Source organism: Aphelocoma coerulescens, chromosome 2, assembly GCF_041296385.1.
Source record: "Aphelocoma coerulescens isolate FSJ_1873_10779 chromosome 2, UR_Acoe_1.0, whole genome shotgun sequence".
In the NCBI taxonomy this organism is placed as follows: domain Eukaryota; kingdom Metazoa; phylum Chordata; class Aves; order Passeriformes; family Corvidae; genus Aphelocoma; species Aphelocoma coerulescens.
Window position 1 is genome coordinate 94307235 of NC_091015.1, and position 288358 is coordinate 94595592.

General features: G+C 37.5%; 2 protein-coding genes across 4 annotated transcripts; both read left to right on the forward strand.

The window, feature by feature from the left end:
* The first annotated feature begins 4206 nt into the window (after nt 1–4206).
* On the forward strand, nt 4207–16085 carry UPP1 (uridine phosphorylase 1). 3 transcript variants are annotated; one of them, XM_069004091.1, is made up of 9 exons: nt 4207–4489; nt 4770–5111; nt 6967–7032; nt 9858–9975; nt 10479–10637; nt 11650–11764; nt 12217–12426; nt 13887–14033; nt 15439–16085. In XM_069004091.1, the coding sequence occupies exons 2-9, from the start codon at nt 5107–5109 to the stop codon at nt 15576–15578; spliced, it is 960 nt and encodes a 319-aa protein (XP_068860192.1). In that variant the 5' UTR covers nt 4207–4489; nt 4770–5106; the 3' UTR covers nt 15579–16085. The 3 variants fall into 3 exon arrangements, with proteins under 3 accessions (XP_068860192.1, XP_068860194.1, XP_068860193.1); XM_069004093.1 differs by having other exon boundaries at nt 4770–4837; XM_069004092.1 differs by lacking the exon at nt 4770–5111 and having other exon boundaries at nt 15439–16084.
* A 7308-nt stretch (nt 16086–23393) lies between these two features.
* On the forward strand, nt 23394–194804 carry ABCA13 (ATP binding cassette subfamily A member 13). The gene is made up of 55 exons (XM_069005904.1): nt 23394–23462; nt 26225–26318; nt 27324–27447; nt 35678–35826; nt 36703–36731; nt 37912–38075; nt 40739–40854; nt 41902–42035; nt 43765–43929; nt 45417–45619; nt 47545–52251; nt 53462–53568; nt 55360–55478; nt 56761–56933; nt 58138–58214; nt 58443–58564; nt 61115–61309; nt 63153–63317; nt 68845–69022; nt 71306–71445; nt 76044–76157; nt 76781–76871; nt 83959–84135; nt 85862–86162; nt 87002–87116; nt 88315–88644; nt 89580–89649; nt 90702–90836; nt 92206–92343; nt 95121–95307; nt 96169–96387; nt 98692–98888; nt 99635–99792; nt 100171–100401; nt 105113–105203; nt 124562–124808; nt 125780–125869; nt 126458–126530; nt 128081–128199; nt 129154–129241; nt 135996–136104; nt 147262–147316; nt 147935–148112; nt 150691–150806; nt 154793–154949; nt 155900–156153; nt 156431–156623; nt 157905–158014; nt 167924–168074; nt 174633–174767; nt 177143–177246; nt 179795–179887; nt 192129–192234; nt 193098–193235; nt 194715–194804. Exons 1-55 carry the CDS (start codon nt 23394–23396, stop codon nt 194802–194804), a joined length of 12390 nt encoding a protein of 4129 aa, XP_068862005.1.
* Nucleotides 194805–288358: the final 93554 nt, after the last annotated feature.

Below are 288358 nucleotides of genomic sequence, written 5' to 3' on the forward strand. Positions count from 1 at the left end.
CAAACAGGGTTACCATATTGCTGCTGACTTGACTAGACACAGGCATGCTATCAATGTGTCCAAATCAGCAAGTTTCTTCAGTTAAGTACAGCTGTACTCATGAGCTGTGCCACAAAGAAAGGTGGAGGGGAACTGTGTGGTATGGGATGAAATGTAAATAGTAAGAATTGAACTGGTATGGATACTTGCAGTAAAAAACTCAAGCCTTCACTGAAAAGACTGCTTCTTTATCCCAAAAGCTCATTTATTTAGACCAGATATTCAGCTTTCTATGACGGTTCTTGTGCTATGCCTGCTGCACAAGAACTAGTTGATCAGTCATAGTGTTCAACCACATAATTAAAGACCTGGTGGCATTTCCTGTTATAGTCCTGTTGTATAGAAGCTGAATTGTTGATTAAACAGCTACATGGACTCAGCTATCTATTATGTCCGCACTTTCAGCTGTTAAATAAAAAAATTATCTATCCTGAATTCTTGACCACAACAAAAATTTAATATGCCAGATTACTGTGTTTATTCATACCAGCAAAAGTTTGTACTTTGAAATAGCAATGTATGGAAGTTGTACTTTAATATTTTGTAAAAGTTAAGATACACTGATATTTCAACAGTTGTTATTTTATCTACTTGGTTTAAGATATATCTGTGAAATCTTATTAATAATTAAGTATTCATTATAAAGTCCACTAGAAAGTGGATGCAATTTCATTACTATGTTTTTTGCTGATACTATGAAAAGTGAACTGGTAATTTTAGAATTTCCTCTTCAGATTGCATTCAATGCATTTTACACCTTTGCATCCAAGTCCTTAAAATTCTAAAATTTGTTACTAAATATAGATTTCTTTAAACAGAATGTTTAGAGGATTTGGTTTAATACTGCTCTTCTTTAGAACTTTGATGTAAAAATTGATTAGAAATAGGTAAACCATTACTAATCTGAACCCTCACAATTTTCAGCAAACATTTGCAGAAATTTTGCTATTGATGTTGTTAGACTCAGCACCTGAGTCCATCTTTGCTGTCCATTCTTTTGAACAATTCAACTAAGTTGTATTAAAAAAAGAAAAAGGCTAAAACCTATGCAAATGCTTAAATGTACAGTTATTGGCTAGTCAGAAATTTTTTCTAAGTATCAAAAAGCTTACATCAAGCTGTAACTGTAGGAGTGAGATTACTTACCTTGTATCTGTTTTCACTTACAATTTGTGTTGTGGATTATGTCCAGATACATTGAAACCATTAATTTTGCTGTGAAGGCAGAGCTTTTGGGGAAAACTGGTTTTCTAGGCTGGTGCATCAGGGGATGCCGGAGTTGGAGCTCATAGCATTAAAACCTGACCAGTTGTGGTGAGTTGACTTTGACTGGACACCAGGTGCCCACCAAGCCTCTCTATCACTCCCCTTCCCAGAAGGACAGGGAAGAGAAAATAAGGTAGCAAACAACTCATAGGAGTGACTCCAGTGAAGGGCAACCAAGCTGGTGAAGGTTCTAGAGAGCAAGTCCTTTGAGGGGTGGCTGAGGGAGCTGGGGTTGTTTAGCCTGCAGAAAAGGAGGCTCAGGGATGACCTTATCACTCTCTACAACTGCCTGAAACAAGGGTGTAGCCAGGTGGGGGTTGGTCTCTTCTCCCAGCCAACCAGCGACAGAATGAAACAGCCTTAAGCTGTGCCAGGGGAGATTCAGGTTGGACATCAGGAAGAATTTCTTCACTGAAAGGGTAGTTAAGCACTGGAATTGGCTTTCCAGGGAAGTAGTGGAGTCACCATCCTTGGAAACATTCAAGAAACAACCTGTACATGACAGCGCTATGGTTTAGTTGACAAGGTGGTGTTCAGTTGAAGGTTGGACTTGATGATCTTGGTGGTCTTTTCCAACCTAAATGATTGCCATTAATGTGTAGTCAGCTTTCCTTAGTCAAGCCAAGGAGATGTTTGATCTGCACTATTGGTCAACTGAGTCTGAATGGATCACAGTTTGAACACTGTGAGTTAGAATATTAACAGGCTGAGATTTCTCTTCACAAGAGCAGGGGGTGATCCTGGAATCTGTTTGTGCATTCAGAATAACAGAGCTGCAGCAGACACATAACTTGCCTGTTCCCCAAGGGACATGGAGTCAAAGTGGTGTAACAAATCAAAAAGCTCCAGCTGAACCCAAGGATGGAAGTGTGCTGCTTCAATTCACCTTATCCCAGTAATCACGTTGTTCTATTTACTTCTGAGTCAATGCAGTCATGCAGCTGGAAGTTTTCAAAGTCATCAGCAGTTCCATGTGAAAGCAGTGGAAGCTTCTGGTTTTCCATTTCTGTTTTTCAGAGAAATGCCAAAGTCAAAAGCTGGGTGCTTATTACAAAATCTAGCCTTATTGTTTTAAATGCTGAAACATTTGTTTCATTGTCTTGTGCTCTATTTCTGCCCTGAATGCCTTTAAGTAGTGAGATGATTTTTTTTTTTTCTGAATACTGATTGCTTTGCAAGCCCAAAGATAAAACAAAAGTGCAGTTACATTTTATGAATTGCATCCAAGTACACTGAGTATGTGATGTTTCTAAAAGAGAATTCTGGATAAAGATTTAACAATAACTTGGTGGTTTAGTGACCAAAGGGTAATTTTCCTTTTATATACAAGCATTTCACTGTAGTGTAGTCTAATATATACCTAGTATATATCTAATATGTAATTCTAACCACTTCTGTCTTATTGGACTAGACTAAAATATAAACATTCTTTCTTCTCTGAAGATAATTTTTCAGGATGTAGTTACATATTATGCTGTAGTCTGGGAGAAAAAAGCTAGAAATAGAAATATAGAAGTTCAGTCTTAGCACATTTTGTCCTTCTATTAATAGTTGTAATGATACAAAACATCCAGAATAACTGAAGAATCAAAATGCAAGTGGGTAAAACAGCTGCACTGAATTATTTGACCAATTGACTGTAAAAATGGTTTATGGTAAGCAGAAGGGAGAATATGTTTGCTTATGACAGACAGCCTTATTCTCCATAGCTCAAATTTTCAGCCGTGCAATAGAAAAACCTGAAAATGGACACCAATTGCATATTGTTGTTATAGCCCCAGTATGTAGCTGTGCATTTTTCACCCTTCTAAACAACATTAGTATCCTTCCCACTGAAATACAAAATGGAAAGAAAACCCAAACACTACAAAACCAGGAAGCTAAAAGGACATTTACATTTTGCTAGTGATAACTGAGATCAAAGGTTACTACCAATTATTAGACGCATAGAAATGCATAATTTATTGAACATTTCAGACAAGGTAACTATAGTAACCTAACTATTTACAAAAAAAGCAATTTACATTGATTATTCTCTTAATATATAGCAGAATAGAAAACCTCCTGAAAGCCAAAGCAGACTTTTCAGTGGACCCTGAGATGAAGGAGTAGGTAATATTCCTGTTTAAAGGAAAACTTTCTTCCACAGAATGAAACACTCTTCTAAGGTGCTTGTTCAATACTATAGCTTGGAAGTCTTGACAAATATTTAAGAAACAGGAAAATGGAAGATGGATTAGGAGGCTGTCTTTCTGTTTCACCCATTGGAAATCTAAACAAGCTGAACAGGTGACACTTTTCTGAGTTTGTTGAGCAATTCCTCTTGCATGTCGTTCACACCTAGAAATGCATCTGTGCAAGGGATTTCTCTCTCTTATATTCCCATACAAAGTCCTTTGGTGTGAGACAGGATATGAATAAATTTTAGTCTAAATGCCCAATGAATGATTTTGTAATAAATACATCTCAGTAATGCCTTGTGCCTAATGTGTTTACTGTCCTGAGGCACAGAAAGTTCTCTACCAAGAAGGTTTTAGTTGCTTTGTCTCCCAAGTATTCCCTACTATGACAAACTACAGTGTGGTTCTGGTGCGAAAAATTATTTTTAAAAGAGTATTGCAGGATTGTAGGTTTGATGTTTTCAGTTACTGTATGAAAGATGTTAAATTTACTCTTCCAGTAGCCGAAGCTATCTCTGCTCTTTTCTCGCACCTTGTTTGCCGTGCCCAAATGCCCATAAGAGCGGCCACACGGTGTGTGCGCACCGACACACACAAGGGCAGACATAGGCACCGACCCGACTCCGCCCTCCTGGGCGTGCCGACACCTGCGTGTGTATCTGTATCTGTAAATCAGTATCTGTATCTCCACGATAAGGTCCCCCCGAACGCCCGTGCCCTGGCAGCAGCTGTCCCGCCGAGCGCCCGGAGCCCCGCGCTTCCCGCAGGCCGGCTGCGTGGCTGCCGCTCCCCACGGACACCGGCATCCCTGCCTCAGCCGCGCCCTGTGCCCGCCCCGGAGCGCGGCCCTTCCCGCAGCCTGCCCGGCGCGCAGGGGGTTAACCGGGCCCGGGGCGGGGCGGTGCCGCGCCTGGCGGGAGGTGGCTCTGCCGGGAGCCCGGCAGCCCGCCCGGGAACAGCGAGCGGCTTTCCTGGTTTCCCAGCGGTGGATCCTGCTGACCCCGGTGAGAACCGTGCCCTGCCCGTCGCCCCGGCAGCCCGCGGTCCGCTCCCGGCAGGATGGTGGGGTGCCCGCCGTGTCTCCCACCCCCGGTCGCCGGGACCCCGGGCGGCGGAGAGTGGGCAGGGGAAGGGTGGCGGCGGGGGCAGGCGTCGGTCCGGTCGAGCGCTCGTTTCGGCGGTGCCGCGGCGTCTGGGCGGACGGGTTCGCTTGCTCTGTCTACGGGGCCGGGGCAGCGCTCCGGCAGCAGCGAGGAGACCAGCAGGGTAATATCAATTTTGCAGAGACTTCCGCTTTTCCTGATGACGGATGAACACCGAACAAGAGCTTTTCTCTGCAGAAACAATTGACTGTGAGCTTTCTTCAAAAATGACGGATGACTGGGGGAAATGAGAGATGGCAATTAAAGTGGATTCTGCATGGTTTCAAAGCACCAGTCTGAGGGTTTAGATGAGATACTGAGAAGAAATTCTTCACTATGAGGATGCTGAGACACTGAAACAGGTTGCCCAGAGAAGTTGTGGATGCCCTATCCCTGGCAGTATTAAAGGACAGGCTGGATGGAGCTTTGAGCAACCTAGTCTAGTGGAACGTGTTCCTGCCCATGGCAGAGGGCTTGGAATGAGGTGATCTTTCATGTCCCTTCAAACCCAAACCATTTTATGATGTGCATACACATTAAAAGAGGCCTCACCCTTTCTTGATCTGAGTCCTGCCGGGCGCACATTATTGTTGAGCGTCAGTTTTAACTTTGGCTGAGGAAGACTGCAGAAACCTTTGACGTGTCTGTAAAAATTTCCATTTAGTTAGTGTGAGAGTTTTGTGGTTTTACATTAACTGGTTGTTTGACAGCTACTACCTGACTGCTGTCAGGGTCTGCCATGGGAAAGCTGCCTTCTGCTTGCTCCTTCCTTCAATTCCTGCCAAGACACCTCCAGCTGGGTGCTCTTGGAGGGGGTATGCTGGACCTTTAGACTGTCAGAACTTTGTTCTCAGGTTTTTGAAGTATATCATCTGTGATTACTTTAGGGGATCACAGAACCAAAACCACTTAAAAATCACGTGGGTCCTTAATACTGTGAACAAGAGCTGAATGAATATCCTTGGTTTATTTGCAGCCATTTTTCTTCTTGCTATATAAAAATCACTTTGCTGATTCTCCTTAACTTCCAACTCCTCTTTACCAGGACTGTAGGCACTGTAGGGAGAAATGCATTTTTCCTGTAATGTATGTGATATAATGGCGATACCCAGCAGTAGCTGACTGTACTTCATACCACCATAAGGAAGTGTAGTTGATTATTAAATGCAACTTTTATACATCATCTCCTTGAGCATAGATGGTTGAATACATTTAGTGTATCTAGTACATGTGAAGTTTGGGTCTATTTAATAAAGGTTAATGTTTTAAATGAAGAAAACTAATTGTCCTTATAAATTTTAATAAATTTCCAGTATTCATTGGCTTTTAACAGGCAGACCTCTTGTTTATTTTGTTTGGTTCTTCACTTCCTTAGAAATTCACATATGATGTAATTCTGTTGCAAGACCGATTTCTTTCTGTTTCCTTGTAGTATAATCCTGTCTCTGTTACAATGTCCGTGCTGTCAGGCCCTTCATAATGGAGCATAGAGAAAAACTTTGTGATTCAATACTTCCCATAAGGGCATTCCCAGAAAGTACCAACATCATCATGTAGCCTTAGTCACTTCTGAAAATAATAACAAATTAATCATTCTATAATTATAATTCTGTCTTCGGACCAGCATGAAAGCCTCAGTGATACATTTACCTATTTAGATGTAAAGAAGAAAGCAGAAAGGAGAAGGTTTTACATATAGGTTAGGGTAATGGATCAGAAAAAAAGGTATTCAGGATAGATGATAAACTGGAGAGCTGTGGCTTTTTGATGTCATGTTTTAGTTTTGTGTTCCTTGTTCTATGCTGGAGAAAGAAGAAGTGTTCCTAAAGTCAGTAGGAGGAGTTTAATGAAGAGGATATTATGAGTAAGATGCTTCCTGGACTCGAGTTTCAGGAGTCTGACAGCTAGAACTGAACTTTGGAGACCTTCTAGAGCCAAAGGTGGAAGAGGGCTGAAGCTGGTTTGGCAGTCGCTGTTGGTGTGGGAGGTATGGAAGAAAGAGGGTGAGTTAGGTAGCACTGAGACTTGCCTCTTGTGGTGCATGGACCTGCTGCTGTTCATACCACAGAACAGAGGTAGTGGTGAGGTGGGGGTTAAAAGGGATTGATTTAGGCTTGAGGGCTTTGAAAGTGGTGATGCTCAGCCATAAAAATTGTACATGCTCCTTTTGCTCCTTTTGCTCCAGTTGTAAAAGCTCTAGTGTGTCTGGATTATTTGGGGAATTGAATATTCATGATAGTTATCATCAATACAGAAGGTTTCTCTCTCTCTTAATGCTTGCAGCTTTACAGATGGGACTATTCTGATGAACTTACTTATTTTTTTAAATGTAATTCTAGGTATAAAACATACATGGCTCCTGGTTCCTCGAACGAGAAGAAAACTGATGATGGACAGGCTTCAAAGTAAGATTGAGAAATGAATTATTTTGTCCAAGTTAACACCTAAACTTCCTCCCCAAACTCATTACACACTCATTTAGTTTAAGATAAGGTTTATGATAACACCAAGTATCCAATAGCAGCATTTGACAAATGGATGCTTTATTGCTTTACTGCACCTATACAGAGGACTTCACTGGTTAGCCATTTTAACTTCTCTCAACAGTGAATTCTTTGAAGCAGGGTAATAATTTTATTTATTAATTTATTTTAATCCAATGAGCTGCTGAAATGTTGACTTTGGTTGCTGCTTCAAGAGTTCAAACAAATATTTCAATGTATTTCTCTAATCCTTGATTTAAGCTTATTTTACTAAAACCGGCTACATGCCTGTTTAGTCTTAAGAGTCATGTTTTACTTAGACCCTCAGAAGCTGTAGATGCTTTACAACCGCTTTAGGGAAATAATTTTTTTGCTCCTGAGCTTTGCATGCCAAAGATTTTTATCAAGCAAACTTTGCCTCTACTGTAAATCCATGGCATTGGTCCTATGTAAACATAACAATATGCTAGTTTTTATTGCTCATGTTACCCTGGGGTCCAAGTCTACAATCAGATGTGCAGATAAGCTTAGCAAGTTGATAACAGCCCCTCACCGTGTTGAGGTGGTGGGTTGGAGAGCGCTGTTGGGTGGGGTGTGGGATGAGAAGGGTGGAATATAGCCATTGATGAGGAAGGAGGCTGTGTTTTGGCCAGGCATGAGGACAGGGGTGTTGGCACATACCACATGAATTTCCTTGCACTTTTAATAGAGGCCTCGCCTTTTCACAGTTTATTTCCTGGAGAGAAGCTTTTGTTGCCAGTGTTCTCATAAAGGAGGAAATAAATTTTTTTGCTCACCTGAGTATAGATAGTAATATGATGTCAAATCATATTCTGTCCTATTTGTATGTAACAACCATTCCAGTGGACATCAGCACAGCCAGATATTGGAGCTGCATTTGTGAATGACCCAGTGAATAAATGTAGAGAGTCCCACAAAACTGATCAGATAAAATTCAGGGGAGGCAGCCTGGAAATTCTGCTAATATGAGCTGGCAAACTCCTGGGTTTTCTACACCTTTCTGATGGGCCATAAACCTGCTCTTTAGCTCTCCCAGAGTCAAACAGGTCTCTTGGAAGGAAGAGCAAAGGCAGCTAAAGCCTTTGGTTCCACCTCAGGCAGGATTTGTATGAAGAGAGGCAAATGGGGCCCATGGGAAACGGAAGGGAATTCCTACTGAAGGGATGAATGGACTGGCTGCCTGGGTGGGCAGCTCCTTCATTTGCTGAGGGTGATTGTCTGCAGCGGCCAGGGACACAGGGTGGGTTGGGATGACACCTTTTTCCTTGGTTGTGCATGTGTTACTGGATAATTAATGATGTTGGAGAGAGACCATCAAGAACAGAAGCAATTGCTATACTCAGAATATTTGGGTTGTAACTATTTGCTTTGTGAGGAACAGTTCAGTGACCTCAGCATGGGCATCTTGGCCACTGTAGGCTTCCTTCATCCTGCACAGGACTGGCAGATAAGGCATATGGGAAAGCTCTCTCTTTTTGGAGAGGCATTAGAAGGCAGACGAGATAAGCTAAACCATCTAAAATAGTGCTAAACACCTCTGTTGAGGCTTCAGAGTTGTTCCTGAATTGTCCTAATGATTTTTTGCATAAAGTTCAGGTGAACTCTTTTGTTTGTCTCCTCTCACAAAGCAGTTTGAATTTGCTGAGCCATACTGTGCCTGCAGTGATTCTCCATTAAGCTATTAAGTCATCTTCTTGTGTCTGGAAGCTATTTGCTGCTTGATTCCATCTCTCAGAAATTACTTTGAAGTACTGGCCAGTGTTCTGCTTAAGCTTGTGCTTATTGACTAGTCTTTCATACTGGTTTCAACTGAACTTAAGACATCAAGCACAGAAGGCAGACGTTTTATGAATCATTCAGCTTGGTTAGTGAGTCCACTATTGAATTTTCCATGAAGGTGATCCCACAGGCCAAGTAGTTGAGGTTTCCTTCCTTGCCCTGTCATTTCCCATCTCTTCAGACAGGTTAATTTTTGTTTTTCTTTTAAGAGGTATCATTTCTTTACAAGAAGCACTTAGGAAGAAATGAATTATTTTTACCGCTTCATCTCTTTTCTCTTTTTCTTGAATTTTTTTCCACTTCAGTGGTTTTCTCCTTCCTTCAGATTTCCACTTTCCCCTTTCCTATTTCAGATCCTCTGTATCCTTGTTATCAGTTTTATGCCATAGGGTTTTTTTTCTCCTATCTGCATGACAAAGTAAGACAAATTGCCAGAAATCTAGTTTGTGCTTGTCTATAAAGCCCAAATAATCTCATCCTTCTCGGGTGGCTGATGGAGTTTCAGTCAAAAAGGAAGTCAAGTTTGCTTTTCAGCTTTTCTATGGATTGCCTTTGTAGTAAGGTGGTCTACTGAATATTCCCTGCTCCTGCTGCCTTTGTTGTGCTCACCATAAAGACCCACTCCGGTTCACAGCTTTAACACAGTTTAAGGTAAAGGTTGCACTGTTGCAAGTGCATCCGAACATCTGGGCTTTTCTTCAGCAATTTGATCCTGTGCAATGAATGGAATGTGAAATGTCATATGTGATACTTTATAAGACATAAAACAGTTATGAAATTTAGGATTTCTTTAATACAATGCACAAGGTAGTAAAATAAGGTAGTGTTGGCATTTGTACATGTGGCATTCCTCAACTTCTGACTGCTTGACTTTGAAGAATTGTTATCTGTTCAGTGTAGGGGTTTGTATATATTCTATATGTTTCACAATGCTGCTGTCTTGGCAGAGAGAATTTCATTCATCTCTGCAACCCTCACCTGGAGAAAATGAAAGAAGACATCCTGTATCATTTTGCTCTTGGGACTGGTACCCATGATTTTCCAACATTGTTTGGGGATGTAAAGGTAAGATGCTTTGCTTTGTTCAGCAAGCCTGAGCTTTTCTGCAGAAGGTGAAAGTGTAGCTGTCTTCAGAATAAGACTATATGTGTCAGCCTACTGGCGACTGAGGAGAGCATGCAAAGGGGGAAGAATTTCGTGGATTCTTGTCACTTTTAGTATCCAGCAAAGCTGGGGATAATTGTTTTTGACTGTCCCTTTTCATCTAGTGAAAAGGTAGATGCTGTAGGCTCTATTCAGATAGAACTTCTGTTTGTTGGGTCTTCATGTCAATATTTGTCTTTCATTCATTTAAACAGGGTGAAGGCAGTTGGGTGCTATATAGGCAGCTGGAGTTTTTTCCCATAATTCTTTTTCATGGCATTTTAGAATGATTATGAGGAGCACCATGGCTGGGAATAAATTTCTGCTAACTGAAGGCGTTTGCATACCCATGTTGTTCTTTGAATGTTCTCTGACGTGCGGAATCATGCAATTGATTTTGTTTTGTTGACCCCTGTCCGCCCCAGTTTGTGTGTGTTGGAGGAAGTCCTTCCCGGATGAAAGCTTTTATCGCGTACATTGCGGAGGAGCTGGGGCTCGGAGGCGCCGGCTGTGACTACCCCAACATCTGCGCGGGCACCGACCGCTATGCAATGTACAAAGTGGGGCCCGTTTTGTCCGTCAGTGTGAGTACTTCCCCTTGTCTGACACGGGACGCAGTTCAGTTTTGATGCTGCTCAAAGTAGAAAGTTTGAATGCATGTTTCTTTTAAATGCTTCACAGAGAGGATCAGGCTGCTCAAAATAGTGCAGCCAGCTAATTAAGGATTCCTTTTTAGCCCTTTTTTGTAAGAGGGAAAATATCCAATGCCTTTGCTCCTTCTTGCATCCTTTTTCCTCAGTGTACCACTGAGGTGTTGCAGGAATGGCCTTATAGATTTTTTGAGCAGTTACTGTTGCCTCATCCCTGTTCTGTACCCTGAATAATAGGGAACAGAAGTCATGTGGCACATGTGGGGTGTTGGAAAAAATGTCTGTATCATGCCCAGAGCTGTGTATCTGCAATGGCACTGTCAAATGTGCTTAAGAGTAGCATTCCATGGGACTGGTGCTGCCAACTCATGTATGCATTTTAAAGAAATTCGTAGCTTTAATTTGTAGATAGAATTGCATGCTTCAATTGCAATTGCAAAACTGCAGCATTATTTTGCACCCTTTGTTGTGAGCTGTAATTATCATAATATTGTGCAAGCTAATGTGGACTTCTATTTGCTGAACATCAAGGCTAAACCATGATGTCTGTGTTTTGAAAAAAATTAGCTTAACTATTTGTTAGCACTTCAGGTTAGTGAAAAATCAAAGTGGGGTTTTTCTTGTATTTATGAATTGCTCCATGATGAAGTGCATTAACCAGCTGTTGGGAAAGGACACTTTATACTTTTGAGAATGTAAATGTTCTGTAATTCATGATTTTTAGAAATACTGTATTTCATCCACAGTCTGCCAAAACCAGTGGAAGTCTACTTATAGGCCCTTTCAGTATCTTTCTGTAGGACCAGAGGTTGGGCTTTTGTGGGAGTGAGTTAGGTGGCATTTGGGAAAACAGTATCAGGAAGGAGATAATGCCCAGCTCCTCCTTCCATATGTATTTTGTGTTGTCTATGAGAATGTGGAATATTAATTTATGTTTTCTTTTCAGCATGGTATGGGCATTCCTTCTATTTCTATCATGTTGCACGAGCTGATCAAACTGTTGTATCATGCCAAGTGTTCCGACATAACCATCATTCGTATTGGCACCTCTGGTGGAATAGGTATTTCCCCTCTTGATTTCTTTCTTTCTTTCTGCAAGCCAAAGTATCTTTGCAGGAGAGTAAAGCATCTCTCTGCATGTAAGAGATTAACGGTCAGAACAGTGTTCCACAGGAGATGCACAATTTTCCTTCTGTAATTTTGAAAGTAAAGGCAACCTCTGCTTTTGCATGGGGAAAATGCCCTTAGAGATATGACAATATGAGAAGGACATTCCTGTCCTGTATAGAAAATATAAGAAAGAAGTGAGAAAGGAAAACATTCATTCTTTCAGAAATTATTTGTAATAATAAACTGAAGCAGCTAGACATGGACAAAAAATTTCTCTTGGTGGATTCAGAGGCAAAATTGCCACCTTTAAAGGAAGCAGGTTGGGTCAAGATGTGTGTTTTATGTGTCTGGAAACCAATTGTTAACTACATTGTGAAGCTATATCTATTTCCTTTTGCTGCAGGTCTGGAGCCAGGCTCTGTGGTTATAACTAGGCAGTCTGTAGATGCCACCTTCAAACCTCAGTTGGAACAGGTTGTCCTGGGAAAGACAGTAATCCGCAGCACTAACCTGGATGAACAGCTGGCTAAGGAACTGATGCAGTGCAGTAAAGAAATCGGTCAGTTCAATACAGTCATTGGAAACACCATGTGCACTTTGGATTTCTATGAAGGTAAGACTGGCAGTAGACTAACTGAAGAGTATTGGTAAGCAACAATAGGGAAATATTCAATAATATATTAACATTAAGAGATGTCATTCCGTACTCTGGCTTGTCTCACCAATCAAAACCTGTTTTTCATCTACATAAAATCAAGAACTGTTCTTAGCAGTTTGCTGTATCAAACTTTTAATTTTGTGGAGATTTTTCCCCAGCTTTAACAGATCCTCTGAAGTACATGTAGTCTACTATACACTTCTCATGTGCCGGTCAGGTATATTTGTCACAAAATTTATGTGATTTACTGAAGCATCCTAGGGGATTAGAGGAGTAAGAATTATTTGTGACTGGTTTAGGGTTGGGTTTCTTTGCACTGGTTAAGTACCTAAAGTAAATATTTTCTAAAAGAAGGGTTGGAAATTGTTTCATTTTTGAGCAAAGCAGTGATCAGACAGCCGAAGATACTATTTTGCTGAGTTGTGTCAGTGCTGCTATGTAGGAGGCACAAACTTGCAAGGCCTATTTTGGATAAATTACAGACATTTTCAGGCAGAAAATTTTACAGACATACAGGCTTTTCTCCCAAATCTAGATGTTCATTCAGAAACATCTTTCAAACCTTGTGAATACAGAGTGTAAGTGGCACCTGATCCCACTTTCTCTGTCTGTTGCTGAGTAGGTGACAAATGATCTCCATCATAGTGCTCCAGCTTGGACAGGAGCAAGCTGCAGTTCATGTGTTTCAGGCACCAACCACAGGTGCAAGCAATGCTAAAACAAAGTGTCAGGGATGTTTTAAACTCATACAGCAAAAGCTGAGAACAGGATCGAGGGCATCAATTTACAAGTAAATCTCCCAAACCCAAGAAGATACTGAGTAAAATACAGTGTAATTTAACTCTACTGTACATAAGCTGCTGCTGTCTTGTCTGTAGGTGTTACTCTTGAATAACTTGAATTAAAATTTTCTCAAAAATTTACAATAATGTTAGCTAGTTAGCTTAAGAGACTCTTCATCTCTTACCTTAGAAGCTCTGTGAGTAATAAAATGTTCATCCTTTTAAGGTAGAAACAGGAAAGCACTTTCAAGCCTGGTAGTTTTTTTAGACAGTGATTAAACATATTAAAAATGAAGCACTTCCATACAAGTTAAAGTTTCTTGTGGAATTTTGATGCTTGCTGTACATGTGGGAATCTACTATGTACATTTTTCTGTTTATGAATTTGAGAATTGAAGCTGAATAAGACCAATTAAATTGCCATGATTTACATTATGAGAAATACAAGTAATATGTAGAAGCTCTAGCAATAGCTAAGAATAATTTTTTCCTATTTGTCTTGTGCACAAAAATAAAGAGTAGTAGTAAAAGCTGAACACTGCATGGAGGAAACTGTAATAACTGTGTGTTTTCAAAACTGAATTTGCTCTGTGACACCATCACTCTGAAATCTTCCACAAAATTGCTTTCTAGGACAGGGCAGGTTGGATGGTGCAATCTGCTTATATGATGAAGAAGAAAAACTTCAATATTTGAAGAATGCTTATGATTCTGGTGTCAGAAACATTGAGATGGAATCTTCTGTATTTGCTGCTATGTGTAATCTCAGTGGTGTCAAAGGTAAACTAACTTAGTCACTTTACCCAAGCTATAGGAAATTTTCTGTATTGCAGGGGGGTTGTGGCTAAAAACTACAGCTGAATGTTAACATACCTTCTGCATATATATATATATAAATGTAATATTTCTGCTTATAATTTTGTTGCTACAATTGTTTGATTTGTGTCACAACTTATCAAACTTCCTTACATAGTTTTTACACAGTTTACTTCTGTCATTTGCTATTCCAGTCCGTGGCAACCATGTAAATCATTAAAGTACCTAATTACCCTATGGCATTAATTTGTTTTCTCCAGTTAACTTTTGAAGTTTATAGAAAGCAACTGCTTAGTTTAAGAAATCAGGTGATTCTCAGATATATATATATATATAAAAAACTATGCTCAGTTTCTATACTTTCATATCAAATGGAACATATAATTATTTTCTGTAGACTTAAGACCATGATTCTTAAACAGTTGAGGATTTTTAGTAGCACCATGAATAAACCATTCCAAATCACAGAATTTTAATTTTTTTACACAGGCTAAGTAAAAAAGAGCAATTACAAATAATATAATACAGTGTCTTTCTTCTTACCATATTAACTGTCTTCTCTCACTTTCCTTAGCAAGAAATAAACTGATGTTTCTCAAATTCCTTTAAGCTCAAGGAAGACAAAATGAAGACATATAAGCAAAAAGGCCAATGGTTGTATCAAACATCCTCAGCTCTTACTGACTTGAAAGGGATTAAAAACCCAACCAGTACTATCCCTGAGCAAGTCAGGAGGCCTTTTACTGTCTCTGCTTTGTATGTCTGTAATGCGTATTTACTGTTTGTGTTCTGCAAATTGTCACTGGCAGAAAGCCCAGACAGAGCAGAGTGATAGGGTTGAGTGATAGACCTCAGTTTGAGTGAAAGGATGGATTTTGCCTTTGGGGATCTGAGTACTGAAAGGCAGCAGATGAACCTGAGATGATCCTTGAGGTCCTCATGTGCTTACAGTGTTCCCTGCCCATGAATGTGGAGGCAGCTTATCTACTGCTTCCTGAGGGATGGCACCTACAGCACAGGCACTCAGTGGAGGACTGTGACTACCTCCTCTAGAACAGTGTGTAGGGACACTTCCTACCAGTCAGGTCCTGGGTACTTGTGACATATGCTTCCTATCAAGGAAAACATAAGAATCACGATATAACAATAAGTATCTGCAGCTGCCTGAGCGCTCTGGCTTCATTAATGTAGCAATCAGTTCTCTTAAACTATTTCTACCTTGTATCATCCACAGCGTGCTTGTCCCCTAGCATCTTATGATACTGCACACCCTTTTTTGGGGTTTGTTTTCTCTTGTTCAAATGTTTATGCTTTTGGACTGTAAATGCAAGAGTGTCATTCCTAACTCATGCTGTCTCTTAATTTCTAGCTGCCGTAGTGTGTGTCACTCTTCTGAATCGGCTTGAAGGGGATCAGATCACCAGCTCACATGATATCCTTGTGGAGTACCAGCAGAGGCCACAGAAGTTAGTGGGATATTTCATTAAGAAAAGTCTTGGGAAAGTATGAAATATCCATCTTTGTTTTAGAGAAGGAGAAGGCCTTTGTACAGATGCAGTCATCATTATGACTTCTGTGCATTACGGGTCTTTTGCCTCAGAATATCTCACAGCATTCCGTGTCAGTGGAAGTTAATAATTTTTGTCACTGTTCTTTGGGAACTGAATGTGCTGAATGGACGTCAGTTAAGTTTTGCTTAGTTATGCATTGCTGGATATAAAACTCACTTTTCTGTGAATTGGAAACCGGATCTGTTGTAAAGGACAAGCCTGTGATAATACATGAAAAAGCTTTATTTATCCCTGCTGTAAAAGAAAAACTAGAGAGAAAATTGAACTTTATTGCCAAGTATGTGCATACCAGCAAATTAACTTAAAACTGCTAATCATTTTCTTGTTGTTATAAAAACATTGTGTAATTTATAATTGTCTTTGTTGCTTCACTTGTGAAGAAAACTTAAAATGAATGCAGTTTATTTTTTTTCAGACTTTGACAAATAAACAATATTATTTTCATATATTAAAATTTCATGAAATTGCAAAGTGTGGGACTGAATTTTCTAAGCACTAAGGACTTGACACTGAGCTGTTGAATATCGGTACTGCCTAGATATTAATCCAACAATATTTTAAGTAAAGAATTGAATCAATACCCAGGAAATATTTATGCATTAAATAATTTTGCATTGAAGTACTAGCAATCTTTTGCTGAAGCAAGGTTCCTGCTTATGAACAGGAACTGAAGACATTCAGAAGCACAGCATGTTCACAGGCCTGTATTATGGTAGCCTTTTTTTTTCCCCCTTCCCTTTACTTTGTTTCTTTTTTTTTTAAATTGGTATTCATCTCCATTCTCAGGATGTAACACTCACTGTTGCAATGGTTCCCAGTTCTTCTGAAGAACTGGAAAATACCTTTTCGTGGTACATGCCATCAAAACCTCTTCTGCAATTGCAGTTTTTTCCACTAACATTGGCCTAAGTGTTTGGGGTTTTTTAAAATCATACTTATTGCTGCTTTGCTGCTGTGGTTCAAATGTAAATACGTGGTCAGTTAAAGAAAATGTGTTTATCTCTTTTTCTTTTCTTTTTTTTTTTTCCCTTTCCTTCTTTCTACTGCAGTGGGAGAGGGTCCAGTCCTAGCAGGGGTCACGGGTCAAAAAGCTCTGAATACTCTCAGAACAGCTGTCGCTGACCCAGCAAAACGAGATTTTCTTTGTGAGGATTGTAGTCTGCAATGCTGTTAACAAGCACATAGTTAGAACTGTAAGAGAGTGATGTTAGTAGTAGGCACATTCACCAAGTGGCAGAGACTGGAAGCAATGCAATGAAAATGTTAAACAAGGAAGGGTGACTCATGAACAGAAAACTGCCAATGAGAATGAGTCTCCTTAAATTTGATGAGTTTTTCAGCTGGAAAACATATTAGTAACTTTTAGAAATTTACAACTTAGTCTTCTTTTAATTTAAAACCCACAATTTCTCATTTATGCTCAGGATATACAGTGAATGTAAATTTTCAGAGAAAACCCTTTTTTCCCCAGGCTTCAGGGAAGGACGGAGGTGGGAATGGCTCCACGTTTTGCTTAAACTGTTTCTCCCTTATTAAAAAAACCCAAAAACCCAAAAAAAAAAAAAAAAAAAAAAAAAAAAAAAAAAAAAAAATTCAGTGTTTAACTATGCCTGGGTTTTGCCTAGGCATTGCATGAAGTCTGTGAGGTCCTTTGGGAAACAAGCAACAAAGCACATCTTCAAGGTCCTGTTCTTGAAACAGTAACAAGGAGATAAAAACGAGATCACTTCAGTGGGTACTGCACTCTGTGGTGAAGGAAAGCTTATACCAAACTGACCAGTATGGTTTTGGAGGAGACAGTTTGCTGTTGTCTAAGAAATACTTAATAAGAAGTAGATGAAGAGAAGAAAATATGGTTTACCTAGAAAACAAACACCTAATGTGACTGCAGTTCTGGGGAAGCATATTACATATTACTGCTACAGGACTTCTGTAGTCCTGGGGGTATGAATCTAAAATGATGTGATTTGTCTTTTTAAATGAAGGACAGCAAGAATCTGGAAACTTGTTAAAAAGAATTTCTTAAATTATTTTAGCAATGTGTGCTCTCAACTGAAACTACAAAGCTTTTGTATTTACAGTCATAAAATGTAGGCACTTCCATTTTGAGCACTAATGTGAAAATTCTTACATGCTAGATGCTAAAATATAAATGGTCTTGTGGCCTGGCTGAGCTGGAGCTGAGGGTCATGCATTCATGGGGTGAGGCAACTATTGTATTAAATCAATAGCCAAGACCCTGGCAGAAGCCCCTGAAAGATGAGCCATTCACCTCTTACCTGTATGTCCTTCCTCCTTCTCACTGTTCCTTAGGGCACTGTACATTGCTTTCTGCTAAAATATTTTCATTCTGTTCTTCCCACCAGATGGGGTAAAGGGGTATATGAAAGCTTAAAATTAAAGTTCAAAGGATACCAAGTATCCTCCTGCTTCTGCTGTTCCCCATCCTCTGATGCTGTATTCCTAATGCAAGAGGCAGCTCTACAGACACATCTGACATGCAATAAAGTACCCTTCCTAACTTCAGAGGAAACTTGCCAGAATGTTACCCTGATAAGAACAATTGTATTTTCCCTTATGACTACAACTGGACAGGGAGATAAAGAAATGAGTCACTTGTGTGCATCCGGCCGGGAGGTTACCTTCCTGTAGGTTTTACAGAGAGTTATACAATATTCACAGGTTTTATATGCAAGTCCATTGTTCAATATTAGTTATTCACATTCTTTCTGTAGAAAATGAATCAAGATTTGGAGTGGTGATGTTTTTAGAAAACATATATGGTATTATATATATGTTCAATATTACATAGTACTGTGTCTCCTATTCCTACCATTTTGTTAAAGAAATGGTTGAGATCACAATGGAGACAGGCTATAATGCAATGGTTTTACATTTGCAAGAGATTGAAAAAGTGCAGTATCTCAGATAGTGAATTGAAGGAGTGGATTTTTATTTTTGGCATCTTGATACATTTCAGAGAAGGATTTTCTTTAATGGAAGGTGTGAGAAATCTTGAAAAGGAACATTTTGGAATGATCCATGTCCAGAAGTGGTTAGGCAACAAATGATTTTATCTGTCCTTTAAAAACCAAGTGAAATAGTTTGATAATTTCAGTATTTCTTGAAAATATATACATGTAATAAGCAACATTTTCTTTTTTAACATTCTTCTTTGTAAAGAATTTTCAGTGCATTGTGTAACAGACCTGGATTTTTTCAAGTCTGGATTTCAGTATATACCCCTAAATAAAATGTTTATATGGTTGAATCAGGGATGTTTTTCATTTCTATTGACAAGACGGGTGAAAGAAACCAAAGCAGCAAATGGTTTTGGGGATTGGATCTGCATGCAACAACTGATTACAAGAAGGCACAATCATGTGATTTGATGTCACTATTATGGTTTGCTACAAGATGTCGAGGTTTGCTTTCCCTGAAAATTTCTTAGTCTTTCAGTGGCTAAAAGTCATGTTTTATCTTTCTAAAATACCATTTAATATTATACTCCAGAGTATGGATTAAATTACAAGTCCAAAAAGTCTTCTGCTGAAGAGAAAGGAGGTCACTGAACAGAGCAACATTAATTCTGAAACTCTGAGGTACAATAATAGAAGAAAGAATAATGCTGAAAGGTACAGTGCTTTTGCTTGGGCTACAAACAAAATGAAGCAGCAGCAAAAGACAGACAAGAGCTGGTTTTACATGACACGAGTCTGATTCCAGATGCTTCTTGTTGGCACTGAGTTTGTAACTGTGAGAAAATTTTCAGTTTACTACCAGTCTGTCATTTTACAAGGGTAAACTTCCTAGAGCTCCCCAGAAGCTCAAGCAAACTACCAGCCTCCTCGGGAGATTGGGTCTGTTTTGTTGGTTGAACACACAGCTCCATTTTAATCAGCCCTATTATTTGACCTTGCCCACAACTAGTATTTTTCATCAGGCCCTAACTCTGCGCACAGGAAGTGTCTCCCAGGAAAGATGCTACTAACTGATGTCATCCTGCAGGCACTTCGTCTGAACACACATCTGGCCCATGTAAATATTTACAAGTAGTACTCCTATGAATGTTGAAAGGAAAACCTTGTGATCACTCAATAAACCTTGTGAAAGAAGTGGTGGGTGGTGATAGGAAAAAAGGCTAGTTTGCCAGATTCCCAGCCATATTCTCACATGATTTGACTGCATTCCTGTCTATACCAAATAGTATTTTTGGCTCCCAGGCTCTAACCTATTTAACATACAAAATTATGTTTCTTTTAAAGTGCTTGCCAGTGTACTCTAATTACATTGTATTAAAGCTGTAGGCTAGACGTGGCGTGATGACAGTATGATATTATAAAGCAGTCAGGTTTTAAAACCAGAGCTGGATGCTGGCAGCAGGATGCCTTTTCAGCCCCAGTGATTTTGTACATTATAAAAGTAAAGTTTTAAGTTAAAACTGTGGCAAAGCCTGCTAAAGCTAAGCAGAAGCAGAAAAGGGCAAGACACTCTGTCTTTTCCTTACTCAAAGACCCAATTCTGAGCCTGTTTTTTTGCCATTCCAGAAGGAGTGAGTGGAGCACATGATGAAATCCATGGCTTTCTAATTCGCCCTGCAATACTCAAGATCTTGGTGTTGACTACAGCCGCTTTGTCTAGGAGCCCTGAAAGCATTCAGTTGATATCCTTATTACCTGTTGTTTATATGAAATGTTTTATACATATGCAATATGAATGTTTTATATGAAATAATTATGTAGTTAATATAGATATTTAAGGCTGGTACTTGCACAGGATACTGCTTGATGCTGTCCTGATGAAACCTAGGGATTCAAAAGAGCTTCCAGGATGGCAGCAATATAACTGATATGTCTTTCTAAAAATATTCAGCACTCCTTTAATTTTCCCACTTCTGTGCTTCATTTTCTTATTATCATATCTTTTCTGCCAAGGGTTTGGTTTGGGGATGGGGGGTGATGGTTTGATTTAATAATTCTCCTATTTCCGTGACATTCAAAATAATACTATCAATCTCATAAAATCTGTGTCTTCTAAAATTTCTTTTAGAAGTACTTTCCCAGAATATCACTGCAGCGATTGTTCTTGGTGGAATGTTCATGGGATATCTCTTACTTTCCTAAATTTCATTCTAAAAAAAACCAACTCTGCTACTGGAGGACAACAAACTAGGCAAGAATGAATTTCTGTAGGAATATATAATGAAGTAAGAGGACAAATGAAGTCAACATAACTTGATGGTGAAAGTTATGTCTATTGAGTGTCTTATATAGTAAAATGGGGAGTCTGGAGTTCATTAGTACTGGACACTAATTGCATACAAAATAGTTGGTTCCTGTTACCATGAAAATCTCTTTAGCATTAAAAAATAGAAGCCACATTTATGAAAATATAATTATATAGAGCATAATAAATTAAATATATCACAGTTGAATGAGCAGAGATTTTGCAGAAAAACTTGTTCAAAATAATTTGGCAAATGGTTCATGTGAGCTGCTTTAGCTCACACACAGACAGGAACTGTCTTCCATATCAGTTGCTTTGATAAGTAATTGCTTGTAATTCATTCTGCTGAGTAATTTATAATTTCCTACAAATCACATTCTATAGATTCTGCTCCCTGGCATTCCAGAATGGCTGTGCAATCCCACACATATTAACAATTAACAGTATTTCAATTTCAGTTTCTGAAAATATTTTTTTAAAATGCATATTTCCACTGTGCACAGAATCTGCATCACTGCTGTCTCAGAATGTCACCTTAGATCCTAGTGAGAAAAATGACTGTCCATACTCTGAGGTAGCAAGGATTTTATCACTGCTTGACTAAAAGCAGAAGGGCCATCCAAGTGTGAAGTGGAGCTCCTTGGTGAGGTATTAGTTAATCCTGCCTCAGAGGTACATATGTGCTTAATGTCGTTCAGGTAAACATTAAACTATTTAGTTTTTTAGTATGTCCTGAGGACTTCCAAATTTCTATTTGAACTAAATGATTACTTCAGTAATTTTTCAGTCTCAGAGCAGAGAATATAAAAGGAAATCCTACTATTTGAGGAATAAAGGTGTTTAGCTAGATGTATTCTGCCATGACTTCATCTGTGTTTTCTGCTTTTTGGGAGGTGATTTTGACCAGTATGTAAAATCTATGAATTATTAATTCATGACACTCAGTCTGTTTTTTTCTCTATTCCTTGAACCCATGGAAAAGGTAAAAATTAAAACAGAAATTTGCACTATTTCAAATACAGATATTTTAACAGACTAATTGGTCAGTTTCCCAGGAAGTGGAGTAACTAAGTTTACAACATCCTCTGAAGGGCAAAACTGCTTCTGGGTGACACAAATCCAAAGCCTGGGAAAGTGAAGCTAAGGCACTGAACACTAGCTGATCCTCATCCCATCGAAACTGGCACAACTAATTTGACCTACAGATGTGCAGTTGTTCACTGCAGAAGAAGCAGATTTATTAACTTTCGAAATTGCTGCCTTGGCTTAAATCTGATGGAAGTTGGATTCCTCTTTGATGACTTCTGTATCAAAAAAGTTTTTATATTTTGGGGGATTTTACTCTTCATGGGGAAAAAAAGCTATGAATATTAGGATGTGTCTTTCATTCCGTAGGAATACATTTGCAGAAAGTGCAATGATGGAATTTATTCAGCAATAAGAAAAAAAGAATATTTGTTCAGGCATCATGCTGTCCTACGTGTGTGTGTGAATCATGACTCAGATTCTAGGTAGTTTGAATTACCTTACATAAAGGCTGATTATGTGTCTCTATTGACCATAGAGAGAACTTCTGGAGATCAGATTCTTAGGCAATTCATTTGTGGAACATCATTCACTGTGCTCACAGTGGCATTCCTGGTTGGTAGGGTGGTCATCCTCTGCCACCACCAGACTCCTGCTGGGTCTCCCAGTGGCTCTGCTACCACAGGTCTGCACAGGCTCCCCTTCTGCAGAAGGAATTGCTCTCCCACCTCTTTGCTGAAGGAAGTGCTGCTGTAAGACTGATTTTCATCCCAGGTGGAATGTAGCAATTAATTAACATAGTTTTCTATTTTTGGAGTATTCCACCTCTGTGTAGGTAAAGGAGACTGAAATGTCAAACATATACCCTCCATAAAAGAAAATTCAACAGTCATATGATGATGCAGTGGGACCACTACAGTGCTAGATGTGTACTTATAAGGATCTTCGAGAAGCAACTGACATTTTTAGGGCTATGTGGTGAAACAGTGTTATTTTCCTATTTATTTTCCTACTATTCTTTTTTTTTTTTTTTTTTTCAAAAATATAAGCATCTGCAGACAAACTGATATAAACACTGGAATGACAGAAAGTCATAAAACTTTGGAAAAAGACAAATGTGTGAATGTGTGTAACATATTCTTCCCTCCCTCCCCCTTGTTTGCATTCATTTTTTATTCCAGAAAAGTAGAAACAAGTGCAAGTGCAGAATGTATGCTGTGGAATAAAGCAGCCTGAAGGCATTTACATAAACCCATCCCCTTACTGTTCATTGCACTGAGGAGAAAAACAGAAAGATGAGATTCCTCAACGACAGCAAAACAAGAGGCAGAAATATAATCTCATCTTTTCTCAGGAAGCAGGCAAATCTCTTGCACTATTCTCTAGTGTTGGAATTAATCAGCTTCTGAATAATATGTTTGGACTGCTTGGTGAGATGATTCTGAGTTAGAAAGTCCCTAAGAAGTCACTCTGCAAGTGGAGGAAGGAGAGAAAAGAAGATATGGGGCACACTGTACACCAATTCAAGGCTCTGTTTTGGAAAAATTGGCTCTGCCGTGTGAGGCAACCGGTGAGTGGAAATGATTAAAAAAGGAATATTTTAAATGTTTTAGTATCTGTTGGAAAGAGTATGTCTATTGATTTCCCTTTTCATTGCAGATTGTTAAGGACAGGCTGCCTTCAAGTGGTTCTTGTTTTGCCTTTGGTCACTGAATTTCTGAAAACACAAGTAGAGAACAATGTGTTGTTTTAATTCTAAAACAGCTGAATGCAGCAATGTTCCCCAATTTGCAAAAGAGACAGAAATCTCATAAAAGTTTTGAACAACCACAGCTTATCTTTTAATTAACATTAGATACAACCAGTGCTGGTAGCAGTGGCAAGGGGGGAAATAAATTTTCTTCACATTACAGGTGCTTATAGGTAATGTAAGAAAGCTTGCAGGACTGTGATCAAAGTCTAGATACATGGAATGTATTGTGTATTAAAACTGCATAAACTTCTAAATTTCCTTTCTTATCTGCTCTCCAAAGCCTAATTTAACCTTTCAAATTCTAGCATGCAAAACAATGTGGCAGCTACTTCAACAGAAGTCAAAATTAAAATGAGAAAAATTAGATATGAGATGTCATTCACCTTTACTGTGATTGAAACAATTTTTTAGGATAAAAGGAAGTGAATTTTCTCAAGTGAGAGAACATTCTTGTGGAAAAGAAAGTCACTCCGATTAATAGTTTCACACAGATTTCACTTGTCTGTGATGATGTGGGGATTTGCAGTGAAGCATGCTGGCTTCTTTGGATAGGATTATTTCAATTAAACACACAGCTTTCAGTTTCAGAAATAGTTAGCCTCAATAAAATTGTGACTTAGAGAGGAACTTCTTCTCCAAATTACTGAAAGTGATGTTTTTTAATACAAAATATATTTCTGGGGGAAGGATGCTGTTGGTCATATTCTTCTCCATGCCTGAACATTTCTGTATGTTCAATCGGTGTGCATCAAGTGGCTTCTCAGTGTCTCCTGTTTTCCTGCATGTGGATCTATTTCTCCTTTTGTTCTGTGTAGTGTTCCCTCATATATTTCTGAAGGACAAAATTCATGTAAGTTTTAGGTTTGCCTAAATGGTAGATTTCTTGAATAGAGAACTCACTGAGACACAGACTTCTCCAAACCAGGAATTACAAGGGTGATCCAAAGCAAACTTAATTCTGTCTGTTGAGAGGCAGAAGCTGTCCTGGGGAACTTGCAAAACCTCCTTGTGTGCTGTTGTGCAAACACTGAGCTGTGAAGGTACTCCATCTGCAGTTCCTGGAGGAGATATCCAGGTGGGTCATCCACCTATGCAGAGGTGGTCAGACCCCTGTGAATCTGGAGAAAATCTGGAGAAGTACCTCCTGAAAGATCTGATGTGCTTCAGCTCTGTTTTATATCACGTAGATCTGTCTGTATACGACAATTTTATTGTCATGGTTATTTGTCAGCAGTTAGGGCTGGAAGACAAGTGAGGGCTGCTGAACTAACAGGGTGTCATGAGTGCCGTGTGGCATTAGCTGATATTACACAGTGAAGGGTGAAGGGGCTGTGACAGACGTAAGAGTTCTGTAAGGAACAGGTCTTTTGACTGAAATTCAGATTGGCATCAGCACCTTTTATCATCGTGGTTCAAAGGCAAAACAGGTTCTTTTGTACGTTTGGGCAGTTGTTGGAGTTTGAAATTGCAGTAGTGCCAAAGACACATTCCCATTTCTGTTTTCAGAAGCTTTTACTTCAGAACTACAGATTCTAAAAGCGCGGGAGATACACACTACCACACAAATGTTCCATTGCTGCATTTCCTAACTATTGTGTAAATCATGTTTATTGTCATCCAAATTTGTAGCTAGGTAAAGGATGAAATGTGATTCCCAAATACTTATGCCCTAAGTTTTGAGGGCAATTGAAATTAAAATCAGCTGGGTCCTAAATCTCTGTTACCAAAACTCACCATTCCTCCCAGGTGCATCTCCCCAGAATGTCATAGCTTGCAGGTTCCAGTTCCCCTCAGTGCCTGGGCAAAGCAGCTGTGCAAGAACTGCAATCCTGCAATCTCACAAATGCTCTTTCTTTGCACCTTCTGTGGGCACTTTTCCTATTTGAACACAACACATCTGTTTGGGAGTTTGTGCCTTCTCTGCAGAGGTGTGAACGTGCACTGTGTATGTGCAATCTGCTCAGAGAAGACGCGCTCAGAATCTGAGTCCCGCAGCACATCACCTTGTGTTCCTTGTCATTGTGGCCCTGGAAATGGGAGCACTGGGTGATATCCCATTTGGCCTGTTAGCTTGATCTCACTTGGTCTTCTCTCCTGGAGATGATGAAGATGGCTTTTGGAGAGCATTGACTGCAGATGACAGAAAGGGTGTGATGGCAGCAGCTGGGGATCCAGGGAATGACAAGGAGGTATGCCACCACGAAGGGCTCAGGGGAACATGAGGAATTGCAGCAAGGTGCAGAATGCTTCTGGCTTCTTAGGAGGCTCAGGTATTGGAGAGTTGAAGGTCACTGTCATCATCTCACCAGAGTCACTGTCTTGACCTGAGGAAAGTATTTACAAACACTATAAATTGAAATGAAAACTACTTTTCTGTTCTGAAATGTACTTCACAAAGTTGTAAGGATTTCAAATAGAAGTGTCAGTAGTTAAATTGTTTTAATGATCTTGTTTTTCCTTAAGTAGTAGAGAAGATATTTAATGTTTTTAGTTTAAATTGAAAGACATATGAATTTTTATGATTTGTTCCCAAACCCCATGCTCTATAGACTGATGATGTTTTTGATTTCCTTTTTCAGGTCCTCTCTCTCACTGAAATACTGTGGCCATGTGTACTTTTCTTGATTCTAGCGGCCATCCGCTTCCAGGAGCCCCCAAAATACAAGGAAAACTGTATGTTTTGTTTCACCTGTGTTCTATTTTGATTGTCTCTGCTTGTAGAAGTATTTAGCAAACACTAAAAGTATCCGAGAAGGGGAGACTTAAATGTAGTAGAGTCAAAAGAAAGAGTCCTACAGTGGGGTTAAATCTCGTCCAACTATGGATCTGTGCAAGCTGTATTTAAGTGGAAAAGAGATACAAAGTTTAAGATTTGATTTGTAAAACAAGTCTTAAACATCAACTTTGGAGTAAGGCAGATTACTTGTGTTTTAGTTGTATTTATTGCTTTCTATTGAGTAATGAAGTTTAGATGACTGGCTGAGAGGTAAATATTTATGATTAGACAAGGTAAATCTTTTTGCTTTTGTCTTGTCCAACTATAACTTCATTTAGAAAATAATTATTTATGATATTTTTATCTATTCATTTTTTTATTCCGTTATTCACCAATGTCAGTAAATGGGGATACACCAGGTTTAGCTACATTAAAAAAAATCAGTTTGGTAAAAGAACTGTAGGCCTGTAGAGTGAAATATCTGGAGAGAATCTAGCCTGCACTATATACATTTCCTTTATGGAGAGATATGGATAATTCCAGAGATATGGAAAAGTGGCTGTTTAGACAGTCTTGATTGATGTATGTTTAGACATTGCTGAATACCAGTTCCTTCATCTTAGGAAAGCCTGTGAGAAAAGAGGAAATACGACTTTGTGAAGGAGTCTGTATTCTAATCCAGGTCACATGATTTTGGGCAGAGAGGCTAGCAAGCACCTGATACTGCAATAATGTTACTACCAGGAAAATCAGCTTTCCAAAGATTACTCTCAAATGTCATCTGTACCTTGTTGTCACAGAGGTTACTCATTTTCTGTGGTGACTGAGTTTTTCTTAAATGAGACACCTGACATTGATACAACTTTATTGCTTGCAGGTGACAAAGAGGCTTTTTGGGACAAGGGAACACAGTTTGCAAATACAATATCACTGGTCTGATTTCTGCTGCTGCTTGGTTTTAGGTTACTTAGAAGCTCGTGATTTACCAAGTCGGGGCCTTTATCCTTTCATGCGGAGCCTTTTCTGTAATGTTGGCTCGAGATGCAGGAATACCAGTTACACAACACGGAGACACAGCCGCTTTAGGTAAGTGATGAGAGTTTGACAGGGCTGTCACCATCACAGTTCATGTTTTTCTACAGCAAAGGTTTTTACTGCCCTTGTAGATAGGGAAAATAGGAACGTTGTTATTCTATGCTAAAAGTTTCCTTCAGTGTTCTTATGAATGCAAAAGATGTAAGGCCTTAGTCATACCTCTTTTTTGCTTTTGCTTTTTTTGCTAATTTTTGTTTGCATTTCTTGGGCATTTCATGCTGTTACTGGATACTGAACACTCTTTGGGGGTAAAACTTTAGAGGTACCTTGTCATATTCTTGCCCTTTCTCTGCTGCCATGTGAGCACATACTTTTATCCTTCAGTAGAAAGTCTTTTTATTACATGAGAGGGAAGCTGAGCACCAAAATTATATTAGATGTGGATTTAAACTTCAAATAGTTTGGGAGCATGTACAGTGGGAGAAGTGAACCCAGGAAAGCAAAACAAGAATAACTTTCATGTAAGACCCACAAAGAGCCAACAAGGAATAGCAGAAGTTCTGTAATAAAGAACTTGGAAGAAGTTATCCATAAGTAGTTCTTGTCACAGGATCCTAGAATGCAGAAAGAAAAAAGATTGATTTGAATCTGGAATTTTTCTTTAAGAAGTGAAGTAATTTATTCTACTTCAAAAATATTGAAAAGCATTGAGATGCAAAGGCACTTGTGCAAACCAGCTGAAGGGTATAGTCATAAACAACCTTTTGAAATATATAGCAACAAAGTCAAATTAGGGTGAGATAATCAGAATATATACGTTTACATCTGTATGCTTATTCTTAGAAAATTGATAATATCTACCAAAAGATCTTAGAGGGCTGAGCCAGGTATGTCAGAGCATCAAATATTTATGGTTTATTATTGTAGAGGTTTATAGGTAGCAATAAGTGCAGCATACAGCAAGTTGGAAAGCTTCAGTATCACAGTAATAGGCCATAATACTTATGTATTGATCTAGATGGTCTGCTCCAGTTATTTGTACATGTAGGGAACTGTTAATTGAATATAAGACCATGCAAAATAAAGCTTGTTTATGGGCAAACACCTTCTACTTAAAGCAAGAATTTGTTAGTAGAATTGAAGTCTTGACAATTTAAGCCACTATTAGTCAAGCTGTGTTATTACACAAAATACTTACAGACAAAAATACTGGTATTAAAATTCTCCTCCTCCTTCCACTACTCCTCCTCCTCCCACTAATACAGTTAGAATTGTTACATGACCACAGAGTTCCTAGTCTTTTCCCTGGGGTTATGCTCACCTTTCCACTGCTGCTCTGGGTCATGTCAGTAGCTGCAGATGGGTGGTGATGTGATTGTTATGGCAAGTCATGATTCACAGTCCTTTACCTGGAGGAATGTGGTATTGATGGCTTCTTTTTCCACTCGAGGGTGCATTGGGGTCACTTATGATTGCTAGCGTGCTTTTCTACTTTGCTTGTTTTCCACTGGTCTGTATCTCTGCAATATCTTCAAATTTACATGCTACACCTGAATGTATATGCTATCTTTTACATGTTAGTTACCTGTTATTTTTTCTTATACTTGGAAATTGGCTTTGTCCAGCTATAGGTCTGAATTTTACCTGAGCAGGGGTGACCTGTTTATAGCCATGGGGTCCTTGGTGCCAGCCTGTGCCCACCTCTTATCATTCCAGATACTCCAGTATCGTACTCCAGTACAGTTCATCTGTGTCCCCACCTCTCAAGGCCTCTGCTGTTACACTGGGCCTGTGCTCTTCTGCACTGCTTTGTTAATCATAAATATCTCATTTTTCACTGAATGGTCACTTGTTACTTCTATCTGTATAAAACTGATGGCATTATACAATGACAAGTGAAGATACAGCAAATAGCCCTAGACACCTCGCTAAGAGAAAAAAAAGTTAAAACTAACCCAAGTCAAAACAAAAACAAGACAAGTTCAGACAATGCAAAGGTGGCAAGCACCTGTGTCTTTCAAACCCAGTACAAAGCCTGTACCCTGTTACTTGCAGTAGCAATATTATATTACTGGGTTATAGAGTTGCAGTAACTATTGGCCTATACTTCCCTATAACTATAGCTTTTTCTTTACATCTCTAGTTCAGATGCCATCTAAATGCGTTACATCTCTAGAATCTAGGAACTATATCGACTGCTCTGCATGATTATTTACACTGTTTGGACTGAACTATCCAAATTATATTCCAGCTCAAAAGAAAATGAGGAAAGAATTTCCTGGAGGCAGTCTTAGACCTACTTAAGAATTGTGGAAATTATTCAGTGGTTTTCAATTTTTCAACTGAAAAATAAAATGCATGCATGTATCCATATTTATACACTCAGTAGGTTACACTGAGTAGCATATAGCCTAGGTAAGGAAAAGGGCTAAAAAGGTAGGATGAAGTTCATTCTGAGGTCAGTCTGTTCCACCAGATCCATCAGTATAAATTAAATCAACCTCAGGGCTGCTCTGACTTATGCTGGCTGCCAACAGCCTTAGGAATATAGACTGTCAGTTTGATCAGTCAAACATAACTGAATCCAGTCTCTGTTGACTGGAGAGATGGGGCGGCATAGGAACAGTAATACCAATCATCTTCCCTTTAAGGATTTACATCAAACCATAAGTCTGATAAAGGAACATTTTTTTTATGTCAGTAATGCTGTGTTTATTAAGGGTGAGTCAGAGACTGCATAGTTTGCATGGACACATAAACATTTGTTTTCACAGTGTGTACCACTTTGGTGCTATCAGTTTGAAATGTAGTAGTTGTCTTTGGGAGAAAGTAGTTCTGTGACTACTGTTGGAACAACCTCCATGGAATCCACAGACCACCAATAACTATTTGTCAGTGAGCAGCCCCCACTGTGAGGGGGGCTGAGCCCAGGGTGAAATTATCCTAGTACAGGTCATGCCCTTGCAGGTGTGCCCCTGTCCCTTCAGGCAACAGCTTGTGATATGGTGAGAAGAGGATTCAGGTGAAGCCTACAACCACATTAACTCTGATTTGCAGCAAGACCTGCCACCTCCTCTGATGCCTCAGAAAGCATCCGGTTTGCAAGAGCTCTGTGGCTTTGCTCCTTGTTCCTTCTTTCTGACACTGCAAAAGGTGTTGGCTGGAAGCTCATTGATATGATTCCCTAGTCTGGGATACCCAGTGGTATCTCAGAGCAGAGGAATAAGGAAGTATTCAGGAGTCCCCATGGCAGAGGACATTTCCCCCCACTCTTTCCAGAATGTTCCACTCCCCACCTCATCTTAGTGGAGCACAGCATAAAATTGAGAGCTTGCAAATAAGATAAAAACCACCCAGCCCAGGGTCCTATGGTTTTGCACCCACCTATGTCTGTGCATTTGCATGGAAACATAATGATTTCCCAATACTCTGGGTTCCACGGCAAATCTTGCAGAACATGGTGGGATTTGCCCTTGCAGTCTAGGCTCCTAGGTCTATGTTTGTTAGACTTCTCAATACCTAAAAGAAAATTAAGCTATTCTCAGACTTAGAACCACAAAGATCATGAAAGCAAGACTCTAAAATGTTACTTCTAAGCACATTAGCTTATTTCTCTTTCTTTAGCTACAAGTAGTAGCAGCCTGAGCAGCCTCCCCAGTAGATGTGGTAGAAGCCCAGGTCTGTCTCTGGTACTTCTGGTGGGTGGGCCACCATACCCACGTGGTAGCACAGTCTCCTTTCGCACCTGACTGGGCTCCTGGGCTCACCCTGCCTTGTTGGGGCTGTCTCTGGAGCTTGTAGCACACCCCTGTGTCTGCTTGCTGGCTGGGGTCTTGGGGGACAGTGTCCCATTGGTAAGGGCATGGACTCTTCCAGGGTTGCCTCAGCTCCTAGCTTGGCCCCCTTCTGGAGCAGCCTTGCTCACGGCCAGTCCCTTTCTTCTTAGTGTTCTGAACCTTTCTGCCTCTGTGGTTTTCCAGTGGACGAGCATCAGAAGAGCTCACATCAAGAACAGATGTGGGAGAACAAAATCAAGGAAGGTCTAAGCATCAGCAATAGTCTTTATGTAAGAATTGCTTAAAGGGTCAGATTTTTCTTTAATGAGGTATATCTTCAAATGAGAAATAGTTCTGCGAGATAGATGGCTGCAACAACTTACTGTAATGTTAACTCTTGTGACCTTGCTTATAGGTTGCCAGAGAATTGGGGAGAAAAGGAAATTTAAACATGGCTTTTTGCCATTTTGTAGGCAATTAAGAAGAATATATTTTTTTTTGTTCTTTGTATATTTTGGTCCATTGCCTTTTAGGAAGGTTATCATTGTATCAGCATGGAAGAGAAAGATCTTTCTGTGAGAGACACACAGTATGTTGTTGTCCAGCATGTGTATTGGTATTGATGTCTCCAGGATGTGCTGATATGGTGCAGAATGGAAGCCAGGTGGGGCTTTGCAATTTTAGAGAGAAATTAATAATGTGGTGACAGGGGTGAGGTTGAGACGAGTTTGCTGAGAGGCTTATGAAAATCACCAATCCAAATGGCATTTCACATCATAGCTGGGTTCTCAGATGAACTCAGAAATGTTCTTAATGTCATCCTGAGTAACTGAGTAAATTGGACAAAACTAATGTTTCTGAGTCATGGCTTTAGGAAATGACAATTGCTTTTACATGCTCAAAGAGATGCAGAGTCTTTTTGCTCTTTTGCAGCATTTTGTCATGGTCAAAGCTTGTACCAATGTATGCCTTTAGTTTGATTTCTGTTCTCATGAAATTTGTGGAAATGTGCTGTTAAGAGAAGAGCTACCATGGACGATACTGAAATTTTATATATACACTCCCCAACCCCTTCTTCCAACACCCCAACTCTAATTATGTATGTCCTTTCCTACAAATTACTGGCTTCCTCCTTTTGTCCTTTTTATTATCCCTATCTTCCCCTCTTTATTGTTCCTAGCAACTGCTGCTAGGAATTTCCTTGGAATGGCTGCTGGGCTTCCTTTACACATAAACACACAAGTGAGTTAATGTCTCCTTCTGCTCCAGAAAGCATACAGTGAAGGCCCTTTGGGAGAGCAGCAGTACAACAATTAAGTATTTTTCGTGGCACAGTGTCTGAAAGTTGTTTGCTTTGACTGTGTCTGCAGCTGGTTTTGAAGTGTAGTTTCTTATCTTTCTGTCAAGATGGGGACATCTTCCTGCAATTTTGTGCAACCTGTGCTGAATTAAGAGATCAGTAGTAACTTTTAGCATTCTTATTAGGAGATAAATGTCCTCTGTGTTGAAAATATATAAAATCCTTTAGTCTTAGCTGAGATATTCAGCAAATAAGATCTCTGTAATAATATGTTTCATGAAACTGAGCCTGATAACCAATATCACGCCTGTTGCCATTTCCTCTTCCAAAAGAGGCTGTGCTCAGCTCCAAGAATAACCAGAGGAAGGACTGGGGCAATGACAGCAAAAGAGGGTCACAAAAGGCTGCTGGCTGACATGGCTGCTGCTCTGGAAATCCCATAAAGCTAATAGCTCACACAAATCACAGCCAGCATGTCCAAATAACTGCTCTTGTCCTACTGAGAGGCTTGAGTTCGGGAAAGTGGCACTTCCGTGGGTTTTCAAGTTGCACACGTGCCTTCTTTTCTATTCTAGCTGAGCGTTATGCCTGGGATTTGCTCCTTTTGCCATATCCTAAATATCTATGCCCCCTAGAGTTTCTCAGCTGCCTCTCCACTTTCACCATCAACTTGCTCTTCCCTGCACTTCGCCCTATAGCTCTTCAGAGCCACCATGCTCCAAGTGCTGCCTGCTGTTTTCTTAAATGTTTCTAGTCTGTGTATCTTCCCAGGCCCATTTCCCCTGCCCCGTGTACTCTGTGGCACCTCAAAGGGCAGTAGCTTGTATCCCTAGCCCTCCAGCCTGGGAACAATGGAAGGACAGCCCCGCTGAACGTGCTGTCCATTCAGCCTGTGTAATCTGGTGTGCTTCTGCTGTGCATCAAACAGGTGGCTAAAGCACATCAAATTAGATGCCAAGAGGATACTTTTTTTGTTGTTTCCCTGCTGTTTATTAACCCAAGCTTTGCAGATCCAAGGTGCAGCAGAGTTGGTGATGGGGATAGAGTGGAAGGAATTACTGATTCCTTCTCTCTGCTCTCTGTGTTCCCTGGTGCTGGCAGGGAGGGCAGGAGGGCAGGCAGCGCTAGCAGCCCCTGGAGACACCGTTGAGTCCTGCTGTGTGCTCCTGTGTGAGTAAGGTGGCCTTTTTTTCCCAGAGCATTGTTGTTTGCAATGTTTCTAAAACCAGGATGTTTGTAGATGGGGATACAAGGCTTGGGTCTAGTTTGGAAGGAAAAAACATGGGTTGAAATACTGCTCTTATGCTCCACTCCTCTGAATACTTCTTATTCTTTTAAGTGACCTTGTTAGGAGAGTTTAGCTGTCAATTTTAAGTTCAGCAAGTATTGGAAAAAACCCCAACAAAACCCAACACCACCATTCCCTCCAAACCCCACAAAAAACCCCCAAGACAACCAAAACCTGTGGAAAATCCCATGGAAACTGAGCTAGAGCTTTGGTCTTTTTAAAGTTCTGACTGTGACTGCTGTTTTTTTGGTGAAGTGCTGGCCTCTTGTTCATGCTAAAAAAGCAGAGTTCTGGGAAGATTTCGGTATGTAGGGAATGTTTCAGTTCTTTGCCAAACACTAGTGTTCTCAGCTGTCTGAAATTTTGGGCAGTGGGAGTGTTAGTAATATTGGAAATTATGTGGTAGTTTTCAAAAGCAATAGCTAAAGTGCAAACTCTAATCATCCTAAAAGCCACCTTCTGAATAACAGAAACCTGCTTTTTAAAACTTCTTTTAAAAGGGAAAAATACGTGTTGAGGAATTGTTCTGCCTTTAGCCCACTGAAGTTTGAGTATGGTAAAATAGTTTTCCAAAATCCTGCTGGCTGTCGGCCAAGTTGAGATCAAAATAAGCTGCTCTGAAACCATTAAGAATTTTATTGTTTTAACATTAATTTTTTTTGTTTCCCTTAATCTAAAGTTGCAGACAGCTCTGTGGGTGTCTGAACAAATGAGGATCAGGGAGGGAGGGAAAGTGAAATGAGAGAATGAGAAAGTGGTGGCTGATAGTTTTCTTTGGTTTGTGAATTGATCTCATTAGGCTTTTATATCAATAAGTAAAAATTGTGCTGAAAGCAAGTATTGGCATATAAGCTTGATGGAAAAGGAATGTAATTCTTTATTATATTTTTGTAAGTGGGATAGGACGAGAGACTTTGGGCAGAACAGATATACATGAAATTCCACCTGAATATGAGGAAGAACTTCTTTCCTGTGCAGGTGACCAAGCACTGGAACAGGTTGCCCAGAGAAATTGTGGAGTCTCCCTCACTGGAGATACTTAAGAACCATCTGGACACAATCCTGTGCCATGTGCTGTGGGATGACCCTGCTTGAGCAGGGAGGTTGAACCAGATGACCGCTGTGGTCCCTTCCAACCTGACCCATTCTGTGATCCTGTGACAGTTTCTAATGCAAAAAACCAATGTTTTTGCTAGACAGGATTTAGCTCTTAGGATCATTTGAATCTCCTATAAGATAAAACAGAATTCAACTGCCTAGTAACGTGCTAAATACAATTATTCCCTTGTTTATGGTGTTTTAGGAGAGTCTAAGTAATTTTGTCTCGTAAAGAGGCATTTAAATGACTCTGACTTCTGGTTTCATTTAAATTATCATTAGAAAGTTGTGCTATTGATATATATATATATCACCAGATAGCAGTGTGACAGAGTTAACAGAGATAACATTTACCAGGGCTATGTCTGCAAGCTAAAATCAAGAAAAAACCATTACTAAGAATGAAATACTGTTTTTATAGGTTGCTGTATGTATTTGAAAAAACTGTTACCTTAGATGCAATAGGAAAGCTTGAACTTTCTCACCAAAGAACTGTCACCTGGACACATGATAAAGCAAGAGAGAAAAGTTGAGTGTGTTCAGAAGTATTAAAGACCTTTTTGCATGTGTCTGTCCTTCGCTGCTGCCAGAATTGGGTGACTGGAGTAGGTGGCTTCAGCAATTTTTCATTGCCATCTTTCTTGAGGTTTTGAGACTCAGTGCTATAACTTCCATGCTAAGGAATTGAACTAACTAGAAATTTTATAAATACATAATTTTAAAAGAACTCCTCAGAATACTGCTGTGAGTCTATACACATTTTTCCGCTACTTGATTTCAGTGTATTACCTCACCTGTCCCTTTTCTGTCAAAAAATAGTGCAAGCCCCCAAAGTGGTCCAGAGAGAGCCACTGGACATGATCTAGACTTCATGGAAGAGATAGAACAACTTGCAAAGGAATTTATTGATACTACAGAGAAAGCCATGGCCCTAGAAAAGCTATGGGAGGAGAGCTCAAGGTTCTCAGGTAAGCTGCAATCTTTCTAAAAATTAATTTCTTTGCCTATCGGGTAGTGATAGCCATCAAACAGAAGAATACTTTGATCTCAAAAATAAAATCAGGCAACAAAAATTTTAATTGATCTGAAAAAAGCCACTTTTATAATTACTAACACTATGGCCATCAAAATTACCAGAAAAAAGTTATCTTTCTTATACCGTTCCCTTGTATTCTTGAGGGTTAAGAAAACACTGAGAGGAAAGCTTAAAAGATGAGGAGTATAATCAGAGTACAAGGTTACTTGGTCTATCATGCATTCAAAAGTAGATTATGAGGATTTAGCTCTCCCTCTCCATGCTTTTCTGTTGTACTAAAGAGTATAGGAATGGAAAACAACAACAGTAGCTCACACCTGGTGGCCTTTGGTGACCTTTGGTAACCTTCAATCTTGCACAGAAAGAGTGCAACTGGAAATAGCAGAGTCTGAGTCTCCTGTTCAATTTCCACCCACATTGCACAGCGTTGTTTCTGTAGCAGGGGGCATTGAAGACCTCCCACTGCCCTGCGTTTCTGGCTGAGTTTTCAAGCAGAAAGATTTAGGTGAAATGATAGTTTTTGTGGCTGTCTGGCAGGCTAGGACATTCATCTAGTGTTGATATGATGATTTTGCCTCACTAAAAACTGAACAACATGCAGTGTCTTTTAAATTGTTTTTGTGATTACAGCAAAAGTGGTGGGAAGAAGAGAAAAATCAAATAGATCACTATCTTTGGGATATTAGTTGCTTCATGTGCCTTTACTTTTCTAGAAACATCCTTTGTGCGCTGTTTGCTCTTGCTTATAATATTGAGTCTTCTAAAGTTAATAATGCTTCTCTTTAAAGGAAAATATTTAATTTTACAGGGCTCCATAACATCACCACTTTTCTTACTGTAAGTATTTTTAACAGTCTATTTTTAGATTACAGTTCTGGGGTTTGAGGCATCTTTATTATAATGGTTAGAAATTTGTATCCTGTCAAGATTAAGTAAACTAACTTAAAAAAAAAATTGTTTGAAGGAAAAAAATCATGTCTTGTAAATTTCATAGATGTTCAGTGGTTCCTAGATTACTTATTTAAACCAGTCTAGGTTGTTAGTAGCTGAAATCTGCAACTATTTGAAGGCTATCTTTTTATTAGGAACAGTTTAAAAGTGCATCTGCCAGATGTATTTTTTCCATATTTGATTGATTGTTACTGCTACTTCATCAAACCTAGATTTCCAATTTATAACTTGAAATTAGATGGCACTTTTATACTAACATTTTTTAATTGCTCATAAGATCATTGATTGAAAGGAGACATATCAATATGAAATTTCATTTCTGAAATGGAATATAGAATAGAACAAATTTATTTCTCAACATTAAGAAAATATTTAGTTGACAGTAGCTAATCATTATTAGTAACAGGGTTTGTATACACAAACTTCTTTATGTATAAACCATGGCTGTGTCACCTTAATGCAAAAAAGCCCTAGCGAAGCATTAATTTAGAGCAGCAAAGACTGCATAATAAACAGTGTGATAAATCCTGTTTTGCATAGGCATCATATTGTGTAGTCCTATGAAAGAAATTGTTTTCTTCAAGACAGTTCATCTTTAAAGAGCCATTCTTATAAATTATTATTTAAGACCCCCACAAACCCTGCAAGGAGCTGTGAGGCAAGGATGGCATGGCCTGGGCAGTCCCCTGGTCTTGATATCCTAGACTTAAAAATTCATTGTGGGGCTAAAGAGTTTCTCGTGCTTGAGATCTCAAAAGATAATCCTTCCCTTGGGAAAGGGTTACACTTCTGAGCAGAAAGAGATTCCTTAGCTTTTCTTCCAGCTCCATTTTTCCATCAGAGCAGAGAGACTTATCAGAAACAAAGCTTCTGTAAGTTCAAAATACCACCAAAATAATGTGGTATATTACCAAACCTAGAGGTATGTTTTTCTACTCTGGAAAAATATTTTGAATGGTTTAAAGTTCAAGAGGGTCAGGGAAATAACAGGCACCTGCTTTGCGTGATTTTTTTTTTTTCAGTTAATGGAAGTGTTGCATGTAATTTTTTTTTTTTCCACATAAAGATGGATTTGAATGAAGCAGAGAAAATTATTTCTAGAGCAGAAAATCTGTACAAACAACCATATTTCTGGAACCTTCTGCACTCACTCCCTCATCTTGAACTGAACAGCTTTTATACAGAAGATGAGTTAGCTACCATAACACACTTTCTTAAAGTTATTCAAAAGTAAGTACTTTTGTATTCTTGAAATGGCTCTGTTTTAAATTTTTATCTTCAATTCTTGTTCTTCTCACTGGCTACTTAATAAAATACGCATGCTTAACACAATGTAAAGAGGCTAAAATTTTCTTCTCTTTAACAGATTGTGCTTTTATAAAACTGTGTTAGGAGTTTTCACCCACACTAATTCCTTTATAACTGTGTTTTTAATCTCTGCCAAACTGAACAGAGATGCCCTAGGAGTCTTTGATAAGCAGCTTCATGTTACCAATGCCTGAAATTTCCCCATCACATAATATGGCTTTGAACTTTGTAATGTACTTTGGGGGTCTTTGAAAGATATAGAACATATACATATGAATATAAGAAAGTAATAGTTTTGATCCTAATCAGATCCAAATGTATGTAGCACTTGGTCAATATCAGGAAAATTACTCAATTTTGTTTCTTAAGCCTCTTGCTATCAGAGTAGCTTTAGTTGTTCTCTTGCAAGAAATGAAGCAGTAAGAAAAAAAACCCCAGAGACTGCATTCTGAAACAGGTAAAAGACACTTAGATTCAGAGAAAGATGTAGAATTAAAGCATAGGCCAAGACACATATCTACAGGAATTTTCAGTAAAAATAAGGTAATTTTTAGTTAAAAGTCATAAATGTATTTGCCAGAGTAGGCAGTTTGTTGTAGTATGTTGATAGGTAATTGTCATTGTAGTCAAATAACGTGGTCATAAAGCAGAGAAGGACTCTGAACGTGGGTACCTGTGCAAGACTGGCCATGTACCTCACCAGCCCAAGCCCCTGGGGAAGCAGGGGCCTAAAGACTGAGAATGAGAAATTACTGTGCTGTTCTGCCATCCTTTACTGTCCCACTGTCTTTTTTTTCTAATTAAAAAAAACCCCAAACCAAAGAAAAACAACAAACATAGCTTCCCACCGAGATAAGAAGGATATGATGGCATTACTTTTTTTCAAACTGGGAAATAAGTCTCTCTTAAAATATGTGCATTGCACCTATGTTGATGCTTGATTTTTAAAATTTATTTATTTTTCTCTTATGTCTGAGTAATTTGTAACCTTATTCCAGCTTATTCTCTGAGCTATTAGCATGCAAAACTACATTAGCTGTGCTTGTATCCCCAAAGCAGAATTGTTTTCTGGAAGGTTTGCAAACTCTCAGCATCTGAGTGTTTGCAAGGTAAAACAGAAACCTGATTGTAAGTTTATGGTTATTTTTTTCTTCTTCAGCAGCAGTAAGCACAGACAGCAGTAACCACTGGATGATGTGCTGGGTGAAGTTATAAATCTGTTAATACTATCTCAGCAGCAATTTCTCTATCCTGAGCCTACAGCATGGACAGAGTGACAAGGGGACCAAAGTGGAGGGTGCCCATGATTATGGTGTTTGTCTTCGCATGTAACTGCTAGGCATGCTGAGACCCTGGTTCCAGGAAGCATCTGTCTGTTGATGAAAAGTAGGGAATGAATTCTTGGTTTTGTGTTGCATAAATGCTCAACTTTTGCTTCACTTTGTAAACTATTTTTAGGTGGATCCATGGGTCTTTATGCCTTCCTTTTAATTTCTCCCTGTCCTGTGGGAAAAGAGAGCTGGGAAGGTACTTGGCTGCCAGCTGGGGTCAACCCACAAGTGATTAATAGGAGACTTAGATGTTTACATAAGGGTTTTGATGTTTTCATCTGTTTGGGGTTTTTTTAAGACTTCTGTGCCCTTAAGAGACCAAATTTGCCATCATTAATGCAATTTGGCAAACAAACCGCAATTTGGCAAACAAACCACAAAACCCAATGCTTGTTTCTTGACTAGTTTCATATTACTATACTACATTCTAGAGGTTGTATCAGAATTTAGCTGGCAGAAATTAGCCAGCAGACAGTTTCTAAATTTATGTCTCCCACTTTCTGGTCTGTACCATGCTTGCTGTGTCTCTCAGAGGTACTTAACAGAGACTTTTCCCATCTGTGTGACTAGCTTTGGGTTTTTGTGGCTTGTTTTTCCTTTTTTTGTTTTCTTCTTTTCATGAATGTTGGAAACTGATGATCCACTCTGGAAAACTGGTTTCTTATTTGCATAATAAGGAAGGATTACTCTGTAGGAAATAAGTGGTAAATCTGACATAAATTTTAAGTAGTAAGTTACAGCTACATTAACAGAGAATTTCTTTTCACAGCTAAGGTGACTGAGACTTGTAAGAAATTCAATGGATATATTTTTATCAATGCATTTTGTAATGTACTTTGTTTAACTTCTTGTGAGAATAAGTATTATGGTGTTTAAAAATATTTTTCCCTGCAGACTGACTGGAAGTAAAATATAAGTATTCTGTGTTGATCCTGCCTCCTTGTGGGGATAACAGAGAATGTTTGTGGTGGTTTTGCTCTTTTTTCCTCACCTCTTTTTCTCTATTTTTTTTTTTTTTTAAGAGGACATTGGTCCTCTCAGGAGATATTTCCTTAATGGAAATGGACTGATACTGTAACTGTTTCACAATTTGTGTTTTGTTCATTTAGACTCTAATTTGATAGAACATCAGTTTTGCAACAGTAAAAAGTGTTTTATTATTCGGTTCCTTGGAGGTTGTCTCTTTCCAGCAAGTCCTTTCAGGCTTTTTGGCTGTATAGAGATCTTGATTTTTGTTTTCTTTTTCATTTTCAGTACCTTAGCATCATTGAAGGATTTAGCTATGATGCCACTGGGCCAAAGTTTCTATGAAGTGGTGAAAATGGCACTGAATTTGACTGCTGCATCAGTACAGGATAGGAGCTTAGAAGGTAAGAAATTTGCTTCAGATTTTCTCTGAAGTACCTCATCAGCATGCTGGAAATATATGATAGTAACTGTTGGACCTGCTGCTAAGTTCCTGATGTCCAGGGACTGAACTACATTGCTCTAGTGCTAGCCCAGTTCTTTACTGGTCTGCTTTTTAAATACTAATATTTATAACTAAATTTTATCAGACTCAGGCAACTATCAGATAAACAAAGCACACTGGTCTAATACATAGTGTTTAGATTGGTCTTTCAGTGATGAATTTTGGAGAGAGACTAAATCAATATAAAGGACAGTTTCTTGAAGACAGTTTCTTCAATGGATTGATAGGAGGAGAACATTTTGTTTTGGACATGCATGTTAAGCATTATGATTAGTTTACTTTAAGCTTCATTCTTCTGTTCTCATAAATTCTGCTCTCAGCTGGAGGGTTACATTTCTTCATCTGCTGCTTCACTATGGAAGATGATTTTAATTGGAGAAGGTAGGCTGGCCCCAGGAAAACTCCTCAAGAAAAGGTCAGGAGCAAGTTTCGTGGGCAAACTGGAGCCCACAATATATAGGTGCAGCTGTCTGCTCAGCATAGAAGGTCAGGCTAAGAGTAATATGCAGTCTAAATCACTTCACCTGACAAAACAAAGGCTGATGTGGGACAAAGGTGATGTGCTGGAGCCCTTCCACAGAGTATGAACTTGAATTCACTGGAACTTCTGGTATTCTGCCATTGCTCTCATTCTCAGTAAAGATTCACATCCAGTCCGTAGACACGTGTGTACATTTCAGAGTGGCATCCTGCTGAGTTTGCTGGCAATCACTACGGCATCCCAGCATCATCATATCAACTGCTGAAATGCCATCAGATTTACTGACTTTACCAATAGTGCAATCATGGGTTTTATCCTAGGTAAATTTGTGTTCAGGTACACACATCCTGCTGTCCCCCAAAAAGCTGGGAACATGGTACTTGGATCTCAACAAGTGCGAACCACCAAGAAACAACATGAATAAAAAGAATGAATTACATAAACAAAAGATTTCCTTTCTTTCAGGTTTTCAGTACAATCTTTCTTTAGGGGGTGTTTTGTGGAATCCGCTTGCTGTGAAAGCAGAACTTGAATCCAGGTTTGGTTTTGATGGCCCTCATGTTGAGAACCTGCTAAGTTATACAGCACAATTAACAAAGGTAAAACAGTTGAAAATTTCAGTGTCCTTCTGTTTTTTTGGTTTGGGTTTTTTTTTTTTTTTGGTACCCTGAAGGGATTTTGCTGTGTTACTGAAGCTTAGATTTGTGAAGCAGCTACAAGGTTGTTAAATATCCTGGCTTCATTCCCACCAAAAGATATTTAGCTTCAGCTGAAATCTCTGCACATGAACATACTGATAGGTCTAGTTGTGTACACTAATGAATTTATGCTTCTTTGAAGTCACAACTGTGTATGGTAGAGTCCTGAGTTTATTATCCAGTCCTGTAGAGAATTCTGAGGATTGCTCCACTAAGCTTTTAAACCAAATACTTGATTTGAGTCTGCCAGGATTAGCTTGTCTGGTAGCATTTTTCATCTGGTTTGCTGACAAAGAATGCCTGCCTCTTCTGTGGGTAAATTAGGGCACACCAAGAGTCCTTTCTTCTCAGTTGTGCAGTCTTGATATGAATATACTAGATGAGTTGTCTCAGTGGTGCTTAATCAAATATCCTGGTGATGCATCACATTTAGAAGAAAATCTCTTTCTTCAGATAGGGATTTCTAACCTATCCTCTAGACCAAAGTGGTCTGTTGTGGTGGTCTGTTCTGAAATGCAGAAAATTGGAAACATCTTTTGAATTTCTACTTTAGTCCACAGTTTCATTAATGTTGGTATTTATGTGAAATCTGTTTGCTCTTGCAGAGCAGTACAGTTTAGTTATATTCCAGAAAAGCTCATTGTAAAAATAGCAGATTTAAACAAACAGATAAATTGTAAAATAACCCTTGACTTTCGAATGGCCTTTTAATGGAATATCACTGATAGCCTTTTTGATCAACTGAACTGAATTCAGCTGCAGCTTGGTAGCTATTGACTGTGGAATCCCAGGCTACTCAATTGCTAGCTATTTAAGCTGAATATTTTATGCTTGTGTTAGAATGTTGAAGACCATCAAAGACTATGGAAGCAAATATGTGAGCCTCGATCATATTGGTTTTGAGCTCTTCAATTCTGTATCTAATGCCTCATTTTGTTTGGTGTCAAAACATCTGCAAAACTTTTTATAAATTCTTTGGTCAAGTTGTAAGGAGCAAGGATGTGAAGTATCTCAGAAAGACAACAACAGAATTAAAATGTGTGGAGTTATTTTTGTAAGTTTTAACAATATTTATAAGCTTGGGAGTATTTAACTTTTTAACACAGAATTTAAAAATTAGTCTATGAGGAAAAAATTCTGTTCTCGTGGCCACTCTCTTGAAACGCACCCACCTCAATTTAAAACTAGTCTGCTGCATGTAGTCACTGGTTGAGATGTGTCATTGTACTACGTGCTTTTTATATCAGTAATTTCTATATTTGTGACGTTGTTTCAAGATAGTTATTCTGCTGTTGGGGTACTGTATCACAGTCAGGTTAGTTCAGCACAAGCCTACAAATTATTGTAGAGGTATCAACAGTAGTGTAGCTACAAGCTGAAAATTCCTTGCATATACAGGTCCCATCCTTCTGCCAGCTGTAGGAGCACCTCAGTGGGGCCACTGGTATTTTACACAGCAACCTGCATGTGGAGTACTTTGAAATGTGTGCCCTGGAATATGAGGCTGGATTAAATGGGCTTTGTTCTCACTGAAGAGACTATGTGTTATTCTTATTTTCACTAGATAAGTAAGTTGATAACACTCAGCAGCTCTCTTGAAGTAATCATTAATTCCTTGTGTCCTTGCCAGATTCCCACAGGAGAGACACTGGAGCAGTTTGTGTGCTCTGCTCTGGCTGTTGTGCCAGAAGATGAAGCAAACAAAGAGAATATTGGAGAGAGCTGTAATTCTACATGGCGTGAGGCCAAACTGTATCTTGTTCATGCTGTCAGCAAGTTCAGACTCTATGCACAGGTAACTTTAATAAATTAATAGATTGAATTCCTAGTTTTTCCATGTAGGTTGTCAGCAATAACTCAGTTAAAAGACCTAAGTTATCTAGAAAAAATTATTTCCATGAACTTTCTTGCTAATAAGATGAAATAATCCTTATAAAGAATCATTACAGTAGAAGTATAATCTATAATCATGTGTCCATTTAATCAGGTTTTCTCATTAACAGAGATTCAGATTTGAAATCTAGTAGGGAATATAGTAAAACATGCTGCAATGTGCAGACCTGTCGGAGGAAAGACCCATTACTGTCCCACCTGAGACTGAATGTTGAGCAAAACTGAAAGATGACTAGAGACCTCCACTGATATATTATATAATTAATTTATTTTTTATTCCCCTTCACTGTCTCTGGCAATAGTGGCTGAAGCAAGATAAAAGTAAACCTCCGGAATAGCATCTTAAAATTCTGATCTGGCAGAATAGCTTGGCATGCATTCTCTGTAATGACATATGTGTAGTTGCATGGACAAAAGAATAAAACATTCAGATTTTTCCTAAGAAAAACACCTAGCTGCCTGAACACTGGCATGCTGCATGTTTTTATACTGAAATATGGTTCTTTTCTCCATTTAAAAAAAAGAATCATGAGTCAAGCTGCATGGGAGATGCTTGCCATGTCATCTAAAGAAAACATGTAAACCTTCCTGTGTATTTCCTCAAAAATGTAATCTTTGATAAGGTTTCCCTGCTGTTTGATGAAATATGAAGTAGGAGGTAATAATTTAATGTGATTGCCAAAACTAATGCACTAATTTCTATGTAGGAAAATCCAGTAAGAATTTCAGCCATGATTTTAAAACTCTTAGCAATGGTTGACATTCTTATTATGGGAACCTGAAATACTGTAAGCCGTTGGCCACTGTGAATTTTCTCAGTGAACAGAATACCTCTTAGAGTAAATCTGTTCTATTGGCATTAAAAAGAAAAGTAATGGTGGAGGAAAGGAGAGCAGTCAGTAGGTTTGGCCAGGCCTTGGTATGCCTTTTTCTGGGCTACACAATGGGAGCATGCAGGCTCCTTCACCATGTCTTTGTGTGATGGGACTCCAAAAGTGTTAAGGCTGATATCTTCCATCATATTGTCAGTGTAGGCAGAAGTCTGGTAAAGGAAGCCTGGCTGTGGAAGTCAGCTTTTAGGTGGTTTCAGTGTCAGGCTATATTGTTACCATTCCTGGGTCTTTGGGCAAGGTCAGCTCCACACAGAACGTCAGTTGTCCATATGTTGTAGCATGTTACATTGCCAGCCTGTAGGTCAGTCAAAACTGTATTGAAAATCAGCCTTTGTCACATCAGTCATTTCAGAGTCTAGAGAGGTTGTTAGGGAGAAATTTTGGTATCATTGTTGATTGTGTGGATTTTTTAAAGACATGCAAATTCCATGTACTGTCTAAATAAGAAAGCTTTGATACTCTAACGAGGTGTTCTGTTTTGCATTCAATCCATTAGATCCTTGAGCAATGGCTCCGCAGCAGCACTCTCTTTCAGGATTTCCTTTTGGAACTTAAAAGAACCATGGCTGATTTAACATCTCAGTTTCTAGATGACAGGGAAGTCAGGAAACTTTTTTCAGAGATAAATACCCTGATACAGCAATGGAATGAGAAATCAGGTGCTGATTTTTCAGGAGGATATGTTTCACCTCATGATTGGTAAGTAATACTTATCTTTCTGCAACTTGTCTTATAAAATTAGAGCAACCTGAATATTCATTTTCACTTTGCATTTAATTGGTTTCTGATTTTTGTCTGTTTTGTGATTTTATTTTTTATTCTGTAGTTCAAAACCTTGTATACAGTCAAATAATTATGCTGATTCTTACAAATTCTGGAAAAGAAATTAGGTCTGTGCTTCAGAGTGTAGCTACTTACAGGCTCAGCAGAGGACCTGACTACTACATGATCAGGACTCACAGGAATCAGCAGCTGTGGATAACTGACATTTTGAACTAGGACCTTTATCTTGTTCTGCAAACAAAATTTAATTCCCACAAGTAGTTGGTGTGACTCAGTAATACTTCTCATGTATAACAAGTCCAGTGCAAGTGAAATATTTAGAATTTTTACTGTAGAAGTCAAACTCAGTTGTGAAGGAGATCTTGTAACAGAAGCCTACAGCAATCGCTACAGCTTATGGAAAACAGAATTTTAAACACAGAATTAGCTGTACACATGTAGTTTGTAATCTCATCTAGGGAACTCTGACTCTATGATTTTTTTGGATGTTTTTGAACTTTCCTTCCAGTTTCAAGTTCTCTGTCTGTCACTTAATGCAAATGTAAACAGTATATATGAAGAGGTGGCTGTAACTCCTGTACTTTTTAAGAATGGTACATTTTATCAAGTTGTTCAAATCTTCCTGATCTGGAGGGTTCTACAGAGGACTTAAGTCATACATAAAGGGAGTTAATGTTTGTCAGAGTTGGCAGAGCCTCAAGAAAGGTCTATGGCAGAGAACAGGAGCTGATACTTCCCTCTTTCTAACTGCACCCTGGATGACTTGCATTGCTTCCGGGAGTTACAATATTGTCCTCAGTTTTGCACCGCTTGTAATTAATTACTTGTTCATATCAAACATTGTAACTGGAGGAGATATGATTCATGTTATACAAATCAACATCTGAGGATAAATCTGAAAGATACTGTCCATTACCAACTGGTAAGAGAGAGATTGCAGTCAAGTTGTTCAACAATTTAGTATTTGTTTTGAAATTTGGTTCTTATTTAAAAAGGAAGCTGCTGTGCTGCTGCAGTTGTAAGGAACTACAACCTGGTTTTTTAGCAGTTTTACCTTTTTGTTTGCAGTACACAATGTTTTTGTGTTGTGCCTCTGTTGATTGCAGAGTTTGGAGAGAAAAAAAATATATTTAAGGAGAAGATATTTTCAACTTTAGGCCTTTGCACTCAAAGGCTCTTTTTTCCATGCACCTCCTCTTGATGAATCTTGAAGAGCTAGTAATTGTTTTTTCTTCTAATAAATAGTATTGACACAATAGAAACATCTGTTGGTGCATTCCAATTTTCACTATGATTTCATGTTTTTGTAGATGTTGAAAAACAATGTTCAGCTATCAGGCAGTGTTTTAGCTTTCAATAATTATGAGAAAACAAAAAATTCTTTAGAATTCATAGAAAATCAGAGGGTTTGATCAATTTTATTGATACATTCCTGTCTGTAAAATAACTGGCCTGTGGAACATAAAGGCTTTGTTCTTTTCAGCAGCTGAAAATGTGATGTGCTCAAAGATGTTTGACTCTTTGTGGCTTATAATCTTGATTATAAGTACTGATAAATGCACAATTCTTTAACTTTGCTGTCTACATTCGGGTTTTGATTTGAATGACATTGTGACTTTCTGGTGGTTTTTTTCACATTTTTTGAAAATCAAAGCAATTATCAATTTGTGCTAATTCAGATTTTGTGGTAATTAATTTGTGTCTGCTATTAAATGAAATTTGGAATTTCCTTGAATTAAGTAAATATACCTAGATTCTAAAATTATGTAATATATATTTAACAAATTTTTGTCTGCCTGCTAGGTAACTAACAAGAAAAAAACTTATGATTAATTTTTCAGGATTTTGGCATCTTTCAAAGAGTTTTTGAAGACAGAAGAAAATGTAAGGATTTCTGGTGAAAAGAAAATGGATCATCTTTTTCATCTTGTAGAAGTCATAGAAGAAATTATAATGTTTGATTTCTCAGTTTCTTCAAACAAGTCTCTGATTGAAAATGCCTTGAATAATGCAATTACATGGATACAAAATTTTGCTGGGCAGGAGGAATCTGCCACCAATTTCTCATTTGCAGTTTCTGAACTCCATAACGAGCTACAAAAAAATTTACAGCCTCTTCAGAGATTCTGGACAAAAAAGAAGACAGAACTTTTCTGGCATATAGTGGAAATTTTGTTCCATGAACTTGATTCTAGGCTTTCCCTCTTGAGTCAAATAGAAGTGGAAGAGGTAATTGACACCTTATCTAGAATTTTATCTTCTATTACAGAAAATAAAATCTATAATACAAGTATGGTGTTGCTCAAAAATATCCTGAGTGATTGGCCAGAGTTAAATATTACTGCTTTGAGCCATTTAAAACATTTAAGTGGACACTTCCAAAGAAACCTCTATGAAGCTGGATCATTGTCTGGTGATCATGTCAATGTGTCTTTAAGTACAATTCCTGGAGTGAGTAATACCTCCTCTTTATTTCTCTCAAATGCAACTTTTATGTATAAGGTACAAGAATTAGGAGAAATTGTGCACAATTTCCTCAGAAATATCCAAAAATTAAACAGTACTACTGTGGTCTCACTTGTTCCAAAAATTTTCTCTCTGTACCGGAATGATGATCTGGTTTTAAATATTAAGAGCAATAACACGCTGTTAAAACTTCTTTATGAGACTTCAAAAAGTATGTCATCTTTTCAAATATGGCATGACCTACAAAATAAGGAACTAGTTTTTGATTTTCTGTTTGAAACTTTCGATCTTCTCTGGAACCTCACCAGTAAGTCTCTCTGTGAAAAGTTACTATTAATTTACAACTACACAGAGTTTCAGGCACAGTTTCTTGCACAGAACGGGAATAAAGAGATACAAGTTGTCTATGACACTCTGAGCAGCCTTAAAACTTTATTTATAGATGAAGAGCTCCAAACAGCTGTCTTATGTTATTTGGAAGAGTTTCTTGATCTGTCTCCAGAATGTCTGGTAAATAATGGGTGCACTGAATTTTATCTAGCAAACATGACTTCTGTAGAACATTCGGCAGAGGTTTATAGCTTACTTCTGCTTCCATTGGACAGTGTCCTGTCTAATGTAACAAACTGGGGAGATAAGGTAAGTGTGCCTTCTGCTTTGCACTGCACTTTTACGTGGCTTCAAACATGGACAGAGATTTTTGAAGAAGGATCAAGTATCTTAAATTTGAATTCAACCTGTTTTGTCTGTCTAAGAAATGACTTGGCATATCTCTCTGAAAGCCTTTTAAATGCAACTCACGATGAACTGTGCAATAATACAGCTATGGCTATTGTTGAAGCTACAAGAGTGGTGATGAAGGTACTAAAAGCTGTATTTCAAGAACACAGCGATTTAAATGACTTGAAAGATTTTGAGGCTTTCCTTGCTAATCTTCAAAGTGTAATTAATGCATTTGATGTCACAAACTTGTTTAAGGATAGCAGTTTAGAAAGTGTTTTAGAGACAATGGGAGTTGTGATAACTGAATTGCAGAAATCTATACTGAAGATTGTTAATGAAGAGGTTTTAAATTCTTGGCTTGATGCTTTCATCTCGGGAGTATCTGAGGGAGAAGATAAGGGTGCTGGTGTATTTTCCATCAGAAATTCCCTTTCTACTATTCTCAAGCTCTCCCAAAAGGAATTTGAGATTATTCTCACTGAGATAAATGATACAGCTGCTTTTTTAAAAAGTGTACCTCAAGACAAATATATGGTTTGTATCAGCATTTTCCAGAATCTTACCAAACTAATTTTAGACAATACTCTAAAAGACACAAAATACTTGCAAACAAATTTTTCATCTCATCTTAACTCCTTTCTTAATTTTCATAGTACAACGGAGAAAGCAGAGGATTGTAACACATGGATACATGGATTAGGTAATCTCATTGAAAAATACAAGTCACCTTCCCACCTCGAAAGTGCAAAACATATTTTATTTCTTCTTCAGTCTCTGGGAAATGCTGAGACAGATGCTAAGCTAATGAATGTGGTGGACTTTGTTAATTTGGTTTTTAATTTGACACTCCCTGAATGTTCCCTAGGTTCTTCTGATATGATTTGTGTAAATGTTTATTTGAAAATCATAGCAAAAACTTTAAAATTTATTCTCCCTGAATTTTATGTAAAAGATGACATTAGTGTGCTTGAATTTATTTTTAAACTTTTAAATAATTCTGGAGAGCAAATACAAATGGTCATCAGTGATTTAGTTGGGAGCTCATTGTATGTGTCAAATAAGACCCATTTTAGTCAGTCAATCCATGGTTTTAACAGGACTTCAAGAATGCTCCTTAATCCTTTTTACCACATTCATGTTTTATCAGTGGAACTTTTGTCAGAAATTCAAAGTCTTCTGAAAAATAAAACTTTTGAAGTTCAAGGAAACAGCTCCTCTCATTTGGACAATGAGATTGATCCTTTCTTGCATGGGAAAAATATCAGTTTGCTTATGGAGTTCTTTCAATATATGATTAGAAAACTTGACTCAAGCTTGCAGAGTGAACACAAAACATTTCCTCAGAAACTGATAGAAACAGCAGGTCTGAATATTGAACTGGTAAGGAAGGCACTTGGAATTTTCAAGACTCCTACTTTTACTGTCTTTCCATTAAGAGATGAAAAGGAGTTTCTAAAGCATATGGTTGCTTTGATACAAAACATGAGAAACATGGATGTTGAGTTTTTGATAAGTAGATTCAAACAGGTCCAGGAGAACCTAGAAAATTTCTTTAAAAATATCAGACCTTTTTCTGTTGAGAACTCTGAGTTAGGTACTTTAACAGACTGGTGGGATGCATTTGAGAACGTTTCACGTTATTGGAACCTGACTGGTGTAAGGCAAATAACACAGCTTTTTGAACAAGATGAGCTCTACAGTATAGAAGATGTGTTCAACCTCCTCTTTGATGTTATCAGCCTTACAGAAAGATTGGGTCATGGTAACGTTACAGAAGCACTAACTGAAATATATGCTTTCATACTGACTCAGGAAGACAAAATGCCAATGTTTACTGATGAGGAGTTCTCTAACCAAGTAGAAGGTCTTCTAATGTTACTGGAGATACTGGAAGACATCTCTGATGAACCTGGAGAGGCCTCTGTTTGTTTTTCTGCAGCATTCTGCTGGACTCTCACAACAGAAATGCCTCTGAGTGATCCCACTGTTATACCTTGTGACTTTGGGCATAGAAATTCTACTCGTCATTACAATGCAGTCATTGAAGTCATTAAGGAGCTTAAACTCATCACTCTGGACAGTTTGTCTTGCTCTATGGAAGACTTTCAGGTGAATATCACTCACAATCTGACTTGCTTTTTTCGTCAGATCAAAGAATGGAACTCTATTCTTTTGAAGTTTTCTGAGCTCCATCATATAAATAGCACAATACTCAAAGAGCTGCTAGATTTTTGGAATGAGCTATCCCTTTATGCTGTGCCACTGCAGGTGAATAATACACATGCAATCAATTGTTCCTCCACTTCAAAGAGCCAAATGGCATTACAAATTGTAGAAACACTGAGCAGCATTTCAGTGTCAGAAATGGAGATGGCCAAAAGTCTTCTTGAACAGCTGGATGATCTTTATGGTGGCCTAAGTTGGAACAGACAGTCAAGAACATCACTTAAGAGTGTTCTTACTAATGTTAAGAATATGACCAGTGAAGTTTCAAGACTCCTGAATACTGAAGCTGTCCTCTCTTTTCTTTCTGTAATTCAGCCTTTAATGATGCTGTCATCTGTTGGAAACCAGACACACTCAATGCTTATGACAATTTCAGCTTTAAGTGGGAACATCAATGTATCTGACAACTTTGAGAACTTCTGGTTTCCTGTAGTCACAAGCATAGAAAATTTATTGGTGAATTTTAGTGTTAGACACTTACTTGTGGTGATTGATCAAGAGTATCAATTACTAAAGTTTGCCACTGGACAGTCCTCTTCAATGGCTCCTGATGTTTTACTAGAGCAGTTTAAGACATCATCTGTAGATGCTATATCAAGAAATTTTGAAGATATACAAGACATTGTGAAGAACATTCTATGTGAGTGTAACAACAAACATTATTCTAAAATAATGCACGCTCTAATTCTCCTTATGACTAATGAAAGTTCATCAAATGGCCTACTTCTGGCTGTCAAAGATATTATTGACTTTCTGGAGCTATTCCAAAATAAATCAAAGAAGGACTACCCTGGTATGCTGTTTGGTGACAGTCATCTCAGCAGAGAGAAATTGAATAATACTCACACTGCTATTTCAGTTTTGCTAAACAGCCTCCTTCATATAATTGCTGATCTTGATGTTGTAGAAGAAGCTTTTCATACAAACAATACTGAGCTTCATATGGCTGACTTAATTGATTCATTTTTTTATAATGCACCATATAGAGAAACTTCTCCTCAGTCCCAAAACAGAACTCTGGAGATCATGCAAGAGATTTTTCAAGTAATGTTTCAGTCTACTGCAGAACATGACAGCAATAAAATAAAACTCTTACTAAGGAATTTGCATAAGGATGCAATGGCAGAAACGAGGTGAGTCTTTTCCATGTACTCATTTTGGGAAGTGTGCTGACAAAGACAGAAGGGCTCTCTGTTTATGAACAGCTCCATCAAAACTTTTATTAAGTTAATTACTGTTTCATTTCAGATTTCTTTCAATTTATGTTGTTCTGACCAGCCATATTTGGTATTCAGAATACATTCTGGTGTGGATCAGATTACTGATGTGTTTAGTCACATATATTGATACTTGAATTGGTTTCTTTGGAACTATTACAGAAACAATTATTTGAAGATACATGTGATTTAAAATCCTTGCAGGTCTGAATAATGAACCTCCACTAATTGGTGGGCAACAGTCATTTTTGCCTGTGGAGCTAAATGTTAAAGAATGCTTGGGACTAATTCTTTGTGGCGTGTGCGTGGTTTGTTTTTTCTATGTCCAAATATAGCTATACAAAATTTATATAACTTAAATTTGTTGATGTCTTACGTTATGGCTATTGTGTTAAGTTGTTCAGGTTAACAAACGCAGTTTCTGAAGGAATCTTGAGCCCAAGATAATTTTTGCCTGATTACTCAGATTAGATGTAATCCAGCAGCAGAGGAAACTATTCAGGAAAATATTTACTGATGGTTTACTTAATAAAACACCTGCTAGATTGGAGTTGCTGCCTTTAAACAATATTGAATGAGCCCCCAAGCTGATTGCTCCAAACAGCTCTAGGATATCTTTCTGGTGGAGCTACTGGTCCTACTGTCATAACCCAGCTGAAAAATGGCCTTGTGAAGTTCACACTCTGATGTGGTATTCTGACCTTTATGGTTAATTTTATGGAAATACATGAAACCATTGTCCATCAGGATCAAGTATTAACCTACTCTGTTGAAAAATATCAAAATACTAGGAAAGTGGTTTATTTTCCCTCCATGCTGATTATCAGAGATTTGGAGTATTCTGCTCTTTGCCATTAAGTCAACATATTCTGTGGGCTCTCAGTATTTCTTAAGCTATTATGATTTTGCTTATTTTGTGAAGGTACTTTCTAGCACTCTGAGGGCACTTTTTTAGTATGGAAGTATTGTATTCTGATTTTGAAATAGTTCAAACAAATGTAATAACTGTTAAAATTGAAATCCTTGTGTGGTTCATTGAAGACTGCATTTTTGCATTGTCACCTGTGAAATTTTTGTGTGTTACCCTTGTAATGAAAATAATTTTTTCTTATTGATGTTTCTACAGAGCATTTAAAATCTGCAAGATTCTTCAGGAACGTTTATACCCTGATAGTGTCGTACTATTACAGAAATTGCAATTTACCATTTTGAATATTCTCAAAATCTTTTCAGGTTGGTTATCACAGCAATGACTTTGAGTCACCATATGTGTTAGTGCTGTTAAGGCTTTACTCTAAACAAACCTTTGTACAAATAAGGTAACTTGGGTGATGCCAAGCAAGACAAGCATACTGATGCCTGGAAATTAAATCAACAGAGGCACAGGGAAAAATCTGATGCAGGTCATAAAAAGGGATGGTTTCTTTCAGGAGTGTTCATGTTGATTTAAAATCCCAGTGAAAGCAGATCTTGCTGCTCCTCTTCAGCTAGTGAGCTGGATCAAGTCACAGGGGTTTTTTAATGAGACAGACTTGCCATAGGGCAGTGTGTAGCTGACAGTAAGGAAAAATGGGGCAAGTATTTAAAGGTAGTAGCATCTCCCACTCCTGGCTGTGTTGAGACTGTGAATTGGCTTCCTGTAGCTGAAAAACTTCACCTTCAAAAAATTGTTCAAGTTTTAATGTTTTACTTTGTTTTATTCCTTATGTATATGATACCAAGATGTGCACTTTAAGAAAGGCTCTTTATTGACCTGAGTATAATTTCATATTAAATTTTCTCTGGAAAACAAAAGCCAGTGCTTTTCCAACCTCGTATTTTAGCCAACTATGCCCAGATTTGTTTGCAAAGAGCAATTAGGAGTCATTAACCTGCCATTCTACAGCAAGGGATGAGATCTGTAGTGTCTTATACCAAATTAATTTCCAAAGAGCACGTAAAATGTGACTACAACCCAATTCTGACTGTCTTCTCCACTCTCCTGTGATGGATGTAGTTCCAAAGAGTAAAACAGTAGCAATGTTGAGCTAGAATAAGTGCAACTGAAATTGTGTAGCCAGGTACCTGGCTTCCGTCCTTGACCTCTGAAGAGCAGTCTATTTATTGAGAGAACTGAGATTAGGGAACTAAGTTTTTGTCATTCTCATTTCAATACTCTGGTTGTGAGAATGTTTCATAATGTTTCATTTGTTACAGAAAACATTATGAAACCTAATGAGAAAAGATGAAAACTGCTTGATTTGGTTTGATTTGATTAATTGTATTGTATTACTTCTATGAGCAAGATGAAGGTTTGCTTGTTTTAGAAGCAGTGCTTAATGTTTATTATTCTTCCTACTTGACTTAAAAACCAAACATAAGGAAAAAACCAACATGGTTGAAAAGATTACTTTGATACTGAATGAGAATTCAGCAGTCAAGTCAAACTCCTTCACTACTATCCCACATACAAACCCACTACAGACAGCAGAAAGGAGTTTTTTTCCAAGGATATGGTGGCTGCCAGCTTGGGTACAAACTGCCATCATGGATGAATGGGGGATAGTACTATCACCCTATATGGGTTCATTATCCCAAGATATGGAAAATGCTTATGTAATGCTGTTTTCTTCCCCTTGTAGTTTGGGTTTGAAAGTTACTGCTCACTGGAGGGTTGGTAACACTCTGGTGTTTCTACAGGGAAATAGCATCAGGGGAGCCTGCCCAAGGGAAAGGTTGATGTGGTTAATATACTCAGCTTCTCAAAGTTATGCTTCTTGCTCATGAAGAGCAAATAGAAATGGATGTTCTTATTATTTATCAGGAAAGTGTAATGGAGAAGAGTAACTGAAATTGGATCAAACCAGCCTTTCTTGTCATCTGAAATGATACATAAATTTAGGTAGAACTATTTCTCTGTGCCTTAGTACATCAGACTTTCCTTGCTTTTAAAAACTTTTCTTTGCCTTTTTAGTTGGCTCACTTTTAATTTGATTCCAAATTGTTTTTTTCAATCTGATTAAATCTGGACATTTTCTCTTACAGAAGAACCCATTGTCTTTAGCAATATTTTCTGTGCCATTACAAAGTGTAAAGATGGATTAACAAGTCACTTGCTTCTTACTGTCTTTGAAGGGATTGCTGTGGTTCAAGATCATTATCAGGTCTGAATGATTCCCTCACCTACAAGTGTACTTTGCAACATGCATTAAACTTTGGATACTAATGAAAGTTTCCTTTTTTTCCCCACTGCCTGAATGACAAGTCCCCACAGTGGCTGTACAAAACAGAGGTTTATATAGGCATGGCTCTGATGATTTTGACAGAGATACCCAGAAAAAATTCCTTAAATAAACATTGGGGAGCTTTACAAGCTGTTAGCATGATTTAGAATTATTAGAAGTCCTATAACTAGAATAATTGGATTGTCAGTCAATATCAAACACCAGCCCATTTTTAATTTCTTTATACTTTGTCATACTGTTAATTTAATGAGTTATAGTATATTTATACTTTAAATCTTCACAGGAACGTTTATGAAATTAAACTAGATACAAATAAGCTTCTTGGACATACTAATTCCAGCTAAAATGGCAGTTGTGATTAACAGTTAGGTTCAGTCTGTTTTCCTTTAACATGAAATTGCCAGCAGGTGAGAGTAATGTTTGGCATATAGAGACTCCTCGAGTTGGAAGCAGACCTTTGGATAGGACACACATTTGTGCACACAGACAAAATACTAAAGTCATGATTTTTAGCATAGAATTTGCCTTCTCTTTAAATAACTCTGCTGCTTTGTCTACCTGGACATTTTCCTGATATGAACAGCAATGTGTTAAAGTAAACAGATGACAAGTGGCCTCACTCATATCTCAAAGCAGACTGTTGCAGACTAAATGCATTTCTGTAGTCACCACACTTCTATGACCTACTTCTGCAAATATTAAAAAAGCCTCATAAAATCAAAAATGTAAATATTCAGGAGAAAATATAAAAGTGCATACTATGCAGAGCATAATGCATGAAAAACTTTGGATATGAGTATCCAGATATTTCACTTTGTTGAATAGAAACTGATGTTGTTCAAAACAATTTTTTTTGGAAAAAGATAAAATTTGTCAGCCTAAAATAATAAATAAAAAAGAAAAACTAATTTCATTTCAAAAGAAATTAAAAAACGTTGACATTTCTGTTAGTGGATGAATCTACTTGACAGGCTAGTTCAAATTCCCAATTTGATTGTTTCCCAAACTCAAATATTTGAAAATTCCTTGATTCTGGAAAACTTTTCATCCAGTTTCAACTAATCATATGATGAGTAAGAGAGTATTACCTTACCCATATTCTCATTTGAAAATATGAATCATCTTGTTGCCAAGAGTTGCTACTTCAAGGTGTAGCACAATCTCATGAATTTACTAACCATGGGATCACTGTATTTTGCAGAATGTTGGAAGATATTGGCCTGCTTTCAACAAGGGGGATTGTGAGAGTATGGCATATATAAACCAAAAGCTTTCCAAAACTTTGGAGAGCTTTGTGGGAGCCTTGCAGAATACCAGCAGTGACAGCTGTGAATGCCAGCTAATGTTGGGAAACATCCAGAGACGACTGCAAATGTAAAGCCTTTTACATTTTGGTACTCCAAACGGTTCTTCATCATTAGTGATGTTATTCTGTACATATGTCTGTGTTCTAAATTAATTAACTACAGGAGAAATACTGTCTTTTTAAGCTTTGTTCATTTAACTGAAAACTGAGTGGATAAAATGTACAAATTAGTTAAGTACTTTAGAAAAATTCTGAATATTTCTAAAAGCCCTTACATTTTTGCTGAGCACTTGCAGCAGATCTTCCTGCTCTACCAGCTGAATGCTTTGTATCACAATTAAGAAAAATTTCAATCTCCTGTGACTTCAGTTAGGTCAAAGCTTTGATATTTAATTTTTTTTTATAGTTTTTTTGATATGGCTTGTCCTCTCAATAGCTGAACATCTTTTTGCAAAATATTAAGCATTCAGATCAGTTCAGCAGTTCAAAGAGTCAGAAAGACAGTATGGTGTTTGTAAACGGATGGGATGGAACTCCAGATGATTTCTGATAGTTGTTATTTGCTGGAGGAAAATCATTAGATTTTAAGTAAAGCTGCTACTACAGAGTATGTCAAACTTGCAGTCAGCTAGAAGTAGACATTGTTATAATTGTTGCTATACTGGTTCATCTGTTGGATTGTTTTCATAATGGGCTTGAATGCTGTCTGTGAATTGCAGTAATAATACAGAAGAACTTGAGCCTAGATGCTGCTCATAAGGACCATGAGCTCATGTCCAGTTTCAAAGAGAAAATCATATCTGATGTGTGCATACTCTTTATTACTTAAATTATAATTAGATAGACTTTTTTTCATCCTGAACCGCAGTGATTTGTATCCCTAGGTTTTAAAAATGTGTGTTCAATAAGAAACATGGAAGTGAGATATTGGTAGACCTGTCTTTCTTCATAAGCTACTGTTTGCTAGAGCCCTTAGCCATTGTGGGACTCTCTGTATCTCTCTCTCTATATATATAGAGAGAGAGATATACATGTGTATCTCTATATATGCAGTCTCATTTAGGCATGAAGTATGATGACCACTGCACCATATAAATGCAGCAAGAGAAGGTCTTTAGAGGTGCTGGCTGCATGCTCAGTGTGTGCACACAGAGCGTGATGGGACCCTATTGTCACATTTCGTGTCTGTTTTACTATTCGTGTTAGTCTTTATACATTGAAATGCCAATGACTTAGGTCTGATAACTTGTGAAACTAAGGCTGTCATTCCAGGGTGACTGAAAATTTGGAGCTACAATTGCCGGAAAATCCAGCGGCAGCTTTCCTCAGCAATTTTAATCTTGTGAATGGTGGGTTCCATTTTTCTTCACTTTTATTAGTCCCTGTTGTGTAATTTTGTAGAACAATAACTGTTTCTTTGTTCTTTTAAATTCAAAGGGACACTGTTTATGGAGACTACTGACTTAAGGCAGTATTGTCACTCACAGTGAATTGAACGAAAAAGATACAATCTGTAGGAAATTTAATTAAGCAAATTGGTTAGCAAAGATGTTAGTACTATTTTCCTTCTCTTCCAGATGTGAAAGTCAAAGATTTTGTGCAGAACATTACTCAATTGAGGCTGGACATTGGTTCTTCTGTCAATATTTCTGAAGAAACTGTCAATACCCTCTTGGAAGCCAGTGTTTCTCATTCAGAGGTAAAAGATCAAAAAGTGTCAGATTAATGGATCAACCTATAGCATGATGTGCCAGCTGAAGGAAAACAAGCCATGTTGCTTGTGTGGAATCTTATATTTTCACTTATCACTTCCATGTGATATACTTCGTGAGTTTTAGAACTTTAAAATAATAATGTGATGAATTAAGAGATCAATTTATAGCACTATTCCTCTGGTCTAAGTGGCACTGCTTCATTACTTTCAGCAAAGTTTGTATTGTCACAGAATTGGAGCTTCTCTGTCTTGGTATTGTAGAAAAGATGGGGGTTTCTGGAGATATCATTTTGTACATTACAACCTCTGCTCGTTGCAGTATAGAGTTTTCTTACGCAATTTTAAAAAAATTCCTTTGTGTGTTCCTCACTCTTCTTACATTATCTTACCACTGTCTTGCTTTACTTTCACTTTTGAGTTGTTTACTCATGAGTATTTTAAGTTTTCTTCGTGAAAGGCTGTGTGTTACCATTGCTGTTTCTGTGATCCCATCAAAATCCCATCAAAATCATGAGAAATGCCACGTGACTGACAGGTTGTCTTTGTGGCGAGTGTCAGTCAGTACGACTGTTGAGAGCTGAGGGTACATTTGGTGTAAACCGATCAGCTCAGTCAAGCAGCCACTGGGTGTCAGTGATGCTCCACTTGCAGAAACCATCGCAAGATCTCTGTGAAAAGTGCAGCATTAAAAAGTCGGTTCAGACCATCATAACTACTTATAGATGATTTGTTCTTCTGCTTCTGCGGCAGTGTGACTGCCTTTATTGTTAGCTTGTTATTGTGATACTGCTAAATGGTAATGAGAGAAGTAATCTGAAAGCAATTCAGTTAAATGGGATTCAGTGCACCTTTGATGCTTTGGAATAACAATGCTAATTGGCTGAATTGTAAAATTACTTTCCATCCTTACTTTTTGCCAGCCATATGTGGAGCTTAGATATATAGACACGTCTCACATTTGAATAACTATACAGAATTGTTTGTTTGCTTGGTGCTTTAATTGTCCCCCAGTCCAACTAGAGCATTAGAAAGCCTATGTCTCTCACTGATTAGGAAAGCTGCACAAGTACTTTTTAGAGCTATATTTTAGGCATTCCCATTATGTTTATTGTCTATACAGCCACTTTCTAATAACCTTAATGGTAGCTATAGGCCCATTGTAGCCCTATATTTCTGTGATTATATACTACTACTGTGCTTGTCTCTGGAATGGTAAGAGTAAGCCTGGGAATTTTTTGTGCTTATTGTACTTACTCATAATTTCTGCCTCGATGTTATGTGCGGTCCATGCTCATTGCCATGTGGTGAAGTGATTTGAAATGGCTTAAAACCTGTAACTGTAAGACTATAAGCATTTATTTACTGAATGTAGGAGTTTTGGTTAGCTCTGGTACTCAGAAAGCTGCAAAGAAAGTTCAGAGGAACTTAGGCAGTAAAACACAGAATGGCTTAAAACTGCACTGAAATGGTGATATTCATGTGAGACACAAGGAATTAAATTTCAGATTGTGTCTCAGTCAAATTTCCTCCCCAGAAAGAAGTCCAAATCAGTATCATCTTACTCTGCTCACAGAATTACGTTCATATTCTGTTCCTTGAATGCACAGAAAAAAAGTGAATATTTAAAAATATAGGAAATCTTATAGCATCAAAAAGGCAAAATTCTGTTCCAGAATAAAAATCAAAAAGTCAAGTTATGAAATTGGAAAATAAAATGCTCAGAGAAATTAAGGAGTTCAATTGCATATCCTGACTATCTCGCAGATCCTCTCCCTGACTGGGTACTCTTACCAGCAAGAGATGCATTCAGTGGAGGCAGTAGAGGCAGGTCCTGTCCTAAGCAGTACCATGGAGCCCTGTATTTTGGCTCCTACAGGCTCCTCCAAATCCTGTAATTTTCTGGACTCGTTGAGAATGGGTAGCTAAGAACTCCTGAGATACCTGGACTTTGAGCACTTGCCATTATCCAAGATGGTTTTATTATAGTCTCACCCACGGTCTGTGTTAGGCATTTGTGCCTTCATCTGCTATTAAATAACACTTTAAAGCAGTGTTTAACTGAGAAATGTGAGCTGTCTCAGAATGGATGTTGTGCCAAATAGGCATCCCCAAGTGTTAAATTGGTGTGTTCTTTGAAAGAAGGAAGGACCACGTTGTTTGATTTTAGTGATTCATATGCCTAGATTTTGATCTTCAGGTGTTTCTGCAGCAGAGGTGAATATCTGCTAGAAGGAGTATACTCAGCATTGTAAATATGCCTGCTTATGGTATGAATGCTCAAGAATGAATGATTGATCTGTGAAAAATGAAAGCAAATCCTTGTAAGAAAAACACTTCATCTTTTTATATGCACATGGAGTCTAAAGTAAGAACATACCAATCTGATATAGAGCTGTATGGTTTATTATTTCAGGTTTGTCTGTGCCTGAAAATTGTCATGTTACTGTGACACAAATTTTCACTTTATTGACTATAAAAAAAGGTGATGCATTTCAGAAAAAAATTTTAATACTTATGCATTATACATTGTGATAGGTCCTTTACAGTGCCTTTGTGGTAGCTTTAACTGGAAGATGTGATGAAGAAGTACTTAGCCTGCTGCTAAAGCTGCCTGAAAACAGCAGAACTTCCCTGGTAGTGAAAGAATTATGTTCTTTACCAGCACTGGACTTGTATACCACATTTGTATTGATTGCACAAAATTTGAATGTACGTCACATCATTTACAAGGTAGGATGTTTTCTTTTGAAGGTAGTATGAAACGTACAGAGAGATAGATTAATAGTTCTATTATTTCTTCATGTGTTCTTTCTCCATGAAAGCAAACAGTGGACATATGGCATTTTTTGTCTTTATTTAGTTCCCCAGAATACAACAGTTGAAGAATGGGGCTGATAGATGATACTGCATTCCATTTCTTGCTTCCCCGTGAAAATTACCACTGAGGAGTTAATTATGAAAGCTTTACAGAGAACACAGGAGGTCGAAGACATAATAAAATTATTCTTTAGCAGAGTTTGCTGTTCATGCAATTAGTCACTTCATTATTTGTAAGAGTGGAAGACTGATCTGACAACATTTGAACTAAAACCAGTATAGGAGCTCACATTCTCACAAGAATGACAAAGCTATTTTCCAGGAAGAATTTGCACTGTGGATGCAAAAGTCTGTAGCACAACTGTATTAACTATACAACTGTAGATAAGCTGGGATCTAGTATGAGTATTCAGCGAGATAATGGTTTTATCTGTAAGAACAGAATTACTGAATGGGATAGTTAGAAGACATTTCAGTTCTTTTGGGGGTAATTGATTGACAGAAGATAAATGTAAGCATGAATAGCTGATATATATCTATAACATTGTGAGGAAGAATAATTTGTTCTTAAGCTGTAGATGTCTGGTTCTATTCTGGATGCTGCATGCTCAGTTAAGCAGGTTAGACATAGAATCTTAAAAGAAGACAATTTCCCAGAATAGGTAAAGATACCAGAGGGAAAAGAAAAGGTTTTTACTTCCTGAATTATTTGCAAACCTAGAAGGAAAAAAAAAATAGAAGAAAATAAACCAGTTCTTGTTCTGATGTGTGCTTCTGCTGAACTCTACAGAAACCTAATCAAGTCCTAGCAAAGAATAAAAAATGTTGTCAGCTCATCCTAAATTATAATGGAAATTCTGCTACTTTTTTAGCCAAATAAGATTTTTTTTTTATGGGTGATTTTCAATTCTTAATTTTTTTTTTTTTACTATTATAAAAAATAATAAAGTAATAATAAGTAAAAGCAGATGAAGGCTGAGAAGAAAATCAAGCACAGACATTCTAGTACGAAGACAGAGGTAGATAATCAGAGGAAGAACTGAAACTATATAATGAGATTGTAGTGGTTTAATTTTTTTGCATAGGCAGGTAACAATGAATCAGTTTATATTATTGTTTCATCTAACTAATCCACAAAAGCAAAGGGAACTGAGAGAAAATCCATAATGATGAATTTGCATGGTGGAAATAGCAAACAGCCAATTGAACTTAGGTCAAATAGGTAATAAAATGCACACAGTTATTTTGGGTATGAAAAATTCAAAGGCAGGAAGAGTGTGTCAGGAAAGTTAGTTACTTTAGGAGTCATATTAAGCAATAAAAGTGCTTTCTAGATTTAATTTAACTTACAAATTATTTTAAAAATATGAAATTGTTGCATTGAACATCCTTACACTGGTGAAGGAAAAGTTTCCATTTACAGTGAATTCTAAAGGGATAGAATGTTGCAGATCCTATTAGCATCTTGGGTTGGAGAGCTCTCTTCAACTTGGCAAGTGTAAACATGTCCTCTGCATATTAATTCATGATTTGTCATAAGCCAATTCTAACATTACATTACAGAGAGCTTCTCTTCAGCTTAATCTGAGAGCAACTGGGGAGTTATATCAAAAGGAGTTTTGTTTAACATGGTTTGTAGGAATACTATATAACCAGTTTTAGAATAAAGATGAATAATTTTGAATGTTTCATTGAATGGTTAGCATTTGTTTCTAACTGGAATTTACTGTTGTGATTTTTTTCCTTCTTTTCCAAGGTCCAGATACCAGCTGAGATAGGCAATGTATTAAATATGCTACTGGATGTGGTTTCTAGTATCAGTTCACTTCTCAATAAAGTCCACCATGTCATGGAAAAACTTCCAGTGTTCCTCCAAGGAATTCAAAATATTGGTGTGCTTGACATCTCCACATTGCAGCAGGTATGGGTAGGATTTCAATAGGCAAAATTAATTCCCATTCTGAGGTGATTTGGTAGGGATATGTGCTTAGTGAGGAGGCACACTAATAGAAATGATTTCCTAGAAAGTTGGGAACTTAGAGAAGAATCCATAAACCCTAAGAAGATTCATTTGGTCTCTTTCAAGCAGTCTGGTAATCCTGAGACCATTGATATGTTGGGGTTTTTTTGTTAACTTATGAGATCATAGTCTAAGTTACTTCAGTGTTTGTCAATTGACTAACATTATGGTCTATTATCTGTCACTTGGAGATAGCTAGCCAGGTCTTTTCTGCTAACAGTGTTTGCATGGGGTTTTTTTATGAGCAGACTATTATTTTGTTTACAAGAAATAGCTTAGCTTTTTTTAAAGGATATGATTTCAAGACAGAATATGCAGTTCTTGTATCTACCACGTGTTTCTGTTCGTGTCACCTAAAGGGTTTGTGCGATAGTTCTGCTTGGCAGACATTCAAAATAAAAAGAAAAAAAGTGGCATGAGGTGTGAGTGAGGGTATCTCTTTTGTCCCTGCCTTGAAGGGCAGTTGCTGTTTGCACACTTACACAGCCAGCACCATGGTGAATCTAGTGTTAAATGAATAATCAGAAAGATTTCTGTTTCTAAGCAGGTTCCGATTCCATAGGAAGACCTGCTGACCCCCATGGCATTACCTTCTGGGTTTGCTGTCCTTTGTGGAAACCTGAGGATTGAATCTGGTTTAAAATTGCAAACCTCTAAAAGATCCCACAGTGGTAAACGGTGCAATCTGGTTTATTGCTAGAGTACAGAGTAAAAACTGCCTTAAGTACTATTTGCCTTAGTGATATCTTTTTCAAGATCTTCTAATCTGTGTGATAGAGACATGTTAAAAAATGCTGTTCTGGTGCATCTATCAGTTTTGGTTTTGAGCCTCTCTTTTTAGGGTAGCTGCTGCAATGAATGGTGCCTTTCATCAGGTACTTGCATCTTTCCTGCTTTCCTTAAACTTTCCTTCCAGCAAATGAAATATTCTTTTCAGACTGAACTCCCTAAGTTCCTTATTTGATAGAAGAACCTCTCAAAAGGTGCTGTTAAAAAAAGTTTGCAAAGGAACAAATGGAACAGCAGAGGGCCATCTGCTCACAGTTTTAAGCTTTGCTCGATGGCCACTCCTATTATCCTGTAATACACCATAGATTTAACCTTGGAACTTTTGTTCTTTTTGAGTTCTAACCTTTTTTTTTGACACAATCTTTATTTTCTAATGTTTTGCTAAATTCCTTTTTCTTGTGAATTTGCTGGGGTTTTTTGATCACCTAATAATTTGTAGAGGATTAAAATAATCAGTGCCTATTTCTTTTGTTAAGAAATTACATTTTTGATTTCAAGGGCTCTTCTGTCTTTGTAACTTTTTTAAATTTTGAAGACTAGTAAAAGTGTGTCCTTTTTTTTTCACGTTTAACTCAACTTTTTATACTTTCCAGTAATAGTTTTAGTTATTGATTATTTTTTGCTTCTTTTCTATGGTGGCCAAACTTGTGCTATTGAATAAGTGCTCCACTGAAGTGCAGATACTGCTTATACATCTCTCTCTTTAAATGTTTTCTTCTATTTCCAAGAGTCCATCCTTCTGGATTTTTGTTTTCATGATAACCAAGAGCAAAGTAATTCAATGACATAGAAAGATTTTCAGATAAAGAATGTAAATTTTTTAAGGTAAAAATATGTGGACCTTCATCAGAAAGACATACTGTCAATTTTGAAGATGACTAAAAAAAATAATTACTTCTATAATGAAAGAAGTAATAAAGTATTTGTCAGCTATGCACAGGGATTTCTGTCTAAAAGGAAAAGTGAATAGAAATAAATAATTTTAATATTTCTTTAATATTTTAAAATGTGAAGTTGAATTGAAAAGCTACACATATTGTAATAAAAGATGATGTAAAAACTCAATATCTATCCATCAGCAGTAATTGGAATATGATGCCACACGCTCTTGTTAAAAACACTGAGTGAATGGGTAACTCCCTGAGGAAAAACACTGCTGATTTCAGTAATGACTTCTACTTGTTTTTGCTGTTTGAAATTATTCGTTTATGTTTTCATACCTAATTTTTTGGATGCTTGTCACTCATCAATAGATAAGCTGCAGGGGACTTTCTGAGTTGCTGAATGCTGTTAATTGTGAGTGGTGGCCTCACTCTGTAATCCTTCCACTAACTTGAACAAATTCTCTGTTGAACCTATCATTGCAGAACAGTCTGTTTGGGTTATAAATATATAAAATTCTGATTTTGGTTTATTTGTGGCTACTATGTTTATTCTTGTATCAAAAATGTTCTGTAACATTTTTAACTTCTCTGCCCAGCCCATATGTTTGCAGAAGGCCAATCACAGTCCTCTGTTATGATAGGTTGAATAGACTTATTTTAGTATTTGTTTTTGCTTTAGTTTTTTTATTTTATAACAGGCTCTCAGTTGCCTAAGACAGCCTAGCATCGTTTTTGCATGCTGGGTTTAGAAGAAGAAATGTGTACAGTCTTTGAGGGGAATTATGACTGATGACTCTTGTAACCTGCTCATTCTTGTCTATACCTACTAAAGCGACTTTCCTAAACTTGCATCCAGCTTTGTCATAAACTGCACACATTTTTGTCTCTTACATGATCAAGGATGAGTGATAGGTGACCTCCATTTTATAGCAACATCTCTTGATTTCAGTTGATAAATAACATTCTGCACTGGTTATCTTTCTATTCAATTTGATTTGAATTAGGTAATTGGTTTCTTGCCATATTGCATTCTGATCTTCTTTTCTCCTGCAATGCCTTCTGGTATTAAATGATAGGCAAATTTAGGCAATTTGCTTCTTTCAGGGCTCACAGGAATAACACTAATGACTTCTCTGTAGTCCAGTGCTTTCTTTCCTGTTAACAGGCTCCCTGCAATATCTTCTTAATGCCATTTTTTATCTGCCACTACTAATCAGCAATGGGATTAATGCTGATTAATATTTTCTAGAGCAAGAACATTAATTGGTTGTTAGAGTCCACCTGAATTTGAGACAGCATGTATCTTTTTTGGGGAGAAAGGAATTGTTCTCCCACGTAAATATGTTTTGTTGGTCAGGAATGATAATTTAAGAATGCATTAAATTCTACTTCTCAAATATTTTTTGTCTTTAATGTTCTTCACTTTAAAATTTAGGGTATACCTTGCCCTAATTAACATCAGAATCAGATATCCCTTATTTCCTGGATCATTATACTACTCCTTCCTGAGTATATATGACTTTTCTACTTTTCAGATGGTGCCATCTAGATTTGATAGGCTTCTGAAAAACTGTTCAATCAAATCAGCAGTTTTGCTGCTATCCCCCTGATTCTGTCAATTTCAGGACAAAAAAGACTTTGTCCTGTTTACATTTTTTCCCAGACTTAGGAATATCTATTTCTCTGAATTTGTTTCCTTTAGCCTTCTGGTTCCATTAAATTTTGAATTATCTTTAACCTCCTTGTAGTTTTCCAGGAAAATTGCATTATTTTTTCTCTTTTTCTCTCTAATGTAATGATTCTGAATGTATTTTAGTTTTATGTGCAAGCTGTAGCCCAGTATGACTTTTAAGTTTCTTTTTTTAGGTAGCTGGTATTTCTATTCCATGGGAATTTATTTTTATCCATAATATTTTTTTAGGCATACAGCTGTTCAGTTAGGTCAGAAGCTCCTATGCTATGAGCTTTTTGCCTTCATTTGAAAATCCAGTTCCAGATAACCTTTTAATCTTCCATACCAGCCTTCCTCTTCTATGAATTTGCTACATTGGCTTGCTTGACTGATTACTTTGTTTGTAGGAGGTTGGTTGTTTGGATTCATCAGTCTTGATTACAGCTCTACTTTACATAGTTTAAACTAGAACAACTCGATCAAAGATAACTTTTTTTTTGTTATATATTTCTCATACTTTATCAAAGCCAAATTTTAAGAAACATATCTTTTCGAGTCAGTGGATATTTAATTGAAATACAGTAAGTAGATCCAGCCTGTTAGTGGCAGTTTACTGCATAAATATTCATTAGTTGAATTTCAAGTTATTTTAATTTGAACTGGAATTAATTAGCAAGTTTGTGCTCTTTGACTGAAATAAGCCTCATTTATCCCTCTAGTGAAAATAGTCACTAATAAAGATTCATAACCAATTTTATACAGCATTGTGCATAAATAAAGTTTATTTCTCCAGTGAAGTCCATGCCAGCAGATTCATTCAAGGGCTGTGGATGATTGTATTATGAAATATGGGTATTATTTATTTACTATGCTCTGTGCTGAAAATGTATGCTAAAAGTAAGATTTTGGGAGCTGCTAACACTGAGGTTTAAACGACACTTTCTAATATTCCTCCAGGATTGCTAAAGAAGCACCTGGCACTTCAGTAAATGCATTGATCAGGATAAACTGTTTCTAACAGCGCAATTTCTAAACTGTCTGTGATTATGTCTTTATGTAAAGTGCTGTACTACTTTGAAAATTGACTCTTCTGTTTAAAAAATTCCGACAATAAAATGCTAATTTTTTTCGGTGCCGAATGTTTGTGTTTGACATATCACAGTGTTTTTTCTATTTGCCAGTTGTGGAATCTTCAAATGATGTCTGATAGTCTAGTTATGCATTTCTTGACAAGCATCTGCAATAGTAATGAGTATCAGGCAAGCCAGTGCACTCTTCAGTTGTCCCACAGCAGCACGACTCCTTGCAGTTGTGTCCTCTTAGAGCTGTGCACCTGTACAGCCTTCCGTGAGATATCACTTACAACTGAGCACATTATCTGAAAAGGGGAGCTGCATAGAGGATGAGACTATTGTTGTTCTCTCTTTTTGAATGTGGTGAATGATGGTGCTTAAGCCATAAAAGCAGGCAGATTGCTCTCTCTCCTCATTAGAAGTACGCTAGTCATGAACAAATGGCAATAATAAATGCTCGTATGACTCAAGACGTGCAAAAACTGCAAGCTCATCTAATAAGTTAAAAGATGTACTTGAAAAATAGGCTTTTGGGGCATGTGCATTTGAATAATTTTTTTTTCTTATTAGCAACTGTCTTCACTGCAAACATTCATAACTAAACTGTTTTCGTTAATTCTTCTGCCTTTGTGACACAGGAATAATCTACCAGAAGAGCACATTTTGTGAAAACTGGCATTGGAATCAGGGTATCTGCAGTCCAGTCGTCTTGATATTTTCATTCCTTTTCTGCCTAACTGCTGCACAGTATTTTTCAAGTTTTAGTGTAGTACATTGTGCTACTGCCTTTCAGTGAGCATCCTGACAATTAATACTAGGTTACCTTTCCCCGTAATATGGTGATCAGAAGAACAGAAATGAGCACAGCAGGCCCTCGTCCTTATGGGCTGTTTCAACAGCCTAATTTTGTCAATCTCCTTAGATGTCAATATTGACAGAACACTAGGGCTACTCCTTGAAGCTACTTAAAGCAACTTCGATTCATCTGTATTTTTGTCCATTTGTTCTAGCTTTTACAAGGTGGGCAGTTCAGAAGTTCAGCTGTTGGATCCCTGGAGTCTGTAATTAAGGCAGTGTGTAAAGAAGAATCTTCATTTTTCAGCAATGCAAACCTTTTCATAGACATGCCCAGAATCATGGGGCTTTTGGAGGACAATATGGCAAAATATGGCATTCCTGAAAACTCAAGTAAGAAAAACATCAATCACAAGTTGCAGTATGCATTCAGAGTTAAGAGAAGTTTTTCCCACTTAAATAGAAATGTTTATATACCCACTGACATCTCAGTTGATACTGACTCAGTTAACTTCAGCACAAGATGCTGATCAATAAAAATTTAGTGGCTGTGAGATAATTGTGGGTGAGACAGAAGTGATTCTGGTTTTTTTCTATCTTTGCAAATAATAAATAAGAGTATTCCTTTCTTTGAGACATTTTTATTAACAGTTTTACGGCACTTGGTATTAAAAACATATCTTTGAGATACCAGATTGAGAATATATTGCTGCTTTCCCTTCTTCCGTGAACACAAAGCTGTGGTAATTGTTGAGCAGTAAAAATGCAAACCTTCTGGATAGAATGAGTTTTTTAATGGTTGATATTCCTATTCTCTTTGTCAAGTGCTCAGAAAAATCCCTTAGCGCTCATGTAGTTTCACCTTTGGTCCCTTTCCTCAATACACATTTGACTTACCCTGATTAATTTTAGTATTGTTAATAACCTTGTTAGTGCCTCAGGTGGCCCTGTGCAAGAGAAGACTACAGTGATAGAGTGTCACTAGGGATGCCTCCATCATCTATTGGTTTCTACAGCCCAAAATTACTCCTGGCTTGGGTAGGATCCTTGGGAGGGAGCCAGAGCTCTGTTTTGGCCTTCTCACTTGCATGTGTGGGATGTAATGCTAAGCAGGCAGCTCTGTTTTTCTTTCCTACTGGAAGATTGAAGTCAGCTGGATGGCTGATTAGAAAGATTGTTTGGAACTTTGTCTCTTTAAAAGCTGTTTGGGCCAGAAGCACTGTTTCTTGATCTTTTTTTTCCAGAGTTCTTTTCTTTTTTTTTCAGAGTTGTCACAACTCTGGTGTGCTGTGAGATGTTTTACCACAGGACTCTGAAATATTTAAGGCATCAGTTATTTCCTACATTCCCATGAGTGAATTAATACTGTTGCCCATACTTTACAAATTTCTGCATGGGGCAATGAAAAAAAAGATTGAGGCTGAAGAAACTTGATTCATACCCCTTCACAGTGATTAACTTGTATGTATTTTTTGTATACCAACACTTCCTAGTGACTTTCTGAAGTTCACAGCAAAGTCAAAGTAGCAGGTCTTCAGTGTCCTTTAGCCTATTGACATTTCTGACCGGCCAACTTGTAGCCTCTTTATTCTTTGCTATTGTTTAGCAATGATTGTTTTTAGTAATGATTGTTTAATTCAAGAAAGTAAAAATTTGAGTAAAGAACTGGCCTTTCTTAATGAAACATTTCTGACACATCTTTCACTTTCTTTCAGGAGTTTAAATGGTTTTGGCCTAGTTTTCCGTTATGTAAAAGGATTTGTCTTCCTCAAGGAGTTGATGACATTATTTAGTATTTCTTCAGAGCACTAGAAATGGGATATTTTGATACCACTTGTAAGAAATAATAAAACCCCCCCAAAACATGAGTTGGGCATAAAAATCTAAATGTTTCTAATAGGAAACTGATTGCCTTTACATGAGTACAAATGCAGAGGGATATCTTTGAAACTGTTCCTTAGATCCTAGTTCTGAAGGACATACACCCTAATGTATTAATAGCCCCATGTGATGTAGGAATATGGGTTTTTATTAAAGAATGGAAAAGACAATTGATTAGATGTTTCAAATCAAGAAGTTAAGTGTCATGACAATTTTTTGCCTGCCTTTTTGGTAGGCTCTTATAAGATTATACAAAAAGAATAGTCAGTATTTGTGAAGGATTTTGTATATTCCTACTTCTTTCTTATACAGGAACCCAGAGCTGAAGAACAATGGTGGGTGTGGAAGGAGATTTTTTTCTTTTAAGGTGACTCTTCCCTCTGAATTCACTTTTGTGGGCAGAAGGTTCACATATGTCCTTCTGCTCTAAAGGCACTAATATGATTTTAGGATAGATGGGATTCACAGGCTGCTTTTCAGAAATGCAAGGAGCTCTGGATTCTGATTTTTTTTTCCTGCTCAGTGTTTAGAGTTCTGCATCCTCAACACTATCATAGACTGTGGTTAAAGAATTTCTATAGGGGCCTATACTGATTGTTTAGTGGTAGTTGGATGGTGTTGTTACCAAAATACTGGTAACAGTATTTGGCATATACGATGCTGTATATGATGCTGGCAGTATATGATGCTGTGGTAGACTCTAAAATAAGACTCAAGCTTTTCTTTGAATAAAAAAAAATTCCAATCTCACCTGTGTTGTCCATCTTAAATTCGAGTCTGTCTTTGTTTTTGCAGCTCCTTTTTGCTTGAAGCTTTATCAGGAGATTTTGCAGGCTCCTAATGGGGCATTGCTATGGACTTTCCTGAAACCTTTATTACATGGGAAGATACTGTACAATTCAAACATCAACATGATTAACCTGGTGATGGAGAAGGTGAGTATCAAAAAACCCCACTATTTCTGTGTATTGATTTTGTCTTTGTACTTGTTTTTAAAGGTCCGCTTCTTCCAGGGTAGGAAGAAGCAATTGGATAATTGCCTTTCAGAAACATAGATCAACCTGCCCCCTGAGGTCTCACCTGTTTCCCACTTTAAACTTAATGCTTCTCTTAACTTTTATCCTCCTTGTTACACTGGTTCCAACTCAGTGTGAAAAGCAGAATTTTGCCCAAAGTCCTTTAAACCATGAATAGAAAGATTAAATGGAACACATTAACAAAAGTGTCATGGGAATCATACTGAATCAAGGTGTAAGGTGCAGGTATTCTAGGCAAGCTTTTGCCTTCAACGTTTTCTTATGATGGGAACTGTAATGGGGCATCATAGAGACCTGGGGAAGGGATGCTCCAGGGAAAAAAGCCTGTTCTTAGGGAGTCACTGAGCTGAATTAAAAAAAAAAAAAAAAAAAAGAAGAAATCTTCAGTTCATCCTTCCTGATTGTTTCTAACACCAGTAGCTGAGTGACCAGTCGTAACTGAGGTGCTGTGTGTGTGGATGCTGATGATGGTATTCAAGAGTTTTACTGTCTCTGCAGTTCTGTTATGGTTGCTATTCTGTCTTGAGTGTGATTATTGACAGTGACATGTTTCTTCATGCCTAGCTTAGAGGCACTTCTGTAAGAGAAGGGTTTATGACTTGTTTTAGATTTCTCTGCAAATTTTGCATTGATCTAAATATATGGCTTTTACCCTGCAATATTAGTTATTGCAAGAATGACAATTTGGATTAATTTAAAATCTGGACAAAAAACAATTGCTGCTTGTAAGTAGTACACAAAAAGACCATAGTAACTTTAAATGTGATGGTAACGATATTCTCTGTAAATTGAAAACTTTGTGGTATTCTGATTTGTGTCCTAAAAAAATAGTAAAAAACTAAGCCCAAAGCCCCATTCTAGATAGCAGATACTAGATAACTTTATAGTTTCTGTTCTGAATTAGAAAACAGTATTGAGTGATTTCATATTTTGCAGTTAAATAACTTAATTTGAGGAACAGGTTATCACAGTATAATTAATTTAAAATTTTTAATGAGTTAGAAATGAAGCTGCTCTTGATGTTTATAGATGGAAATTCTACAAAGACGAGTTGTAAGAAATGATAAATATTTCATATCTTTTTGAAATTATATTCTGTGTTACAATGGCATTTAGAATATAGCACTTAAAACATTTCCCCATTATTTTGCCAATTAATATGCCAAACCTCCATTCTTAAAAGCATCTGCAAGAAAGATGAATATCTTCACACACAGTATGTTCCCCCATAGACCTTTAGTGGAATCTGGACTGAGTAATACAGTTCAGGAAGAAGTTAGCTTGTGGATTGGTTTTTTGGGTTTGTTGGTTGGTTGATTGGGGTTTTTTTGGGGTGGGGTTTAATGCTCTGGAACAATAAAAAGATCCTGGTAGAAGCTTTCATTCTCATTATATATTCTCAGGCTCACAGAAGTTCCACCAGCTTATTCAGAAATCTGTATAAATACACTCTTGCCCCTCTTCCCAGTCCTGTAAATCTAACAAGCAATTATGAATGGGGATCTGTTTATGTGTAAATTTGAAAGTAGTGGGAAATTTTCTTCTTTGGTTTTATTACAAAAATCTCCCAGCTATTCCTTGAACAGAAACAAAAGTTTAAATTCAAAATATTGTCCCCAGTGTCTCAAATGTAGCTACTAAACCCCAACCCTGTAGCCTTTACAAGCCTGATCTCCTACTGAAATTGGAACAGTTTTAGTTTCCTTCAGAGTGTGTGGCTGCACATCATCTATTTACTAGAAGAAAAAGTAGCAGATTACAGCTTTGAAGAACACTGATGTTTGTATATTCTAACATATTCTCTAAGTTTTCCACATGGACTATTAAATTTGAGACTGTGTAATTGACCTTTCTTCGATAAATTGTGAGGTTGCTGGGTTTGAGTTTCAGAGATGGCAGCAGTTCTACTGTGTGGAGTAATGGTGATAGTCAGAGAAACAGGCTGTGGTGATGACTGAGGGTAAAACAGTTCCATGCCCTATGGCATCCAGGAACTCAAAGGCCACGTTTGATGTCTTTGATCTTTGCTTTCACAAAACTTTTTTGCCACTGATGGACTGATCTTATGGAAGTATTTCCTACTTCAGAAGATTCTCAGAGTTGATCTTATATTCAGCACTCATGTTAGAAGAACCTTCTGCTATTTCCAAAAACTTTGGGGTCAGCCTTGCCAGGACTTTACTGCTAAAATTTGTCCACTTGCTTTTCAGGTTATATGAATTCCTAGTATTTCTTGTTCCTTTGGTGAGTTCTGCATCAACCATTTCTTTCTCACTTGCTTTTTATTCCACTTCAGACTGTGGCACCTTCTATTTTAATATTTTGTGGTTTTATCTACCAGCTGTAATTATTTATATTCTCTATTTACTACTACGCTTTATTTTAATTTATTATTAGTATAAAAAAATTAAAACTTACTTAGATTTCATAATTATTAGTCTGCAATCCTCTGGTTCCCCTAGCATCTTTATACATATTTTTGCGTTTGTTATTTTCCACTTCCCTCATAACAAGGGAGTTTTAATCAGGAGGTTACACTACACTGAGTAGTTCAGCTATTTAATCCTCGAGTGCTTTTGAAATTCTTCACTGGACATTATCTTTTCCTGGAAATTACTTACTGTTAATTTTTTTTTAAGTTGTACGACTTTATTTTTTACTGCTGCTTTGATTAGAGACAGATTGTCCAAAGTATTCTGCATGTGGAAGGCTTCTGACTCAGGAACTTCCCAAATGCCTGCTGTCATGAATGAAAAAGCAAAAAACACTTTTAAACTAACTTCTCGTTTTGCTTTTTTTTTGCCTAAGGTTTTGGGGTTCTTTTTTCTTATTTGGATGTAACCTTCTTTTGAAAAGAAGTTTTCTAGTGTCTTCCTGCTTTGTATTGTGTGTATATATATATGTGATCATCCTCAAATCTTATTTTGATAGGCAGCAGGTATTTGTTCAGTTTCCTCTATGCTGCCTTAAACTCTGTACCTCCTGCACACAACCACTTTGCTGCTTTTAATTTCTTTCAAATAAGTGTTTACATTATAGAAAGTTCATCTTTTCCAAAAATCCATGCTGCTGCAGTAATTTGTTTTTTTAGTTTCTTGTGTAAGGCAGTTGAATACAAGCACATTATAGTTACTGTAGCTCTTTGAAAGCAATTTCAGCACAAAAATTATTCCTTTGCGCTGCTCAGAATCAAGTCAAGAAGCACTAAGATCTACTGAGCCCAGATCTTACAAGCTGCTTGATATAATAGTTTCTAGTGGTGTCTGAAAGTTTGATCTCCTTGTGTTCTGGTGTGACCTGTGGTTGCTCTGTCCTAGGGAGAAAGCAATCTCTGAGACTGGCTGTTTGCTACCCTTGCAGCCTTCCTGGTCTCCTTCATCTTGTCACCATCATGCCTGGTTTGTGGGTTTCAATCCATGAGGTTTCTGTGTTGCTTCTGATGGGAAGAACTTGTTTAGTCTACTTGACAGCAGATTTAGTTTAACATTTAGGATTACTTTCTCTTTAACCCTAATGAATTGCATTCTTTGAAGTGGAATAGGGATTCTCATAGAAATTAAATGCGTAATGTTTTTCAGGGAAACAAAATTACATGCAAGGTCTCTTTGGGGCCTTCTGTGTTATAAAGAGGAAAAAAGAGCCACCAGAAGTTTTTTTTCATGTTGTGCTTAGAGTGGGATTTTGAAAAAGGCACTTAAAATAATATGGCAGAAATTTTATACTTTCAATGGGAATCATTGCAAAAAGTGTGGTCCCAAACTGGAGTTTACAACTCACTGCAGACACTCTTTGCTGGAAAATGTCACAATTTTTACCATAACAACCATGCTGGATTGTTCTTAAATGCACTTCTGTGACTGATAACAGCAATTTAAACAAAAAGATGCCGCAATATTTTCTAGTCTTGAGTATACTTGTGAGCTGTTTAAAACAGGCTGGAAAAAACATTTCCACTTGTTTGCTAAGAGAGAAATTGTAACCTATGTTTGACTGGGACAGAAAATGTTTCACTTTACTCAAGTCTTTCCCTGTGAGAGTATTTTGAAACTGATTGATTGATCAGTTGAATTTATTGTCCAAGCTGTGCTTCCAAATTTCATTTTTATTATGTATTCAGTCGAACTAGTTTGAATAAAAGACCCACAACTGAAAGGCTTTCTTTTGAATATGTCCTTACTGTATTTCTTTTTCTGTCTTTCTGAAGCACCCCCATGGTACTCTCTGTGAAAGAGACACTATAAAATAAAGAAGTCTTTATGATACTTCAGGTGGGAAACATGCAGAGCACAGGAAAACTTTGGTTTGCTTGGTATTGGAAAAGATGTTTTTAATTTCTTAAGTAAAAAAAAAAAAAGAGAACGGATATTCTTACTGCTGTTTATCCCAATGAAATGGAAAGGAGTTGCAGAAGATCTAAAGTGTACCAGTTTTTTCTGTTTCTTAAGATTTACTGTGCACATTTCACTTCATTTGTTTCCCTGCATTCTTTTTCCCAGGCTAATTTCACTTTTGGTTTTGTGGAAAACTTGAAGACTTATTCTGAGACATGGCTTAGGATGTCTGAGGTCTTCAAAACCAGCGGAAATGTTCTCACAGTTTCACGACTGCAGGTTGGTGAACTGTGGGAAATCTTTCTATTTTACAACTTTTTGCTGTGTGATCTAGACAGTATTTCTATACACGTAAAACCACGCATATATCTGACTTCAGGTTTAAAAACAGCTGAAAAAGAGGCAGATTAGCTCTAGGTTATGAACCTATAGCCTGATGCTGAGAAACTTCTGATGTAAAAATAATTAAAAGCAATGTCACCTCACTATCTCCAGTATCACTCCTGTATCACTGAACAACATGGGAAATAAAATGGTTTTGGTACTTGTTTGTTCATTGCTTATGTTTGTCAGCAAAATGTAAAACTGTTTAAAAAAACTGATGAGGGAAATATTGACTATAAAATAAAAAAAGCATTCTTGTTACTTGGGTTTTTCCGTTCTACATATTTGTGTCTTCCCCTGTCACCTCTCCTAAATCCCTTTCCCACCCCCTGCCATTTATTTGAAAGGTGTGGTGTTAACCTGTTAAGAGGGAAAGACCGAAGAGATGGAGAGGCTAAATGACTTCTCCAGTGTTATGCAGGAAATCTTGGTAATGGAACTGAACATTAATGCATATGTATATTTTGTATATTTAGAGAAGGTAAACTTGAGGTAACATCTATCACTTTTCATTTTAGGAAGCACTTCAAAACAATTTCATAAAGCATTTCATAGAAAGTAATTTGGATATCAACATGGAAAAACTCCTTAAAAAAATGCAAGCATATGGTACGTATATGAAAGTACATGTAATGATTAGCCCTGTTAGACTTCAATTTAGAACTACATTTAGTTGAAATTGAATATTTTACCTATCTCAGTGATACTTAAGCAAAGTAATAAGAGACTTTACGCTCTTGAGTTAGTCTCAGTTGTAATTGTAATTGTCTTTTTTCTTTTGGGTGACTGGATAATTTGAATTTCAAATATTGAAACAATATTGGTAACAAGTCAGAAGTGGCAAAGTGTCATGGGAGAGTCCAAACATATCTATACTTAAAAGGAGCAAAGGGAGATATAAACCCAGTAGCCACAGTTCCATTAGGTAGAAGTATATTTTTGTAGTACATTTTGAAGGAAATAAATAGAAAATGAGATTGGATAGAGTGTGTTTGATCAAAAAGTCTCTGTGGGTTTTTTTCTCCATTTATCCAGAATCAGTTGAGTGTGGTGCCCTTGAGCCTCAGAAAAGCCTGAGAGGGTTATAACCAGGGAGCTGCATTGTCAGTAGGAAGCAACCAGGGTCAGTCCCAGCCCTGGGATAGACCAGTGGGGCCATGGGGATGATGCTGAGGGCAGAACATCAACCTGTGGGAAGCAGTGTGGGCCCAGGTCCATGCCCAGGTCCAGAACCAGGTGTGTAGTGGTGGGAGCTGCCACCTGGAGCAGGCCCAGGCCCAGCTCTGTGCAGCTCTGTTGGAAAGAAGTGGCCCTGATTCATGGGTCTGCATGGGTCTGCCCAGCAGCCTCCCCCTGGGCACAGCCATCCCTGGCTGGCCCCTTTCTGCATTGGTAGTGAACCCCAGCAGTCAAACAGAGAGCCTCCAGGGTTAGATAGATAGCCCAAGGAGAATGTTTCTTATTGGAGAAGAAGGGAAACTATTATTTTGACTAATTTGGGATATTCAAGGATTTAAGTAGGAGAAGAGAAAGGATTATGCCTTAAAATTAAGTTACTTAACTATTTCATAAGACTTTGATAGTTGAAAATAGTTCAGTATGTCCAGCTGTCAGTAAGGTAGGTGCATGGTCATTAAAATGCTTGCCAGCATGTGCCAGAAGGAAAAGTTTGTACTGAAGCAGAGTCCAATGTCATTTAAGAAAAGTTCATGATTTTGAGGATCAGAAAAAGGGGGATAAAATGCAGTAACAGACAGTATGACATCATGGACAAAGGGAGCAGGGTACTTCCTAGAGGAGGATTGTGGTAGAAAGGACAGATCTGTGTGGTTTCAGGTCAGTGGTGTTAGGAAAATTATGAGCCAGACACAAATCTGTTCCAGTCACTTTCTGGAGGAGGGCAGTAATGAGCTCTCAGGCACCCCCACAGAGGGACTTTGTGACCCTCATTGCTTTGAAAAAATGGACTTTACAGAAATACAGGTCATTAAGTCTGCTTTACAGTCAAAGAATTAAGACTACAGCTAAAATAAATTAAGTGTACCTGAAGTACAGCTTTTATTGGTTTTCAGTATCTGCCTCTAGGCAGGAGATGGACAAAATCCACGGAAACTCCTGAGAGCTTGTAAATTAAATGTGTTCTCAGTCTTAAGCTGTACTGCTGCCCTGAGCTGGTACAGTGTCATGGTTTGACGCTGGCTCAATGCCAGACACCCATGAGAGTCACTCGCTCACCCGGCCCTGTCACAACTGGGTAGAGGAGAGAAAAAAATTAACAAAGTGTTCATGAGTTAAGGACTGGCAGAAATAATTTTTTGGGGGGGCCCAAGCGCTGGAGAGCTAGCCAGAGTAATGACACATGCACCAATATGATTTGAGCATCGTTCTCCCGTCACTGTTTACCTACACAAGCTTGTATCTACTTTTGCAAAGATTCACACCCAGTCCCTCTAGACGGCCTCTAATCCGTGGGGGAGCTGACCAGTGTATTGCTTTGTCAAGGACTCAGGGCTGCCTGCAGCCAGGGGCCATTTCAGGGGATTTTCCTCAGCAACCCTGGGTTGTCCAATCTTTCCAGGGGTATCATATGCCCCTGTTCCACAAGGAATCCCTCTACAATAATTCAAGCGCAAAACAGGCTCAACTTAAGGTTTCAAAGTGAATTTATTACTAACAGAGTCAAAGGAGGGTAGTGAGAAGTAAAATAAGTCCTTAGAACACCTTCCCTCCCCCCAGCCCCTCCCTCCTTTCCACCAACAGCGCAGGGAGACAGGGCATTTGGTCAGTTCACCACTGAGATTCCCTTCCACTGCTCCAGGAGAGCAGTCTTCTCCTGTGGGGTCCCTCCCACAGGAGGCAGTTCTCCCTGAACCTCTCTGACATCGGTCCACTCTCAGGAGCAGCAGCCACACCGCACCTCCTGTAGCATGAGCCCCTCCCACGGGCACACAGCCCTCCCAAAACTGCTGAGCCGTGGGTCTCTCTTTCCACGGGGTTCAGTCCTCTAAGGACAGGCTGCTCCAGCCTGGAAGCAAGGCCCTCTCTCTCCACTGGGTCTCCCACTGGATCACAGCCTCCTCCAGGCATCACCCGCTCCAGCATGGGCACCTCCCCCACAGGCTGTGGGTGGATCTCTGCATCCCCCATGGATCCCCATGGGCTGCAGGGGCACAGCTGCTTCACCATGGTCCTCACCATGGCCTGCAGAGGAACCTTGGCTCTGGCACCTGGAGCACCTCCTCCCCCTCCTTCTTCACTGACCTTGGTGTCGCCATGTTGTTTTCCCTCACATGTTCTCACCCCCTCCTCTTCTCTGGCTGGAAGAAAAACTGTGTGACTTTGTTTTGATTTTCTTCTTAAATATGTCATCATAGAGGCATTACCAGCCTCTCTCATTGGCCCAGGTTTGGCCACCAGCATGTCCCCCTTCAGAGTCATCAGGGATTTGCTCTGCTGGACATGGTGGAAACTTCCAGGACCTTCTCAGAGGAGTGACCTCTGTGGCCCCCCAGCTACCAAAAACCAGGCTGTGCCAAACCAATACATGTGGTCATGGTTGGTGTGAGCTGGTGTGGCTTTTCTTTTGCAAACAGGTTGTGAGATTTAGTTGAAATTGGCCTTGGTTTGAAGGCTTTGTTTGAAGACTAGGGCTGGCTGCGCACACTTCCATTAAGAAAAATGGCAAATGGCATCTGGAATTCAAACTGGAATGAATCTGTGCTCCGTGACTCCCTAGACAAGCGAATCAAATTTGAATTTACTTTCTCTTCAGATGATTTTCTTAACCAGTGAGCTGCTGGCTTGTCTGGGTTGGGCAAAGCTCACCCCTCAAGGTGAAGATGGATCATAATACAGCTAAAAACCCAAGCCTGCAGAAACACAATATTGGAAAGATAGGATGTAAGAAAGAGCAAGTCTCTAAAACTGCAGGGCCTGCTGGAAACAGCTATCTCAATCTATCAGTTGAGTAATAACTGGATTTGGTTTCTGTGGACCTAACACTGAGAACTACATGGACAAACCAGACTCCATTAAAGAGTTATCCTGATCTCTGGAATTATCAGATCCATCCTCACTGATGTGGACAACATCACAGAAATCTGTACCTGTGTTTCTCAAGCTTTTTAACAGAACTAAAGAGATTCGATAATATGCAATAAATGGTTTATAGTTTGAATGGTCAGGACAGAATATGATTTAAGTAGAGTGGGTTATGAAACTAGAATTTCCTTATTTTAAGGGAATACAGTTGATGAAATTAACATCATATAAAAACTGAAAATCAATATGGGCTATAGATCACAAGAGCTTTTATGCCTTTGTGAAACTGATCTCTCCAAAGTGCCAGAGCACTCCTCTGCATTTACACGATGATTATACTTTGTATAGATTCACTTGGTCATTTTACTTCTTGAAAAATGATATGCACTCATATTTTTGTCTTAGTCTGTATATTTTTTTTCATTTTATTAGTCCATAATAATGTGTAATTTAACTGTAAGCCTCTGTTCTTCTGTTTGTTTTTTAAGAAATTTCATTAATCTTATATTGCATCAGCTGTTTAGTCCTGTAATTACCTAGCTTGCATTAAATTAAAGCCTTGAATATATCCATATGTTACTGGTTTTACCACTCACAATCTTTTTTTTTATCCAAAACTCCAGTTTTCTAAAATCTCCTGATCTCTGTGATTATGTTTTCTAACAAAAGCAAATATTCCCTTCTTTTGTCACATCTTCACTCTCATTCAGCTGACTTCTAATTGTCCTCAAATACAAGTTGCTTGTATTTGTATATTTTTTAATTTCTCTGCAATGCTATAAAAATTTTAACAGACTTAGTGACGTTATTCTCCTTGCTACTCCTGCTGTAAAGTGTCATGGACAGAGTGGATAGATGTAGAACTCTTCTAAACTCTCTATAAAATCATCATGCTGCAAGACCTTGCAAAGTTATCAATTTCTAAAAGTGTTTAACAGGGTTACTGTGTCAGATTTACTCATGTGGAGCAAGGTGAATATTTAGCTGAGGGCTGAAAAGCTTGTGGTTTTCTTTTAAAGCCCTTTGCTTTCTAAGCTAGCTGTGTGTGGGCAAGACAATTATTTTCCTCTATGCTTGCTTTGCAGCCCAGCAACTTGGAATAATTTTCTACCAATTTTATATAAACCCTATTCCACTAGTACTTGTGAGCTCCTTGCTGAGCACAGTCCTTACAAACCTTCAGGAAGGCACTGGAAGGCATTTGTGCTGCAAGCTCCTCTTTTAAAGTCTTACTTGCTGAATGTCTCTCTCATCCTTCTGCGATTTCTTCCAGATGTGAAGTTTTTTTTCACTATCAAGGACTCTCCCTTACAGAGGGCTGCATACAATTCAGTATACAGCAGCTAGGGTGATAAAAAAGTAAAACCAAAACAAGCAGCTTTCTTTTGTGCTACCCTTCTGCTGTCCACACTGTAATGAAGTAGTTTTGTGTGTATTTAGAAGGCAGGAAACAAACAGCTGTAATGTCATCATTGAAAACTGTGCCACCACCCAAATCTTCTGATAACTAAAAACTTCCTTCTAATTTTTGACCTAAATTTATTTATTCCTGATTTATTCAAATTTATTTTTCCAGAAGCTTTTTATTTTACTTAAATAGCACTTCTACCCGAAGGTTTTTACATAAACCATTTATATTTCCTCCCAGTTACTTAATAAAAGGTTAAACCAGCTGAGTGGAAGATGAGGGCTGACTTGGTTTTTAACAAAATATAAAGATAATGGTGAACACAGATTTGCCATGGTTTCCATTCATAATTGCTACATTTATAAATGGGAAAGAACCAAGGTCATCAATTCTATAGATCTTGATTTTAAAACTTTCATGTAGATGGCATTTTTTCATATATGTGTTTCCACGAGAAATATTTAGGTATACCACACTCCAAGCCAACACCAATACAGATGTTATTTCTTATGCTAAAATATTCAACAATTTAACTTACGAGAGAAGCTTTATTTAGCTAATTATTGATTTCAAATTAAGGTCTTGTGTGTATATATATCACTGAATGATAGAATGCTTTCAGTAGGAGGGGACCTTAAGGATGATCTAGTTCCAACCCCTCTGCCGTGGGGCCGCCTTCCGCTAGACCAGGTGGCTCAGAGCCCCATCCAGCCTGGCCTTGAACACTTCCGGGCTTGGGGCATTCACAACTTCTCTGGGCAACCCGTTCCAACCTAAACATACTCTCCTACAGTTTAAAGCCATTCCCTCTTATCCCCTTGCTATACATCTGCCCTTGTAAAAAGTCCTCTCCACCTTTTTTGTAGGCCCCCTTCAGGTACTGGAAGGCCACAATAAAATCTGGAAGGTGCTATGGTGTCTATCTGGAGCCTTCACTTCTCCAGGTTGAACAACCCCAACCCTCTCAGCCTGTCTTCATACAGAAGAAATTATATAGGGCTACATATAATTGCATATACTTATAAAAAAAATATATATGAAAACTTAACCCTGCCACTTGGGCTTAATATTAGGAATATTCTCTTCTCTCTAATGCTGTAAAAGAAGGAGCAACATAGGTATTTCCTTTATTGTCCTCCTCAAGGATAGTCATAAATAAGACATGTATCATCTCTATTCGGTTCTGGTTTCTCTCAACATATGAATTCACCCTGTCACTGTTTGCCCAGCTGTTGGACTGTCAGTTCCTCTACTTTTTCTCCTTGTGCACTTTACCCTTTCTCACTGTCATGCCTCTTCTTCAGACTGTTTCATACATTTTCCACTTATCTGCCTTCTTATTGTAATATTTCCTGTGCTGATGCTGAGTAACATCTATGATCCAGCATTTGTCTGTCACCACTGTCATAACAGGAGGTCATCACCTATTCTTTTTAAAGGCTGTGTCTTCAAGTGAGTCTTGAAAAATGTAAGATGGAAAATTGTGTTGGATGTTTTATACATGTTTTATAGCATTGCTTACTACCTGAGAAATTCAGATGCTTTCATCAAATCCAGATGAGTTAAGATTGTTTCTAGATCATGCTTTCTAACATGCTCTCCTTCTGGTCATTCTCTTAAACATAAGGATATAGCATTATCCCTACATTCTTTACCAATGGATGAAGATCTGAATTCCTCCAAAGGTTGAGTGTTTTTTTGCAAACCAGGTTTTGGTTGAGGCATATGTTCATCCTGGATCCATAGATAAGTGAAAATGTAGAGATTATTAGACCTTTTTCAGATGCTTTTAAATGTAGGACTCCTGTCAAAATGCTTATGCTCTATAGAGTATGGTTCTTGAAATATTCACAGTGTCAAGGACAAAAGAACTGGATAATATGTTACCAAATGAGAGATAAATATATGTTGTGATGTCTGAAGTACAGTAATTCCCTTGTATTTGTGTGAGTGAGTAATTATGGAAACGTATGAAAATGCTAGAAGTCCTACAGTTTCATGGGTGTGGTCTCTTTGTAGAACTTTGCTAGAATTTGTTACTTTTTTGTTCCTCTGAAATTGAAGGAAAGCGCAGCTGAGGGCTTATAAAAGCCACTGGAACATGAACTGCACTTCCACAAGTTCACACTAAAATTTCTGTATTTTTTAAAATTCTTTTTTTTTTTTCAATACAATGTGCAAGTGACAACACACCTTTCTGTTCTGATCATTGGAACTAAGCAAGTCCAATTTGTTTCCTCATCTTAGAAACTCTGATGAACAAGATGCTTAACAGCTCAGCAAGTAAACAGATTGACCTGTTGACACAGCTTGTAGTAAATATCTCTCCCTGTGTGTTACTGGACCGTTTCCAGCCTTTTGACTCTGTTGAGAAATTGGAGGAGAAGGCTCATGAACTCATGCAGGAAAACAATCTTTTGGCTAGTAAGTACCTTATGTAAAATGTATTTTTACAGAAAATTTCAGACTTTGTAGTTGTTGTCTGTGTTTATTGATAGGGTAGGTTAAGGTAAGTTTCAAAGCATGCATTAAATAACATAAAATTCAGTCACGTTAAAGCACATTTAAATGCTCTAATGTAAGCTGGAAAGCCTAATTACATTGTTTTAACTGGGGAATGGCCAAATGAATCATTGAAGTTTCTTATTTCTAACAAAATATTTAAAAGAATGATCATAAATATTTGAAGAAGAAAAAGATGAAAAAATGTGGAATACTGAAGAAAATTAACAAAACAACAAGATTATCTAGTTAATCTAGTTTACACCCTTTAAAAATTTAGTTTTTATATTCTTGACTTTTCTAAAAGGAGGAAAGAGAGGGGTTTTGGTAAGATTTACTGTTAAACCAACGCCTCAGAGAAATTAGTTTTTTTATTCAGAGTAAATAAATTCTTAAGGAATTTCTTTTCTTGCCTGGGATTACATTTTCTCTCTTTTTCCTGTATTATGTACTTATTGCTGATAATCAATTAATTTTACAAAATATTTAAAAAGGCAAGAAATTTCCTTGAAATTTTCCTTTCTTCAAAGAAAGAAATGGACAGATAAATCTTGGCCCTCAGAAAATTGAATTATAAAATTCTAGATCCATTTTGCTTCCATTTACCTAGGGAAGGGTCATATGCTAATATAAGCCAAGACATTTCTTGTGAGTATTTTTCAGTACTGTGACCTTATTATCTCTTCACATTATTAGAGAGAGAGCAGATTGCATTTTAAGGAACCTAATGTGTCCAACATGTCAATGTTACATGCTCTGATGTAGGCATACATTCCTCTCCATGCAAAGATGTTAAACTGGAATGGAATTTCCCTTTCTTTGTTTGTGGTCTTCAGAGCCTCCGTAGCCTCATGGAATGTCTTAGAAAGTCAACTGTTTGTGTAAATGGGAAAATGAGATTGGCCAGTTGAAAGAAATAAGCTTTGCAGTAAAGTATTCTATATTTTATTACCTTTTGGACGGTAGGTAAGATATCTCTCCCTTTTACTAAGGAAGAAAAGGGCAACATTTTGCATCTGTGCAGAAGTCCTAAAACGTCTGGGTCACCCAAAAAGAGAACACAAGCAGTTTCATGTATTTGGCTTAATCTTTATGAAAGCTACATATTAAGCTTTCATCTGTTTGGTAGGGTTTTTTTTTTCCTTTATATAGAGCTACAGAAAACAAACATACAAATTCTGCTGTGCTAAACTAGAAGTTTTGCAATTGACTTGAAAATTATTATCAGAGTAAGTTTTAGTGGGTTGGTATGTTTTCTTTGTCATCTACTTATGAAAGTTGCTATCCTTTGATGGACAAATTTTATGGCTGCTGCTTTTGCTGTGGAACTGATATCAGTCCCCCAAAAAGGGTGAAAAGTGGATGCAAAGAGAAAACTGCAGTTCAAAAAATGACAAATCACCTCCGATAAAAATGATTGTTACAAACCCATTTATCATGTGAATAAACTTTTACATTTCATATTCATGTACGTAAAAAGTGTGTCTCTGAAACCTGCCATTTTTGGGCTTGGGATCAAGAAAGTTTGGAGACCTGCCCCGACAGATGAATGTATTCTATATCATATGGTAATTAGCCATGAATTAGCTACGGAAGTAGCATAAATTATATAAACTTAGTTATGAAACTCCCCGTTTTCTTGTGTCAGGTATCATCTTCTATACGCCAGAGGACAAGAATCAAGATTCTAGCAATCTCCTTCCAAGACACATTTCATATACAATTAGAACTAGTGTTCTCTACAGCATGAGAACAGATTTGATTAAAAACCCAGCATGGAAATCCCATCCCCACAAGTTGCCAGCTGATGGGTTTAAATACAACCATGTCTTTATTCCTCTTCAAGACATGATTGAAAGGGCAATTATTTCAGCACAGACTGGGACAGACACCTCAGAGACAGCAATTCAGGTGCAAGCCATGCCTTACCCTTGTCATACCAGTGATCTGTAAGTAAACTTTCAGCTTTTTAATTTGATGTATTATCCTTGTTAGATTAGTTCTAGAGAACTTGGGATCCTACTAGGTTCCCACTCTTTGGTGGGTGAATGTGTATCTCTGCAGAGGATGAAACAATTACATCCAGTACCAGAGTATTACAGCCTAGCAAATATTGTCTAACAGCTGTGTTTAACATAACATGTTATACAATGTTTGTCTGGCAAATGACCCCTTACAAAATGTTTGCAGCCATAATATGGAGTAGTCTGCTGGACAGAGGCTGTGTCAACATAGTGTGCAATTAACTTAGATTATTCTAAGAGATCCCTTTTAAATCCTTAGTAGTCCTGTACACAAACTGTAAATTGGTCCCTTCAAGGGTGAAGTTGAAGCAAAAGTGTAGGGTTGTTCTCTGTAAAACTATCAAAACATCCCAACTATTAGATTTTAAAATTATTCAGTGGTAATAAATTTGTTACAATGGAATAAATTTGACTGGGTCACGTTATTTCTCATTGTCCAAATATATTTGCCATCAATGCAAATCTGAATTTTGTTTGACTTTGAATGGAGCCCTAAAGAGTAATTATATCAGTTGTATTGTTTTAAATACTAATATATATATAATAATATATATATATAGTACCAATACATACATTTAGCTTGTTACGTAAAAAAATAATTCTAGAAAGTAATTCTAACCAGAACAGGAATAAATCTTATTGTTCATATCAGTTCTTATTTTGAGCATATTTTGAGAACAGTTCCAGTATTAATGTATTAACATTCTGCTAGGAAATAGTTTACCTTTGAAGGCTGACAACTCTTCTTATATGTTCTTTCATAGTTTCTTGAACAACATAGGGTTTTTTTTCCCACTTATGATGATGTTAACATGGATGGTTTCAGTTGCTGGCATGGTTCGCAAGCTGGTTTATGAAAGAGAAATTCATCTTGAAGAGGTAAGAGGCAGATTAACCTCTGAAACTAAAATTTATTCATGTAAGTGCAGTGAAATGCAAAACTTTTGAGGTACTTTTATGTACTCATAATCCAGATGGCTTTGTTTTCACTTGTTTCCTCTGGGCAGTAGGTTCTAGTTCTAGCTGTCAACTCAGATTCACAACATTGTTTGAGCATCAGTATGCAAATATTGTCCGTGAGAGAAAAGCAACAAGCAAAAGTTGAAGCTGGAAAGTGTTATTTGGGAAGGCCTTGTGATTAGAATGTTTTTTGTTTTGGATTCTTTTTCAGTTTTTGCTCTATGTAGTCTGTAATGATAAAACTACCTAAACCAAGTTAAGAATTTGTCACGTACTGTGTAATTATCAGAAATATAAGGGAGATGGCATACAAAAAAAAAAAAAAAAGAGACAATTATTTGCTTCTATCAACAGCTAGTCTTCACAGGTGGCAAGCATATGGAAGGACAGGGTCCTTGTGGTACATTTTCTAAAGGGATAAATGCACCTTTTCAAGTATTACACTCATTTCACCATATTAGCAGAATTACTGCTTGAGTAAGATTTTTAATGTGGAGAATAACTGAAGAGTTATCTAATTTATCTAATATTTCTGTTGTAAGATAAAATTTTTTAATGCTTCAAAATATTAAATCAACAATAGTAATTTTGATTTGACCTTATGAGAAACACTTCAGAGGTTTTATTCAATTGTATCCAAAAGCATTTTTTTTTAAAAAGATATATACTTCATACCTGGCTAAATTATTATTTGCTGGTAATACATAAAGATTATAAACTGTATTTTTCTTTCAGAAGAGCAACAGGATGGGAAAAAAAAAATTCGTTTATACATTGCTATGGGTGTTTTCAGTATGTTTTAGAGTATAAAAAGGCAAACTCCTCACTGGAAGAACCAGTAATCTGACATCTGGTCCTGAAACCCTATGCAAAAGAGGGTTGTGCTGAGCACTGTGACTCCTCATGTTCATGTGTGATGATCTCAGAGGATTGCCCTGCTCAGTACTGTGTCTGATCCAGGAGAGAGCACAGGACAAGGGAAAAAAACCAAGAAATTTAAAGGGAAGATAACATCCTTTGGGAAGCTCGTAGTGTCTTGGTGACAATGTTTAAAACAGAAAAACAAAAAGAAAGTTGGTTTCCTAACTTTAACTCTCTTTGCTATGTTGTCTTGCAGTATATGAAGACAATGGGTGTGTATCCAGCCATTCATTTCTTTGCTTGGTTTTTGGAGAATGTCATTGTGCTCACAGTAAGCAGCTGTGGTCTGGCCATCATTTTAAAAGCAAGTGGTATCTTTGCTTATAGCAATGGCTTCCTTATCTTCCTTTTTCTCCTGGAATTTGGAGTTACAGTTATCACATTAAGCTATTTTTTGGGGGCATTTTTTAGCAGTGCCGATACAGCAGCTCTGTGTGCCAGCCTTGTCTATATGATCAGCTTTTTACCCTATATAGTTTTGTTGGTCTTGCAGAACCAGCTGAGTTTCACCAGCCAGATTATAATGGTAAATATTTCTTCTTCTTTTCTAACTTTTCCTCCAACTATGCTGTGAATTTCTATAGTTTCAAAACTTTAGACCATAATGTACTTATTTTTTCCCATGTTTCTCTTTGCTTTTGTGATCACTGGAAATAAATCACACCAATAAATCTCCGGTTGAGAAAATATTTGAAGGTAGAAAGGAATGAAAAATAAATTGTCAGGGCAATTTTGTAAACCTACAGAAAATATCAGGGAGTTGCATTCCTCATGCTCATGAGTTCTCTTAGTGTCTTGACCTCAAAATATTTCTAACATTAGTGTATTTTCAAGATCAACTGGTGACATGCCACTTCTCAAAAGTCATTATTTGTTTGGAAGAAAACTAGTGATTGATTTTCTGTTAAGTATAATTGGAGAATAGATCAGAAATTTGTCCAGCCATATAATCTGAGGTATATGTTTCTTTGGCATAGGTTCTTTAGGTCCTTTCCTGTTTTATGTATCCCAAAGGCTGTTGTACATCTTTGTATTGTCCTAACATACTATATCCCTGAACGTGACATCAAATATCACCATCATATAATGAAAACCTTATTTCACACATTATGGCTTCACTATTTCAAAATAACTCAATAAATTAAGCTGGTGGAATAATTAATACACTATTAAAAAAATGCTAATTTTTTCAGTGTCAGTTGGTCAGATAAAATAATACTTTCCAGTATTAATAACTAGGTCAGTGGAGCTCTGTTAGGTGGAGCAAATACTACTGATGTTTTTTGGGGGAGTATGATTAAAACGTAAAAGGAAATAGCAACCATTAGCCTATGTGGAGGAAAAAAATGTCTGTTTAGTTTGTGCTTGCTTTTAGTATCACAATATATTTTATTTCATGGAACTTGTTGACAACATGTTTTTATTTGATGTTCACATCCTCTTTCTCCTCTGGTGTTGTAGTGTCTTCTTTCTACAACCGCATTTGGGCAAGGAATATTTTTCATTACATATTTTGAAGGCCAAGAAATAGGTAAGCTCTTTGGTTAGGAGAAAAGCTTTGTAATTATTATTTCAAAAACTTCAGTTGGAGATGTTTTTCAATTTGTTCTGAAAAAAATCTCTAATGAGTTAATAAGTTAGATCAAGTTCAGGTACTTAAAGGACTGTAATCCTTTTTTTTTACTATTATGGTGAGATCAATATTGATGACAGTAGATGTTTTGAACTATTGAAAAGTATCATAATGGTACAACTGCTGGTAAGAGTGGAAGAGACAATTGCAGAAAATATTACTTAAATGTCCCACCAGACACTTCATCAAAATGACTCATCTTTACTGAAGGAAGGGAAAAATGTGTTTTGGAAAAAACTACTTTCCTTAACAATTGTAGAAAAAGAATTGTAGAAGCAATACCATGACCCATTGTACTGCAAACAAAGCAGCATTTTCAGTAAAAAAAGTGAAATATTTTAAATAAATTAACAACTTTGTTACTTTTGTTTTTCATTTAGTGGTCTGGTAGCTTTCTGTAGCAGTAGTGTTTGCACCTTCTTTTTTCCTTTCCTGTCTTCTGCAATGTAATAATTTTATGAAGCAATTATTCAGTGAGTTCATTCCTGTTTACCTCTGAAAGCAGTCAATGCACACAAGGCTTCTAAGTTAGAATTCACAGATTTATATTTTCAGATTTAGCATTATAGAAATGACATTAACTTTGTGTAATCCTTTCCTTTAGATCAGCAGAGTGGCTTAAAGCCTGATTCATTGATCAGTGCCCCATTTTGTCAGTGTTGTAGTTCTTTTTCTTTTGCCAAATTAAGAGCCAGCTAAAATTTCATAAAAAGCTTTCTACAACAGCTTCTCTACATTTGCCCAGCAGCAGTGTCACCTGCTGTTCTAAACACAGGCTTGTAGAGGCATAGAAATCTATTTCTGTTCATCAGGATTACTGTTATTTACTATGATTTGTTTTGTGCCAGTGCTTAAATACCCAGAAGTGTGTGGTGTTGATGTGTTTGTGATCTTTAATGCTGTACTGATTTAGCTTTGACCTTTAAAAAAATCATTGTTATTACTACCAGGAATTCAGTGGAATAATGTGCACCAGTCAGTGGCACAAGGAGGACACATGACCTTTGGATGGATGTGCTGGATGATGTTGTTTGACTCCATTTTATATTCTGTAGGTGGCTGGTATTTCAGCAATATTATTTCTGGTAAGATCATAGACTTGTTCTTATTTCATGTTTTTGAAGACGTTATTTAATAATATTCCTCCGTTAATGTCTCTACAATGTAAACCGATCAGCCACCATAGGAAACACTTATTGTGGTATTGTCTTCCTTGGTTTTATGCAAATAAAACAAAAATTATGTCTTTTTCTGAGTAAAGGATCTGTTGCGCGAAACTGTCTGATTTTCTTTAGGGACTGGGAAACACCGTCATCCTAAATACATAAATATTGACTAGAGCTAACACATGGACTAGAATTTGTAGCCAGGCATGAAATATCTTTTGTTTGGTGATGGGTAGGCCAAATATTTGATAGAATTAGGAATTTATTGGTTCTTCAGTAACAGAGCTTAGTCTAGTAGCAAAACTTCCTGTAAAAATGGTGAATCTTCTGAGTCAGTACTTGGGCTGAAACCCATGAACAGTAGCATGTTTTCAGATCAGAAAAACTTCAGACAGCCTGGTAACTGTATCTTGCTCCCAATCAGTCCACCATCCAGTTCATAAAGAAAACAAATTGATTTTCAAGTATATTTTCAGAAAGTAGTGGTGTGTTTTTAAATTTTTTTTCATGACCCAAGCTTTACAACTCTTATTGAGTTGGTTGATGTATTATTAATCATAGCCTCATGCCTCACTGTATGTTTTACCTTTCCTCTCATTTGCATATTTCACTTTTTTTTTTCTGGCTACTTTGGTTTTTTTTAATTAAAAATTAATTTTGCCTTGAAAGATAGGGGTGGGTGGAATATGCAACTGAATTTTAAAAACTTTATCTTAAATTGACATTTGCCCTTCAGTGTCAATGTAATGGTATTCCAAAGAGAGAGTGTGTTTTGTGATGGGTAAGTGATGCCTGGAAAGATCAGGCAATGCCAAAGATTAGGTTGTACATAGGAGTATGTTTTTGCCTTTTCTGTTTATGTGACACAATAAGTGCTTCCTGTGGTGGCTGATTTGTTTGCATTTTGCAGATCTTAATGGAAGAGCTGGTGCAATGGACTATTTTCATAATAAAAAATTAGGCTCTTTGTCCTGGAAGAGTATTTGGTGCATTTTCATTCCTATGTGTTACAAGATTATGTTAAGTCTATTATTCTGTTACACTTTGAAACTGATTTGGAGACAGGGTAAAGCATTACTGAAGTTTGATTATTTTATGGCAGGACCTGGTTTTATGACAAAATGACTTTTATGACACTTTATTAACATTTTTAAGCAGAGCCAAGTATTTGGGCTAATTAAATGGTCTAACCAGCTCATTGTAAGCAGTAATAGGAAATTAGTAGTCTACAAACAGATGCAAAATGACTATCAATTTTTCAACAATTTATATCATAATTCTAATATAGGAAAGTTTGGATTAAAGAACCGATGGTACTTTCCCTTTACTGTTTCCTACTGGAAGAAGCTGTGTGGTACAGAGAGAAGCAAGAGACATTATCTGAATTCTAATATGTTTTTCTTCAATGAAAACTTCCAAGAAAAAGGTTTGTAGAAACAGAATTTGAACAATGGCTTTTTTTTCTGAATGGTGTGCTAGTCATGTTCACTGCTTTTATCATTGCCTGGTCCTGTATTATATGTTTAGATCTTGTCCTTTTCTCTCTTTGATTATTTAGTATATATTACAAATATTATATAATAACTGCTACATTGTACTACCCCCTGTAATGCTTGATTCATTCAGTGAAAAACTATTGTACAGAAATATTTAAGAAAATGCTTTAAAAGATGTAAAGTACGTACCTCTTGGGTTCATCCTGTGCCAGTGTATTGGCTCTTGCTTTGTTTGGATCTTTTGGAGTTCACAGAACCCTTTCATACTCTAACTGAATCTGAAACGTGTTGGGTTTTATTACTTTTTAAAAATTTGCTTCTTGATTCATTGGAAAAATTAACTTTGTTAATTTCTTTCCCTTCTATTTTTAATTTCCCTCTTCTATAATCACTGTTCTTCCTGTCTCTGCTTCTTAGCCTTTTGTCTGGAAAGCTGTTATTGTAACTAATTTTTATCTGCCTCCAGATACTTTCACTGCTCTTCTATGTATGTTCGCTTGCTTACAATTAATTCAGATTTTTTCACTTTTTTTTCCCCCTCTCCAGTTCCTTTAAGGACTTTTTCACATGTAGTTTAGATTTTGGAAATGAAGGAGTAAGTCACTCTTATCCATATTCCATCTTGGGCCTTAGAACAACCCTTAGAAGGGTTGTGTTTTTTGGAAATTACAATATCTTAGAAATGATCCAGTTGTCTGTAGCATACCTGAAGAAGCTGAACAATGCAGCAGTTTTACACAGAGGTGTCTCCTAGATTAGAGCAGACTTCAAAATGTCTTGAGGTTCATTTAAACACTTGTGGAAAAACTATTTTTATGAGTTTAGCCTGAATTTCTGCAATTTGGAACAACTCCATTTTGTTAAGATGATTGAGTTTGGTCCTTACATAAAATGAAGATTTCCGGGGTTTCCCTTTGAGTTTACCACATAATCTGTGGAAAACAAAGACATAAACTTCTCTACCTGACCAGTTATTAGTGTGGTTTGTGCCTCAAGCCATCTACGTGTTTGCCTACACTTGGTGGGTCACTTCTCCTCATGTCATGTGGTTGATTGCAAATTGCCTGTGTGTGAATGCTAAAACTGTCATGCAGAAAAGGAGCTTCCTGTCTTTAAAAGAATTGCATGCCATTGTACTGGCAGTGGGATAAATGCATCCATGAAGAATTTTCTTGGAACAGCAAAGTGACTTGCTCCCAGGCAATGTCTTCAGTTGTTCCACACAGCCCAGGTAAGGGCTGGTTCCAGGGGCATGGAGAACATTTAGGAAAATTACAGGTGTGTGAGGGAGGAGCTGGGAGTGTAGGTCCTACCAGTTGGAGCTACAAGTAGAGCAGTGCTGGCAGAGAGCAGGGTGTTGAGTACCCTCTTGGAACTCCCCTTTGGGGAAGTCCCAGGGTAATCAGTTTAGTGCTTGCAAGTAACTTGGGGCTCTTCCTCTGAGTCTTTCCTGAGGCCCACTCTGCACTTGAATGCTTGCTAATTTACAGGATGAAAATTTAGGAAAACGGTGGAAAGGTACCTGGAAGAGAGGTGCAAGGTTAGGAAGATCTCAATAGTGTCACAACTGCTGGTAGTACCTTGCTAGCAAGTGACCTCAAGTTTAGAAAGAATTTTTGACAGAAGCTTAAAATTGAGTGTGAAAAGAGCAAAAAAACTTCTTCATGCACAGCATAAACAAACCAATCTTTGAAATAACTATGTAATTTTTTATTTATAATTTGATTTATATAATTCAAGCTTTTTATGTATAGCATAATTCTCTGTTCTTGTAATGTTTACATTTTATTTATGTAAAAGTGTTGCAAACAGTATAACTATAAACCATAAATATTTTATATAAATGTATATTCATAAGGATAATTCTCTCTTCTCATAATTCTCAGGCATAGATGTTGTTTCTTTGGCATAACATTCCAATCTGGCTTGCCTTTGCTTAAAAAGAAAATAAGCCAATCAACGGCCAGATCTCTCAGTTGTAACGAGTCAGTAAAATATTACACATTGATAGTGTAATGGCTGCTGATTGACTGTGCTCATGTTTGGAAAGTAGTGCCGCCCTGACACGGAAAGGAAGGCAACTTTGCTGGTGTCATATGGCATCTCAGTTTCCTGAGGATGTTACCTCACAGTTAGAAAACTGCTGGATGTCTACTTGCCTTGAGGACTTTGAATTATCTTTAGACTAGGCTGCTGCTCTGAATCATTTCAGGGGTCTGCTTTTCTTAGCTGACTGAGGGGAATTGAGAAGATTAACTGCCTATGCCTGTGAATGTTATGTCAGTGTTGTGTGCCTGGAACTGGGTGACATATGTGAAATAGCTTACACAGTTAGAATTTTCTCATGCTTATGGGCATAAAAATGATTCAAGTAACGTTATTGTAAGTATTTTTTTACTAAAAATAAAATATAGCAACTATTTTATGACTTTATCAAGATGTATGCAGATACCCACATAACTTGGCATAACTGTTTTAAGCTGCTTTTTAAAACTGCAAATGGGCCAAAATCTCAGCAAATATTAATTGGCATGGTATCTTTCATTTCAGTGTAGTTTGTGTCGGTTCAGACAGTTTGAACATCTGTTCTAGTCTTTGGTAAATGGTAGCAGGGGTTAAGTTATTTTGTTATTCCTTTCATACACACACACACACACAAATGTTTAGATTCAGCAACCAGCTTGTTCTGTTGCTCTTCCCCACACAGACCCAGCACCTCAGAGCTGGAAAGGGCCTTGCACTGAAGAAGCCACCATTGGCGTCGTGCTCCTGTCACTCACCAAAGAGCACGTGGACGGTCAGAAGGCTGCTGTTAAAGATCTCAACCTCACTTTCCATAAGGGCCAGATAACAGCGCTCTTGGGACCTAATGGAGCTGGCAAGACAACAGTTATGTAAGTTTGACTTTTACAGCTATTACTATCCCCTCTGATCTCTGCTCTGCTGTTTCAATTCAAAATTTTGCGAACTATTTGCTATGCCTTTTTTTTTTTTACCCCCAAATAAATATTTGATAAACTCCCCAAAGCACATGGAAAGTGAAGGTTGTATATCTATGACAAAAGCAACGTAATGAATACAGAACTAAGTCCTCTGTGCCACTTAAATCATGATGTTATATCTCAGGAACAGCTCAAGTAAGACCTGGGCATGTCTGGTTGTGGAGTTGAACACGTCTGGAAGGAGTGTTCTCTTCTGGCAACCTATTTGTCCCTAAAGATTGCAGGGGACTTCTTTCTTGGCAGTTGACCAGAAATGAAAGTACTGAAATGAAAAATGACCTTTAAAAATGTCTCAACTAAAAAGTTTGTGTTTCTACCTTTCTGTTAGCTATGATCAGCATTCATCAAGCCAGTGATGCAGGATGGGACATAACTGAGAAACACTTTTCACAGAATACCCATGTGAAAAAGGAAACAGTCACCTGTTAGATTTGATTAGGGAAAAAAATTGATTTTGTTTTGGAAAAAGGGAAATGAAGAACTCTTGAGATCATGTTCCAAAACCAAAACAAAACAACCCACCAACAAACCAACCAACAAAGCCACCAAAAAAAAAAAACAACCCAACCAAACCAAAAAAGCCACCAAAAGCAAAAATAGCTAAACCCAAACCCAAAACACTAGTGATGTTTCTATAACTGTACTCAGCTGCATTGGTGTTGCTCTAGGAATGCTAGAACATACCTCAGGATATCCAAGTGCTGAGCCAATTGCATGTTATCTTGCTGATTATTTTTTCTTTTCTTGCCTCAGATCCCTGCTGACTGGTCTGTATCCACCAAGCTCTGGTACCATTATTGTTGATGGGAAGGACATACGCACTGAGCTGACTGCCATCAGGACAGAGCTGGGTGTTTGCCCCCAGTACGATGTCCTGTTCAACACACTGACGGTGAGAGAGCATCTCCTGCTTTACGGGTCCGTGAAGGCACCCGGGTGGACAAAAGAACAGCTGAATGAGCAAGTCAGTGGGTAAGTTTTCTGTCCATTTGTTGAAATCTGTCAAGTAAATTGGTAATGACTATTGCAAGCCACTCAAACAGGAAGGAGAAAATGCAAAACTTGTAAGCAAAACCCAATGGAAACTGCAGGGTTTTGTGAGTTTTTATCGCATTTCATGTTCTGAAATTGTGACTTGAAAATAAATTTCCTAGTTTCTAACTCTTACTTGAATCTACTTGTAGTGGAATTGTCAATGTTTAAAAACCTGGTATACAGAACCATCAAATAATGATGTTTTGACTGGAGTGGAGTTGGTTAGCCTTGTAGCAGCTGCAGGGGTTCTGCCTCATGCTGTTTGCCTTACCTCTGTCCTTGCTGGAGAGGCAGATAGAAACTAAACTTCTGTGCTTGCCCTGAGTTTTTAGATAAATCAACAATGTATATATTATTATTTACTATTACTATTAATTATATATTTACTATCCTGTATTGCCTCACGTGCAGCAGAAGGAAGGTTAGAAAACTAGAAAAGCCAGGTAAAAGCAGTGCTTGTTACAACCTTCTTAAACAGGTCACCTTATTTTCCTTTGCCAAATCCAGCCTTGAAATGTTTTTAATAAATGAAGAGGTTTAAAAATTAACAATCCAGTAAGAAAACAAGTCAGAGCTCTGACATGACCTCACAGGATTTGCCACTTGTCACGTTAAAAACATTTGCTAGTGTTTTTGTGCTGATACTTCTTTGATACAGGACTAGATCTTATTTTTGCCTAGTGTATATTAAACTAACTGGTAAACTGTACAAGCTGAGGTCTGGTTCATTAATAGCAAACTGCCCTTTCTCTACTCCAGGAATAAAAGTACTTCAGGAATAAAATCAATGCTTTCCAAACAGTGTAGTTGTGTAAGTAGTTTTGTTCACCTTCTGATTCATGCTAGACTCTGTGCAGGGCTGGGCACTTCCATGCTTCAATAGAAATAAATGTCAAGTTGATGGGACTTCTCCTTAAGTGTATGCAGAGGCATTTGGGGCAAAGTGGCTTTCCTTTTTGGTAGCTATCATAAAAGCTTGTTACTTTTAAATTTTGATCAGAACAAACTCAGGTATGGGACACTACATTCTCTTCAGAAACAAGAGAAGCAATTCTCTAGAACCACAGAGGAAAAACAAACCTAGTGCATGGTTTAATATTTATGCAAAATAATATTCTGTATCTTATGGTACTTAGACTGCTGAATTGTAATTCTAGCAGTAGTCTGTCATGTTAATGGCCCATAAGAACACGCAGAACTCTTCAGGCCTTGCTACTAAGAAGAATTAAATTATTTTTAAAGGCAAAAAATGCTTTGAAAGACTTCAGAGAAATTAGAAAAGTAACAAAAGAATGAAACAAAATCTTTTTATTAACAAACAAAAGAGGGCTTCTGAAGAGGGTAAGAATAATTTTCCTCACTCTCTATCTATAAAACAGCTATTGAGACGTTTTCTTAAAAAAGAGAAATTCTCTCAGGGTAATTGGCATGCCATACAGACTGCATATTCACTGAAACGATTCAGGAGTTTAGCTTAGGACTGTTGAGGCTTCTATGTCTTCCTTGACAGGCTGATAGCAGCTGAAAGCTCTTAGGTCACTGACTGGATGCTCAGTTGATGTAAAATAAACTAAAGGTCTTACAGTGTTGCCTTTATTAGTCATGCTTCCATACCATGCTCAGATGCAAGATCATCATCAGAGGGCAAGGGCTGAATCAGAAACATCTGTAAGGTATCTCCCCATCGTTAACACAGGAAGTAGATTAGATTTGATTAGATAGTATTATTCTACCCAGGGATCACTAATCGCTTTATTTCACAAACATATGTCTTCTAAAAGAAAAAAAATGGAGTGGTGTTACCTTATGTACTACAAATGACTACACATTTTCTAAAATCTCAAGCATCTCTTGTGTTCTTTAAGTAGTTTGCAAAACCTGAGGCACTGCTTGACTTATGAAGCCAACAGTATTTATCATTGTTTAAAGGGGCTATAATCTGGAGTTTGCTGAAGTTGTTGGAAAAACTAGTATTTATGTTATTAGCTTTAATTAAAAATTTTTCTGTACAATACTTATTCAGAATCTGTGCATCAGGTGATGATGAGCATTTATGCCTTGTAGGTAAAGACATGTTTATTTTCCTATTTGTTTTTGACACCAAAGTATATAATCAGTCAGAGGTAGTGATTTTATTACTTTGCATTTGCAGTGACTTTTCAGTAGTTCTTCTCTGAGTGGACAGGATGTGACTAGAAAAACATTTTCAAAATTGGTCCTGTTTCTGTACTTCTGTTTCAGAGCTCTGGAAGATGTGGATCTATCCCAACATCAGTACAAACCTGTTGGAGCCCTTTCTGGGGGAATGAAAAGGAGGCTGTCAATTGCCATCTCCTTTATTGGAAACTCAAAGACAGTTGTTCTGGATGAGCCCACCAGTGGAGTAGATCCATGTTCTCGCCGTAGTATCTGGGATGTTCTTCTGAAGTACAAAGCTGGTACAAAGTTTAAATGCATAATTATTTTCTTATTTTCCTTTCTGGATTTTTTTCTTCCATAAATTTAAATTGGATAGTCAAAGTGTAGTCAAAATATTATCAGAACCTAAATACATTAATTTCTGAGGGAATATTAAGTTGAGCTTGGTAACTTAAAGGCAAGTCAAATGGCATTATAAGAATTATCTGCTATTGTACAGAAAGATGCCCAATCTAAAAAAAGATTGAGCTTAGTTCTAAATTCTGTCCTGAAGTTTCTTCCCTCTTTTCAGCTTCTCAAAATTACTTACTGGTTTCCATTTCCCATTTTACATATACTTGTATATAGATGGTTATATACTTCTAAGGAAAATATACTCATCAGTCAGTCTGCTACACTAATTCTAAAATTGATTGTGGGAAGCAAACTCTTCAGCTAGTGAGCACTCAACTAGCTGTAATAACTCACTTTGAATGATCCATTGAAAGAGACACTGCTGTTTTGTTGTTTTAAGGAATTTCTTAAGCTTTTAAAACAGCTGGAGGTTCTAAAGCCTTAATACTTCTTGCTGTGTATAAAACAGGGCAAAGTAAGTTTAGACATGAATATAACTCAAATTGTGATTCTGAATGCAGATTTTGTTTGTGTCCTGTATTTAAGATTTTGAAGAGTCCTGAAAACATGTTTCCTTAAGGCTAAAGGACCCTTGTGAGGTGGTTCTCTAGAAACCAAGTTTTGTAGACATGCACCAATCTTTCTCATGCAGGTTGCACGCTGATCTTTACCACTCACCATCTTGATGAGGCCGAGGTGCTCAGTGATCGCATTGCCATCCTGCAACGTGGCCAGCTGAGGTGCTGTGGTTCTCCCTCTTATCTGAGGGAGACATATGGCCAGGGACACAGTCTAACACTCATAAAAAAGGTATATTAAAAATGTACTGTACTGAAGAGTGCTTGCCAAGTATATTTTAAGGGAGGTGCATGTCCATGCCAGGAAGTAATATGTGATATAGATTATTAGATAACCTGCAAAACATGGTTCTATCAGCTTTCTTGGTTGTTTTGGGTGGGTGGTATTGTTATTTAGAAAACACAATGGCATCTTTGAAAATGGTGAATATCAGTATTTAGCTGAAAAGGGGCTTGTTTCACTGTCCTTTATTCCTGGGAGGTAGTCTCTGTATCCCATTTGTGATGCAGGCTCAACAGTGGAAATCTTCCTGCATGAATTCTTCTATTAAGACCAATACTTCTGGTAATATTTAATTTTTTGTGCATTATTATCTTTCTTTCTTCATAGCCCTCTGTGTTTGAAATCCAGGACCCTAAGCACATTGTTCAGGTCACATCGCTGGTACAGACCCATGTTCCAGAAGCCTTCTTGAAAGAGAACAGTGGGACTGAACTGACCTATGTGATTCCAGAAAGGGCAGATAAGACCTCTTTTAAAGGTCTTTTTCAAGCTTTAGATCAAAGCCTTCAGCATCTACATGTGACTGGCTATGGCATTTCTGACACAACTTTGGAAGAGGTACTTGTAGTTTTTCTTTGTAATGACATTTTCTTGCTTAGAGAATCCAGTAATAGCTTCCAGATAATCTCGATTGTATCTTTTATATTGCAAAATTTCTTGTGAGAAGCATGTTTTGTAAAAAAAAAAAAAGCAAATAAACAAAAAAACCCCTCCCAAATGAGGTGAAATCTACACTTTATAGTTTTGCTCTGCTGTTAATTTCAGCACCCACTCTACTATGACATATTTGTTGTTTCAAGAATCTAATGTGAAGACTGATGAACTGTTTAACTCTTAAATGTTTGTTTCTGCATTAAGGAAAATGTAATGTGTCATTGACTTAATGAGAAGCAGTGTTATCCTAAACCCATAGCATCAGAACAAGCTTTGAACATTCAAGTCTGGTGGTTCAGTTCTGACGGCTCTTTGGACAGAAAAATTGCTAAGAATACTTTGCAATTTACAAGTTCTAAAGCTTAGGATTTAGCCAAACTGTGTGGTGGAATACCTAAAGAATATTTTCTGTGTACACTGACAGACTTTGATATATATATACATGAACATATATACACACATACATAAATACACATGTATGTGTGTGTTTATACTAAATGGATCAGAGGAAGAGACTCTCTTATGCATCTTCATCATTCTGAATTTAGCTCTGTGTAAATAGCCATGCCAACAAGAGATTATTTCCCTTGGACTCTTTTTACCCCATAAATAACAGCTAAATAACAAGATCCCCTAAACCATCACTATCCAAGTACTGTAATATAGATCCTTTAGAAGTAATTTTTTTCACTTCTTCAAGTGATGGGAGGAGACTAATGCCATTTTACATAGTTTACATGTTTAATAAACATTTTATATGATGTTATGAAGTAAATTATATTCCTGTGATACAATTCTATCAGGCAAGTCGAAAATTTATTGAAAAGTTTTTATTTTATTATATAAGGTGATTAACATGCTATAAGGAATAATATTGTTCACTGCCAAACATTCTAGATTTGGAGCTAAAGGATATATTGAGAGTGATTTTGGATTACATCCCCATGGATTTTCCAGAACTGATATGTATAAAGTAAATGTGAAGTTGTCATGGATATGAGGAAGATTCCTCAGTGTGCTGAATCTAGTACTCATTTGAGAACTTGCTTTTAGCTCTTTTGTGAAGGGCAGGTTTAAAAACATCTTTAAATGTGGTATTATATATTAATGTATCATTCTTCAGCTTGAAGACTTAATGCATTAATTTGGGTTGATTTCTGTCATCTCTGCATCTTATCGTTAGCTGCCGTTACAACCTCAATTCCCTATTAGCTTATCAAAAGCCTCTTTGCCTTGGGAACTAAAAGGATAGCACAAAATAGCACTATTTAATCTATTCAAGCAATTCAATCTGGAAACAAACAACCCTGACTTTAAAGGAAGAAACGTGTTATAAATTTTATTTTATCTTTTCTTTTTTGTTCTCTTATACACTCACCATCATTCTTTTTCAGTCTGAGGGACACTCACACTCTCTAAAAATCATATTCACTGGGGGAAAATTCACTTCCATTCATATTTCAAAGGAATCTTGAAGTTCTAACAAATCAGTTTCTGACACCTTTAAATCTCACTAATATGTTTCCTCAAATTTAGGCTTTAGATATCTTTTCTAACCATTTGTATTTGTGTATTTTATAATACTTGTAATCCAAAGTGTTAGTAGAACCAAAAGGAGAATAGAAGGGTAATTAATTAAATCGAGCATATTCTAAGAGTTCTCTGGAGGATGCTGTTTCACTTTCTGGCAGCTCTGGTGATTTCAAAGCTTATTGCTTTCTTGCTTTTCTTTGAGGACAGAACAGAACGATTGTAGCATCTTTTCAAAATAAGATGTGTCAAAATTTGTTAATTGAGTACTATTTTTAAAGTCTCTTTCTTGAAATGACCTGAGAGTTTGCCTCAAAACTTTTCAGGGAAAGCCATATACTGCCTTGAAATGATACACACTTTCTAGTGAGATGCAGGATGCTCTAACAACTTCTAGTAATGGCACAATCACATTAATCTCTTTCACTGTAGTATTGTCATTTGGCCGGACCTGTTTCCACAAGGACAAAAAGCACTTTCTATACCTATTGAGAGCTTGGTGGCTTGAAAGAAGCACCAGGTGCATAGTCCTTCTCAATAGACATCTGGACAAATCCTTGGTCAGACAGAGACTTGCTAGTCAAAACAGAAATTAAGCAGAAGGGACATACAAGGGTCAAGTCCAGGTCTTAACTGAATGGCCCACACAGGGATTGAACCCACAACCTTGGTGTTATTAGCACCATGCTCTGACTAACTGAGCAAGCTGGAATTACTAAGGCATGTGGGGAAAGGATGCTCTGCTGAGGTCTAGAGCAAACCTTCTTTTAGAATAGTGAGAACATACTGTCTCTTTGTCATGGTGCCTAATCCTGACTTTCCACACCTGCGTGTTTTGGAGGGTACTCACTCTGTTAATAACATTGTTAGGCTGATAGTACTTCTGTCCACAATATCTGGTGCAACATTAGGTAAATTATCATATCTTCATTGCAATGTAGTCCCTAATGATTCCATTCTTAACAAGAAGTTTGAAAACTGGATACCATGGAGAGGACTTGCCCATGAGGGGCAATGCAGTGACCTTCTGCCTTTATGGCTGTATCAGAAGAGGTGTCAATGAAGATACAGTAGACAGGATGTATTAGAAAAGCGTTTGGTGGATTTGTTTCTTTTTTTTTTTAAGGTATAACTACATCCTCAGTGACATAATGAGATTAAAGAAGAAGATATGTGTCTGCAGCTATTTTGACACTGAAGTAAACATATGCAGGCAACATTTTGAAGTGTAGCCTTTTTCCTAGCCACAGAGTTGTGTTTACTTTGTGGTTTCACCAAGTGCTTGACACACCTGAAGGACAGGATGCCATCTGGAGGGACCTAGACAGGACCAAGAATTGGGCCCATGGGAATCCCATGAGGTTTAACAAGACCAAGTTCAAGCTGCCGCACCTGGATCTGGGCAACCCCCAGTACCAACACAGGTTGGGGGATGAACAAATCAGAGTAGCCCTGCCCAGAAGGACCTGGGGGTGCTGGGGGATGAGAGGCTGGACATGACCCAGCACTGTGCACTCACAGCCCAGAAAGCCAAACGTGTGCTGGGCTGTATCCAAAGCAGCGTGGGCAGCAGGGTGAGGGAGGGGATTCTGCCCCTCTGCTCTGCTCTGGTGAGACCCCACCTGCAGTGCTGCAACCAGCTCTGGGAGCCCAGCACAGGGAGGACATGGACCTGTTGGAGTGAGTCCAGAGGAGGGCCAACAAGAAGAATAGAGGGATGGAGAACCTCTCCTGTGAGGAAAGGCTGAGAGAATTAGGATTGTTCAGCCAGAAGATGAGAAGGCTTTGAGGAGACTTAATTGTGGCCTTCGAGTACCTGAAGGGAGCCTACAAGAATGATGTAGAGGGACTTTTTACAAGCGCATGAAGTGACAGGACAAGGGGCAGTAGGTTTAAATTAGATATTAGGAAGAAATTCTATTCTGTGAGGGTAGTGAGGCACTGGATGAGGTTGTCCAGAGAAGCTGGGGATGTCCCATCCCTGGAAGTGTTCAAGACTAGGCTGTATGGAGCTCCAAGGAATCTGGTCTAGTGGAAGATGTCCTCGTCCATGGCAGAGGGGTTGAAACTAGATGATCTTAAAGGTCCCTTCCAACCCAGGACATTCAGTGATTTTATGATTCATTTGTTATACTTTAGTTTGGTTTGCTTGACAGGATTGGTGTTCAGAGCCATCAGCAAGCAGGTCCAAGAAAACAAATTATAATGTGGCTTTAGACTGTCAGGATTCACCCCCAGGGTCTAATATAGAAATATCAGGCCAGAAGTTTCTGGCCTTGCAGTTGTTAATGACCAAAATTGTTCCCTGAAAGCTGGCAGGTAACAAATGCAATCAATAACCGCTGTTAAATGGCAATTATATCGACTAAGCAAAATATGGTTTTTGTAACAGCCAGACCCTAGAAAGTCAAGAAATATCTTTCAAGAGCTATAAAGTACTTCACATTGACTGGTTTTTATTGTCTATTGTATGAGCTCCTTGGAAACAAGGAATTTTTTGTTATAGCTGATATCAGGTTCTTTTGTGGGAAGAAATAAATGGTTTCTTAATGATTTCTGAAAGTTGCACTGTGGGTATAATCTGTCTTCCAGCTCAACCCAAACAGAGAGGAAGGAGCAAAAGAAAACTTTCATCAAGACAAAGCAAAATTTGCTTGTTGGTAAGAGTTCCAGTTGTGCCCATAGATTTCTAGCTGGGGCATCAGAAGGGAGTTGAAGCTGTCACTGTTTCCTTGGTAAAAACTGCAGTAACTGAGTTCCAAAACATACCACAGCTTAGGAGCATAAAAAGTCAATCAAGGGCTGACAGTCTACTGAAAAATCTTCGCAGATAGTAGTGTTCATGGGTCAGCAATGTTTTGCATAGGTGCTTTTGTATCTATTGGCATTTATTTAATTTCTCTTGTCCCCAGGATTTTCACTGGAGAGCTTGACTAATTTTATGGTCATATTCCAGCAAGGTGGTTACAGCAGTCAGTAGTAATTTCTGACAGTCTGGATGGTTTAGGATAGATATATATGTGTGTGTGTGTATAGTAGTTTTAGAAAATGGATTCTAAATTACGTTTTTCTACTTTCATGAAAGGTATTTCTGAAGCTGCTGCAGGACTCTGAGAAAATGCCCTACGTTCCACGGGCAGCACACCTGGACCATACAAATGGTGCTGAATCAGTCTGTAAGTAAGAAATTATGTGTCTTCTGAAGCAACTAAATTTTTAAGGATCAAAAATGCAAATTTAAGCATGCACGAAATTCCCAAAGTTAAGGAATGCACAAGCAAATGGAGAATACTGCCTGCTACCATCTGGTAATTCCTTTTTTTGTGTCTGCCTTGGATAGTAGTTTTTTATATGTCTGCTGTGATTTACCGCTATCATTTCACAGTCATCTTCCCACTCTTCTGTGTACACATGCACACGAGCATTCTCTCACTGCGCCGGCATTAACTTACTGCTTCGTGCCAGTCCCTGGAAAATAATTATCCTCTTAGTCTCATACTGAAAATGGATAAATATTGCTGAGATATACCACAGATATAAAATCTATAAGCTGTTAGAAAGGAACATTCATGTTCATCCATGTGCAATTCAAAAGAAAAAAAATCTGGCTCCCCTTGTAATAGGAGATCTTTTGTCTTCTTAAGCAGCGTGTTATTTTAGGTTCCCTTACATGTTTTTTTTGAAGAAAAACCCTTTATACTTCCTCTTTTTCTGCCGTGCAAGCCTGGGAGGAGGTCCTTGTGAACATTTCTGAAAACTCAGGAAGTTTGTTCTCTTTTGAACATTTTTTTTATAAGAAGAATCAATAATCATCGCTAATGATCATAATGTGATGCCATTACAAAATCCAAGACTCAGGTTCTCTAATGTCACTGCCCATCAAGCTGATGAATATTTTCTCATTGTTTCTGGGATTTTCATGCTTCTATACTTATCATGTTTCTTTCTACTTGAAGATTGACATCTAGATTATAGTTTTCTTTGGTCAGATGTCAAACATTTTGTTCTATGTGCAGTACTTTTCATTTTGTTTCTATCAAGTACAGGCACAGGGAAGTCCTGATCTGTGGACCTTAATGTTACAGTAACATAAATAACAATTTTCAGCCAAGCTTTCATTATTTGTTAAGATAAATTCAATTGGCTCTGCCAGTGATAAGTAATCATTGCCAATAATTGTGGCCTAAGGTGAGACCTTTTCTCACAAAGTGCAAGCTTGAATGGATGACTTTTTCCAGGTCTGTTTGCTGGGCTATTCCAGTCCCTGTTGAATCAGTGGAGACGTAACTGTATAAAACTAAAACAACCTCACTAAGCAAATAAAATTGCCACTTCTGTCAGTGGTGAGAATGAGACTTCTATTCAAAACACAGTTTTGAATATCCCTTATTTTATAAGCCAGTTTATTTCTTCAAGACTCAGCTAGGACATCTGAACTAGTTTCAAATCAAAACAATCTGTCTTGTCCAAGTTGCATTTTCATTAAAGAGTAAGATTTACAGTTCCTAAAGTAAATGAAGACAATATATTTTACCTTTGAGCCTGATATACTTTCCCATCTGCATCTCAAAATGTATAAAGTAGTATTTGTTGAAGTTATTAGATTAATAAAGAATTGAGTAATCAGAGACTCTCTATTTTTTCAGCCTGATAAATTATAGAAAGCAAATGTGATGATAATGCCATTTCTTTGGGGATGAGAGTACTGGAAAATTGTCATTCATTGCAGATGACTGTCATTCATCATTAAGGACAGTTGTGAAGTGTAGGCATAAGGGATCAGGGAAATGGTCATGAAAAGTATCCATCATTGTCAAACTTAACCAGAATACTCCATGGGCAATAGCTTGACCTGTATAACTTTGTCTTTGACAGCAGATTCAAAGGCAGTCAAACTTTCTGTTGTCAAAGTAGTCAAATGAATTTTCAAAACCCCCTAGACCAAGCAGCTGGGATTATTGAGGAGATCACAGGATGCTGCTATTTGATTTGTAAAAGAATTTGGACTAGAGAGATGCTTTGACAAAGCACAGATCTGAGATCAATCAGGGGTGTTGGCTATCCTTTACTGCTGCTGAGCTCTTGAGGTGTCAGGATTGTGCAGAAACCAAAATGTTGTCTCATGTGTCCCAGACTAGGAGGCATAGCGGAGAGGTGTGTATGTCAGCTCTTAAATGAAACTGCAGAAAATCTGTACACGGTTTAGGCTGATGACAAATGCCAAAAACAGGCAAGAGAAATTATTTCAGCAAAATATGACTGTATCGCATTGAAGTCAGAGATTTGATATTTCCTGGTTATGTTTTATGGTGTTTTAGTATACTGTGTCTGATTTGAATTGACTTAAATTTCTTCATAGCAGCCTCTGTCGTGCTGTGTTTTGGATCTGTGACTGAAACAGTGTTGATAACACACCAGTGTTTCGGCTTTCACTGAGCAGTAATTGTGGTGCCAAGGCTCTCTCTTTTCCTGTTTCCCTGCTGTGAGTAAGCTGAGGATGAGAAAGAGGGTGTGAGGGGACATGAGCTGCACAGAAGAGCTAAATTGACCAGAGAGTTATTCAATGTCACACAGTGCCATTCTTGGCAACAAAAACCTGAGGGGAGGAATTTTTTGAGGACGTAGCTGTTGCTACCAGTGGCTGAGCATGTCTGCTCATGGGAGGTGGTGAGAGATTGTCTTTGCATTACCTGGGTTGGATTTTTTTTGTTCTTTAGTTGGTTGGTTTGTTTGTTTTGGGTTTATTTTTATTTCTTTTTCCTTTACTGCTTAAACTGCCTTTTTCCTGACCCACAATTTTTCTCACTTTCTCTTTTCCTATTCTCTTCCCCATCCTGCTGGAGGAGGGGGAGTATGGGCGAGCAGCTGTTTGGTGCTTGGCTGCTGCTTAAGGTCAACAACGAAAATAATGTAAAATAAACTCAGAATAATTTGAACATTTCTAAATGCAAATGTTAGAGGTAAGTAGCAGTCCATTAATTAAATTAATTGTAACACTTTTTAATATTGGTAATTTTAAAGATGCCAAGCACACTGTAATAGCTAGTAGTTTGTTTCTTTGTGGAAGTTTTTCTTAAAATTTTTAGGTTTTTTCCAATGAAAAAACCTTAGAGTAAAACTCACCTTTTTGTGACAGCAGTTAAAATTTTGTTTTTAAGTCAGGGATGACTGTGTGTGCAGACATAATAAATGCATATATTATAATAGGGTCATGCATAATTAATTTCTACACGGTTGGAACACACAATAGATGGTTATTGTTTTGTAGATGTATACAGAGCATGCAGAAAAATGGTTAGACTGAGCTTGCAATGACTATTTGACAAGATCATTGAAGCCAAATAGCATAGAGAAAATGGAGAAACCAACTCTACAGAGCCCAATAAAATTATCATAATCCACAGCCGGCAGTATATGTACAGAAATAATCAGGAAAGCTCAGAGCAAGTCCGAGGGGTGAGTAGCTAACCATGGATAAATGACAAAAAGAATCTGAACATATGCAAAAGCAAGTAATAGGCTAGTGAGCAGTCTCATTGGCTCATTCAGGGAACAATATTGTTGAGTTAAGATACTCAGATATTTTGCTGAAGAGCCAAATTAATTCATTTTGTAGCATTTATTGTCTTAAAAATTTCTGGGAAATACTAACTTTGGATCTAGTCCCTTCTGGCAGTAAAATACAGCTGGAACCCCTGAGGTATAATGAAACTGAACTGCAGAAAATTCAAAATGGATTCATTGTATTTTTGCACACAGTAATATATAACATTTGAAATTTCTTGCCATATAATGCTACTAAGAGAGACTAAGAGTGTTGTAATATGTTTAAAAAAGCCAAAGAATAGTTATTATTGGATATATAATATGAATAGCTATAGTAACAGGAGTGCTTTTAAATCTTAAATGCCTTGAACTTCTTGGATAAGTTGGCCTCTGAAAGTGTGGGTGTGGAAGCAGGTTGATGCATAACTAATTTTTAACATTGCTTAAGCCTGTCTCTTAAGCAGCTGGTGTTGGACATTTTGAACCATATTGGGCCAAATGTTACATTGCTCCTGTTAGGACTGGCTTGATCAACAATATACGGTACTCATAAAGCACATCTAAAAGCTAATTTAACTAAGAAATTGTAGCTGAAAAAAAGTAGTCATTATTAGTGAAACATCAAACTGAAGAGCTTTTGTGAATTTCAGTTGGATTTCAACTCTGCCTTTTAATTATCTTCATGAGTGATGCTGAAGTAAACATAACCTTGCTGATAAAAAAAAAAAGACAACTGCTGAAAGGGGATGAGTAAGACCAGTGCTAAGGACTGAGTTAGATGACTTGAAAAGCTGAATCCATTCTAAATAACGGGTATTTTAATGAAGCCACATCCTAGGCATGTCTGAATAATGGGGAGTAATATCCTGGAAAACACTGACTCTGAGTTATCTGCTAATCCTGGTGGAAAAGCATTTTAAGACAGCTAAGGTGATTTATATTTAAGCTTAATGTACAAAATGATGTGAAGAGGTCATTTTGACTATCCATTCAAAATTGATGAGACTGATGCTATAATACTAGTACAACTTTTGTGTCCACATTTTTAAGTTTGAATGACTTTAGGGAGAAATTGAGAATTCAGAAAGCGAGCAGAGAAGAATTAGTATTGGAGGTTGGCAGTGAAGTCCTTATAAAGGCACCATCAGAGCTCCTTTAACGTAGTTTATCAAAAAATAAGGTAGAGAAGTAATTTGCTTAAAAATCCTATTTTTTTTTTTTTTATTGCATGGAGACTATTGTCTGTTAAGTTATAATTCTAACTTTTAGTTGGGCAGAAGGGATAAATGAAATAAAGGAAGAAAAAAGTAAACAAATAGCTGTAATCTAAAGACAGGCACTTCTCCTAAAAATTAATTAGCTGTTGGAGTCATTCTACCCGGGAAAGTGTGTTGCTTCTCCTGGTGCATTTGACACAAGGTGTGGGTCTTTGCAGAAAATATGCTACAGTAAAGGGTGTTAATGATTTCTGCACATGAGCAGCAGAGTGGAATTTAATGTCTTTTGGTAGGTGGTCAAATGGTTTCTTCTATTCTTAAACAGTATCCTTTAATCCACTATGACAAACTGAGTTCACAGGAACTACAAAAAATGGGTTGACAGAGATTTTTTTATAATATCCTTGAAGTTATGTTTTAACATCAGTTTTTAAATGGTGCTCACTTCTTTTCCCTGTAAAATTTGCATAAAAGGACCTAGGAATTAATTCAATACTCCAACTTACAAAATGTAACTTGATTTATGAGAAGAATATTGTGGACACAAAGCATCGGTGTCTCTGCTTAAAAGTGGCTGCTGACATGAACACTGGTATTAAAATTTTCAAATTTTTGCAACCTACTGATAGAAGATTGTGCTAGTTTGAAAACAAACCAGGGGGAGGCACCAAGTCAGAACAAGAATTTAATGGAAATTAAAGAAAAGGAAAAGAAAGTAAAAGAAAACACTGACAGAGTCAAGATACAACCTGAGTCCCTGTTAGGCAGGGTGGTGGCTGCAGTCCTCTGAAGTGGTGATCCTGTAGTAGAAGAGGTCTGCTCTTCCTCAGAAAGTCCAGCGGTGGCTGTGTAGCTCCTGTCCTTTGGAAATCCAGTGGAGCCAGTGTCTCTGGTGCTCAGAGTCCCAGATTATATCCATGATGGGATGCTTGGTTCCTCCCTCTGGGTGGAGCATCTCACAATGGGATAATGAGTCATGAGGCCAGGTGTTGATTAGGCTCGTTAACAGAAGATAGTCCGGAGGGAGTTATCTCTGAGTCATGCAGCAGGACAATGATGGGCCATTAACAGCAAGATAGTCTGGGGGGAGGAGGCAAGGAAACACTGCCCCACCTGATTTCCACTGCTCATGAGGATGCTAATAGAATACACTGCAACCCAGGACAAAGATAAAGCCTAAGTTTCAGTCTCTGTCAGTCTAACAGTGTAGATAACACTGCCCCTTAAATTCAGCATGAAATCCTGCAAAAGAACTATCAAAATAGCTGGTCTAAAAATCTTGGATACATTGTATTTTCCTTTAGCTTTTTTTACTGTTGTTTTAATTAGTTTCTTGCAGGAAATCTCATGATTCTTGCATGTGTTGAAAACTTAATTTTGCCTCTTCAAATATTTAGCTTTCTATCCCTTAAACCTGAATCTTGCTTTCTTCACCCTTTCAATATTCTCTGAAGGACAGAATAAGAATGGAGCATCTTTATAATGTTACCTATCAATTGTCACAAAAGATAGCTGATTTTGAAAATAAGATCATTTGAGTTGTTTAAGGTTTATATAGAATTTGCTTTCTCAGTACGTGTGTAACTGTAAATCCTTCTATCCTTCTGAAAGCAAATTTTCAGTTTCTTCCTCCTTCCTCAGGTGTTTAAATGTTTTTTTACCCACTACTTTCTTCTCTCATCCCCTACAAGTAGTTTTCTTTGTGATTGCTGTCTGGTTCTTTTCTACTTTTCTACTTTTCATCCACAGTATGAACATCTTGGATTCTCTCTTAGGTAGGCTCAGACATTAGAGGGCTGTTGAAAAACAATAGAAATACAGCTGTTTTCTAGTAAAGGATGCTATTCTTACAGTGCCAAGAAGCTCATCCGTATTCCCAGCCTCCTTGTCCTCACATTCATCTCCTTGCTTCTGATATGTGAAAGAAATTGACCCTGTCTGCCCTTCTCGCAGAGACCTTTTTTTTGTCTTCAGCACTAGAGAAGAAAATGGTCAGTAAAGCACCTGCCAAAAGGGGGCTCACTTGAAAAAAAAGACTACAGATTCCTGCAAGTTGTACTGAACCAGAGAACAAAACAAATTGTTTTGAAATTTGTATTTTGAAAACCAAACTAATTGCTCATGAAAGTATGCTCTTGATGGAATTGAGTTGGTTTCATAAAAATCACTTTATGAAAGTGACTTAATAGCTCCTTTCCTGTAATTTGGTATTGTTCTTAAAACATATGAGTCTCATTTTTAGTGGAATGTGTGCTTGAACCAGTATATTGTGTTACAGATATAGATTCAGACTTCAATAAGTTAGAAACTGGAAATAGTAATCTTCAGACTACAATCTGATAACAATTGAGGAAAGTTGTTGCATAGCCCCATCTTATGATGGAAGAGATGATGCCTCTTCTGCCTAAGATAGAAGAAGCAGAATCCTCAGGGAGACTTTATTTAAGTTGTGGGTCACCAGGACTGGTATGCATGCAACCTCTGATGGTGATGACTATATATTGAATTTCCACATATCTAAAGAGCCTTCTAAACAGAAAATTGTATTTGATATTAACATCTCTCAGGTCTTATTGCCTCATATGCATGTATGAGAATATGATAATATTGCGAACATGATTTTTCTGACAACCTGTTTCCTTGCCTTTGTCCTAATCTGAATTGTTTTGTGTGTTAGTTATTAACAGTGCTTGCTTTAGAAGGGAAACTCTTTGGAAGCTCATCCACTATGTTCAGATATTTCTTTGAGCTGCAGGATAAAGAATACGGATAGTTGTAGGTGCATTAGGAAAGCTTTTTTTTATCGAAAGGTAATTGTTAGAATGTGAGCCCCCTTAATATCTTGAAAAGCAAGTAATCAAATAATCTCAGTTGTGTAGCTCTCATGTCTTGCCTATAAGCCCTTCTTTGATTTCTTATTGACAGCATATTTCTTCATACAGTGACTCTTGCCCCTCGTCCTTGCTAGTGCTCCCTTGTGTGTGTGTGTGTGTCTCTACCTCCAATCTGTCCTTTGCACTCCTGGATGCCCTGTTGTTTTCTTTTAGTTCCTCTATTTTGTTGAGGTTCTTACAACAGCTACAGACTGGATAAAAGTATTGACAGCCTATATGATCTTTCATGGCATTTTTAAAATCATGTCTTTTAAAGAAATATTCAGAAGTCTAATTCTCCATTCTGGAGGACTGCTTGTCTTCCATTTCATGTTGTAATGATGTCTAAGTAATTTAAAAAAATAGGAAAGAAATAAAACCATATAAGGGAAGTAGAACTCTTCCTCAGAGGACAACTTAGATCTGGCAGCCAGCATTCCTGTGTTCATTTGTCGCTTTTCAGAATGACGTGCATGCATTTTGCAGGTATTCCACTTTTTTCACATTTGCAGCATCATCAAAAATCTGTATTCAGTATATGATTTATGTGATAATCTGTTCTCCAAAAGGTAACTGAAATTTAAACAACAATGGATTGCCCCATGTAACAGCAATGATGGGTTAACTGGTGTAACACTAATGCAACTTTTCCTACATATGAAGTAATACTTTCTTCCTAGTTTAAACAGTTAAATTCTTTTAGATTATGATTTTTTTTGTTGTTCAGCAATGGATTTTTCCAAAGATAGCATTTATATCTCATGTTCTAGATAAACTAATATTTCTCTCACTCATAATATGGGACCTATCTATTGGAGAAAATTTTCACTCTTAGATATCTAACACAAAGTCATACATATGGTGTCAGAAAATATTTGTTGCTAACAGTCTTTAGGTTTTATATGAAAAGTAAATTCCAACGGTTTCTTGCCTTGCTTCAGCTCACAAGTGGAGAGTATGTTTTATAGATCTTTTCATGTTTGTATACATATATTTTTACAGATGAAGAAATCATGTGTGTATCTACACACCTGCATACAAGTATTTTAAAACAGTTTTGCTTTATTAATGCTGTTGCACCAGCAAATACAGACACTTTAATTTAAATTATGTAAGTAATGTAAATGAACAATTTTTTTAAGAAATGCTTACCAAGAGTAAGATGCTTACTTTTCCTTCTTACTTAACAGAACATTGCTTAGGGAAGGGGCTTCATGGAATCTCCCTAACATCTTGCCTCATCTATTAAGTAAATACCATACGTATGTAGAAGGTGTGCTACACATCTTAGTTGTGCCAGTAAAGCTCTCTTTGAGGCTGATGCTTCCACATGAAACTAGATTTTCACCTGTCCAGTGCCTTCTCAAAAGTATCTCCTTTGGGGAAATTTTTGTCTCTGCTCTGTTGCTAAAACATTCATTTTGTGCAACAAAAGCCAACAAAAAACTTTAGCAATATTCGCACATCTGTTTTCTCACTACTAGCAACATTCTGCAGTACTACATGTTTTGGGGATTTTTTTTCAAAATTAACTAAAAACTGGTTTAGGAGTTACAGGGGCAACACGCAAAGTAGCTTCAGTATGAAGAGCAGTGTGTGGAGCACTTAGGACTGCACCACTTTTTGCCAACTGTTCATACGATAACCTTGTACAGGTCACAAGGTGACATCTTGATACAAGTTGGATACTACATTGTTGCTAGCCAATTCCTCATATGAAATATGTGGGACTTCATGATGGCAGATCTGGTGTTGGACTTTTGTATGGGTGGAAATTTTTAGCCACGTAATTTTTTTCTGCTTCTATCTATCTCTTGGTCAATTTTACAGTTTATTTATGTTAACATATTCATTTGAGACATTAGAGAAAATGGAGCATTTGATTCTGTTAATCAAGATCCATTATGCTGTTTAATACCACTATTCCTCAGGCAGATACCAGAATACCTGAGGAAAGAGATTATTCATCAAACACATTTTTTCAATTGTTTGCTATAGCTTCAGGTCTGAATAAAATATGCCTCCTGCAGAACTTTCAGTTTGGAATTGTTTCCCTGCACAAAATTTGATATGATTGTATTATTAATAGAAGAACTCCAGTAGAGATAGGGTCTAAAAATATTCTTGATTATGGGAGCTGCAATATTTTAGACCAAGTACTTTGTTTGTATTAAGGTAATACTTGCACAAATTCTAAAAGTTAAAGTGGGTCAGAATGTCCTTGTCTGTCAGGGTGAAATCTGGGCCCTGCTGAAGTTGTTTTCTCCATTTGATGTCTCATTTTTTTCTGAGCAATTCCAAGAGGTTTGTTCCAGAGTGCTGTACACAGTGTTTTCAAAGGCCACTCAGTGCAAGCTGAGAAGCTGAATTACAGAAGTCATCTGCAGTACAACAATGGACAGTTGCTATTTAAAAGTTCCCTTTCTGGGAAGCAAGTAACCAGTGGGAAGTGTTTGAGAACACCTGGTTTGAATATATAGTTCTTTCTTCCTTTTTTGTATTTAATCTGTCTAGTTGGAAATGCTAAGGCATTTAGCATTAAGTCCCACATGTAATGTTATGGGCAGTGGTAGAGCAAACATTCAGATTTTGTGGCTGTCCTGCCCTTTGACCAGTTTTTCACCAAACACAGCAAAAGCACTGTGGGTTGTAGCCCTGTTGTCTGCATTGGATTCAATGCTGAAATGTTGTAACTTGAGTCTATAGGTTGAATTTAGTGGGTTGAATTCTAACAACTTCCTAAATATTCTAGAAAGAAAAGGAACCAACCTCAACAACTGTGCTGCTTATTGTAGTAGGAGGGTTTGTCTAGTGCACAAGATGTATCTGCTTGCCTGTGCCTGCACAAATGTATTCTTTCTCTTGGCCAAGTCTGACATAGTTATATAGATACATATGAAATGAATTAGGATTTTTTTTGCAATTCTGACAGACTGTGCTTCTCCTCGACTTTTGTACCTTCAAAGATGACAGACAGAAGGTGTAAATAGGCTTCCTTTTCGTAGCCACCATTCCGTGCTTGTTTTTCAGCTCTTCCTTTACTTGCCTTCTCCTCCATGTGGCAATTCATTGCAGGTACATCACTACAGGGGCAATAGTACTGCAATAAAAGGATATCTATTTGGAAAATTATCTCCTGGAAATTGAAATTAGCATAGTTGTTAATGTTGCAAGTTAACCATGCAGAAACTCAGAATCAGCAACTTAGGGTTTTCAAACATGCACTTATTTTCTTTTCCAAGGCATGACAGTCTGTCTACCTGACTGAATACTTCTCTTTTTCTTTTTCTTTTTTTTTTTTTTTTGGGTTTGTGGGGTTTTTTTGTTTTTTTTTTTTGCTTTGTTTTCAAAGAATATGCCCATCCCATAATGATGAAGTTGCCCCAGCCCCAGTGGAGTTCACCCCACGGATCTAAAAAACCTACTTGTTATTTAATGCAAACTTCTTTTTCAGTGTGGTGTCAGCTGGCAAAAATCCCAACTAGAATGAAGGGAAGAGATATAAATCAAGACAGAGCAGAAAAAATAATGGAAATGTAAAAACAGAGATTGTTTTAGGCATCACAAATGTAGAAACAATTGAAACCCTCTATTTATGAGTTATGGGAACAGTGCATTCAGCAGTGTGTTCTTCTCTTCTGTCAGGTCCAGACTAGCTTAGGTGGCCATTAACCAGATTAGCTTGGCAGTCAGTGTAGCAACTGCATTTGGCTCTCCATGGAGTCTGTAGGGTGATGGATAGGGAGGCAGGACTATTGTTTCCCATTTCTTTATGCTCATGTACTGTTTGTGTTCTTATGGCTGCAGAAGGCAAGGAAATAGAGTATTTTGCCCTACAAAATTAATTCCCTTCACTGAAAGTAATGACAGTGCTTTTATAACCTGGAAGTGTTATGTTCCAAAATAAATACACATTAAGTAAAGTTTCTTCTGTGGCTACATTCCTGCCCATTTCCATACTAGTAAAAACAACAAGGGGTGTTTTGACATCATCTCACACTTGAGCAGCAACAAGGGTGCTGTTTTTCCTGGGCTGCTGTAGTAGCTATTATTGTGCAATATACACACTGTGGTGCCTTGGAAACCCAATCTAAAGTCGTGTCCTGTTGTTCCAAGCACCCTACAGACTAATAGTAAGAATAAAAACCAAGGTCCTTACCACCTTTGACAGCTTGCAGTCTAGTTTTAAGACTGAGTGCAATGAGTAGATAAAACAGACAAATAGGTTTGGGAAGGCAAGAGTATAAAGCAGGTCCATAAATTAAAAGCAGAGGTCTCAGTTCATTGTCTTTCTAACTATATTATTTACTTGCTAAATGCCATTTGGATTTTCTTGCTTCCCCAAATTTACTCTTAAAATAGAGACTGGTTGTGATGCACATCTGCTCTAAAGTTTTTATCTACTACCACACATGCAGTGCTGTTGCATGGTCTGGCATTTTTACTTTTAGAAGATTTTCTGTTATTTTGATACGAGTGATGACAAAGCTTAATGGGTTTTTGCAGTGGCATGAGACTGAGTATTCTTGCATTAAATAGAGGGTTAAAACAGTCAGGAAATTCTGTAGGCACTTCAGTTATGTTAATTGAAGAGGCTGGCTTGCCTTCTTTCTGTATTGAATAGGCATTTCAGATACCTAAATTCATAGTTCATATAATAGAATTATAATGTTGGCTATAAGTAGTTGTGATTGTCTGTGAACATGGAGAGGAGAACTGGAATCTAATTTTTAGTTTTAATCTACTTTGCGTAATTGTTAAGAAATATTTTGCTTTCATTCAGTGGTGCTCATCACTTTGCTATTGTTCATACATTTAGTATGTGGTAACTTTTAAAATGCAAGTTCTTGAAATTAAAGGATGATGTTCATAATGTAAATGAGTCTATGTTATGCCTGGAGAGAAAATAAAGACCTTGAGTTGGATTCTTTTTCACACATAAATCTGTTCTGACTCTTTTGTAGATCTTTGCAGCAGCACAGTCTGATACTGGTTGGCTGTAGAAAAAGTAGATTCAGATATGGACCTGATCAAGTTCATGTAGTAAACTCTACAAAAGTTGGAGAGTTTGGGGGACAGGAATAGTAATTTGCTGCATTATGAGCTCCTTAATGAGCTCTTGAGAATCTAGGTAATGTATTTTATTCAGGTTATTTTGAGAACTATTGTAATGTATTCTCTTCAGTTGGGTTATTCAGTACTCAAAAATTAGTCCTGATTTTAATTATTTACAGATCTGCTCATTACCTATCCCAAAACTATGCCATGGAAGGTAGGGTTAAGGTCCAAGAGGAGGAGAGTATTTTAGAGCAGTGCTTGAAGTGTTTGTATCAGTCAGATTTCATGTGAAACTATAAACTGAAAATTCCTTGTTTTTAACAGTTCCTCCTCTCCCAAAAAATAATAAAAAGGACTGGAGCTCATTTTAGTTGTTAAAAAATTTACGGAATCAGAATCACAGAATCATTTAGGTAGGAAAAGAGCTCTGAGATCATCAAATCCAACCTATGACCTAACACCCCCATGTCAACTAGACCACGGCACTGAGCGCCACATCCAGTCTTTCCTTAAATACCTCCAGGGACAGTGACTCCTATGCCTCCCTGGGCAGTCCAGTCCAATGTTGCATCACACTTTCTGTGAAGAAATTCCTCCTAATGTCCTACCTAAAACTCCCTTGTTGCAGTTTAAGACAATGTCCTCTTGTCCTGTCACTGGCTGGATGGGAGAAGAGACCAATCCCCACCTGGCTGCAGCCTCCTTTCAGGTGGTTGTAGAGAGTGATAAGGTCACCCCTGAGCCTCCTTCTCTGCAGGCTAAACAACCCCAGCGCCCTCAGCCACTTCACATAAGACTTGTGCTCCAGGACCTTCATTAGATTTGTTGTCCTTCTCTGCACATGTATTCCCCATTATAATTTAATTATGTGCCTTATGTTATCTGTACAATGTGTTCATCTCCTGCGACAAGCCTAAATGAAAATTGTGAATGCAAAGAGTGCTGTCCAGGATCAAGCGCTCTTGCTTGGATGAACCTCTGTCACTGCTTTGATAACAATACAGCAAGAAAGAGTAAAAAAAAATATTTTATGGATGAAGGCTTTTTGCTCTCTAACATCTGGATGTTTTACACTTTTTCTTCTGCACAATCCTACTTTACACATCTGTCTTTCATTTAACCAGTGAAAGTCAGATATATCTCCTCTCCAACCTGGTGAGTGTGAGGGTGCTGTAAAGTGTTTCTCCTAAGATTTATGTGCAATGGTATCCTACCAGTTCTTCAGCTGCTTACACATTGCTGTGCAACACACTGTTTAGCCCTGACTGTAGAATGTATTTCTTCTAAATACAGTGAGAAGTTTGATAGGAGTTTGCCCCATTCTTTTCCTAAGCTTTTTGTGTACAAATGAACTTCTGTTCACACCCCTTATTCTGGGAAATAAAAAAATTAAGAGCCTAAAGAGGCTCCTTTATGAGTGTGCTGGTAGTTTTTCTAGGGACAGGGTTTTAGACTGTGAGATTTGGGTGTTGGAGTTTCTTCAGTGAGAGTATGCAGTCCTTTATTCTGGTTATGCTGGTTCTTTCTTGATTTTTCAATAGAAATCAGATGTATTGTTCATGCTATCCTTTCAGTGGTCTTCAGTGTAACAAAATATTAAGCATGTCAGATCTTGAACAAGAATAATATCCTAGATAAAGGAAGGAAATCTTCTAATCAGTCAATTGTCTGGCTTGAGGAAAAGGGCATGGGAAATTTGAGTTGTGAAGGGAGTTCTTTAGAAGGCTGGGCAGCGACAGACACCAATGCTTTGGCTTTAAAACATGTTAATTTTACTGATGAACTCTACAGTTACCTAGATCTCTATTACTCTGAAAGGTCTTCAAGCCCATGAAGAATCCCATTTTGGGATCTGGGGATCAAAATATAAAGCTAAAGTTTTAATTAAAACCCCACAGGTTTTCCCTTCAAAAATGTTACTTAATTGGATAAATCAATATGTATGGAGAGGGAAAAACCGTAAGACAGGAAATTCTTAGGATGGAAACAATTTAAACCAATTTTTTAGAAGAAATGTTCAAAATGCCTAAACCTAAAAATACTCTGAGGGGAGAAATAGGAGGATTTATATCTAAAAATGCCACAAGGGAACTTCTCTTGTGAAATTTCCCCCCAAAATAAATATTTTTCTGGCCAGATCTGGAGAGAGAGAGCTCATTACCCTATTATATATAAGCAAGAATCAGTCACAGTATGAAACACAGACAACATGCATTCCCTTTATACTTTACATCATGAAAGCACCTTTTATCCAAATTCCCCACATGAAAATCAGTCTTCAAAATCCTCCTGGAAACAAAATCAATATTATACTAATTTTTATAATGAGTAGAAAAATGTGCAAGAAGAGGAAAGACATTTTTATATATTCTAATGGAATGCTGTGCACAGATTGGTGGGCTAGCACTGCCTCTGGGCCAGTGTGGCATGTGCTGAAATGCAGAATTATGTCAGTTCACTCGCTCAGCTTAGAACTCCTTGTTGGTGCAAAACTTTTGATAAGCCAGTAAATATGTACTGCCTCTGAATGCAACCAGTTTCATATGAGCTAGCTCAACTGTTTTGCCAGGGTATTGCAGTTCCAGGATTATCTTCCCAAAATCTGGACCTCCTCTAAATGACTTGTCTAAATGCCAAAGTGACAGAAGTAGAATTGAACAGGTATCCTCCTGGCTGTTAACACATCCATTGCATAGCCACTCTTTCCTTATGCAGCATGAAAAAAGATTAGAATTACATCATTTTCTAGAAGTGCAAAACACAGGAGAAAAGGACCATCTAATACCAAGTCAGAGACTTTTACAATAATTTTTTCTGCTCCTAATTCCAGAGTAGTCTATAGGCAAGGATTTTGAAAGTCTTTGTTTCTAGATTTTTGTTTCTAGGCCTTGTTTTGTTTCCCTGTACCTAATATTAACCTATATGTATTGGAAACCAGCAAAAATCATGTCCATAATACAAAGGAGAGTCTGGATGAATTGGGAAGTTAATTGTGAGTATAATTGCCCTTCTGGTGGATAATGGCAATCGTAAGTCAAACAAGACAGCTTCTAACAGTTGGGTCAGGTTTTTAATTCTATGATCTAAATTATTAATGAGGATATTTTCATAAGCTTTCTGCATAAAAATTGACTTCATAACAGAGAGGTCAGCTGGTCTTGTCTTCTAGCTTTTATGATTCTCAGTGATAATCAGAAGCTGTTTTCCCACAAATGTATGCTGTTTTTATGCATCCTGACATACATACCAGACGTAGGTGGTCAACTACTTACAAGCTTTATGAAGCAAAAATTAATTCTGTAGGTTCTAGTTGAAAGCGTGATTTAATACCTTGGGAATCTTGAAAGCCATACTGAGTCAATTATGGAAAACCCAATGCAGGCTACTTTTCACAGTGTGGCTGCAGTCAGATGAAGTGGTATGATGCATAAAGAAAACAAGTGGATCAGTACAAGAATGCATAATACTGTAGTATAAATCAGTAGTGTTTCCACATCTGATAGATAGCTGCATTGAACACGATATATCTTGAGACTGATACAGTGTTAGTATAAGAGGACTTGAGACAAGTGGCGAGGTTGATTAGGACTGTAAAGATTTTTATAAGAGGAGAGTGAAAGGTTGAGATTATTTATGCAGAAGATGGGTTGAAAACTTCTATAACCTGTCTCCTAAAGCAAGATTTAAGAACCCATCCAGTATCATCAAATAGAATAAATTCAAAACAGATAAACAAGAATTTTGTTTTGTACCTGAAACACAAAGAAATGACAGAATTCAAGGTCACAAAGATGGAAATTTAAGATACTTCAGAAAGATATTTGGCACCCTTTTAAGTTAGAATTTTAAATAATAAACATATGAGGTTTTGAAGAAGATAAATCACTTTTAAAAAAAGAAGTGCCTGAGTCAAACAGTCAAACATATACTTCCACTATAATGGTTTATTGCATCTTCTTGGGATATGTTTTGGCTCACTGGCATTATGAATATTGAGTAAGAGTCAGGATATTGGACAAAATGGACAATTATTTATATTAATGGTGACAGTTTCCATTCCTTTGGCAATCTGAATTAATTTGTTATAATTTCTCTCTGCTCTGTTTGTCAAGAAAAAGGAATGAATGGCAGGTCTGATTTCCCTTTCTGTCCCCAGAAAGTAGATGTCATAGTTGCCTTTCAGAGATTCAAAGGGTCAAATGTTTTGAAGCCTCTTTCATTCACATTTCATGTATATGATCTATAAACAGGTCTCGGACTACAAAAAATATCTAATTCTGTGCTTCTGTTCTGGCATTTTGCTACTTTGATAAATGAGACATAGTATACTTTACAATTTCAAGGATTCTGAGCTGGAAGCACTTATTGGATGCATTTTATTCTAAAACCACTCGTACCCCGAAAATTTTTCTGCCTCTGAGTGTCTCAATTTCTGTATTGCAACAACTATTGAGAGTCTTACCGTGATAATACGAAGAACCTAATACATTTCTAAGAAGTTTTCTTTAAAAAAATTGACAAGAATGTCTCCTCCTCCTCCTCCAAATTACAGAATAAAAAATTCCAAACCTAAAATGTAACCCTTCTTGATCAGGACACTTGAATGCTGAGCCAGAATCTGAATTCTGAAACTACTTTTTCCTCTCCACAGAGACTAAAAACCTTAAATCCCATTTGTGTTAGCTGTCAAATTAGCAGGCTATGGCTGTGATTAAAACTGCCTAAAGAAAGAATTTCTGTTCTATGGGATTTTATGAGGAAAAAAGAAACAACATTTGGTTGTGGACTAAAAGGAATAAATACTGGAATTTCCCCCCTTGCCCTTCCCCCAAAATAACCCCCAAATTAATTAGAGTTAATTATAGTCTGTTAAAATCAGAGAATACTAATATTGAAAATGCAGGTCAAGCAGGTCAAGAGCAGGTTACTTAGTGCCATGTCCAGTCTGGTCTTGAGTTTCAGTTGTCTTCTTCACAGTGAAATTTATTTTCCTGGTATATGATATCAGAATTTCCCAGATACCAGCTGGTGCCTGTGGCAGCTTGTAGTTTCCCTGAGCAGGGATTTTGCTCCCTGATGCCACTAGGGTCCTTAGGTGCTGCCAGAGAGCTGCTCCTGCTGCCAGCAGGTTCTCTTTGTCCCCAGTGCCTGACATTAAGATGACTCCAAACAGGGTGGATCCCCTCCAGGTGCAGGTATGCACACACATCTGTGTTAAAAAGTACTGTTAGTCAGTGTTTTCCTCATTGTTGCCCCCAAGGAGCACCCCTACTAACCAGCTGCTCCTCAGCTGGATCCGGTATCCCTGCTCCCAGACTGAGAGGAGTGCCTGTCAGTCCAGCCAGAGATCCTTGTGGTCCTCCACACCCCATTCAGCTGTGGGAGACCACATCGCAGGCTTTGTTAAATCAGAATAAACAGCACATGCTGCTCATCCTTCATTCACCAAACCAGCCCTGTACTCATGCTGAGCTCTCAGGTGACACAGTACAAATATATCATGTTTATTCCCAGTCATTTCTTGGTTTTCATATCCTGGGTGTTATCTTCTGGAGAATTTGATGTGTGACCTTCCCAGGGACTGAGGGTGATTAACCTGTATTTACTTGGAGTAATGAGTGCAGAATTTGAGCTCTTTTGCTCAATGACCATGGTCAGAAGTTTGGCTTGTTTTCTGATTAATTTTTCTCCCTGTTTGCCTCACTTTTTGCCTAAAACTCTGTTAGAACAATGCAAAAGGTTGGGGATTAAACTCAGGAAAAAACTGTTTTAAGAGAAGGACAATTAATTTGAGGTTACTTGAGAACTTCCATACACATAGTTGTTTAAACATGGAACATGGAAATGCTGCTTAGAGTGATCTCAGTATGCAGAAGGAAGGTAAAAAGAAGCAAATCACAAGGGTTCATAAAATATAGCATGACATTGAGCACTATAATAAACAGGCTATTCAGTCTTGCTACAGTGCAAATACCTGTGGTAGTAAATCTGCCAGACACTGCTATGCTGTGAGAAAGGAAAGGTGAAGGACGTTCAGCTGGGCAGGGCCACAGGCAAGAGAATTTGATAAGAACCTGCACATACCTAGAAGGCATTAGGGGCTAAAATGGAGGCAAAATGATTTGTGTGATTCACAAGTGTCTGACAGAGAATGATAAAATAAAATTAAGGGAGAGACTATCAGGAAACTGATTGATTGGTGAGATGTTAATAAGCTGTGGACACACTCCCATGTGAATCTGAAGGACAGCCCATGAGCTCTGAAAACTGAATTGACTAACAAATATGAAAATTTTATCAGTCCCATATGAGCAGGGAAATGAAGGGAGTGATTTTATGAGAATCCATGTGCCTAGCAACTGTGATGCTGTTAGATGCTCTGAAGATGATCCATTGAAATTTCTGTGGAAAAGTTGCCACTGATTCCAGCCAAGGTAGATCAAGACCTTAGTTCTAATACACGACATGTTTGTCAAAGTAAATTTTCCAGGAACAAAGGTGGCAAGGCACAAGGAATGATTGTACCAGTGCAGGACCATAGGGAATACCTAGGGAAAATAGGTATTCAGTAAGCCATTAGCTGTGCACAGGAAGCTATAGCAGTGTGTTAACTGAATATCTGTTTTTTCTCATAAGAAGAGTTAATTAGTTAATTAGTTTTACTTGGAAGTGATGTGGTATGGGGCTATACTATTCCATTCAGGAGAATGTGCTAGTTTTATGTAGTTTGGTTTTATTAGAGCTAAGAGGCCGTTATGTTCTACATTTGACAATGTAGCACATGAAATTTCAATTTGATTTTCCTTGTTTGTCAAGAGGTTGTTTCTTTGTCTCACTTAGGTATTTCCCTTGCGGGAGCCTTGAGTGTGCGTGGAGCCCGCCTTGTTCTCACACAGATTGTGGCCTTTCTGATGAAGAGGTTCCACCACACAAGGCGAGACTGGAGAGGAAACCTGTCAAATGTGCTGCTGCCCGTCCTCTTTGTTGCACTGGCAATGGCCTTGTTTAGTGTGAAGCCTCTGGCTATCAATTATCCTTCTCTCAAGCTGACACCAAGACTTTACGACAATGCAGAATCCTTCTTTAGGTAAAGGGCTCATCCATCATCATCAATATCCAGTATTCTGGGACCTTTACCCTTGAGTTCTCATCTTTTAAAGAATGTTTGTATTCTAGAAAGAATGATAGGTTACTTTTGAGAATAGTTATGTGGGGTTTTTCTCAGATGTTTAGTACACTTTTATAGATTATTATGAAGGAAAGATAAAATTAGAAAACCTTTGAGCGAAGGATTTTCTGCAGGAAAGAGAAAAGACTTTGGAGAAGATTGAACTCAAATCAATACTGGCCATGACCATTTATATGTAAATGCACAAGTGTATTTGAACAAGCCTTTGCATGCTTCATTTTAAAAAATTGCTTAGGACTGAAGCTATTTTCTCAAAACAATTCTTTGGTTTAAAAATGCCACACATTATTAACAAAGCCTGCTGCCCTTCTGGCTCAGCTTAATTTCTAAATGTTCAGCTTTGAAACCAACTAGATTATTTATTTATTTATTTATTTATTCATTCATTCATTCATTCATTTATCTTTAGTGTACAATATCTATAGAATTAATTTTTATAGAGTGAATATCACATGCATGGGTCACTTTCTCTACTGTGCAAATGTACAGGTAAACATAACAAGATGCTGTTTGAACTTATAAATATAATATAAATTTATTTTATAAGCATAAAAAGTTTTAGCCTTGCTAACTGCTAGGAATAAATGATTATAAAGAGAATGATGCCCATGGGTGGATGTTGAGATTTGTTTAGCCATAATTGTAATGAATTTTCTTTACTTGTACACATAGAGTTTTTTGAAATTAGATTATTTTGGTATGTTTCTTATGCATGGATTTTATAGTCCCTTAATTTCCTGGAAAATATATAGGACCTTGAGCCTGAAGGTTAATAGAGCTAAACATATTAATATGTCTTTAATTATTTTCTTTTTTTTAAAATTTTTCTCTCCCCTTCACTCCTTATCCCTGTGGCCCACTTTGAACAGCACTGAAGATGATAACCTAGGAAACCTTTCTCAGGTTCTGCTGGGATATTTCTCTGATTGGGACCTCACATGCACGCATTCACAACTGGGGTAATTGTGACTAATGTAACTATTTCCTTAATTTTAGATATTGAACTTTTAGGTTTTTTTCTTTCTCTGTAATGGATTATTTTAGGCTTTTTTTTTGTCAGCATGGGGTTAGTGACAAATCTGTTCTGATAAATAAGCTGGCATCCAGGTAAAGACCATAAGTAGGCTTTACTGTTAAAAGGTCTGATCTATACAGCTTAATAGTCAGTGGCAGTAATCTGATTAATTTTACAATGATTTTGATCAAGTCTCGTGTCCATAGGAAGGATAAATAGACAATAAGGAAAATACTTGTTAGGAAGCATTCTAGATTTCCAAATTCAGGAATGCAGTGGTGACAATGCTTTAGTAAGTGCTGCAAATATGAGACATGAAGCTCATTTGATGCCTATAAAAATATTTTTAATAAATCAACTTTGATAAAAATGAGTAAAATTTGTATCACTTTAGACAGAGCTGCCACTGTGATCAAATGCTAAGAAGGTGTTCAGCATGCCAGATATGCTCATTACTCTCTGGATTTCTTCTGTTAAGTGATGTATTCCTTTCATTTGATAGCTATACTTTTATTACATTTATTCCCATTAGAAAAAATAATTCATGCTGGCAGATGGAATCTATGTCATCCCAGGATTCATGCGAATGTGTGTCTGAACAGGAGGTATGTAGTTTTTTATTTACTTATGTATGTAAAAAATATGTGTGTATATTATTTCTAATTCATTGGCTGCTCTTTTTGAAGGGCTAGTGAAAATGATGAGGAAATAAATCCTCACAGGTCCAGCCTTATTATGATTGGAGATTTACTTCTGTTTCAGCTAATGAAATAATACACAAATTTCTTGTTTATGTATATGAACACATATGTGCACTAGAAATGGCTATAGATTGATTTGAAATAACAGGAACAGAGACAGCCGAACTATTTTCAGCAGATAAAACTTACTTTAAATGTGTTACAGGACTCTGATTAAGAAAAATCATCATGTACAACAAGGTTAAAGTATAACACTTCCATAACATCTGGGACACTGCCTACTTTCAAAGGGAAGGTTGGGTGAACATAGCTGATGGAACCCACCAGGGAATCTACACATGAATGAGATTTAATTGTTAGAGTTTGCTTTTGGCTTGGATTTTGGGTTTGAAAATACATCAGGCTTGAGGACACGAAGGATTTTAAAAAACATAATGAATTTTTGACCTTCTTGACTAATGACTTTTCCTGCTGACTTGCTCTGGGTTGAGTAATAAAGAAGAGTATGAAACTGTGTCTGAGGTGACAAATGTACTTCTCCAAAAGGGAATATCCTACAAAAAAGTTTCTTTTGTTTATAAAGACATAATTATTTAGAACAAGAGTTGCATATGAAATATAGCAATACTGTTTTGGGAAAAATGAAAGGAGGAAACTAGTTTTTTTATTTTTCTGGGCAAGGAATAAGTTTGTCTTTAATACTAATGAGACTTACACCTAAAATACAAGAAGGTTGAATAAAATACAAATAGGAACTTACACAGGGAGAGGCCTATTAACCATGAAAACTGAAAGGAGAGAAGTTGCTTGACAATGGAGGCAGAACTGGTATCTGTGAGCTATGCATGAGCAATCTTTGAGAGTGAATTTTTAATTTCTGTAGGGTTGAGACATCAAAAAAGCATTAAAATTTTTCAGTTGGTTGACATAAAGTGCTTTGTAAAGCTTCTGAGGTAATTGAGTCTAATATCTGTCACCTTTCTTTGGTTGTGAAAATGTCCCACTGAATCATTAGAAGACATCTTCCTTTATTCTTTTCTTCAGCCCATCAATGAAATTTTTAGAAGCATATAACATTAATTAGAATTTTGATTTCATCTTGTATTTATCTGGTGCCTATTTTGTGTTCTCAGAAAAAGCAAATAAATAGCAGTCTTGCCTCTTTCATTGCTGCAAACATTCCTGAACTTGTATACAAGTTTAGATGTTTTCAAAACTAACTGACTGACAGGGCTGCAAGAGAAATCAAAGGGATTTCTAATATGTAGGTGGCACAATTGTTTGAGTTGCTTTATAAAACTAAACATAATTTATTGAAAATCTGTTAAAGCTGAGAAAGGCAAATCCAGTTAAAAAGAAATGCTGTAAAATCTGCATAAAAATCCAAAAATAAGGCTAAATGTAGTGCCACTGTTTTAAAAAAAGTGCTTTACTTATGTATACTTTTTTTTCAGATGTGCTCAAATTTCAATACCTCTGCTCCCTATGTGAAGAATAAGAAAGGACATATTTTGTATAATCTTTCAGGGTTCCCTGTGGAAGAATATTTAGTGTGGTCTTCCAACAAAACAAGGTAACCTTAAAATGTCTAGCCTTTGGTTGTCCTTTGCATATAAACCCCACAGTCCTTCCTGATCCAAGGAATAAACATTTATCACTGAGAATATAAATGTTAGTTGTCTTTATCTGGTGATTGTTATCAAGGTGTAGAGTCAGGCTGCGATTCAAGGTAGCATGACAGCCACTCAGTGGTCTCATCTCAGAACTTCCTCCAGCAGTTGCTCGATGATTGCCTCTAGGCATACTCTGGACTTTCTTCCACGTACTGAGTTATTTTAGCATCTCAGAGATGCATATCTAAACCAGGTGAACAAGATAATTTCCATTCCTCAGAGACTCAATCAAACAGAGGTGGATATGCTCCAGTTAAAATTTTCTTTGAAGTAAAAAGGGCTGCTACGCCCCTGGCAATACTTCGTAATCTGTAATATCAGCAACAGAGGTTATCTGCTGTATTTTGAAGTTTACTTATGTGCCTTTACAACTCAACCACTGCTGATAATGTAAGTGGAAATATTAGACTAAATATGATTTTATAGAAGAGAAGAAAGTGTTAGCCACTTATGTATTAAAAGAAGGTGTATCTGATTTAATATAAAGAGAGGTAAGCATTTTTGGGTGAAAGATTTGAGCTCGTATATGAATGGAATAGGAAGAAATAAAGCTGTTTGAGATGCTGATGGAAGTCAGTAATACCTTACAACCCTTCCTGTTGCTCAGCGATTTCAGCTTTCAAAAAGCAAAAATTCTTATCTAAGCGAATACCTTTGCTGGAAAAGAGCCAGTAATACTGACCTGATTAAAAACTACATTGTCCCCTTCCTTTTTAACAAGGAGTTTTTGAGGGGTTAAGTTTTACTTTTAGTTGAAAAAGAAAGCATTAGTGTAGCAATCTCAACTTTACCCTTGCAAGCAAACTGCAAGTTTAAGGCAGATCACTCTTTGTTACTTTAATTTTTACTACCAGATATGGAGGTTGGTCTTTTGGAGGGAGGAAAGCATTTGAACTTCAAGATAAAAAATTGAATAACACCAAATCTCAGCCTGTGGCTAAGGTAAGAGTTGCATGCTTGTGTGCACATCTGTATATATGTATTGATTACTTTTTCAGGCTTCAGACATCATAGCACTTAGCAAATAATAAATCATTACATAAAATCCTTGCACTGAATAATTGGGAGAAAATCCTCTGTCTGCTATAGCCTAACTCTGTTCATAATTCTTGAAGTATTCTCCTGTGTTTGAGAAACAGTTTTAAATCAGTCAAATGATATATCTTTTCTTTGCTTGCTTTTTTCCAGTGAATTTTTAGAATCTAAGTTTAAATCTTGTTTCTAGATAGTCAGCCAAATAATAATTTTTTCTGTTTTCTACAAAAAGCCAGTGTCACAATTGGCCAAAGTGCACTGAACATCACAATAATGGGTGGCTATTGATGCTTTTTCAAGCCTACAAGGAATACTTTGCTTTGCTTCATTTCTTTCACCACCCTCCCCCTAAGAGTAAAAGCATTTTCTAGGAGCAGCTCCTTCTGCATGACAAATATACTATCCTTTTCTCCAAAGAACCTTTCTAAAACATTCCAAAGGAAATAAAATCCCCTGTGTTGGTAAGTGCTTGTTAGCCTCCAGGTCTCATCCCAAGTTTTCACGCTATGGAGATACTGTACCTCTCCACTGCATACCAAAAGGCCTCAAGGAAAAGCCCTTTATTTTAGTTGTGCTTAGAATAATCCTTCTTCTTTGACTTTTGGGGTCCATTGAAATGTGTTATGAGTAGAGGAACAGCAGTTTTGGAGAAATATTGATGCATATCAGTGAGTGGTTGTTGGGGTCTCCCCCCCCACCATGCAGTCCTGGGAGAGGGGCCCTGGGGGGAGGCACAGGATTTCCCTGCCCCTGCTCAGCCTCGTTCCCCATTGGTTGTTTTGTGTTCCCCTGCGTGGGCAAGGACCCTCGGGTCCCGTGATTGAGCAGTTCCTGGGCAGAGCCCTGGCCATGGGCTGGAGAAATAAACATCTCTGAAACATCTAGCAAGAATCCGTCCATGGATATTTCTTTCCACGGGCCACATTGTCTGATACACGTGTTGCAGTATCTGCACTGTAACAAGTGGTCTCTGTTTGTGTATTTGAGGCAAACAAGATTTGTTAAGAAGAAGCTGTGCATTGTCCAGATTCCAGATTAGGATATGAAAAAAAGATTCTTCTGCCTTTAAATTGTTTTATGTAAATATAGATTTTATTTGCTTTTATAAAAAAGGAATACAAGGGGCAGCGTAAATAAGCTCCATCCCAAAATCCATTTCGGGACAAAGTGTTAGAAAACAATACAGATATTCTCCAGTCCAATATAATTTCATGCTTAGTTTTGCAAAATCACTTCCTCTTTCTAATGCCTTTTCCACATAATTTGTTAGAAATCTCCCTATTTTATATACAAATCTGAGCACATAGGTTTTGGTTATTTATAATCTCTCTTCTAGTCCCATATATTTTATAGTTTTGAACTCCAGTTCCATCATTCCTTCATTAGAAACCTGAAGGTTTTCAGTAAGATTTTTTTTCTGACTGCCATTTTTTTCCCGTGTATCTAATCATTTTAAACTCTTGTTTTGACATGCTTGCACTGTGGTTTTTGTCAGGTCCTTTTTTTTTTATATTTGGTATAGAGCTCCACCTGCCATCAGGACAGGGATAAATTATAGTTATACTCTTAGTAAGTAAGCTTTATATTTCTGACCCAAAGCAAATAGTAAAGTAAATTTGTAAAGGGCACTGTGTTATCTAAAGTATCTCCTGGAAGTGTCTTTCAAGTGATGCAATGTCAAGTTATTGCATTAACCTTTCAGTAACTAATGACCAGATTTTTACTTTGACCTTTCAGGTTTGTTCATGAGACAGTGAATATACCCTTTACATAGCCTGGTATGAAAGAAAATGAGAAATTTGCATTTGAAGAGAATTACTGTATGACTCACTTCATTTTAGAAAATTTCTGAGCCAATAATATTAACCTGATTAGAAACTACATTGGCCTTCTCCTTTTTAACAAGGAAGGAGTTTGTGAGGGCTGAAGTTTTACTTTCAGCTGGAAAAGAAAGCATTAGTGTAGCAATCTCAACTTTACCCTTGCGAGCAAACTGCAAAGCTTAAGGCAGATCACTCTTTGTTACTTTAATTTCTACTACCAGATATGGAGGTTGGTTTTTTGGAGGGAGGAAAGTCTTTAAATTTCAAGATAAAAAATTGAATAACACCATTTTAGAAAATTTCTGAATCTTTATACATTCTTATCCTGTACTCAAAAAAGCCAAAAATTTTCTTGTTCAAATTAAAAATGTTTATTTAGTACCTATTTTACTGTACCTAATCATACTGTGCTGTATATACTGCATAAATGGTATATGCATGCACATCAAGAATGTGTACATGTGCACACAAGAGAGAGAATATATCTACCACATGACAAATGTGGCTGATTAAAAACACTGATTATTGGCATTCATTGATGATCAGTGCCATGCAGCAAAAGCACAACTTCTCAGATTTTTTGTATTTTCATGGCTGTATATTCTTTGGCTTCCTCTGATAATATGGTCAAAAAATTGTTCCATAATAGTTTCATAGTTGCTGTTTTTTGTAGCATAATGAAATATAGGAAGAACATGTGGTAATGTTAAATACTGCTGAAAGGCAAACTGTACTGTTCACATGTCATTTGGAAGAGTAAATTTTTCCAATCCCAAAGGTTGGGACTTGAAACTTTGCAGTACAGTAATTTTATAAGTGTCCAGAGAAAAAAATTACATCTTTCCAGTCTAATATCAATCATGAATCTGGTCCAGCAATGCTTAGGGATTTCTCTGCTCCTTCTCACCCTTTTTTCTTGATAGGGCATAGGTTAGTTGAAATGTCAGTCTAGCTTTATTTTCGAATATTGATGGCAAGTAAAAGATTATATAATAATGTAAAACACATCTTTGCAGAACTTCTATCTGATGTGGTGAGGGGTTGTGTTTTTCCTTGGAAAAGAATTTTCCTAACTATGGATAGAATAAAAAAGAAAATAAAAATTAATTATATTGATGTATATATTTTTCTTTTCCTCAGCTCTTTTCTGCCCTCTGTAAATAATTACCTGTGTAGCACAAGAGAAATATGAAAGATTTTTCAGCTAGAGCTAATATATCTCTGTTTTTTATATTTTACCTTTGCTAACAATTTTGAATAAGAAACAAGCCTTTAGAAAAAAGACCTTACATGTACCTTCTGTTGAAGTGAACAACCTTATATGTTTCTTTCTCCAGATTATAATAAATTAAATATCCATCTTCAATTTGGTTATTTCCTGGTGGTTTGATTCAGTTACATAATGCAGCTTGAAGGATAATTCCAATTAACATGCTGGATATTGAAATATATTGTTACACACAATGCTCTATTGTGGTTCTGTATATTCATTTGAATACTGGTAGCATTACTATATTTCAAAGGTGTTCTCTGAATATTTGTGACCTTTCCCCTGCCTGAATTAAATGAGGATGTGTTGTCAGAATTTTGCTTTGTTGGTTTTTTTTTGCCTTTATTTTTTTCTTCAATATAACAAACACAATTGCAGTGGAGTTTCATTATGTATGTATGTATGTATAACTTTTTATTCTGCAAAAGTCTTTGAAGAAATATAGAAGAAGAGATAGGTGTATGGGGCTATGAAAAAGGCAGGTTACCCTTGATCACTTGTTTTTGTCTGTTTGCCCTGGTTGCTATTTGCACAGGACATCCTTCAGTGCAAAGATTTTCAGTTTTCCTCAGGAATCTAAGGTTCTCTTTCACTACATTTCTTTAAAGACCACTCTTGTTGATTAATGAATGAGAGGTCTAGATTGTTTAATAGTTTGTGGGAACTGAACTGGAGAAGAACAAAGGAATTTCATGACTTTGCAAAGAAGGGAAGACTTCTGGGGTTGTTTTTTTTTCCCCTTTCTTTAAATGTGGGGACATAAGAGTTTGAGACACTTGAGTGCCATTACATGGCATGTGGAAGACATCCAGGGGATCAGGCGCAGCCAAAATGGTTTTACAAAAGGCAGCTCCTGCTTGACCAACCTGACCTTCAAAGTGACCTGCTTAACAGATAAGGGAAAGGCTGTGGATTTTGTCTATCTAGACTTCAGTAAACATTTGGCACTGTCTCCTACGGCATCCTTCTTGAAAAACTGGCTTCTTGCGGCTTGGATGACTGACTATTTGATGGTCATATCAAAAACTGACTGTATGGCTGGGTAAGAGAGTTGGGGTGTTAAATCCACTTGGTGCCTGGTCACTAGCAGTGCTCCCCAGGGCTCAGTTTTGGGGCTGGTTCTATTTAACATCTTCATTGATGATCTGGATATGGGGATTGAGCACTCCCTCAGTAAATTTTCAGATGACCCTAAGCTGTGTGGGAGTGTTGATCTGCTTGAAGGTAGGAAGGCTTTTCAGAGAGATTTGGACAGACTCAATCATTGGCCTGAGGACAGCTGCATGAGGTTCTATAAGGTGAAATGCCATGTCTGGCACTTGTGTCCCAGCAACCCAATGCAACGCTACGGGCTGGTGGAGGAGTGACTTGACAGATTTTCAGCAGAAAGGGACCTGGGGGTGCTGGTTGACTGGAGACTGAATATGAGGCAAGGTGTGCCTAGGTAATAACATCTTGCCCTGTATCAAGAATAGCATAGCCAGAAGGACCAGGGCAGTGATTTTCCGCCTGTATTCAGTTTTGGTGAGGCTGTACCTCAAGTACTGTGTTCAGTTCTGGGCCCCTCACTTAAAAATAACATTGCGGTGCTGAAGCATATCCAGAGAAGGGCCACAGGGCTTGTGAAGGGTCTAGAGAACATTTCTTATGAGAAATGGCTGAGAAAGCTCAGTTTTAGTCTTGAGAACAGGAGGCTCAGGGGGACCCCATTCCTCTCTACAACTCCCTGAAAGTAGGTTATAGTGAGGTGGGGCTGGTTTCTGCTGCTGTGCCTGCAGTGAGAGGACAAGAGGAAATGATCTTAAGCTGAAATAGGTGAGATTCAGATTAGATATTAGAAAAAAAATCCACTATTAGAGGGGTCAGACATTGGAATAGTTTTCCCAGGGAGCTGGTGGAGTCATCCCTGAAGATGTTTAAGAAGTATCTGGATCTGATGTCGGGTGATGTGGTTCAGTGTTCTAGGAGTTAGTTAATGGTAGTGCTGGGTTGGTGGTTGGATTTCATGATGTTACAGATCTCTTCCAACCTTGGTGATTGATGATGCTGTTGAGATTTCAAGCAGTTGTGAATACCAAATGAAGAAGAGCAGAAAATGTGAAAGGTAATGCAGGCAAGAACAATGGCAGATCAAAGCTGCTAATCTTTTTAATAATGACTAACAGAGCTTGTTGTGAAGAAGATTCAAGAGTGAGAGGCAGAGAAGAAATGAAAGTGGAGCTCAGAGTGGTTCTTGGAATCATGATCTAGGATAGATGGGAGGAAAATTAAAAGGAGAGTCAGAGCACTGTAAACCCCACCTCACAAAAATGTGGAGATCCAAACAAGTAGGTGGTCAGGAGAAAGAATCAGAAGAAAATAATTATTAAGAAAGGGAAACAGAACTGAAGTTTAGGCAGCCTGCACTGGGAAATATAAAGGAGAATGTGTCAGAAAAAAGAGTTGAATTCTGGAACTAGCATCCAAGTAAGGCTTGTAGTTAGATAGTATAAGAAAAAAGGAAAAAAAAAGGAAAGGCAGAATTATATGCAAGTAAATGAGAACAGCATCAAAGCCATGATAAGAGAATCTTTAGGGAAGTTTCCAAGATGTAACTGTATAGATGGTAATTTTAGAAATTATCTAAGAAAACTGAAATCTTAGAAGAGGAGTATTAAGGCAATAAAGATGTCTATTAAATCCTGTTCACTTGGCAGTATGATTCAGAATCCAGACAGACAGTGAGAATTGTCCTACCTAGGATGTACAAAACGCAGATTACAAACAGCTGATATCAAAGAGGGAAAGGTTAGGAGTTTTTCAACTGTTTAAAATAAAGGGGAGAAGAAAGGGTTTTATGATGTGAGAAATGGATAGCAATCAGATGGTTTTAAATGTCACTGAAACTGAAAATAAACATACATAATAATTAGACCTAGTTTTCAGTATGGATAATATAGGTTCAAAGGCACTAAGATTAACAGTAATGGATCAATTTTCTGTATCAATTTCCTCCATGCCTAACAAGCCACTGATGCTTGTTGATGGTGGAACAACCTTTTCTATGGAATAGTTTCATACCTTGTAAACAGTGTCTTCTTGATTCTTTCCTTTCCCCTCTTTCTAGGATATTCTGTTCCTAGATGTTTTATGCTATGTATCTCATGTAGATATTATTTAGAGAAGTCTCTTTGGAATTTCAGTGATTCTTCCAATTTTAACACTAGTTTTGCTCATCTTTTTGTATTTTTGATTAAACTGGCAGGTGTTATTTTCACATTGTTCTTCCTCTACTTGTTCAATCACATGTGTGTAAAGGGGGGGGACACAGTGTTCCATTAAATCAGAGAATCTCAATTTAATAATAAACATATATGTACAGATCCAACAAAAAAAAACTGTTGCATGCTGTTGAAAGACCTACGCAAATGAATTGATTCTGTTCTGCCTGGTTGACTTTGTTCTATAAATAGATGTCATAATAGAAGAATTAGGTATCCTTCATGCAATTCTTAAAGGTATGTAAGTTTGCACGTCAGCATTCAGATTGAACTGATTTTTGATTGACAATTTCCATTCTTTCTTCCAGGTGTGGTATAACCAAAAAGGTTTCCATTCTCTGCCATCCTACTTAAATGAACTCAATAACTTCATTTTGTGGCTGAATTTACCTCCTAATGAGGATTGGAGACAGTATGGTAATAGTCTTTCTTTGTATTTTGGAAAGTAGTTTTTAAATTAAAATATTCTTAAGTATGAAAATTTTTGATAGTTTACAGTAGGATTTCAGAGTCCCATTTCTTGGGAGGATTAAAAAGTGAAAATTTTAATGACACAGAAAGTTTATGTGAAGAATGAAGTACAGAGTAAAGTAAAATTTGAATTTAAGGCTCACCATGCCATATGAGTTCCTCACAAACACATTCCTGTGGAATAAGTGTGAATTGCTTTGGGATGTTAGTCCCTGTGAAACTACTTGTTAGGGCTTGCTTAAATAGAATGACTAAGGCACAACAGATATGGATTTATAACTTCTTTGGCACTTTGTTATATCTCCTTAAATAAATATCCTGGGTAAATCCAGATTAGGCTGTAAATTCACACTGCAATGTGATGTTTCATAGCATCCTGTTACTCAAGGAATAGGAAAGGCTATCATATCTTATTACTGTACATAAAAAAAGAGCAATTAATATATTTGACATGTGAATTCTCTGATTCAGATATCCCTAAACTTTATAAAAACTTGTTAAAGTAAAAATTTTATGAACTAACCTCTAAAAAAATGACTGCAGTCAAAGACTCAGGTGTTAACAGAGGTGAACTTTTAGGATGTGGAATCTTAGTTTGAAATCCGAGTGTGATAGTTCAGGTTAAGTTCAATTCATTCCAGTTTCCTTCATTCTTAAGATTCTGCTAAAGAGGAATTTGGTTTAGAGAAATTTTTTAAAAAGAGTTTATGACCAATTTTTGAGTGTTTTTGTAAAGTTAGGATGGTTGTTTGTAATGCTAAAATGCTTTTCAGTGTTTTTATAATGAAGCAAGACTAAATCAGTGAAAATAGGGAAGGAATCCTGAACATCTAAAAATAGAAATTCATTAAAAAACTTTCTGGAATGTCAAAGAAAAAAAGAGTAATGGGTTGTTTTCAAAATGGCTGGGCTTTTATTTTTCTAAATGAATGAGAATGGATCAAAGGTAGTGTGTTTATGCAGAAACTTTGAATGAAATGAAATCCGGTATTTTAATGAGAATTTTTAATAGATGTCAATTTTTAATCAACTTTCCCTGTGCTTCATGAGTCATACTGATGCTAGCTTTTTTTCTGCATCATTAGATATCCCATTTTAGAGCTTCAATGTTTGTGTATACTTATTTTTATATCTGTCATGGAGAATCATGGTTTGCTGTCCTGCTTAGAGTAAGAGAAAACTATAGTTGTCCCAAGGATTTTGGAAATGTTTTACTTTTTGATGTTTCGTGACACAGAAACACAGCAAGCAAAACAGTGCTTAAGAAATACTTGAAGTCTTGTAGTGACATCTGTACAAGTATGGGCTCGTTATATGAGCTTGTGGCAGAATATGTTATGTGTCTGCAGAAATAGAGCTTAAGAACTAGACAGTAATTTTTTTTTGCGTTCATCTATTGGAGAAGTGCAATAAAGATGGACTGATCATGCTCCTGAGGCACAATGCAGTGGGAACTTTCACAGAAACCTTGGGAAGAGACATCAATTACCTACTTATCTATCTGTATGTATGTATTTGTTTGTGTACACACATTTGTATAAGTGTGTGTGTGTGTATGTGTATATTTGTGTATTTTTTGTGTAGAGACCAATACATACATATGTATATTTTATTTCTAAAAAACTCAACAGTTTTCTGGTGCTATATGGGCCACTTTGGCTTTTAACTTTCTCTTATTTAAGGATACTGTTCTAACTGAGAAGAACTATTCATATGCTTTTGTTATTCAAATTTTTATATGCAGTCCTGTAAATCAGCAGTCAGAAGATCATGTACTGTGCTCCAACACTGAAATCTATTATTTTTGATTTTTTTTTATTCTTCCAAGTCCTGTTTATATGCAAGGTCAGTTCTAGAATATTGTTGGAAATTGCTGTGAGGAAACTTGTTAAGATCTTGCAGAAACATGGCTTTGTAGTTCTGCCTTGCATTAATGCCATGTTATTTCACAGAACAACCTTTTTCCTGTCAACAGAACCAGCGCTTCTGTATTACTTTTAAGTGACACAAAATTAATATAGCCCTTTAAAAGGGGCTGTAAGGACAAAGACTTTTCTTCCTTCACCAAAAAAAAAAAAAAAAAAAAAAAAGAAAATCTTGCTTTACAGCAAGAAACTTACTACAACAAAGAAGAGCATTGCCATGGATATAAACACAATAGCAGCAACTATGATATTCAAACAACCTTGAACGAGGTCAACAAGTTCAACAACTTCAGTGCTCATACAAAAGCTAAGAAACCCTTTCACTTCGAGGTTAGATCCTGTGTGTATTTCTTGAACATGAACCCAGTTAGCGTTCTCCCAACATCTTTGGAGGAGGGAAGAGTCATTACAGACCTCATGCCGAGTTCTACCTGCTTTGCCCACAAGAACAGATCCAGTAACTTTCATAAGAGATCAGTACCCCTGGTCCAAATTTGTGATAGGTTTTGACAATAAGGAGCTGAGCAGGAGGCTAATTGCTTTTGTCTAAAGTCTTTTCTGCAGTCAAGAGGATACAGGGAATATAGACTTATGATTTAGTAGGAAAGTTTGAAGGAAGAAATTTTACCCAAGAGTATAGAGGACATATGCTGACTTGCACTGGTTTATCTTCATAGGGATTTGTATATGTTAAAAAAAACTTTGAAAAAAAATTGATTATTGCTTTTTGTTCTGTCAGTCCAAGTTACTGACTTTTCAGCATGCAGGAGCAGGAAATTATATTTATTTAGTAATAAAAAATCCTTCCTTTTTGCTATAGTTTAATCTGATCTTCAAATCCCTTCTCTGCAAGTGGAGAGATTTCTCCTCACCCCTCTCTCTTAACAATATAGGATTATTTCTAAATTTCTCTGTATGCTTGGAAAGTTGCAAAGTTTTTTTCTTGTAATTTTCATGTAAAGAGTGGTATGATTGTGGAGGAAGATGTGTGTGCCCAGCTGGAGGCACATGTAACTAGATGGAGTAACTGAAATGGGCCTGATCGATTTATATCAGTTTATTGTAGCTAATGGATCAGTTGTCTCTTTTGGAACAGCAGTTCAGTAATACTTGTATAAAAATATCTCATCTTCCTTGTCATGTGGATACCCACCCCTACCTTCCTCATCATGTAAGTCTGTGATGCTGTTGCGGGAAAAAGTCCTGTGTCTTACTGTAGAGGAAACTAAATACATTGTTTTCTAGTGGGTTATAAATTCAGTGGCAGATAATCAAAATAAATATGTTAATAAAGAAAAAAAAAGGTGTAAGACTCTTCAAGAGAGGAGGCAAGAAAGTTTTGTCAAAACCCTTCACCTCTGACTGGTATTCAAGCTTATATGAATGACATTTTCTAATGTCTTTCTGAAATGCTGCATTCCTACATTTAAGTAATGTAATTGTGAGCAAATAAAACTGGAATAATGAAGTAAGAGGAATAAAAAACTAAAAGGCAATATTTTTTGCTTAAGTTAGAAATTTTGATCAAATAAAACTTACTTTTCACACCTAATTGTGTAACACTGAGTCAGAATGAGTTTGTCATGCTGGAGTATAGAACTATAACCTCCCTCTTAGGGTAAGGCTATATAAAGAAAAAAGGAGTGGTTGTCATCTACAATGATGTCTGTAAAGTAAAGTGGTCAAAAAAAGTTCTTGCATCATTATTCAAAGAACAGAAATGTCTCAATATAGAAAGGGCTTTTCGATGAAGCTGCCCCACCTTAGGATTCCTATTGAAATAATTGATTTAAAAAAAAAATCTTTCATACTAGGACTCGTAACCTTTCATGTATCATCCTCTTTTATTTCATATTCAATTCTTCACAAGAGCGGGAGGGATCAAGGGAGTCATTTTCAGCTGAATTTGGTGGAAAGTGGCTGTTAGTTTCCTGAATTCTTTGCAAATTATAACTTTAAACCTTTTTACAAAGGAAATTGTGAAACGGCCTTTAGGTGAAACCTACTTAAACATGTCTAATTAGTTGGGGAAAGTAAAATAGAAACCATTAATGATGGTGCTGCCTGTGAAATTCTCCATAAAATATAAATCATATTTTCAGTTAACAGTAATGTCTCATTTTATGTAAATAGAAATATTGTCATATATATATATATACTACTTCCATTTTTCTTATGCATACTATTTTATTTAATCTGAAATAATATGTCTGGAATACAAAAAAACTAGATTGGTCTTCCATTCAAGTCTGCCACAATCATGATATTTAGAATCAGTAGCACAGATTTAAATTGATCTATGTATTCATGACTCAGCTTAACATAAGAGACAGTTTACAAAGAAGTGCCAAGAGACATGTTCAGACACACCCAAAGTACAGTGCAGAACCACAATATATACCTAAGGACAGCTCTGACTACCTATGGTGATGGCATACAAGCTTGAAGACCTTTAAGATTTTTTCCTCTCGATTTCTCCAATTGACACAGAAAAATTACTGCTGGGTTCATATCACTTTCCTCATTTTTACTGAAAAAACACAGATTTTGAAATTGTTTATGTAGAAAGTTGTACCCAGGTGGGATGGACTGGACTACCAGCATCTTCTGTTCTTCATCATGTACATGATGGACACATCCAACTCTCTAAAGTTACGACAAATTGTGTGTGCCTTTATTTTCTGACAGATGGTCAGCTGGTTTAGATGTGATAGAAGATCTAGAGCACTTTCCCTTGAAGGTACAGATTGCAGGCTGTTAATAAGATGTTGGTATGGGGAAAGGTGTCCTGACTTGTGCAGCTTCTGAATGGCAACAGGGCAGGATGCAGAATGTTCACATCAAACGTATTTAATGTGGATGCACTTTCCTTTTTCCTGTGAGCTTTCCTATTCAGAGTGAAAAAGTATAGTATTTTATTGTAGGAAATGTTGTAATCCTTCTAATATTTTATGAAGAATTTATTTCACTAGGTTAAGATTGCCTTTTTAACAAATTAGAATCTAAAATTAGTTTAATCAAGAACAATGTAAGGTAAGGAGTAGGATTGCTCCACCTGGAAGGGAGAATACCAAGGGGAAATCATAGAGAAGCTGAACAGGGTACAATGAATTGTTTACTGCCTCTTCTACTATTGAGCATATAGCATGGGGCTCCCAGTGTCATGTCCAATGTAAATACACTCCCCCACCCAGACCCTAGTTATTCCTGAAGTTTACAGTTAAACTATAAAACTGTGACTATTTCCACCCTCTTTTTTTCCGTTTTTATGGCTTGCAGGACCGTTTCTCAGCTGTATAAAGAAAACTCTTTCACTGAGCAATATGAGAGATGACAACTGAGCCTTTTAAATTAATGAAAGACAAAAATGAGGAAAAAAAAAGACACACCAAAAAAATGTAGTTAACTGTAAGCAAAACAACTGAGAAAAGAAAGAAAGAGAAGTTCTCAAGCTGAAAAAAAGCTAAGAAAATATATTACCGAAATAACTGGCTGCTTGTGCTCTCTGTTGGGATTGGCATCTGGATTCATTCCTTTTCAGAACTATACATGCATACATATATCAACTAGCATGTATACAGAGATATTCCTTCCTTTAAGATGCCCTCCTCTTCACTCCGCTCAAACACGGAAAATAGTGCCTCTCATTTTGGAAACTCTTCATTTTTGTATTGCAGAAGGTTAAAAGGTCTGAGAAAGTCTTTCATCATTGTAGTCTCGTTCTCTCTGAATAGAGCATTAAAGTATAAGATTCTCCATGGTCACAGTTTTTCCAGTTCTTGAATTGCTTTTGCATGGTTTTGGAAAGGTTGGAATGGGTGTCTATTACAATTTTTCATCTGTGCTCATAGAGAAGCCTAAGTGATCACTGTAAAAATAATGTGACCAATTGCATGTTGAGAACATAGACAAAGGATGTTTTAAGACAACAAAGAAATTTTTTGTTGTGATTAAATCAGGAGAATATAATGGCAATCTATAGATGTGGAAGAAATAATTTTTATACGGAGAAATTTATGAAAAGGAGCAGACAGAGTTAGTGCTAAATCATATCATATTTGGTGTTATTGCCTGTCTTGCTTTTCCCTTGTGAATACTGATATGGTAAAATTTGCCCTGAGGGCTGTTCACACAAGACTTGCAAATACAGTCCTTAAAAAATCCTTGCATAAACACCAGAAGCATCTGTTTAATAGGAGCCTTATAATTTAGAAATTCTTAGTTTATCTGTCATTTATAGTTTTTAAGTCCTCGAAGATGGCAGATAGTTTTCAACTTAATGAGCCTCATTATAGCAGCTTTACATAGTAAAAAGGCATATAAAGGCAAGAAAGTATCAATAAATACATTTTACATCATGTTAACGGCTGTATTGGGACAGAGACGTGTAAAAAAAGATGGTCTAGGAGGTTAGAAGAAATGTAGGAAGGGATAGGTTATAGAAGAACATGGAGCGGTTTTTTAAATAAAAACTATATAATATCAAATATTATTAATTCTGTTGGTTTTTTCTGGTATTGGAAGATAGTTTGTAACTTATTTCTTGAGTTCAAGGGCATTTTTTTTCCTCTGTGGATTGCAAGCTAGTTTATTGGCTTTATATAAGTTAGTCATCTATTTTTTGACAATGGGGTGGAGAGAAGAACTCATTTTACTAAAAAAGTAGCAAATTCAGATATTGTCATGATCCAGGCTATTTGAAGAAACTTAAAATATTGAATTGAAGGCAAGTATTATATTTAATGCAGTGATAGAATTTTGAATTCTAAACACAACTGAACTTAGTTTAGCACAGTCATACTTTTCTTACTTGTAAACCACAACCTTGTGAAATTTAATTTCAGTTGTGAGAGTAAATTGAAAAAAAATGTAATCCTTTGTTTCATCTACATGGTTTAAATGGAAATTGACTGTCAAAAATATTTGCTACTTTTAAGAAGTGTGATTAGTTTTTGTGACTCTTTGATAGAAGGAGATTAATTGAGTGTAATTTGCTTTTTGATTATGATACAATACTGCAAGGAGCATTATGCTATTTAATGTCATGGGGTTTTATTTTCCCCTGCAATTATCTCTCTTTCCCAGTTTCTCTTTATCATGTACTAGAGAGTTACAGCACTGCACTTCTGTGTATGGAACACAAGTCAGCTGCTGTAGACGTCTGCTTAACACCAATGCAGTAATCTGAAAGTTTTGTTAGTTTCCCCCTGAGATGCTGCCTCTGGGCAAGGGAGGGAATTGTCCTGCTCTGCTTTGCACTGGAGGGACCTCACCTTAAATGTAGTATGCAGTTTTGGGTGCCACTATATAAAAAAGACATGAATCTATTAGAGAGCATCCAAAGGAAGGCCATGAGGATGGTGAAGGGTTTGGAGGGGAAGCCTTCTGAGAAGCAGATGAGTTCACTTGGTTTGCTCAGCCTGGAGAAGAGGAAATTGAAGGGAGACCTCATTGCAGTCTTCAGCATCCTCATGAGGGGAGGTGGAGGGGCAGGTACCGATCCCTTCCCTCTTGTGACCAGTGACAGGACTTAAGGAAATTGCCTGAAGTTGAGTCAGGGGAGGTTTAGGTTGGCTATCCTAATGGAAAAGGTTTTCCATCCAGAGGGTGTGTGGGCATTAGAACAGGCTCCCCAGGAAAGTGGTCACAACACCAGCCTGACAGAGTTCAAGTGTTTGAACAATGTTCTCAGGCACATGGTATGACTCACGGCGTGTCCTGTGTAAGGTCAGGATTTGGATCTGATGGTCCTGGTGGATCCATTCCAATGCTGCATACTGTATGATTACTTCTTCTAATATGCCCACTTTTATTCAAGCATTAGAAAAGCCTAGAAAAACTTTCTGGGAACTAAACTAAACTTTTTCTGTCATGCTACTACTCCTTTACATAAATGGAAATTCAGTGGTTCCAGTGGGAAAAAATAATTTTCTTTGATATGCCAGTTTTGCTTCAGAACAAATAGCTGTAATTGTTTAAAAAATTAATGCTTTAAAAGAAAAACAAAGGAAAAATTTAAACGGCCCCTGAAGGCACAGCATGAAAGACTTCTACATACAGCAGAAGTATCAGCTAGTGATACATCAAAACCTTATTGGCTTGAATCTTTTTTTGTTTTTCTAACTACCATTGGGCTTCAGTGTATGGCGTTTAGCTGTTATTTGAAAAATTTTTACCTTGCACTAGTTTTGTGTGTGAGCTAATCATCATCCTATTTTTCAGCTTTTTACCATGCAGTGACTTAGTGATGTTTAGATTACTTTGGCTTGAAGATGAGTAATGAAAAATTAAAGGGGCAAAATAAATGTGTGCTTAGTCAAATTGCACCTGTTACTAGAATGAAGATATTTTTTGTCTTTATACAGCTGGACTCTAACAAAATATGACTGTGTTCAATTAAGTGGTGCCCCAGAGAGTCAAGCTAAGGCTGCCAATAATTTATATCTTTACCAAATATACTGGAAAAATTATAATTGCTGTTAAGATGAAGTTTATTTCTTTGTTTGTTTTAATTTGGAACAGCATAGATTTATTTAGACACTAAGCAAATAGTGCTGATATTGTGGTTTTACTTAAGGCCCACTCACTCAGCTCTCCTCCAGTGGCATGTTGTTATGATCCAGTTTTAAGGTTCTTAGAAATGCCTCTGCCCGAATTAAGGTGCAAACGAGACCATACACCAGTGACAATAGTAAGGGTTTTATTTGATGGTAAATATCAGAGAGAGAGAGAGAAAGAAAGAAGTAGAAAATAGGTGGGGGGGACAGAAGGAGTGACAGGGTCAGGATAAGGAAAATACCACCACTTCGTGGATCCCAGCGATGTTCGTTGATCCTCTCCAGCTGCTCTCTCGGTGGTGAAGGTCCCCCCAGAAGGCCCAGAGTCCCATGGGTGTACATGCTCAGGCTGGGTGGGCACACAGAGCCCCATGGGTGTACATGCCCAGGCTGGGTGGGCACACAGAGTCCCATGGGTGTACATGCTCAGGCTGGGTGGGCACACAGAGTCCCATGGGTGTACATGCCCAGGCTGGGTGGGCACACAGAGCCCCATGGGTGTACATGCCCAGGCTGGGTGGGCACACAGAGCCCCATGGGTGTACATGCCCAGGCTGGGTGGGCACACAGAGCCCCATGGGTGTGCATGCCCAGGCTGGGTGGGCACACAGAGTCCCATGGGTGTACATGCTCAGGCTGGGTGGGCACACAGAGTCCCATGGGTGTACATGCCCAGGCTGGGTGGGCACACAGAGCCCCATGGGTGTACATGCCCAGGCTGGGTGGGCACACAGAGCCCCATGGGTGTACATGCTCAGGATGGGTGGGCACATCCAGCCATGTCCCCCTGGGGTGGGGGTCAGTCTCTCACAGCAGACTCTGGGTCTGTTGCACCACGTGCAGCCCTGTGGGGCCAAGCCTCTCACGGGAATGTCCTGTGGATGTGCCTTGTGGGGCTGGGGGTTCCACAGCTGGGCCAGTTTGTGTAATCAGAGGATGGGTGTTCATTGCCTCTCACCAGAGGCTGCACCAGGCACCCAAAACCTCCCCGTCCCCCCTCGGCTGGGGGGAGTCTGTGCAAACCTGGCTTCTGTGAGCTGTGCTCTCCCCCCACCCCAAACTCAGCCGGGGATAGTTGCAGCTGGTGGCTTTGGCCTTTTGTGGATGATGCAAACCTTTACTTCAGCCTGAGGTGATTGAACAATGGGTTTCTCTTTATGACTTTCAGTTCACAGTCCCACTCTTCAGGGAAGCTTCTTCAGTTGTAGCTTCTTTATAATGAGCAAAACTTTATATCAATGTTTGAGGCATGAGCTGTTTTCAGTCTCTGACACATGTGAGAGACAATACTAGAAGTGATAAAACTCATGGGTTGAGATAAAATTTAATAGGTAAAAACAAAACCCACACATGCAAGCAAAGCAAAGAAAGGCAAGGAATTCATTCACCCTTTCCTGCGGGCAGGCAGAGGTTCAGCCATTCCCAGGAGAGTGGGGCCCCATCACGCCTAACACTGACTTAGGAAGACAAATATCATCACTCCAAGTATCCCTCCCATTCTTCATTCTTCCCCCATTTTACATGCTGAGGATGACGCCTTATGGTATGGAATGTCCCTTTGGTCAGTCAGGGTCAGCTGTCCCACTGTGACCCGTCCCAGCTCCCTGTGCCCCCTGCATTCCCTGCCATCCTCCTCACTGGTGGAGTGGGTGAGGAGCAGAAAACATCTTGACTCTAGGTGCTGCTCAGCAATAGCTAAAATATCTCTGTGCCATCAACACTGTTTCCAGTACAAATCCAAAACCTACTCTCATACCAGCTACTGTGAAGAAAATTAATTCCATCCAGCACAAAACCAGCACAGCTGGCACATCTGTCAGGCACACCTGCAAAGATAAGTCATGAACAGCATCAAGTCCAGTGGAACAGCACCTTTTGCAGTGACAATGTTTTGCACCTTCACCCCCTCCCCCCCAATTTTTCTTCTTTTGCTTGAAAAGAAAAAAAGCAAAAAGACACAGTTTTTGTTCACAAACTGCCTTCCAATTCCAAAGTTAATTTTGCTAGATTGATAGATGTTGGTTGCATCAAGAACCAAAATAAGCCTAAGAATGCGTTGCCTCCTCAGGATTTTTCTTGGTCTCCCAAACTGGGCACGTTTTTAATTTAAAGCTCTACAGTTTCAATCAAAGGTGTGACTTTTTTTTCTTTTGTGAATTTAGCTAAACAGTTTTTCTCAGCAAAATGTCAGTAATCTAAAAATTGCTGAAAGATCTAATCTAAAATCTAAACCAAGTGTACAAGCTGCAGTAACCATTTACCTTACCCCAGAAGATTAGGTGTATGAACAAATTCTACTTTAGGTTTTGTATTTGGTATCTTCTGTGATGGAGATTCCACAGCAATATATAGCATTGTTGAACCAATTTCTGAACTTCAGAATGCAGAAAAACTACTTATGTTTATTCATTAGTTTTTAGTGGTTTCAAACTCTGGAAATCACTCAATGGGAGACAGTGTTTGGTTTTGCAGCTTGGTGGCTGACCTGTTTCTGTTGATTACTACGTATTTAGCCTTTTTATTCGTATGTGTAACAAGTGTTAACGGTGTACTCTAGAACTTGAAGTCCTTAATAAGATTCAATATTTCTTTCTAAATAAGATTTATTTTTCTTTTCACAGGGATAACACTCTACAGCCAACCATATGGAGGAGCCTTGTTGGATGAAGACAAAATGTGAGCAAACTCTTAAAATGTTTAACAGCAGACAATTGAAACTATCAGTTAAATAAGAATATATGGATTAGATGCTGTGAATTGATAGACACAATTCAGTTCTATCGAGTGAAGCATTTTTTAGTGTGGACTGTCTGTCAAATCCACTGTTTATGCCAAAAATGGTTGCAGTATTTTGTAAAGAAAAATACTGAATTTATGCTGATTGTGTCATAACAGTTTTAAACAGGGTAACTGCTTCAAATAATTTTCAAGTGTTTAAATTTTAGTTTTCTGTAAAGGGGAAATATTTGCACAAGCTTCACTTTGCAACTCAGACACATGCTGTGCTCTCAAACTCACCTATAGTTTTGTAACTTAATGCATCTTGTTCCTGTTCTTTAATTAGGTGTTGACAGTGTAGAGATATTATGTCCCTGCTCATTGTAGGGTCTTGGAACTAGATGATCTTTAAGGTTCCTTACAACCCAAACCATTCTGTGATTCTGTGGTGTTTGCAATCAGGATTAAGGTCCTAATGTCAAGTGTTTTTGTAAGAAGTTGGCCTAAAAAAATGCTAGTCTTTGAGGGGTTTTTCCCCATTGTGTTTTCATGACACTCTTTTGCTTTTTATCTCAGAATGGAGAATGTTCGTCAGTGTGGGGTAGCACTGTGTATCATGCTGGGTTTCTCTATCCTTACTGCATCCATTGGAAGTGCCATAGTGAAAGACAGAGTATCTGGGACAAAACGCTTGCAACACATCACAGGCCTGGGTTACAAAACTTACTGGCTTGCTAACTTCTGCTGTGATATGGTATGTATTATGTGGGGCAGAATAAGGTGTAAATTTTAGGCTAGTTTGTCATAAATGAGCAAAAGGAGATATGGTCACAAGATACATGAACAAGATTTGAATTGCACAGTGACAGCTGTTGGCTGACATGCTAACAAACATTAAGTCACCATTCCTACTTTAATACAGGGTGGGGATTGTGTTCCTTGCTTTCCAAAGCTGAATTGTAAATTATTTGCTAGCTTTAGCTATGTATACTATTTTACAGTAAAAGGAAGTTGGCTAATCAGCCTAGACAGAAAGAATCTTCCACACAGCAGCTCATAGGAGGAGTTTCTGTGCTTTGAATTTTGCCGTGCCCTGGCAAAACCTTTCAAGTTAGTGGAGAAAACTGAAAATACTAGTCAGCTACTTTAAGGGATAATTATGTTATCTGTTGTTGTGGATAATATGAGATATTTATAATTGGTACCTTTTATTTGTGGCAAGTACTGGAACTGACAGCTTAAGGAAGTGGTAGAGTTACCATCCCTGGAGGTATTTAAAAGACATACAGATATGGCACTGAGGGACATGGTTTAGTGGTGGACTTGGCAGTGCTGGAATAATGGTTGGACCTGATGTTCTTAAAGTCCTTTCCAACCTTTAGGTTGGATTCTATGGCATCCTGGTCAGGAACAGAAATTTTTGGAATACTGTTTTCATTTAGACTATTCTAATTCTAAAACATTAGATCTTTACCCATCCATGCTTGAAATCAGAATTTTCACACTTGAGCAATCTTGAGGTAAGAGCACATTTTTCCAAAAGATATTTACTTGGCCAGTCAGTCTTGGTATTTCTTTTTGCTGCTGCTTCAGATAAGAAGGCTTGGTTAAAAACTCAGTCCTTCATCATTCGGTTTTTCCTTGTGAGCAAAGTCAACTCATTATTTTCTGCCAGTGTCTCAAAATATTCTCACAAATCCAACACAGTACTGCATGATCAATCATGATCTGGGAAAGAACAGATACTGCTTTAAATGCTAATTGTGCTGCAGATCATTTAGGGACACTGAACATGTGAATATATGAACTGTCAAATTTTTTACGTATTTTAAGTAGTATAGGCTGTGTCCTGTGTTACTGGTAGCAGAATCTTTACTAGGCCTGCAGAAGTATTTGATTTATGAAATTGCTCTCATGAGGATCAGGCTGTTCTTACTGTATTTATAGGCATGAATGGTATTCATTACTATGTTCAACAAATGGAAAAAGTGTAAGTGCTAAGAAAATTTAGAGAAATAGAGAAATTTTGTTCAGATTAAGCTTGTGTCACTAGAGGGGCAAAATTAAAATTGTTTTGTTGTACATGCATGACTTCTGTAATGCACCATGATTTCAGGGTAAGATTTCCAATAGGATTTGATTTTAAAGTTATTTATTTATTTCTAGACAGAAGCCCCAGATTGTTGAAACATACTGGGACTTAAATGCTTTGTGACTTCTCTGCAATGTTTTTAACAGCTTCAGGATAACTGAAACATAAATCTGTGGGTGGTATGTTATGATATTTGTGTATGGCAAAGAAAAGGTACTCTGTGCATAAGATGAGAATATGGAATCCATCTACATTTTACTCCATTGTCCTTCTATTAAAAACAAAAAAATGTTTTCCCAGTAGCAAAGAGGTGATGGCCTCTGGTTTAACTTGGAACAGGTTTTCCTTGTACTTCGTTATGAAATCTAATTTTACTAGTATGTTGTTCTACACTGAATATTTATATAGACCTTGATTTGTTGCCTCTATTGCAGTTGTATCTCAGAATCTCAGTTATATTAGGATAAAGCTAAATATTACATAAGTATAAATGGAGGTAGTCAGTGCCCTAATGAGCTCAGGTTCAGTGCACAGAGCAGGCAGACACTGAAAATGGAGCTAAGCACAGATTTTCACATCCTGACATTTGCTATTTGCAAGCAGAACCCCTCTCTCTTGAGTACTTGGTTATAAATCCCCTATACCAATCCCACCCTGCCACCCATGAGTGTTTAGTTGCCATTATATCAAGAGACTAAACAGAGAAACTGCTTTCCCTGTTGCATGATGGCTGTAATGCTTTTATGTATTGTGTCCATTCCCAATTAAAGATGTCATTTGCTTCATCAGCACACATGGTCCTTCATTAAAATCTCTTTTAAAATTGCATCCTTATTATTCTCCTATGAATGAAGCACCAATCAGTGGAACTGCTATTTCTGAAACCAAACCTCTGAATTCACAGTGTAATTTGATGTTTTGGAGCAATGGCCCCACACGGACTCATTATCTGGAAGAGTTAGCTTGTTAAATGGATGTATTGGAAAGGTCAATAGAAATAGGATTATGGGGGATATTCTGTAGTCAGATTTTATCTTGTCAGGCTGTTTCATGTGTACAGGGTAGTTTCGCAGCAAGTATAGAGTCAAATCTCCAAGCTATTCTGCCTATTTCTTCCTAATTTATAGTATAATTGTATTGCAAGTATGGAAAAGTTAATTTTTAAAACCCTTCTATGCAAATTAGGTAAGACCAGTAAGAGATGCTCACCTACTCAGTGCTTTTTTCCTTCTGTTTCTAGGTGTTTTACATGGTTCCAGTCACCCTGTGTGTTGGTGTTATTAGTGCCTTCCAGCTATCAGCCTTCACTTTCCGAAAGAACTTGGCAGCCACTGTTCTCCTGCTGATACTCTTTGGGTATGTGATTGGAAATGCTACTATGGAATTACAGCTTCTAAGAAACAAACATAAATCTTCAGATGTAGTTTGCACCTGCTGCTGGATGCAGGGTTTTCTGTCTTTGTAAACAATTATGATTCAGCAAAATAAAATGAAAAAAACCAGGCTGAAATGTGAATTTGAAAGTTAAACACAAAAAGGGGGTGGAAATTTACTCACACATTAAAAAAAAAAAAAAGGATTGGAAATGTCTCAGAAGATACTCAGCCTGTATAACAGTAATTTGCTGTTAGAAATTGATTGTATGTTATCTTCCAGAAAATGAGGGAATATTAACATTGGTCAGAATTTCAGAATTTCAGTGCTTAGCTGTGCAGAATATCATCAAGAAGGTCACAAACAGCTTTTATTACAGCTCTAACCATTTTTTGTAATTCTACATAGCTCCAGGAGTTTATATTTCCAATGAGAAGTCTGTCCAATGTGAAGTACCAGGCTGGTCAGAGATTTGTCTCCAAACAGTGCTGTGAGAGAGGAAAGTTCTACCATGCTACTCTGTTGCTTATCTTCACATCAAAAAAACCCAAAAAACCCAACCAAAAACCCAACCCTGTTATAGGAGGTTAAAATAGCTGGTTAAACAGAGGATTGATACCTCTATAAAAATAGGTCTGTTGAGCCCTGGGATCAATCAAATGAATAGTGTATTCTGTTCCTTTAATTCTTCCCATGTGCTGTCTAAGGTGATGTGAGAAATGCTGAAGATGAATTGTTAAAGGAAAAAGCTTCTGAAAAGTTCATTCCTTATTTCAAGTAACTAATTGTTGCTATGCTTGTCGGGGAGGATGCATATCTTACATGACAGCTGCTTCATGACAGAATGATAGGGAAGGAAAAAAGAAAGGACTTTCTGCAAGATCAGGACATGTTCGATTCCAAGAAGAGTCTCAGATAAATCCCTCAAAAAACCCCCCAATTTACTATATTGCACCTTGAAACCCTTTTCAAGATTTTGTGCCTTCAGCAACTCATTTTTTTTAAAAAACTGTTTAGGTATCCTCAAAGCTGGACCTTTTCTTGGAAATTCTAGCCTAAGTTTATTCAGAATCATACTTCATAATTATCCTTCATCAAACGCCTTTTGCAAGCCAAAAGAAGCAAAGTCCTCTCTTGCAAAACCTTCCAAATTCCTTGGATAATTCTATTTATCATTTTTCCTCATAACTCCAGTTTGAGCTGATCTTTCCTGGATGTGAATGGCCAAACAAGTATGAAATATTCTAGAGGTCACGATGCCAGGATGTTGTAAACAAATTGTATGAAACATCCAAAATTCATAATTTTCTCTTCTCTGTATCACTCTTTTGTGCCACTCTCACTTCCTTTCTTCAGCACTTCCATCAAATGTTTCCTTCAAGTTAAAGGCACAAATTCTAACCAGTCTTAGTGCAAAGATTTCACACTATGAAATCTCACACCCTTTTTTTTAATTACCTTCACAACCATTGAACCCTTCTTGTGATCCAATTGCTGTCATCCTAGTGAGGCATAGGTATCTATAGAAATCTTAGCCAAGCAGCAACTGAAGCCCACAGTACAGACCTGTATGTCTACTGAAGTCATGACAGGTTTTTTCTGGTGTGCTTTGGGCTTTGGCCCTGCCCACAGTATACTATCAAATGGCAGTTATGCTGGCATTGTTTTAACCAAAATGTTGAGTTAGACTTTGAGTATTTTAGAAAAAAAAAGTCATTGACTGAAAAGCTGGACTGCCTTATTTTGTTGACTGCAGATGCAGCTTAATAAGCTCAATATAATCCTCCTGTACTGATCATCTTTGGCTGACTTAACAGATGTTGCAGTGATTTTTAACAAGAAAATCTATGTATTCAATGTGTATTAACATATATTAAGGATCCAATAGCTGTCAATGTACGTTTAACACGTCTCAAGGACACTGATAAAATTCAGAGTTGCCACTCTTCCTAATCTACCCTTTATTCAGCCTAACTACACTGTAAATGTGATGAAGCCTGCTGTGGCTATTTTATTCTTCCCCAGTACTGTGCATGTAATCCTCATTCATCTGCATGCCACCATCATCTGCATTTTTTTCCTTTTAAAATGTTTTTTTTTCTCTTCAGGGTACACTTGTGGGGATCTTCTGATCTAGAATAAAGATAAAAATAGCACAGTTATATAAAAAAGTTAAAGAGAAGAGGGTGTGCTTGAAAGAATAATCAAGTTTCTTAGTGTGCTACTTTAAAAGTGATTTCCTTTAAAAATATAATGGTCTCTTAACTAAACTACTTTTTTTTTCTCTTTTAGTTGATTGCAGAGGCGTTTCCTAGTCCAAACACTAAAGCAGTTTTGTCCAAAATGTTCTGTCTTTTACACTTAGAAAATACTAAATTGCAACTGAAGCAGAAGGAAAAGAAAGAGGATAGAAATGTAGGTGTGACTGGCCTCTACTTTAAAGGCTGTATTTGAACATCATGTAACTTTAGTATTCTGAAAGTCTTACTCATTTCTTAGCAGCTATAAGCAAACAAATCAAATTTTGCTTTCATTTACAGCAGAGTCACAGCACTGTAAATCACGTCTCTTTCCTGAGCTGTTTCCAAGGATGGACTTGTATTTATGATATTGTAATTCTGAGAACAGTGATTTTGGTATGTGCATGAAGGGAAGAAAAGATTGAGTGATTAAGACCGGCAACAGGATGCTGAAAAGTATAGTGTGATCTTGAATACTTACAATCCTCATTTGAGACCCAAACATTGAGTCATTTAACCTTTTTCTTCCTGTAAACTGAGGATAACATCATTATTACTTCCCAGCAGGGTTTGCAAGTTTGTTTTTTAAGGTAAAAGATTTTGGCATTTTCCAATGCAATAAGAAAGTACAAAATACTGAATTCAAAAGGGACTTTTATGACTTATACTCTAAACTACACTTTAAGGCAGTGAAGAAGCGAATTCACAGGTTTTTGGCTAGTTGCTCTTGCATGGAGCTCACTACTAAACCAGTTATGCATATTAATATTATATAAGAAGTGTTTATAAATACATTACATATGTACTTATCATTGTGCAATAGAGTATGCTGATACCTCCTGAAGTCTATATAATGCTTGTTTGATAGCTATATCTTGTGCTATGATGAATGGAAAATAAATTTTCTTTATGTTAACATGCATGCTCTAAATGCCTAGACCTTGTTTTAGTCTTTATAAACATCTCTTTATAAAACATGTGAGTACTCCATTCTGGATAGGCATCACTTGACTTGTCAGAAGGGAGGGTGCCTTCCTCCTTCTTTTAAAGATTCTCATGGAAGGTGATGTAGCTATGGACATGCTGTCTTATCCTCATTGTGCTGTGCACTCATTTTGATAGCTATTACTCTACTAATTGACAGCCTGGTTTAGGTAATAACATGGTCTCTAGGTTTTTTCCATTCTAACTTATCACTGGCACAAATATTAGTTCCAGTTCAAAGATCATTGTTTTTTCTTCTTTTTCTTTCTCTTTCTTTGCTCACAATCTCCTTTTTCTTTTGTTCTTTTTTCTTCTTTCTATGAAAGCCTCTCAGAAAAGATAACTGCTCAGCATTCATGATTTAAGCTTTAAATATTTGGTTTTAATTCCTTCTCTGTGTAAGAGGCTTGATAAGGTCCATGGGTTTGCAGTCATTCAGAAATCAGGATTGCGAGCTGTCTGGAACAGTAAAAGTAAATATCTGCAGCTGATATAGGCAAAAATGGATCATAACATGGTAGTAAATATGTGCACATCTATGGAACTATAAGCTAATTTGTTAAGGAACACTTATCCCAAACTTGTCCTTTTTTAAATCAATTGTTCAGAAGAGTTTCTTGTCTATCTTAAAAATAAGGAACAATAATTGTGGTTTTATTCCAATGTGATAACTGACTATTTTTTTTGGGGGGGGGGGGAGGCAAAAACATAACTTGTGACAGTTTTGTTTCTTTAAACTTTCAGGTATGCAACTTTACCTTGGATGTATCTTGCATCCAGATTCTTCTCAAGTTCAGATGTAGCTTTTATTTCTTACATCTCCTTAAATTTTGTGTTTGGCCTGTGTACCATGCTGGTGACTCTCTTACCTCGCTTGTTAGCTATAATTTCCAAAGTGCAGGTCAGTATAAAACCTTTGGTTTATCTTTTTCATAACTGAGATGTATACACACACATACATGCATGTATATATTTGAAAAAGTATATTTTCCTGTTTATATATTTGTACAGATAAGATTTTTCCAGTAGAAAAACACATGGTTTTTAAACATTCATGATTTTTCTGTCCTAGAATATACCATATCGACTGTTACCATCTTGAATTTTAACTTGTCTATAACCCAAAAAAGCATGCTGTAATAATGGGAAAACAGTGTTAATTGAAATTTTGACATTTTCTAGACCATTAAGTTGTAATTGGCACATAATGGGAGCTGTTCTGGTCCATTAAATAGATTATATGCACTGTAAAATGTGTTTGAATAATATTGACATAAGAGATAAGCTGCATATTCCTAGGATCACTAATGCACTGTATGAATAGTAATTCATACAGTTCATTCTCACTACATGTATGTGATTTTAATTAGTCATAATAGTGTTTAAACCACTTGATGGAAAGGAGTTCCAAAATGAGTATGACTCTCCATTCGGGAGAGACAACCTCCATTTATACAGGTCAAAATCTTGATGTTTGAAGGAAAATCTGGATTATGTGTCATGCAAGTGTGTAAGCAGATGCAGTATTCACTTGGGTTTAAGTTGGTGATTCAGATTTGATAGTATTCAAATATTAAAAGGTTAAGGAAATAGAAAGATCATGGGTACATGTGTTTCGATACCATCTGTGAATTTCAACTAAGACTAGAATGCCATGGCTGTAGAAAGTATAAAATGCAATATGATATGAACCTTGTCCCCAAAAGAGTTCACAATATGCCCTTTAGAATTCAGTTTACCATGAGGGAGATTTGAATGCTGCATCCAGTTTTGCAAGTGTTCTCATTGGGCTGTTGGAGAAAATTAATTTTTTTCCTTTTTTTTATTCTTCTCCCTCCTTGCTGCATACAGAGTTTTCAGAACATCTACAATATCCTCAAATGGGCATTCATCATATTTCCACAGTTCTGCCTAGGCCAGGGTTTAATAGAGCTTTCATACAATCAGATCAAGTTTGACCTGACCAGGAACTTTGGAATAGATTCTTATGTGAGCCCCTTTGAAATGGATTTCCTGGGCTGGATTTTTGTGGAAATGGCCCTTCAGGGAACACTGCTACTTCTTTTACGTCTTTTCCTTCATTGGGATCTCCTCCAGAAACCAAGGTGTGTTACCATTTGTATTCTGCCACAATGGGCACTGAATTAATTTTTAGAGAAATAAAATGGTGTGTTCCTTTGAACACCTGAAGAGAAATACCTCTGATAACGTGGTGTACCTGAATTAATGCAGACTACAGAAAAAATACAAGTAGTTGTTTTTCCCTTGAATTCTGATGACAATTGATCACCAAGTGCTAAGGCATTACAGCCAGGAAAATAGGAGTTACACAGCGCAGCAATGACCAATTTGCCATGTATCACTTATCATGCTCTGTTGTAGGGGTCATTCTTCAGTCAACAGCATGGACAGCCCTTCAGAAGATGTTGATGTAGAAATGGAGCGTCAGCGACTCTTTGGTGGGAGAACTGGCAATGATGTCCTACTTCTGTACAACCTCAGGAAGTGTTATGGAGGCTTCAGTAAGAAGAACACAGCTGTGGAAAACATAAGCTTGGGCATACCGAGGGGAGAGGTAAAGGGGTCTTTCTTTTTCCCCTTTTATAAAGGAACACTTTAGTCTGAGCAATTGTTGAGACATAGTGTGTGTACAGGGAAAGATCTGTAGATAGCATCAGAAAAATTTCAGTTGTAGTAATTTCTGGAAATCAATAACTGGATAAAAGCAGAAACTCTGGTTGTGCTGAAGAAGTGACTGTTCATTTGTTTTTTGGGTTAAACATTAATCAGTCTTGATTTTTTTACTTCTTGCTTACCTTTACCAATTTACAGTAATATAGGCTAACATAAAAAGCAAGTAAGGTATCATGGCAGTTCAAAGAGAAAACAGAATACCCAACTCAATAGCAAACCATGGACTGAATCCTGAATTTGTCACCACAGCACACTTTTAGTTCCCATGCTGAAATCATCACAGTACATTTGAATATAGCATATACAAACAAACAATTTCAATAAATTAAAATTTAGTGCTGAACAAATTTTTATTTGTGTTTGGTTTTTTTTTTCATCATTTTGATGGTTTGGGGAATTACAGAAATTAATTTCTAAGCTACTGAGAAAGAAATACTTTTCTTGTTTGCTAATATAATATCAGAATATCTGAGAAACTTGCACATGGCAGCACAGGTCCAGTGACGTCCTGCTACTTGCTGATTAGCTGTTGGGTAACTGAGGCAACCAGGAGGATGTTATTGCTGATTAAAGCCTATCTATCAGTAAAAAAGTTCATGAAAAAGGTATTTCAAAATCATAAAGAGCTATGTGTAGACTTAATATGAATGCTATCCTAGCTTATGCATAAAGTTATTGCAGCTAGGGGCCTGAAATAAGTGTTCAAATGAGTGTGTCTCTTGGATGTTTGTTGTTCACTTGTACAGAGCGAAGCAGCTCATGCAAAGATGGGAAATATTGACTCTATGGACTGATAGCCAGGGTTTGGAAGCAGGACCTAAACCCTCCTGTTCAAATGTAGCATTTACTAATAATATGGATAAAAAATGAATTTATTCACTGGGAAGGGTTTTAAGTGGAGGGCTAGAATCCTAAATAAATCACTTTTAGTAATTAGGGGGTAATCAAAATATGATGTATATGGGATTTTTTAAACTGATTTTCTGTGGGAAAGGGAATTTGCACACACTTTATATCCATATACAGTTTCTTACAGACATATTATAGGAAATGTGGAAAGGGGACAAACTTGAAGGTGTAATGCTTCTTATTTTTTTCAGTATAGCATATTGATTGTCTTTTGGTGGTGTTTTGTTTTTTTTTTAATATGTATCTCTGGTAGTGTTTTGGACTCCTTGGAACAAATGGAGCTGGGAAAAGCACAACATTTAAGATGCTGACTGGAGATATCACCCCATCTGCAGGACGTGCTGTTATCAGGACTCCTACTGGGTAAATAATGCAGGGTTTGATCAGAATAGTGCTAATTGATAATGCACATGATCAAAGACTCAGCACGTCTTCAGTACTTTATACTGTACTCTAGGGACCTATTTTGTTCCCTTTTAAATGTATGCTGCTTTGTTGCTGTTAAGTCTCTGTGGAAAAGCATTTTAGCATTATTTAATTCTGTTTGACAGCTCTGTTAGTTGAGAATAAACTTGTCTGGTAGCAAAAGAGAAACTCTAAGAAGACTTAACATACATCCTTTTAAAACTTAAAAAAAATTGTAACATATGTTAAGATGCATGGACATATATCCCCCGTACTAGTACTGCACTGAAAGTTTTCCAGGCTTAGACAGATGAGAAGTGCTTCAAGTGCATAATTTTAAAATATTTTCTTACACTTATGTACTTCAGAGTCATTAATTAATTACTTGATCAATATGCTATATAATTAGGATACGAGGTAGTGTTGGTAAAATTTGTCATTCTGATGGAGTGAAAATGTATAATGGACTTTGGGTTAGATGTGACCAATAATTATCATTTTTCCCAGCAAAACTGGAGGGGAAGTAAAGTTATTTTTTTTTAGTCACTAGTAAATATATATATACACACATGTAAATGGATTCTGGGCTCTTTTTCTAAATGATGTAGATTTTGAAATATTTTTTTGGACAAGGACAGGTCAAGAGTTTAATTAAGAATTTTTTAAAGGAAGCATTTTTGAATTTTCAAAATGTTAAGTTACATTTTTTTGGTTTAGAAATCAAATTCTTTCATAGGTCAGTATTTCCTCAATTCTTTACAAAGATAATGATTATCAGATTTAGCTTCAAAGAATAAGTAGTTTCAATCATTGCAAAATTCAGTTTTCTGGAAAATTTGCACTTTTGAAATCTACAATATCACCACTATCAAACATAATTTTACTTCAGTGTGTTTTTTCATTATCTTTCATAGCAAACCATAAAAAAATCTTAATCATAAAGCAGGAATGATTTAAAAAAAACAAGCAGATTTTGGAAAAATTATTCTTAAGAGAAGAAGAAAGGGTGTGAGTGAGGCTTTAAAATGGTTAGATTTTAGACAGTCGTTTTCATTTATAATTTTTCAAACATTTCTGGTTTTATAATTTTCTGTCTTAAACAGAAGACAAAATTTTTCAGACACTAGGCAAAATTAAAAATAACAGAAGTGATTTAAAATTAGGTAAAAATCAGCATTTGTTATTCTTTGGAACTGATGGAAGGCTTTGTACCAGGATATGATGGAGACCAGAAGTTTATAGCATGAGTCTGAAGAGGATTTGAGATTTGGAGAAATAAAATAATCTGTAATTTTTTTTTTTATAAAAGATTGCCATCAGGGCAGTATTTAAGCTCACAAGTTTTTTTAGAATCTGAGGAGTATTTTGCTGTAGATTTTAATGGGACTTGCCTTGGGTCCCATCTGTGCATTCATGGATCACGTATGGCTGTCCCTGCACAGTGTGGTCCCAGGTCTGTATTTGGGAAAATGATTTGAACTTGTGTGACAATTCCAAAATTTTAACATCTATTTGAAAGCAAATATAAAGTTATAAGAATATAATTCATTTATTATATATTGACACTTACAGGATGTTTGCTGACTACAAGATATTTTTTTTTGAACTCTCTAAGATAATTTTTGTGAGGAAAATTACAAAAAAAATTAAAAATGCCTGTGTTCCTTTCAGCAGTCTTGTTGTTTTGTACCTGTGGTTAAACAGACAAAAAGGCTTATGAGGTCAGCTTTAGTGTGCTACTGGCTTTTGACAATAGTATAAATGTTGCCCCTGGACATTATGTGTGTCACTTTCATTCCCCACACTGTGTTTTATAAATCCAACATGAAAGCATATATTAAGGTGCAATGTTATTTACCATATACTAAAACATAGGTAATGATATTTGACACATTTAGGAAGCTTGAGAGAAAGCCTTAGACAAATGAATTTCAGTGTATCAAATACCCTTGACAACATTAATTATCACCTTTTATTATGGTGGTGTCAATCGAGTTTATGGACTTTTTGTGTTTGCAGTGGCTGAAGTGAGGGTAAAACCCATATTCCCAAGTTTTCAAAACTTTAATTCAAGAAGGCGACCTTAAGCAAAAGCTGCTGTTATACAATAGCTAAACTTAGAGAAACAATTCAAGGCTGTGAGAAGAAATTTATGTCCCTCCTGACTTTGTTCCTTGCTTCATATTTTTGAAACTGCCTTTGAGCAGTTCGTGGTGCACTGTGTTGCTGTACTCCTGAAAATCACTCAGGGGCAAGTTGTTGGCTGTTCCAGAGGTGAGATGGTAACCACAACAGGTCTGGGAACCCTTCCTCAGCAGCTGAAGAATGACTAAAATTACTCATCGCAGGTGGATTGATTTGCATTTATGACTCAGATAAATGAAGGAAGGGATATTATGGTAAGAAGCCTTCTCCTGTTCTTACTCTGGTAGTGTATTCAGGAGTCTTGTGTTCCTGGCACAGAGAAGAGACTACAGTCAGCAGAAGAAAGCAGCTGCTGGTCACAGCTGCAGAACGTTTGTTGGTCAGCAGAACTAGATTTTTAATTTAAAATTTACATCATGAAGGAGATTCCATAAAAACATTACCTCTGATAGCTATTACTGATGAATAATTGGGCAGCAGCTTAGATGTAGATCCCACCTCTTTTGGGTTTGACTGGAAAGAACACATCTTTTGTCCTCTGTCATCACAAAAGGACCAGATATTGTAGTCTGATGAATCCTTCACAAAATCATAAAATATTTTGGGTTGGAAGGGACTTTAAAGATCATCTAGTTCCAATCCCCGTCCACGGGAAGGGACACTTTCCACTAGGCCAGCTTAATCAAAGCCACATCCAACCTGGAACACTTCCAGGGATGGGGCATCCATGTCTTCTCAGGGCAATCTGTTCCAGTGTCTCACCACCCTCAAAGTAAAGAATTTCTTCCTATCAACTAATCTAACCCTACCTTCATGATCAAATAATTAAATATGTAAAATAATTATTATAAATAATGGAGAACCTAACTAATTTTACTCCATGAAGAAAATCCTTAATTCATAACAGTTCCTGTTTCCTTGAATAACTGTGCTTGAAAGCTTCTCATTTAAAACAAATAAACAAACAAACAAACAAACAAAACCCTAAAAAAATCCACGCATCCATTTTCCTGATTGCTACTGAATTTAAAATGAAGTCAGGAGTGTTTTTTTGAGGCAGGTGCACTGAAAATGGCCTCGAATTTTGTTGAAAATTATTGCACCTTGGAACAACATGAATTCTAGAAATGGAAGATGGGATTTTTCAAAGGTACAAACTGAATGCAAAGTACAATTTTTGGAAGGTCAACCTAAAATATCTTGGAACTGCATGGGGTTATAGAGAAAGAGCCTCACACACCAATAATCAGGTTGTATTCAAGTAACTGCTGCTATAGTCTCAAAGAAATTTAAAAAAATATATTTCTGAGCAGTAACTTCCTTTTTAACAGGGCATAGGAGCAGATTTACAACATCTTCAAGTACTTTTAAAAGATTTGTTGGCCTCTAGGTTGGTTGTTCGCTGAATGCTTAATAACATTAAAAAAAAAAAAAAGGAGCTTATTCCTAAGGATCGGAGAGAGAACTGTGTCTGTTTTTGTAACAAAAGCTAACAAAATCCATAGAAGCTAGGTATAATGCATGTTAGCTTTCAGTATCACTGGGTTTCATAAGTCAGGGTGTCTATAAATGGGAATGTTTGTTAAATACTAGAGCCAACTTCATTTTTTCTGCAAATTGGTGTTTCCTGACCTTCTTCTTGATGGGGAAATGCTTTTCAGGAAGAGAAGTTTTCTGATCTGTTTTAATTAGGGTTTTCTCTTTTTGATGCACTACAAATTAAGTAGATATTTTAAATTCACTATGTGCCTGAACTTTATATCCTATGATTTGCGTGACCAATGCACATTTATAGCATACAAGCTGAGCAGTCTACAAAAACCCTGTTTTTTAAAAATTTTCAAATCCCTCTGCAGAAAATGTTTTAGGCAACTTATATATAACATTTGTAGGCCCATTCTAGTTGTTACCTTTATGTAATAAAAATAGTCCAGTCAGAGAAATAATAGGAATTTGTCACCAACCACAGCCGATCTTGTGAAGATGATGCCATTCACAGGGGATTTTACCTTTTTATTATTTTGCATAGCTCATTAATATTGCTGTTATCAGTGACATATCTGTGTAAATGAAACAGAGAAGTAATTAGCTTCTAGAGACTGTGTGTTCATTTTAGGGATATTTGCCACCCCAATATTAAAGAGTGCCAAAGGAGCAAGCAGTATTGAAACAGTTACTTCAGAAGGCTTGGAAATAAAATAGTGATAGCGAAGTACCAGCAGTACCTTTCATAAGGAGCAGAAATATCAAAAGCAAAAAGGATAATTACTAGAAAGTATATTATTTTAATAACATTTGTTTAATTGTATTTATAAAGTATGGCGTTACAAGACATTAAGAGACTGACAGACTTTCAAAGAGTTGTGAAACTTAAATATGTTTAATAATTAACTGCACGGTCTGCTTGACATTTAGAAGAGTTCTTTGTGTTCTCTGTAGCACAGCTGTTGCTCTAAAAGAGTAAAAATGGACTAAAATTATCTCATGCTTGGCTCTACTGCCATAACTAGATTGCCACCAATGTGGAAGCTGTCTAAATGAAAGGTAGTGTATGAAACTGTAAATATTTTTGTAGTTACTTTTTCTGTCAAACAGCTTGAAGAAGTAAGGTCTGCATTAAATATGTACAAAGCAAAGCTGACACTTAACAAAGTGGTAAAACAAAGGAGAACAAAGTGAGTCTTCATAATCTTTGAATGTCTGCTGGGGTAATGTATCAGCAGATACCGTACATCTGTTCCACTTTTTTGTGTGTGTGTACATTGGCCAAGCTTTGTTTTCTTCTGCTTTCTATACTTGTGTTTAAACCCTCTTTAGTGACTCTGTCATAAAACCTCCCTCAAGTGAGGAGACCTAAACACAGCTTTGAAGAGAAAGTGTCAAAATCCTTTAAGCATCATGTCAAGGTCAATGGAAAATAATGAATAATGGGACTGGTGATTTGTTTGCCTTTTGGGTGCCCTCTATTTTGCAGACTTTCCTGTTCTGCTTTGCTGAATAGAGCTGACTTTAAGTTTATATTTAGAGTGTAGTAGGATGCATATGCAAAAAAATAGATAAACCAGGTGACATCTCGTTCATAAGTTGCCCCATCAAGGACTGAAGCATTTGGCAGTCTTCCTCATGTAATTAATTTATCTCCCATGAATTTTCATCTTCCTTCTGCACAGAGGTCCTCCATGACAGCAACTCCCCATGCTATTTGAATTAAGTGTCAGTCATCTCAGCTGTTGGATTACAGAGTCATAGGACCAAAGAACTGCTATACAAAGAGGGAAAAGTAAAATATTTCTTTATAGCTAGAACTTGGACTCTTTTGATAGGTATGATATTCAGCTTGATAAATAATTAAAAATGTAATTCAAATAGCTTAACTTGAAAGGAAGAATAAATTTACATCAATATAATGGCTGAAATGTCTGGTTTTACACTGTATATCAGTATAATTAGTATAATTATAATGAAGCTATAGTTATATTAATTATATTTTAACCTTGATTTTTTTATAATGGTAATTGAACATTAGTATGCACTGAATTGAATGTGCAGTTATGAGTACAATGAAATGTCTAAGTACTTTTGCAATTTGTAAATTTATATTTCATTTTGACTAATTAATGGAATTTATTTCTCTGCAGAAGCAGATATATATATGTGGTATTGTAAGTACCATGTATATCACTGCATTTAATTGCATTCAAAAACTGCAGAAAAAGCATATAAAAGTGAAACAAAGTGCACAGTGGAGCCAAGAGCAAAACAATTTTTCCCAAAACAGCTGTAAGACTGATATACAGGGTACTAAGTTTTTCCTGGAAACCCAACACTGAGGTTTACCTTTGAATGCCAGCCCACAACCATCCATAAGCAACATTTCTGGTAACCATTGTAACAAACAAGATCCAAATCTAATTCTGCAATAGCCAGTCTGGCCTTCTAGAAACTGCAGGTCCAGTTTATACAGGAGAAGGCAACAAGTTTTGTCCAAGATCATATTCACTCATCCCAGTGGTTATGTTTCTTTTCAGTGTCAGCAGAGGCTTTCTGACTAGAGTGCCCCATGCCACCCCCATATAACCTTCAGGGCTGTAATCAGATTGCAGGGATTTCTTTAAGAACTCAGAATAAATAGGTTAATGTAAAAAGCCTTTAAATGATCAGTGGAGGAACAACTTTGAATCAAAAATTTTAAATACTCTGATTTTAATTTATGATCCCGGTATCTTGAAAGTCTGGCAAGTTTCTTTCCTCAATAGTACAAAACTGTGAGATGAGCACTTCTTACTGAGGAAAGTCTTATTGAGTCCTGGATGTTTTCTCAGGATGTCTTGCACCAAAATATCATGATTCTCACCAAAGTACTTAGACAGGGATGGAATACAAAATCTTCCATGCTTCAAGTGCTAGACTCTGCTATTTTTCTTGAGGATGCCAGATGTTCTGTTGACCATTTCCAAAGGAGTTCTAGAAATGCAATTCTGCAACTTTAAAACTATATTTAAAATATAAAGATTTCTGGAAATATTCTGGTGATGTCATTTGTTGCAGCTGTTCACTCTGAAGGAGAACTTAACTAGCAAGGAGAAGTACTGATTGAGCATAAGGATGTAGTCTAAAAATGAAGGAGAAAATATGTTCTATGCCTTAACTTGATGTGATGATGTAACGAAAATTACTAAGAGAATTTAAAGATAACAAGTACACAGTGTTATTGTAATGATACAGAAAGCTGTGTATTAATGTAAAAGCCTGTTTTCCTCCCTATAGTTTTTAGATATTACACTAGATTTCATTGTGTCTACTATACTATGGACAAAAGTCTGAGAAGGGTTGGAATCAGTACTTATATGTTCTTTCTCTCTATTTATACAATAAGCTGATTTATTCTTCTTGTCTTGTTTTTAATGGGAAGAGTCTAATGAAAAATTCTGGCATGCTGATAATAATAGGGCAGAATACAAATGGCTGTTTTTCTCTAGCTTGAGAAAAAAAAAATCAGTATTTTGCTGCATGCTAATCTATATTACAGAAAATATTAAAAAATATATTTCTAATTTGATTCTGATAATAGCATATAAAATGATGTTTGTTAAGGAAGAAGAGGATTATGATTAGTTTAATGAATGGAATCAGAAATTAAAAAAGAAAAGGGAAAAGCATTTACAGTATATAATTTACTGAAAAGATTTTCTGGTATCATGCCATCACTAATGTTCATTTAATTTAGGCCCGTAAAACTGAAATCTGACAGATTAACCGAATTTCAAGCAAAATCAATTTCCTAAGACGGGAGCTTGTTTTGTGTTCTACAATACATACTATAATTAAAAATTATAACATGTTTTTCTTTCATCTATTGTTTATATATATTGTTTCTCTCTTCAGTAAAAGCTTAGGACCTGGATAAACAAAACTGAATGATAATGTCCAGAATTTAGATTTGGAAATCTACTAAGTGATGTTGATGAGGGAAGAACAGTCATTATACTGCACATTAAAAAAAAAAAAAAAAGTCTGATTAAAAGACAAGAATCCTAATATGGATTTTTTTTTTTTTGTCTTCCAGTTGGATTGGTTTTGGTTCCACAGATACAGAGATGAGGAGGAGGAGGAGGGAGGTGGAAAGGTCTATGAGTTGTTTAGTGAATACAGTAGAGTCTCTGTGTTAATGGGAACTTGAAGTGTTCAGGGTCAGCACTAATGGATAAAGTTGCAAGATAAGGATGAAACTGAGTAAGAATATTAAATGATGCATTCTCACTTTGTCCTCACTGTATGAAATCTGAAGGTCAGGGGGTGGGATACCCACTCAGACTGGGTGCTTTACATAGGCACAGCACTAGAACCCTGTGTGTACAGTTACTGCTGGGGACACTTTATTTCCTGATGCAAACTGAGTAAGGATGCTCTAATATAGTTCTAGCTTAAGAGCATTAGATGTCTGTTGTTTTTTTTCAGCTGTCCATATTTAACTTTTTCTTCTTCATCGTCGGGGCCCATTGCAGACAAGATGTTTCTATCCAGCTACAGGGTTCATGCTGAGTAAATGTGCCTGAAATTACCCCTGAGTGGGTTTCATTATCTTCTGACTGAACCTGGCCTAATACCAAAAGCCCAGTGTCTTGTTTCTCAAAAGACAGCAGCTGCACCAAAAGAAAACCTTGTACATTAATTTTCCTAGCAAAAGAAACCTCAGGCACACCTCTGAGCATCAACAGCATCTAGACAATATTTCACTGTGAATAGTATTTCTCTATGTTAGTATTAATTAAATAAGGAAGCCATTGCTTCTGAATGGTTATACAAAAAGAACAGCATTATTCAATCCATATCTTATGGTAAAGATAACCATAGAAAAAGGATTTAATTTGACATAGATGTGGCTGGAAACTCAGCCAGTAAAAATTTTTTATATAAGTCATTTAAAAAGTCCTATAAGTGGATATAAATCAATGAACCAGTACACTTCTGTTCCTTCTTTCCCCTATAATCCTACTTTTTGCTAACTCTTTGTTTAGAGAGGTGTCTACAGGCAGATAACTGCTGTGGCACCATCCAAACCAATCAAGATATGGTGATTTTATATCTTTTCCATTAAGAGCAAAGGACCATTCTAGTTATTCCACGGCAAGGTTTGTCATAATCATGTTAATTTATCTTTTGATAGCATTAAAATATATTTTCATGCTGTGGTTCATTATGTAAAATGCAGAATTTTTTCTTGCCAGACTCCTGAATCTAGTTAACAGGAGATACATATTTATATTTTCACTAGTGCTGGTATTTGTAGATCCTGCAGTTAATGCATTTACTTTGTGTCTAAATGATTAATCACATATTTAGTTCTTTTAATCAGAAATGTAGAAAACCACTAAGAGGAAAAACATTCTGTTACTCAGAATCTTTTGAAAACTTTTTTCTTTCAAAGCTCAGATTTTTTTATTATTAAGTATCTTCATTTTGACAGGTTTTTCTGTACATGTAAATCAGCATCATTGAGTGTTGAATTAGATGTTGGAATAAATAGGATAGATTTAGTGTCATTATGGGTAATGAGACACCCTTGCAATCAAGCTTGCTTCTTAGCAATGAATGTAATTTCAAGTAATGCTGTGGTGCTACAAAGTGAAGGCCAAAGTCTCTTAAATCAGGATAATTTTATACTTTTTCGTGTATTGTCTTTTAAGTTACTGGGCTTTAATATCCTGTGTTTGGTGTTACTCTTGTTGTTTGGAGAATGCAGGCATGTGTATGTGTGTGCATAGACATACAAGGCATGCAGAGCAACATTTCCCTCTCTCTCAAGTCCTGCCTCTTCAATATTCAATGTGTTTGATATGAATATAATATTGGATATAATATAATGTCCAACATGAGCACCGTATGGTTTGAAATGTGTCTCCTTAGAGCACCTGCTACTGAAAAGATGAGAGAACTAAAACTGCTCAGCATTAATTCTCATGGACCTGTCTTCCTCATGGGTTTGTCTGTTGACCTTGACACACACACTGTTACACCAGTGACATGCTGGTGGCTGTGCTAACCCAAAAGGGACACAAATTGTGCCTTGTGTGGGGAGGTGCTGCACTAAGTAACCATGGCAAAGAGACTCAAACTCCTCTTCCAGTGGCCTTGAGGCTACATGCATTTGTTTTGTATCCCAAGGGTGAAGCCTAGGGCCATGGGATTTGTTAAGGAACATTCAAATCTTTTTCTTAACAGGTGTGAAATGGATATACTGTCTGCTAGCTCTGAAGGTATTCTCATTGGATATTGTCCACAGCAAGATGCCTTGGATGAACTTTTAACAGGTTGGGAGCATCTTTATTATTACTGCACACTGCGTGGAATTCCAAAGCAGGATATCCATAAGGTAATTATCCCAAACAGCTTTGCAGAGGGAGCTATTTCCAGGTTGGACTGTGGGGTTTATGGAACAGCTGTACCTTTTTAACATGAGGAACTATCCAATACTTCATCTTAACAACTTTAGTTAAAAACTTTAATGTTTCTCATTACCATTATTTTATTTAAATAATGTGGATTTTTTTTCTGTCTGTTATGCCAGTTCAAAACACAATAACATCACTGCAGATAGTAAAAATAACATTACTGCAAATGAAACTTTGGGCACAAAAACCCTAAAGGAAATTAAATTCATGAATGGTTCAGTGCCTTCAGTATCACACTTAAAGTACTGGGAGAAAGGTCCACATGTTTTGAATCATGTACCTCTGAAAAACTCTATTCTTCGGAGATATGGTGTTTCTGGATGAGAGCCTGGTGAAAATAAGCGATTCTTGCAAGTCTTTGCCTCTTGTCTTGGGCAGTATCCATTGTCCAGGACAAAGCCTGGACTTTTAACTGTCTTAACAACATTTCCTTCAGAGTGCTTAAAAATCATCATTCTTTTTTTTGATAATTCAGAAATTATCAGTCTTTTTTTTGATTGTTTACCCTTCATAGCGTATTGGTGTTAAATTTTACTTCAGACTACTAGCAGAGTACTGAAAACTTAAATATGTTTCCCTCGATACAAAAGAAATCTATTAAGAGATGGTTGATATGGCACTAAAGCCCTCAACTATAATTACCTGTTTTCTCCATGAAGTGGCAGCTCCTCTATAGCAGTTAGGGAAGAGTTCCTCAAGTGGTGTGGTACATCCCATACATGTCCCTCTTCAAATGGATGAAAATAATTCATTTAGATATGAGTTATGTTACAAATGTTAACCTTCCTGGACCTCAGATGACCTAAGTATAGGCTTAGACTATTCTTTATAGTCAGCCTTCTGTGCCTTAGCATCACATTTGTAAAAGAGAGATCATTCTTCCTTTCAGTTGTCTTAATTTTTGTCTGCATAGATTGCAGAGCAGACTTTGTTGCCATATGCTTGCGATCAAGGTATCAAAGCACTCCTGCAAATAATATTTAGCTGGTCTGGTTTGCCTCCATCAAACACTGAGATGCAGCTATCTCAGAGGAAAACAAATGTTTTTGTCAGTGGGCCCTCCCGACTGTGTGGCACTGCTGTCGAGTGCTCAACAGCTGCCGTGTTTCAACCCAGAAATGGCTGATGCCTGGAGAAAGTGAGACTTTTAGCTGCCTATAAAGAAAATAAGGCTTTGGAACGCTTTAGAGGAGCAGCTGTGTGGAAATGTAAGCTGTTATTTTCTCATCATTCCCTCCTGCCTATGATACAGCACTCCAAGCCTGCCTCTGAATATTTACCAGTGACTGTTTACACTAATATGCACAGACATGTATATTCTAGAGAGTACCTTGATTTGATAAGGAAAGAAACATACATTTACTTTGTTTTTTAAGAAATTGGTGAGCAGTCAGGTGACTTACAGGTTGTGCTGCTGCTGAAGTTGTCTATTGAAGCACTAACTTCAAGGACCAAATCATTTGCTAGACAGATTTAGCAGCAGCAGGAGTTAAGTGCCTGACATAAAGTTGAGTGCACTTAATGTTCCAAAACAGTAATTAAATGAATGGAAAAGGAGGAGAAAAATGGGTCATTTAATATCAATGTTAAGCTTCACATGTAATGTGAAGTTTTGTTATACTTGACAAATCTGCTCTGAAAATTTCCTTTTGCTGCAAAATTGAAAAAATTACAGTAAAGCTTTTGGGTTATTTAGAGATACTGATTTAGCATAGTACTTTTAATTCTTATGTTTTTTTCTTTAACATATCAACTTCCTAGATCTCAATTTGTTCTAAAATACAGAACTCAGCTTGTTAAAAATTAAAATTATTAGCACAATATCAAATGACGTCCCTCAATAGCATTAAGTCTTCTGTTGCAAATCTCAAAAGAATCTTTATCAGGTCTTCTGAGGCAACTGTTTGGAATGTCAGTATCCTTTCTCTATACATTAACTCTCCAGGAAGATTTTTGCTCTGATTCTAGAATCTCAATGATTTCCTTACATTTTCTATTCTATAGGTTCTGGAAATGTGAATCTGTAAATTCATTTATTGTTCATTATGTTTACTTTTTTGCTAGCAGAATTAGTCTGTACAGTTTTATGAGATTTTGGGACAAAAAATATTGTTCCCCAGAAGCTTGACAATGTGTATACACTTTCCAAATATAAGAAATCTAACAATTCTGAGTTTACTCGGAAGCCAAATAAATACTGTTTTGTGTGGAATTGATGAATGATTGCTATTCAGGATGTTCAAACCACACTGCATCCACTTACTCAGAACCTGACACTTTGAATGACTGCTTTGGACATGAAAAGTTATTTTTCAGATGACTCTAGAATACAATCCATGTTTATTATCATTTATACTGGGTATAATTGGGCCAGTATTCAGTATTGGGCCATATTTGCTTTACAAGGATTTGTTTAAATAAATAGCAAGAAGTTATATGCATTGTATTTAGTGTGTCAGAAATGATGAAAACCAATACACTGATGGGTACAGCCTTTCAAGTCAGGATAGACCCATTATGATGTTTCTAGTCTTTGAACAGATTGAGTCTTTACTAACTCCAAGTTTTTCTGGAAGACACTCTGACTGAAGGTCCTTAGCACCACTTATCTCTTTACTTGATTATTAGATGTAATTTTTAAAGGGAGTGGAAAGCCATAGGCATTAGTGGTTACGCAATTGCTGCTTTTCAGTGGAATGGATGTACCTCTTAGTTCCCTGGTGGATGGAGGATACCATGCCTATTTTGACCTTTACTCCCACAGATATTGGCATGTGAGCAAAAGTTGAGTTACCTTATAGTCTCTTCTGGAATGACTGTTGTCTTTAGGAACTCCACAAAGTATTGGGGGATTTTGTTTAGATGCTACAGGTTGAAGGGTTCATTCCAGTTCCTGTTCTAAAGCTAGTTGAACTAGCCCAAAATAATTTAGGGGAAAATACTTTGCTAAATGTGTTAGAATTTATGAGAAAAAAAGTAAATAGTTTTAAGGAATGTTGGAATATAGGGAAATAGCTGGCTGATAGATGTGAAGTCTGTTATAATTTTGACTGCTGGTGCAGGGAGGAAGGAAGGAAAGAGTTCAAATACATTATTTTAAATTAAATACATTATTACATCCATGAATAGACTTTAAATATTTTTATGGTTCAAGTGTGCTTACAATGTATATATTTGCATATAACTGTATCTTTTAATTTGGCCTCAATGTTACCAACTTGTTAAATAAATTGATGTATTTCCTTACTCTTCACTGCTGAAAGTCATTGAAACGTTATTGAAATAGAGTATCATGGTGAATATGACAAGGAGGGACACAAGGTGCTTGTGTATATGTCTCACATTCACCACAGGAAGGAAACCATTAGAACTGTAATTCTCTGGCCTAAATGTGTGTATCTGTATCTGAAGATTGGTCACATGTTTAATTCTGACATTCATTTAAAGAATTTAAGAGGGATTTTTGTATTTATTTTACAGTATACTATGATACAAACCACTGGCTACACAGACAAATGAAATTATAATGGAGATATTCAAGCTCCTCTACAATATAGCTAATATGTAATATATACCTTATATGTAACACTTCTAGTTTCATTGAAATTACTGTTTTGTTGTTGTTTAGGTATTATTGATGAAGCTGAAACATTACTGGAAATCTTATGATATGCATTAAAGAAAAGAGAAAAAGTTTTGGGGTCATCTCTTGAAAGATAATTGAGCTCCATATTCTTGTATTTGCTGAACCACGGTCTGCAGTGCTCTTTTGAAATGTAAGAGTTGAGGAGAGTAGCAGGAATAGGAGACTTTTTTAGGTGAAACTGGGCCATATTTAGGAATAAGAAAGTTGACCCTTCCTTCTCCTTTTATGTTGCTAATGTGATTCAGCTCCAAATCAGTTCTAATTTGATATGTTTTGCACCAAAGGAGTGTATCTAGATATCAGGACAGATTGTGTTGTGCACTGTGGTGGTCTGCAAGGTTTATCTTGGAAGTTCTACACATTTAAAGCAGCAGCAAAGTGGGTACTATGAAATGATTCCCACCCCTCTCTTTTTACCTGTTTACTTTTTAAACCTTGTCTTGAAAAATTTTTATAGCAGGAGACTTGCCAGGCTTTATCTCCTTGTATGAAACAGGAGATGGTGTAGTCATGCTGAATGCTTGAGTACACACCAGAGAGAGGAGAATTCTATGTGTGGAATTGCAAACTTTGCAAAGTCAGTTCTTTTAAATGTTGCTCCCTACAAAGAGCTTTATGTTCATACCTGACACATGATTGAGTTCCCTAGGGGGTTACAGACTACAAGAAGACCCATCTAATTTGAATGGTTTCTTTCTTTTCTCTCTGGCACTATTCCTTGACCTTCTAAATTCTTCCCCATGCAGCATTCATTGTCTCTTTAAAAGCATGGCATTTTGCTGACTTTAGATGACACTTCAAAGCACTTAGAAAGACACTAGTCATAGCTAAAGGATAGTTTTGACTGCATTTCAGCTGTGCTGCATAGTCCTCTTTTGCTTATTGTTTAATAACTCTTGAAGCTTATTGTAGTTTAAAATGTATGTCAATTTTGGTGTAAACACGAGATTACGTATTTTTTTACTTTCTGGTCTTAAATTCTTATGAGCTTTTCTGTATAATTTGTGTGATTGTTGGTGGATGTGTAGGAGGATAATCCTGTAGTCACTAATATTCATGCATGTCCAGTGGTAGCAGCCAAGTCAGTTTTGTAGACAGGATAAGCTGTCCATCTTATGCTTTAGAGGACTTCACCTCTGTATGTTGCTTTGGTGTTAATGAGACATATATTTGGAAGTGAAAAAAAACATATAACAAAACAATGCTTAGCTATTATATCTTAGAATATAGCTTAGGTGATTAACCATTTTTAAATCCACAGCAATAATTTCTAATTGGAAGTAAATTACTGTGAATTAACTTTGTTATAGCAGAAGCCTTGAACTTTTCAGTATAATATTGCCTGTGGCTAGTTTAACAGTTGGTTTTTTTTTTTTTAAGCCTCTCTGCATCTAATGTAGACAGAGTAATATTTCTGAAACGTGGCTTTTGTATGAGAACATGCACTGCTGTCAGGTTATACATCCAGGTACCCCAAACCCAAGTGACTATGGATACCAGTCCAAGGATCATCACTAAAATGCTTTAGATTCTCATCACTGAAGCATTGTTCCTGCTTACAGACAACTTGCTCTCAGAGATGTCTCTTACTTTTATAAGTATTACTTGAAAAATCTTGCTAAAAGGGTCATGAATATCTTGATCTTTTCCAAAGGTGTTTGCATAAAACTCTTTTATAGAAAATATTATTATGCTTGTGGCAGTTTGTCTGCGATAGATAGTGAATATTAATTCACAATATTGTTTAATGAATTTTTTTTTCTATTGGATTTTCTAATTAATTGGAGATTTTCCACTTGATATGACTGAGCCTTCCAGTCTTTCCTTGATTTTTGCTGGAGGTAAAGCGGAGAAGCAAAGCAAATGAACCATACTGCTGGAAGTGCTCTGGCAGTTAACATTGGGCAATAAGTGCACCATGCAACTCCTTGTTTTAGGAGAATCTTCCAGCTCTCCTACATACAACATGAAGACACACTTGCTGTGTTACAAAGTTGATCACTCCTTGACGATAAACACTCCAGAAACCTATGCCAGATACCTGCTGCTTTGCAGGGTGCATCTGGCAGTAGCAAGTAGAAAAGTTGCTGCTGTGTCCCTCATGGTTTGAACAACATCTCCTTGGACAGTCCAGCAGTTGTAGCTGATATAGATGGATTAAGATTATTGCTACATTTAATATTGTCTACCAGCAGTATTTTAGGGAGCTCTGTATGTCAGGACTGTCTCTGTCAGGGTAAAGAAGAAAGGCCATAGGGGACAGCATGAGCGTTGTCTCCAGCTGTCCAGATCACACTTTCTTGTTTAACCAATTAAAACAAATCCATCTAAGGTCAGCTTACCCCTCTCAGTTATTATAAAGGGTATTCAATCCTGTTACCTTTTGTCTTTAAGAAATTCTAAATCTGCAACTGTGACTTGCTTTTCTGACATTTTCATCTGTTTTTGTGGCCAATGGAGAATTTTTTTCTCTTGAATTCTCAGTTAGTCAGACATTTGATCAAATAAATAAATAGTGGAGAATAAGTTGAAATGAGAGACGTTTTAGATCATTGACCCATGGACACAAACCAAATACTAATGACTGTGCTAAGCAGTGACAAAGCCAGGTTTTCTATATGAGAAAATCCTTATCATTTTTGAAGAACTAAGGGGTCTCAGAGCAGCTTTTTGTCTAAGACTCAAAAGTAGAAATATGCAGCAAGGGTGGATAAATAAGGAAAACAACATGTACATTTTCTTAACATGCATGAACAGAACATTCTTTCAATCTAAGCACAAATGCTGCCTAATCTGGCTCATCTTTGTTTGCTTCCAAATTTGCAAACCACAGGTTGCAGAGGACCTTGTTAACCGGTTACACCTCAACGCCCATGCTGACAAACTGGTGAGAACATACAGTGCTGGCACAAAGAGGAAGCTTTCTACTGCTGTGGCTTTAGTTGGTAAACCCCAAATACTTTTACTGGTGAGTAAAAGTAATATTGTGGTTATGATAAATGGGCTACGTTGAATTTTGTTGTCTTGTATGTTGCTCTAAAGAAAATCAGGTTGTTTCCTGATCAGTCACGGAGATGTTGATACACAGATGAACAACTGTCGTCTTTGTTCTGCTATATGAATGGCTTTAATTTTATTCTCCAGTGCTCACAAAAATAGAAAGTGAAATTGGTTTCTTTTTCCTTTTTTTTTTCTTCCTTGGAGCAACTGGGTGAGCAGAAAAAAAAAGCCCTAGACACAAATAAAATTGTAGCATTCCTTGGTCCAAATACGTGTTTAATTGACCCATGTTGTTTCAGGATACTCCTAATTCTTGCTGGATTGTATTTATTTCATAAATCTGTCTAGTTAATACATTTTGTTGCATTCACAAGTCACACAATCAAGTAATACTTATGAATTATATTAATTTTAATAACTTTTCCGAGGTTATTTTGGTTCTTGCATGCTACTGCCCATTTAGGTCTGAAACTGGCCACTCCAGTGTAAACAATGCCTTTTGTACTGAAGATCAGGGATCTACAAAGCTTTGAGAATTGCATCGTTGCATCACTACATGCTTGTTTGTACCATTGCCTATTGTTTCATGAGAGAATATTGAACACCACTTTCTTAAAACATGGCTGGGAAGAGCTAAAAAAGTTCAGTAGTGCAACAAACCTTTCAAAACAGTCAGGGGTAGGAAAGCTGCTCCTCAGAGTTTGGGGGGAAACCAGGGCTTCCAGGAAGAGATCACAGGCTAAGTTGAACCAGATAAAACTGTTGTTCTCTGGGGTTAATGTTTCAGAAGATTAGACACATTTTGCTGCTTCTGACTGCCTACCATTGCCTCACTTCTAAGCTGAAATATTTTATTTGCATTTTATGCTTTAACTGACCCTGGTTCAGCTCGTAAAAGGAGGAAATAATCTTAAATCAGTGCTTTTTCCTGATCTTAGGAAATGCTCCAACTGTCTTTATGACAGCGTACTATTGCAAGTATCCATTTCAGCCTACTTCTTGCTGCAGGGCACAGACTGTTGCATATAAAATGAAAAGAGGAAAGAAAGATATCTAAGCATGTCAAATTCTTTAAAACATTTGCTGACTTTAGAAAGCTAGGAGATTTTAAAGGACTTTTTCAGTATTTTAAAAGGAGCTTTTTTTATTATTATTTTGTCTGAAAGCAAAGACACCAACATAAACTACTGAATCTGCTTCTAATGCATCCAGAATCATAGCTGTTAATTTGAGCAACATTGTGGGTTGCTTTATGTTTATTGCTTTTTATGTTTTCTTTGTTAGCAATCCACAGATAGTGGGAGACTGAACAGAATTTTTTCACCTCTGACATTACTAAAATTAGCTTCAAACTGGATTTTTTGTTTGCTTTGTTTCTTGAAAACTTTGCTTCCAGGTTTTGGCTGGGATTCCTTGCTGAAAATACTTTGGTAAAGGCCATACCACTCTTAACAGGTGCTGACACCCCATGGAATTCCACTGGATAAAAAAAGCAACTGGAAGAATTTCCTTCTTCCTAGTTTTGTGGTGACAGAGACTGGATTTGTCAATCAGATATCATTCCTTTTGCTTCCATGAGTGAATGAAGTAAAAATTTGGTTTAGTGAGGAAAGGAGGAATAGATAGGAAGGGGAAATGTAGATTTTGTAGCAGCACATCTTTTTCCATGAAAGCCATCCGAGTGGGAAATGGGTTTGCCAGATGGTTTGCACTAACTGAATTAATGTTATTTAATCCTGTGAATTCTCTCTACTGTGGGTGAAAATTCGTCTTTAAAGAGTGTGGGAGTAACTGGTAGAGGATGTCAAATCCAAACCTCTTATCAAACACCTGGATATGGGATAGGCACTGTAGGCCTCTGGGAGCTATAGGACTTCTCCCGTTGTTTGTGCTCATGGCAAATGTGTATGCAGATCAGAAACAGTCACTGAACTCTTCCAGAAGTGAGAAAAACCACTTGCCCGTCTCTCTTATCAAAAAGAGCAAGTTTATATAATTAAACATATATAATATAAATATTGATAACTATACATATATTAGATATGAAATATATAAGTATAATAAGCATTTATAAATACACATAGATTTATATTTTGTTTATATTTAAACACTGTTTATGTATAATGCTTCTTTACTAAAATGTGCCTTCCATAAATTTAGACATTGAACTGTATGTGTTAAAGCAAAACAGTGGTCAGGGTGTCACTTAAGTTACCTTCTGAAAATGTAACATTTAAAGAGAAAAATATATGATTTTCTCGTGAACTGTGTAAATTCTTCATGCTGGGCAGAAGCTGTGGTATGCTTTTCCGTGCTGCTGCGTCATTTTCATTTTTCCTGTAGGATGAGCCCAGCTCTGGGATGGATCCCTGCTCTAAACGCTACCTTTGGAAAACCATCCTGAAGGAAGTTCAGGATGGCTGTGCAGCTGTGCTGACATCCCACAGGTAAGACCCTTATCCCAGCAGCCAGTGTATTCCTGTGCTGCAGAAGAGTATATTCTGAAGACATGCTCAGTCTGCTGTGAAATACAGAATAAGTCTCAACATTTTATAGTAATTCCTTCCTATCCATGAAAAGGAACCTGTTTAAATCCCAAATATTTTTCATATTTAATTTTTAAAGAATAGAATGTTGCTCAAGGGGCCTCAGGCACAGAAAAGATGTTATTGATTCTTCTTTTTCTGTGCTCTTTTACTCAGTGTTGTAGTGTCTCTTCTTGCTTGGCACATCAGGTTACCTTTTGCAGCTGCCCACCTTAAAAATCCTTAAAATAGGAGGGGTGAGTGAAAAACCTTCTGATTTTATTAAGTTTCTGCTTTGCATCAGTGTATGAAAAGAGTCAGCCATGGCATCCTGAAGATGGATTCATCAGCTATTCACTTATGCACTACTGGAAATGGTAGGAGGGACCCCATCCTCTTAGAAGAGTCCATCTACATTAAATGTCTTGTCAGTTCTCTGATATGGTCACTGGTATATTGATTTAATGGAGGAAACATCAATACTGTTTTGTAACATCTATAGTGAAGTGGAATTAATTAAATGTTCCCTTAGGTAGTATGTATATATATAGTATGTATAATTATATATAAATATATACATATCTGTCTTTAAATGAGGGAGAGATCATGCAAACATGTCCATAGAAGAAACAACTCAAAAATCAAAACTGCAATGAAACATTTAGCCAAACGAGATTTGAAGTATAGATGAATTAATAAAGAAATGCAGCTGAACTTCCCTGTTCAATGTTTTCTATTTTCAATATTTTTAGATATTCTTAAAATGTATTTGTTGTCCCAGTCCATTATTGATGGAAAAATGCTCCAAAAAGTTTCTAGTATTTTACTTATGGAAGCTGAATTTTGAAAATCAGGTACCCATGTTGGATGGCCAAGTGTTTACCAGCACACTCATTTAGGGAACATGGGTTATGCATTGTGAATTCAGCTCAGTGGTTTTCAGGAAACAGTACGCTTTGACTTTTCAGTCCAGATTAAGAACCTTTAGTTGTCAAACACCAGCTAAACAGAAGAGACCTGTGGTCTCATTACTAATAGGCTGTAAACAAACAAACAAAGTCCATCAAATTGTACTAACTACACATTTAGCTCTACAAATGAATGACTTGAAGCAGGCATAAGTAAAGTGATACTGTTCACATTGTTGTGCCAGGGTGAAGAAAGGAGAAATTGTTTTATACTATTTATGCAATTTTCTGAAGGCCATTGGGGCTTTATTTGAGATGAGTTACTTGTATAAGTACAGGAATTTTACATATGAAGTGAACATTCATACATGTCAGCAAATATATGTGTAAGGTATAGAGATGCTTTGCTGTGTAAAAATCAGGTTTTGAGAACTGTTTACTTAATTTTCAGAGACAATTTTTTACTTACATTTCAGAGACAAAACTTCTGTTTTAGAAGGGGAAGCGTGAGGCTTTATCCACTGTCCCTAGAGCTGTAAATTTGTGTAATATTGCCATAGCTGCGGAGCGTTATGCCAAGGGGAGCATTAGGAGTTACTCAGTGAATTTCCTGATTAGTGGGAAGATGTGTTAGCTCTCTCCCTGTCTCTCTCAGACATAGCAGCTTGGCAGTTCTCACCACAGCCCTGTCATATTATAAGGAAATTGTTCCTAGGGGTGTACTTAATTACCAGCGCTCGTTCAGCCAAAGTACTTTGGTTTGGTCTGGCCCATGGCTGAGGCACACAAGACATCTCTTGTTTAGCTGTCTCAGAAGGGTTGGGGAGGGAACACAGTGAATTGTAGGAGCATAAAACATCTTTGACTCCTCTTTGAGATGGTGGGTACATCCTGACTGCTTCCCTATGTCTAAAGTGCTTCTTTGAAAGAGTTGTTCACACAATTCACATAATATGTAGGGTTGCAGCCCATCTTCCATAAGCTTTATAAATCAAAGCTATTTATCATCTGAAGCAGTCACATCTAGGAGGACCCTGCTTTTCTATTCAGCTGCATTTCCATGTCCTAAATTCTCTTTGGATTGTAGTGCTTTGGATCTTCTTCTATGCTGCAATCAGGCTGAGGGTAACTCTTTTTCATGGGTATGTACTGTGCAAAAGGCAAGCTGAGCAAGCTTACTTAATTCTTCTGCCTTTATCCTTTAACTCAGAATAATCATAAACAGGATTAAAGAGTTCGTGAGTTCATGGCTCACTCAGTGTCATTCCTGAGACTGCTTATTCAGCATTTGCCTATGGTAATGGTACCTTTATATTTTGACCAGAATTGTCCAATTATTTATGGACGAAAAATATAAATAATGGTTTAAGTCTGTCTTCTAGCTGGGTTAATAACTATTGGTATATACTGACTAGGGTTACAACTTTGACTGTTATCTTTTAAAGTCAAAGTTTTTGTGTACCTGTTTTTGCAGCTGTCCAGATTCTTCTACTTCAACTAAAATTAGGTATAAACAATGTTCTCTACTAATTATTTTTTCTCCCCCTCAATTTATTTTTCAGCATGGAAGAATGTGAAGCTCTCTGCACAAGGCTTGCTATTATGGTCAATGGAGCTTTCAAGTGTCTTGGTTCTCCCCAACACATTAAAAACAGGTATTGTTCATCGACATCAAATCTTCTGCGTCTACATCCACTCTAAAAGCTGGCTAGATGCTTTAGTAGTGCTAAGTCATAAGCACTTATGACTGCTAAGAACATCTTCTTTTTCCTGCCATCACTGAAGTTGAAAAAGAGCCAGTTAGGATAACTTAGCAAGCTAAAATGACATGTGGCATTGCTAAAATGCTTTGCAATCGGCAATGGTAATCGAAAGAGACAGATCTGCATCTAAAATGAAACACTTCTGCACGTAACCTAAGGAATACATTGTGAGAATTCAACATGGTGTTGAAATACAATTTGGCTCAGTCTGAGGATTTTTCATAAAAGGAAGAAGCATTTTTAACAGGTCAGCAGCCAGTAAGAACATCTATTTTGAACTTTCTCTACTTCCTACCAAATTGACTGACAATTGCAGATATTTATGCTGTTTTCTGCATCCTTTTCCTGGTGTGCATAAGCCTCTTTTCTGTTTGAACTCTGCTCATGAGTTAATTTAATTCCTGTTAATGAGGATGTTTAATTCAGAGGATAGACTTAAACCACGATAAAAGAAAGAGGATCAGAAGCTGAGGGGAAAGTTGCTGCAACTTATAGCTAGACATTTACATTTAGTTGTAAATGTAATTATTAGGACATGAAGACAGTCGGCTCTATAAGATGATACAGCTCATTTGCAAGCAGCAAAGCTGCACTGCTTTGTACTAGCTCGGCACTTAGTTCTTGTAAGTGCAGATACAGTTGACATTGGGAACAAGCTCTACAGAAATGCTTTGGAACTGCTGTCTGCCATGTTTATAAGGCAGAAGTTATATGTCTCAGATAACTTCTTGTCCCTTGACAGCCCTTTTGCTTTCTGCCCTTCCCTTTGTGTAGAACCATAGGTCCTTCCTTCACAGCTGCCTTAGCAAGATGGGCCTGACTCACACTAGCTCTCTCCTTCCAAGGTGTTTTCATGAAGACAAACTTTCAGCTAGAGACATTAAAATCTGGATGGTGAAAAAACTTTGATGTCTGCATCTCTATTTCTGATGGTTCTGTGTGATTGTAGCCTTCTTTTCATGTTTGCACACCTTTCAGAGCATACTTGCCTCAGTTTCTGAAGGCATGAGAAGTCAATTGATCTTCAGCAGTTTCTGCTTCTTTCGTATCTAGGTCTTTGCCATCCTGTCTCTTCCCAAATTTCATAGCATAGAATAGCTTGTTGTCTCACTGGCTGGAGTAGATTAGTGAGTGGGAAGCCATCCTTTGTTTCTTTTGTATGAGAAACAGCTGTATGTAGAGGACAGTGCAGGTCTTGAACAGGTGAAAATGCTTTTTGAAGATGTGTGTCCCCCCAATAAGGAAAAAATAGTATTACTTAGCCACTTCAGTTGGGTGTATAAAGTTAGCTGGGATAAATGTGTCTTCCCTTTTTGTGTTTCAGATCCTCTGGAGTGAGTACATGTCTCTGTCTTCTCAGCTTGACCTTGAGAGGGCAAAATCAGACAGTCCACAAAGGCTACCTTCCCCTTTATCTTCTCAGTGACTTTCATTGTTTTGCCACTTCTGATGTTTCCTTTAGCAGCCTCTTTTCATCTTCTCTCTTACAGAAACAAGACATCAAAAGCATACTCACAAGTATGCACCATATTCATATAAATGAGGCAGTTATTTCTCAGTTTGTTGCACTGTCTATGTAGACAAACCTCACAGTTAGCAAATCAGTGCAGAAGTATCATGCTGGGAGTGTCTTCATATTACTTCTTATTGAGATACAACCAGTACTATTGCTACTATTGAGATAATCACAGATCAACCATTCTGGAATCAAGGCTGTATGAGTGTCTCTTTAAAATTCTCTAAAGCAAAGTCATAATAAGAAAATTTGTCAGTCATATTCATAGCGATTATTTTTTTAAATCATTGTATCTTCGTAAAAAGCACACCTTCTCTATATTAAGAATATTTCATACTTTCTGCAGGTTTGTGTTCCATGGCAGTTCTTGAATGTATGTCCATCAGTGAAATTCACATGGAAAAATTATGTGCACTGGAGATATATTGCTGAGAATTTCTACACAAACCGTGCAGCTCAAGCTCCACGAGGATTTTTCATTTAAGGAAGAGCTAAAATCCCTTTAACTCCTAGCGTATTGATTGATTTGCTCTCCAAATTTTCCACACTAACTGTTCAGGGACCTACTGAATTTTTTTAAAACTTTAGAACCCTTTATTAAGAAGAAATAGCCATGAGCTTTATCAAAAGATTTAATTAAAGTCATGCAGTTGTCTGAATTTTCTCTGGCGGCCTGATACATTTTCTTGGCTGGCAAGAAAAAAAACACTGTAGACAGCAGTCTTAAAGTGTCATATACACACAGCTGTTAAAGCTTGCAGAAAAGACATTTCTGTGTTTGGAAATCTTTTAACAAGTGCTGGGGAGAAGTCAAAGACTGTTCCTGTACTCCTCTTATTTTGTTAGTCTAGCTTCCAAACTTCCCTCCAACACATGCCAATATGATCCTTTATCATAAACCCCAGGTTATCAGACATCTAACATGTAAAATAATTGTTAGGAGATTAAAAAACATTATACATTCTCTGTGATTAAAGTTCCAAACTTATTTGAAGACAATTTCCTGGTATGCTTCCATGTTACCATATGAAGGACTCCTGCATCTACATGAGATGGGGAAGGAGTAGAGAAGCAGAATTCCAAACAATTAAGCTTTAAATTATTCTAAAATTTTCACTTTCTGCTCCACCTGTGAACATCCTGAAAAACTTCCTGGACTTGGAAGAGTATTGAGTGATTCCTTCTTTCCCATTTTCCTTCCCTCCCTATGATTTAATAGCCCTATCATTCCCATTGCCATACAGAGCAAAACACTGTTTCTTCTAAAGTGCTAGACCATAAGGCTTAGTAAATCTAAGTTGCTATTAGGAAATATCTACCTGCAGAAAAATGTTTTCCTTAACAGCCACCTCCACTGATATAAGCACCAGTCTTCTCCTAGTGTTTCAGTGTTTTCCTGCAATTAGCACTGTTTAGTATATTTGTCCCATGCACCACATCACCGTAAAAAACCCATCACCTCCTACATTTTGTTTAAAAAAAAATATTCCATGAAGCAATATAAGGAAAGCATAAAAAATTCTGATTTTGTTGCATCTGATTTCATTTAATTACTGATACCCTAAAAATCTGTTTTTTTGGATGAACTTTTCTTCACGCTGTGCATGAATGAATTAGGCTAATAATATAAAAATTCATATTAACAGGGAAGAATGATAGTAAAATAAATTAATGGGGTGATAGTTGCAGATTATCATGGTTTCTTTGTTAGATTTAACAGCTTGTTTTTTAAAAAATTGTTCTTACTAATAAGTAGCTCTTGATACCCTTTAGTCTGTTCTCAATTTGTTTTTACAAATCAAATTGAACAAATATTTTAAAAGCAACAACAAGTATCCTGATCTGGCTTTGAAAATTGCAAGAAGAGAAATCTAACCTCTATATGAATACTTAAACCAAAGAAAACTTTCATACAGCTTTTTTTTTAGTGAAAGAATAAACCCAGTACTGTAAGAAATAATAATAGAAGCATATTTTGATATTACAGGTGATTCTATTAGTATGTCTCAAGAATATTTTCATCTTCTAAATGTAGGCACATATACTAAAATAACATTCTTTTTTCCCTTCTTGTTGAATTCTGTCTGTCTTGATGGAAGTCCTCAAAATTGTTTTGTTTCTTTATTCTTTAGTACCATTCCAGTCTATAGAGTCAAGATTATCATCATCTTTTTGACAGATATGTGATGAAGGTTTAATGGGTCTTCCTTGGAGCCCTGTTAAATTTGCTTCTTTGCAGTTGTGGGAAGTTCAAGAATTCAGCTCTTTCTCTCTGGCTACACTTTCAGCCCTTGGCAGATGTGAAAGACCATAATCTTGGACTGAGTACAGCTTTGTCAGATGGCAGGACAAAATTCTGCTATGAAGGGTATGGGTGAACTCCAGGAAGATGCTAATGTGAAACATAAAAGCTTCACAGGGATATAAAAAGTGATGCTGCTTCTAATGTGTGAGACTTGTTCCATTTTTCCAACCCTTCTGCAAGCCTGTTACGAAATGCTCATCCAAAAATATCTTCTTGCTACAAAAGTCTATGTTTGGGTTTCTGCTCCCAGCTGCTGAACCTTGACTATATTTATATATGTTTAAACAGATTTAAAGTACCTGCAGATGTTTATCAGCAGAATAATAAGGGTAAGACTTCTTTAGAAAGGCTTTTTGTTGCAGGTGGCAAATTTCTAAGTAATATCAAGAAATGTATTAGGTAGAAGAACAAACAGAAGGGCAATTTTCAAAAAGTTAACCTCTTAGTTCTAGATGTAGTTTGTCTGAGATTGATGTGTTAACAGTTGTGCCCGTTAAAGCCTAATTTCAGACAGTTCCTGCCAACAGAGTCAATTATGCTAAATTGGGAATGGATTACATTTAAACGCTCTCTCCAGTATTCTCCATTATACCTAATGCTTTTTTAAAAAATTTACAGAAGCATTTTCATGTTAGATACAGCTGGCCAATTCTCTGGGAGCAACATTTTGAATATTGTCCTTCATTCCAGGGCCATCTGGACAGACTTCTCCTATCAGAAAAACCCATACCAATTTGTCAGGTGCTGGACATCAAGTTGTTGCTCAGATTTTATCAGCAAGCCATCTGATTAAATTACCCAACAATTAATTCATTTGCTATAACTGGGTTATAATGGAAAATATGTTGGCAGACTATTTATACTTTACCCTTTTTTTTAAAGGTTGATTGAGAATATTTTATTGCTTTCCTCAAACTCACACATGTAGATTTCTTTAAATGGAAAAGAAAGGATTAAAATTATAGTTCTCATCAATATTTCAGCCTACTGTGGACACAGTGTTATTAATTGACATACTATCAATAAGTTTCTTACATGCTATAAGATATAGAAATTAATATAATTTTCACTCTTCTTGACTTGAAAACACCTTCCTCTTGTACATGAAAAATGTATTAAGGCAGTGGATGTATAATCATGTAATGTAGCTATTAATTTATCTTTCCAGAGGAAAGTTTGAAGAAAAGAGTTCTTAACACTTAAAAACCACACAGATTGAGAGTTCAGAAATGAAAAATATCTTTTGACTCTCCTAAAACTTTGTGCAATATTTATTCAGCCCTACTGTGCATGTGCATTAGAATGCTTTTTTTTGGTCATTTTGTACTATGTTTTCCACAGGATGCTGCATTGTATCTCTATACCTGTTCATTAAATGAGAAGCAGCTAATTAAGATTTCGTATTCTCCTCTTTCACTAGTATGTGTTCTACTTGAAGTTTTTCAAACCTGTCCTTAAATACAGTATTATCAGCATTTATTGGAGCAGGGCTCATAAACATCAACATCTTTGTTTTCCACAGCACTTCTTGGAAACTTAATTTGAAATAATTATTCCCTTTTTATAGATGAGTAACCAAAGACTGATGCTAAAGTTAAAAGGGTTTGGGTAGTTTATCTGAGCACTTTATGACTAAATATTTTACATTTGTTCAGCATTGCATTTAAAGCAAAACTCCTGTTAACTTCAGCTGTAGCTGTGGGTGCTCCAGAAGGCACCGTGAATTCCTCCGGCCAACTGGAGCCATTTGTCTCCAGGTGGGCCCTGAACAGGACACGAAAGCAGCAAAGAAAGATGTGGTCTAAGTGAGTTACCACAGACCACACAGGTGTATGAGGATGAAAGGCTAAGATTCTGTTCCCCAGGGCATTTCCAGAACTGTAAAGCACTTTCTTCCCTTTTTCTTTCCTTTTCTAATCAATCTGCTGTCTTATTTGCAACGTTTTCTAGGCATGGTGGTAAATAAAGGCACTTCTCTGAGCAGGTACATCCAGGGTATCTTGTAAGGCAATCATGATAGGGATTTCATGACAAGGTGTTATGTGATGATGTAATTAAAGTTTATTACATAATGCAAGTATAACTGTGGTTTAAATTTTATTTTACATCTTGTCTACATTAAACACTTTTAGCTTGAGATTTGACCTTGAGGTGTTGATCAGATCTTTTTAATAGATATTTTAGTGTGTAATGCCCTGATTATTATGTTATTAAAGAACAGTACACCCAAGCCCAGTCATAGAAACACAATGATAATGTTATTTACTCCTACCTTTTTCACTGTTGAGTCCCAGAAGGTGCTTTGAGGAAAGAGTTTGGGTTCTTTGTAGGCTGTACCTTTGCACAGGGTTACAGCACTGCTGCTCCTGTTTCTCTGGGAATAAAATATATAAATAATGCAATAATAAAAAATCCCTGATACTTGCCAGTATGTGCAGATAAACAACCTCAAATACAGAGAGATTTTGTGTTTGCACATGTATAAACAATTAACAAGATTTTTCAGGGTTTCACCACATATTTGGAAATCACACCTAAGAATTTACAAGCACACAGAGAGCAAAGCAAAGTTGTACCCTGCACTTGTCATAATCTGGGGCTGTCACTGTTATGACAATTATATTGTTGAATACAGAAAATAACTTTAGATGGTTTGATATGAAAGCCTGGAGTGTGTGTGAACAAATAGTGCATGTACAATATACCTGAACGAGTGTTAGTCATCATTTTAATAACTGTTTTTGTGTTTCTATTGTTACCCTGGAAAAATCATGATGACTTAAAAAATGATGAAACAAACTCTATGAATACTACATGGAAGAGAAGTTTTATCATTTATTTATGTCTGTTTGTTTGCATCTAATCAAGTTTATCTGTTCAGCAATGCTGAGGTTCTGAATAAATGCAGAAGGAAATCACATTTTACAAGTGACAGGGTACTTGCATTTGACTTTAGCATTTAAAAAAAAAAATCCCAAGTTCTTAAAAATTAATAACCTTTTCTCCTTCCTTGATATTGTCTTTGCTTGTTTCTTAATAGACAAAATAATTAAATACATTGTGTGATTTTTAAATTATCTTGAATTATGATGTCTTTGTTTTAATAATTTTATTTCAATTTTATTTTCTTTTTTCTTAAATGTTTTTCAAAGTGTTTTGTTTTCAATGTTGTTCAAGATTTGTTCTGTTTGTAAATGGTACTTGTGTCTAAGGCTGTGAGAGGAATGACCTGGATATGTATTCCGTGCTTCAGCAGTTATACCAGTGTAACTAAGTTATCTTGCCTAGATGAGGCCTATTTCAGCTTAAATGATTCCATGATTGTTTTCACTTAGAGAAAGTAGAACTATATCTGGGTGCAAATGAATGTAAACCAAAGCAGAGGGATAAACAGCACAGTAGAAAATTATTCCCTCTCTTTGATTTATGGCATATATTCTAAAAGATGCAGTTCCTTGCAGACATTAAGTGCCAATGTTCTCTTTACTATTTTTATTTTGTTATCCAATAATGTCATTTTGAAGCAATCTTTTGATCAAACTAGTGCATACACAAAGTATGCACATTATATTTCCATCAGTAAACTTTCTGGGAGCTGTAATTTTTTGATGTATATATATATATATATATATAGCACAACATTCTCCAGGAAATGTACTCTTTGATTAGTGGAAAAAGAAGTATATGGGTGATTAGATGCTTTTCTTATTCCTCAAAGTTTAGAAAATGAGGCCAAGTTCTTCATTTCCTGAGGTTACATTCAGCAAATTTTACTGGGGGGGAGAGAAGAGTTGGTAAATAGGCTTTGGGAAGAGTGTGATTTGATGAGCTGTTTATTCTGGACCTGCTGTAACTTGAAACAGTGATTTCAAGGTTTGGTTTTGTTGATTTGTAGACAAGCAAACTCCTAAGGCTTTTAAATGAAAACACAGTTGTTGTTTTGCCTCTTTTTTTTTTTTTTAAGCAAATAAAAGTCTGCTGATAGTATACTTTCTTTTTCATTCTTCACATAAAACAGGCTTTCATGGGTCAAGCTTAAAAAAGTCATTGGGTAAATTCCTCTAGGGACTCCTTGTGACCACGTGCAGGCTCAGCTGTGCTTCACAAGGACATGACTCTTGTCTCCATTCAAACCTGTGAACCAGGACCTCCAAGGAATGGGCAGAAGGGAACATTGAGAAGTTGCTCTGCCCCAAGTGCCAACTCCTCTCCTTGATATTCATGAAAATTTTCATCTTTTGGGACACTAAATCCACTTCCATTGCCATTGCAAGTTTAAAAGAGCACCAGGAAAGCATGCAGGGGACTTTCTCATCAGTATAGATTTGGTTACACTTTATTCCAGTGTGTGACTGGAGCTTATGTAGACATATCTGAAGTCGATTTGCATAATCTATTTTTTGCCATTTGTGTTATTCACCCAGGCTGACCTCCTCTTGGTGATATTTATACAAAAAGAAACCTGAGGTCAGATCAAACACCTGTTAGTACAGTTTTCTCTCTCTGGAAGTGGTCAAGAGGGAAAAGTACAAGAACAATATAGGCACATGAACTTACTTTACTACATTACTCAACCACCTTCAGCAGTTTCTTTTTTAGAGGCTTCTTAAGTCAGAGGTGATTTTAGTGGATCTCCACCATGAGTTTTTCTGGTCTCTTATTCAACTCATGTCAAGTTCTGACATTTAGCACATCCCATGTCAATGAGCTGTACAGTTTTCCTACATATTGTCAGGAAGACTTGGCATTGCATTTCCTATAATTTAACTCAATGTCCCCTGCTCTTGCATGAGAAACACGAGTGAAGAATTATTTCTTACTTACATTGCTTAGTCATGATTCTGGGCTCTCTGAAAACACCCTTCAACCAACTCGTCATCTTTCTTTCATGATGAAAAGTTTAGGCTATTCAGTAATTCCTGGTATGGAAATATTTCCATTCCTTGCTACCTTTTAATGTTCCTTTTACTCCCTTGTTATCTGACCTGCTCAGATACCTTGAGAACCTATGCAAATTAAAAGTGTGGAGTTCTTGTAGTTCTTGCTAAGCTCTTGCTTCTGCAGCTGATGCTGTTGTTAAATAGTCAAGTTAATTAGTTTACAGTCAATTTGGGAATTTATATTTTATTTTTAGACTCATGTTGGCATTTTAACAGAAAAAACACTCAATAAGTTATACTCCCAGAACAACTAATGAGGTGAAAGTGCAGTGTGAACTACTAGTTTGACTGAGGAAGAAGAGGAAGGATAGAAAGAAGAAGAAGAAGATTTTATTCTGTCAGAATATGTGGTTTTGTGTGTTTGTTTATACACAGATAGAAATGCAGGTGTTGTTAAAGTTATATGGCAGTGCAAAATACATTCTCTGTTGAATAGCTTTGAAGAGATGAAGATTGTTTTGCAGCAGATGGCTGCTGAACGAGTGTGCTGGCTCAACTTAGGCCATTCTAATGATAATGTCTTCCTCTTTAAGTCTTGAACTATCAGGTGCTAAAGGTTTGATCCTAACAGTGCTAATCAAACCAGATTGTGCTTTTCTTTGTAATTCCACTTTGGGTTTCTGAATTAATTATATTGGCTGAATCAGAGAGGAAAACAAAGTGAAAAAATGGTCAACTCAATTTCCATTGCCTCAGTGCACTGCCGAAAGCAGCTTGCTGATTATAGCATGGGGAAATGTTTATTGCTGATCAGCTTACTCTATATGGGGAGCTCTTGTACTAAAATGAAGTATAAAATCAAGGTATAAAAGCATCATAATTTGACTAGCCAAAAGAAGAAAATCTTTTAAAGCTTTTTATTGGTGCCATGCTGGTGTTTATGCCATTCACAGTTTAGAACTAAACCAAAGTTGCACACACTCCTCTGTCTTTGCTAATCAGAATTTTGATTCATTTTCTTTGGAAACTTCATTGCATACAGCAATTTCATTTTATGAGACTGTTGAATGTCTCCATAAACCAGCATTTTTCAAACTGTAATTCAATAGTTGTTGTATAGAAATGCCAAAAAACTGATCAGAATCAATGATCTCTTGTAAAATGTTGCCTCAGGTTAGCTGTCAACTAAATTGAATACCCTTGTTAACTATATCCATCTTTGTAACAACTTTTTTTATTGTCACATGTATTTTTTTCAGGGATGATGCTATGCATTTAAAACATTTAATTAGAGATCTATTTAAGTATCAGTAAATCATTGCAAAGCAAATCTGCCAGACGCTGCTTTGGATTCCACCTAATTCTGGATCTCTTTGGTGTATCAGCACCGTTCATTTGTCAGGCTACACTGTCCAGTAAATATTTAGTACCCTGCAGTCTGGACTCAATGCAATTTAGTTCATGAAACATCCTTCAGGAAACAACAGATAGGACGCTGCATCAGGATGTTTCTTACTCCATTTGAAGCAGTTCAGTGCTTGCATTTGACTACAATAAGAAATAAAACAAAACCCAACCAAAGAAAAAAACCCTATAACAAAAAAAAAACAACCCCAAAAAACCCACAAACCGACCAAAGGCTAAAAAACCCTACACCCATTCATCTGTAATAGGGCTTTTCATTTTTATGCAGAAGCTGCCACTGTTTTTATGCTACACAAAAAATTGGGATTTTTCTTTGAGATCCTTGGAAATTGTATTTTGAATTCATGTGAAATTCTCAATAAAATAAAATCTGCAGTCTATTTTTTTTTACTGTGGAAACTTGCAGTGCTCTTAAATAAATGCAGACTATTCCTTTATAACAACAGAGGTTCTGACCCAATGCAAAATAAAAGTTAAAGCCCTTACATTGTAATGGACTTATTATAGGTGAGAAACATGTGGTGTTTCATGTGGAATATTTTGCTGGGAGTCACTTATGCACTGGTTTAACTGGGCATATATCTCAAAATAGTTCTTTCTATCTTTTATTACCTTTTGATTGATAATCGGCAGACATTCTTTTATGTATTGGAATAGGGCAACATTGTAGAGTGTGCTGTGATATATCCTCTGCTTTGATGACATGAAAATGTGCCTCTCACTAGTCAGACCCAATTAACCCAGCTGCTGCCCTGAATCATGAGTTGTACACAGGAAAGACACAGTAGAGGAGGGTTTTGGCACAAGGGTGTATTACAGAGGTAATCACTAGGAACCAAAGCACTGGAATAAAGGATTTGGCAATGAGTGATTGAGACACTGGAGAATGAAGAAAGGGGAGTTATGCTGGAATGAAGGATGTGGGAGTGGTGGTCAGTGGGAAGACAGAGGAAGTGACAGGTTTCTGGGGGGACATGGGCAGTGCTGCCCAAGCTCCCTGTCCCCCATTCAGCTCTGCCTTTCCATTGTCACTGGGAACAGGGAACAGCAGTGGCAGTGGAAAGCTCTTCTGATGTGGCTCCTGCTGATGTTTTTCCCTAGCAATTAACCAAGAAGGAGAGCCCAAAGGAAGGAGGACATGTAGCTGCAAAGGAGGGAAAGGGTGCAGCACAACCCTTTTTTTGCTCCATGCCTCTACTGAGCTCTGCCCATGCACCCCAGTCTGGGGACTGGTGCAGCACAACCTCCATTGCTTAAGAAATGTGCCTGAGAACATGGTTGTCATTTCAGTGTTCACTGGTTTATTGCAACTTTCCCAAATAACTATCAGCAGTGAGTAAAGCTAATAAAAAATATAGTGTTGGTTAGATTGTCCGTACTTAACTTTTATCACATTTGTGTTGAGAAAGAGAAGTTAATTTCTTAAATTATTCTGAGAGAGATTGAATGGTCATAGAGCCAAAGAAAATTTGTTAACTTTGCTGTATCCCTAAATATTCCTACACTTGCCTTTGCATATCTGTAAAACACTGTTGTACTCACACTGTTGAAATTTGCTTTTGGACACACAGCTTTGTTAACAGATTTGAAAAATAGTGCTACACACCCATTTTTCTCATTAGAAAAGTGAAAGGCTTTTTTTTCTTTTTCTGTATGTCATTGGTAATCTTCATAGCTTTATACTGACCACTCAAAGCAACAAAGCAATTAAAGCATAGTTTACTTAACAGAAGTACCTTAAGTAACTTAACATCAGGTATATTGGATAGTGAAACACACTGTAGTAACTAAAATTAGGCATAACACATTTTTTTGTCTCTGTTATCATTAATTTAACAACTTTCTCAATGGAATTCTGTAGGTCAATAGTATAATAGTAAAATCACAATGATAATGCAGTAGGCATACATGATATTTGATATAATCCCAGGAAAATCAATTGAACCAAATGTTCTTCTTGTCTTCATGGCATCTTCTTGGATTTATGTTTCTGTGTCTCATTCCCAGGTTTGGAGATGGTTATTCTGTCAAGGTTTGGCTTAGCAAAGAAATAAGTTATGGAAGAATGATTTTGGATTGTCTACAACTGCACTTTCCCGGAACACGGTTTAAGGTACAGCTAAAACTCCTTGTTGTAGTATATGGCAGGATTAATTTGGGGCTGGTTAAGAACAGTATGTAAATGTTTGGATATTTACATGTTTGGATATAAAGTCATATAAATATCCCTTTTATTTTTCTATTAGGCATTTCATAAAAATTGGACTTGTGATGTTGGTTAAATCAACTCCATACAGGCATTTAGGCAACATAAATAGAAAGGCCTTTTCTCTGAGTGGAAATTTCCTTTTGCTTTTATTATTGATGAAGTTGAACTCAAATTTGTGTTCACCTGAAGTAGGACTATAGTGTACTCACTGAGAGTATTTGCTTTGATTGCTTTCTGATAAGGTCCAGAGTTGATAAGTCTTAGCCTTTACTGAGATTCTTTGATTTAATACAAAGCCTTATAAAAGACATGTAGCAATTACATTTCCATAAATACTCTCAGAGTCTTTAACTGTGCTTAGGAAAAGAATCATGAAAAGCAATATCTATCTTAGATATGAACATCTTTGTGTATATGTTTATGAGTCTGTATTGAGCTCAGACAGCTGTGTGTCTGTGTATGCTCAGCCTTTTCCCAGACTGCATCGTAGCAGCACTAGTCTGTTGGATTAAAATTTCCCTAAAGTTTTATTTCTTTTATGAGATTAACAAGCTGTCACTTCAGAATACACACAAAATCTGTGCTCTCAGTATGAACTGTTCTTTGTGCTATGAATGTAGACAGAATATGTTCTCTTTTAAAAGCTCATATTTTCCATATTAATCTGCAATGAGAGCCTACTGAAGTCAGACTGATTATAGCAAGTGTAGCTTCATGAAAATGTGCATTCTCCTTTATCTGTTTTTGTAATTTTTGCTTGTTTACAGGGGCAACATCTTAATCTGCTCGAATACCATGTACCACGAAGTCAGGGATGCTTAGCAGAGCTCTTCAGAGTCCTAGAGAATAACAAAGTTTTTCTCCAAATCAAACACTACTCCATTAGCCAAACCACATTAGAGCAGGTATTTTATTAATTTTCTTTGTTTTATTCCTAGCCCCCATACTTTCTCAGCCACTATGCCTTTTCTTTGTTGTTGTCTAAACGTGCTGTGTATTATATTTATTGATGTAGTAGAATATTCTACCATTTGTTGAGCTACCTGAATATATGCAGTACTCCAGCAGTTCCAGGCCATCTCTGGTCACACAGTGATTCCATGTCCCACACTGCTTTTACACCAGAGGTGAGCTAGTAAAAGCATCACAGCAAGCCACACACTTGTAGTGTGCACAAGCCTAATCTGTGCTTAGATGCATCATCTGGTGGGATGACAAGGAAGGACTGTGAACTGCCACCTCCACAATCGAAAAGCTGGGATCTTACTAGTGTCCTTGAACAGGCTGAACAAGTCTCTGTAAATAGTGGTAAACTTTAGACTTTCAGAACATTTTCCTTTGAGAATTTTAAGTGCACAGACAGAAGAGATCTGACTGCTAAAGACCATGAAATCCTATTGTGAGAAAAGGAAGAACACATTGATGGCAAGCATGGGATTTCTGGGTGATTGTGATGTGTTACAGCATCTTCATATGCAACTGCTTGTTATTCATTCTGCAAACTGAGCGTTACATCTAGTCAAAATATTAATTTTGTATGATTGATGGTGTGAACTTGTTCCTTTTTCCCATGTGCAAATCATTATTAAGTGTTCTCCTCTGAGCTGGACTACTAACTACTTGCAAATGATCTATTCACTGAATGACTGCATGTAAGATAATTTCAGCCTATTTCTTCAGGCATTGTTCACTCAGGTTTACTTAGTCTCCATTTTTCACGGTGATGCATCACCTCGGACACCTACCACTGCTTCTTCTCCCTGACTGAGTGTCAGTTTTAAACAGGAAAATAGTTCTTCACAGTAGCAAACACACTTATAATGCACCCCAATTTTGTTTGCATATGAAGAGGATCATTTGAATAAAGAAAAGCCTTTTTTCCCTCTACATTCCTTGCTGTGAAATAGTTGTGTGATTAAAACTGAAACAAGCATTTCTATAGTAAGATTTGTGTTTAAAAAAACCCAAAACAATTCAAGGAGGCACATTAGTTGTTGAATCAGAAGTATGCTTTCACCTTGAAACATTTGCACCCTCATCTGTAATATTTATTGGCAGAAACAACAGACTCAGATTCTTTAGGTGTGTCATTCAAAGACAATTAAAACCATTGTTTCCCATTTAATGTAATTTTCATATCTTATTAACTCATTTTACCATAACTTTTATCATCTATCAACCCCTGTCTTAGCTGGAGAGGGCAAGAAGGATTATGTCTAGAATTTGTAAAACATGTTTTTAGAGAGCTTCCCTCCACATGTGTTATTAATTATTTTGTCAAAAAAGCTTAGAAGAGCAGCTAAAAAATATCATCACCTATATCACCAAAGTCTGGATTCAAGTACTGTTGTTTTGAAAATTCTACTTTTTATCATGTCTTACAGGTATTCATTAATTTTGCTACCCAGCAACAAGGAGTCTCGCATTCTTCACAAGGATCTCCTGTTGTTCATCATGATCATGTCCCAGTCTAGGCTCAGAATGGGATACAGCTTCAACATAACACCTGTGTGTGTGTGTGCTTGCACATATATACACACAAGTTACATGCAATAACTTTTCAAATGTGAACAATTTATGTGTAAGAAACAAATAGTAGAAGCAGAGGTGAGTAGTCTTCTGTAGGCCAGAAGGAATGGTGAATGGTACTAGATCTTGTTTAAGCAAGAAACTGATTATATGCCGATCAAACATCTGCCAAAAATAATCCTTTCTTAATGTAACTGAAATTTAAAAATACAAATGGCCTAATTAATGCAGAGAAAAAAAAGGCTGATCTGAAATGTCAGTGCACAGTAGATTTTTTTTTTGGTGGTGGCTCTGCATTCATTTGACTATAGTACTTTCTTGCATGCACACTTAATATCTAATTTTTACATGATAAGGCAAGAAAAAACAATTGAATGGTAGCAATAGCTTGGCTATCACCCAATATTTTTATTTAATCACAGAAATCGAGAGCCTTTCAACTTCCCTGTTAATTCAGTTCTGTGTTATGACAAGCTAAATTAGCCTTTTTATTGCATAAAGGATGCACTGTATTCCATAAGGCCTTATGCTAAAGAGGTTATTAGTGTACTAGCTTAGTCTGCCTCCCAGTTATCTTAAGTAAATTTAACAAGTTTTCATAAATCATACTTGACAATGATCTTTCCCCTAAGCCTGCGGATTGCTGCTGGAAGTATTCTCAAGTACCTTTTTAATGACCTATTTTGTTTTTCTCATATTTTGTTTCCTTTTCTTTCAAAAAGAATGACAAAATGCTGTTTAATGGGAATGTTAAAGGAAAAGAAGGTAAACTTTCAGACAGTGACCAATAAACTTCTCAATAAATATGTATTATGTTAGATACTTCAGACAAGGCCACAGTTTTCAGCCTGTACTTGTGTAAAATAAGTGTAGGCCGAATATGAAAATTTAATGAATAAAAACTCCTTGCATATTGTGCCTGGAGAAAAAAAAGTATGACTCCTTTTTTTAGTAAGTGACTGTCTCATCCAAAACAAGTCTTTGAAGCTCTTATGATATTAGCTCATGCCACTTTTATTGGACTATGCTGTCAAATAACTGAAACTGTAGAACCAGTGACTTAGAAGTTAATTGCTGCAATATGATTTTGGGTGGGCAGGGGAGAGGGAAGTTCACTCGGAGATTGGAAGAATTTGATTTTAAATGGCCAATGTTGCAGTGCTGATGCTGTAATTCCCTTCTGTACAATGATGAAATATTAAAAAATATATATTTGTGTTTTAGGCTTTGCAAGCTGACTCAAAAGACTGTTTATTGAGGCTTGATTTGTTCATGTTACTCTGGCCCATTACACTTTTTTAAAATCAGGAATTCAGGTTGCCTATTTCTATGAAGATGAAATTAAGTCCTTGAAAAATAAATAAAACCCTGAAGATTTACAAGTTTTGTCTGCATGTACATATGGGTCAGAGTGAGTGAGCTTATGAAAGTGCTTTATCATGAGAATGGCTTGGTATATACAGCCTGCTGCATAATATCAGAACTCTGCCAAGCTACTGAAGATCCAAAGCACCTCGGAACCATTAAATCCCAACAGCCACCACCCTGGTAGAAATGCCACAGCATAATGGGATGTCCATATTTGATGTCAAAACAGTTATCTTTAATTTCTGCATGAGGCTGGGAGTGGAAGGTTTTTAAGGTCCCCAGTTAGAACAAAAAGAGGTCAATTTTACAAAGCAGGGTGTGAAAGAAGTAGGGGACATGAAGGAAAAAAGAAGGCAGAGGCAGGAAACTTGGGCAGAAACAGAAGTAAGCCATAATTGAAGTATCCTGCTTAATTACAGCACCTCAGAATGGAAGAAACTGAACGTTCAAGGAGCAGCCAAGAATCTCTGAGTCATAGTCTGAAACCACTCCACCAAAGAACATTTCTGTAGCTCTTACTTAGCTGCAAAAAGATAGAAGGGAAGGTGTGGCAGTCACGTGCACAGTAGATTTTATTTTTGTGGTGGCTCTGCATAGGGCTTCAGGCTTTTTTTTTATTTATTTTTTGCTGGTATGGCTACACCTGTAGATTGCTGATATTATGACTGATTGATTTTCTTTGGGTTTTGTTTTGTTTATATAAACTAATATCTCTGTCTCAACCCTCACAAGTCCTTAAAAAAATGTAGTGTACTCAAGGAAATTTAGGGATTTTGCAAAGGAGATTGTTCCAGTCCTTGCAGTGTGAGGCAGTTGAGCCAAAAGGTGTGATTTGTATGAAATTGTGAAAAGAGTCCTTATTCCTGCTGGGGAAGGGTGTCAGGCAGTTGAATTAATAAAACAATCCTGTGGTTTGCTTTGACCAAGGGAAACATAAAAGCATACATGACTCACTGTGGTGAGACTGAAAAATGGTAGCCTAGCTGAATGCTCAGATAGGGGAGCTTCTTCAAAGCTTGGCTGTGTAAGACTAATTAAATGTCACTTTTTTCTGATTAAAATATGAAAGATTATATTAGTTTAATAGATTAATACAGTAAATAAGGTTTGCTTCAGATTGATGGTTGAGTAAATTCAGTTAACAGTGTTTTTCTTTTTTTAAATTACTTCATATGCATCTCAGGAGACCCAATTTAATTCAGGCAAGTAGCAAACAACGTCTGTCTACCAATCCTTTATGGGTGAAGAAGGTCAAAATCTAATTGAGTGCCAGTGTACCAGGTTCTGTCTCAGAGGATATTTTCCCTTTCTTTAACTTGTGGCATTCCTAAAGTATGCAAGTTTCAACAAAAGTATTTTGAAGATTTTTGTTTCATTTATTTATTTATTTATCAAAATAAATCACTAAACTAGGAGCCTGGACAGAAAAGGTCAATTATACATTCATGATGAAAGAATCCTTGAATTCATAATTAGTGGAGAAATATCTCTTCTTTTAACACCTCTGGATTCAGAATCAAACACAGCTGAGGATTTTAAACAATACCTCTCTTGTGTGATTCTTGTTAGGAAAATTTCATTTTATTTCAGCTGGAAATTTCTCTGACTATGAAAGTAAGCCTTTCACCCTGAATGATAAACTAGAATTAAGCTCAAAATTATAAAATTGACTGAATATCTGAAATACTCAACACTAAACCTGGGGAGATGACATTCATACTTTTAAGGGACTATTCCACAGCCTAAGTCAAAAGAAGGGCTTTGGCCAACCTTTGAGCAGATTGTTTCAGGCCCTCTTTTAATTTTTATACAGTAATAGAATGATGTAACCTAAAATAAATATCACATTGTGATACTTTGGTTTAAAGTTCACTCTTAGTGTTTGGGGTGGAGGGGTGTTAGTAGTAGTGGACAGGATGGCAAAACTCACAAAGTGTCACTTTGAATATGGCTCCATATTAAATTTCTGTACAGATTTTTCTTCTGGAAAGAAAGAACTTATTTCTCTAGTTTGGTTCAGTCATGACCACAGATGATAAATTTTGCCCAGGGTAGTGCAAGATGTATAATATGATTTTCAGCAGAGGAATTGGGTGCCTTTTGAGCTTGCTTGTTCTTGTGAAATTTGAATGACTGGAGTCTGAAATCACATAAATTTGGAAGCTGAATCTGACTCTTACTGGAACTGCCCAACTCCTAGATCTGTCTAAAACCAATTTAGGTAAGGATATTGCTTTCCTGGTCTTTTCCTAGTAAATAGTAAAGCTGACACTTTCTTTGATTCAGTTTAATATGATCTAATCTTTTTATGTCAGCACTTTCAATTTTTCTTTCTTAAGAACAGGGAGATCAAAGCTAGCAGCAAAAAGATCTTACTTGAAATGATTGAGAGCTGACTAGCTCAGACCTACAACAGCTAAAGAGAAAATGTTTCCTGAGTTGTGTATTAGATCCTTACATTACAGGTAGAACTGATGCTGTTGCAGGTGCGATAGGGGTGGGAAGCAGGTAGTGAGCAGAAATCACAGCTGTCTCATTCTTGCACAGAAAGCAGCAATCTGCTGCTATCCACAGGCCAGGTACTGCTGAATGTTTTAGCAGATGAATTCTCCATGCTGAAAAATGATACGGATCACTGAAAGAAATCAAAGCATCTTTCTTATTAAATTTTTCTATCACGTTGTAATATTGTTCCAGTAGTGCCTTCATGCTTATTGTTACATGGAACTATGTTCTGGGATAAATTCTGGCTCCTTTCACAATGGCCCTGTAAAAGCCATGATCAGAGTCTGCACTGTAGAGGTGTATGCACATCTTTAGCTTATGGTAAAGGTTCATATCTGCTTTCTACTATATACAAATGGAGAAAAAGGCAATATAAGCTATAGAACCAAAAGTTGATAGGTGAGATTTCCATGTGCAACTGATTTATTCTGATGCCTGAGGTGGCCACCTAAAACACAGAGAATAGACAAGAGTAAGAGAATAAAAGTAGATATTTATTTGAAGGGCCTTGAAAGGTACACCCTGGGCAGTCAAAAGGCTATATTCAAGATGAACCCTAGATCCTGGGTTCTTCACACTTTTAAAAGTTTGGTTCATTTGCATATCAGGATTAATTCTCCAATTATAACCTCCGTTTATGATGTAATTACCCCAAGTTTGCCCCCCCTTCAGAGGCTTTTAGTTTATATGTTTTGGGGCTTGGTGTCCTTGATATGGAAACCTAGAGAGGCTTGTTATGTCTAACCAGCATGAGAGAACAGCAGCTAACAGGCCACAAGAAACTTCAGAGTTACACACTAGGCAGTGCAGGATTTGAAAAATATGAAAGTTGAAACCTAAGGCATCAATTCCAGCTATAGAACATCATACATACATAATTTTGCTGCCTGTGTGTGCCATGGGCAATTTGAAGAAGTGCCTTGGGATTAACTGGCTATGAGGTGCCCAGCAGAAAAAGGTAGGATCCTCTAACGTGCAGTGATGTAAGGTAAGATCAAACGGGAGTCCTTTCACCCTCTTATTGTACAATAAATGCTGGGTAATAGTAAAGTGTAGTGCATAATTCAAGAAAAGTATCAGAAACACTTTCATCCTTATCTTGTGCTGGAACAGACAAATGCAAACTATTCTGTATATCATTTTTATACCATCTTAATTCCTGTTCTACTTACCTTCTTATATGCAAGAACCAGACCCCTAAAAAATTTCAGTGCTTCCCTCAGACTAAAATATTTTGAAATGTGATTCACCTTCCACAAAATGTGAAAGCTTGCAGCCTTTTTTTTTTACCTTAGATTTTATTGAGAACTGGTTCTTAAGACTTTTTAATTATAGCTGAAGATGTGAGTGAAGGAGCATGTGACATTTATGCCGAATCAAATGGAATATGCATGTAATGCTCTAGCTGAGAAGTTGTAGTCATCTGATACTTTGTAGCTAATGATAATTGTCTAATAAGAAGAACCTGAAATTGTTTTCTTAGAAGTCTGTTATTATAAATAATTCTGCTAGCAATGTGTGAATACAAAATAGATTGAATCTAGCTAAGAGAGTATTCTCAGTATGTGAAAGGTAAGAATCAAGGTCATACACAGCATGTTGAAGTGTTGTATTGTTGGGGTTTATTTTCCCTTTCAATGTTAACTATGTGATTAGAAGTGGCACTTGTCAGTGGCCAGCTACACTCTGAAAATGCTTATTTATGGCCCAGAGCTGAGACTGTTTACATGCTGGTCATTTAGTAGTCTCTTTTCTTTTTTACTACCTGCATGTTTTAGATGAACTGGTAATAAAAGTTAATGCATAAAATTATAGAAGCCTTTGCAAGCTGTGCAATTAAAAATAGATTTTCTGGATGTCCAGCAGCTGGGTAACGTCAAAGTATTTAAGTATTTCTATGTAAAAAATGTTTAGTAAATTTTGAAAATAGCCCTTGCAGAAATGTTTTAAAAATTATTGAGTTGTTCTTTGCATGTACTATATAGGCTTCTACCTTAAATCTAAGTGCAAATAAAGGTATCCATAATTATGTGTTTCTAATTGTGAGATGGATAGATTTAGCTTTAACCCACAACCTTCAGCTGAGAATAGCAGGAGCACTGAAGATCTACTATGTGTCTGAACTCAGGGATGGAGACTGACAGCAGACTCTGTGACTCTGCACCTGAAGGGTGCATGTCTCTGCAAGGTGTGAAGAGCCCTCTTTTTAACCATTTCAAGGTATTGACTGCCGGAAGAACTGAAAAGCTTCTTGTTGAGAGCCTTGCTCCCTTATGAATACCTGTGGCTGTACATATATAGATGTAACAGAGAAACTGCCATAAATTTTCAGGAAGGAGGAGATTTTGTCTGGACCAAGGTTGCATTTACTAGGACTTTGCTCAAGATTATTCTTTTAGTAGACTTTAGTATTCTTCTTAGTTATCAATCAGTGTTTTCAGGCTTTGGCTTTTACCCCATGCTGTCAAGTGACAGCTGACTTCATTTTTTCGTACTATGTGTTACACAGGTCTTTAAATAGACCCCAGCTGAAATAGTCTCAGCATCTGAGGAAAATGTTTGCCTTGGTAGATGCTTTCCCTTTTGCTCACTATATTGGTTACCAGATCCTGGATGTGAAAATCTTCCCCAAAATTGTCACTTTAAGGAGTACTGAAGAGCTGGGAATTTTTCTGTTTCACTTCTGCTAAATCATCAGAGCATTTTCTCTAAAGAAATTTACTACTCTCAGAGGGTTCAAAGATACTGATGGTGTCTTGCTTATATCCTGCTCAGCACAAGATCTCACACTTGCTCTTATCTGGCATCCTAGAATCATAGAATGGTTTGGAAGGGACCTTAAATATCATCTAGTTCCAACCCCCCTGCCATGGACAGGGACACCTTCCACTAGACCAGGTGGCTCAGAGCCCCATCCAACCTGGCCTTGAACACCTGCAGGGATGGGGCATCCATGGCTTCTTTGGGCAACCTGTTCCAGTGCCTCACCACCTTCACAGAAAAGAATTTCTTCCTAATACCTAATCTAAACCTAATCTTTCAGTCTGAAACCATTCCCTCTTGGCCATCATTACAGTTCCTGATGAAGAGCAGGCTTTTGTAGGCCCCTTGTAGGGCTCCTTCAGATACTGGAAGGTTTCTATGAGGTCTCCACACACCTTTTCTCCAGGCTGAAGAGCCACAACTTTCTCAGCCCATTTTTGTGGGGGAGATTCTCTAGTCCTCTTATCAACTTTGTTGGTGTCCTCTGGACTTGCTTCAACAGTTCCATGTCTTCCATCAGAAAGTGCATCAGTAGGTGCCAGGTCAAAAACACCAAGTTCAGGAAAACCTTACAGAAAACAGACATTTTTGTACCATTTCCAAAAACATCTGTATGAGGGTCTATGTATTAAAGAATGTTTCCTAGCAGCTGTGTTCACAAGAACAGCAACTGTTTAAAACATTAGATAATAATCAAGAAGGCAACTTTTGAGTCCATTTGAGCCAACATTCAATATTCAAGGATGGGAATGAGATTTTCTCTATGTGCCTAATCAGTACTGGGGTTCAAACATGCTTCTTCAATAATTGCAGAAATTTATGGAGGGCTTTTGGTAACTAATTTTCATTGTCTCTACAAATTAGAGCTTTATTTGGGCTAGGGAAAAATATCAGCTTGGCTGCCAGTCTTCATGTCATTTTGAAAGTGGTGAAAAATGTGGATGTCTCACAGAGAGGCTGTTGTTGACACAATCAAGGTTCCCAACAGTAAAAGCGTCTCAAAATAAATGGTCAGGTTTTAGGGCTTTTTCAATGAGTCCAAACAGTGTTGGGAAATCTATACAATTATTTTTTTCTGTTCAGTTTTAAAATCTTCTGATACTGGTATAGGTGGGGCTGCAGTTGCCAGTCTGACTGGTGTCCTCAGGTCCACTCTTTCCTTTTGAACTGAATGGGACATGGAGATGTACAGAATGCTGCAAGGTGACCCCAGTTGCTGAAGTTCCTGCCTCTGTTGCCAAGGAGCATATAAAATGGTTATGACACTGATTTAGATCACAGTAATATAAAGTGACATAAAAGCAAATAGTACATTTACATGTTGCCCTTTGGCATTAATGAAGCCCAGAATGGGTGCAGCAGTCCAAGTCGATTATGTTATGAAGGTAAAGTTGGATGGCAAGAACCATCTCAAAGAGAATACCTGCCCAGAAAAGCCACTATGCTAGGTGTAAAATTTTCGTCAAACATATTGTATTCCATTTTCTTGCCAAAACACAATAAAACAAAATATATGACATATTATGCAATAAGTAAAAGGAAATATATTTTAATCAGATATGAATAACAGATTAGAAGAATTTTAAATTCACTTTTATCTTGCTTTGATCTGAAACCAAACTCTGAGCAGCCAGAAACATTAAAGACTTGGAGGAAACAAGGATGACTCATTTTCTCGATTCACATTGAATTGATTTTCTAAAGAAAAGGAGTATGACTTTGAATTATGTGGACCATTTAAAAATGTTTTGAGCTGATTCCTCAAAAAGTACACCTGTGTATTAAAAGCATCTGTCATTGTATCAGCATTAGATATGTAGCTAAAACTTTTTCCAGTATTCATTGTTAAGTTATAGTTTTTCCTTCTACATAGCAGTTGGCATAAGTCTTCCTTCAAAGACTTAGGCACATAGCATAATGAAGGAGACATAACTTCAACTAAAGTCATGCAAGTAAAAAAAATGTTGGCCTCTTGATCTGTCATTAAAGAATATGACAGTTGATTCAATGTTGGAACTTGAAATAATATTTACATATTAAGACCACTGTTGTCTATGGCAAGCTTGACACAGTAATTTGTAGATATAAAAAAAAAAGAAGAAAAAGGCTTTATTTTAATATCCTTCTGATCCGTGGTATTCCTGTGTGTAGCAAAAGTAGCTTAAAAAATGTCTTTGAAAACTATGAGAAGCAAGGGCTTTGCTCTTCCCCGTCTCAAATTTGCACAGTGGCAGGAGGATTGTGCTGGTGCAGCAGAAGATTTTGTCTCATTATGCTTTATTGCCATGGGGATGTTTCTAGCTTGCCACTGGCAAAACTCAGACTGGAAAAACTAGAAGTACTAGTTTTCTAGGCTCTGCCCATGTTTGGATCACAGAATGATATTTTCCACAGTGGATTCTGAAGATGCCTATACTGTAAGTACTTCCACTCCTCAGGAAGCTAATTAACACTGTCTTGTCTTGCTAACTTGGCATTTCAGACATGAACTTGTTCCACTGAGGTGCCTGGGAGCAGCATTGTCTTAGGCTAGTTGCAGTTGTGGGCAGTAAGCATGTTGTGCTGTGTTCATGTTTCAGATCCAAGCTTTTTAGCTTCTCTTTAAAATTAAAAAAAAAAAAAGGTTGAACTTCTTAAAATGCATGTCATGTTTTATTACCGCAGGCCTGGTTCCTACGGTATAGCACCGTGTCCCGCAGCCATAGGGAGGAGGAGGAGGAGAAGATCCAGCAGGCAGGAGTTGTGCAGCAAGATTGATTTATTTAATTATTTTACAAACTCTTTTATAGACTTTTTTCTTCTTAGTCTAATAGGACAAAGGACCAGCCACCCCTTGGGGGTGGTTGGCTAAAATCCTAAAACATCCATTGTCAAAATATTTTTCCACTATACCATAAACAAGACTTTTCAAGGTTGCAGGTGTCTTGGTTGTTTACATTCCCTGCTACTTCTTCTGTGAGAGAGAAAAGTCTCTCGCGGACTTAGAAAATAGCAAGAAAACAGCATTTTTGTATCTACAATGGTTTAGCAAGCATGGTCCCGGAAGGGATGTCCTTGCTATGGGGTGCTTACAGCTTCCTCTGTGACCTATCAGCTGGCCAGTTTGAATATGGACAATTCTTTGAGCCACTTAAAGTTGTGACCGCCTCTGTGATACACACTTAAGAATAGACATACCCCAGGCAGAGCCTCTCTCTCTCTCTCGTTCCCATTGCTGGGACAGGTGGCTGCAGGCCCCGTGCGGGGGCCAGTGGGCCTGGCCCAGGCCCTGCTCAGGCCAGGCCAGGCCGGGCCACGGCCATCCTGGAGCCGATGGGCCCTGTTCCACCCGCGGAACCCCCCCACAGCCCTGCTGTGGGCAGCCGGAGTGGCTCGGCTCCCCCTCTCCAGTGCGGCCAAGACTGAGCTGAAGCTGCACTGCTCTCCGGCAAAAGATCATGTGAGCAACAGCGATAAGCTTCATTCCAGCTGCAAGGCCTAGGTGAGATTAACCCTTTTAGTGCTGTGAAGAGCTGAAAACCTGAGGGAGAAGAAAGAGGAGATGCTTAAGCTGAAATTCTGTTGTGAAGCTATGATATATCACAGTACCCACTGTAATTTCATGAAGGTGTGGGGGGTGGAGCGTTCAACTTGTACTTGAGAGCAGAAGCATCTGCGCTGAGATAGGCAGAAGCTGACACAGCTGTAATTTCATGAGAAATTTGAACAGGGAGAGATGGAAGCAATGAGGACTTTTGCTCCAAATGGGAAAGGAGAAAACCTCAGTTCCTAGAAATACTCCCAGAGATAGTTCTAGAGATGAAGATGAGGAGGACCCTTTGCTCCCAGGGAAGGAGGAGGGCCTCTGTTCTTATAGATTAAATGCTCCCAGAGATGGGTGAAGAGAACTTTTGTTTCTGAATGGCTCAACCTTAAAATTTTACCCCAGTAATTTCAAGAGTGGACCCTCGAAAGCAGTTGTGGGGAAAGCTGCAAGTCGGGGGAAGGGACTCACATGTGAGCAGAGAACCAACCTGGGCAGCTGTCTCGTTGTGATAATGTTTTCATAGCATGGAAAAGAGAGACTCCTCTTCCTAAATTGACTGAACAAGGTTATTATGGAAGTGGTAAACAGACTGAACATCTCAAGGGTTGTCTTTTTACATTGTCAGTGGGAGAAAGGAGAAAGGTGGGGGGAGGAGAAGAGTCCTGAAGGTGTGGTATGATTTTTTTTTCTTCTTTTAGGTCTGTTAATAAACGTCTTTATATTCTTTCAAGTTTGGTGCCTGCTTTGCATTTCTCCTAATTCTTATCTCACAGAAGGTAAACAGTAATGAGTATTTTGGACCAAACCACTACACTAAATTGGTGTTTCTGCCCGGTTACAAACCAAACCCGCTACAATGTAGAAGCAGTGGTGTTTGGGGAGTAGTATGAATTTGCTACCTGCTGTGCTGTGCAAATGTAGCAGTGCTGCTTCTCATGTATAATCAAGTAGTTCAGACTTGTTGCCCTCTCTAGCACGCTGTAGGGCGGCAAACGTTAATGGTGACAGCTAGTGGAGGTTGCCTTTTCCTTTAAGCTTAGAAACTTGTTTAACTTGTTTGCTCAAAGTTGAGAGTGGCTAGCTTTATGGCTCTGCACCATGATGCAGACAAGTTACTAAGTACAACATGCAGACACATTTTTTTCTTTGGTAATAGGTATGTTTAATTGATGATCACAACTTGGGACTATGCCATCAATGTCAAAAAGTGTTCAAAAGCAGTTGTAGTGATGTGCATATTTGTAGTTCTTGTCTCAAATCTGAATATTGCTTTGTCTGCAAAAGGTAAGCCATAATAATCTGAGCAATGGAAAGGACCTTACAACAATTTGGATTATGTAGCAGCATGCCAAGTGAAGGTTTACATTTCAAATTATTGCCATAATAAATTCAGTCTTGGTCCTTTCCTATCAAGTTGATTTGGTTGCTTGTGTTGGGAAAGGAAATAATGAGGAAAACACTCTCATTAGTACCATGAAAAATTGTGCAGGGTTTCTTGGAGCACTAGAGGGAGCAAGAAGGTAAAAGTTCTCGAAAGAGCAACTGCTTACTTGGAGGTTGAATCCTTAGAGAAGTTTACCCTACCATGCAGGTAAATAAAACTATAACACCATTAAAAATCCTCCAGCAAAAAACAAACCATAACTGAAACTGAAGTGATATCTTACATTGGTTTTAGTTTTGTTTGCTTGTAGTATTTTTGTTGTTATTGTTTTTCCCCCCCACATACACACACCAACAGCATTCTTCTCAGTCCTCCCCGCCCCCCCCCCACCCCCCATTTTGTTTATTGTTTTGAGGGGATGCTTTTGTTTTCATGTCTCTGAATGCTGAATGTGTGTTGATCTAGGCTACTGCTAAGGGCTGGCTCTGATGGAATCAGAAGTCCTTGTTTCTCCTCATCAGAGACCCCTTTAGGCAAATGTTAACCTGCCAAGAGCATGTGCATTCCAAGGAGGATTTGCAAATGAACTAGTTGTTTTCCATGAACAATATTTTCTGACCTAAATCTTTCTGTCCTAAGGAAAAAAAAGAAAAAGAAAAAAAGAAATGGTATGCAATAAGTGCTATTGCAGATGAGAGAATATTTTCGCTAGTATTCCCCTTGCCCACTCACATTAACTATTTCTAGAAAAAAATAATAAATTCTGATGAGCGCAGCATTTCATTGTGATTATTCACAGAACTGACCCTGAGCCTATAAATAGATGTTTTACCCAAGTGGATTGGCCCACTTGCATGTTCCTCTCAATTACAATCTGCCAGAAGCTTTGGAAAGTCAAAGACATTTGGGGGAATATTCTCATCTTAGTGTGTTGGATATTACTGGCTGACTCCTCCTGGGATTTGTGAACAACACTGCCAGTACAATGAATTTTAAATACAATTCTACAGTGCTGAAAAAGCCTGTTTTTCATGTGGCACCACAAGCATCGTGGTGGTAAATAATTTAAATGCTCTCTTTCCTGTTCCCCTTTGTGTTTCTAAGAAACTTTAAGCCCTGCTTTGGATAAATGAAGAGCAGAGTAAGTTTGAAGATGCTTGGACTAGGACATCTGCCAACTCATGCACAGTCTGAGGACAGTGTGAGGTGACACCTGCCCCTAAGGCTTCGGGGGAGCTGTGGATGGGCAGGTGGCTGAAGCCCTTGCTAGTGGAATACTCTTAGAGGCAGACTGTGTGTAGCAGGAGGTTCTCAGTACAGAAAGCTGGACTTCTTTCCCTCCCAACTTGCTGAGAGATGCTTTGTTTGTACTTCATAACACTGTAAGCAAGAGGCAGGACAAATTCCAATATGCAGTTGCTTCTTCTAAAGGTGAAGTGGGAAGAAACTCACTGACTGCTTTCTTTCCATCTGGTTTATTTACACAGGTGTAGCTGCTTCAAGACTTCCATGGTGACTGTGTTGGCCCTTGCCTTGCAGTATTTCTGCTAAATATACCATCAGGGAGCAGTGGCACCTCCCACCCACAAGTACAATGGTGGCATGACAAACCAGTGTGCAATGAGATGTGCAGCTTTCTTTAATAGTTCCCTATTGTATGCAAAGAAGTGCCAACCCTTTGCATACAATTCAGTTATTTCTTGATTGTATTTGCTGATATCTTTGTTACACCCCAGTTTTCTTTGCTGTTGTTGATACAGTAAACAAAAGTCAGTCAAATTATACCAGTTCTCTGATTTTACTGTAACTCACCCTATGATGGGGTGAAGCAGTGGTATATTGAATAGGGTGCAGGCATGTGCTCAGCGACTCCTGGTGCAGAGAGATGCTGTACTGACAGGATCATCCCTGTAAACAGAGTTCTTCCCTTGAACTGGAAATTCAGACTACAGGACTTTTCCTGATGCCCAAACTTCTGGTGGGCATCCTTAAGAACTTTCCTCTACTAGAACTTCAATATTTATTTCTTAGTATCCTTATTTATGAAAACAAAACTTTATTCCAAAATCAAATCTGAGGTATCTGTGGCAGGTTAGGTGCCAAGAAGGCTTTTGAAGCCTAATTTGAGGCTTAAACTATTCTGGAATCAGGGCTGTTTGTCTGAGAAAGTAAGGCCAGAAAAATTACAGTTACTACTTATCTAAAGTGCATTACTCTTACCACTTAACAGAAGTTTTGTACAGAAGCATATTCCTCCTCAGTGTGGTCTAACAATAAAACGCTGCCCCTAAAGATTAGTGTAGCATTGTGGTTTAGGAGCAGGCTTCTCCAATTTAGTGTTGCCACTGAAGCCACTTTAAACAACGCACTGCTCACTCACTCTGCGCCATCCCTCTCACTTCACCCAGTCCCTCTGCTCCCTTGTGGAGGGCTGGAGAGGAAAACTGGGGGCACAAAAGGTGAAGATCATGGGTTGAGATAGGAACAATTTACTGGAAACAGCAATGAGATAAGAAAATGAACAGTAACAGCAACAATGCTCATGGCAGAGTGTACAAGAAACTAAATATTATTGCTCACTCTGCAGAAACCCCTGACAGTACCCGACAGCTCCCTCTGCCACACTGCCCTGACCCAAAAGCGACCCTTTCCCCCCCTTCCTCGAAAATGAGTGAGGTAGTACAGAATAACCTCTGTGTCCTCGCCATGCACCTGTCTTGGCTACTGCAAAAATTAACCCTGCCCTGGCCAGGACCAGGACACTTAGTCACTACATATCCCAGTTTAGGAGAATATCCCTCCTGAAGACAGTACTGAAAGTAATATTCAACAATAATACTTAAATCTCTTGGAGATCAATGAGAATTTCATGCATGCTTGAAATTTAACGTGTACCTCAAGTGTTTCAGCAAATGAAGAAGAGTTTAATCCATCTTTGGATGGTTATCTAGCTGGATGCCAGACTCCAGAGACATTAACTCCCATCCTTTGTCTCCTCCTCAAGCCAAACTCTATTCAGAGACCAAAGCTGTCCCAGGTTCACAGGCTGTGGGATGGTTTGAGACTGTTCTGACCATGTTATCTGACTTCTCTAGGTCAGATCTCAACTTTCACCCCAAGTCCCCAGTAATTTTTTGAGTTAGAGAAGGCCATAGGCTAAAGAAGCCATCTGAGTGTCCCGTGATTAGGAGCAAAGGATCAGCCAAGCTGTTGAGCTCTCTCAATTTTGAATTATCTTCTGTGTTCAAATGACCAGCTTAACATAGACTCTGAATGTGTCTAACTTTTCTGCTGTTTTATTTTTTTGCTGCCTTCCATTCTTTCACAAACTTGATGCAGCTAAGATGATAAGAATTTTCATTTGCAATATTTTTGGTTTCTCTTCCATTTTGTGAGGGTTTCTGGAATTCCAGTAGGCAGCCTCTATAAATACTCGTATATTGTATATGTTTTTGCTATAAAATAGATCTTATCTTCCCTGCAGTTTTCCCAATAACATGATTGAAATCATTGGATGAGAAGCCTTAGATGAAATAGGTCTCAATATTTGTATATTATCCAGGGTAATAATGAATGGCTCCCTGCTTGAATATACATACAGACTCTCATACTTTTTTCAAAGCCAGACAATACATTTTCTTTATGTGTTTTCATTATAATTTTAATTACATATTTTTTCATAAGTGCAGGGGTTTTTTAATTATATATTTCTTATACAGGAAAAAAAGAACTACATTTTACTTTCAGATGTTCTGATTATAAAAGAAAAACAGAAGAGTTTTCAGTTATCCTGGTATGAACTCATAGCAGTTTCTAACTCTGGAGTAATTCTGCATTTACATAAAGTGGCAGATCAGAAAAATCTGAAAATAGAAGTTGTAAGAAGGAGAAATTTCTTTGTATTGAAAGTCATGGAAACTGGGAAAGTGATCACGTTCACATGCCCTCAACCTATTGCCTCTCTACTTGGGCTAAGGAGCCACAGAAGCAATAAGTGAAATGGAACTATTGGGTAAATAACATCTGGATTTTTGTAATCCTTTTATGTACTTACAGAGCAATGATTAAGTGAATGTGGCTTCTTAAAATTGTGCAGTGTTTTAACTCATCATATTGATATTCCAGATATGCTGTTGTTTTGATAACAATGCATCTATTGTCAGAGACAGTCTTCTCTTGTATAAAAGCTGCAGGTGTTTAGCACTTACTAAAATCAGGCAATACATCTGTGGTCAAAAAAGTACATGCTCAGTCTTTTTACCTCTACCTGATACTGAAAAATGTTTTGCAACAAACTTCAAAGATCCAGCCCAGTGCCCCTTCTTTTGAGTTGCTGAAAGAGAAAAGAATAGCTCTTGATTTCTTTTATATGCATATAGGTAGCTGTAGGTAGGGTTAGCTGTAGGTAGGGTTAGCTTTTGCTTGAATATTTGCTGTCAGAAGTAGTGCCTTTCTCTGGCAGTTGCTTACGACAAGCTGAAAAATGGATAGCTTTTTACTTAAGGAAGATCCTCTCTTTAACAAGGTAAGTATTCTAGGTGCTCTCTTGTTGTTTGAGGCAATAGCTGGGCATGGCTTTTAAAAATATTATTTTCCTTGCTGTCCCTCTTTGATATATGAAGGGAGTGAATGGAAGTGAGTGAGAGGCTGAGATGTTCAGCACCCTGGAGAGAGAGCACTGCTTCTCATTTGAAATGCAGAGCCCTTTCTGGTCAGCTCAGCTCATGGAAATTAAACATGTGGCTCATCTGTGCCAGTCCCAGGACAATGTGGGCCGCAGGGTTCACAAAGAGTCAAAAGCACATTTTGTCTGTGCAATACCCACAATATAAAGCATGAAACTACTTTGGCTTTCAGATGCTGTGTCATCCATTACTGCAGACTTGCACTATTTATCACAGAGAACAGTCAAGCTTTGGGGTTATTTGCATCATACTTTAGATGTTTCATACACTTTTTTAACCTCTAAGCTCTGCCAGCATGCCCAAGTGGAATGAGATGTTCAAGGCCCAAGTGTAAATGCACATACCCCAGTGAAAACTTCTGCAGAGGGAGTGAAGTGTTTCAGCTGCACAAAGAATAGCTTTATCTCCCCAGCTGGACCTCTGAGTGAGTCAGGTCTGGATGCTGTGTTTTTCCTGTAGCTAGGAAGGGATTTTGATATAGTACACTTATTTTTGCTGTTGTGTAATAGCCTATTATTTATCTAGAGCCAACACAACTCCTCAAAATTGCTGGTAATGTATATTATATTTTGTATTTGCTCTCTCTCATGATGGTACACTATACAATGGAAGCGTTGATAAATATTCTGTAAACAATATGTACCAATTACCTTGACAATAAAAGGCAACTAGCAATTTTTCCTGAACTCTGGTTTTGACATCAAATAAGGCACAGTCTAAAGTTTTTTTACTAAAGAAAAAGTTTCAATTTTAACAGGATTATGAGTGGGGTTTCTCCTCACTTCTGCTAAAGATTGCTGCTAATACCTTTGATCTGTTAATGTTCATCCCAAAGTTCCTCATCCTCATCAGGTTAGAATAACAACATTTTAACCATCAGTGAAAAGCTTCAAATTTTGAGTTTACTATAATGATTGGAAATGAAAATGACAACCCAGAGTGTCAGTGGTTTTTCAAATATTTTCATGCATGATTTTAAAAGACAGTTTTCTCAAAAAAGAAGATGCCTGGAAACTTAAGTTTATAGTTGTTTGAAGGTAAAAGTTTGCTTTGCATTTAACTGATTAGCAGCCTGGCTGGGATTGAAAAAAGGATGTCTTTTATAAATTTGCAGAAAGGAAGTGATAGTATTGCTGCTTGAAAATAGCCTAAAGTCACATCAGTGTTCTTTGAATGTGATTTTGTGCTTATTTTTGCCATAGTTTGAAGTGGGCAGCCCTCCATTAGGAAGTGAAGCCTAATGGAGTTTTATTTCAGTGGTTTAGTAAAAAAAATCGGAGTTCCCAATAGTCTTTCCTTTCCTCTCTCCAGTTATTCTAGCATGAGTGGGAGTAGTTACACTGAAGGCATGAGTAACTAGGAGGGTAAATCCTTCCAGACTTATCACCCAGCATGTCAGCACAAACCTGAAACCCTTTGCTGCCCTCACTGACCAGTGGCAGTGCATTTGTATCTGCTACAATGAAATGTGGGACTTAATTAAAGCCAAACTGAGCATCTTGAATTTTGATGATCAAGTACATGCTCATGTATCAATTTGCTGCCTACTGACTGTACCCAGAAAGGGCTTTTCAGATGGGCTGGAGTGATGAATTTGATAATCACCCCCTGATGATGATGACAAGGGTCACATTCTGAAGACATTAAATATAACTAAGGATTTCAGTCAACCTTAAAAAGGGTACAGTGGCAGGGAATGCCTGGATTAGAAGACCAGATTCCTGTCTCTCCTCTTGTAAGCTTTCTCTGCCTCGCTGCTGTAACTGTTAGGGATTTGCACAGTTAAGGGTTTTGGTGTATTTAGGCATCAACAGGTATGAGGTATGAAGAATTCAGGTCTCCATAGGAGAGATGAATATGGACTTGCACTTGTTACAGTGGGGATACTGCAACACGCCTATATCAAACCAGGAGTCCCGTGGAAAAGAAACAAATATATACGGACGGATTCTTGCTAGATGTTTCAGAGATGTTTATTTCCCCAGCTGCATGGCCGGGCTCTGCTGAGGGACTCTGCTGCAGTCCGCACCCGAGCTGCTTTTTGCCCGCGCAGGGGAACACAAACCAACCAATGGGGAACGAGGCTGAGCAGGGGCAGGGAAACCCCGTGTGTCTGTACCCTCAGGGCTCCCAGGGCTACAGGGCGGGGGAGGAGACCCCAACATCTCACCCGTTTTATTTTAATAAAAGGAGAATGAAGACAACTGGATAACCATAACAAGAACTGTTTCAAAACAAAACAAGCCACCCTCCTGAGTCTTTAAATGTCCAAACAGATTCTGTGGAACACCTTACGGCTGACAGAAGGGAGACAGAACTCTCTGGACATGCCTGTGGGGAAACTGAGGCAGGAGAGGGTTCAATCTCTTCCCTCCCCCTTTTCATCCCCCACTCGGCATTGGAAAAGGATTTTTGGGGAAACAATTGGCAAAGGCAGAGTTTTGTGAGGGAAACCATGGATGAAAAAACGGATTGGGAATACACTGGGGGTAATAGGACATAGGGTAAAAGGGAAAGGTGGGATTAGGAAAGGGAGACTGTAGGGGGGGTTTACAATGGAGATATTGTCTAACATGACTACGATTTTTTGCATATATACTGCCTTTCACAGGAACACCATCAGGCCCAGTGACCTGCGATGCTTGTAACCCTTTTCTACTTTGTATGATTTTGAATTCCACCACCTCTCCATCTCCCAAGCTTGGGATGCATTTTTCAGGGTTATTCTTTTTAATAGCAGTTCTATGCATGAATATGTCTTGCTGGTTGTCACATCTTGTTATAAAATCATAATTTTGTTTAACATTATACCATTTCACTGTCCCTAAGATCTTAGCTACTATGGTCTTTTCCTTTTTCCGAGTGGCTGCTGTTTTCTGTCTCGCTGTGTCTTTGCTCTCTCTTTCGGTCACTCCCGTGTTGGAATTATTGGCGGTGCTGGTTTCGGCGCGCTTTTCCCAGGGTCGTGTTCAGGGCCGCACGGGCCGGGCCGGGCCGCGCCGCTCCGTTCTCCGTGCGTCGCCTCCTCTGCTCTCAGCTGCGTTGCCACTGCCAGGGGCTGCGCCCACGTCTCGGCTGGGCCCCCGAGCCCCCCCGTGCCCTGCTCCAGCGCGCGTTCCGGCTGGGCACGGCTCCGTTCTGCCGCCGCCAGCCGCCGCCCGCGCGCCGCCCCTCTCGTTCGGGCGCTCACGGGGCTCGCTCCACCACGGGCTGCGCGGGGCCGGGCGGGCACGGCTGGGCCGCGCCGCTCCTGCCGTGCCTCGCTCCGCCACCGACACCGTGGCCCGCGTGGCTCCGCCCGCGCACGGGAACCGTCTCGCTGCTGCTCGCAGAGCGCTCAGTGCACGTGGCCTGGGTCACACGGTCCCTGAGCCAGGCTTCCCTTCACCAGGACACAGCTGACATTGCTCAACAGTCTCGGTTATTAAATAATATTCACGAAAATATTCTTCCATCGGCATATATTTTGACTCAAATATTAACTGGGTCCAAACGGTCTTCCAAAAGCTCTTGGTAAGAATTAAATCCCAAGAAACATAGAAAAAGTTCTTAAACAACCATGCCAGGAAGTGTTTCAGTTCTTTCTGAGCTTGAATCAAGCTAAAATTTACAAATCGTTGTTCAAGAATCATTTTAAGTTTAAGATAAATGTCCATATGCGGCTCTGAAAGCCAAGAGTCTTCCCACGGTTCCTCCATAGTTTAGATATGGAATAGCAAAACAAAACCAAGAAGAAGAATCCAAAGTTTCCAGGGTTTACTCACACAAAGTCGCTTAGGGATCGGGGATCGTTCTGCCCTCAATTCTCCACCATATGTTACAGTGGGGATACTGCAACACGCCTATATCAAACCAGGAGTCTCGTGGAAAAGAATATATACGGACAGATTCTTGCTAGATGTTTCAGAGATGTTTATTTCCCCAGCCGCATGGCCGGGCTCTGCCGAGGGACTCTTACAGTCAGCACCCGAGCTGCTTTTTGCCCGCGCAGGGGAACACAAACCAACCAATGGGGAACGAGGCTGAGCAGGGGCAGGGAAACCCCGTGCCTCCCTCAGGGCTCCCAGGGCTACATGGCGGGGGGAGGAGACCCCAACATGCACTTACTTATTTTTGCTTTCCTGTGCTTAGAGTTTTAGTGATTAAAAAAAAACTTCATGCCTTTAAAAGATGCATTGACCCCTCTGTTAAATTATTTGCAATAGTTACAGACAAGATTTTTTTTGCAGTTCCAATTGTGAATTAGTTGGATAAAGGACATGAGCTGTTTCTTTGTTTCTATTATCTTTATTTCATAGAACAGAATTTCATCCTCATGACCTAGATATGTCTTGAAACAAAAATACCTTCCTGGGATTAGCAGTGTTTTGAAAAACTTCTATAACATTATGGAAATATTCAGATGGCTTAGTTGTCTCCAACTAAAACACCTGCATTCTGAGTACCTACATACTGCATCCAAGCACCTAACTTTTCTCTTCAAGTACACAGATCTGAGATTCTCAACTGTGCCAAAGTTACTTGACAATGTACAGTGTGGAAATCCCCCATGATTTTTTATTTTGCAACTGCTACCTGGCATCTGTGAAACTTTGCCATCTGTTTAAGACTTATGCTGGGTAGATGATGGAGGTATTTTTGCTGCACTCTAAAATCTTTGTCAAGGATATGATACTGAAATAGTCAAGGAACAACTAAGTGAACGGTATTGGAACACGCAACATAGAAAACACCCTGATCTCAGAGATGATTAAATGAACTAATTTACTTTTAAAAGAGCATTTTTGTTGTTATCATAAAAGAAAAGGAACCCTAGAAGTGCAATTTAAACTTTTTATAAGAGAAATTTTTTTATCATAATTTCAAGATAGAATAATTAAAAAAACTCAGAGATTAATTGAAGAAATGTGGAGTGGGAGCTTGAAAGAGCTTTCTGGCGTAAGTCATTATGATTTCAATTTTAAAAGTTATCTGTTTCTATAGTAAACAGAATATTGTGGAGTTTTTTTATTAGGAGTTTGTATATGGAAGTGGTTTGAAAAGGATAAATAAACTTTTGAGAGACTAGAAATTAAACCATCCCGGCATATCAAAGGGAAAATGCAGGATAATACCAAAAAAGATCCAATAACATGAAGATACTTGCAAGATATGAAATTGCTTTGCCTGTCAAAATGTTTTTCAAGTATCTTACCTCCATAATGGGACAAGATCACTAAGAAAAGAATAATTTTCTATTCTCTGTGGAAAGTACCAATTCTGGCAGAGATGGAGGCACTTTCTTGTGTCTGTTTCAAGAGGGTTATTGCTGCTCTCTATAAACAAAGTATTTTAAGAGAGATGGTGCTCATAATTCTATGAAGCCTGACTGATGCTGCATGAGTCCTTGCAGGGTTAAATCTGATAGCATTGTCTGTTCTCCAGTGTGTGAGACAGACACAAGCAGGGATGACACCAAGGGCAATCCATTTGCTTGAGACCTTCACTGGCTCCAGCACTGTCCAGCTCTGCTGCAATGGGGCACATTAGGAAGATCATTGCCAACAGGTCAAGAGCGGTGAGCCTGCCCCTGTGAGGCCGCATCTGGAGTGCTGTGTCCGGTTCTGGGTTTCTCAGTACAAGAGAGACAGAGAGCTCCTGGAGCAGGTCCAGCAGAGGACTAAAAAGATGAGTAGGGGACTGGGGCATTTCTTTTCTGAGGAGAGGCTGAGGGGACTTTCTGAACTGTTCAGCCTCAAGAAGAGACAACTGACAGGGGGCCTCACCAATGTCTGTAGGTATCAGAAGGGAGGGTGCCAAGAGGGTGGATCCAGGTTCTTTTCAGTGATGCCCAGCAATGGGACAAGAGGCAATGGGCAGACACTGATGCACAGGAAGTTCCACCTGAACATGAGGAAAAACTTCTTTCCTGTGCACTAAGCACTGGAACAGGTTGCCCAGAGAGGTTGGGAGTCTCCCTCACTGGAGATATTCAAGAACCATCTGGATACAATTCTGCTCCATGTGCTCTGGGACAGCCGTTGTTGCTTGAGCAGCGAGGCTGGACGGCAGGTCCCACTGTACTCCTTTCTAACCTGATTCATTCTATGACTTTGTGTACCTTCCACATTTGAAACAGTTTTTTGATTACAAAGCCAAGCACTGAGGAATTAAAGGAGAGTTCCTTTGTGACAGCAATTCCACACTTGCATGTGTGAATCAAGTTAACAGAGATCAAACCTCAACAAGGTAATGCTTGGAAGCACTGTTCAGGTCTAATGCCTGAAAGCTGTTTTTTCTTACAGTAGCTTTGTGTGTAATTGATTAGCTGCCTGTCCTATGCAGGGATCTTGCAGAATAGTTATTAAGGGATTGTGTCATGAAATATTCGGAAAGACAGTTCTTACTATGAGAAACTGAACTTGTGATAAAATTACTGTTTTGTGCATATCAGTAAGAAGACTCAATTTGTCAGTAGGAATCACAGCTGCTAGACTCCCTGTAATCCTCTGATTGTCAAGGGTGCATCCCTAGTAATGGAAGAAGGAAGGTTTGGGAGGGGGAAGCCTTTCATGTGTGCAAGAGAAAAAACTTTGAAACATGGCCTAGGAAGATGAGACTTGCATGCCTGATTCTAAAGAGGGTCTCTTAAACGCCTTTTTGGTTATATTTTCACTGTTCTAGCTTCGCTTTATTTTGACATGCAGTTCCTCCTATCCTGCTTTGTCTATTCTTGTTTTTCTGCAGCCATATTTCAGGATCTAATTGGTGTTGAAAAAGACCTCAGGACATCTCTAGCCCAATCTCATATCAAAGCAGAACCAGGTAGGTCAGGCCAGGTTACTTAAGACTGTTTTGGTCAGGACTTGAAAACCTCCAGGGACGGAGTATGAAAAGCCTCTCTGCAAGCCTTGCTTTAATATCTGAGTGTCCTCACTGTGAAAAAGCTTTTCCTTATATACAGTCTGAGACTCTCTCATTTAAATTTGTGCCTGATGTATCTTTTTCTTGCAGTACACGCTGCCATCAAGGGCCTGGATTCGTTTCCTGGATGACCTCCCTGTAGATACTGGGATATCCTCCTCACTGAGGCCATGTCTTCCCCTCTGTGGTGGTTTAACATCAGCAGGAAATTAAACTCCAAGTAAGCCACTCCGGATTCCCCTCCTTCCAGCATGGGAGGGACAAAAGCAGAGACTATGGATTGAGGTAAAAATTTACTGAAAACAAAAAACAGTGGAATAAGGAATGTGCAATAACAACAAAAATAATACCAGAAGTGTGCAAAGAAAGGTGTTTTACCCCCAAAAAAGTATTCACCACTGGGAGCAAAAAATGAGATGGTGTACATTTCCTGTAGGTCATGACCAGTGGCTTCCCCAGACAAAGGAAATACGGTGACCATTCCCATGTGCTGCCCATGTGGCAGTTGAGAACAAAGGCAAGATGGCAAGGGGGCTCCCATGGATAGTGTTTCCCACCCCCTAGACCAAAACAATGACAAATCAAAGAAAAACAAACCCCCAAAAGCTGCTCATCCAATTGGATCTCACCACCACTCCGCTGCGCTCCGTTGTGCACAAGGGCCTGAGCTGCTGTTTCTACTGCTCCGCTGTGCTGGAGGTCAGTCCTGCTGTTGCTGCTGCTTTCGATTCCGCTGCACTCCTTTTGCCCCAGCTCAGCTGGGCTCAGCTGGGCTTCCTTCTGCTGGGCTCGACAGTTTTGGCCAGGTTGGTGTCGCCCCCAGCTGCTCCTTTCCCCATGGCAGAATGTGCACAAGAGATGTCAGTTCTTCACTACAGTCAATTCACGTTTTCACTGCTTTCCTTTCAGCACCACGTCCCGTAGCCCCAGCCTGGAGCTGTGTGCATATGGCCAATACCCTGATGTTATTCTATACTATTTTACATCATTGATAGGGCCAGAGAAAGGGACTCTTTGTTTTCAGAAGGAAAGGCTGTTCCTTTCCAGTTGAGGGGAAAGCATGGAGGGCAGAGGGTCGGTCCACCCCTATTTTTTCATTGTCCTGGGCTTGGCGAGCATTTTGCATGTAAATCACCCTCTCTCTGTCCACTTTTGCTGTTAGTATTGTTGCTGTTGCTGTTTGTTTTCTCATCTCATTGCTGTTTCCAGTAAATCATTCTTACCTCCACCTGTGATCTTCGACTTTTTTGCTTCCAGCTGGAGGGGGAATGAAGTTTGAGTGCTGGAACAGTTTCAGTGGCAGCACTAAGGTGGGAAATACTGTTCCTAAACCATGACAACTTGTTTCTGGCCTTCAGGCTCCATATCATCCATTAACCATGGCACTCCAAGCCTGATCATTTAGACATTTTTTATTAATCCAATAGTTCACCCATACAGACTACAAGATCCTAGCTTGAATAAAAGATACTGTGGGAGAATATTGCATGTATTTAGTCTTGCCAATAACAGGGTAAATAAAATCCATTGTTCTTTCCTCCTCCACAACTCCAGTGATTTTAACACAGAAGGCAACCAGGCTGGTCAGGTGTCATTTACACTTAGTAAATCCATGCTACTTGTTTTGAGTCACCTCATTCATGGGCACAAGAATATATGCCTGTAATGACAAAAGTGAACCTGGTCCTTTTGAATCTCGGGTTGGCCTTCTGCAGTCAGTGAAATTGGATGGCATTTGTGTTCCTGTGAAGGGCAAGATACTGCATGTTTCAAGTCAGCGGGAGTTCTAGCAGCTATTTCAGTGGAAACAGCTCCTAGTCATAAACTAGAAATGGGTTTGTTTGTTAATAAAAAGTCTTTCTGAGTTAATCATAGCTTAAGACTCAGGACAGGATTTTTTGTTTTGTTGGTTTTTTAGACAGAACCCATAGGCCAAACAATAATAAAGAAGGATGTCTTGCCCTGGGAGCTGCTTTCACCCAGCTACTCTTTGAATTGAAGTTCATATGAAGTGGAATGCATTACGAACTAACCATAAAGAACACTGCCTTTAGTGCACAATAGTTAGGATGATAGCTGTGTCTTGTAACTCAGACTGGGGGTTTTAACTCAGTAGGTAGGAGACAACTTGAGGGTCAAATCTAGCCTGTCCTTCAAGATAACTTCAGCAGTAGTACTGAAAGAATTGTATACATTTAGTTTTTCTTTTTAATTTTATTGAAATTTGAAGTCCTTAAATAATGAATTTTAGACTGCATCACCTAATGCAAGAGCAAAAAAGCAGTGTGACACATCAGCAAGGTAAATACCTGCTTTGTCTTGTTGACTGATAAACTAATCCTTTCTTTTTGTTGTGTATTTTCTTTTTTTTCCCCTGTTGTTTCTATTTGATTCTTACATGCTATTTCAAATTAGATTTAAACTCTGTGCTAACACATTCCTAAAATGAGGTGCTATCTTCGCTACATGACCAAGGAGTTTTGTGTAATCCTTAGTGCACAGAAAAGAGTAAACACACCTTACACCTGCTGACGTGTTCCACAACTGCTACAGCTTTAAATTGCTTGACCAAAAGGATGCCCATTACCAGGAATAGAGCCTATGCTCCACATGACTATGCACGTCAGAGACATTTTATATGGATTTCTACCTTCCTTTCTACCTTCCTCACTAATTTGGTGATATTAGGAAACTTGACATCTTTGCTTACTCTGGCTCAGATTCACCTCATCTAATTTGACACACAGCTGCAAAGCTTGAGTTAGAGGCGTGGTCACCTTAGAGTGTCTTGCATTAGTATAAAGAGATAAGCACATCCCAGGAATGATTCAGCCCATCTCTCTTTATCTGTCTGTTGCTAATATATGGAGTTTGGGGTAGTTAGGCTCCTATTGGTGTCTCACTAAAGTAAAGATGTCTGTCCATGCTTTCATCCAATCTTGGGCAAACTGTCACAAAAAGAGTGTTACAAATTCTTTCATCCACTTTCAGACCCTTGAAAGATTTAGGACTTTTTCCACTTCTTTCAGTATGTTCTTGAAAGAAGTGCAGTGGGGGGAGTTATATTTTGGTAGGCAAAAGGTTTATTAAGCAATTCTTAATTTCATGTTATTATAATGAATTCCTATCTGGAAGTCATTCAATACTCAAGAATCTCAAAAATGTGCAAAACCAAGAGCTATTGCACAGCTGTGACTGGCCAAAAGGTGATATCAGGAGCCCTCAAGGTACCTCTTCAGTACACTAAATTCAGAATATCCCCTTGGCTTCCCACTGCTTTGCTTTGGTCTTCAGAACAGAGTGGAAACACAGATAACAACGGAGGAGAAGTGCACCAGTGGACTTTCAGGTATACTTTGTTCTGCAGACAACCAGACTTATTCAGACATAGACTCTTTTTAGAGGAATACTATTTCTGGTTATATGGCCATGGTAATGCAGGAACCAATGACAGCCAGGAAAGCATAAGATATTTATTACAAATGATTATTGAATACAGCTGGAAGGAAACGCTTCAAGAGGGAGCCTGCACAAGAAGAATGTTGTCTTGCAGCCTGCCCTGGGAAAGGGAAAAACATGACTTAAATGTGGAAAAGTTTTACTTGAGAAGGCTTTAGGTGAAATGCAAACCTCTTTTGAACTGGCAAAGTGGTCTGTGGGATGTGCTCACATCTTTTTTCATGCTCGATGTATCACAGAAGGGCAAAGCTGGTGTTAATTGCAACCTCTGGCCGTTACTTGTTGTTTCCAGAGTAATTATAGCCAGAGAAGATCTATTCAAATGTAGGAATAAGGGAAACAGGAGATGTAAAAGAATTTCCAGGATTCAGCACATTATCACCCAGCATTCATGTCTCATATCGTGGTGAGGCACAGAAGCGCTGTTATTTTCAGGATACTGATGGTACATGCATTAAAGTCTAGTGGTATTAGGCTGTTTATGATAAATCCCGCAGGGAATCTGCAGAAAACATGAATAGAATTTGTAAGGTCAGCTCTGTGCCTTCATTCTCAGATGCTGTATCTTTTTACTCAACTACTAATGATGAATATTCCCCAACCTAATGCAAGCTGTTTTTTCTCTAATTCAATTCCCTTGCTTTTTCCTGTCCAATCCTCCTAGTGCCTTGATAAGCTGAGCTTCTGAATTCACAAGGAGTTCAAAAAGAAAGCAAGAGCATGTTAAATGTCGTATGCAGCATGCTTTTGTGGAACTGTTAAATGAAATGCAGCAAGTGGTCCTGTTTCTCGTCTAGCTAGTTTAAGTTGAAGCTATAATGTAAGTTGTGATATTTTTGTATAGGATAACTTTTGTTGTCATGTAAAGACACAATAAAACTGTTTTTACAGAACAAGATATGGCACTGCCCTATACTTTGATAGAACACAAGAGAATCTAACATCATCCATGCTGTTCCTCTGTTTGTTGTTTTATATCTCTGAATTACTTGGACAGAAAAAAAAAAAAAAAAGAAAATTCAAGTCCCTGCAGAATCCCATCATCCTCCTTAAGCCCCAGGAATTATCAGGATTTTTAAGAGTGCAAGTATACTTGATGAGTAGCCCTTTCAGCAGGAATATCTTCTTAACAGAATTTCTGTGTTATCCCTTACTGGAAAAACACAAGAGGTGCTGCAAACAGAAGTCCCCTTGTGAACGTTGGATAGCTTTTCACAAAAATATTTGTGATGGTAACATACAAGTATCTACCACTGGCTATTATTAGTTTCTTATATCTGAACTCAAAGATAAACCCAAAAAATCTAAATTTTAGCAAATTCCATAGCACTACTTGAAAGTGTAATATTTCTCATAAAGTGCTCCAGTCAGGCTGCATGCCCACAACATGACAAAGAAAGTCTCTTGGTTTAAACTGAATGAGTTCAGCTTAGCTTTAGTTGTGGTAATTCTTTCACTCAGCTAATCATCCTCCCTCTGGGCTAATTTTCGAGCATTGCTCTTTATTTTCTCTTTACAGCTGTGCTTAGGAAAGGAAGAGGCACTAAGATATAGTCGTGTTTTCCTCATTTATTCCTTTAAATGAAGTTAAAGAAACTCTCAATGTTAAGGAGCGAAAAATCTCAGGAAATGTTTTCATTAAAACTCTGCTGGCAGCAACTGTGCCTCTGGCATTGAGGGTTGCCTGTGTGTTCCTCAGTTCTCTGTTGCTCTAATAAACTGTATAATTTCTTCCTGCTGAAGTGATTCAGTTCTCAGTTGCTCTAATAAACTGTATAATTTCTTCCTGCTAAAGTGATTCAATGGGAGAAAGCAACTTCTTTTTTTTTTTTTTTTGCTATATTCTGATGTTAAAGAAATTATTATTTTTAAATATAATACTTTTAAGGCCTTATCCCAATATTTCCAATTGCGTATTTAGAAACTTTGAGAATACTAAGGCAAGGAAAGAGATGTTACAGAGATAAGATTTTACTTATATGTTAGGTCTGTACTTGCCTTCCATGCTTTTGTGCCCACAGAAGTATTTCTAAATCTTTGCTGCTTCTGACTTGGAGGGCTGCACCTATAATGGAAATTGCTCATTCCTTTTTTCCTAAGCATCTGGTTCTGAAAATGGCACTTGAAAGTCCATCATGGAAGAGAGGGAAGAAACCATGTGACGTCAGGTTGGACCACAAAGTTATAAGGTAGAATATAGATGAATATCTTATTTCTCCTGCTAGCTTTTCTGACAAATGCATAAATTGGTAAACTTTCAGTTAGCTTTCTTGTCAATTTAGGTGCTTTTATATGTTCTCAAGAAACCCTACAGATAGCAGGAGGATTCTCCTTTGTTTTTCTTATACCTCTTTGTTTCGGTCCAATGAAAAGTCTGTGAACAAATAATGAGAGCCTTTATCTTCTTTTAAACCATTTCTTCAATACTTGGTCATATTGCATGCAATCCTATTCTACAACTGCAAGTTTTACTGCACTGGTTTTTTTTTGGCATGATCTATGAGTAATTCTTAGGCATAGGGACATTTTCTACTCCAGATTTTCTGTTTTTCAGTGTAAAATACTACTTAAGGTGGTTAATAGCAGGTTTTTGTGATTTTAATTCTTTGCATATGCAAGAAACAATGGCAATTAATTCTGGACATTTAAACAGCTCTATGGAGCTGTTGGCACATTAAGAATACACAATGGCTGGATTTAATCAGATCCATAAAGTACTATTGTGATAGATTACATTGCAAGGGAAACTGTAACTGCAGAGTTTCTGTATGCAGTTGGGTACTTGTTATGCCTCATATTTTGTAGTCAGCTTCAGAACAGAAATTCTGTAGTGTGTGCTGGCTTTCTATGCGTTTTTAATCTTGAAAGTGTGTTTTGAGCAGCAACATCACCATTGGGCAGAAGGCTAAGTGGAAAGCTTTTATCCTGTACTCAGAGACAAACATTGTATTGTCTTGTCTTGTTTGCCAAAGAAACAGAGAAGATGTGAAGACTCAGGAAGACTACAGATAGTTGTCTATCAGAGGCAAGACCCAAGGAAAGCCTGTGAAGGCACAGCAGTTTGACACCCAGTTTTGAGTGATCTATGTTGCTATCTTAAGTTTGGGAAAGCTTAAAGAAAACTAAAGACAGAATACAAGGAGTTTTATAAATCTAAAAAGGGACAGGTCTGAGAATGCTGCTCTTTGCTGCTCATTCCTGATGCATTTCATGATCTGCAGAGGTCACCACTCTTTCTCTAGGTGGAACCCTTGTCATGCAGCATGGGGAGCTTAGTGTGAGCATTACTGTAGGTTGGGGGCTTTTCTTTGTGGGAGAGAGGTGTATGTATGAAGCCTTTATGTAAGTTTCATACATATATATATATATATATATATATATGCATACATATTTGCGTATTATGTATGCAGTGAGCACGAGAGAGAGGGAAGATATAACAGGTCTTGAAGATATGTCAGGGCAGGTTTAGGTTGGATATTAGAAAAAGGTTCTTCACCCAGAGGGTGGTTGGGCACTGGAACAGCTCCCCAGGGAAGAGTTCACAGCACCAGCCTGACAGAGTTCAAGAAGTGTTTGGACAATGCTCTCAGGCACAGGGTGTGACTCTTGGGCATGGTGCTGTTCAGGGCCAGGAGCTGGACTTGACGATCCTTGGGGGTCCAATGCAGCTTATTCTGTGATTCTGTGATTCTATTATATATTAAAAAGCATATAGATATGCAAAAATCTTTACCTTCTGTATTGTGGAATTTAAAGACGAGTGTCCACAATGGCTTAAATCCAAAGGTTGAGAAATACAGCATAACCTAAGTCCGCCTAATTGTAGCATCATCAGCAATGCTTCTGAATAATAACAAGCAGCAAATCTAAAATTTATTACAAATACCAAGTCTATTGGGTTTTTCAGAGTTAGACCAGAAAAATACTTGTGTAACTATGCCCACACCTGTGCCCCAGACATGTATGCATGCATACCAGTAGAACTCCTTGGTATTTCAGTGATCCCTTTGAAAGGTCTGGTATAATATGCTGCTGACAAACCCACTTCTTGTTTGTCATATATGCATAGCTATATAAAAACTTTTCTGGTATATCTGAAGAGTATTTGATGTGCTGACTGCTGTAATTTACAGCTAAGATGGAAGAGAGCTGACTTTGTCCTCAGGGGAGCAAAGTACTCTTACTATTTTAACTTTCTTATATGCCTTTCAAAGCAAACATTCACACTGAGCTTTGTTTGTGTACAGAAAATCATAGCAAGTTGTAATACAGGTGACAATGCTTTTTTCTTGTAAATGCAGTTCTAAGTATTTCAAGAATGCCAGCAGTTTTTCTTGGAACTACTTATGTTTCCTGATACACAGATTCATACCCTCTAAATGTTCTTCAAGTAAAATAGTTCACACTGTACACATTTTTATAAACTCAGGTTGAGAGCCAAAAAGTTCATACAGTAATTTGCCTGTAAAGATTGTTTGTGTATTGCAGTGTAGAATGTTGCCTCCTCCAGTTTTAAGGTGCGTCGTACTGAAGTGTACAACTTTCTTGAGTAAATATTCCTGGTATTGAAACCCCAACATAAAATTCCAGAGTGTCCCATGAAAGTACAGTAGCACAGTCATATAAGGGTTCAAAAAGGACAGGGAGATTATGGGTTATGGAAATCAGCTGAAGAAAAGTCTGCTTAGATTTGCTCAAGTATATACTTGTGTTCTAAGTAGTTTCCTGAAAGAAAGTACATTTTCCTGGTTTTAAATCCTAAAGCTTCCTTAGGTTTCAGTCTATACCCTGAGTTTTTGCATGTGACAGTGGTTCAAATGATGTTGAAGCATTTGTCCCTGCTCCTTCAGCATTTTCTGAATGAGGTCCATTAGTTTATTTTTCAGACAATAAAGACATTTTTTCTTCATGTTCTCGACTTTAGCTAAATTCACAGAGTCCCTTTAGTTTCTGTCTCACATCTGCTCTAATTTTTCCTTTGATTGTAAATTTTATTAAGCAAACATCCTGCTAGTGTAAATTAATGAAGTCTTATTGACTTAAATGGGAAAATGGTAGTTCATAACAGCTGATGATTTTGCATTATGTCTTAAATGAATATGTAAAAGAAAATTGGGATGCTGTTACTGGCTATGCCATATCCCAAGAATACCCTTAAAGTTATTTATTTTTCCCATGTGTGTTGTTGCATTGCGGTTTTTGTTTGTTTGTTTGTTGTTTCAGCCAGTATAATCTATGGATCTCTCTCTTTTATTTGCCTTATTTTCTGAATATGCAAATTCTTTTAGTCATGCTATTTTTCTCTGTAGTAAATTGTCTCTCTAGATGCCTGCTTCCCATCATAAAACAGGTAGGATTAATCAACCTCTGGGAAGGTGTAGAATATCTCTGTCATCTCTAAAGGAAGCATAAATCATTAATTTAGACTGGAAAAGGAAGACTGACTTAACCAAATTCTGTCTGTAGTGACTATCTACCTTTATTGTCAAATGGTTCTTTTTTGAGCAGGTATTGAGATTTCTGAACTCTGTAAAGCAATTCTGTGGTTTCAAATTTCAATGATATGGGGGAAAAAAACCAAAGGAAAAAGGAGGCATACATTCTGAAAGTGTATTTACCATCAGTTTATGAAAAGTACCACTCAGCCTCTACCACTAGTTTTTTGACTAATGTCTCTTTTTAGATGCTTCAGAATATTTTTTGCACTATCAGAACTGTACCTGAACAACTCGCCCACAATATTCTACTTAGTTAAGCTATAGTCCCCTCCTTTCTTTTTGAAATAGGATATTCATGGGAATGATTTTAGCTGTGGCTTGATATCTAAATCTTCAGACTTGGCAGTTGTATATTTTCAGTTTCTGTTTGATAGTCTGTAACAGGGATGTCCTTTTCTGGGTTTGCTATTAATCACTAACCTAGGCAGCAAGATTATTTGTAATAACAGGTAGGAGAGACTCAAAGTAATCGAATCTGGAAAGGTCAGTGGCAGAGAATTGTTGCCATGTATGAGACATTTTTGAACAAGAAATGGAAGGCATCAAGTAGCAGTCCTGTAAATAGGAACATAATCAAAAACGCAGATGGAAAAAAATAAAGGAAAGTAGGTCAGGGATGATTCTCCTGATGCAGCCAGAGAATAACTGATGCATGTACTAAAGGCTCTGTCATTTCCATGAAGAGCTTTATCCTACAAAGCCAGCAAAAAATAGAGTTGAAAGTGGAAGAAGCATTGAGTGGTTCAGAGCCCGTTTGTATTTCAGAGAGATAAACAGGGGCACTGTGTGCAGGAGTCAAGAGTCTGAAAATGCAACAAGAAGAAAGCTTCAGCGTATTTGTTGTTGGACACCATTTGTTCCCCTCTTGTTAATCAGTCACTTTCCAGTATATATGATGACAAAATTGTTGCTGTGTTGGTGTTTGTCCACAAATAGCTGGTCTGGTCCTCTGTAAAATGAGTCTTATTAGGATATCATTCATATGGTGTGGTAGTGCTGCTGCAGATTTTGAAAATCTTTTCCTCATTGCTGCTGGTGGCTTCTGTATTTGGCTAGGACAGACAGATATAACTCATGTGTGTTAATTTGGGCTTAAGGCTATATTTTTAAACCTCATTCTCAAGTTTGTAAGCACTCAGAATCTGTGTTGGAATCCAGACCTGCTGCTATTTAGGGATTATTTTTATTCACAGCCTATTGTTTCTAAGGACACCATCAGTCAGGGCATTATGTTGAGTGAACATACATCAGTTTGACAGAAAGTGTCCTAGTCTCTACATTCACCACTTGAACAGTTTCAGTCATTCTAATTTCAGTTTCTCTCCATGTGCATTCAGATGCCATTACTTGTTTGTCTTGTCTCTGATAGATGTTTGCATAACATTTTTATACCTTTTCTTTGGGTGGTGGAAATCAAGACAGTTCCCCCTGTTTATGCTTGCAGTTGCTTCAAGCTACTTCAATAATGCAAAATGGCAACCAATTTTTCTGGGACAGATCTTGGGTCCTCAGAGTTCCGTTTGCACAGGGAAATATGCTGGAAGCGTGGTGTTTGCCCAATAGGAGAAGTGAGCTACAGGTGGTTAAAGATATCAAAAAACTCACAGAAAATATCACTGCAGAGCTCCAAAGGCTTCTGAGTCTAAAAATATCTAGATAATATCTGTACAAATGCACTCTTTTTGGATAATTTATGCTCAGCCAGAAACATTTATTAGTTCTGAATACATTATTCAGTATGAATAATACCCATTGCCAATATTCTGTTAGAGCAGTCATCTAAACTTAATAGAGCTTTTTTTCTAATTATGCTTTTGTTTATTGTCCATATTTAGGCAGCAGTGAACTTGTGTTTCAATCACCTAAGAAACAATTTTCATTCTGAAATTAATCTGTTCTGTCTTTTCTTCTCTACTTCCCCTTCCGGTTTCCCATCAATACCCTTTGTTTCTTCCTGAACTCATTATTTTAACGTTTTACTAATTGTCAGTCCAGATCATTTGATAAGTAGGGTTAAAATTGTTCAAAATCAATCAACACTGTAGCTCTGATTAGCACTTTAAAGTTCAATCATTGATTCTAATCTGTGTCTCTTCAATTACAGTCGCTGCCAATCAGGCTGCCAGTGAAGTTTGTACCTGTTGTAGAGAGGGCTATGTTAGCTTTGAAAGTCCTTTTATATGGGCATTCTTTCTATCCAGGCTATTTTTTTTTCTCTCTGTGTCATGAAGTTCAATTATTATAGGAGTCCTATTTTGTTCATGAACAAAATATGAAGCCTATCTTCTCAGTCAGCACAGAATTATTGGGCCTAGCTCACTTGGGGAGAACAGAGTATGTTTCTTATAAATTAATTTTAATTATTAGAGCCTCTGAAAGCTACTGGAGACCCTGCTTGTGCCTTCACCATTTCTGCTCACTGTAAGCTCTCTCCTTTTGTCACAAGCCAATTCTATGTTTTCTACAAAGGATTTCTCTTGAATGTCCAGTGAAGAACAGCACTTCTTTTGACTGCTATGAATAGTGTTTTTCAATGAATAGCAGCAGCTGCTCAGAGAATTTGTCTGCTTAAAGTTAAGGTTGATAATAGTCTTTAAAGTATTTTCTTCCCCTTCTATCTTCCAGTTAGCAATAGAGCTTACAATGGGTGTGCGTGCTTGTGTACATCAATCAAAAATGTTTGTATATTGCTAGAGAGAACAGACAGCTTTTGGTTTTTTGACTCAGTATGACAATGCTGAAAAGTAACCTAAAGTTAATAATCAGAATTATTTTTATGAACAAGGGACAAATTTGGTCATCTCTGACTGATTAATGTATTTCTATTTTAAACAATAGCATGGAAGGTAGAAAATATTCACTGGATTGTTCTTCTCATCATTCTTAAATGCTAAGTCCTGATATCTTGATTTAATATTCACAGGTCTCTGAGTTCAAATTGCAGTACAAGTAAGTGCTAGAATAAACTATGGAAACAATTTTAATCATCAACAAAAAGCAATTAATTGATAGATTACTCTTTTTAAGACTAATTCCTAAGGCAACGAAGTAGCACTGTTTTAATCTAGATCTCAAATATGTGTAAAGCAAAGCTGTGCATAAAATTAAAAAGCATAGAACTCCAAACATAATGAACCACTGGTAAAAATAAGCAGGAAAAAGGAAAATAATTTGTATAGTTTTAAAAAATTGCTTATGTACAGTAGATGAAAATTATATAGGTCTAACTTCTCATTAGTGTTCTATTTTTTATGTAACTAATGTTGTTCCTCTGAAAATTATTGTCATGGCATTGGTCTGAGAATAGTAAACAGTAAAGTTTTTCATTGTCTCCCCCTAATATTTGGAATTGAAGTAATAAAGAAATACTTTACGAATGACGCAGCGCTTTATGATGCAAAGATGACCTGCTCCACATTTCTTCCCCTTCCCTTCACACCAATATTGAGAGAGGAAATATTTCATTTCCTGATGAATACAAAAGGGACATGAAAGGCTTCATGGAAGCCATGGAGATACATTATGAACAGTAAAAAAATTACAAAAAGAAAATAGCTCCTAAACACACAGAATTAGGTAGGAATCTTCTATCTCAGACACTCCTTCCCAGCCTCATTCCATTTTCTCTATTTTCAAACGCAGGAAAGCTAAGTAAACTGACTTGCTGTTGTTCCCACACTGTATGCTCAGTTCTGTGGTACTTCTGGCTGAAATCATATTAATAACAAAAAAAAAAAGAAAAAAAAAAAAAAAAAAGAAACCATAGCAAAAAAGTGTTCTTTGTTTCCCTTCCATGTCTTGACATCTCTGAGCTGCATCCTGCTCCCTGCAAGCTCACATAATCTTCAGGAAGGCATTTGGGGTCGTAAGGCAAAGTGCCTGGCTTTGCCTATGAAAGCTGAGATGTTTATCATCAGAGAATGGAGCACAGTGCAAATTCTGAGCTCGAAACAGGGATCAAACAATAATCCTCTGCACAGTCCTTTCAAATATTCTTTTGGTCTGGGTGCCAGAGGGCAGCTTGGAAATGAGATTTTTTGCCAATACAACTGCATAGCCCCATCTCTTTTGTTTTAAAATTCAGTTTGTGCTTTGTTCAACACAAGATGAAGACACCTTTTAAGCTTGAAGGCTTTGTTTATTATTGCATCATCAAGGCTGACTTCCTAAACCAGCAGTTCAAAAAAAAATGATATAAAAGAAGGGTATTTTTTTGTCATTTTTTAAAATAGAAATTATGTCCCCATTGTGCATCTTCTTCTTGAAAATGACAGCTCTTACTCTTTGAATACAAAAGGTACAAAACCAAAACAAAATCAAACATTTACTGCCTGTCTCAAATGAATTCAAAGCAAGCAAAAATGCACAATCAATCAGTGTGTCATTAGTGTTATCTTTTGAAACACAAAGGGGACAACTAATGAAATTCCAGAGCAAACACTGATGACTTTTTCTTCTGAGTTTTGGGGATGGGCAGGTGGGAGGATATGTCTGAAGAGTAGCTATGGTTGAAAGCTTGTGGGTAAGAATCAGGGACTGATGCAACAAAGGGAACCTCGTGACTGGTGTCCACTACAGGCTGCCTGATAAAGGGAGCCTGTTGATGAAGCCATCCTGCTCCAGCTACACAGGAGGCATTGCACTTGCAGGCTCTTGTCCTGTTGGGGGACTTCAACCACCCTGATATCTACTGGAAAAGTAGCATGGTGAGCTGTAGGCAATACAGGATACTCCTGATATATGTGGTGGGTAAGTTCCTAAGTATCAATAAGTTCCCTAGGGGATCAACAGCAGCCCTGCTGAGAAGGACTTGGGGGTGCTGGTGGATGAGAGGCTGGACATGAGCCAGCAAAGTGCATCTACAGCCCAGAAGGCCAGTTGTGTCTTGGGCTGCATCCAAAGCAGAGTGGCTTAGCCTGATTGCCTGAATATACACGTGCAAGGCTTCTCAGGAGGGCTTTACAGCCTGTGCTGAACCACTGTACTGTCATCACCCAAACCAGCACATCTACAGGTTCAGAAGTGTTATACATGTGCAGGCTGCAGTCCCACCTTGGGCAGCCTGGTGGATAGATCCAGTCTTGCAGACAGGGCAATTGGACTCAACCTGTACAAGTTTGGTGCCTAAACACCCCATAAAGCAACAGGTCAAAATCAGACTGGTAGGTTGCCATTATATAAATCATTAGTATGATGGCCCTCCTGCAGCTACTGCCTTCTGTAACAGTTCTTCTTAAAAAGGAGGGAAAGCAAAATAAACAAAACCATTAGGAATGCAGGAATTTCAAATGCAGACATTAAAGAAACCACCCCAAAACTAGAGAAAATTCACTGTGTTAAGAAAAACTGAAAATTCCAGGACTATGCAGTTAGAGAGGAGACATGGATGTCTCCATTGGTGATCAAATCAGGAGTAATGAGTGATATATAGAACACAAATCAGATGTTCTGATTAATCATCTCTCAGGATGATTTTTTTATGCCATTACCACTCCTGAAATAGTTTTAGGCTTGCATGTCTCTTGGAATCATGTAACAGGGGATGTTATATGACAAATATCTTTTCCAATTTGTAGATATCAACAGTTTTTTTATACTTTTATCCCTGTCTGAAGATACCACCTGCTTCAATTTCACAGCAATAAACACTTCAGCTAAACCAGCTTTGAACTCAGACATAGCACAGGTCTGACTGTTCAAAACAACCTTCTAAATAATCTCAGGTTTATGTTCCTGAACTGATATTTTGTTATTCAATTGAGTCTTTGCTTGTAGACTTATGCCTTGGATACAGATGTTCCAGTGCATTAAGAAGCAAAAAGAAAGGCGCAATTTGCATTTTTACAGGAACTTTTCTTTCTTTCAATTAAGTACTTAAAGGACATCAGCAAGCTGCAACCATTATACATGCATCACCTCACTGCAGGTTTCTCTAGTTTTTATTTCTCTTGGTTTATATCCACTGTGGAGCTGATGGCCTTGAAGATTCATATCATTGTTTTCTGGAGTTTCTGTAAACTTGATTGTGAGTTTTGAAATCTTGAAAGCAAAGGAGAATCAAATCTCTACATCAAAAGGGAGGGAGGAATCATTTATATGCAAAGAAGTGTTTTGAACAGCACCTTAATCTTTTATAAAATAGGATTTGCAAGCCTGAAAGTCAGTAATGCATAAGCCCTGTGCTTTCTTGTTGGCAATTATGATGATTATTAACATAGACTTTATGGGGTGTGAGACAGATTGTTGCTCCAGAGATCTTATTCTGAGCAGGAACAAATGTCACTGTTGATTTTTCAGAATTTTGAAGGGCAGTTTGGACTTTGGAGTCAGTTTAACTCTGATGAATTAACAAAAATTTTTAAATCAAGATTTTTTAAATCTGCTGGTGAAGCAGTAGGATTTTTTCAGAGTATTTTCACATATCGTGTTTCTGAATAAATGAGTTACATAGAAAAGAACATGTGCTTCAACAGCTATCAGCAAGGGCACATAAAGAAAATTCCACCTTTATCACTTAAAACCTGACAGCTGAATATGGCTCATGTTTTCAACTTGCCCCTTTCCCTTTCAACTGGATGGTTTGACATCTCAGTCAAGCTAGATCTGACTTCAGTTCTTTGAAAATTTTCAGTAACTATTATTCCTTTTTTCCCACTAATGTTTTCTTTTCAGTGAGAGCATGCCACTCCATGCACAACTGAACAGATTCATATCGCTAGGATTTTCTTTTGTATCCTCTGGTGGAAGAGTACTTCTGCAGATTTCTGAATTTACATGGAATTTTTTGGGGGGTTTTATTATATTGTCTGTCCTCCACATGCAGGTCTGATTGTAGCTGTCTACAGCTTGAAAATAGTGTTTGAGAAGCTTCTTTTACAATTCTTTGATTTCTCATGGGACAGAGTGAGCACTTTGTAATGGCTGCCTAACTGTTTCTTTTCAACAACTTTATGAGTTGCTGATTGATTTAAGGCAGACAACCTCTGAGGGCTGTCATGTAGCACACAGAGGTTATGGGGAAGTACTAGATTTTCAACGCTTACTGCAATTGAAAGCAGCAGAAATACTTCTTAAGGTACTGTCCTGATTTGTTCCTAATCTGTTCAGTGGCCAGGTTGTCTTGAAGTGCCTTATTGCAGGTGTAACATCATGAACCACTGGCCTAGAAACGAATACTGAACACTGAATTGTTAGCAGCAACTATGGGTGAATGGTTCTCCCATATGGGATTAAAGGGGAATTGTTAAAATAGTCACTTGTGCCTTGTGATTTGTATAACAGAGGTTATGAAAAATACTGCATCAAAAGGTACATAATGTAATGCAAGGTTCTCTATGCAAAGTTAAAAAAGCTGAAAAAAATGCTTGCAGCATAAGGACATGGAACTGCTGGAGGAAGTTCAGAGAAGAGCCATGAAGTTGACCAGAGCACTGGAGCACCTCCACTATGAAAACAGGCTGAGAAGGCGGCGCCTGTTCAGCCTGGAGAAGAGAAGGTTGTGTGGAAACCTCATATCAATGTTCCAATATTTGAAGGGGGAAGCTGGAGGGGGAGTCTTCATCAGGAACAGTCGTGATAGGACAAGGAGTAATGGGTACAAATTGAAAGACGAGAAATTTAGATTAGATAAGGAAGAAATTCTTTCCTGTGAGGGTGGTGAGACACTGGAACAAGTTACCCAGAGAGGTTGTAGACGCCCCATCCCTGGCATAGTTCAAAACCAGATTGGATAAGGCCTTGGACAGCCTGGCCTAGTGGGATGTGTCCCTGTCCATGGCAGGGAATTTGGGGCTAAGTGATCTTTAACGTCCCTTCCAACCTATTAACATTCTGTGATTCTATGAAATTATCCAGGCCAGGACTTTGTTTTTGCATGCAAGAAACAATTTAGCTAATAGTTGAAAAATGCTTTTTCTAGACAATTTAAGTGTTTTTATCCATACAAGATACTTAATCATTTTAGTGGGTTATCTTTCATAAGATTTTCACGGAGGATGTTCAGTCAAAAGAGCGTGCTTTTTCCACGAGACAACATTAATTGAAATCACTACATCTCCCAGTAGGTGATGTCTGCAAGTACTCAGACTAGTTGTTGCACTTCATTAGCTGCTGGTTCAAAAATATGTCATAAAAGTGAACTGGAAAACTCAAATAAAATTTTTATTAATTCTAGATATTTGTTCTTGAAGACACTATTGATCAATCTTTCAGGTTAAATGCTAGAGATTTTTTTTAAACTTTTAAGTGAAAGATCTTTTCCTTCTGTCAAATTATATTCCATTTTTATCTCACTAAAAATATGTCAGGATATACTATTTTGTGGTAGCAAAAATTGCAAAGGTTATAGTTGATTTTTTTTTATTGAGATCTGACAGTGATGTTTGACAATAGTCTCCTTGAATGAGAAAGTGCCAGTAATATTATTCAGTAAAGAAAAGTGGTTGCAGAGGGATGAGTGGGTGTAAAAGATGACATACATTTTTGTACTAATCCTGTTGTAAGTAGTAGGAGAGGACACACAGCTCTGCAATAAACTAGTTTGAAATAAGATTTGAGAGTACTGAATAAAAGAAATCTGGACTCCTACATATTTGAAGACAGGAAATATATATATGTGCACATATTTACTGTAGAAATACAATGCATGAGGATGGTTGTTGCCCCACATTTTTTGAGCTTAATGTAAGGTACAAAATGAGGAATGATGGAGATGGTGACTGCTCTCTCTTAAATATTTTTCTATAAATATCTGAAAAGGGAGGGACCTAAAAAATCATCTAGTTCCACCCTCCCTGCTCTTGTCAGGGACAACTTCCACTAGACCAGGCTGCTCAAAACCCCATCCAGCCTGGCCTTGAACACTTCCAGGGATTGATATGATATATTAAAATCCATGTGAAATCTACAGCAGCAGTTTTTTTCAGGATAGTGTTGATATTCAGTTGTATGCTTACCTTACATAGAGGATCAGTCACACCATAAATATCTTTATTTTACAAAGCTTTTGAACAGGGTGAGGTTGAGATGGCTAAGTCTGATTCCTACCTGTATGAATTGTAGGAGTCTACTAGAAGAGGTGACTCTGAATTTAAATTTTTAAATGTATCTATTGTTTCAGCCTCCAGTATGTGTTCCTGAAGTCATGTGCAATGGAGTGGTAACATTGATGTTCCAGATAAGGGAAAGTATGTTCTCATCCAACCAGTTCAAATGATGCCTGACCAGATTGATGTTATCTCCAGGAACTTGTTCACCTACCTCATGTCTATGAATGAGTTTCTTGTTTACTAGACTTGTTTTTTAAGCAATAGATAGTAAAGAGGGGTGTTCAGAAGAGGTAGCACGGTAGTTTAAACTTTAGTGAACCTGTAAAGGAGGGCAACAGGTAACAGTGCATCCAACTGTCCTGCTGTCTGGGTCTAATAGCTCTGTATTTCTCCATTTTTTGTAAAAGAATAAAAAAGACAATAAGTAGATCTTCTTCCCCTGCAGATAAAGTTAGCCTTTCTCTATACCCCTCTGGATTTCTATCTAAATATGCAAGCATTTTACTTATATTAAAAAGAGTACTTTAATAAAAGGTCTTGCATGCATATGCATGATTTATTACTGTCTGATAAATATGTAAAACTGGATGGATTCATCAGTGATGATGGTATAAAAAGTCCCAGTTTTATTTGTGACCAAAATTTGACTGATTTTCCTGCTAGACAATTGTGCCTCAAAGCCATGCATGATCTTCCTATCTTCTCTTTGATTTCACTTTATCATGATTTGCTACAATTTTCAGTCAGTGTTTTCTTTTGTAAAAATGTTCTTATGTAGCATGTATAAATCCAGGTAGTTTTAACCTGACAGATATTCATCATCCAAAGGGAGGCAGCAGTTCTATTCATGGGTATTGGTATCAGAAAGAATAGTGCTTTTTGGTGTAAAATTTTACCATACTACTGTGCCTTCCTATGGCAGCACAGATCGAAGAAGGCTGTGCTGGAGATGCTGCAGAGCATTCTGGAATCAGGGCTGCAGGTGTAATCAGAGCAAACACTATGTTGTGACAGTCCTGCAGTTCCTCTAATGGGTGACAGCACATAGCTACAACACAAAAATCTTTCTGATTCCCAACCAAATAAATGTATTACCATCTGTCTCTGGGGTACAATTGCTACTTCAGTGCAATGAAGTTTCTAAGAGGTTGCTGACAGGAACAAACTGTTAAACAATCAAGATATATCAAAGACATTTTCCTGCTTGTTTTCTTTGTTCCCTATCTAGTAGAACAAATCTGACATCTGGCAATAGCAAGTCAGCAGTATTTCTACATTTTTTGCTTCCTTTTTTCTGTATTATTCATATATTGATGCTCAGGAAAGTCAGTACTGCAATCTTCCATTGGAAAGAGAGTGGGGGCTGTTGAAAATATTCTTGTGTCTTTTCTTAGGTTTCTGTGGACAGATAAGACTGTTTCTGTAATTGAACTGTGGGAGACTTTTATTGTTTTCAAAGATCTGTTTGTAGAACTTAGAGAAGTATCTGGTTATTAGCTTCTCTGTCCTTTTGAGAAGTTATGAGCACACCCTGTAATTCTTTTGTGTGATAGCATAAGAACATACTGAATAGCTGCAACGAAAAATTCCAAGGTAAGTTCTGTTAGTGTGGATATTATAGTTTGTCAGTAGTACAGCTGACTATGGGAGAAGTTAACCACAAAAGCAAGCATCCTGGAGCAGGTGAGATGGAATATTGCAGCTTAGACCAGAATTTGCATATGTGTCATTTGTTCATGTTGAAATGACAGAAAATCATCCTCTCCAGAAAACAAAATTCACTGTTAGGGTGGTCAGGCATTGGAATAGGTTTCCCAGGGAGGTGGGAAACCTCCCAGTGTTTAAGAGGCATCTGGATCTGGTGCTGGATGATGTGGTTTAGTGGCTTAGGGGTTACGGTGCTGGTGCTGCATTGGCAGTTGGACTTGATGATCTTAAAACCTTGACTATTCTTTGATTATGTTCTATGATTCTGGGAGCCCACATGTTCTGCTCTGATGCCTGGATCCAGTATCTGGCATCATTAACAGTGAGTGAGTCCTGTTGCAAGTATAGTAGAATGATATCCAGCCCTAGGACTCACAGTGGGGCTGGAACACTGATTTCCTGCTGAATATTCAACACAACTATTGGCCTTGACAGAAACTGTCAATCAACAGAAATGCTTAATGTTTCATCCTCTCTATGTGGTTCAGCCTTAGGCTCAGCAGGAGACTTCCATTTGTGTTTTATACTCTGCCTGTCCTAATCAGAAATCTTTCCCTGCTAATGGAAGGTGATAGGGTGAAGCCAACATCCCAAGACCTGTGTTACCGGTGTATGCTTTGGATGGGAAAGGGAACAAAGCAACTGCAAGGCTTAGACCTTGGTAGGGTACTAGCCTTTCCCAGCTAGAGACATGCAAAGGAAAGTCCTTTAGAAGTGCACAACGGGCAGAGGTAAAGGAAAGTCCTTGCACTTCTTTGGGAGCAGAGAAAACTTTATGTCAGCTAAGACCAGATACTGATGTGCTCATTTCAATGCAAGATGATTTTGAGCACTTTAAATCATCATCCACATACCCTGTGCTTTTTAATACCCTGTGTGAGTCAGCAGTGAGTGGCCAGCTCAATTGTTCTTTGTACTGGGTATCCCAAAGGGTGTTCTAGTTGGGTGTTTAGGCTGCAAAAGCTGTGATACTTGTAGAAATGAAGTGGGCGAGGGATGGATAAAACACCAAGAATGGAAGCTCTCATAAGAAAAACAAGACACACTTGTGTTTATATTGGTAAGGAGTAATAAAATTGTCTGAAATGAAAGCTTATCTGGCAAGAGGAAGTTATGAGGCTCATTACCTACAGATCATTAAAGATTCGTCATTTAGGTCTTAAGTTCAGGTCACTCAATATTTCAAAAAGACAGAATACAACAGGGAAACTAAGCCTCCTAATATTCATTAGATGTGTATAATTAAAAGAGCAAAGTGAATGAAACTATTATGGTTCACATTACAGCAGAAAAGGACTAATGGCCAACATCAGAGATTAGCCTGAAGGAGTCTAAACTGTTATAATTTACAGTTTACATAAAATCTTCCCTCAAGACCTGATCCATTGTTCATTTAGAGACCTTTTATTCTAGCTGTGCAGAGAAGAATAATTCTGGACATGGGGGATCTTTGTTGCCTCCAAGTTGCCCATAATCATGCCTGTGGCACAAAAGGCAGAACAGAAATTTGAATTGTTGCAAATATCCTGCTTCCTGCATGCTGCGTTAGGGAGTTGAGCTTGTGTCAGTTCTGAAGGCTTACTCTCCTGCCTGGCTCATCCAAAAAGGTACAATATTGCTAGTTATCACTCTCAAAGAGGAGGAAACAATAAAAGTTTAAATTAGTTTACAATAGAAAGTGAAATTATCAATACTAAGAAAACAGAATTGGGGTGTGGGAGACGGGACCCCTAGATCATTTGTTGGATTCAAGGCATTACTATTCTTCCTTTACATAACAAACATCTGAAAGTTCTTATTGTACTGAAATGAACTTGAGTGAAATATGAAGGACTCAGTAATAAATATTCTAGTTTATATAAATATCTATTCAGCATAAAAAACAATCCCAACTAAATATAGTATAAAATCACTAGACCAATTTAGACAAGAATAAAAGTCAACAACTATGTGAAAAGTGCAAGCAACAAGAGAAGAAGACATAAATCATGAAAAGAATTTAAGTAAAATACTGAACGCTATAAAAAGAAGAATGCATTAGATGAGAACTAAAATTAGACCTATTGAAACACATAGACAAGACTATTTTTTAGGTAAGAAAACCCCAGAATTCACTGAATAAAGAAATTAAAACATCAGAGGAGGGAATTAGAAAAGAAAATGGAAGGAATGATAAAGCATACAATTACAAGAGTGCTTCTCCCAGTGTATTTACTTGAGAGATCAGGAGAAATATGCCATCTGACACTACTTGTGTATGCAGTACTGTGAATGATTTTGTGACCAGTGAGGTGAAAGCATTTAGTAATTTAGCACAAGTGAAAACTATCAAGGCTCCAGAACTAAGATAGTATTTCTTCTAAGGTTTTATGAAGGAGGACATGGAAAAAAAAATACACAGAGCAGTGAAAGGCAGCATAGAACAGTTGTTAGGCTACATTGTTTTAGGAGAAAAAATTTACAGGGGAAAAAGGCCAAATATTGTGGAATAAGTTTATTGTTCTTCTGTAGGTGTTAATAAGGTAGATCTCTAATCAAACATCATAGTGGAGTTTTGTTTAAGTTAAGATGTCTTGTGGATTTGATAAGGAGTCTGAACCTGTGGTTTGCAAGTGAGAGTACGGCTCTGATCTGGTAGCTACAGCAAAGCCTGAAGGGCAATAAAAATAAATACATTTTCAGAGGGCAAGAAAGGAGGAGAAATAGATTTAGTCAATACCCTGGCTTCATTCCATCACAAATTAAAAATCCATTTTCCATGTGGTTTGGTAAGTTTAAAAGATAGGTCAGAGCAGGAGTGAAGAGAACAAAAAGACTTGTTCTTCTGATGAAAAGCATAGAGAAAGAAAATAAAGGAAAAAAGCTGCATCAATTTACTTGAGTGAGCTGAGCTGACTCACCCAGCGTCTCATGCATTGATCTTGGAAAATGTTTTCTCCTGCTGTCTGTGTATAAAACACCTCCTCGTGAGGGAGGGTCTACTTTTGCCCTATGTTGTTCCTGTTCATCAAGTTGATGGAAAACTGCAAGTGCCCTCCACTACATTAGATTTTAAATCCTAAATATGCAAAGTATTACCCCTTTATAAGCTTTACATTAGCTGATCATTATCCTGTGGCAGATTATACAGAAGGAGAACAGGATCGGATCTGATCTGTTTTTATTTCTAGTAACTAATAAACAAACACCCATGTTTCTCATGTTACTTGATGGCTCCAGATGACCCTTCCAAAACTCCATAGTCTTCCTCCAGCTTTCAGGATTGTGGCAGGTATGTACTTTCCAAGTGGAGTTTCAGGACCAAAAAGCTCAGATATATCACTTCCTCTCTCTCATCCTTTGACCACCTAATGTTTTTATTTTCATGTAGATATTTTCTTGCCAGGTTGAAGCTGACACCATGTGGTTTGTGACTACACACCCTCAGTGGTAAAACAGAATGATCTGGTTTACAAAGGAGTTTGTTCAGCTCTGTCCAAAGGTAATGTGTCTGCATATATTTGTGCTAATTTATTTTAATTTTTACATGAGAAGAGTGTAAGTAAGAAAATACAGCACTATCTTACACAAGCAATTGAGGCCAGACAGTCATATACCCATTTTCCTCTCTTACTTCCATATGTTTCCACGTTCATTCTGTTGAGTAAATGTATTGTTGAGGCAATGTGATGGAAACTTCTAGTTTTTCATCCAGTTTTTTAACATGTTAGCCTGGGAGTGATACTGGAGCAAGAAAGAATGTAGTCTAAATATCACATCCCAGACTGAATTTACAGTCAAACAACTTCATGGAATCACATTTTTAATTCAAATTAGATTAGCAGATTTTTTTTCATTAGTTGAGAGATAATGCACAGTTATTCTTTTTATGTGGGCATTTACAGGCAAACTTTAACATCTTCCATAGCAAAAGTGAGAAGGAATAAATGTTAAAGGGGACCTAAACCTCTAAATTGCTTAATTTTGTATACGAGTCCCTTTTTTTATATGAGGCCTGATCTCCTGCCTTTCATTTGTCTTGTGTCCTGGGAGTCAAAGATGATTGTGAGGAGGTGGGATATTGCAAATATTCATACAGTATCTTTCTTTTGGGGACTGTGACATTTCGTTTTGGGCTGGCAAGAACTGCAGTAATACATATTGCAGCTCAGATGAGGTAAGTTCATATAAAAGTGGTAAATATTTTCCAGGCCCAGTGTCTGAGACTGTCAGAATTTAACAAATGTTTCCTTGAGCAGGAGGCCAAGTGGGATGTTGAACTGTGCCAACAACCTAACTATGTACAGCTCTAAACCTCTAAACACAACGGTCATGTATTTTCTCCTGAGGCAAAGCAGCATTATTTTATAGGTGTATGTCTTTTATTATTATAAAACTTTGATTTATGAATTTCAATATTAAGCAAAGCAGTGCTTTCAAGTGAATTGATCTTGAAATAAGCAAATACATTGTCATTTAACCATATGCTTAATGGTATGCTACTTATAATTGTAATGATTGTTTGCCAAGCTTAGTTTCAAATAAAGAAAGAAATGCACAGATGGTTTTCTTATTTAAGTGCATTAAAATGCATACAGAATGTTTAGAAATGCAAATCCTTTAAATCAACTACTTGAAAAAATCAGGCTTTGTTCCAAGTTGTTGTAATAGAGTCTCTTGCATATAAATAAAAGATTGTGTTACAGAAAGAGAGAGAATAAGTCATCTGTAGAACAGCAGTCAAGAGCTGAGTCTGAAAAGGGTGAAAACACAGGGGTTTTATAATACTGAGCAGTTAGAAGAGTTGGAGAAGTAAATTGTCTGCAGTTATTTCTGTGGGTGATTGTACAGTAGGAGCAAGATTATGTTGATGCATTTGCCCCATTATAGTGACTTAGAGGGAATTTACTCCTTTTAATACCTCTGTGTCAGAAGCCAGCATTGCATTATTTTGATTTATAGCATTATTAGTACAGTTTATATTTCAGTGCCCCCTCTTAATCCTCCCATTCATAGTGTTCTACCAGTTTCTCTTGGCTTTCAGCGGTGTCTTCAAAAAGACAGGTTTCTATGAGAAGAATGTTAAACCAATGCTAACTGTGGTTTATGATGATCAAAACATACAAACCCAGGGGTATATGGATAGCTGGCCCTGTGATGGAAAACTTGGCACTTACTGTGCTAGAGTTATGATTTTTCTTTGAAATTCAGAAGGGCATCACGATTGTATCAAAGTCTCAGTAACCGTGAATGGCAGAAGAAAAGGATATTTAAGGAAGCCTATAAGGAAAGACTCAGTAAAAGCTCGAGAAAATAATAAGTGGGAGAGTTGTTTGGATCTCTTCTTTCCTATGATTGTAGAAGTTTAAATTCATCTAGGAAAACTAATGAACAAGTAAGGAAATATTGGTGGAGTCAAACGAAAAAGAAGATGGGGAGTATGGTTTGGTGTTTCAAGTAAATAAGACACTTCACACGAAGTGTCTGCTGTCATGATGTGGAAGGATGAATTACTTGCTAGCTCAGTTGCCTGGCCATGTGAGGTTGTGTTTTAGAAGATTTTGGTTTAATTTTTGGTTTAATTTTCCTTTTTTTTTTTTTTTTTTTTAATGCTTCAGTAACTGGAATATTGAAGACAGTTATTCAGAAAACACTAATACACCTCTCAAGTGTCTCAGGAAGACTAATGAATATTCTTTGCTGGTATTGCAAACTCAAAGAAGTGGAACAGTATCAGAAATACAGGCAGTGAGGAAAGACATGTTTTGCATGTTGCTTGATGGCTCCAGATGACCCTTTCAAAATTCCATGGTCTTCCTCCAGCTTTCAGGATTGTGACAGGTATGTACTTTCCAAGTGGAGTTTCAGGACCAAAAAGCTCAGATATATCACTTTCTCTCATCCTTTGACCACTTAATGTTTTTATTTTCATGTAGATATTTTCTTGCCAGGTTGAAGCTGACACCTTGTGGTTTGTGACTACACACCCTCTTACATCAAAGATTATTTTGTAATATGAAGAAGATGAAACAGATGCGATCTCTCTAACCTCAGCTGCTGGTCTTCCAATTGGATCATTTTGATCCTTGTGATTCTTGTCTTTGTGCTGGATTTGGCTGGGGTAGTTAATTTTCTTTACATTGGCTGGGCTATGTTTTGGATTTTTGCTGAACACAGGGTTGATAATAAAGACATGTTTTTGTTATTGCTGGGCAGGGTTTACACAGAGCCAAGGCCTTTCTGCTTTTGTACTGCCACACTGGGGAGGAGGCTGGGGGTGCGTGGGAGGCTGGGAGGAGACACAGCAAGGACAGGTGACCCAAAATCACCAAAGGGATGTTCCATGTGACATCACAGTGGGGGGAAGAAGGAGGAAACGGGAGGACATTTGGAGTGTTCCTGTTTGTCTTCCTAGCTATGCATTACACGTGCTGTTCTTCTGGAGATGGCTGAACACTGCCTGCCCATGGGAAGCAGTGAATTAATTCCTTGGTTTGCTTTGCTTGTGTGCGTGGGTTTTGCTTTCCCTGTTAAACTGTTACTTATCTGTTATCTGTCAGTTCACTGTCATTATCTCAACCCATGGGTTCTCAAACTTTTCCCTTTCTGATTCTCTCCCCAGTCCCACTGGTAGGCGAGTGAGTGGGCAGCTGAGTGGGCCTTGGTTGCTGGCTGGGGTTAAACCACAGAAGTGTTTTAGCTTGTGACTGTAATAATATTTGGTGTCACCATCTAGTGCTTCTGCAAGGCTGTCCCAGTTTGAGACAAATTTGGAGGAACATCCAAAATGAACGTCCTCTGATAGAAGGCAGATTACAGCCATCCCCTCCCCCACCAGATTTGCAAAGAATTTTCCTCAGAGGAAAGTGAAAAAAAAAATCTATTTATTTAACAAGTAAAGTGTATCTAGGCACAGGAAAAAAAGAATAATGCTAAATAATAAAACCTCTCACTGTGGCGAGAACCACATTGGTAAAATTCCAAATTCTTGTGGGTGTGGCCTCTCTCCTCTCTGGAGCTGGGGTTCAGCCTCCAGGCCATGGTGTAGGGCCTCCCAATGATGTTCTGGTGTTGCTGAACAGTCCAGAAGAGAAGAAAAAGAAGAAGCCAAAGTCCCAAGGGAAAAAAATATTCTTGCCTCAGGTCACAGACTAGCTGAAAAACAAAGGAGTTTAACTCTGCTTCTCTCACCTGAGAAAGGAGCCGAGAACTGGGAAAAGCAAGAAGGTGCTTTCTCCACTCCCCAGCAGCAGAAACACAAGGCAGTGTATATCTGTGACTCGAACACAAAATCACTTGTGTTTTTTTTTTCTCCCTTTCTCTCAGACTCAGCTTAAAGACACAGGAAGGCACAGGATTCATGTCTGGCATGGGGCAGACAATAGGGAATACAGTATCATACAGCCACCCAAAGACAAAGCCTTATAGCTAATACCGTTTACCTAAATATATGGGACCTAGAGACCAAAAAAAGCATGCTTGACACCTCTTTTGGTGACTCCTTAATGGGAGTTGCTTATATAGTCAGTAAATTAAAAATTCATTCTTTGACAGGATAATTATTGTATCGCTGCTGCCTGTTTTTAATGCTAAAATAAGAGACAAGCAATGTTGAACAAAGCTAGTGTATTACCATGATGTTTAACAAAAATGAGTAGGTTTTAGCAACTTTCTCCCGATTCACATAGTCTTCAGAGGATCAAATTTCCTTTATATACTTCAAAGATCTGAGTTATGGTATGGAATGCGCAATAGTGTAATAAACACTGATTTTGGTAAATCACATGTAAGCTAAATAGGCTCAGGAAGAGTGAAGACAAGTACAGTCACTTGGTTCTATATTTCAGTGTTGTTGTATCTAGTGATAATAAATAAATTTTGGTACAAATTAAATTGACATTTATTTTTGACTGGTTGTATTTTTCAACCTCTTTGCTGTCATGGAGTAAGTTTCAGAGAAATAGAAACAGATCAAAATCTCGACAGAATAAGACTTTGTTAAAAAAAATTGCACATGCCAGAGGTGTACAAACTTATTTCCTTTCCCATTGTGGGCACATCTGTTCCTTCTGGGACTCATTTTTTGTTTATAGTAATATATGCACAGATATTTACAGGTACACTTGAATTTGAGCTTAGAAGCAGACTTCATAGGGTTAAACTTTTTATTCCTTCAGGTTTGGGGCACATCTGATAAGCAGAGGCAATACGTCTGTGAGGTGAGTGATCAAGGACACACAACAAGTACCTAATTGTGAATAAAATATTCCTCAAATCACAACTGGAAAACCAGCTCTACTAGACTGTACCAAAGGATCATGTCCCTCTGTACTCTAACAGTGGTCATGAGCATCTCACTGAGGAAAAATAAGATTAGGCAGGCATGCTTCATTTAATAGTACTCTAGATTGCTTACCTCATAGTTATCTGTAGCTATAGAGTAGCTATTAATAATTTGTTTCTGTGAACCCGAGCCTGCATGTTCTCTTTCTAACATTCTTGTTGCATGAAATATTTCATCTTTCTGTTGGATTAGAACCTGGCTGCTGTCTTCCTCTCAGTTCTTGTCCTTGAAGAGGGCACAAGAAGTTGGCCCATTCTATACCATGGTTCCTGCCTCTTCTGACTGCCCAAAACTCTGCTGTTAACTTGCCCAACTTAATGAGTCTCTACTTATTTCTTCCTCATCCAGCAACCACTCTGTATCTTGTAGCCCTTCTTTGAACCTTCTGTTTTTAACCTCAGATGTGAGTAGATGTATAAAGCAGCACAAAGATACACTCTGTTCTCATGTCACAATAGGACCAGCCCTTTAAAGATACAGGGTTTCATCACTAGCACAGACCCCTCTCTCACATTTCCTGTACCTTGATTATTTCTGAGTGACAGTGTTTTTATTCCACGAAGTTTCCAGCATGCTTTTTTATTCTCAGCTTTCCTTTTCTGCTTTTTCTTTTTTTCCTAGATTTTTAACAATGCTGTAAAAGCATGTGTTTTGATCCTCTTAGTATCCCATTTAAATGGCACTCTGTCATTTCTTATAGGACTGTTTCTTATCCTTTACGAGTTATACAATTTGTATGGTGTTCTGTGTAAAACACACACTCTTTTCGACATCTCAGTTTTCCCCAGTCTCCAGTTTAAAAGTTCACTTTTAAAAGTTTACAAACTTCATGTCTTTAAAGGCCAGCAGTGTGGTTCACTTAGAGTTCAAATTAGATACATCCTTCCTCTCTGGCCTTCTTTTACACCAGAAACATTCAGTCTGAATCATTGGCGAGGAATTAATCCCTAGTATTAATCTCTTTATATTTGGTTTTAACAAAAAGCAGGAAAAATTGTTTAAAATATAACAGAATACAGAAATTTGATATTACTTTTAAAAATCTTGTTACTCTTTTTTAGATATTTTGGATAATATTTCAAATTTAAATGAGAAAATTAACGTATCTTTTATCTAATTAGTTCTAAACAGTTGTAGCAATTTTTCAGTGAGATCAACACTGAAACTAACTGCAAACTCAATTATCTCAAGAAATATTTAAGAACATTAGGCTGAAAAAGTTTCACTGCTGTATTTATATATATGATAGTCTTGTTCTCATGAATCATCCAAATAATATATTCGATAAAAGTTCTGCCTTTTGAAGAAATATAGGTTCTGATTATAAGAAGAAATATTTTAATTGTATTCAATTCTGGCAATATTGAAATAAAATTTCAGTGAGAAGATACTGAATAGCCTTATTTTTTATGGGAGAAGCCTATCTTGCATGAATGCTCGTGGAAGGTCACCCAATTTGACAATGTGCTGGAGCTTGCAGAGAGTGTAACCCAAATGTCATGCTTGCCCTTTTAAAGGCAACAGTTTTTTTTCCTTGTTTAATGAAGTTGCAAAGCTATATTGACAGAAATTAATGTTTAGTCTTTCGACTTTAAAAAAAACCAAACACAAATCTCCCCAAAACAAAAAAGCTGAAACTGAACCAGGTTTCAACATTTCTTTCCCCTTTACAGTATGGTTCACTGGATTATTTTCATTGTCTAATCAAACTAGTACCAGGAAACTAGGTTTTTTGAGACTATAGTGGATGGAGAGAAAAAAACAATCTACTTCATGACTTAGATAAGGAATTGAACGTTGTCTGATTTTCCCACTCAAGGCTACTGCACTCGTGTCCAGAATGAAATTGAACTAATGTTCATGTAAGACGTATAAAGCCAATAACACTACATTCACAGAAGCTTTTTCTGATTGAGCTTTATGAGATTTTCTCAAGTCTTGTTTGCCCTTTGATCTGTATCTTCACTAATGACAGCAGTATTTGGACCAAAAAAACAATACTGGATATGAAGAGTGCTGGAAGTTAGGAAATAAGATTTGGTATGTGGAATAAGCTTTTCTCAGCAGGGAAATCAATTGGTGGGAGGTAATAAACAAGCAAACCAATAAAATGGATTTATTTTTGATTTTCAAAGGAGAATTGTAATTAAAATAAATAATCTTTAATTTTATTATAGAATTAAAATAAAAAAATCTTTACTTCTATTAGATGATATTTATTAATATTTTGTTATCTTACTACATTCTAATTTCTTTACCGATTATCTTCTGTTATTAGAAACATCTTTCCCTCACTATGGGCATCACTATTTGGGCATCTACAGGATTGTCCCCAGGTAAACAATACATGCTCTGCCTTTTCTTTTTTTTTTAAGAATTAATATAAAATCATCTAAGTATATAAATGAAAATTAACACGTATCTAAACATTCTTTGCATCACACGGTGGTGCTCTTAGAGAAACCAATAAAAATGTGACATTACAAATGTGAGGTACAATATATACTACACCTAAACTCTGAAAAAAATATAGGACCTAAACTGATACATAATAAAAATGTACATAATTTCTATCCAATTTGGGTAGTTCTTATGACTCCAGCTTTTTATCATGTTCTTGACAAGTCTTGCAAGGAACTTACTCGGTCTTTTTTTCTCAGAATTGTGAAATCTGAAATTTAGAAAAACTGCAGCACAGACCTACTCTTCAGTACTACAGAGTAGTAGATTGTTTGTCTGAGAATGCAAAATGTGATGTATTTTGTTTCTTTCAGATTCCAATTTATTATAGTTTGATATCAAGTGTTCTCTGATAGAATTAGAATCAAACTTCATTTCCCATTGTGTTGTAGAGGAAAACAGCTGGTAGAATGAGTCCTCAAAAATCTGTGTAGTTTATATATATTATAATGCTTTTTACATGAGTGATCATAAGAGCATAATTGTAATACTCTTTACAGTGACTGTTTGAAATAAAAATTGAAAATTATTGTAGTTTTGATTAAGTATTTTTCCTCTCTCACCTTAGATAAACAGACACATTTTCCCCTACCCCAAACTATTCACTCATTTCCTTTCAGGTTTCCTCTTGGCTTTGGTATACAGTAAGTATATGACAGAAAATCATATAGCTCAGCTATAATATTATTTTTATTTTCAAATCCACTTGCCATTGTTCCTCAGGAGTAATATTTGAAAAGGGTATAATTTTTCAAAGGAAATTAAGATATTATTAAGGGTAGATAACACCACTCTCACAGAGCCCCACTGCTTGCTGAAATCATAAAAATAATAACTATATTTTCTCTTAAAGTATTCTGTTCTATGAACTGTATATAAAATACAGTGTTGGTTGCTTCAGGCCCATGAGATCCAATATACTTACAGTGTTTGCATAAATTATGACATTATAAGAATCATTTATGATTTAAGATTGCTATTTTAAAAAGAAGAACAACATAGATGTGGTTGCTAGTACTTGTTCTGCTGTTTTGGTGAGAAACTGTATTTTTAGATTAAAGAAATTTGACTTTTGACCATAGCAAGTTGAAAATGGGAGCTGGGCTTTAATAAAAATATTCACATGCCATGTCAAATCACCTAATTTAAAGCATAGCTTTTGAGTTAGAGTCACCCATTGATGACTAGAGTATTTTCTGAGTGGGAATTAGTGACCTGTGAGTTTACAACAAGGTGTCATATTATTTGAGTTCTGAAAATAAAGTCACTAATCAAGGTCTTGTTGTATTTACAGTGGCTTGAGACTTTTTCTTTATGTAACATGAACAGATGTTTCTCCTTTTTCCAGATGAAAGAACCAGACTTCTTCTGAAAAGACTTGAAGGGTCTGGAAGGCAGGAGAGAAAAAAATGTATATCAGAAACTGAAATGCACAAGACTTTTAATTCACCAAGAGAGCTATTAGACAGGATGTCTGTTGCTGCCCCTGGCAAAAAGATTTCCATCAATGCAAAACTGCTAAAAGACCCTGCCCCCGTGCCTTGGAAATGCTCAAGGTACTGCCCAATAGGGCTGTGAATTCTACACAGTGCAAGGCAGCTCAGGTCCCGTCAACAGGAAAACCCTATTAGTGTAGACTGGCTTAAATGACTAATAGGGTAACAGATTTACCAGATCACAGTTCTGTTTAGAGTTAAAATATACTGTCATGGGTGGACTCCTATAGTGACATTGATCAGCATAAAATTAGTGTCTCTGTGTCCTGCTCCCACAAGTGTGACCAAAGGACAGCCCCTCATGAGAACCTAAGAACAAGCATGCATCTCAGATGCTTCATGGGCCCACTGTTTGTCTGTTCTTATAGAACAGTTTTAAAATTCAAAAACCTTAAAATGTGTTTTAAATAGCCACCCCTACTCAAAAAGGTATGGTTCCCTTATGCTGCTTCAACTGAGTTTATATCATAAATAATACTCACACAGCCTTCCATAAAGAACAGTCTTTCCATCAATATAAGTGATTTTTCCCTGGGCTGTATTTCTACAAAATGTACATCTCACCTCTGAAAGAAGCAGATATCCATGAGATTTTTTGCTCATTTCTGAGAAAACTGCTTGTCAGCTGCCCCTGGATGATGGACAGCCATGTAGATAAAGCACTAGTAAAACTCTACCAAAGAAAATATTGCAAGAAACTGAGAATTAAAATAATTTGCTTGGGCATTTACATTGCATTGCTCATCTGTAGTTTTCAAAGGCGGTGATCCATACCTGTGCTTAACAGTAGAGAAGTGGAGTCAGCATAAATAAATACCTTGCATGAAAATCACAGAAGGCTGATAATGGACTGGCAGAGCTATGGAATGGCCCTAGTGACAAGATCCCTATCCATCATAGATGGGGTCCCCATGGTCACTTGAGAAGTCTGGCACAGACTTGTGTCTTAAAACAGAGAGAACCTCTTGTTTCCCCGCCTGATAATCTATTTTTGAACTGAAGAAGGGCATTGCCAATAGTTCTTTATTTGAAAGGTGTTGTAATATGATATGGACATGGTTCTTTAGTAGCGATGTGGGAATAAATTATTGAAATATACAGAGAACAGTTTGCACAAAATACCAGTAAGTACTGACAATAGGTATAATGAGGATGATATTGAATCACAAAATCACCGTTCCTAATGATGAGCTGCCAGTGCCATACAGTCAAAACTTTGGTTTTGGTCTGATACAAAATGAAAGTCAGGAAGTAAAAGAAATCCAGTCTACTGGGAAAGGAAGCAAAATGTTTAGGTAATCGAACAAATATTTTCAGAAGAAATTACTTATTTAGTTCTGCCAAGGTGAGAGTCCCCTTCCGTGGTAATACAATGTTTTATAAGGAGCAAATGGCAGAAGTAAGGCAAAGCTGAATTAGTTTTATACATCATTGATTCTTGGAGCAATAACCAAATGTATTAAGCAGCAAACTTGAGGGGAAAATGGATGTGGAAAGAGAAAATTCCACTGGGCCTTGTATTTTACCTTATTACTTACTTTAAGTCACTAAGGTCTCTATCATTATTACCAGAATTATTCCTCACAATGCAAATGAGTTGAAGACATAAACGTTTTCAGCTTCCCTAAGCAGGATACAGGTCTGCTCTCCCCAGAATTTCTTCCCTTGTAATTATTATGTGTCCATGCTTGTCATGTCTCTCACACTAACAATTGATTTACAATCCTACTTCAAAGCGCTTGTCTTCACCCTGGTAGCAGTGAGTAATGACAACGGGCAAGAGACCCAGATACAGGATGCTATTTTGCACACCTGAAAAGTATTCCCTTTTTCTGCATTTCTGTGATTGCATGGGTAGAAAAAGCACTCTGTTATGACTGCTTCACAGTATTTTTGATGTTAAATCTTTGACATTTTGTTGTTCTAGCAATGCCATCTATTCTCAAATGCCTAATGAATGTTCATTAAAGTTATATTTCACTGTAATTCTATTTTCCAGCGCACTCTTTATCTCAATAAATAACTCTTCATCTTGTCTCTGAGCAATGGAGGTCCTGTCACATTGCTGAAGGAAGCACCAATGATAAAGGATGGGAATGCCATTCAGCAAGTATTTGCATTTTTCATCTCTCATTAAATAAAAAAAAAAGCCTCATAGAGAGATTTGAGTGTAGCTGCAACTGCTACATGTGATACCTGTCAAAATATGATAAATTGACAATTTTACCCTAGCTTCTTAAATCTTTGGACCGAAAAACTTGAGGAAGACCTTGCTTTTTATGAATTACCATCACATTCATGAGGTAAAATGTGCTAACCATAATCTCTTCCATTGAGGTTTAAGCTAAGGGCAGTGTCAGAAACCACTACTTAGCATTTTAGCTCAAGAAGTTACTGCTTTTCTGATAAATCTGTTTGATGTTGCACTGGACTGAAATGAATTTTTGCTCTATGATAAACAGCATAGCCATTCAATGTCTAGTGGGAAATTCCTAGGCATCTGTGTCTCTGCTGTGCTCTGCCCTACAAATCTTTGCTGACTTCAAATTCTACTGATTTCTCAGGTCTTGCTCAGAATGCATTAGTGAGGAAAATGCAACCCTTATGCTTGCAATTTTTCCCATCCGTGTTAACATTTTGAATTCTTTCTTAAATTGGAGAAAACTGTACTTGATGAATAACTAAATGTTTTCAGGTGGAATCTTTGTTCACCCATGAGACGTTCCATCCTTAGAAATGTGTGAATTGCCTGTTTCCCAAATATTGGTTGAAAGTGTTTAGGAGAAGAAGTGAAGAATATCACAGACATTTGAAACTGCATGGGGAATTGTAGGCAGGGAAAATGAAAGAGATTACATACTTGATTGAGATGCTGGAGGCCTTTTTTAAGTAATTATGCTTATCATTCTTCCATTTAGTGTAATTTATATTTTCTCTCTTGAATCTTTGCAGATAGATTTATTAAGATACTGTATCTCGTCTGGAATAGGTACACATTTACATGCAGTAAAATTGCATTTGCCATATAGTAGCCCAGGAACTTAATTTAAGTGACATAGTCCTTCCGGTTTTTTTTTTTTTTTTTGACAACCCAAGTAGTTTGCAGTGTTGCTGTGGTAATTATAGATTTGGAATTTTAATATTTCTTTTTGCTTTAAAACTTTTTTTTACCATTTAAAATAAGTTAATTCTGTAAAATTACCCCATACAGAATATTCTGCAAAGGGGAAAGGAGTTAGTAAATGCAAATATGACTCTAATTGCAGTTAGTAGGATAAATTTTAGGAGAGGTTACTTACTGATAAACATACATCCTCATGTTAATTGTTTAAATATCCTGTGCTAAGCTGGAGATCAATACCCTGCTTTAATCTTAAGGTATCTAAAATTGCAAACAGTAAATCTCTGGCTAGTCTGGGCTTCAAAGGGACAGAGAGCTCATCCAAATACACACAGTATTCAGAATGTAAAAAAGTAATCCTCTACCCTAACTCAATCTATGGTGAAAGTATCTTCTAGGGAGCTTAGAGTCAGTGGAGACACATGATCGATAGCAAAGTAGCTAATGATGTTGGTATTTTACTTTTTCTTAAGGGGCTTTTAATGAAATATATGTAAAATACTTTAGGGAGTCTGATACATGAATGAGTTACATATTCACTGCCAGCTAAAGTAGGAAATGTGCTATTCATGGAGTCATCAGGCCAATTTCTCTAAAAATATTGGAATTCCTGCACTGAAAAAGGGTGGCATGAATTCACCAACTGCCTCATCCCCTAACTTGCCAGGCCATTCAAGAATCACACTGCTTCAGATACTCCTTGCTATGCTTTTAGATTTTAATTAGTATTATATATTCACATCACAAAGATGTTACTCTTGCAATGCATAAAACTATTTTATACATTTTCTTAGAACTAAGTATCCTGAATGTATCAACTCTACCAATCCTCCCTCATTTTGCTAAATACAAATGGGTTATAGCACTAACAAATTCTGCCTCTACAGTGGTTATAGCTGCTGGTAACTGTTATGGGTTGGCCAGAAACACGCCAGAGTTTCTAAACTAACATCATATTTCTCCAGTGCCCCCAGCTCTCTTCAAGATATCAAGAGAATCTGCATCATAAATGTTTCTACTATCCTGATAGAATTGCTTCTTTAACAAGTCTTTCATCACATCTCATAAATTTGCAGACTGTAACAGTAAACTTCAGAGAAAAGTTGTGAAAAGCTTGTAAAAATATGTCACCCTCCTATTAACTTTCTCATCACTCAGTTACTTATTTCAGCAGTGTTCTTTCACCATGCCAGTAGTGAATGTCATCCCTTCTGGAAAACTGTTATCTGTTTAATAGCAGCTTCTTACCTTTATTTTTTATTAATCCCTTTGTGTTTTTTACAGTATTTCAGGGACAGAAAACAAAAGATTATTTCTGAAATATCTTTGCCTGCCTCTTCATATGCTTGAGTGGACTTCTGACAGTGAACTGAAAATGGTGTTGAAATTCAAGCTATATACCTGTTGATTTCTCTTTAATTTCCTTCTATCTGCAATGTCAAATTTAGTTTAGAATAAAACTATACTTCTGTTCATAGTGCCTGCAAGCTTATGATTAAAGCCAATGCTAAATTGTACTTATAAAGTACAACCAGATCCTGAACTGGTAAAATATTTGCTAAACTGACTGGTAAGCACCATAAATTGTCACCCTGAGCGCCTGTTTGGTGAAACAAAACCCAAGATATTTCTGGTTCTGCACCCAAGTTTTGAAAAACACCTTGAGAGCACATATAGTTTTAGAGAAGAATTAACTGTACCTCTTGCATTAATATAATTTGCTTACCTAATTATCAAAAGTGTGTGTTCTAATGTTTTACAATTTTACTGTAAAAACATGTAATTGGAAGGAGTGGATGCTTAATAAGTTTTTCTTGTCCCACATACCCTGAGAAGGTAAGGAATGCCTCACTTCATGAAAGAGATGCTGCTTTCTGTGCCCTTGCACTTCACTAGCACCCAGGCCTGTTATAGTTTCCATGCCTAATTCTGCAATCCCTTGAAGAGTTTGGTCCTTTTGTTATCTAGTTGTGGATACATATATTTCTCTCATCCTCCTTCGAAAGTGCAGCTGACAGGTGCCTCCTCAGTCTCCTGTGGCATAAAGTTCCAGAAGGTCACTGCCTGTTGTATGAAGTACTTATTTTTATTTGTATTGAATTTCTCCTATTAATTTAATGTTATTTTCCCTTTTTCTGAACAATTTTATGGAAAAGTGTTGTGCATTTGCTTTATGATGGATTATTATATGTGTGATAGGGATGGTAATTTTCAAAAGTTTTCTCTTTTTTATTTCCTGTAGTTTGAATGCTTTAGGACTATAATGACTTGTATATTTATTTTGTCTTTCAAAAATACTGGTGGCAATACTTTGCCTTCTTCTGATTATTTTTTCAGTTCTGTTTTGGTTGTGCAAACAAAGAGCTTCATATCTGGCCTGGAACAAAGCCTCAGTGCTTGAAGCCATTTTGATGCTGAATGAAGCAGAAGGCTCCCTCCGTGCCTCTCCCTCTGTACTTCTGCCTCAGCCCATTTGCCTGGCCTGTCTTACACTTCAGCTGCTTTGTGAAGTTTTATTCCCATAATCTAGAAATTTCATCAACCCAATTATTTTTTCAGAAAGCCACCTTGAGGCAGTTTCAAAAGCTTTAGTTGAGATTTATGGTTTCTCCACTGTCTGCAAAAGAAGTAAATAGTTTGACATGAATTCTTTATTATTGTGTTAGTTATCACATATTTCTTGCTTTTTCTATCCACATGGTCACAAATTGCTTCAAATTTTTCTCAGATTTATCAAATTGGATACTTTTTATTCAAGAAAATAATGACACACTTATGGTTTTAGTTAATTGCCCCAGAATTATACATGAGAAAACATCCTTATAATTGCCTCGAAATTAGTCTGTTTTTTCATTGATTTGCCTACTGGTCTCAACATATTCACATAAATAAAAAGTTTAAGCACATGCAGAAGTGTAGATTTAATACTGCTTTTCTGGTAGAAATACAGCACCATGCTTCAGCAGAACTTGTTTTAAATGTACTGCAGTGTCAGTGGATTTGGGTAGCTCAGACTGTAGTTAAGTGCCATCACAGAGACAAGGACAGAAAGCAAAGACATCAAATTCACTGATAGCAATCAGCAGAGTCCCACTTTCTTCCTCTCCTCAAGAGCAAGGAGGTGCCTGTTCAGAAGCATCCCTGTGCCCCTGTTCTCAGTTGCCACTCCACTGCACATCTGCTGGTTTGGCAATAACTTACCCATAAATGATGTAAGACTGGAATGAGGCAATGCTTAAGGAGATGGCTGTCCCATGTTTTAAACAGAGTGAGGAAATCACTGTCTGAATACCAGACTGACACTGTTCTCCCTACTTAAACAGTTTGTTTTCCATATCAAGGGGAATGGGTCCAAACAAACAACTGAATAAAAAAGGGAGTGAAAAACGATCTCACAAATGCTGAACTGAAATATCTTAAGATGGAAAGTTCCATCCTATAAAGTGGAAATATATGCATGAAAGTTTTATAGTTATATCACTTTTGTTTTAATTCTTAAAATACAGCAGATCCAGTGCATTTGATGAGAGTCTCAAAGCAAAAAGAATAAGGGAAAAGTAGAAAAATTCATGCTGAACATCATTTGTAAGCATTATATAAAACACTATAATGTTACTGAGATTTTCTTCCAGTCTTGAGACTAAAGAAAGAAATCAAGACTGAGATGCCATGATGCTCTTCGATCTTTTATCTTTGTTCAGTGTCATGCTTCAAATATTCAAATGTATTCAAATAAAATCCTGGTTATTTTTGTAATGCTGAAACAATATTGTTTATGCCATATTTTTGTAGAAAAATTTACTATGAGGTAATGTGATAAAAATCTACTGAAGACAAACCACCAGGTCGGCATAAGAAACTGCAAATATCCCAGAACTTCAAGAAGAAAATGGAAATAATTTTTAATAGAAATCAACTGACATCAAGCTGTGAATGCTTAAATACACAGCAGTTTACTTGTGGTCTTCTGAAAAGTACTGTCTGGAACTCAGTGTGGAAAAGTGGACAGAAGTGTTGTCTTCTCAGAAATTTTGTCTTGTTTTGAGTGTATGTTTGGGAGGAGGGACACATCTTTCTGGTTAGGCAAGAAAAAGATTGCTCTAGCAGTATATGTGGTTGTACAGTGGTTCTTTGTGCTTTTCAGATAAAGATCCATTATTGTTGCCAGCTTATGTAAAAGAATACAAAGTATTTTGAAAAATACCAATAAAAGTACCTTACCATTTCTCTAAGGAAGTCTTGTGTTTGCTTTTAAATAAGAACTTGTCAGAACTATCTGAAAATGAACATCATTGCCAAAAACATTTTTACAAACTGAACGTTAGTTTTCAAATTTATCTGTCTTTCTCTGACATTTCTCCTTTCCTCTTGCTAAAGGCTATGTTACATTGGAATTTATCCAGTGCACTGTGTCTTCTAGATTTGCCCATCAGCTTCACTATTATTATTCTCTCAACTCTTTCTGATATCAGTTGTGCCAAGATTTCAGTGCAGAGCAACTGTGTAGCCACAGAGGTTTCTCCCCTGGTGATTTTAACTGGCACAAGTTGTATTATGGCATGATTTTTATTTCTGTGAAGATCAAATGTGGTTCTGCTGGAATAACTTCTTCTCTCTCTTGTATATTCAGTAATTTTTGATTCCATACCTTCTGGGTTGTCTAAGTGAAACTCTGGTTGGTACTGTAAGTGATGGCACCTTTCTCCATAGAACTATAGAAAAACTCTAATAAACTTGTTCAAAGCAGGGACAGCTGTGAGATCAGACCAAGTTGCTCAGGGTTTTACTCTCTCTTCCCTCATTGACGTAATTATTTTAATAGATTTCAGTAATTTTATTAGTTTTATTTTCCAGGCAATCTTAATCTAATTTTTGGCTTCAAAATTTGATTATTCCATATAATTAACTGTAATACTCCAATTGTTCCAAAGACTTTTAGCTAGAAGACTGTTTTCTGATGGAGCTTACATTGCTCTGTTCACCTGTTGCTTAGTCACGTAAGTTATTTCTAAGTGTGAGTAATCCTAACGCTTGGATTGCTTTTTCTGTGCATAACAGGAAAACAGAAAGGTACCATTGCAAAGTGATTGCAATTTGAAGTGCATGTGACTGTTCAAAAGCACAAAATGAAACATATAAATCAAAAGTAGTTGCTTGAATGGGCACAAAAATGTCGTGTCTTACAGTATTACACTGAAGAAATTCTCATCTCTTTTTTCACTATAAAAAGTTATGCATGTTTAATAAAAGATAATTCCAAGCATGAATCAGTTATTGTGTTTTCCCATAAATTATAGATGGAAGAGGTATGGTTCTCAGCAAAAAGGAGAAAGGGGAAAGAAACTTGGCTTTCTAACCTAGTTGTTGAGTTACTTGCTACTGACAAGGATCACATTTTTATACAAATTAAAGTTTAAATTAAGTTTAGCCTATAACAAGTACAGGAGTCCAGTGCATGAGCTCAAGAGAAAACTACTGGTGGAGTGTGTCTTCCTGATCAGACAACTTTGATTTTATGACAGTAGTGGAAACAAGGACATGTTCTGAAATATTTCAGAGAAAGCTACCATCCATTCTGTTCTATCCTGTGCAGTTCTGACAGCTTGGAAAAAAAAAAAAAAAAAAAAAGAATGTCTCCTTTTGTGTTTCGTTCCACTTTGAGACAGACACCTTTACACAGAAAAAACTTGAATTCCAAGCTATGTTGTAAACCTCCTGAAACAGGTCTTAGTGATGAAAGTGCTGAGCCACGTTTGCAGCTTGCCAGAATGGCACATCTGTCACTATAAAAGCTGTACTGTGAAGCGGCAAAAGAAAAACAATCTATAATATGATTCTTTCTTAATGGTAAATATAATGCAAAGCAAAGACAGGGAATTTGCAAATTAAACCTGACATGATCTAATCCTGTTTGTGCAGTGTTTAATTTTCAGGTGTCTGAGCTATGTAACATACAAGTTAGGAAGCCCTCTACTAATACAAATTACAGTAGCTGAAGGAGGCATTAGCTCCTGCCCCTTTTAAATTGTGGGGTTTTTCTATTTATGCAGGCCCTCCCTGGATCACTAACAATGCATTATAATTATTGTTTAGTGACATTGCAGGGAGTAAACCTGCTAGAACTGAAATATGCTTATTCGATCTCTCTCCTTAAGCGGTGCCTCTTGATAGCTCATTTCAAAATGAGAACTGACACCTCATCTCTTTGTCTCCCATAATCAAATTCTCTTCTTCTTTCATAGGCTGCTTTTCAGAAGGAAATTGCATTTTGCTGTAGTTTTGATGTTTTGTGAATCTGTGTTACAGGTAAAGGGGTAGTTGGAGGTACAGAGTCTTAGTTGTGCCCTCATAAAAAGGCAGTGTCAATTTTGTTCGTATCAAATTGAGCTGAGTAGCAGTTCCATGAGGGCAAATAGAACTGAAGCTTAGCTGATTTTAATTTTATTTGCTCAGATGTTGAGGTGTTGATAGGACTAGAGATATTTTGTACAAAAAGGAAGCTTTTTGCTGCAGATTTGGATAAAACAAAAGAAGTTAATGAGACCTCCTCCGGAGGCATCAGAGGGGCATTTTCCCCTTTGCATCCTGATTTTCCACAGCCCTGCTTCTTTTCCTACCCAAATTTAGCACCTCAAAATATGCACCCCAAGTTATTATTCCAACTTGAAAAATAATCATATCTTAAAAAATTCTGAGCCAAATATATCTATAGATATATTTAATACAGAGAAATGGACCTTTTATTTTAAGTAAGTAAATAGCCTGTTTGCATCAGCCCTCCACAGCTGAAGTACCAGTTAGGTGTGTAGTTACTCTCTAGTCAATGGGGAGAAAGTGGCTCCTGAGGAAGAGCATTTTGTCCTCTTCATAGCTGAACCACCTTTGTGGACTTGCCTCCATCTACAGACAAACAGTAGAGTCCGGTTTCAGTAACATCCCCAAATATGCATGGCATATGATGAACTTCTGTCATACTGTAGAACTGACTGCAGAACTGCAATTGCAGTGCAGAGGAAAGGGAGAAACTGTTTGGCAGAAACAAATATTAACCTGGAAAAAGAGGAATCCAAACTGGGCTAAGGTAATTTCAGTGAGTATTTTCACAAGTGATGTTTTCCTCTCTTGTGTTTGATTCTGACTCTGTTTACAAGATCTTAATAAGGATCAGTGTAGACACTAGAATGCTTCCCTGTTGATCATGTTTATAGACCTCTGTGAAAAGCAGAATGAGGAGCTGCTGATGTTGGAACACCTATAATCTCCTCTGTGAGGACCTATTCAATGCAGAAGTAAAAATGAATTTTGTGTTCTCCTCTGAAGCAAGTTTGTTTCTTTACTTGTTCTAATATCAAGTAAAAGGAAAAAGACACATTCTAAAGCAGCTGGAGTTGTATTTTTGGTTTGTTGGGGTATCTTTACCTTAATGTATAAATGAATAAAAACATCTTAAAATACTTTATTTGTTCTTTACAAAGTTGACTTTCATGAACTTGAAAACTAATAACTTCTTCACTGACTGTAAGTACAAAGCCCTGTGTGCTGGGTTCAGTGTCAGCTCATACTGATGATATGTGTGATGCAAGGATTGGATTCTCAAATCTGGTATCTGTCTGGTTTAGCATCCTTAGGAAAGGGTCTTCAGTAGGAATAACTGTAGAATAAGTCTGTGGAGGCTGTGATAATTGAGTGTACTCCCTGACCGTTTTGCACTGGAAGTGAACCATCCTTTCATTCAACTGAATTGGAAACTGTGCAGGGAATTATTGATTACACTTCTCTGTACTACTAAGAAAAAAAATCTGTTCTCCTTAAACTGGACAAATAAAAAGGGTGAGTTCTACACATTTCAAAACCAAACACAAATCTCTAGGCTGCTATACTTACATTGTGGAAAGAAAAATTTATAAATTCCATTGAGATTGCAAAAGCCTCCCCCAAACTTGAAAGACCCATGCCATATACAGCAGTATTATTACTATGCATTATTATTTTTAATAGGCTAATTACTCCTGTTTCCTTTCAAGACTGGTTGTTTTTTATCTTCAGTATAGCCCACACCTGTGTGTGGCTTTGATCTGCAATATGGAGCAAGATAGTTTCTCACTGCCAGCAGAGAAGTACGATGGCTCATCAGTTCTCTTGTGTACACAAAGGGACAGATTGCTGCAGACTGTGAATGCTGAACCCTGTCTGAAGGAAAAGGCTCCCTTTTTATAGCCTTTTTTCCCCCACTTCTTATAGCAAATTTCCCTGATCTGTTGCCAGCATGGTTTCTTTTAAGGATGTTTCTTCCAAATATGCATAAAGTGTCCTGTGCTTCCACATTCCCTCCAGCTCAGTAGGAGAAGCTCATCAGTTATTTTGGACAATTTATACAGCACGTAGTAGGATGTGCACAGCATGCTATACTCCTTTTTTTTAATACAGTGGAACTACTCTTAACGGATATATTTTTTTCCCAATTATAATTTTCTGCACTCTTTTGTAATTTAATGGGAGAATCTTTTTTTTTTTTTACCAGAGAAGAGAACAATATACAACTGATGTAAAAAACAGGTGGAGCTCAGATCCTGCCAAAATAGCATCAAATTAATACCTGCAGATACAAGACATCATTATAGCTCCGTCTTTTAATTTTCCTTAAAGTTATGGATATTTTGTTAAATTTTTGCAGTATAACACAGGATTTAGGATAGATTTTTCATTCTAAATTTACCAAGAAAATTAAATCTATTTCATTTGCAGAAGTATAAAATTATGGTTCTTCACAAAATCCTGCTAAATTCAAAGAGATAATATGTTCAGGACAATGGTCTGTGGAATTGGAGAAAATTGTAAGTAACAGTGGTCAAAGAGCATGGGGAGAAAATGCAGGAAACCAATTGTGAAATTTCCCATTTGTTGCAGGGATGATACATAAATACGCAACAATTTCCTGGAAAGCCAAGGGTCCTGTACTTTTTCTACACCTATTTCTGTAAAACTGTGTTCACTTGGATTCAGAATAGGCCTGTTGGGACTTTGTTCGATTTAGGTTTTCAGTGATTAGTTATTAACTTTGTGTTGCTTTTTTTGACTTATTTCTGAGACTGATGACTTTTGCTCATGTACTATGAGAGGTGTCTTCTTCCTACAGTTCATGTCTGCAGTGTTTTTTCTGCTGTAGCTCATACAATTTAGGTTTATCTTCATTCTTGGTTTTCTTTAATTTCTTCCTGCATTATTTTCTATTTTGCAGCATAGGGTGTTTGATTTTGACTTCTTCCAAACCTTTTCTTACTGTTTTCTCTAAACAAGAATATGAACTTTATATTCAACAGGTAGTTCACCCAAAAGGTATATGAAATATCATAGATCCAGCAATCCTTACACAGATAAAATGCAGCTTGCTTATACTTTCTTTCTAATTTATGTAATTCCATCTAAACACAGCAAAATGAATTCTGTCTAATTTTCCATTTTTCTTCTCAGAAGAGAGTAACACAACAATCCATGTCACAAAACATTGTTTATGTACTTCATTTTAAAGTCTTAGAGGAGAGAGCAGGAATGAAAGGGACTTTCCCAGCTGAAATGGTGGGGTTTTTTTATCTTATCTCTTGTTAGTCATAGTATCCCTGTGGAATGGAGAACAAAAGTGGGAGTAGAGCACTTCCTTATCTACTCACAGCTTTTCTGAGGTGCTTAGAAAATTCAAACATAAAGTCACTGCTTAGAAAATAACAGACTTAGCACCAGAGCAAGACAAGTAAATGAACATTTAATAAAGTTATGCCCCAGAATATGCTTGCAGTTCAACATTAAAGAAGGAAATCTACAATTAATAGATCAATAATTCATAACAAGGAACATATTCCTTTAAAATAAGAAGTTCTGGTAGAGATAATTTCCAGGTCATCTAAGATAACATACTCATTTTTGTAATGTGGAAAACAAAGTCTGGTGAAGACCATTGCATGCATTCTGGCTTTAATTTTTTCACTAAAGAAATGTTTCAAATATGTTAGAAGCTGCTTAGACTCAGTGCTTTAGTTTTACTTTTGATTAGAATGGCCTAATTGAAGGTGAAAGTAAAACTGGTAACAAATTTAGAGAAAATTACTGGAGGAATTTTGAAAAATTTAAGAAGGTTAAAAAAGCTCAGAAGGGCTTTTGAAATGATCATTGCAGGCACTCCAATCACATGTAACACCATAATCATTATTTATTTTGAGATATCTCACAATCATAACCATTGGTTAATTGTGCCATCCCTGCATGCAGATAAGGATGAGATCTGCCTAAATTGCAGTTTATTAATTGTCAATACCTGTTATATTTCTTTGAGATCTTCACTGTGTGGGTTTTATTTTTTCTTAGCTTTAATTCTAAAATTTTAGCTCAATAAAAACTTTTCTAGCTTTGGAACATTTCAGTATAGAAACACTATAATAGTTATATATATGCCTTTGGGGTTTCAGCTGTTACTGAAGCAAAGTCTTCTGGTTTTCAGAAACTTCCAGAAGCAGAGGGAATAAAGGTCATACATAGTTTTGATAACCCTCATCATCATCCTTCTATGGTTACAAGGATATTTTTATTTATATGTGCTCCACTTTTTTCTCTGCTCTATGCCAAGTTTTACTCCTCAAAACAGACATTTCATTTTCAAAGAGAGATCTCAGGAAATCAAAACTTTTTTTTAGAGTTGACCTACAGTGATTGTAAATCAAAATCACCCAGGCAATGGAGAAGAAAGAAAAATGTATGCATACAAGATGGAACTCTATAAAAAGAGAGCTAAGAACATCCGCCAGTACAAGAAGCCATTCAAATATGGGAATCATGAATAATGTAGTTCTCCAGTAGACTCAAAATGCCCAAAACAGAGGGCAGGCACATTTGCTAATACCACAGGCCATTAAGCTAAGGAAGAACATAAAAGAAATTACTTCTTCATTTTCACTCAGCAGGGCAGTGACAGAACTTGATCAATTTTGAGTTTTTCAGACATATCATGATTGAGATAGAGTTGATTGTAAGACAATAAAGTTCAGTGGAAAAATTGGTTGAATGGAGAATATTCAAGTCCAGCAAGTCCTGTTTTGTATCCTGGTCTTGCTGCTGATCAACACCCTGCTGTGCTTGGAACATTATACTGTTGCTTGTGCTGGTACTTGTACACAGTGTGGCTTAGTAGGCAGTTGCACCCACCTTTGCAGAGCACGACATAGAAGCGTGATTTTGTGCCCGAAATCTGTCAATAAACATATGCTAGTTTGAAGGAAATAATCCTATTCCTATAAGCCTACCACCATCTAAGACTGCTTTTCCCCTTTCCTCACTCCCTGCACAGCTGCAGTAGGTGGTTGTGCAGCTGTCCTCATCGGGAGCATTGCTGTGCCGTTAAGGTGACCATGCTAGTCTCTGCTGACATTAGGTGTGTTTTACTTCTACAAGATGGACTTCTGTCTCAGTCAAGCCAGAGTTTGTCCACCTAGCAGATTAGGCTTTAACTGGCCTGAGCTGGGGTCACTGGTGCTACCACTATAGCAAAAGAGTCAGTCTCTCCTCAGGGTCTAGTGCCCTTTTTCCTGACACTGCTGCAGCTGAGCCATGCTGTAGCAGTCAGTGCTGTATGCAACAGGAGCAATTGTAGCTAGTTCTCCTTCTGCACGTGCCTGGCAGTGAGTGAGAATTATTCTCTCAACTGTCCTGTCTGTGTCAAACTGGGATTGTCCGAGGCCTGCCATTCCCAACCACTCAATGCTTGGATGCTGCTTCTGAACTCAGAATCATACAATTGTCTTTGGTCTCCCTCCCCATTTAGCCTTCCACTACTGAAAGAATAACATCAGGACTGAGCTCCAAACACTTTGCATGGATTTGGTAAGACCTTTAGTGGAGTGGACTGACTCTGGCTGCAGGCAGACTGTCCTTCCTTCAATATCTATTTACATGTCAGTGCCCCTTTTATCACACACTGACTCCAGAGCCAGTATGTGCACGGCAGATAATCTAGCTTTGAGAGTGTTATGTCTGTAACAGGTATGTGGTGGGAGGGCAAAAGGTCAAAAATACAAGTTTTGCATAGTTGGCAACAGAAAATTCAAGGCTCTCATTTAGCAGAACCTCTAGAAATTAACTTTGGCAGTAAGTCTTTTTATGAGGGTAATCAGTGTGAGACTGAATGCCAGTAATAATAATGTTAGCTGTGTGAGTTTAAAATCAAGTACTCATGACTTATTTTCAGGAAGACTTAATGCCTAATACTTCAATTCACTCTCATCAAAAAATGAGATAATTATCTCTAATTCTCTCCTCTGGTGCCACGATTTTTTTATTGTGTAGAGACTATGTATTCTTAAAGCAAGTCATTTTTAAGTACTAATCAGACTACATATGACAGTTTCCATGACAATCTAATTGAACACTAGCTTTTAAGTCAGAAATATGAAATAATTAAACTATTTATTTAATTGCTTGTATGTTATACCTTTCCCAAGGTAGTGATTATTTTATTCAATATTCCTCTTTCATATATGCACACGCATCCATACAGATTCACTTTTTAACAAACATGTCCCGTGAGTACCATCAGAATGAAAAAAGCCTCAACTTTGTCAAGCAATATTATTTTAGCCTGAGCATTTAGTTTCCCATTTCCACAAAATAGGAATTATTTCTTAAATTATGACTCTCTTCAAGTTATTATATTTTGTAATGTGTATCCTTTAACATTTAAATATTTTTAAAATTAATTAATGATAAAAACTTTTGATTTTTTAATAATCTTAATATATACTGATTAATTATTATTCATAGTTTTTGGTTCTGAGGTTAACTACTGTAATGATATTGCACACTGCAATGATAAGCATGTAGCATAAAATTGGGGAAAAAAGCCATTAGTTAAAGAACATTATATATTCTACTGTTAAGTGATTAATTCTTGGTAACATTCTGGATTTACTGTTGCAGTGCATATTTTTTAAGGAGAGATTGGATTTATCACTTTTATCACATAATGCAGATTAAAAAATTGAAGCATTTAAAGTCCTTGATTGCTTATAAAGGTGGGAAAAACAGTTTATGTGAAAAATTTTAAATTCTGTTGATGGCCTGACTAAAGCAAACTTTCTCATATAGCATCCTGATCTTACACCATATCTTTTTCATAGCTAGTTCACTTGGCACTGCTGAACCTGCATCATCATGGGGTCTGGCATTGGGTAAGTGGAAGTGATACAGGAAAAAGCAGCCTTCTTCTGCTAACAACAGTTGCAAGAATATCCTTCATAAATGAGAACATTTAGAGGCAACATAATCCTCTTCAAAGGAAAATTCTGTGTGTTTTGTTAAATTTTTCATTTCTTCCCAGCACTTCACAACACCCAGAAATTAAAAATCCCTTCAAACTTGACAGAGAACTTCAGTAGGAAGGTTGAGGTTGTAAACTAATTCTTAAAGTTTGCATATGGACACATCAGGGCTCCAATTCCTTTGATACTTACCTTGTTTTTTCTTGCTGTCATAGTTTTATGTTTAAGACTCATTAGTGTGGTAGCCTGCAGCCAAAATGCTGTTAGTTATTCCTGGTTTCTCTTTAAAGAACATGGAGTCTAGCTGCATGAAACAAGATCAAATGACATTCTTCTTTGGCTAGTGGTGACAGACTGGTGCAAGTAGATTTTATTGGATTGCTTCTGCAGCAGTTGTTGCAAAAATAGAAAATAGATTCATAGACTTACAGAATCACTGGGGTAGGAAAAGAACTCTGGAAATCATCTAGTCCAGCTCACTTTCTCTATTCAGTCAGTGTCAGCTAGAGCAGATTGCTCAGGACTGTGTCCGGTCAGATTTTGGCTCTTAAATGAAACAGTTATTTTCATTTTGGAAGTATTGGATTGTCACAGGAAACTGCATTTTTTTCTGGGAAAAAACAAACCAAACCAAACCACAAAAAAAGAAACAACACCTATGTAAAGAAAGGTTTTGAAGTATTTGCTGATTTTTCTTTTCATATTTGACTGTACCCTGAGTAGTGTCATCCATTTCCACCTACATTGTTTGACCTATAAATCAAAATTTAATAGGAAAAAGGCATGGTAGCAGTATTTCAATTTCAGGTTTATACTCTTGTGGTAGGTTGACCCTGGCTGGATGCCAGGTGTCTGCCAAAGCTGCTCTGTTTTCCTTCCTCAACCAGAGAAGGGGAGGAAAATATAATGAAAGGCTTGTGGGCTGACACACGACAGGGAGAAATCACTCACCAGTTACCATCACAGGCAAAAAGACTTGACTTGGGGAAACAACTAGGGGTCCTTTGAAAAAAACATAGTGGAAATGGCCAGTGTCTTGGTTACAGAGGTATACCTCTCCATTGAAGTATTTTTCTGCTCTGAGCACCACAAAAATTGCTGGTCACTCTCCGGCTGCGTGAGGTTCCATGCATGCAAAGCAACCACACATTTTGTGGTGGAAGTTCTGAGAGGCAGTCTGCACAGGGTGAAGCGTTAGAGGGAATGAGTTTAGCAAAGCACAGAATCCCATACTCAGCTCTGTTGTGGGTAATGCATTGCCTCTGGCAGCAGTCAGGTGTTTTTTAGTAGCTCAATAAGTAACGTCTTCAGAGCAGATCGCTCCTAATTTATACATGCACTCATAACAACAGGTATTCTGCTTCAAGCACCTCTGCATGTCTAGGTAATGAAATTACCTTGAATGACTTAATTCAGAACTAAGTGTCCTCTTTTTATTTGTGTGTTTTAATATGCATTAAGGCTTACTCCAGAAAGCATTGATAGTTAGCTCATTCATTATATTGATTGACAGGAAAACATCAAGAAAAGCATCTCTGTGACCACTTTGTCAAGAGCATTGCCTGAGCGCTGCTGTCTCTGTGTGTGTTGGCATCTTGGCACAACATCTAAATCACTAACAAACAAGATGCCATTCTAAAGAGAACAGTAATATTGGTTCTGACAAAGCATTTAAAAACAAGCAGAGGATCAGAGAACCCCAGCTCAAGAAGGAGAGCATTGGATCAAGTTTTATCTGCAGAACTTTTCTTTCTCTTTTTGCCTTTCTCTTCCCACCCATAATCTCAGTTCTTCATCTGTCCGTTTGTCTCCCCCCTCTCCACTCCTTCTCTCTGGTATTTTTTTTATTTAAAAACCTTTAGAGAAACAGTGACAGAATTCACTTCTTTTTTCTTTTAAAATTTGTTGAATATTTATGAATCTAGAAGACTTTCAGTGATTCATTTTTGTTAAGATTTTTGTTTTGATTTGTTTTTCCAGGAGCTGTGCTCAGAATTGTAGGATTTCAGGTGGGGTGAAGCAGATGATGCTGTACAGGATGAGTAGTACTGCAGTGAAACCAGTTTGAAAAGCAAGCTTGTCAACGTCTGGGCTTACAAAATCATTTGTGAAGGTATACAGTTAATAAGATAGAGCAATTAGTCTCTTCACTGGCTTGAGAAAATGAAGCAAAGCAACTTCCAGAAGATAATTTCCATTTCACTGAAATCTAGAATGGTACATCTTCACCATTCATTAGGAAAAAACATCACGGCATTATCTATGAAAGCTCTGGTAGCCAGATGAAGACAGTCCTTTACATTGGGCAATTAAGTAAAATAATAATTGTCAGTTTAAGTCAAGGCTACATAAATTTGCAAGCAATAAGTGGATTGTATGGAACTGTAGAATCACAGAAATTATCTCTATTTATTCAGTGATTTGGACTATGGCGATCTCTTTATTAAATCTATGACACATCTGGGTGCACAGTTGATTGAAGTTATACTTACATTTCCATTCATGTTGAGAATGATACTTGCCATGAATACCACAGGTCTCAGAGGGCTGCATGTCAGCTGGTTTGTAACCATCCTTCAATATAAGTAAGTCTCTTTCTCATACAGTTTGATGTGATAATTCTGTGACAGTTCAAGAAAGAAATAGCAGCTAACAACCCAGAGAAGTACAGTGTTGATGTAGATCAGTATATGTTACTTGCCTGTACTTGTGAGCTAAATTTTAGAAGGCTATGCGTGCAGCTTCTGGATTTATCTGCATACACTGTTGTCTCATGCTTAATCATAAAAAAAGAAAAGTAGGATTTGGGTGAAAAGGACATTTGATTTGTACTCAGCCTCAGGGGAAGGAAGTATTCAAAAATAAAAGAGCAAGTCTTCAAATGCAATTTTGTACACGGGATTGTAATTTCAAAAGTTGCCAACGAGAGTAATCAAGCCCTTCAGATGAAAGTCGAATTTAATAATAGGCCATAGTTTAAATGATTCTTAATGCACTCATTTCCTAAATGGGAAGATAATCTTTTTTTGGAGGCACTTGTGTATTATTTTTGGAGCCACTTTTTCTGAGTTCTGTTCTTTTGCACAGCTATGTAAAATTCTGCCATATATATATATGCTGAGAGACAAAACAGTCTGCAAAGGACATCCCAGATGAGAACTTTGAAAAACAGGAGACAAAAAACAAAGCTCTGCTAAAGTGGTATAATTCCTTCTTTGCATCCTTGTTTTTTATCTTCCAAAGCTTTGCTTATCAGTGGTTAGTTATTTTTCTATGTATATATATGTATATTCATCTTTCAAAATAAATTCTCTGTCTCTCTGCATTCTTCATAAGCAGTATATGAACTGAATCCAAGTTGATGTCAAACTGAAATTAGGGGTACTTTAAGCCTCTTGTAACTATTTCCATTTAGAATGTTATCACTCACATCCAGATCAGCTAGACTTCCAAAGTCCCTGGTGGAGGTACTCTCCATTTTAGTAGCAGTTTCTACTACATAGTGGTGAAAATAGGAAATGACTTGTTGGCTTGGCATCATGCAGGGCTAGTTTAACTCAGGTGAGGCATGAGTTAGGCTCAGTGTGAGGCATTCAAACCACAGGGAGTCCAAAAACAAGTGCCCATCCCAGAAAACAGTGCAAAGTAGACAAGGTGGCATTGAATTGATGACGTCCACCACCAATAGCAGGCTTGGGAGGGTGAGCATATCACCTCAAATTGCCCGCTAATATGGTGTACTACAGTTTGGTGGGTTTTATCAGCCAAGAAACACACAAGATATGTAACCCTCTTAGTGTGCTGCTTGGTTGCTAACATTAGCTGAGAAAAAAATGTTTAACTTTTTTTCTGTTATTTCATGTGAAGAAACCAGAAATTTGAGTGGGAAACAAAATGAAAACTATCCAAGAGCCATTACTTTAGAAGTCTCTGTTGGACGTTAAAATTGCAAATATATTGCCTGTTTATTGTAACGTCATTACCTCTTTGAAGTTGCAACAAAAGGCTTGAATAAATAAAACATCATAGTTAAAGCTCTTGATGGGGCATAAAGCAACATGGGTCTGCTGGGTAACACCCCCCGAAATATCAATGAGTAGCCATAACTCTTCATACAAACTGAAAAGTTACCTGGACATGCTTTGGGCAGAAGAATGTACAGTTAAATACTTCCTGGGCTAGATGCTCTAGAAAACCCTGTTCATCTGTATCCAGATGTTAGTTAAGGACAAAATAACTAAAAAAGAGGAGAGAGGTAAACCATTTCACATCAGCCAAATATTTCTTCTGTTCACTGAGATGTCTTTTAGGTAAGAGCTCAGTTGCTTCTCCAGACAGTAGGTATCTGTAAAGCAAAAGGACAGTCAAACTAGGTAGTGAAACTCCAGTAACCCCACTTCCTTGCCTCGAAGGATGAATTCAGACTATATCTTTGGTTAAAGTGATTTGACATAGTTCTACTGCAGAATTTTTAAATCTTAAGATGCATTGTTTGCAACTAACATTTTTCATAAGTAAAAGCCTTGCCTGTAAACAGTATAAGGTTTCCATAGCACCTGGCAAGTCTGTCCTTGAAAAAAATTAATTCAAGTAAAGTCAAATCCCTAAGATACATATTATAGCCTGAGGAAATGTTATTGGGATGCAAACTCTTGGATGACAGCCTTCTACTTCCCAACTACAGGCTAGGCACAAGTTTAAAGCTTATTGCTCTAAGCTTGGGACTCAAAGCCTATCCAAAGAATTTATTGAAGTTACAGAATGTAATTTAGAAACCTTTGAAATATCTAAGACAGGGACCAGAAGCTGATTTTAGATAGACACCACAAAATAAACATACAGCTAAAATGATCATGTATTAGATATATGCCAACTCTTCTGCTTTTAACTAAAAGTGAAACACACAGAACGGTCAGGAGAATTTCATTGCAAGATATTAAAGTTTTATAAGTTCCATCACTCCAAGAAGTACTTGGGACTACATGTAAAAGTTACCACTAAATTGTTTCATAAATAATTGCTTTCATTTTGGTAACCTCTTACTAGAATTTCTGTAGCAGTCAAATAAGAAATCTGGCAATTAATCATACACCAGTCAAATATCAATCACATAAAACTCAAATGCAAACCTTCAACTTCAGAGTTGTCTGTAAGTAGCAAATACAATTGACACTGACTTCTGATCCTCTGTGTATTCTTTAGGTTTCATTAATTTTAATTATGTTTATCTTGCTCTATGTGCAGTTTCCATAAATGCTGAGCAATGAATATAACAAATTATTAATGTCACCATCATAATTCAAAGGCAGCTGGAAATGTGCATACATTTGTTATTTTAATTTTCATGCTCTATTGTCAAAATGTAGATTATGCTAAGTGTTCTTTTGGGAATTATTAATTAGTCCAAATTCCGTCAGTAATAATGAAGTTAAAAGTCTCTAATTGTATGAGTACTTTGGGATGATTACATTATACTAAAAATGCAGTGGATCATGGAGAGTGATAGGGGGGACTGTTGGTTAAGAACAAAACACTGAACAACAGAATACCTGGATTCTTGTCATGTGTCTAGATGTGTAATCTGTGTATCATCTTTTGTAAGGGCAATGTTTGTTTTTCTACCTTTGTCAAATAAGTAAATATTCAGTTTAGAAGGGTATCAAGGTGTTTTAATACTGGCTATTTTACTATCAACAGCCCTTTTATTCATGTAGAAGACAAATTTGACAAAGTTTGCATGAAAACAGGAATGCCTGGAACCACTTTTACAGTATTATTTGAAGCATGCCGTTAAAAGAAGTTAGTAGTCTAGAATATTCATATTAGGCAGAAGTGTGATGGGTAAAAGGCATTAGTCTTGAGCTTCATAGTCTCAGTTTTGTACGTTGACATAACCAGTAGCTGTACAAAGTCATGGCCACCGTGTTCTTACACAGACTACTGACTTCCAAATGAAGCTCACACTCTGAGCAATTTGCTCAGCTTTCCAGACAAGTCAAAGAAGGCTTTTACCCCCACAGTTTACATCTGGAAATTCAGTTACAAGTCTGAGAAAGGCTCTATGCCAGTACCCCGGGTTAGTTGTGCTTTCTACCCCTGCTGATTAAGATTTTCATTGCAGAAAATGAAAAAACTTAAGAAGCAATTTGCATTCAAAGGAGATGGTGTGACATCTTCCTCAAATGAGGACACCAGACAAAGATAGGACAGGGCTTTAGTAATTCTTGAAACTTTACAGGCTTTTGCACTAGAACAAATAATGTGTTCCTGTTTTTGTTGTTTGGGGAAGGGGGTGTGGGTGGGTCGGTTTGCTTATGAGTTTGGGTTTTGGGGTATTTGGGGTTTTTGTTTTGTTTTTAACAAGAGAAAATATTAAGAGCTATGTAATACTGTCCACGATATCCATAACTGAGATGTAGTCATAGTAACTGCTGTAGTGAATTCCCCTCACTACTTCTGTTTCTACTGAACTCTGACAAACCATACCAGTTCTCCATCTTGTCTCATATTGGATTTGATGGAGGTATACATGGTATTCAATTTGAACATCTGGCCATATATATTTTGTTCTTAGCTCTTATTTATATTTTCCAAGACTAAGAGAAAACTGTGTATGTATACCTTGAGTACATGTTCATTACACATTGAGACATAGTTTGCTATATATAGGCCTGACCTGCTTTTGATTTAAATGCTAACTGGACAATGTAGAAGCAAAGGACTAGGAAGCAAAATAGGAAGAGGGATTTATTTTCCAGAACCTATATTCAACCTGAAAAGGGGAGGACATTGCTAAAAAAGGCAACCTCTGTTTCATTGTGTAGATCTATTTCATGTTGAGACCCTTAATCCTTTGGTATAATGCCAGATTTAACTCCGGAAGTTTGTATCTTTTCCTCTCTTTATTCTATTTTTCAATTTGTTTGTTTGTTTACCCTTTTGTTGTTGTACCCACTGGATTTCATGATGAGATTGCTTTTTGTCCACAGAGACAGTCTCCACAGATTAATCCCAATACAAGAACGTTCTGTGAAGCTTCTGAACAATTGAAACCTCAAAGTTTTGAGGGTGGAGTATGAATGAATGCACATCCTCACCCCGCCTGTTGCTGCAGCTGTTACAGTGGCATGTAAAGAAAAGATTTTTCCCATTAGGGTTTCAGTAAGGAAAGGCCATAGTCTCCACTTTGAATTGACACTGAAAAGTCTGTCTATTGAGAGGTGCAGTACAATATTCATTTGCTAGTTGATAATAAGTTTTGCCAAGATTTGAATTTGAATGGATGCTTGGCTCTCTGTAAATACAGAGAAACAAAACAACTTTTCCAAATAAAATGCAACAGGTATAGAAATCACTATATGTATTGTTCTTTAAAAAAAAAAAAAGAAAGCATTAAAGAGGAGATAAAAAAAGACCTGCAAATGAGCAGGGTGTTTTGGTAAATATTCTTGTTCACTGTTACAGCTGTGCTTTTCTTTTACAGGGAATTTTGCTATTTCAGGGCAACTTTTTTTCCCTACTTTGAAATAGGGCTTTTGGCAATGTCTTTTTTTTTTTTTTTTCATGTAAGAACATATATGGAGAATTAACAATGTGCTAATGGAACATTTCCAGACAGCTCTGGTTACTACAAGCCCAATCACAATCCTAATTGGCAAGCTGAGCTACCTAAATTATTCTAGCTACCTGCAGCAGGGCAAAGAAGGATGATCCCAGTGATGTTACAGGAAACTTGTGCAGGAATCACATAAAGAAAGATCACATTGATTTTTTTTTAATTTAAAGTTGATTTTGGATTGAATCGTGCATAAACTTCTGTGGGAAGAGAATCAGTTTTACATGCTGCTACTGTAATTATTTCCCACCTTCTGAGTAGTCCAATCCAAGTATTTGCCCACTCTTTGATTTGCTTCGTAACTTCTTTTAGATTCTTCTTTGGAAAAGAATGAGATTTGAAATGACTGCCTGCTTTGCCTAAGTATATCTCTCATGAGACCTCATCATCTGTTGTGGAATTTCTTATGATTTTTAAATTACTTCTAGAGTCACAGAACCATAAAATGGCCTACTGTCGAGGTTTGATGCTGGCCAAGTGCCCAGCACCCATGAAAGCCTCTCACTCACTCCCCTCCACAACTAGACAGAGGAAAGAAAATTTAAGGAAGGGTGCATGAGCTGAGATAAGGACAGCCTCAACTCAAAGATATTAAGTGAATTTATTACTAACAAACTCAGAGCAGGATACTGAGAAGTAAAATAAGTCCTTAAAACCACCTTTTTTTTCCCCCAACCCCTCCTTCCTTCCCACAGAAAGCACAGGGAGAGAGGAAGTGCGGGCTTTGGTCAGTGTTTAATCTAAATTACGGTTATAATATTGTTTATTAGACAGTTTCCTGAAAAGCTAAAAACATTGGGGAATTATGGTGTGCTCTTAAATGTTGATGAAAATTGGTTGAAAAAGTTCTGTCTGATGAGCTGAGATAATGATAGAGTCATAAAATGATTCAGCTTAGATGGGAAGGACCTTAAAAGAGCAAGTCCAACTTCTTGTGGAAAAGGGAGCCAAGACGAGCTTGTCTGGCACCCTGTCCAGTTGCATCTTGAATGCCTCCTGGTGGGGGCTCCACCATGTCCCTGGGGATTGTTCCAGTGGGTGATTGTTCTCAAAAATTTTCTTTCTTAACCCAATATGAAAGCTCTCCTCATGCAACTTGTACCTATTGCCCCTTGCCTGTTCCCTGTGACTGACTCCCTGTGAAGGAATAGAGCCCTTCTGTGCTGTTAGTAGCTGCCCTTTAAGTACTGAAATGCTGAGATGAGTTTTCTTAGGGTTTTTTATGCCTATTTATTGCTCAATGCATTTTGGTTTGTCGATAAAATGTCAGGTTTTAAAGCCAAACTTTCATGTTTTGTTAATAATCCCAGTAAGGAGTCATTACTTGTCTAACTTTGTAGTTTGCTCTTTGCACTGAAGTGCAGTCAGCTGGGCCTACAGCTGCTAAGCCAAGGTGCTTGGTGTGCAGCAGCTTCTCTTCACCAGTGCATGGCTGAGTATTGTCTCCAGCTACAATTTTTGGAATGTTTGTCTCCAAACAAGTTCTCGTTTCACATGGGCCCTTCTTTGCACAGCTACCAGTATGAAAGCAAAGTGCTTTCCTGTCTCTACATTATTTGGCTTAAGTTCATTTGAAAAGTCTTTTGTTAAGCGGTTCTCAATTGCAAGTTTCCTCATAAAGCCTCAGAGGGTCTGAGTTTTGCTTGACACAGGATTTTGTAACTTGGAATCTGTGCAGGATATTATGACCCACTTACATCTGTAGCTTCAGTTGAAAAATATCCTGAGATGTGTATGAGTTCCACCAGGGAAGTAGAGGAACACCTTCAGAACAATGATCTGCACAGTGCCTCAGTCTGGAAGCCAGACTATCCACAAGCTGGACATTAAAGCCTTCTTACATACTATCCAGATGAGTCCAGATTATAGAGGACATCAACTGCATTTTAAGGAAAACTTGATCAAAATAGAGTTTAGTTGGAAGTTTGTCTTTAGGAAGACTCTCAGTAAAATATATTGAAAATACTTTTACTTGCTATGTGAAAGTCCATAAACATATTTAGTCAGAACTAGGCTTCAATATATTGCCGTAAGCTATATTAATTCTTACCTAGAATATCCACATTTGTGCAATTTGATTGAAATAGCCTAATTCTGCACGCTTAGCAGTATGCCTTATTTTAGGTAATCTAAATTAAGTTTTAAAAGTCTTTCTATTTGCAGGGAATTCAACTTGCTTCCATAGTCATAATTAATTGCATAAATTTTGAATGTTTCTTTCTATTTATCGGTCAGTCTATCTACCTATTTATCTAATCAATTGAGCTTTTTTTTATTTTGAATAACTTCTCTGAACAAATACAGACAAATCCTCATCTGTGGTTGAGGCAGTTTTTAAGGACAAAAGTGTTTCTTCCATTATGAATTCATCATTAATACCAGAGCAGTTTTTTCTTAATACAGAAGAGATACACACATACTTCTTAATAGGGATTTAATTCACTGCTGTGGTGCACTGTGAATGTATTTAAGTTACTCTATTATGTTATATGTTACTATAGTAAAATTATCAAATTCTGTAATAATTTCAATTCTTTAATAGTGTTTCCTATGGAAATTAAAAACAAAATTATCTTTTGATAAGCTTGTTTTTAAAAGCTGCTTCCAAATACATGGATTACTCAGAATTCAGAGACACTGTCCTTATTGAAAATTCAATGATACAGCTCCTATTAACATAAATACAACTTGCTATAGGCATAATCTGTCCCTTCCCAGAAAAGCCCAACAATACTCTGATGTCTTAGGGTTCCAGGTAAAAAAAGGACATTTTTAGATGAAAACCTGTTGATATATTTTTGTCTTCCATTGCTCAAGTCAGTATACTTAAATTTTAAATCACAAAAATTATAAATATTGAAAGAACATGGTTATACTATGCAAGATTTGCAATGAGGTACTTGTAGATGCAGAATTAATTTCTGCCCTTGATTAATGACCTCACAACGATCATTCATAGCTGTGCTATGCTCTGTCACTCACAAGTTACACATAAGGTCATCAGTAATGACTAGAAATGAATAATGTATTTACAATCACTCCATTCAGTATCCTTTATCCACACGCATCTCCTTGAAAACAGGTTTCCTAATGAGGGCAAGACCTTAAGAAAGACATAACATTCATAAACAATAAAGTAGATATTTAGACAACTGCTTTTTAGGAATATTTATGGCATCTAGTTTTTAATACTTATGTAGTTATGTCATGTTCAGTCCGATATGCAGAGTTCTGGCTCAGTAGAAAGTCCTACACTGAATTAACAAGATTTGAGCTGAGTTTAGTATCCAGATTTTGGCACTTGGTTGCTTTGCTGAATGGGGGATGTGTAGGATTGGAAGTGGCTAAGGAATCCATTTATTTTTCTGTCATTGGGTCAAAAAGTAACAGGGAAACTCTTTCACAAAGATACCACCTGCCCAATTTAAAAAAAAAAGGCAAACCTTCATGATTTTGCTCTTGTCCATCAACCCTTTCTTCCTCACCTTTCCCAAGCCTAAGCCCTCTCTCAGAAAAGTGAGACATGGGAAAAAAAAAGAGGCTCCTCAATAAGTAAATGTCCTTGCTGACTGCAAAGTCAGGCCAGGGATTCTCCAAGAATGGCACAGGACAGAAGGAGTTACTTATAACAGAGGCCAAATTTAGATTGCATAAGATTCAAAACTTTGCTCATCACATACTTGTTAGAATTTCTTTTTGCTTCATCTCTGACCTTCTCTATTCCCAAGGGCTGCATTGTAACAACATTTTCCTTCTTTCAGTATGATTTACATTTAGTGAGCTGACACAGCACCAATTTTTCTTCCATAATACTGTTGCAAAAAATTCAGCTGAAGAGCTGTGTGACTACCAGCCTTTCAGCTGCCTCCATTGTACACCACCTCAAAATCATGTCTCTATCCTAACAACAAGTATCATAAGTGGACATAAAGGACAAAAGAATCATCTGTAATCTCTGCCTACCTGCTAATTATGAATATTTTTTCTATGCAGAATAATTCCAGATTTCAGTTTGTTTTGAGTGGGGCTCTGGGGAAGAGGGGAGTGGGGTGAGGAAGGGGAGGATTGGCATGTACCTAGCTCTAAGCAATATAATCAGTATGAAAAGTGTCATCTTATTTCCTTTCAGAAAGTTTGTCACTATCTTAAAAAGAATTTGTACAGGGCCAACACACTTATTAAAATTCATAAGGTCTTAACTTACCTGGCTATGCCATTAACTGACAGGCTGTTTTTTTATCTGTCTCCATTTCTAATCTCACTCTCACATGAAAATGGGTTACTTTTGAATGTGGTAAATAGAAAAACGATGTCAATTTGATTTCTCTACCCTTTGTTTGTCTTATTCTTTGTCAATCACATTATCCATGTAAGGTATCTGAAGCCCTTCGATTCTCTCCTTTTGTTCCTCTTATCGTTTCTATTGTATATACACACGGGTCTCGCCCACACACCCACGAGCACACACGTTTAAAGTCTTGACACGCAGCACTGACAGGCCCCTTAGATTGCCACATGCAGATAAACAGATGTGACACTAAATATGTCATCACTCCTCTGTTCAAATAGCTCTTTAGCTTCAATGCCAAGATAAAATAAATGTTGTCTTTTTATTTTCTCCAATCTCATTATATGTGCAAGGGACTTGATGTATGAAATCTTTTCATTCCTTACTCATAGAAACTCCTTTTTTAGTCCATAATGAGATGCTTTGTTGTTGTTGTTTTAAAACTGCTTTTCTGTACTCATTTGAAAGGTATGAAGTTAGAAAATATTCAGAAGTTGAAAATAGTGTTAATTTAACCCCTCTTTATATTATAAAAGTGCATTACAGGAAGGAACTTATTCTCAGCCATGGCCTAAATCAATACTGGCAAAGCCAGCCTTCCTAAATGTAAGCCTTCCCCAGAGCTTAGTGACTTTGAATTTGGTCTTAAAGTCCTGATTTCTTCACCTAATTAAAGTCAGTGTGAACTTTGGCATTGACTTTATAAGAAACACAATTAAAAAAAAAACCAACTAAATTATTCTATTTCTGCACACCTCTCCCTCTTTCTCAGAAGCTGTTCATAGCACTGGGGGGTGACCTGGAAGGATTGTGAGTGGATGAAAACAAACATGGGGAAGATTGTCCTTCAAAAGTAGCCTCGCACCACTGTAGACCAAGCTGTAAAACAACGTGGTGACGTTTTTAGCCCTAACTAAAATGAGCAGGGGTTTGTTTCTAAAATGTTTCCTCAATTCTGGAATATTCTGTTTTATTCTCTTTCTGCTACAGGGAATGTCTTGCTTCTTTCTCTGACATGGTCACCAGACTCATTCCCTGCTGGCCAGCTTTTTCTATAATTTACCTCTGCTCAGATGTTTTGTTGCCTAGGCAACATATTCCATTCAATTTTACTTTTGTTCTAAAACAACCGCAAGCCCCTCTTTAGTATATATCTGTGTCCCTGGAGGTGGACTGAGGTTGTTTGCTTGTTTGTTTAAAAAGGCCAGGAGTCAGCTCTTGATATGACATGAAACTAATGCTTTTCCAAAGTGAGCCAACCAAACCCATCAAAATGCTTCTAATTATTAAATGTTGGTTTATTAGGACGTAAACATATCACTGAAAGAAAACAGTTCTCAAAATAGAGAACCTAAATGAAGCTGTGAACATAAATCTCGATGAACTCCTCCAGCATGGGTCCCTTCTATGCAGTGCAATCCTTCAGGATCAGGCTGCTCCAGCATGGGTCTCCTGCAGGGTCACAAGCCTTGCCAGAAAACTTGCTCCATCCTGAGCTCCTCTCTCCATGGGTCCACAGGTCCTTCCAGGAGTCTGCTCCAGCATGGACTTCCCAGAGGATGACTGGGCATGCATCTACTCTGTTTCTGCAGGGACTGCAGGAGGATCTCTGTTCCCTTGTGGACCTCCATGGGCTGCAGGGATGCAGCTGCCTTCCCATGGCTGGCACCACCCACTGCAGGACAATCTCAGCTCCAGGGCTCCTGTTACCAAAACCTTGCCACACAAAACCAATACAGTCCATAGAAAAAATGTCCCCTTTCTACTTCAGCAATTGTAAGGGTAAGCATCATGTCTGTTTATGCTCATGACCCTGTCCTCCAAAACCTGTGCAGTGGACACCTGCCTGCTACTTGTATTTCCATTGCTATACTCTGAATTCTGAGGACTTCAGAATGTAATCTGCATTCTCCATAGTGGAAATAGATATCCTTGAGCTGCTAGACAAGAATTACAGTTCATTTGCTCTTCCGTGTATGAGGCAGTGTTTTCCTCAGCCATAAGTTATGAAATGGTGAGAAAATGGCTAAAAAATTCTAGTCTAAGGACAGATACTCTTCTTATAATACATTGTTTTAGGATTTAGTAAGAAAATGTAGAGAAATGTCTCTTTTGTAAGAGGTTTATTTCCCACTTTTTCTGTATGCCCTGAAATGAAAAGTGAAACAAATATTTTCAATAACAAATAGAATAAACTTGAGAAGCTGTTTTCCTAATCTGGATGAATGTTTGAGAGATAAAAGGAAAGTCTTATTCAGAAGAGAGGGAAAGAGAAGCAAAAGAAGCTACAAAAACACAATTAAAATACAGCTGAAACTAAAATAAATAATGAAATGAAGGTACCACTAAGTCAAAAAGCTATTCATGATATTTTATGAATAATTAATTTACTTAGAGGTCTTAAACAAATTAAAAGAGAAAAACACCCCAAAAAACTAATGAAAGATCTTTTTGACCCTCCAAGTTCATAGTACTAATATTCAAAACAGGCAATTTGACAATAACAGGAAATTTTTCTGAAAAAATTTCAAAATGAGAAATGCAATGTAACCTGCTTTTTTCTTTCAATATAGTGCTTTTTTGTTGGTGGTGTTAGAAAAATTTGCTTCCAAATCCTACGTTGCATGTGGTAGAAGGAACAGCTCATGTATCTGCTCCCAAACTCTTCTGTTCCTTCTTTGTACCCCAGCAGCACAAAACACAGCTACATCTAAGATTTTGGGAAAAAAGCTCAAAGATTTGATAGAAATATCATTAAGGGTTTTGATACCCCTTTGTAAAGCAGGTGAGCACTTTTTTTCTTTGTTCCTTTTTTTCTTTGTTCCTTTTTTTCTTTTTCTGTCACACACTCAAAGATGAGATCTTTATTTTACTCTTTGTCTTACACTGTGGCTGCATCATTCCTTGAAGATTTAGCTACAGTGATACCAAGGTTACAGAAAATTTTATGTTTTTTACATTTAAAACATTGTTCCTGTCTTACACTCTATGTCCAGAGCCTACATCTTGTCATTGCATTTGAATAATTATTTGGACATATAGGACACTTAAACAAAATGTTCCAATCTTCCTTCGTTGAATGTAAATGTGCAGTGTTACAAATTCACTGGTCACCAACAATTCAGCAATAATGAATTAATGTGTCTGCACAAACAAGAACAGTGTAACTGAAGTCACATTCTTTTTGCCTGTCTCTGAAGATTTACTTTAACTATTGAATAAATAGCCAAAACAACTCTTTTAGAATAATGAAAAATACTGTGACATATTGTATGGTATTGCTCTTATCCTTTAAATAAGCTTCTTTTATTACATAATGCACATCATGTATTTTATAAGAACATAGTAATTCCATATTAATTGCAGTACAATCTGTGATTTGAAAAGCCAGTTCTCTTTGTAACAGAAAGCCTTTGGATTTTCATATGAGAATAGTAAAAAATTAGTATTACTTTATGAGGCTAATAAAACAGCAGAAAGATTATACTGCTGTATTTTAAATTCCTTTTTCTTGTCTCAGTGTATGAGGTAGGAGCTCAGTGTCTTAGGTAGGAGCTAGGTTAAAAAGGTGAAATTTTGACATGAATTGTGATTAGGTTGTTTTAAGGGCCCTCTGATTCTTACTGCCCAGCTTGAAGTACCATGGAGGAGCTTGATTTTCAGACATGTTCGGCACATCACGAAATCAAAATCTCTTATCACAGTTTGCCTGCCTGATAGCAAGGCACACAAAGTGTCCTTTGATTTTGAAACTCTTGGCCACTACTTCAACTTCCCCAGTTTCCAAGATCCAGGGATCTTCCTTCAGATGCCTTATGGCAGCTGGTGAGGGGTCAGTAGCTCTGACTCAGGAAGAGGTGACTGGTCGGGGGAGATGGTCCCGAAAGGAATCGCCTTCCCAGGGCCCGGTGTCTTCCCTCAGCTGCTGGCAGGAGGGCCCATGCAGAGACTGTCAGCTCTTCAGTGATTGTCAGCTCGTGATTCCAGCTCAGCTCTGCAGGGCACCCCCAGGCCAAACCAGAGAGAGACGAGAGGCTTGAGTAGCTGGTTCTACACAAAGTAACTTTATTATTCTGGCAAAGGGAAGGCCAGGGATGAGCGCTCTCTCTCGCAGGGGCAGAGGGCTAGCTTTTATAGGGATACAGGGGGTGGGTGCCAGAGAGTAAAGGCCAATGGGTTACAAGGGATCTGCATAGGGTCTCCCAGAGGATTCTGGGTCTGTCTTTTTCTTGCCATAACTGAAGAGTAGCTGCCTTTCCAGGGGGGAATCCTGCTGGGAGATTTAGGCAATCTCCTTATCTCAGCAGACATCCTTCCAGGGCAGTGGCTGGGCATACCCTACAACGCATTACCAGGAATTGTTGCAGTTCAGCTAAACTCCTTGTCAGATGTCTACAGGAAAATTATGCTATTTCTGTAACATATACCTACAGAGATACTACCAAGCTATTTCAGCTGGCTAGAGTGCATGTTATTTTTGTCAGAAAATTACGCTGAGTTTCTGTCAAAAGCATGAAAAGGATTTTTGACTCTTTAGCCCCACAGCCTTGTTATTCCCTGCTCTGGCATGCTGTGGAGCATGGAGGGCAGCATGCTGTCCTGGATGCAGGAGGCAGAGGACACCTGTCTCCAGCCTTAGCTGGAGTTCCCTGCAGTGGGGGTAAAGCCACAGCGTGGAGAGCATTATGCCCTCCGGAGAGAAGGAAAGAGAGCGGCAGTCATCACCTCCCTCACCCTTGGGCATGCTAAATGTTGGTGTGGGCCTCTGTAATACACCCAGGACCTGTTCCCACCTGAGCTCTTGGGGCACTTCTGTCAGCAGCAGTAGAGAAAATGGTGTTATTTACTGACATTTCTAGAGGTGCTCGTGGCAGGTGGTGCCAGGCCTGCCAGTGCTGCACAGTGTTGTGGTGAGTGCTGCACAGCTCAGCCCAGAACTGTTGTTTAGAGGAATTAGTCTGTCAGCATGGTTCAGCTCTTACAAATTGCTAATGGATTTTGTGCATGTGTTATCTCGAGCTCCAGTCCTGTGTGAATGTACTTCTGGAAAACTATGTTGTTATAACTAATAGCTCTTTGTCGTGTATAATTGGGAGGAAAATTCATTTCTGATTTCTGTCAGGTTTGTTTTCCTTTTATTTCAGGTGTCACAAGGTCCCGGATCCTCATTTTTCAAGTCCTTTTTGTTTTTCAGTTCTTTCCTTGCATGTAAAGGCAATATTTAAGTCACGTTTTTCAGCCATTCATCTTCGTACTAGAATCATAGAACCATAGAATTTTTTGAGTTGGAAGTGATCTTAAAGATCATCTAGTTCCAACTCCCCTTAATTGGACAGGGACAACTTCCACTCAACCAGGTTGCTGAAAGCCCCATCCAACCCAGCCTTGAACACTGCCAGGAATGAAGCATCCATGACTTCTCTGGGCAACCTGTTCCAGCTCCTCACCACCTTCAGAGTAAAAAATTTATTCCTGATATCTAATCTAAACCCACCCCTTTTCAGTTTAAAGTCAAGCTAGGTAGACCAAAGGTATACAGAATCCTGCACCCTATAACAGCAGACAGAAGAGGATGCTTAGGGAAGAATATGAGAACAGGACACATCTAGATCCCTCCCCGTTACCTTCTCAGCTTTCAGCTTATGTTCCAAATAGTGAAGGCAGACGATAGCTGGAAGAAAAATTGCCATTTTTTCACAGACAATGACAAGATGAGGAATAAATGGATGGAAAATTTCACCCAGGCATAAAAATCAATAGCTGAATTCATTTGGCCTTTCCCAATAAGCAGTAAGATGTCAATGTCAGACAACATCTGATGTTCATGTAAAAAATTCTTTTCTTATGCATAAAGTCACTCATACCATTAGACTTGGACTAGATTCAGGATTGAAACCTGTATTCTGACTTGGAGCTGTAACATTTACTTAAAGACAAAGAATTTATTATAGAGTCAGTTCCTAAAGTGGGAACTCCTCAATGCTTGTGTAATTCTCAGGTGCAGGGCTATGACAGGCAAAGCTGGTCACATCATTAGAACTTAAATCAGTGCAACAGGAGCTTTCAATGTGCAAAACAAGGACAGTACAAACCTCGGGCTGCTATGCATGGAATTTTCTGGGCAATCCAAATGGTGATTAGGAAAGCTTTATACACAGGATTTTATGAAAAATAGCAATGTTTTTATAGGTGTTAAATTATTAATCCCTGTATTATTTACGGTAATATTTTTATCATAATTAACCTATTTAGTATTAATGAGGATGTACTCTGTGACATGAAAGTCCAATTAATTTTGTACTTAAAAAGCCATTCCATTTTTATGCCGCAGCATCAGGACATGAACATTATACTGTCACAAAACCAGAGAGACACAGTGGGAATACTATTTCAGCAGTCCACAATATAGGAAAAACATCTCTCCTTTTCACATCTTCAATCCTCAGCTGATGTCAGGCCCAACATCAGGAGCACATTTTTGTAAATTTATACCAGTTAGATGCCTTCTAAATTCTAAGTGAAAATTCTAAAAGTCTGATGTTGTTTTTTTTTCATTTTTTTACCTCTCTGCCCTTCATCTAACTTCTCCTCTCAGGGGATCTGCAGCCTGCGAATGCAATAGCCACATTTTCTTAATAACAGTGTCTCAGGTTAGAGTTCCCATCACAAGTTATTTGGTAGAATCTTGGGCTAGAGTCAAGAATTTATTTTTTCCTTTCTATAGCAACCCATAGAGCTGTGTATGGGGATTTTTACTGAAAGATAGATTGCTTGAGCTGCATCTTGATTTGGCTGAAAGCTACACACCTTACAGTGCAAAGGAGCACTGCTACTTTTTTTTTTCAGTTTTCTGTCTGTTTGGTTGGTTTTGGTTGTTTTTTTTAAAAAGACAGACCTGCCTGGCTGCATAATAAGTCCAGCGTTAGGAGTAAGAGAGTCATGTATTTCTAACCTAGCATGATGATGAAGCTTTGACAATGCTGTTCTGGAGGAGCAAGGCCTGAGGTCCTTTCAGTCTGATGCCCATTCTTCACAATGTCTTTGAAAGTGCCAAATATTTTGCCTAGTAGGCATCCTCTTTCCTCTTGTCCTGTAGGGAAGTTTTCCACCACATCGATTTACTTTCAAAGTAACAGCAGTGTCCAGTGAAACTTCCATGAATTGCTTCAAACATTTGAAAAGATGTTTGATCTACCTCCCTCCTCTGATGTTTCCCAAGACTGGTCACTGCTCCAAAGGCCACAGAAGAGATAGCCTTGACTTAACACATCAAGCTTTTGGAAAGTGATGTCATTCTGAAAATTTTTCATTTGTTTTTACCAAAATTTAAGGTTTTTTAAAAAAATTTTTTAAAGCCCAGCTTATTTCAGCTGGTGGTGGGGTCCGTGGCTCTGACCCAGGAAGAGGTGACTGGTCCGGAGAGATGGTCCCGAAAGGGATCGCCTTCCCGAGGCCCAGTGTCTTCCTCTCAGCTGCTGGCAGAGGGGCCCTTGCAGAGGCTATCAGCTCTTTAGTGATTGTCAGCTCGTGATTCCAGCTCAGCTCTGCAGGGCATCCTCCAGGCCAAACCAGACCAGAGAGAGACGAGAAGGCCCGTGTGGCTGGTTCCGCACAGAGGAACCTTTATTGTTGGTCCCCTCTGGCGAAGGGGAAAGTCAGGGACGAGCTCTCTCTCCCCACAGAGCCAGGGGGCTTCCTTTTATAGGGATACAGGGGATCAGTGGGGGACCAGTGGGTTACAGAGGGTCTGGGACAGACCAATGGGTTACAGAAAGATCTGCATAGTGTCTCTCAAAGGATTGTGGGTCCACTTTTCCTCGCCATGACCAAGAAGTGGCTGCCTTTTCAGGGAGTCCTGCTGGGCGATTGCAAAATCTCTTGTCTCAGCAGAGATCCCTCCAGGGCAAGGGCTGGGCATATCCCACACAGCTCAGGCAAGCTCTGTTTGAGATCAGTGCAGCTGCATAAATGATTTTCTTGTTGCTTAGGTTACTCAAAAAGGAGGGGAGGATTTCGTTTTGGTTTTGTATAAAACTACTTATTCTAGGTAGGCAATGCTACAGAGGTAATTTATTCCTATCTGTCATAAAATATGCCTCTAATAACTTTGAGAATCTTCATCTCTAATGCTAAATGAAAAACACATTTAAGGCTCTCAATTTAGTGTCTCATCTCTAATACAGTTTTTCTATGTCTATTTCAGTACCAACATTATAAGTAATTTTTTTTAAGAGTATACACACAGTCTCATGTATACTTACATTAATATGAGTTGTCTAGTGCATGCTAAAGCAGTTCAAAGGTATTTTTTTAAACAAGTGTAGGCATTCAGCTACAATAATACTTATCTGCATTTTATACAAAGCACTCATATGTACACACAGAAATTTATGCTCCGTGTCTATGACTTGCTTTACATACTGCGAGCTGAAAGAGCTTAAGATAAAAGGCTGTCAGAAATTACTACTTAAGAAGCACTAAAACGTGGTGGGTTTGTTGAGGTTTTTTTAATAACTATTTTGACAATTTCCTCTGCTACTAAGGAAACCCTAGGGAAAACATGGGGGCTTATCTAGAATTCTGTTATTTGTAAAAAAATATTTTCTGTCTTACACTGAAGGTTGTGCACACATTTTTGTTGCACACTGATTTTCTGTGTATGCCCAACAGGCTTATCCTTGCTAATTTAGAAAAAAGATGAAGTGGACTTACCTGGACAAGGTACACATGGCATGTGTTAAATCAAACCAAACCACACTGCTTGAGTGAGAATGTCACAGTAGCACAACAAGGAAGACATGGTCTTCTTCAGCCTGCATGCTGAATATAAGTACCTTTTTATCTTTTCCCCTGCCATTCCCCCCTTTTAAATGTTTTATTACTGTGATGCTTAAACAGGACTTTGAGAAACTTACACTGTTCCAGTGTTTTCCTATTCCATGCAGTCACCTCAGGAGTCACCAGGCTCTCTGTGAGCACTGGCTGGTTTTCTTGCCCAAGTTGCTCCTGCAGGAAGGGCTTCAGCAATGTCCCCATCAAACACTCAGGTTCGTCTCTGCCCATCGATGTGTTGAGAGGAGATTCAGCAAGCTCCAAAGGGTTACCTAGGATTTTCGGATGTGGTACTCTTATCCTAGTGAAATTTCCACAAAGCACTGGACCTTCTCTGTTCTTTATACTCTGAAGCAGTATTTCTAAATGATAATCTCCTTTCTTGGCTCCAAAAGTCTATGGCCTAGTTTTACAGAGTGTGGGCAGGCAAGTGCATTTATAGCTATTTGTTGATGTGTATAAGACTGCCCTGAGCTACCTGGATAGCTGACAGAAGGACACAGCAATTTTTGCCTCTCAAGTTACAACTCATGTGTAGCAATTGCCTTCTTATGTTTGCAAGACACAGGGAATTAATTGAATGAAAACTTGATCAAAATAATTTAACAAAGGAATCACTGTTTTTCTCCTTATCTGTGAAAGAATTCACATTATTTTAACAGCATAAAGAATTATCCTCGGTAAACCTTGACTGTCAAGATTTTGTATGCTCAGAAAGTAATTCAGTTCATGTTCTCTCCTCTTCTGAGAGATAAATGCTGAGGAAAAGCATGGCTTTTTCCTTATTTAATTTTGCTGGGTTTGGTCATATAGCAGTTGCAGTTACAGGTCCTAATTTTATGCCCTGCACGTGTTAGGAGGTGTAAAGTCATGAAGTGTATCCACTTGGTATATTTCTGTAGCCAAAATATTTATATGGGGCATGCTGCTGATGCTCCAAGCTGTTATGACCCAATTATTGAGAGGTGTCTCTGCCTGAATTAAGGTGCAAAGGAGACCATATGCTGAAGTCAATAGTATAGATTTATTAAAAAATAAAAAATACCCTAGGGTATATCACCGTGTCCCGCAGCCGTAGGGAGGAGGAGAGAGATCCAGCAGGCAGGAATTGTGCAGCAAGATTGATTTATTTAATTATTTTACAAACTCTTTTATAGACTTTTTTCTTCCTAGTCTAATTGGACAAAGGATCAGCCACCCCTTGGGGTGATTGGCTAA

Coding starts and splice junctions, on each gene's coding strand:
- UPP1 (XM_069004091.1), top strand. Junction 9,976..10,478: donor CATTGTTTGGGGATGTAAAG/GTAAGATGCTTT, acceptor TGTCCGCCCCAG/TTTGTGTGTGTTGGAGGAAG. Junction 12,427..13,886: donor CACTTTGGATTTCTATGAAG/GTAAGACTGGCA, acceptor ATTGCTTTCTAG/GACAGGGCAGGTTGGATGGT.
- ABCA13 (XM_069005904.1), top strand. CDS start 23,394: ATGGGGCACACTGTACACCAATTCAAGGCTCTGTTTTGGAAAAATTGG. Junction 42,036..43,764: donor ATACAGCACAATTAACAAAG/GTAAAACAGTTG, acceptor TGTCCTTGCCAG/ATTCCCACAGGAGAGACACT. Junction 61,310..63,152: donor TACGTCACATCATTTACAAG/GTAGGATGTTTT, acceptor TTCTTTTCCAAG/GTCCAGATACCAGCTGAGAT.